This window comes from Prosopis cineraria, unplaced genomic scaffold (assembly GCF_029017545.1).
Source record: "Prosopis cineraria cultivar Desert tree isolate PC_DT_omini unplaced genomic scaffold, ASM2901754v1 PC13, whole genome shotgun sequence".
Classification (NCBI taxonomy): Eukaryota; Viridiplantae; Streptophyta; class Magnoliopsida; order Fabales; family Fabaceae; genus Prosopis; species Prosopis cineraria.
Window position 1 is genome coordinate 4906277 of NW_026555344.1, and position 286926 is coordinate 5193202.

A 286926-nucleotide genomic window follows, 5' to 3' on the forward strand; every position below is an offset into this window, starting at 1 on the left:
TTTCTTTTTTGTCTGTTTTTTCTCCCAGTTTCTATTGTCAGATCCAAGAAAATGAGAATGAGAATCCCAATGAAGTATGGATTTCTTTCTCTGAATTCGCCCAATGTGCATTCTACAGCCGTAAAACAAAATAGTGGATATGGATTGCTAGAAGAGACTTTTTACCAAAAATTTATTTGAAGGGTTGAAACTTTCGCAAAAGGTTAAAAATAATTCTGATCCAACAGCACGACACATATGGGAGGAAGAAGACGAAATTCAGATTTAAAGCAATTTCATTGGACAGCATAAGAGAGACAGAAACAATAGAAAGTCGAAGGTCTCTGCTGAATGCTCATAGGTAAAACAAACAAGACCAAACAAAAGACTTAAAAAAAAGATATGTGAACGTACGTTGAAGATAAGATCGATCATAAGGAATTTTCAGCAATTTCAACTCTAAATCTTCAAATGCATCTCAAACATTGAATAACTTCTTAAAATTCTACTGTCACACAGACAAATTAAACATAACAAACTTGAAGAAAAAAATAAAAATTTAAAGAGAAGAAAATAAACTATGAATATATGTAATACTGGATATCTTTTAGGTCAGTGTATCTAAATTATGGTAGTAATACTTTTTATCATTTGATATTTGACGGATTAAAATTAATTGATGGTACTTAATATTAAATAATTTCATAGGAAAAGGCCAGGAATTTAATTTTGAAGATGTCAAGTGTAGATGGAAGCCAACCAAACTTGACATGAAGGGTTTAAGAGTATCAAAGGAGATCTTTGTGTCCACATATTTGGAGACCATGTCTTACATCTCTACTCTTTTTTCCCATCAAACCCATCATTTGACCTCTTTTTTTCTATCTCTAAAGATAATGCCTTTATTGAAAATTATCCCAACATTTCATTTGTCACTTGTTAATTTTTGCCTACACAAATTAAGTCATATAAGGCATGGATATTTTAATTTAATAAAATTAACAAAGAGGTGCTCTAAGTCCCGTATACAAAATTGTTTCAGCCTGTGTACGTGTATGTAAAATTTTAGCCGGGGTTAGTTATATATATATATATATATATATATTCTTTGTATCAAAATGAATAAGATTATTCATTTATATCTCAGAAAAAAAATAGCCGTTAATTGCTCCCAAATAGCTTAGTATTAATATTGTTTATTTTTTTCAAATCATGTATACGCGAAATTTATTTTTTGTTCTTAAAATTTTTGTTTATTTTTATAACCAAAAGCACTGAGAAACTTTGAATAATTAATTGAAAAGTAAAAATAAAAAATTCTCCAATATATTAACGTGCATACACACACAAAAACATATAAGCCACTTTTTGACTATTGCTCCCTAGCAAATGTGGTGCATGAAGATAGTGTTAATTTCAAGCAAAAAGAGGTCCCCACACAATATATACTTACAAGTGTGTGAGACTGTGTGTGGGGAGAGGGGAGAGGAGGAGAGAGAGAAAAGCAGAAAGCTTTTCTTTCACTCGCCATGGCATGTCATGAATCAGTGTAGAAATTGTTCCTTTGAATTCATTTTCATCTACTTCACCCTCCCACTCCTCATTTTAATTCTATATATTAATTTTCCTCATCTTTCGCTACTTTATCTTTGACTTCTTACCCTTATAATGATAATGATTAAACCAAATCTCTTATTAAAAGATTGTAAATTTGATCATATACACACATAACATCAAATAGAAGAAAGCATTAATTTTGGTCGAGCCATATTAGATGAGATTGTCTTAGTTTGAAATCTACTGAATCTGAATGGAAGATATATATCAAGGAAAATAAAAAGAAGAGCCAACAATACCAAAAGAGAGATCTTATTATGATCAGAACTGTAAAGCCCCGCACGATTAACATTCTAATTAGAGAGTTAATATATATTCTTGTTTTCAAAATTACATAATGAAGCCGTTGGCAATGGCTCGATTGGTATCGAAATGAGTGGTTTCGTACACTGGCAATTCCTCTCTATACCTTCGAATCCCAATAGAGGACAGATTATCCAATTCAAAAAGATCAGAACTTGAACAACTAACTCCATCATCGTCCTTCTTCTTCGTCGTCGTCTCCAGCCCCATACTTCATGTCAAATTCCTGTTCTTCTTCTTCTTCATGATCTTCGTCTTCAATAATAACTCTCTCGCAAACTCAACTCTTCCACTCTTCGACTCTCCTTCATCACATGGAACCTTAGCTCCTCATTATTGTGATTTCTCTTCTTCTCTTGATCATCTTCTCGCAGAATGTTCTTTTGCCCGCATGGCCTGCAATCTTCATCCACTATCACACTAACAGGGCAAAACCTCACTGATCTCTTAGTCCCAGATCTCTGGATGATGGGGTTTTTGCTCAAGCATGACCTCGAGAACGAAGAAGCCGAAGAACAAGTCGAAGGTTGTGGCCTTGGGTTCGTGAGAATTCGACACGGTCGATGATTTTGTCTTTTTTTATTCCCACTCGAATTGAAGAGAGAATGGAGAAGCTGGCGAGTCTCGCACCTGGAGAGATGGGTTGCTTCGCTTTCTTCAAGTCGCCATACAAGATCTCAAAAGCTTTGGACTTTGCTTTCCCGGAACTGTTTTTCTCGCTATTCGGCTTCTGGGTTTGATCAGAATGGGTCCTGAAGTTGTTAGGAACTTCAGAGCTTGAACTTTGAGGCCGAACCGATGAAGAAATACTGGTTCGAATCGGCTTCGGTTTCTGCATTTTGTACCAGACTCTGACTCTGAAGAAGAAAAACCATAACCAGAACTGGAGTCAGAGGAGCTGGAGCTCGAGAACATGGAGAAGGAATTTGAATTATAGTTGCTTCGTACTCTTCTTCGATCGAACTCCGTCAAAGAATTCCGACGAAAAGTTGGGTGGTTTCTTAGTTTCTTCTCCGACATCGGCGTCATCGAAGAAGTTCTTGAGGCTGTTGGTGGTGACGTTGCTGCTCTGTTTCTGCTTCCTCATCACGCTCTTGTCTCTGTAAAACACGAGGTGGTCTTGTTGCTTCTCCTCTGCTTCAATGGATCTGTAAATTGAGTCGAGAAGAGTGGAAGAGAAAGATGGGTTTTCTCTGTTGTGCCGTTTATGACGATCCCATTTCTCCATTGGTGATCTTGTTTCTTTTATAGAAGAAGAAGCCAAAGGGATGAAAGTGAAGGAGTGAGGAAAGAGAAGCAGCAGAGAAACAGGGGACTGTGAAATGGAGGCTCTCAATTACTTGGCCTTTCTTGTCTGCTTCAAATAGTACTGATGCAAAAGGGATTTAATGGGGTTGGAGTACTCTGTGAGAATCATGAAACAAAGAAGAGGAGAGAGAGAAAGAGAAACTAAAGGGAGAGATAGGTACGAATGATTATGCAAAAGAAGAATGGCATGGCCATTTTTGCCCGAGCAAGGTCAAGGAGTGTGTTAAAGCGCTTTGATGTGAAGGAAATAAGAAGAAAGGATGGAGACATGGGGGTAGTGTTGCTGAGTGCTTGATGGTTTTAGAGAGAGAAAGTAATCAAAGCCAAATTCCACGCCTAAGGAAGGAGAAGAACGAGAGAGAGAGAGGGGGGGGGGAGAGAGAGAGAGTTTTTTGAGTGTCTCTGCTTTCGGACGCTCTTATAAGGAAAGGGTTGAGTTTGAGGCTTGAGAATTTAGACAGAGCAATTCAACGTCTCTTGCCCTTGCTTTTTTTTTTTTTTTAATTACCCTTAAATTCTTTATCTTTCATAGTTTTATTACAGATTAAATTAGAAGGATTTATATTCAATTTTGTAGTTTTGACTATTTTAGTATTATTTGCTGACTTTATGATTAAAAGTTGTTTCTACTTTGGGTTTTATTTATTTATTTTAAAATAAAAAGTATTAATTTTGAAGTATTTAAGTTTAATAGAAATAGCCTGACAAACTTAAAAAAATTCAAGGAAAGAGGAAGGAAGCTTGTTGAGAGAGAGGGAGAGAAAGAGGGAGCCAGGTTGTCAATGGCATGAAGTGAGATAAATGTTAGTTGAATAGAATTATCGGTACTTTAATTATGATTCAAAATTTCACCTTCTTGAGGATTGATCTTCTTTTCTTTCTTCTAAATTTTACCTTCATTCAGATGAAGTGACATTAGATCCTTGCTTTCTCTTTACAAGCAAGAATGGAAATTTATTGGTGTGCGTAGGACCATGCAAAGCAGAGAGATATTGATCTTCACACCACACACATCCTATTTATTTTCTGGGTCCAATATGTTCTCCTTTCCTTTTCTTTCTCACTTGCTTATGTTTTCCTGTAAAATTTACATGCATAATTCACACTCACTTAATAACAATTTATATATAATAACAACAAAAAATTCTATCCATATCTGAATGTAAGGACTTAATTAAATGTCAATTTATAAGAGTTTAATTAGCTGTAACATATGTGATGAATTCCTTAGGTATTGTATGACATATAAAAATTATAATTTTTATTTCAAGCACAAGAGAGATGAAATCAAATTAATTAAATTACCTTCATGATGAAATGGTATTTATCTTCACAGAATGTTTAGAGCACGTAGGATTGAGGACCAAGAAGAATGAAAAGAAATAAAATATATTTCTCCTGTTTAAAAATATAAAATATTTTTTAAAGGTTGAATGTTCGAAAATAAAAGATATTTTTAATATTTTAAAGTGTAATTAATTTGATTTTTTCTAAAAGTACCCCTAATAAGTACTTTATATTTATTTAAAAATAAAATATCTCATTACATAAAGGTAAATATAGAAAGATGGTGTTAGTTGGAAGATAATTAATTATTTTATTAAAATAAAATTTAATTAAAAATACTTTATATTTATTAACTGAAGGAATATTTGTCTTAAGTTTATATAAAAAAAGATTATACTGGTTTCAATTTTTATATGAGCATACTTTTAATTAATCCCAACGTGAATGACTAGTTTTTAACGTAACGGGGAAAAAGTAAATTTGGATATGCAAACGCTCTCAAACCCCACATTTGATAGCACCAAAAAAGCAAAGTTGGTCATGATATAAAGGATGTTGGCGCCATAGTTGAATAGTAAAAATGAATTCTAAAATGGTTTGTTGGTTTTGCAAGTGACTAGTAAAAATGGATCGGATTCTAAATTTTATAACCATAACAAATAAACGATTGTATATGATATCATAATAATAAAAAATATAAACAATGAACAATTTCTTTTTGCAAACATCTTTAATTTTATAATGGAAATCCGAGTTTTTAATATTATTTTACGAAGCAATTGTTTAATATACACTCCCTTCAGACATCTGTATAAAAAATAAATAAATCATTTCACATGAATTAAGGAATAGAGTTAAAATTAATAAATATAGTTGAAATTTAGTTTTTTAAAATTCCCTTACTAACTAAACAATGATAACTTAATGAGTAAAAATGGAAATTTAAAAAATAATGCAAGAGACAATATGTAGTTATTCCTTTTATTCAAACCAAAAAAAAAAAAACTGGCATTTATTTTTTAAAGAAACTCCAAGGATCTATACTCCCTTTGCTTCTCAATATAAGATAAAGTTTGAAAGTTTTTTTTTTTGCCTGTAAATATAAGATGAAATTAGAGTAATTAATTAATATTTTTAATTTTATTCATTATTTATTTATTGTTATTTAAATTTCTAAACAATAATTTATTACAATAATTAACTACAAAGAACGGGTAAAATTGAAAATTTACAAATTTTTTTACAATTTCAATTTTCAATTTCAATGTTACAATTAACGTTTATTATAAAAAAGTTGAAGTTTGTTAGCTTTGTTTTGTATTAAAACCGGTGTAGCATGCATGCTCTATATCATGTTGCGCCTTCCATGCATTAACTGAATTGGGTGAATGACGTTGGTTTAAAGTTATCAATCAAAGTGATCTTGTGTAATTATTGTAACTAGCAACATTAACTCGACACACCAAACCCCACGATAAAGATTGTAACAAACTTAAACCAAAATCTTGCACAAAATTCAAATTTTTACAAAGAAGGTTGGGCTCTGATTTATTACTCTAATCCTATTTACAAATTCCTTCTAACATATTTTACCAGTATTGAAAAAAATTTTAAAATTCATTAACTCTATCTTAAAATTTAATAAGTTATTAACTTTATCTCTATTAAATATACACACTTTAATAACATATTTTCTCTCTCCAACATAATACAAAATTAAAATGTGTTTTTTGCCAACACAAAAATGTGTTTATCTATGTTATTGAATATTGGTCTTGTTGATAACCATGAAGAGATTTAGGGTTTTTTTTAAAATTATTTTTGTTTTATTGTTCTAAAAATTAGAGTTTTTTAGAACATATTTTGAAAGCAAAAAAAAATAAAAATAGGTGATTTTTTGTATTCTTATTTATTATCCAGAACAATAATTCTAAACATTTAAAAGATGTTTTTATTTTTCTATTCTCTCAAATAATATTTGATTTTTTTTTTCCAAAACATTTTATAAAAATACATTATCAAACAATTTTTTTTTAAAAAAATAGAAAACTGTTTACAAAATAGGGTGCCAAGCAAGCCTTATATCTCACCACGTCAAGTTCAAAGTTCAATTGAAGTGAAAACATGTTATTCGTATAATGTTACCAAGCACAAGTTTAAAGAGAGCTTATATCAAAATACTATCATGTTGGATAAAAGAACTTCTTTAACTTATAAAACACTCTGATCTTATGAGGTTTCCCAATATAAGAGTCATAATAATGCACCCCCATTTTAATAGTTAACATGCATTTTTAATAGCTTCACTTCACAGCATTTCACTCAGCCTCCTACTAGTCAAAACCTTTAATGGATAGTCTTTTTCGTGACAATAATTAGCCTCTCAAAAAAAACACCAATATTACATGTGCAAGAGTTTAAAGGAGAAGCCCATAAAAAAAACTAAATTATTAGATGAAAGTTCTTTAAACTTATAAACTTCATTATTCTTTTTTTGCAAGACGTCTTGATGTGGAACTTATATATTAAGGTCTCATTGTGAGTAATCTCTAAGGCCTTATTTGGTATAATAAAAGAGTTTTTGATGAAGTTGAGATTGAAATTTGAATAAAATTAGGTTTCAAAATTGTGTTCAATGTGATAATGGAATCATAATATAATTTTGATAAATATTTGTACTTAAAATAAGAAAAGACTATAGTACCCTTTTTCTCAAAATTAAAGCCCTTATATGTCCCCTTCCTTTTTCCCTCTTCTTTCCACGAACAGCATGAGCCAACAATGATGACAACACACAGACCCATCAGCGGACACCATATCATACTTGAGCAACAATCAAAGCCAGAAACTACAATAACAAAATAGTTCAAATATATAGAGGAGCAACAACCAAATTTGTGGAACCAAGGGAAAAAAGCTCAATGGAGATAGAGAAGCCTTTGCTAACAAGGGTAGAGAAACTCAATGGAGGAGCTTGGTCCTCCCAAACCTCAATTGAGAATTTTGTGAAACAAGGGTAGAAATTGAAACCCAATTGGACAAGGTGAAATTTGGGGAGCTGAAGGAACCACTTCAAGCTTAGCTCACTCTACTAGATCTCTCTTTGCCCTACCTCATGGTCATCGTCCTTGCATTCAATTGATGCTCAATAGCAAGTCAACGTTATCGAGGAGTTTGGAGGAGTCTTGGGGCAAATCTTTCATCTCTCGGAGTTGAGGGAGAAGTTAGGATCTTCCTTGTTGATCTTGTGGCCGTAGATAAATGCCAGAGTGAGAGGGCTATTGTCGTGGGGTGGTTTGAGGGTTTGGTCCTGGTTGATGCTTAATGGTGTGGTGGAGATTGAAGAGCCAAGTGTTGATGAGGATAATAGTGAGAAAAAATAGATTTCATGAACAATAACTCGATTCCATAGGAGTGATGATGGAATTAAATTCTAGAACTTTTGATGAAATCAAGATTTAAATCATGATTATTTCACAACAACACACTTTCAAATGAATTCCTCGTCTAATTCCATTTCCAACCTCAGGATTCCTAGATATCAAACATGGCCTAACTATATTCTACTAAGTCTATCAATAAGCTTTTGAGATCTAACTCTTCTTCTTTGAATACAACCGTTGTGATATGAAGCCATGCATAGGAATAAACTAACTACCATGTATAATGGCCAACCTCAGTATTCACGAGCAAATCAATGCAGGCAAAGGGAGCATCATACAACGTTTGGAATTTCACATTCATAAATAACGTCGTAGTTAATTAATTGCAATTACGAGTGTCCGTTGTATAACAGATGCAAAACTTAATAATCTATACTACACTTATTTTTTTTCAAGATGCAAATTTAATATACTTGAATCTATGTTCATACATAATAACCATCCAATCTCTCATGATAGCTTCTCTAATTTCAATCAAAATGTTAATCAAAGGGTGACTACTGCAGAATCATGGCTTATAGCTTTCATGGAGACATGAGATTTAAGTCTTGTAAACTTTTACTTTCTTACTATGATTTATTAATGAAGGGGAGAACTATATGGCTATGACGATTATTAAGATATACGAAGGAGCAACACATAATGCAGAGTCAGCAAATGCGGCTCACAGCAGCACTAAATTAACGAATAAGCATATGCATGCATCCTCACTTGTTCTTCGTTTTTCAATATATAATCCTCAAACTTAAATTAAAGCTCATCTTCTTTTGTTTTTTTTTAATTAACTAATGAACTCCTCAGAGTGGTTATATAGACTATATAGGTTTAGAGGACATGGTTTGAACATGTCATTTTCTCTGTCGTATGTTGTTAAAGATACACGATCCGGAGAACTATAACTACATTCATGCCGTAATTTTTGACTTCCTTATCATGTCTTGCTGTGAATGTAGATGCATATAGACATGTGCGAACCAGTATATAAATATCTGTCACGTTAATTACGCTTCAATTCCCCGTACTTTTGTTAGGACTAATTAAATATTCTGTTTGTTTTAGTCTTTTGTTTTATATATTTTGATTTCTTACACAGGGCATATACACCCAACACACATACATCGAGCAACAAAACTATAAGTCCTAGGACCGAGTGTTTTTAATTAGTTGCGTGCATATATAATTAAAAGTTACCACAATAATAGTTCCAACAACAGGTTGGTCCAGTTATTAGTAAGGAATTTGAATAATAACTCATAAAATTGTGAAATCAAATCCTAATACTAATGTGAGAACGTTATTGATGAACAATCTGTAAATATTTTTATAAGTGTTCATTGAGTCTGAAGGCATACTCTGACCTGGTGAGTTCGAGACCTAACTCACTTAAAATTTTTGACATAAAAAAAGTTAGACAATTAGTAAAATTTCCAAGCTAGTGTCATTACCTACATTTCTGTATGTTAATTAGGATTAGGATCCCTATTGCTTGACAAAATATAACGAAGATATTTGTAATTACCTTTCTTAAACAATATAGAACTGAATTATTGTAGACTTTATTTTTTTGATATATTTTTATTTTAAAAGCATGACGAGATAAAAACAACTTTTTGGCTCAAAATCCATTAAAAAATTATTAAGTATTGGAAAAAAAAATATAAACAACAACTTGAATAGTGTTATTTGCTGCAAGAAATCCATAATAATTATTGCCAGACTTAAAAAAAAAGGGAAGAAACTTGATTCGCTTCAAGCAATATCAAGAGTGAACTCTGTAGAGAATATGAAAAAAATAAAGTTTAATTGAACTTAATAATATTAGTTGAATATTCTGACTTTACAATATTAGAATCCTGATAATTAAATGTACAAAAAAGCAAAACAAAAAAAAAAAAGAAAGAGAGAAAGAGAGAGGAAGGATGGTGTTAGCTAGTGGGTGCATGGTGCATAATATTTTTACAATCATTGCTCTCGTGGCTCCTAAACTTTCTGAAGTGAAAAAGCAAACGCATTAAAGTTGGACCCAGAAAAGCAAAAACCAAAACCATGTTGAAACTACGATGGAATGTTTAAGATTCGATTAACACTAACAAAAGGATAATCAGAACTAGATAGCTAGCTAGGAGTAGCATGAGAGAGAACAGAAAGAAAGTGAACATACAATTAAAAAAAAAGTGAGATTAATTAATATAATAAACCTCAGCTCATGTATAAGCTCCGAAAAAGGTCTCCCATATATATAATACAATTAAAAGTAATGTGCGTGCGCTATTTTTCCAGTATGGTCGACCCTCTCTCTTTCCTTCAAGCTCAAGAAAAATACTTTAATAATAGCAATAATAATAAAAAATATATATATATCATACCAGGCTAGGCTATCGATGTAATGGCCCATATTTACAAGTGTCTTCCAAAAGCAAAGAACCAATACACACATACACACACAACAATCATGGGAAGGTATGATGATACACGAGTCTCAACTTTCACGTTTCATGCGTAACAAAATTATTATTTCTTTAGTACGTATGCAAGTACTTCCTATGGTTAGCCAAATGATGGTTTTGATTTTTATTTTTAATTGCTATTATTATTGTTGTTTGAAAAATAAGGTAGAAAGTCACCAAAAAGAAAGAAAGAGACTGGAAATATTTGTGAATTTGTGATTTATTCATTCATCCAGTGAAAGTTTATATAGAACAAAATGACATCTTGGAAAATACCAAATAAATTTACAATAATTATAATAAATGGGTTAAATATGATTTAACCCATAACCCACAAGATTGTGTATTTAAATCTCACTATTGACATAAAGACTTTATCAGTGGGTAATTGTAAGTATTACTATAAGTATTTTTTGAATTTAGAAGCATGTATTACTGTAAACTTTTGACTAAAAAAAAAGGAGATTACAATCAATTGAAAATTTTAAATCAATTTTAGGCTATACATGTATTTATTTCTCCTGTTTATGAGAAATTGATTGGTAAAATTAATATCCAGATAACGTACGTAGAGGTCAAGGCATGATTTTTTTGGCCAAAAAGACAGATTACTTAGCTTGTTGAATTAAATATTATATTTTTTGTATAAAAAAATTGTCAAAATTGAGATCAAATCCTTCAAGTATAGCCTAAAATTTTAAGTATATGTTTTAGCTCTTCATCAGGCCTATCAGACACAAGGTATATTTGTATGATGTGTTTTTTAGATGATCGGATTTAAATATTTTTTAGGGTTGAAATTAGTTAAAGAAGTGAAAAGTTGTTTTTTTCGCCCTGTTAGGTGTAATTAAAAAGTTATTATTATATTACTGACATCAAGACTTTGTAAACAGTCCCACTAATTAATTAACTCACTTGATATATATAATTTCAAATTAGTTAGTCACTCTATAACTACCTGCGACAGCTAAAGCTATCCATCTAATTAAACTGAGCCTATATCTTATTTTATATTTGAGTAATACTTATATTATTATTGTTATTACTATCGGGCTCGAACGAGGTCCGTGGAAAAGTCAAGAAATTATATCGAAATGAATAAAGAAGAGAGGGGGAAAAAACAAAGAGAAAAAGAGGCAAACATGGCCACAAAGACTAGAGAATCTAAAAGTATATCTACCTCGTGAAAAAAGGTTGAGGATATATTCCTTTCACGTATTTAGGTTTACTCCGAGAAAGAAATCGAAGGCTAAGATTCCATTCAGATCAAGTATACGAGGCAATAATATATACATATATATGAATGTGTGACCAATCATAATTTTCTCCAAGTGTTGTAGTAGTTATCAAACTGATCCTCAATGTCACTTTCAATTTTTACCACATATTTTTCTCAGGAAGAATACAAGAATCGAAGAAATTTTGTTAGTTGATCATTTCTGTTTGTATTTTGTGCGATGCTGAAAATAAATTGGTGAACCACCTATTTTACAATTATAAATAGTCCAGAGGCTTCTTAGTAATTCTTCAAAATCGATCAGTTGCAATGGATTTTCCTTGCTAGAGCTTGTAATATTGTGTAGACCATATCTATATATACTACTTACTTTATAATTGCTGTAAATATTTTGCTTGTAACATTGTGTAGGCCATATCTTTTCTCCTATATTTATATGTATGTATTTTAGGTTTTTTTTAATGAAATGAAAGTTTTAAAAAAGAATTTAACACTCATATATCAAGTTTTATATAGACGTCAATAAAATCATTCATACATGATTGAGATTGAGAGTAATTGTGCGCTATTTAGCTTTCAAATTAAGTAATATATGGTAAACATTAAATTACTCTAATAAATTTGAGGGCCTAAAAGTACAATTAAACCTTAATAAAATAAATATAAGCAAGCCTATGAAAAAATAAATACAAACAAATGGTTTAATTGGTTAAATATAACCCTCTATAATTCTCTATGCGTTTGAGTGTCCACCAACATCACTTTCCACTAGATTAGAGACCACACTAGATCATGCATTGCTAATTATCATAGCACTCAATTGATTCACAGAATCGAGTTTCTGTTTTTTTTTTTTTGGGGGGGGGCCTTCAAGAATTTTATAATATGTTAATTATGATTGTCTCAATTTTGTAACCTCATTAATTATATATCTTAGCTTCAAGAAGCCAATCAAAGTCAACTCATAAAAAAGCACTTTGAAAGGCATTAATTAATATAGTGACAAGGCACATAAAATCGAGAGCAAAATTTACTCAAGGATCAAGATATTGTAGCACATAATTAATTCATACGAGAATCATTAAAAGCGAGAGTGATATCCTCCCTACCAATTTACGAGGCATTTTTAACAAAATAAAATCATACATACAAATGAAATTCATTGAATATAGTTTGCAATTTAAATTTTTTTATAAACTTTTAAAAATATCTTTTATTAATAAGAGACGTGAGAAAGAAATTTATTTAATGAGTAAAATAAATGAGATTTGATATTGGAATATTCATGGTCAATAAAATCTTATTTTTATCAAAATATTTTATATTTTGGGATTGGAACACTAAATCATGTCCAAAAATATCTTATAAATTAAGATAGAAGGAGTGCTATACGTGAAATTTTATTTGACATTTAATTTATCTTTTCCTTAATTATTTACTCCCTCCGATCTAAATTGTAAAATATTTTTTAATTAAACTTAGTCTGAAATATAAGACACTTAGCATTTTTTAAAATTATTTTCTAAATTTACAGTTCTCACTTTTCATACCAAAGGAGTCATGAAGGCCAAAAAAAAAAATACATGTTATTTTTTATGAAAATAAGAAAATAATTACTACTCTCATCCCAAATTATAACTCATAAGATACTTTTAAATAAAATTATACATATTAAATTACCAATAAGACTTATTAAATATACTTTATAACTTTATTTTTTTAAAATAAAAATATAACTTCTAAAAATGTCCTTCATTTAATAATTAGTACTCCATTTATAAAATAATATTAAAGAAAAAAAATATAATATAAAGGATAATATTAAAAAATATTATTAAAAAATTTATTTTTGTTAAAGTTTTTTATATTTTAAAATGTTAATTCCACCCAAAAGTGTACTATAAATTAAAACGGAGGGGGCACTTTTATTGGTATGCGAAATGTGGTTGGAAGTATTTCATAATTTGGACCAATTAAAGTATTATACTCCCTTTGTTTTTATTTATAAAAAAAGTTTGACTTTTAGTTTGTTTTTTAATAAATAAAATCATATTTTTAATTGACATTTATTACAAATTTGCCAAATCACCCCTCATAATTTTATGATTTATATTTATAAGAAATAATTAATGAGATTAAATAAAAGATCTTTTAATCCAATTCTTTTATTTTGAGACACAATTAATATAATTAATTAATTATTTAAATTATGTGATATATTTTTTTTCTTCTACAAATAGAAATAAAAGGAGTATGTGTATATATATATATATATATTCATATTAGTAAGATTCAACTTACAATTAATTTGGTCCATGTGCGAGTCAAACAAGTGTAGCGCATGCACCAAGAAAAATGTATGTGAAAGTGGCATATCAATTTTCCTTTAAAGATGAATTCAACTTACAATTAATTTGGTGCATGTGCGAGTCAAACAAGTGCAGTGCATGCACCAAGAAAAATGTATGTGAAAGTGGCATATCAATTTTCCTTTAAAGACGAACCATCCTCTTGTTCGCGCAAGAAATGATCAACAATTTAGAGAACCACACATTAATTCATGCTCACACACACACACACAAGTTTCCAAACTTGATTTTAAAACGTGGGGTTACTCCACTACCTTTGGATTTACTTTGGCCCATTTTGATCTCTCTCTATCAATTAAATTAAATTAAACCCTTTTTTATTAATCAACCACACATAACTATCTCCCACGATTTTCGTTTCATATATATAAAAAATGATTCAAAAGTTTCATGCTTCTTAAAGGCTAATTAAAACTCGAGTTTCTTTATGATGTAATTAATATCCATGGAGGGAACTTTAATAAAGTCTAATCAAATCTTGATCTGACATGGGACAAGCATTAGTGTGACAAAAAATGGGTGTGAACGGTACGAAAAGCAAAGCCAAAGCGAAGCAATCCCGAGGAGGAACAAACAACAACGTCAAAATTTAAACCCAACACACACAAAGGTTTGCCTTATCCGCTCTTACTTTCTCCAAAAGATTAACACACGAGACAGAATAAAGCTCTTGTTCTTCTTCACTTTAATTTATTTTTTTATTGTATAAAGGTGTTCTCATATTAAAAGTAATTATGTTGAAAATACGATTAGACATCAATTACATGGAAAAGTATTTTCTAAAAAGAAAATGAGATATATGCATTTCTTATTTCTTTCATAAAAAACAATTTTCTACTTACCAAACATTGTACAAATATAAGCACCTCTCATCAAAGATTCAAACATTGGTTTGTGAAGAATTATCTATTTCTACAAGATTTTGCCTTCGCTGCTTTCTTGTCTTTTGGTTTCACCTTTGACCTAACAATGTAAATTCTTAAAACCTATCTCTGCAAACCTATCTCTCAAATCTCAACCATTTGTAGAATACACATTGTAAGTTTGATAATTAAAGTAAGAAATCCCAAGCTTACGATAATTTGTATTGAGTTTAAAGTTTCAAGATATCTTCTCTTGTTGTCATAATAAATCTTCTATTATTCAGCAATATCGACAAATTAAAACTTGAGCTAGATTGGACCTCAATTGTCAAAAGTTCTCATGATATGGTTCTCTCCATTCTTATAAAAGTTCTTTTACGAGACTTGAATTCAAAACACCATATAAGCACCAACGCATGTTGGTTCAGATGGCAAGGGGTTTGAGTTCCCTTAACTATTAGCTCTTGGGTTCAATGCTTGGGATGATAAGAATGGAGAAAATATGCTTGGAAGAGCCACCCCCTTTTGGAGCCCCACAATGCTTGAATTCAGATTAGTTAGGACTATCAGCTTTAGATACCGAATGATTATACAAAAAAAAAACACTACATAAGCAAGTATTCTCAAGCTTCTTTATTATTAAAAGCTCGAATCTAAATTCAAGCCCATGTGATATGATGCAATAAACGAATGGGTTAGATTCATCTTACAAACTCAAGATTTGCATATATAACACATGTCAACTTTCAGTTGAGTTTAACTGAAAAACTGTGACTTCTCTATCAGTTGAGTTTTACAGAGCTAGTCATGAATAAACATATTTACTTTTTAGTTCTAATACCTTTTAGATAAGCTGCATGGGTATTTAGACCCTGCAATTATCCACAAAATAAAAGGTATCAAGAAAGGTAGTGTTAAAAGTAAGGAAGATCAACAGGAACAAAATATAATGCAAGTTGGAATTGCACACGAAAGTAAATGTGAAAGGGGAAAAAATACCTAAGCTATTGACCATGAAGACATGAGAAGTATATTGATATTCACAAGCGTGTTGTTCAGATTGAATTTTAAAAAACTATTTTAAGAACAATTAATATCCTTTAGTTTTAAACAAGTCAAACAGCATATTTTTAAAACCTATCAAAAGTTCTAAGACTATAGAAAAAAAAATATTGGTGTGGTTTGACTAAAGGCGAATTCTATAAAACATGGGTAGAAAATAAAAAATAACTACTACTCTGATCCTATTTATAAAACACTTACAACATATTTTACTATAATTAAGAAAAACCTTAAAACTTATTAACTATGTCTAGAAATTTAATAATTCTTTAATTTTACCCCTATTAAATATATATACATTAACAATGTATTTTCTCTCAAATAGTCAAATGAGAAAATTTGCAATGAAAATTTAATGAGGTAACTTATAAATAGGATAAAAAATCTTCTCTCTCTAACCTATAAATAGGACCAGAGGGAGTACTCTTATTTGATTTGAACCTTTAGCATCTTCAACTTAAAAGGAATAAAAATTGACAAAAAGAATACAACCAACCATATGTATTCTTAATAGTTAGTTTTCACCTAAAATTGTTATAGAAATAATGGGTTAGGAAAAAAAGTCATCACAAACAAATACATCTAAAAATTTTAGGTTAAAAAATCTAAAAAAAATAATAAATTCAATGACCTAAAACACTAAAAGACTTAATACTATAAGTATACCTCTTGAGAAGCTGGCTAACTCTGATTTCAAATAGTTTCATCCATTGTGGGTTTGAAATAAGCAATATCATAACCAGTTGGGGGATTATATGCCTGTTCGTAAATTTAAATGTGAGATGGGACAAAGTAGCACAAAACAATTATTTGACTACATAACAATTAGCAGTCACTCACCTAAAAGCTTGGAATATCATGAGAGTCTTTCTGCTATTGTGACATAGAACTGTTGTCTTGCACCAAGCCAATATCATCATGATTGTCCAAATTTTGAGGGCTCAAAGACTCTTCATGATTAGGCAATTGTTGCTCAAAAGCAGTGCCAGATGTTGGAGACTCCAACCTAGAAGTTCTAATATGGTCCTCCCATAAATCCACTTGTTTCTTGCCAGAAACATCATAACTAGATTCTAGAGCAGGTACTAACAAGTTGACATGTTAAATCACTATTACTAGCTCAGTAAATGAATAATAAAATAGTCTAATCACAATGTTAACTGCAGTATAGTATCATACACTTTCTTTAGCCCATGAGGTTCTTTCTTCCTTTCTTTTTTAATAGGGTAATTTTATAAGTAATGCAGTTAAAGCCAGCCACCTCATGTGTGAAGAAAATGTTTCCTTAATATGTCATCATATCAAAGAAACTCATTGTACCTCAAACTTTACATTTTCTAATTATACGGCAATCTCCCTTAAAGCTCTATATATTAGTTAAAGAAAAGGCTAGTATAAGGCATGAATAACAACAAAAACAAGAACACTAACCTCGCTAGAGATTCCTTGTTTGACTTTTCAGTGGTTCCTGTCGATTGAAATATAAGTTGATACCTACAAGTGTAACAGTCCTCACCCCCCACCGAGGGTCTTTTAGACTGTTACATAAAAGGCACTTTTTATATAATAGTCCTCATCCCACCCCATCGAGGGTCTTTTGGATTGGGCTCTAACACTTCTCATAGAGCCCAAGCCAATTTTCCCACTGATGGTACAGTGGTTATTCCTCAACCCACCCTCACAAGGGTCTTTTAGAATTTTCTCAGACTCGAACTTTCAACCTCTATCACCTTAAGGAAGTTGAGGCTAAGTTTAGTATCGTTGAGTCAAGTGATCCAATGCTACCAGAGTTAGCCTCAACTTCCTTAAGGTGGTAGAGGTTGGAAGTTCGAGTCTGAGAAGATTCTAAAAGACCCTTGTGAGGGTGGGGTGAGGAATAACCCAAGTACCACCTTGGGAAAAGCTGGGCCTACTGGTTTGTTACACCGAGCTTATCTTGACCCTAGTTAAAGGAATCAAAGTAGTTTATGCACTGGTCAAAGCCACCTAATCAATGGCGGAGCCATATTGAGTTGATTTGCACCCCCTCGCTTCAGGGAAAATTACAAGTTGGCATATAAAATTCATAACTTTGTACCCCCTATTCTTGATATTTTGCACCCTTTGAATTAAATGAAAAATATTTAGGCTCAAAAATTTATTAGATATTAGATATATAATATTTAATGATCCATATAAGATATGAAGAGGATATTTATAATAAAAAGACCATATCAATCTATTCAATATTATTTTTAAAAAATAAAAAATGATGAAAAAACTATTTATGTTATTATAATTTTAGTCCTAGCATAGTTGTTATTTTTTTTAAAAAAATTAACTTTTTATTAAATTATTTTGCACCCCTTGACTTAGAGTTCTAGCTCTGCCACTACACCTAGTGTGCACCCCATGGGGGTGAGTGCATGATCACGGTTCACTCTTATGTCTTCATTTTAAACCTATAACTTGTAGCCACCTTATAACAACATATTTTCAATATTTTTCATGCCAAATCACAATTTTCATTAACACTTCTCAACTTTTCCAACATTTATCATTATATAGTCGCTATCAAATTTTATATATAACTTCTATTCAAATGACTCAACCTAGATCTAGTCAATCAAATTATAATCAACATGAGTTTATTCAACCCAAGAAATTCCAAACAAGCAATTATAAGAATTCTTAAGACTTTTCTACTAACCATAGTTTTACATAAAAGTTCCCAAAAAATTAATTTGTTAATCATTAGGCTGAGTTTTCGGAAAGCATTGTTATAGGCATGCTATTTAGATTCAATTTGATATCAATACATGAAAAGGTTCAGTTATTTACCTACATTAGCATATAAAGTAACCTAATAAGAAGTTACGTGGGCTTAAGTTCACTTAAAAAAACCTGAGGTTTATTTGTAAGAGACTATCCAATTAACTCAAACATCAAAGCGAAAATTAAGGAGTTTCTAAGGAACTCTTAACACCTCTATAAATAGCAAATTAGGAAATTAAGATCAAATAACATTTTTAAAAATAAATTTGGGAATTGGTTTTAAACTTTTATATCATGGTAATTATTTTTATTGGTTTAAATCTTTTTATTGTCATGGTGTTTGGATAAGTTTTTAGTTAATAAAGATTGGGTGTTACATCCATCATTCTATAAATGGAGGCTAACTAAGTATCTTCTTTGTGAAATTCAAATCAAAGGAATTTCGCAATAGTATAGCTATGGATAGTGCAACTTCCAATAAGCTTTTTGCAATTTATGCAAAAATGCATTGAATACAAATGCATTCACATTTTCATAGTGTTCATCTTAACTCAAAATCTCAAGATTATGGGTCTTTCTAGGATAAAAACTTGACCCTGATACTACTTGTTAAAAATGGAGGGTGATTGCCCAAATATGAAGGGATAGAATAAATGCTCTAAGAGCAATATAATGATACCATGTCTTAATTTAAAATTTTAAGGCTTAAATTTATGAGTTATTTTTTTTATTTTATTTTGGTTATTTATCATAACTTTATGTGGTGTGAGACTTTTTATATTGATTCAATTCCACTCACACTTAAGCATTCTAACATTCATTATTTTAGGTGTAAGTTCTCAATAACTAGTTTATAGAAATTTTAAAAAAAAACTGGTTAATTTAATCATTCGTACAAAAGATGTATTGATTTTCATAAAATGCATGTTTGAAACTCCCTCAACATGCTTGACCAATATGATACGGACAAGTGTAATTTGAAAAATAAAGTATATCAAAATCTTATAATTAGGACTAAATTAAACCCTTCAATCAAGTCTTACTTTTAAGAACCGATGAAATATAAAACAATAAGAAAATAAAAAATTAATCATTTAATCCTAACAGTTTTAACTTGATTATAACTCAATTATTAGAATTTAACCAATCTAACTTAATCCTCCAATATCCAATCATTGAACCCAATGATCTTTAGAAAATCATTGGTCCTTCCTGAAAACTAAAATATAATCAGAGAGATGAAATATAAGAATAAATTTAAGCCATGATTGTATAAAAGGATTAAAGAAAAGACAATGATATATATATATATATATTGATAACGAGAGGGGCCGAAGCTCATTTCATTAACAACTAATCATAAAGTGGCGGGATAAAGATTCCATTACATCCTTATGCACTAGAGTTATGACATATTTAGATACAACATCAACAAAAAGGAAAACGGTTTCTATTACCAAGATAACGTTTAGCAGTAGGATTAGCCATCATGTTTGACTCTCTAGGAGCAAATTGAATCTGTATATCCCAATCACATTTAGCCATCTGCTTATTATCCTCCCAAATAGAGGACAAAATATTGTTTTTCCCCAAAAAATTGTCGCAGAGATCAACAATTGTTTACAATCTAATGCAAAGACCATGATATAATTTGACTGGCCTTTATGGACATAAAAATCTCAACTATATAATTTAAGTTGAAATGAATAATGAATTTGAATTTTAAGCTTTTATTATCACTTGAAATTTAATTGTGTGAGGGAGAATTTTGAATAAAAAATGAATTTAAATTTTAAGTTGATCAATAATTCCCATCCAAATCCCATAAATAAATGATTCAAATAAAAAGAATTCAAATTAAATATTTTTGTACTTACTTATTTAATGCTTGTGCCTCAGACATAATTGTTGTTTTTAGAAGGACATATATGCGTAATAAAAAAGTTATTTAAATTTTATTTGATGACACTATGCTTAAGTTTAATAATTTTTAATTTTAACATTACCTATGAAAATATAATGATTTCCGTAACCATTACTATACAGATTAGAAATAGCATGAGGATTCACCAAACGTGTCTGGCTCAAAATAAATGCAATTTCATCAACGTGTTTGTTTTGATTTTGGCATAGTAATTATTTCGAAAGAAAAAGAAGTTGGCATGCAATTACTAATTATAATTATTATCATGTTATCTTCTGTCACAAATTTGTACCAGTAGATTACGTGCGTGTGTGTGCTGGATAGCCTTGAAAATCAATGTTAAATGTCAAAAATATATTGTTTTTTTTTTGAAAATAGATTTAAGATTATTGTATTTGATATATTTTCATAAACCGTAGTCTAATGTTGGCAAAAAATAAAAACCATAGTTTTAAACAATTTTTTATTTTATTTTGTAAATGTAATGATATTTAAAATTAATTTTATCAATCAATTTTACGAATAAAATATTTTATTTATATTATTTTATGTTTGATTATAAAAATGAAAAGTAAAATAACAAAATAATAATTACTATTGCATTATCTATTACATTATTTTTTTTTCAGAAACCATTTAAAATAGTCTATCAAAATAATAAGAAATGTATTTTTTTGTTAAGTTATAAATCATTTTTATAAGTTTAAATAAATATAATCAAATCTCATAAAATAAATTTTTTAGAGAATGACAATTAGGTACTCCCTTCGTTAAAAAATATAAGGTATTTTTAATCAAATCTTATATCTAAAAAAGTAGTTATTTGCTTTCTAACTAACCATATATTTCTATATTTGCCCCTATTAAACACCCTATAATAAATATAAAGTTATTATCAATAGGGGTACTGTTAAAAAAAGGTAATAATTATACCTCAAAAGATTAAAAATATTTTATATTTTTTAGCATTTAATTTTTTAAAAAATGTCTTACATTTTTTAACGGAGGGATTATAGCATATTATATTAATGATAGTTAAGTTCTTGACAATTTTTTTTAGAAATAAGTTGTAAATAACAATCTATATGATTATAAATTTAGAAATTTCAATTATAAATTATTTAAATATTAAATGTAATTTTTAAATTATAACTTAAATTTCTATTTATAACTTTCTAAATCAATATTTAAAACTTACTTTTTAAAATTTTTTACCACCGACTAAAATATCATTAATTCTCTCTCTCTTTTTTTCCAGCCTGTAAATATCATTAATTTACCCTTTAAGAATTTAACTGTCATTTTCTCTAAACTTTGTTTTTAAGAAAATGATAATTTTTTCAAAAGCTTTAAATAAATGAACCTATACTATTATTAAACATAATCATCAATTATATTTAAAATTAATAATATAAATTAGTTTTAAAGCTCATTTATTTTAACTTATTTTATAAAAAAATCACTTATTTTTAAAAATTTATTTTATGAGTTTTTATTATATTTATAATTATTTTTGAAAATAATTAGAATATAAAAAAAGTAAATTTTTGACCATTTTAAAAGATTACTTTAAATTATTTTTAAAAATAATTCAATACAATAAATGAAAAGGAGTGCTTTAAAAGATGTGAGATATATAAAAATATTATAAAATTTTAAAATAATATAATAATAAATTATTTTTATAAAATAAAAATTAAAAAATATATAATAAAATTTAAAAATAATTAAAAATTATTTTTTTATTATTGTAATCAAACATAAAATGATATATTTTTATAAAATTTTTATAAAATAGTTTATTTTTATAAAACCTCTAAACTACATAAAAATAATTTATTTTTTAATTTTAAACGAATCAATCTTTAGTTTCATCCGATCTATCCAAAACGCAGGCTACTTCTTCTCCGTCATCGCACGAAAGCTCAGAAAAAGAAAAACAGAAACAGAAACAGAAACAAATAGCCAATAAGGTGTGAAAATAATCTGAATTAGAGCGTGCCCATGGCAAAGAGTGAACCCGTCTGCACCTAATCATTCCCTTTCTTTCATTTCGGGGGGTTTCTGCTTCACGGCGTTCGCGCTCGTTGGTTCGCTGCCCCTTCGAAATCTCAAGACAAAAATCACTCTTTCCACCTCTCTGAATCTCGATCACGCCGAGAGGACGACTCCCCTCCCTCCTCCGTTCTCCATCGCTGTGTGATTCGTGCTTTCTTCGTCTTCTTCGTCCACTCTCCTTTCAGAGCAGGCCTTCCCTTGTATCATTCCAATCCCTAGCCGCCAAGTGTTCCATTCCGCTTCTCGGTTCAGCTTGTGCGGGAATCAATTATTCGGTTATTGATCAAGCTTCTAGAGGTACGCAATCGGTTTCCCATTTATTAATACATGGGTTTGCTCTCTTAATTTTTTTTTTTTTGGGTGTTAGATATAAGTAATAGCGCTATCCTGTTTGTTTTTTGAGTGGACGGGGAACTAGGAGAGTTCAAAGCCAAAAAAAAAAAAGTGTTTTTAAATTTTGAATATTCGGTTAAGCGATTTTTGGTTATATGAGATGCTGAATGGAGGCGGTTCTATAATTTTGATTGATAAATGCTAAGTGACATGGAGGTTTAAGATATAAAAATTGTTTATTTTTCATTTTTAATCTTTATGAGTTTCTCCTCAACGGCTAACTGATTTCTGAATCAGTGGTATACTTCTAGGGGACGGGCATGCGTCCCTGAAAATATCATCTTGCTTGGATAGATGATCAGATTTTATTAGTAATGGGGGAAAGAAAATTATTCAGGTAGAGAAAACAAAGCTAGGAGAAAAGGAGTAGAGAAATCAGCATTAACTGATCAGAGCTCTCTATATTAGCAGTAGACGCCCTTAAGAAAGACTGTTAGCTTCACACGTAAGATGTTGGGAACATGGCTTTGTCTGAAAGAAATGGCGGCTACATAAATTTATCCTTGAACTATAAACCACAAATAACTGCAAGCAGCATCATAGAACCTTGCCTTACTTCTAAAGCCCCAGTTATTGGTTGGCCCAAAAACTGCAGAGCTAGCTTACCTAAAGTTATGTAATGGGGATTACATGATTTGTTGTAATATGATGTAGTCAGGATTACATTGGATTACTTTACTTTGTCAACCAAACACTGTGAATCAGCAAAATGCATCAGGATTAGGCAATCCTTTTACATGGAATTGAACCAAGTGTTCCATTAATTACACATCTTTACATCCTAGAATTGATAGTACTGAGAATGGACTCCAATTCTGAACTTTCTCTATCATTAAGATTTTGATCGCTATGAAAAGTTCTAACCATGGTTATAATGCAAGAATAAAGTCTAGAAGTAGGGTGTGATTTTCAAACGATATTAAAATGCAAAACCCCCCCCCCCCCCCAAAAAAAAAAAAAAAGATCCTAAAACTTGCTGGTCTTCCCATCCTCTTGGCAATGAGTTCCACGGACTAGAATCTGTTGCATCAAACACAGCCCTGAACTTTGCAAACAAAAAATTATGCTAGGCTGATAAGACATTTCCCCTGCTTTTATTCAAGAAAATATCAATACTTATTCTGCACCGCTCAAAATACTTTTGTTTTGGAAACTGAAACTTGCAAATAAAATAACACTTCATCTGTGTTTTTTTTCCCCCGTTTTTCTTTCTTTTTTTGTTATTTTTGATTTGAAGTCAAACAATCCTTTAATTAATGAGGAATTTAATGATAATATCATATTTCTTGTTGTGGACTCTACACATTGTTAAATTTAAAAATGGCAGCTTGTGAATTTGCTAGGCGCCAAAAGAAGCTGAGACATTTGCAGGTCAGATAAAGAAAGTGACTGTTACAAAAATTATCTGCTGCATTTGTGGTTAATTAGTTTGATATTTTCTGTTTTGGGAGCTTGAGTGAAATATTTGGAGGCAAACTATTTTTTTCTTGATGAGTAAACTAGACGCTCCATTTTTTCGAACGTTATTTGGGGGCTACATTATTATTTTTTTTTTAAACTTCTTTTTTTGGGTCTGAGAGGTCCTGGTCAGAAATGACTTTTTGGAAATAGTCCGAATTGAACTTTTTAGTATTCCAGGTTAGAGGGCCTACTGGTTGATGATGAATTTGCAACAAGTTGGGCAGTCTAGATCCTCTAATGGATATGGCCGTCGAAAATCTGAAAGAGAAGGGGCAGCCAAGTCAGAGAATAAGATCTCATCTGGGAAGTCAAATTCCAACAGACTGGCAATTACAGGTGAACTTCTGACCTGGATTACTTTCTATTTCCCTTTAGTTAACTTTGCTAATATTTCTTCTTATTGGTTTGGTGACTGGTGATATAGGTGATGGTCCTTCACATGATCGACTAGTATATGTTACATCATGTCTTATTGGACAGCAGGTGGAAGTGCATGTTAAAAATGGATCTATATACTCTGGAATATTCCATGCAACAAATACTGAGAGGGATTTTGGTATGCTCTGTTAATTTTCTTTTTATATTTATTTTGCGCTAATGAAGAAATTTTTTGTGGGCTTGTGGCTTTGTTGAATAGAGTTTTGCTTCCTTTGTTCATTTCTTTTGTAAGAGAACTGATGAACATTGTGTACTGTTTAAATCGTCTCTACTTTTCTTTAGGAATCATTTTAAAGATGGCTCGCTTGACAAAGGATGGTTCTTTGCGAGGGCAGAAGTCTGGTATAGAATTGGTCAGCAAGGCTTCTTTAAAGACTTTAATTATACCTGGCAAAGAATTTGTACAAGTCATCGCAAAGGTTCGCAGCTTTTCATATCTGCAGTGTACTGGAAATCTATATTATTTCAGTTAAATTAAATATCCTTGTGTATTTTGATTTCAATTCTGTCTAGTTTACAATAATTTATTTTAGTGTAGAATCAGGCAAAATGGCCGTGACAGCTTTGTCAACTTCTTTATTGATCATATATATATGTATATCAATCATGGCAGGGCGTTGCTGTTACTAGGGACGGCCTACCTAGTGAAGCTCATCATGAAATGTATCAGGACATCATTGTTGACTCAATAATATCACAATCACGTCATGTTGACATGGAAAGAGAACTACAACCATGGGTGCCTGACGAAGATGATCCACAATGCCCTGAACTAGAAAATGTCTTTGACGAAACTTGGAATAGGTGTTTATTATTATTATTTTCAAGTTTTATCCATAAATAAGAAAATTTTCTTCTACAAATAAATGAATTATTACTTTTCTTGAAACTGCGATCTTGACTTGATGCCCATGTATGCATGTCAGCTTCTTTTCTTTTTCTTAGACCATAAAGGTTGCATGATAAATGAAAATGGATCCTTTCATTTTCTCTCCAATATTGACGTAGTTAATTTGGGAAAGAGATAAACGCAAAATGTACGGAGCCCATTACTCCTGTGGGTCCCCACCATTTAAGTTGACGGAACACATTGGTTGTAGGCATATTCTTGAGATAGCAAAGAGGGGAATTAGGAAATAAGGGGTTTTTTGTCTGTTCCTTAAATTTTAACGTGAATCTAAATGAAGCCTACCACATTTTGACTATCTCTATCCATATCAAGGTTGTCTTCATTTGTTTCTTTTCTAATCATAATTTATTTAAAGATTCTTAATTTGTTTTACATGACAATGGTTGTCTGTATTTCTAAAAGGGGCTGGGATCAGTTTGAAGCAAACAAAACGTTGTTTGGTGTAAAAAGCACGTTCAATGAGGAACTTTATACCACAAAGCTCCAGAAAGGCCCTCAGACAAGAGAGTTGGAAAAACAAGCTTTAAGAATAGCAAGAGAGATTGAGGGCGAGGATACGCAAGATCTTCACCTAGCAGAGGTTAGTGATGCTTTGGTGCTTTTCTGGTTTCCATATTTTTCCCCTTTGATATTGTGGCTTTCTGTACTTTTTTGTTGCTTAATTGTATGCTGAATTCCTCATACAATGTTTATGATTTATTCCCGACAGGAAAGAGGCCTCTTTCTACATAAGAATTTTGATATTGATGAAGAGGCTAGGTTCTCTTCAGTCCATAGGGATAGAGGGGTTGATGACAGTAGCTATGATGAAAATGAGGATATTTTGTTGGATTCACACAATTCTGAAACCTTTGGTGGTACCGTTCCTTCAGTTGTTATGAGGTCTATTGAATCAAGTGATGGGAAAGATGATGATGGAGTCAGAACATTGTCAAATTCCTCCTCTACGGTATCTTATCAATCATTTATTTTATTGTTAAACTCTAATATTATAATCATTATCAATTGTTGTTCCTCTTTTGGAAGACACTATTTTGTCCACGCCTCTAAGTGAAGACTGCCATAGTGTGGTTCTAAGTGAAGACTACCATAATGTGGTTGGTTATGTTTTCCCCTCGTTTTAGTAAATAAATTATTCTGTAATCCTATTCATTTGGGTCAACTTTTGTTTATGCAAGTACAGTTAAATTTGCTTTGTTGTCCCTAAGCAAAGCTACTAGATTGCAGTTTCGCATTCAAGGGGTTAATGTTTGGCTCAATAACTAATGCTTTATACCTCTGTCATGCTGTGAAGTACGATATCATGCTAGTGATAGTTATAAGAACACTTGTGGGTCTTCACCTAATGGCATGTGCTTTTTGGATGAAATTGTTTTTGACACATTATTGAAGTTTCCGATGACCTAGCAGTATAAGGTTTGATTCTTTCTGATCCCATTGTCTATATTGAGATGGTGATATGAATGAAATTTTATGCCCTCATCAATGAGTGTAAATTTTATGCCTTGAAGAAGGCAGCACATTGCTGGGGTTCTTCTTGTGAGTTTATTTATGATGTTTAAATGAATTAGTTCTGCTTGCAAGGTGTGCTAAAAGTTCTGAGTCTTCTTGCGCATATGAATATAACTTTAAAATATAATTGTATTGCTAAGAGATATGGGTTCGTTGTTTTCCCCTCCTCCCTCTCTTTCAGCTAGTAACTTCTCTGTTGTCTTTTCTTATTTTATTATATTATGTTTTGTGGGTTTGCAGGATTTACCACATTCATCTCAGTCAAGTAATGATGTGGATTTAGGTCGTGCTGGCTCTCACAATCTTGATAGTCAGTTAGCATCTGAACTCCCTACAACAACTGACCCTACTTTGGATGCTGAATGCAGGTTTCTATTGATTCCCTGCAAAAATTAATGTTTTACTCAAGCATGGCTGTCTAGAAAATAAAAGTTCCCCCCCTTTTTTAACAAATTATTTAGTATCTGATGCTACCAACTAATTTTGAATTCAAGCCAAATTAGGCCCCAAATGGGAGGTAACTCTCCCAACTTGGCTCTTCTTATTTTCAAAGTTCAAATTGGGACGTTGCTTAAGTGGTGTGGAGTCATTTACCACTTAGCGTAACTGCTGTTGATTCAAAAAATAATAGCATTTAGGACTACTGTATAGTGAATTCAAATCCAATAAACTTTCAGGATGCAGAAGGACTCGCTTAGTGATCTGCATGGAGCCATTGACAATAGCAAGGAAGAAAATCAGATAGTGAGTTGAAGTTACCATGTCTATGTAAATACCCCCTACAAGATAATTTATTCAGACGCTCTAAATCTGATTACTCTTTTATTTGACTAATGCAGCAATCTGGGGATGTTCAGCTGTCAAAATCTGAAGGTTTGTGAACTTGCTATCTCAGCTCTCTGCAGTTTAAGTTGTTTGAAAAGCGCCTGAAATAATATGAAGGAAATTAAAATCACTCCTCACTTTTTTTGAGGGGTTATGTTAACCGTCTCTTTTCTCCCTAAAGGAAGTGCTGGAGCTTTCTTCTGTATTCATATTATTACTTTGGCATGGCAGAATTCACCTGCACTTGAAACTTCATTAAGGTGGTTCATTAAATGTTGTTACTCTGATTTGAGTAAAATTTTATGCAGACTTACAGTCATATCACAACTTGAAGAAGGATGACCCTGATACTGGGGGATTGTCTTCAAATGCCACCTCTTATGGCCCTTCATCTCATATTTCATCAAAGAATCCTGAAAAGACAGGTTTGCCTGGTGATTTGATTGGGGATTCAACATCTGATAAAGGTAAAGGGGAGAGAAATTCTCTAAAATCCCTTGGAATAACTGCTGGTTCTACATCAACTCGTACAGATTGTGTGAGAGGTGTTGCAGCATCTTCTGGTCCTGGTCTATCACCTAGTTCTTCAGTTGGTTCATTATCTTCAGAAAAATCGATGCTGAATCCGAATGCAAAGGTCTGAAAGTTCAAAATCGTATTTTCATGGAGAAAAATTTCAATAATTGATTTTGTTTTTAACTAATTCTAAAGATACATCACCGAACTCCCCATTTTTCTTGATGATGCCCTTAGGAATTCAAGCTCAATCCAAATGCAAAGAGTTTCATTCCATCCCAATCACCTGTTAGGCCTCCCTCACAGTTGTCAGATGTCTCCTTCTATTATCCAACTAATGTAACTACTGTACCTCACATGCCTGCCATGCCTATGGAACTTGGAGTAAGTATTCCATGATGAGGTATTTTATATCAAATTTTATAATGGATTTTCACCATACAGGGTGTTTGCCTTCCCGTACATCCATCTAAAAGAGGCTCCTATAGTTTTTATTGTTGTGCTAGAATATTTTATAAATTCTAAGCTATTTTTTGGACTTTTAATTGATTGACGTTCAAGAGTGGGATAAGGTTGAGGGATGTTTGGTGAGGAGAGTGAAATAGATAAATTTGAACCTCATAAAGAGGGGTGGAGGAAGATTAAAGAAAATATTCTTAGAAGTTGTTGAATGAGACGTTCTGATTGACAATATTTTCAAAGGCTTAGCTGTTAATAGAGCACAATAGCATCGTGTAATCGATGTAACTGACTCCACCTGGTAGGATAAGGCTTATTGATTTGTTGTAATGTTCAAGAGTTTGTAGACTTCTTTCTTGTTTCCCCTTTTCTTTTAATGAAAGGCTATGAAAAAGCCATACGAGAGATAGAAGAACAGAGTAGAGTACTTTAAGTACCCTGTATAACTGAATCTTTCCTCTGCAAAACTCAAGGGACTAGGGACTGCTGGCTGGTCCGTTTTTCGGAACTAAGGCCTAGGAGTTCTTTAAGAATTATTGAATCTCTTTTCCGCTTTGATCTTTTTTACAACCTTGACTAAAGTTGTATTTTATTCAGATGGGGCATGCATTTGCTGGGCAGCAACCTTTACTGTATAATCCACAAGTAGCACAAGTGTCATCACAAGCATATTTCCATCCAAACGGACCACAGGTAGGATAACACTTGCTGTTTCTTACCCGTGGCTTTGTTAAATGAATAATGCTGCTTTAGGGTCAATACTTACTATTTGTTGATTTGCAGTATGGACAGCTTCTTGGTCATCCTAGGCAAGTTTTGTACGTGCCAGGTTATCTGCCTGTAAGAACAGAACTCTTTTTTTTTTTTAATAATTTTAAAACTTAATCTTTCTAACAATTAGAGGACATCAGTATGCATGCTTTAATTTTATTATATGCGTTGAACTGTGCTGTCTGTCAGCATTTGAAGATGAATTGTGAGATAAACCTTCTTAATAATCACTTTTAATGGAAAATTTTCTCAAGTAAAGGTGGTGGGATCTGAATTTGAATTATATCTTCCATCATTATCGACCTTCTACTAATTATTATGTTTTATATTCATTACTTTCTAATTGTCTCAATTAATTATAATACAGGAAACACCATACAAGGGACGGGATTACTAACAATCTTGGCTGACAGCATTCTTGGCAAGTCTGGCCCTTGCCTGAAATTAATAAACTCCCAGTGGATGGGTTCAACTACGGGGAGTCTTCAGATTATAGGAAGAGATTCCCATGAATAGGTCTTAAAAAAAAATTGTTTTTTTACAGGCGAATTGACTCATTCTGGAGTATCATTTTATTGCACCTGTATTAACACACATCTTTCTCTCTTAATTTTATGCTGACATTTTACTTTCTGCTTGCATAATTTTGTCACGAGTTGTGTCTTCTTGTGATGACAATTGTTTCGCTTTGCCATTCAGTCTACTGGTAGCTACCATCCCACGAGGTTCTGTTGTATTCAATTACTAAAATGAAAAATTTTGAGAAATTGTAATTCTGGATGAAGATATCAGGCAATTGTTATTATAGGGAGTTCAAATTTTGTAATTATTGAGTTGATTTATGTTAAAGCTAGTCATATAAAAGCTATTGTGGGCGTATTGATATTGTATTCCTAAACCTTGAAGTGTGGATTTTTACGAAAGATTATGAGTGCATTATTTATGTGATAGTGCATTTATTGTGTGAAATATAAAATTGTGACATCTAAATAGTAAATTATAATGAGGATAAGATCATGTACTGGGATTCAGTTTGTCACTAATCTCTTTTCTAGAAAGCTTCTTCATATTATTATATATTATATTTTCGTTAATTAAAAATTACTACAATCGCTTTCATGGATGGCGTTAAAAAAATAAAGGAGGAAAGTATTTAGTATTGTGATGTGTGTTAACGTCAACAGGCTCATTGCAGTGACCTGAGTGTGACATGGTAGGTGTATGATTAAGACTCTGTTTTTTGGTACATATGATTAAGATGAAGAGTTTTAAAGTGAGAAATGAAAAGGACTACCACATTCCCACAACCAATTGAATAAAGTCGTTGCAGTTTCTAAAGCAGTTGGCATCCTAATCCTTCATTATTAATTATTATTTGATCACTAATCACTAATCTCTATCAAAAAAATATACAACATATTTTAAATTCGAGATATTTAAAACAAAATTTTATATTTTAGTTTTTAACAAAAAAGAAATTTAGATTTTGGAATCTTTTTAAAGATTTCAAGGGAAAAATGACCTTACTCCCATAAATTTAATAATGATGTTTATACTCGAAAATGTTATAATTTTAAAGATTTTTTAAGTTGAATTTGTTGACATCTAGATCTTTGGATTTTTTTTTTCCTCTTTGGTTATTCTGTTGACCTTTCATTTTACTTGAACCTTTTTTTTTTCCTTTCAAATTTGGCCAGCGAACTTTAGTTTACGATTAAATTATGCATCACATTGAATACCCAAAAATAAAATAAAATTACGCATCATATTTATTTCTTTGACGGTCAACAAAAAGAACAGAATGATTATGCATGCTGTATAATTTATTATGAGCATAAGTGAAGTTTCACGACGAAAGACATCATAATTACTATGCATTTTTCTTTTTCGAAGGAGTATATCCTATTTATTTCTAAAATTTGATATAATTAGTTGTATCTAAAAGAAAATAATATTAAATATTTTCATAATAAATTATTTTAAATTTTATTATTCAACGAAGTTTTAGATAAAATATGCTATATTTCCAGTAAGCTTTTGTTTGTTTTCTCCCTTTTTATATGATTTGTGTGTGTGTGTGTGTTTTTTTTTTTTTTTTTGGTAAAAATGTATGATTTGTGTCTTGGTGGAGCGTTTTGATTCCTTATTTCCTTTACTGCTCAAATTTAAGTGCCATTAATTTTATTATTAGGTGCTTGGATCAAATGGTAAGGGAATTGGTCTCTCTTAATTAGAAATCTCAACTATCCAAATTCAAATATTAAATATACTTCACAAAATTTCTTATCTTAATTTATCTAAATTTATAGTAATTATTAGTCAATAAAATTACAAATTATTAAATTTTGAAAACATTTTTAGTCAAAAGTTTGATAACATTTTTCGCTACAATAGAGCAAAAAAGAATTCAATAAATTATCATTCACTACAATAAAACCATAATAGTGAATAACAATTTCAAACCGAATCTTTTTGTCATATGTCAATATATTAACAAATAAAAAATAATATAAAAATATAATCATCATGTGTAAAATTCAATCTAATTTTTTATTCTACATTTTCTCCATGTCTTTATTATTTTTTGATATATTTCTTCACGTCTTTATAATCATATTACATGTAGATATTTCTTTTTGTAAATATAAAAAGTAAGATGACATAAATTTGAACTCATCACAAAACGACAACAATGGAATACAGCCAAACTATAAAGAAATAGGATTTTTTTAAAAAAAAAATTTTAAAGCTTTTCACTATTTGAAATGATAATGTAATTTAATTTAATTGTTAAAAACCTAGATTCTTGGCCCGTTAACGTTTACTCTCTCCGTTTTTACATAAAATGTGTTTTTTAAAAATTTATTTTATTTTTAAATACAAAAGATGACAATAATATTTTTAAATAATTAAATAATTTTATGTTTATTTTAAAAAATAAAATAAATTATTAATTATATTTTTTATTATAATTATGATATTAATTATAATATTATTAAGAATAAAATTGTCATTATATTTTTTATATCAGATTAGTTAAATAATAAATTTTTATTAATGCATAAAATTTGATTAAAAAATCTCATGTTTAAAAGCGGAGGGAGTACTCTACAATGATGATAATGAAGAAAAAGAACGGAGACGGTAGGAAGATGGAGGAAGGGGTGGTTACTGGTGAAAGGTTGCTCTTGGCGGTGTTAATGCTCTGCCAGATTCACTCGTTGTAGGGGACGCCCCTTCGATTTCTTGTCACTCAAGCCGCTACGTTCAATAAAGCAAACACAAGGGGGGAAAAAAGAATATCTTTGTGAGCTTCGGAGGAAGGAGACATGCACTGGTTCTGGATTTCAGCATAACCCATTTCTTCTTCGTCGTTAATTTACTTCGTTTTCGAGGTATCTAGAACTCTGTTTTGGAGCTTCTTTTATTATTTCTTTTCTCCCCCATTTGTTAAGATTGTGTTCTTACTGGATATGGTAGTGAATATACACCCAGGTGGGATTTAGAGCTTTTATTAGATAGTGGGATTTCTTGTTATGGTTTCGTCTTTTGTTTGCTGATGGTTGGTGCGTTATTGTTGTTCTGAGCAAAAGTTTTTTTGTTTCTTATTTTCATGAATATTCTGGGTATTGCCTATTTGTGAAACGTTTTCCGATTTGGGCAAGGTGCTTTATCAAGAAGGTAAGTGCTTAATGATGGAATTCATCTTCAATTAATAACTGGATCCGAATTTTCGTACTCCAGGCTTTCGTTCCTTTTTCTTATATTTCCTTTGTTCCCATGCATTCTACACTTTGTTCTTATTCAATTATTTACCTTTTCTTCTTTCGCTTGATTGCTTTTTTTTATGGTAGTAGGGTTTATTCACCAAGAAAATTCTTAACCTTTTAATTCTCAGTACTGTTGTTATCTTTAATTGAATAGAGTGGTCAAAGGGAAAGAGGAAAAAATATAACCTTCAAACTCTTTAATGAGTCTGTTGATCCGTTTGTGCTTCAACTTGAAAGTGTTGACTGCTGACTAGCGTGAGGGTCACCACCGGTATTCACTTTTTGCATGCCAACTAGTTCTTCTTCGAGTAAATCTAAAACCAATGCTACTTTGAAATCGTTCAAAATGTCGCGCGTGTAATTGTTGATTTTTTCTTTTTTTTGCACCATTTCCTTACGTCCTAATTTCTTTTAGAGTCATTTTTCTTGGGCATACACTCATTGCTCATGCTCAAGCAACATTTACCTAGCTACAATTACTAGAAATTGCTATTAGACTAGTTACCTTGAAATTGCTTGACTGTTTTTAGATGCATTAGTTTGACATGTTTTTAGTTGAATATGGTTTGATCAGTCAAACTGATGTAAAACAGGAAAGGGAGAGGGGAATAGAGACAAGAGAAGGAGGAGGGAGAGAGAAAGAGTGAGAGGGAAGGCTGGAAGTCTCAGAAACTCTTATTCAATTCAATAATATTCAAAAGTTGAATACAAATGAAAAATCTAACTTTATTTATAGAGCTCTACAAATAATAAAATAATAAAAGCTTAAATTCAAATTCCAAATCTTAAATCTAAATCTAATATTAAAAATACTAATATCTAAGATAACAATAAAATAAATAATAATTCCTGATTCTAATGAATAAAATCCTTTTTCAAATTTCCTTAATGGATAATCCTAATATTTTAAATAAATCTTAATTATGTTAATTAACCATTATCCCATGTTCTATCATTTCTCCCCCGCTTAAAGAACTCATCCCTCGATGAGTTAAAATTGATGCACAAATTAGTCGGGGAGGGATGGGCGGGATAAAACCTCATCCATGTGCATAGATCTAGAAATCCTTTCCAACAAATGAGGTAGCGAAAGAACAAACTTTGGCAAAAGTGAGTAGTTTGACCATGCAGAATCTCTAGAAAACCTTTTCAATAGACAGAGTATTGTTGGATTTGACTATTAAGCAATGAAGTGAACTTGGGAGATGTAACCTGCAAATAAGGAATAGCTGTAGCATGATGAGATTGATCCTTGCTAACAACAATTTGAGAAGGATCCACTTGTATTGGTGTATAGTGGACAACTTGATAATCTACTGGCAAGGAAGGAGCTTCTACTATTGTTGGTTCACTTAATGCTTGTTCTTCCATTTGTTTCCTCAATTCATCGATCATCCTCTTAATCTCATATATTGCCTTCTTAACTTCACCACAATCCCTCCTAAGCTTGTCAAAATAACAATTTTATTCTTATTGAAAGCAATCCAGTTTAACTATAATTTGGTCTATGTCCTCCTGAAAGTCAGCATATTCATAATAGCAACGGGTACCATCCTCGTATTGATAAACATAATCATGTTGATGGTTATTAAGATGCTCATATTGTCGTTGCTTAATGTACTCATGCTGATATTGGTCTTCATACTCATTTCGTTTATGATTAGCATACTTCGACTGGAGATAGCGATGCTCATAATTGTCACAATAAGTATGCTCTTATTGTTGATGGCTTGTGTACTCATATGGTTGCTCTTCATAATCATACCAATAGCAATCTTGCCAATAAGTATCTTGTGATGGATAGACATACCGTTGTTGATATTCATTATGGGTGTACCGTTGAGCAAAATCCTTTCGCTGTTGCGCATATTGTGGTAGATCAGCATATTCATACTGATAATCTAGTGTGTATGTGCTGTAGCTCATATTGGTAACTAAGCATTATAACAATTTTAATTTTCTTTTCTTTTCCTTTTCTTTTATCCTTTTTTCCCTTCTTTTTTTTTTCCTTTTTTTCTCTCTTTTTTTTTGAATACAAAAGTTCAGATCAATAAAAAAATGAAAAGTTACTCAAAATGATGTAGAAGTATGAAAAAATTGCAAACCTCTAATATCTAATAGCGAGTAAACTTGTAAAAGGTGATGAAGGCATTTTAGTCAGTAGTGTTGAAATGTGAATTCGTTATACCTTGTGTGGACCTCCCAATTTTAATGAAAAAGTTGTACTTTTTAAGTGAAATTGGCAACGAAAGTGTGATGGGAACCTAGCTCTAATACCAAATTGATGTAAAACAAGAAAGGGAGAGGGGAATAGAGACAAGAGAAGGAGGAGGGAGAGGGAAAGAAGGAGGGGAAGGCTGAAAATCTCAAAAACTCTTATTCAATAATACTCAAAAGTTGAATATAAATGAAAAACCTAACTCTATTTATAGAGCTCTAAAAATAATAAAATAATAAAAACTTAAATTCAAATTTCAAATCCTGAATCTAAATCTAATATTAAAAATACTAATATCTAAGATGACAATAAAATAAATAATAACTCCTGATTCTAATGAATAAAATCCTTTTTCAAATATCCCTAATGGATTATCCTAATATCTTAATAAATTCTAATTATCTTAAGTAACCATTATCCCATATTCCATCACAAACTCTCCTGCAATTAGCTGATGTTCGGCATGATTTTGGTTGGTAGTGATAATTGCAACAACTATCGGGTAGTGGTAGGTATACTAGATTGAGTCATGGCAGCTGATGATAGAAAAAGCTGCAACCGAATCCAGATTTCCAGTCTCATGTTATTTTGAAGGTACAGGGAATTACTATTGAGTTTTTAACAGGTAAAGTTATGTGGGAAAGATTCTGGTGTATGTTCTGCCCATTCATCATCTCCTCATGTTTTGGTTTCTCGTCATGAGTTATTCTGCATTTCATGTTCAGAAATCTTCTGCCTTCAAGAGTTTGAGCTTGAAAATGGGAGTTCTACCTCAACAACGTCATAATACAAAGCCATTGAGTTTCCAGTTTCAAGATCAGGATTCATCTTCTACTCAATCAACTGGTGAATCTTATCCTGAAGTTGGTTCTGGTCAATCAGGTATTTGGTTGTAACTCGTCTTTATGAATTCTGAATTTTTGTGCTTATGAACTGGTTTTCTGTATTTCTTCTTTCTATTGGCAAACATCTGATAATGAAGTTGCAGGAGTACTTGCTACATTTTCTTAAAGGAAGTGAAGTAAATTAAATACATAGTCATGATCCTATTTTCGGAATAATATCTCTTCCCTCAGCATTAGCAATCATATAATGATATTCAGATGATATCATGCTTGCTTTGAAGTTTAGTTTGGTTTGAGATGACTTGACAGAAAACTCATCTCAAATACTTAGGCTATTTACTTTGCTTGTGTTCGTTTCGCTTGGGTTAGCAGGTTATATTTCTATCCAGTGTAGCCATTCTTCTGCACATTCAAAATGTAGCGCAAGTGTAGGAGGTCTCATCAAATCATCGTTGGGGAGTCAGAGTTTTTGTTTTCCTCCTTTCCCAGTGGTCCATAACCAATCAATTGTATGCAGATACATTTTTTATGTTTTGGTTGCCATGAAAGTTAGGTGCTACTGAATACTGATAATTTTTCTTTCATCATCTGCATTTCAGGCTCATATTGCACTTCGCTATGCTGAACCGTGCTTTGATGGTGTACTTGCTGCATTTGTGCCACAGTCCAAGGCAAGATGTTATGAATTTTTTTTGTTCACTATTATTTCTGTCTCCTCAGTTTTCAGTGTATCGAGGCTAGCCATGCAAATAAATGGTAGAATGTTATTTTATTCCAGAAATTTGTTGGCATCTGATTGATGGTTAAGTTTTGAAAGCATTTTCATATTTTGTTTCAAGCTGATTAAAAATATTATCCCTTCATTGTGACAGCTTCTCCTTCCAAATTGTGATTTGGCAGGATAGTATTATTATCATTATTATCCTTATTTTGTCATGATTTTGTTGATAATGGTTTTGGCTTTGTCTAGTTTCCTTCTGGAATTGTAATGAAGTCTGATAAAAGCCTTTCTCCCGTGCTAAGATGGAAGAGGACAATATGAGGACGCGTACAAGTTCTGATTAACTAAAATACCCTTTTCTTGTATCTCTCAAGCCTTTCAAATTTCCAATTTCTCTTCTGAGGAGTTTCAATTGCTTTGTTTTGTCTACCTTACTATTCTTTGTTTTTCCCCCTTGAAACGTTAGCAACAGCAAATGCAAGTATTTCATTCTTCGATAGCATGCTCGTGATTATATATGTAGTTTCCTTCTGAAATGGAATATAGTTTCAGAGGAATTTATTTCTGGGCAAAGCCCTTATCTTGGCGCGCTTAGAGTCAATTAGTCCCAGATTCTCACCTTCTGTGGTTAGTAGTTAATTTCATAAGTTTGTGGTGCAAGAGATAATTTGCCGGCCTTACAGATTCTTGTTGTCCATAAAGTAGGTCAATGAAGTATCTTTCCATTTAATTACGTTTAAGTTCCCGTTCCTGCATCGCCTTTGTTCTGATTCTTTGCTTGCTTTTCTTTATCATTAACACGATTCTCTATAGTGGGGAAGTTGATTTACTGTAACTTTTGATATTAAGTGATACGACTATATATATATATATAGGTAAATGGTTATTCCTGTTGACCTTTATCCTAGTGACAAAAGGAAGTGGACTATTCACCCACAATAGAGTTGTTTATTCTTGTGTTCAACTCTTTGGATTCTTGCATGACGTGTTTGTTCTCTAGATTAATTATTGCTGTAAAAGAACTCTGTCGCCAAATTCTGAAATATATATGCCTTCAAAATGTTATCAGCTTCATCAGGCCCAACTCATGGGATTAACTTCTGTTCGAGTTCCTCTTCCTTTTGATCTGACAGAAGAACCTATATATGTGAATGCAAAGCAGTACCATGCTATTCTGAGGCGTAGACAGTATCGTGCCAAACTCGAGGCACAAAACAAGCTCATCAAAGCTCGGAAAGTAAGTCCATTTTTCTTTAATTTCCAAAGCATCTCAAAAACCTATCTATAACATGTTTGGATAGAACACCGGCAATTGATTTGTTTATCTTTAAAGGATGCTATGATTATATGCTTCTGCAGCCATATCTTCACGAGTCCCGGCATCTGCATGCATTAAGGAGGGCTAGAGGTTCGGGTGGTCGCTTTCTCAACAGCAGACAACTCCAGGAAGCAAACTTCAAAACAGAGAGTCGCGGCCTGAAAGTCTCAGATGCTACTATGTTGAACCTAGGTGGCAATATGTCAGAATCCAAAGTTCATCCTGATGCAGAAAACTACAGAGATGGTCCATGCCCCACCGGTTCTGACATCACAAGTGCATCTAATAGTGATGGCATCTTCCAGCGACGTGAGTCCAGTTTCAGGCTCTCTAGTTACCCTGCTCACATTGGATGGAACATGCAAGGCTACTCGGCTGGTCCTGGCACTGCTGGCAGCGGCGGTAATCAGCAGCATGTGTCTGTTCTCATGTGACAGGCACATGTCCTGCACATCATAGCAGTTATTCTTCAGCTCTAAGGCATCATTCAGTCGGAGAAGATGAAGATGGAAGCTGCTTGTGTTCCCAATGGGAAGTCATCCTTGGCTCATTTACGTATGATATATATATATATAGTGTGTTCATGTCAACTGTCCAGGAACAGTGATATGAACATCTTATTTGCTGTATTATGTTTGATTGGGCCATTTAAAGTGTATGGCCGAAATAGGACATCTGGGGAATTATACTGACTTGTGAAATACGCCTTGTGTGTTTGAGGATTGATGATGTTGTGCTGATTTTTGGTTTGAATGAGTGGCCTTTATTTGCTGTTGTTTCTCTGATCTCTCATTTATGTTTAGATTGAAAAATCTAGTTTTTTTTTTTTTTTTTAATGGAACGTATGTTCTTATACAGGAAATTTTTTCTGTGTGGATAGTATTGATTTGTAGTTAACGCAGCCCTCTATAGCTTTTTTTTTTTTAATAAATATGTTAATATTGATTGATTGAACGTCAGTTCATTTATTTAGATTGATTTAGTCTTAAATAATGGAATAACAGTAATAAGGACGCAACTTTATATTTACTAGTATTAGTATTAGTATAATATTAGTATATTATTGATATTCATTAGAAGGTTAAAGTTTATTTTAAATCTCTTAACTTTATACAAAATTTCATTTTAATATTTTAATTTTATAAATTGTTTTTTAACTTTTTTAAATGCTTTAAAATGTAAGTTTTTTTTTTTTAGTATTTCATTTCAACTAGTAATTATTACATTTTTTTTTTCAAAAGTGTATCTAATAAATAAATTATTTTATATTTATTTTAAAGTAAAACTCTCTATTGAATAGAATAAATATAAAAAATAGTATTAGTTTGAAGATAAAGAACTATTTTATTTAGAATAGAATTTGATTAAAAATGTCTTATATGTTTTAATTGAGGAAGTATTATTTTTAATTATTTTATTAATATGAGTTGCTACGTTATATTAAGAAAAAGCACATAATAACTTATGTGACATTCAATGTAAGCTAACGGTAGCTTTATAAAAATTTTATTCATATTTTTCTCTTATTATTAACTTATATAGGATATCTCATAAATTATTATGTGTCTTTTTTAATATACATGGTAACTTTTATTAATAAGATCATTAATAAATAAAAATAAGAGAGTTTGTGGTTAAAAAAAAAGTTAAGGGGATTAATTTTAAATTTTTAACAGTGAAGAGTTTTGTGTAACTATATTAAAATTCAGGGAGTTTGTGTATATTTTAACCTATATAAATTTGCATAACTAATTGTGTTTACTCATTGGCCAAAAAAAAAAATTTGTGTTTACTCTTAATGAAAGAATTTTTTTATTAGAATTCTTACAAAGTATTTATCTTTGCACCAATGTCTTTATTAACAAAATACTTGCAATAATTCCCGTATATTTTGTTCTGGTTTAAAATTTAACTGAAAACCTAATAATTTGCCAAATTTTTAAAGATTAACATCAGTCTTTTTTATTAGGGTAAAGATAGAAAATTTTCCTCCAAAACACTCAATTCAACGTATTCCTGAAAAACGACTTCGTTTTTTTTTTTTGGGGGGGGGGGGGGGGGGGGGGGGGGGGGCATTGGTTTCTGCGGAGACATTCATTGCTTCGTCATTCTAATTTTGCTTTGGAAGTGCACTCTCAGGGAGATAGGGAGACTGAAACGGAGAGAGAGGGACGAAGACGAAGCCATGGACGGTGGAGCACAGTACAATCCTCGCACGGTGGAAGAGGTTTTTAGGGATTTCAAGGGAAGAAGAGCTGGACTTATAAAAGCCCTTACCACCGGTGCGTCTTTCTCCCGCTTCACCCTTTTTTTTCCTGGGCATTGATGTCGGTTTCGCGTTTGGTTTTCGGTAATGCGCTGACATGAAATGGGTGGAAAAGTTTTGAATTCGGTGTTTAATGCTTTTTTCGGTTTCAAGTAATGTGCTTCGGATGCAAAGTTGTTTTGTTCAGTTTTTAAATCCTCTGCAGTGGTATGTCGGAGCGTTGTCCAGATTTTTCTGTACAATAATTGGGAATGGGTCTCTTCTCTTGATTCTTCTATCCTGTTCTATTGTCGATGTTCAGGATGGCAAGGGAGAAGGACATGATTTCTTTTGTGCTTTGATTTCTGTATTGAGCATGTAGCATGTTCCAGAGTGAACTCGGAATTTATGGCATAAGGTTGAAATAGGAGAATTCTTCTATTGAGTATTGACCAAACTTGATGTCCATGGTGTCGTGTTTTTCAGTAGTCAATTTTCCTTCTCAATGTATATGTGAAGTCCATTCATATCGTTCTTGTTATGAGATAGATAGAAGAGGCATTGCGGCATTGAGTATAGCCTGTAAGCATTTATAATTTGGAGCTGAAACTGTCAGCGTGTAGTGGCCCGATAGTATTGGCTGGTAAGAAGATTTGATTTCTATACAATGAAGTTGCAGAATAAGCATGTCTTTCTTTTTGTTATGTTCTCCCCTTAAGATTCCTGAGTGTGTTTGGCAACTAGAACATCATGCAGCGGCAGTGGATGCTAACCCACAGTAGTTATGTGGTTCCCTTAAGTGCTTGATGCATTGAAATGGGGGGAAGACACAATTTGGAAATTGTGATTTCTTTTTCCTTTCTGATATTGTTTTTTAATTTGTATGCAATACTTGTGAGATTCAACCTCCAATGGTTGTAGAGAAACCGGAGAGGAAAAAAGGATAAGAGCATTAAATTAAATGAATCTTTGTTGTCTGCTTCTAAATCCCCAAACGATGCCAAAGATGAGTCAGATGATACATGACAGTACTGTTTTTGTCTGAACTGATTACATGCTAGCCAAACAGAATTTTTCCTCTTTATATTTAATTTTTTAAACCCCTTAACTTAGGTTATGAAATGGATTGTATTCTGATTTATTTATTCTACTTATTCATGCTACGTACTGTTGCAGACGTTGAAGATTTCTACAACCAATGTGATCCTGGTTAGCTACACTCCTACTCTTCTTAGCCTTCTTATATTATTTTCTGCATTTTTTAAAGTTGTTGCTGATTTTTTGAGCATATCATGTACAGTCTTCTGTGTGCAGCATCATTTGCATTTTTAACCAATGGGTTTTAGCTTGTTGGTACTCAATGGTTAAAGACCGCCTCAGCCTCACAAAAACTCTAATATCATTCTATTGATTCTTTATGATTTGAAGGTGTTTTGCATTTATTTCAGGTCAAATGTTTTGCTTTTATGGGGTTTACACTCAGTACTTTTGTTGCCCTTATGCCTTACTGACAATATATGAACTGATGCACTAGTTCTCTGCAAGTCTAGATAAGATATATGTGCCAGAACTACAATTCTCAACTTTCAAGTTATTTGTTTTGCGATTAATAATTAATTTGGGTTGATCTAGGCTCTTGAGTGGAAGAAGCATGCTAACTGAGGTCTTCTGAAATGGTATAGCAGTTATGCTTTCATTGTTAGTTAGACTAATAATCTTGAACACTCATGCAGCATTTTGAACTGCATTCTGCATAATCATCTGTCCAGCCTGTCATGACCAGTATTGTGGTAAAGTTAAAGAATATTGGAAACTTTGGATATACCATAGACATTCTTTTGTCTATGTTAGCCTAGCTCTAGAGCCACTTATTTGTGTTCTTGACATGTGTTAGTCAGTATTTCTTGACTAAATTAAATTTTGATGATTGTGAAGAACCTCTTCGCGGGAAATGTTATTTACATTTTTGGAAATAGAGATTTTATGTAGTTATGCTAGCTTCTGGGGCAAATTACTGTAAATGAAGAATTTGATGTTTCCATATCTAGACTGGATTGCTATTATATGTAGCTATTTGATTCCTTATTGTTGCCTCCATGGATGTATAATTTTTCAGAGAAGGAGAATTTGTGCTTGTATGGTTATCCTAGTGAGCAGTGGGAAGTAAATTTACCTGCTGAAGAAGTTCCTCCCGAACTTCCAGAGCCTGTGCTGGGCATAAACTTTGCTAGGGATGGCATGCAGGAAAAAGACTGGTTATCTTTAGTTGCTGTCCACAGTGATGCGTGGTTACTTGCAATTGCTTTCTATTTTGGAGCTAGATTTGGGTTTGATAGAGCTGACAGGTATAGCATGCTCTTCGACGCTGGTCTTTTTCTTTTTAGCGATTCTTTTAGAGGTTAATTTTTTAAAGTCAACTGTAGATTCTTGAAGGCAACAGGCAGTTTGGGGTTGATTCTGCTTCCTAGTCTTATTTATCAATTATCACATTTTGTGAGTTGTGGTAGTGGAGGGCTCTCCGCCCCCAAAACCTTGTTGAGGAATTTCTTGTTTGTTCATGTAATGGTTAATTGAAAGGCGTTTCATTTTATCTGAAATGACTTATATGCCTATAAACCATTGGTCATTGACGATTGTTCCTCCCCCTCCCTCACTTGGGCCTTTTCTTCTCCAAAGCAGTTGCCTGCCTTGCAGAGAGGCAAAGATGATGATCTCAATTTACTTGGGTGAATGTTTGTGCTTTGATGTTCATTATAATGTGAACAGTGGTGTATTTCAAGTGATCTTTTTTTTTTTTTTTTCACCAGCTTGGTCTGCTTATTCCTTGGGACAGTTTACGGATATGCATAAGATTGGATCGTTGAAATATAGTTCTTATTCTTCTTGCAAAACACTTCAATAAGTGGTTCTTTTATATAATATTCTATTTAATCCAACTGAACAAGGTTTGATGTCCTAATGCAGAAAACGACTTTTCAATATGATTAATGAACTACCAACAATATTTGAAGTTGTTACGGGTACAGCAAAGAAACAAATTAAGGAGAAGTCTTCAGGTTCAAATCACAGTGGCAGTAAATCAAAGTCCAACTCTAAAGCGGTAAACAATATTTTATTCTGCTCCCACCCATGATAAATAAATATATTTCCATTTGTTGCATACTTGTGTTTTGTGTTGCAAACTCAGGTATTGACCGCGCTTATTCATTCAGAATAAAAAATATCGATTAAGATGAAACTCAGGTTGCATAACTTGGGTTAGATTATTATGACCGGCTGCTGTCCTTGTGAGATACTGAGATGAAATAAGTTCTTAAAGGTCACGACTAGCAAATGAGGAATTCACTGCAAATGAATCTCCAGACCTCCCACTTTCCTAATGTATTTCTTAGATCTGCTATAAAGAAGAAATACTCTGCTCGGACTGTCTAGCCATCCTGTCCCCGTTAAGGGATGGGAACCTAAGAGAATTTAGGTTCTAGAATCTTGGGTTTATCATCATATAGCTTTTGTAATAATTATTTTGAATTTGACATCTAGAAATTGGAAATCTATGGATGTTTGTGCTGAGCCGCTGGTGAATATTGATATCACATTTGCTGAGGGAATGATTGTAGTTAGGTTGCTTCATTGTAGGATTCTGAAGGCATATAACAAATTTATTTGGGGTGACGTAGGTCCTTTGCTTGAGTAGGTGGTATTATCATATTTGTGCTCTTTGCTCTTTTGAGCTGGTTTGTCTTCTTATTTAATTATTGAATCAATGAGCAGCGAGGTTCAGAATCTGTGGGAAAGCATTCAAAGGCAATACAATCAAGAGACGAGGAAGAAGGACTGGATGAAGTAGATGAAGATGAACATGGAGAGACTTTGTGTGGGGCATGTGGTGAGAATTATGGTACTGATGAATTCTGGATTTGTTGTGACATCTGCGAAAACTGGTTCCATGGGAAATGTGTGAAGATCACCCCAGCTAGGGCAGAGCATATCAAGCAATACAAATGCCCATCATGCAGTAACAAGAGAGCCCGTCCCTGACTAAAGCAAGGTTCCTTCGCTGACTAGCGTTGGAGTCTTCAATTGCTCAAGCTTATCTACCTTCCTTAGATGCAGTCAGTAGTTTCTGGGTTTCACTTGTTGAGATTTTCTTGTGTAGTCTGTAGGATTGCCTGTGGAGGTCTAGATTTTGATTCCTTTGTGGCTGTTAATCTGTAATTGTCACGGAAGTGTTGTTAACTAGGGAAAGTGAAATCTTTTCCAAGTTTGACAGGAAATCAGTTTAATGATACTGAAATTTATTTGTAACTTATATTGATATACTCCCTGCAGGATGTAGTCATCTTTATTAAGCCATGCTTTGGGGAAAAAATCCTAGTATCTATATTTCCCACAAAAGTGCATTACTCTGGAGCTTTGACATAATAGGTTATACATTTGCTATATAACAATCATATGCCCAGTTTACAACCCCTCTGTAGGCAAGGGTCCTCTGGAAGATGATTGTATATTTACAGGTAAGTCTCACTCGTGGTTTGATCACCAGTTTCACTTTAATCTCTCATTCTCTCTTCATTTGACCCCTCAATCGATTGCTGAAGGGGATCCAAACCAGCTCCTTTGTTTTGTGTGTGTATTGTGCCTTTTGATGAAAGAGGACATGATTGTTGAAAGAGTATCGTAATATCTTGTAATCTATGTAGCGAATCTTATTTAGTAGAATAAGGTTTGTTATTTAGTAGAATAAGGTTTGTTATTGATAAAAGACGGCATGATTAGGCCATATCCAGAGGCATAGTACCATGTGATATGTGCTTATTTTAATGAACCTAGTATTTGGAAACCAGGATAAAATGGACAGAAGCTTCTATTTGGTGTTGATTGGGAGACGCGTGTAGCGGCTAAACCATGTCGTAAAGTCTAATTTCTAGTTAGTTTAGTTTTCCCCAATTTTATGAAATGAAATTTTACTGTAATCTCATGGTCATGCGTGCCTGTGGTTTCCGTTTGTTTAGATCCCATTCTTCTCGATAGCATTTATGATTTTATCGCTTGAAATCCTCGAAAAATTGATTAAATTATATTATATTTGAAAGTTAAGTTAAAACATTTCTATAGGGCAATGGCTTTTCGATCTGCTTCCTAAACGCCTGTGTGTGTGTGAGAGAGAGAGAGGAGGGGTGGTGGAGGGAGAGAGAAGCTCTGAATCTCTGAACAACAGACTAAAAGAAAGATCACTTGGAACTGCCTGGAATCTTTTCATAAGGAATCATCATTGATTAGTATAATGAGAGTTCTTTAGAACTAGACGAGATTAAGAGTTGGATTCAGATTTTCTTTCATATATAAAAAATCCGAATCTCAAGATGTGATAAAATCAATCTGAAGCACAGCATGTGGGTGGAAAAGAATAGTGATTTCTCATGTGCTTCTGATGAAACTCGAATGGGGCCTCCACTTTAATATATTCGAAATTCGAGATTCCAGGAGAGAAATAGTGACATTTGCAATGGATCCCACAGGACCACGATGCAACTCCCGACAAATATATTATATTTATAAAATACAAGTCTAGTATTTACGATTTTTTTTATCAGAGGAACACTTTTTAAATTTATCTATATTCATCTGCTATTGTGTGTGCGTGTGTTTTTTTATAATATAATCATAAACCTTATTATTATTATTATTATTTCAAATTTTCACTACCTTTTTCTTTATCTTCATTTATACTCCCTTTTTTTAATTTGTCACTTCCAATTTTAAATATTTTGCAGAGTCAGAACTATAATTTAACAAATTCCTCAATATACACACGATATTTAAAAATTTAGAATTAGAATATTTAACCATATAATAAGGAACTAAAAAAATATTGTTTATCATTTTCTTGCCATCAGCTTATCATATTTTATTGATTTATTCAAAGATTTCAATACTTGGTTTAGAAATTATTTTTAAGTTTTATTCATTAATAATCAGAGGATATTTATTTTTCAATATTTTTATCAAAGTTATTTAATTTTTATTTTAGTGTTTAGGGCTTATTTTACCTAATGGGACAAGACTTGTTGTTATAGTAGTATTATTATTTAATTTCTATTTTAAAAACATATAGGGACATCTCACAAAGCAAAATATTAATATATATTTTTATTAAAAAATTATATACCTATTACCAAGTTCACCAAACAGACAATTTGGTCCCCCGCCATTTAACTAAAGTTATCCACTACAGCTAACCCAGACAGAGTAGATAACTACAAGTACTTCTCCACTACCTAGCATTAATATATACACTGAATTTTCTTAGACAAAATTATACACACACAATGAAACTCGGGGAAAGAGAAAGATACCAGATCCAGAGGCTGATTTGCGTCTGCTATGCCAATAATTTTTGTTTTAATTATACAAGATTACCAAATCATTTACTCCCAATTGCAAGATAACACAGATTTGATAACCCCAATTACCAAATCATTTACTCACAATTACAAGATGACACAGATTTGATAACCCCAAGGACCTATGGAGTCCCAATTGCTAAATCAGCCCTAAAACCGTAGTAGTTAGTACATCAAACTTCCAAATCCACAAGAAGCATAAAACATGACCAGAATATTATGTTAGAAGACGACTTTTATTTTCAAGATATACATATAACATGACAGCAATTAGTTACATTGATATCGAGCGGCCATGCTTGCAAGGAAAATATGAAAAAAAAAAAAACCCAAAAGGAGGGAAAACATAGGCAAGAGAAAATAATAACATAATTTAGGGTAAGGAAAAAAGATATTCACTTTCTCCTTGTTGTCTGGTCCTTCATCATGTCAAAATCTCCTGGTTTTTGGTGGAAAGCCGTTTCAGAAACTCGTAGGTAGTGATCATTGTCGTTGCAGACATTGACATGGAAACCCACCGAGGTCCCAACCCTCTGTAACAAGCTGTCCAGCCACCTTCCTTAACCAAGTTCCTCACTGTCTGCATAGCTGTCGGTCCTCGCCGGCCTTTTTCATCACCGTCCAAGACCTGTAGTCTTGTTTTGATTGTATCCAAAGGCATGGTAATCAAAGCAGACATACCACCAGCAATTGCAGCACTAACTCCCTGAACTGCCATTACTGTTTTAGAATCCGGCCTCAATGTGTTAGCTGTGGTATTTTTGCTTTCATCGTCTTTCTTGCAAAGGTAGTACCCAACTCCACCCCAAATTAGCCTTTGTGCAACAGAGTATGAAGCCCACCAAACTGCATTTGAAGGAGCATATGTCAAAATGGATATCCCAAACCCTCTATACAAGCCTCTGGGACCATCAGTGCTGAGGATTTTCCTGAAGGCATCAATCCCGTTGATGTAATTGCGTGCAGAATTAGCCATGTGATTGTTAGGGTTATTATATCCACCTTGAACCATCAATCTCTGGCTCACAACGTCAATTGGTGTCCACACAAGTTGAGCTGCCATGGCTGCACTCAAACCTCCTGCTGCATTGGCAATTGCAGCTGCAGTTGGTTCTGCAAGTCCTAGCCTAACTGTAGCAGTTCCTACGTTACTCTTGGTGACCTCCAAGGCAGCCATGTACAGTGCTCGAGCTGGGATTGTACCCATCAAGGAAGTCCCAAATCCTCTGTACAACGCTCTAAAGCCCTCAACCCTAACCAGTGAAATTGCGGTTTTGATGCAAGAAACTTGGGATTGAGCTACCTGCTGCCGGGTTTTCAACACTACAACAGGGTAAAGAGTCGTTGAAACCCCTGAGAAAAGGGCAGCGCCAAGAAAGAAAAACTTCGATTTATCAAGCATTTGCCAATCAATATCGGCCGGGATATGAATCTCTTGACCCGATTGTTCTTCGGCCGCTCTCAAACTCATCTTCGCCACTTTCGAAATCCAACCCCTCAAAAGTTTTTCAGCTGAATAATACACGAAACCTAGTTCCTTCAAATCCCTCTAACCCCAACATTACTGCCAACCCATCCTCATCATATACAACCCTAACTGTACAATTGCAACCTTAACGTCCCCAGCCCCCACAACGGCAATTACAGAAAGAAGGGAAACGAAAAAGAAAAGAACCCAAGCATCTAACTGTACAATCAGCAATACAATCCCATAGGTCATAAATTAAAGGGAAGCATCACAAGGAATCAACAAAACAAACACGATTTTCTCCTCTTGTGGAACCAGGTTTTGGATCGAACATGAGCTCATCTAGCATTTCCAGATTAAAAAACGGAGTACTACGGTAGAATCCGAATCATACAGGAAGCTCACACCTGGCCGAAAAACCTAAGTCATCACTCTTCGATGGTAAAGCATTCGAGCAGAGTGAAGAGCAAGCGCCTCGGAGCGAGACTGTTATGCAGAGAGAAAGCAATGGGCAACCGGAAGGACCTTACGAGTGTACGGAGCAGAGAAAACGGAAGCAGAAGAAAAAGATAAAGGAGAGACTGACACGTGTCAGTTGAGGATTGTTTGTTCTGAGGAGTCTGTTTTCATTTCCTGAATTGTGTCAGAAGTTCGTGCTGTGATTATTGACGTGGTAATGCCTTATCCATGACAGGGCAGGATTAGGATCTAGTGAGCCATGCATCGTAAAACCCGTCGGCTCACCGAATCAAATTCTGCCACGTTACCCATTCTTATATGTTGACATTTACATACAAAATATAAAACATTTTTAATTAAATATTAATATAATAAAATAATTATTGACTTTTAAATTAATTTTTTTATATTTATTTTATCAAATATCTTGCAATAAATATAACATTATTATTAATATGAGTATTTTTTAAAAAATAATAATTATACTATAAAAGATTAAAAATGTGTTACATTTTTTAACATCTAACTCTTCAAAAAATATTTAACATTTTTAAATAAAAAAATATGTAATAAATAATTATTCACCTCAAAAAAATTCTAATAAAGCATGTAGTGTTTGGTTCAGTAGGGTAAACGATTTGGAAGGTAAATAAAAAAATTAATTTTTAAATTATAAGTTTAAAAGTATGCTCTTTTATTAAAAAAACATAAGGTATATTTTAAAAATTTGAATATTTAAAAATATAAAAAAATAGTCTTTTAAGGCTTAATCATTGTCTTTTTTCTCAAAATATTTTTATTAAATAAATAATTTTATATTTATTTTAGAATAAAATATCATATTAAATAGAAATAAATATAAGAAAATAAAGTTAGTTTAAAAATAAATAATTAATTTATTAGAGATAAATTTTAATTAAAATATCTTATATTTTTTAATAGAGAGAGTATGAAATTTTAAATTTATATTTTGTGTAAATTTTTTTTAATTTTTAAAAATAGTTCAATTTGACGTTTGTTATTAACAAAAGTTAACTTTAACTGTTAGTTAATAAAAAATGACAAAAAAAAACATCAAAAATAGTAAAAAATGGCAAAAAAATTATTTTGATTATTTTCTATTCTTTGAGTCATATTTGTAATTTTTGAATTCTTTGATGAAATTTTTAAATTTGTTAATATAATTTTTGAATTTTTTTCAGTCATTTTTTCATTAACTAAATATTAAAGTCAACTTTTGTTAATGATAGAATTGAATTTTATCATTTTCAAAAATTAAAAAAAATATTATACAAACAATGAGTTTAAGTATCCTGATATTTTTATATTTATAATTTAAAGCCTAATTTATTCATTTTCTTGAAACTCAGACAAAAAAAAATTAGGATATGAAATCAATAATAAAATTGCTAAAATAAATCTCACAAATGAAAGGAGTTAGTCTATTGATATTGACTGTAAAGTCATAAGTTTAAAAAGTAATTCTACACATAATAGAAAGTTGGGAATTTGGATGGCCTAAATTTTTTCAAACCAACCAACTTAAATAAATTTAATTAAATTAAGTAATCCTAACACGTAAAGCTCAACCTTAAACAATCACTAATGGGTTAGCTTGTTGACCTGTATTTTTAAAACATAAAAGTATGAATCTTAGTGTTGATTAACTCAGATTGTGCCATTCAACTTCAACTCATAAATTCCAGGCAAAAAAAAACTCATGAATTAAAAACTCTAGCAATCAAAATAAAAATAACCTAATAATAAACAAACAACCATTAACTTGGAACAAGTTATTTTTTTAAAGTACCAAATCATATTTAATTATACACTAACTTGAATCCCGTACATTGCACGGTCTGAGATAAGAAAATTATAAAAAATCACATAAATAATATTATTTACAGAATTTCAATTTAAGTAATAATAAAAAATGAAGATTTGTTAACATTCCTATGAAGAACATCATGGCAACGGACCTAGTGAAAGGAAATTCAAGCCAAGGGCTGTCGTTCAAGCATGATGAAGTCAAGTTCTCAAATTCTTCAAGAAGTATGTGGATGAATTCAACATCCTCTCCTTGACATTAGTCAGAAAGAGGTGTAAAAATCTTCCATCCCAGCCGCTTAACCCTCTACTGTCAACAATAAACTCATTTAGGAGAATGGCTGATCAATTATAGATTAGGGCATATGAGATTGAGAGACGTAAAGATATTCTTACATTGGAAACAACAACTTTCTAACAAGACTTGAGAGCATTGAAAACAACATAGTTAATGGTCTTGTGATAAATGACTCAAGAAAAATTTGAAATAAAATTTAATACTCTTATCTCGTGAAAAGATAAAAATTAATTAAAATAAATAAAAAATTAAATTAAATTAAATTAGATTCTATCAACTAATAAAAAATATTCAATTGCATCAACTAATGAAATAGTAATATTAATATTAGACTAAAATTAAATTGATTATAGAAAATTAATAGACCAATAGGAGAGGATAATTAACATTATACTAAAGTATGCTGACCAATAGGAGAGAAGAGATTTTGACCAATCACCTTCATTCTACAAGATTTATAAATATATATTGATGATTGATTGATGATGATTGATGATATTGATATTCTTCATTATCTTCTTCTTCTTTTTTTGGTAATATATATTCTTCATTATCTTCATTAAAACTTCTTTTATATAAGACCAATTTCATGATAAGCACCAACTGTACCATTCAAATTTGTATATTTTATTTTATATTTATAAAAATAAAAATTATAAATTTTAATAAATTTAATCTATTATCAATCTACACAATAGAGATTTAATCAGAATGATTCAATTTAACATTAATTTTTTTATAATTTTTATAAATTGACTATTCAAATATATTTTGGACAGTTTGAATTTAATATTAAAATTTTTTAAAAAATTAGAAAATTTTATTTTAGTAACTATAATATTAAAAAATAAAAATTAAAAAAATCTTCAAACTGGAGCTTTAAAAAAATTGAAAAAGGTTATAATTTAAAATTTAGACTATTCAGAGTATAATTGGATAGTCAATTTATAAAAATTATAAAAATATTTAATATTAAATTTATCATCTAAATTAAATATGTATTGTCTAGATTGATGATAAAGTATATTTATTAAAATTTATAATTTATTTAATAAATATAAAATAAAATATGTAAATAAAATATAAAAATTTGGACTATCTAAATTTTTGCTCATTACATTATGAGTACTAAAACCAGTCTCCTTTTATATTCAAACCCATATACCTAGTATATTTGAGTTGGCTTAATAAGTTGATTCCAAATAGAAAGCGTTAAAAACTCAATATAAGATATTTAACATAATAAAGGCATTTGTTTATGCTCTAAGCAACAATAACTCATGAATTAAGACATTTTAAAGCTTCTGTAAAACTTTAACGTTTAGAAATGTAATTCTAACATTTTGTCTTTTCCTCTGCCTTTTCTAGTTTTGTGTGTGTATGTGTTTTTTTTTTTAAGTAAAGGAAAGAGGCTCAAAAACCAAAAAGTTAAACAAACAAAGAAACAAACAATACAAAATGCACATCAAGCCAACTCTCAACCCCTCTTAAAAGGGAAATCATATTTGTCCGCTAAGTTGATTAACTAAACTACCTTCAGCATATCACTCCACACATATAAGCTAAAACCTAGAGTCAAACTATATCCAACTAAGGCACTAGCAAACCGGTCACCCTCCCAAGGTATGTGGGTAAACCTAATCTCCCACCTCTTATTTTTAGCCATTTGTCCCTTATCTCTGACATCATCTCCAACCCTTCAACTTATTGCAATACAACTAAAGAATTAACCTCAACCACCACTTTCCTATACCTAGCTTCCTGATGCATCCTCAAAAGTCAACCTTCCAATACACCTTGAAGCTTAGCTCAAAATGCGTCACAACTACTTATATTTCTAGCAAATCCCAACAATCACATCCCCTTCCAATCACATATAACACCACAATATCTTGCTAAACAATCAAAACCTCTACAAGCTCCATTCATATTAAGCTTAACCCACCCTTGCTCAAGAGGTGACTAGTTCACCAAGCCCACAATCCTCTTCCGTTGATTTGAAAGAGTAAAATTAGATATAGATTTATACATATTGCTACTAAACTTGATAATAACTTCACACACTTCCTCCACACATTTTTCCCTTCCCTCCTTTCTAAAAATTCTTCCATTCCATTCTTTCTATAAGATCCAAGTAACCACTCTAAAAATGACTCGCCATTCACAACCTTTAACCTTTATACTCTTATTTACTATATTAGATCTAATCCACCCCTCCCTTTCTATATTAAAGAACCCATTCACAAGCTCAAGAGGAATCAAATGCCTTCAAACATCAATAACATTGTAACGATCTCATAAAACATGAATAATTGACTCCACTTCCCCATACATTACACAATCTTGACCCACACCAAGACTTTGAGCTCTCAAAGCCATAAAATAATCAAACACTCTTAATCCTCAGCCATCTCCATGCCAAACCCCAAATATCACTAGCTTGCCCTAATTTGTCTTTGAATAACAACTTATACCCACTTTGAGCAATATATTTACCCTTACCACTCCTAATCAAAAATAGCAAGCACCTTATCACTATCAAGAAGAGGCAAAGCATTAATTTTCTCTTTGCAAACTCAGATAGCACACTATCAAGTATATGCTAAGTCCACTCACCTCTATCATTAATAGTATTAGCAACTGACTACTACCTTACCTCATCTGGTATTGGACAAACTACTTTATCTTTGAGAACAAGGGTATAACCTAATCACTCTTCATTCCAAAAAGAGGTACCGCCATAACTTTGAACTTCTATTCTAAAATTCCCTTTCAATTCATCCTATATAAACATAATATCTTTCCACAACCTAGTATTACTACTTCTTACTTTGACTTTATCAGCAAATCTACTCCCATCATTTTACCTATTTTTAAGAATGTCAACCTAAAAGCCCTCTCTACCAGCTCTTAACCTCCACACAATCTTCATCAAGCATGCCTCATTCATAAGCTTCATGTTCAATAAACCCAAACCACTAAAATTTTTTGACTCTTGAACTTGTTCTAAAGACACTAAATAGATTCTTCTATCCTTTACCTTATGTCCCCACACAAAAGCCCTTTAAAGTCTCTCCCATAAAATCCTTTTGAAGTCTCTCCAACTCCTCACACAACCTAATAGGAAGCCTTATAGTCATCATATAATAGATGGGAATAGAACATAAAACAAATTTAGCCAAAGTCACTCTATCTACCACATTAAGGCAATTTGCTTTCCAAACCATGGAGCCTTCTTTTAACTTTCTCTACTACATAATCAAAACACTTCCTCCGCAAACCTACCATAAGACAGAGGAACACCCAAATACTTCATCATATCATTAACCTCAATAAAACCAGACATACTTTTCAATTCAGCATGCCTCCCCTCATCCACATTCCTAAAAAAACAAGATACTTGATTTTTTGTTAGTTGCCTTTTGTCCAATGGCCATACAAAATGAATTCAAGCACCTCAACATACATTCCATCTAATCCACTAGCGCTTCCCCATAGAAGAGTAAATCATCCACAAACATCAAGTAGGAAACATTGGAATCATCTTTACTAAACCTAAAAGGTCTCCATATTCCATCAACAACAACACTATTTATCACATGAGATAATTTTTTCATTAGTAGGACAAAAAGATAAGGGGACAAAGGGCCCCCTATCTAATTCTTCTAAAAAGCCAAAATACTTCTCCAACACCTTCATTCCACAGAACTCTTATTGCTTTTTCTAGTTATTTTAATAGGATTGTTTTAATGATAATTAATAAAATATGATAAATATGTGGTATACTAATATGTGCTAGTATGTTCTACTAAGTATAACTCGATTGGATTTGTTGAAAAATATTTTACATATATATTGTATTTATTAAAGAAGTTGATATAAAATATATGACTAATTGAATCTGTTTCTAATTCATAATGGAAATCAAAATTTCAAATATATATCCATGTTGAAATTAAGTATAGGTTTGTAAAAATAAGTATTGAGTTGATTAAGTTAATTTTTAGTTTTTTTTTATCTTAATACCTTCCGAATCAATCAATTCCTTATTAAAAATAAAGTCTTTCAATTTAATCAAAAAAGTATGTCATCTTAATTAAATAATATAGACTTGCCTGCACAATTTTAACTACTGAAAAGACTCCATGATCAATTTCATTGGTGAGTTACAAGTAGGGACCACTTTAGTCAGGTGACAAATTTATGAATAATTAAATTAAGATTTTTCATGAATCAAATTAAAAAGAGAATAAGAAGATAATATTTTATATATCAATAAAAAGTTGTTTTGTCGTATATCAAGCCATGCCTCATGCCACATTATAATGTTTTTATTATCTAACCCAAGAAAATACAGTTGACATTTTTAAATTTAGAGCATCAATGCATCAAGAAAATAATAGTTATATGTTATAACTAGCAAGCGGTAACTATCAATCAAGTCATAATTTAAATCATGTCAAATAAATACATTTTCACAAAGTTATATATTGATAAATTGGAACTTGTTTGTTTTTAGGTGTATGTTGTAGTTAAAACAAACTAAAAGACAAAATCTAACACAATGATAATTGCTTTTAGCTTTATTTTTCTTAGATTATTGTGTTTGTTTTGGAAGAATGGCAATTAATTGATAATCTGTTTCCAATACTAAACCAAAAAAAAAATCAATCCTCATTTAGATGAGGATTAAATTTTTAAAAAAATGTGAGAAAATGAAGGGACGAAAAAAGTGAAAAAAAATTGTTTCATCTCATTATGTGTAAATAAGCTAAAAAATGAATCTTCTTGCTCAGGGAAAATAAGACATTTTTTCAAATAACCTTTTGAAAGTTTTTATGTATTCAACACACACATTATTACCAAGGTTATTATACAATTTGTACCTTGAACTATAGTTCAGGAGAAATTTGAATCTTAAACTCATCATTGGTACATTTTGAGTTTTGGATAATTAAACTTGGAACAATTTTCCCACTATTAAATTGAAACTACCGTTTGTTAATTGAAACATGCAATGTCACCCTTAATATCAATTAACTTTGAAATCTAAGGTAATCATAGGTTTAGCCAATTAGATCACCAAATTTGTAATTTGAATAAATGGGGTCCCAAATTTTTATAATCAAAATTACTTAAACATTCTTTAATAAACATCAAACCAGAGTAAAATATTATTTTAAAAGCATTTTCGATACTTCATGGGAGTGAAAAAATTCAAAATCAATTGAAAAACATTAAGAGTGGAAAAACAGGGTGATGCGTCATGGCATGTATACATGCACTATGGCGTATTGCACATTATCAAATAGCATTTAGGGGTGACTTTCAATACGTCCTATTATTCTGTCCAACATCCAATCGAGGTAATGTAGGTGTCTACAAAAAGCTTTTTTTTATAAATTAGCTCATAGCATGGGTTTTAATTCTAAATGAAAGTTGGATATTCAAGCACATTTTTACAACTTTTACACCTTTTTACAACTCAAGGTTGTCTGAAACTCCACACATGTGTAAAAAGCTAACACTAACACCTAGAATATACTCAATGGACTTAAAACTACTTGTACAACACATTACATGCATATATACTCAACAATATTAAATTTTCACTCACTAATCCCTTGATACCAAATATAGATATGGAGATTTTAGCATTACATAAGTTCTTTAATCTCAATTGTGACAATATAATCATGATCCTTACACTTGCACTAATATTTTGACTCTATTAAAATCATTCCAATACTATTACAACAACATTAGGACTCAAAATACAACTATATGGTCACAAATTAATGCCTAGTGTAAGTGTAACCACAATGCATTTCTTAAGTAGCAATATATTATCTATTACACAAAATAAATAAAGTTAGGAAGCTTTACAGTATGAATACTCATATTCCTAAGCCTCTAGAGCCTATCCCTTATATGCACCTGAGCTAGAGTATATAAAATATTAAAAAAGAGTGGTGAGTATAACCACTCAGTAACCAAGATATATCTATTTTATGCAGTTGCATATCAATCAACAAACTCATATAAGTGTGAGTTGAAATGTTCAATTACACCAAATCATATACATATATATTACAAATATACCATTTCCTTATTTTCAATTGCATTTTCCACAATTCATAACACAAGACATATTGCCATAATATAAACAACCAGTGACAATGGTCCAATTATCAACAATGATGCACATTGCCACAATATAGACAACCATGTGACAATGGCATCATTATCACAACTTGTCACAAGCTTATCAACCACGTGACATATCAAATAAACATATACATGATTAATTTCTCCTTATTTCCTCTGACTGAAACCATAGGCTGTCATATCAATCAAGGCTCCATCTATATGATTGAACTATCCAAGTTCACCAATTATGAAAAGTGACTTAGCCAATGATCTCTATACTTACTCTTAGACCACAACTTTTCCTATTCCAAAATCTCCAAGGTATCATATAACTTAAGCTAGTCTCCTCGACAAATAGGTGAAGATAGCTAGGTTCACATTTCTCGACAAACAATAAGATAAGGCTAGCATTCATGTATCGAAAGGCAACTATAAATTATCATATAAATTTTATCTACTCCTCTCCCTATAGGAACTCCTACCAAACTATCATGTAATGTATGATACTTACTCATTTCACAAATAGATGACTTATTGGGTACAAGGATGATCTAACCCATTTGAGGATATGTAATATTTTCATAATTGCTCTTTTGTAAAAATTCATATGCATAATCTCCACATCACACATCTATTAGGTCAACATATAAATTCACATTTTCCACACCACAATATAATCATATTAACTCACTAATTTTTCATTATAATACAGAATCACAACTTGAAACTTTTTACATTCAAATTCATCATTATAGTCAAATTAGGTTTAGTAAAGCCTCATAAGATTTTTGGCATAACAAAAATCACAATATTCAACCATTCAAATCAATTTATCCATTTTTGAAAATCGATTAACAAACAACTACACACAATAGATTTCCCTCAATTATCTCAAATTTTTAAAAAGTCAAAGGTTTACCCCTTAATAAATTGCTTCTAAACTTGCTTTCCAAGCTAAATATAATACCCGAACGATTAATCTACAATTATTTAAGCTCAAACTTATTAACATTACCAAATACATGCTTCAAACTCTAATTTTTCACTTCTAAAATACCTAAAGCCTTTATTTTTCACATTTAAGCTGATCCATTGGGTGTATTAATCATTATCAATTGCTAAATAACAATTACTGATCTCATATAGAGTTATTAATGGCACAACAACCTCATAACTCAAATTTAATGCGTTATTTTTGAACATTAATGAAGCTCACCCACAAAAAGCATGTAAAACCCTCAATCACTTGTTTAAATACCTCAAACAACTCCTATTAACTCTATTTGAGTTAATAAATTTGAACCCATAACTTATATAAATCAAAAATTATCTTCCACTTATGAAGCTTAACCATAAACTTAAGAAAATGATTGGGAAAGGAGAAAAAGATGTTAGGAGACTTACTCTTAAGATTTGATAGCTTCAAAATGCCTCCAATAATTTCATAATTGATGCCTTAGTAAAGCCCAAGCTCTCCTTTTTGTTTCTATTCTTTCCTTCTTCTATCTGCGAATTGATATGAGCCTTATTTCAGTAAAATCCAAGCCATGTGTCATGGCGCACACCCATATAGAGAGGGACTCTTTTTTCTCATTGTGTAATGCGTCATGGCTCACGCAGCACATGCTGCAACGCATGGTACAATAAGAGGACCCCTTAAATTTTTGCTTCCTTTAAAGTTTAGTCACCATAATTTTACTTCGGACTTGGTCCTCAAGCTGTAACCACACACTAACAACACTCCTTAGCCATCATCTAACTCCATTTAATAAAATTAAACTTGACTATCTCGCCAACTAACTAAAGATTAAAATTCAAAATGTTATAAAGCACAGAGCCACATGGGTCTATCAATTGCTCATCCACATCACGTCCTCATATTTGCATCATTTTTTGTGTGCCAAGCTCTTCAATGATGTCAACCTCATTATCACCCACATGCTCCCAAGTGACGACACTAGTGTGTTGTGGTTAATAGGGTGATGACCAACTGGGTTCTGTCCACAAAGTTGGGTTGTTAGTTCTCAACTTGCTCCCTAAAGGGAATGTTCCACTATCAAGACTAAGCAAAGAAACCAACAACATGAACAAAGCCTGGTTGAAGAAAAATTATGGCAGCCGGAGTTTCAAATGTGGTTAGAATGTTGAAAGCTTTAAATTCTAGGGATGAAAGAAGGTAGAATTTAATGGCCATGGTAGGAAATTAAGCAAACGCAAAACAACACAGATTGAAACAACAAACCACGAGATCTAGTAATGTTTTTATTTATCCACAAGCATACTTTGAAAATCATAAACTTTAACAATTTGAGAGGGGTGGGGAGCGACAAAGAGAGAGTCACATGGGAGAGAATTGACTTATAGAGAACTTTGATTAGACTCCATCAAGCATGTTCTCTTCCAACTCTCCTCTTCCTTCTTCATCTTCTACTCCCACTTCTTCAAATTGCAATTCCATCAATTATATTCATGGTGATGTTGGTGGTATGGTTCATGTAAAGGTGAGTGCACACATACTAGAGAGTGTGGAGGGAGATAAAGAGAGAGAAGGTGAAGTGAAGAGAGAGAGGGAAGGTAAAGAGAGCGCACGCATGCTGATTCAAGTAAAGGTGAATGCAAGCACGCACACCAATTCTATTTGTAATCACTAACATACCCCTTTGAAAATATCAAAATATTGACCTGCATGGCTAGCATGACACTTAAACAAAATCTAGTCAAAAAAGTTTCTCTTTTCTTAGTTGATGGTCAATGTCAAACCAAGTTAATGATGGGGGCGAGGATGCATCAAATTCAATTGTTCGAGGTTCAAAATATACTAATTATAATTTTAAGATTTATATCACCCCTGGACCTATAGTTCAGGATCTGAATTATATATTAACCCTTATTAATATGATTAAACCCATTGACAGCAATAGTAGGGTAGGATGTAGTTCGAGTCATGCCTAAGAACAATGTCTTTAAAAGCTATTATAACATACTTGTCAAACACAATAGCTCTCCAAAATTAGCTAGACCTTGCCTATACAAAATAGGGGCACACAACAATAGAAATACATAACAAAACACAAGCAACGCAGCAAAACAACGGAGGAAGAAAGAAGATGCTTGAAAACTTAAAGAGTTGGGCACTAACCACGTTACATAAACCAATATATATGGGCACAGACCTAGGTGAACATTGTGCAGCCATTAATTCTGATTAACTCGCCGATTTTGAGAAATAAAAATACATTAATCTGCTGGTTTATGCACGTTGGGAATTCGACCCAAAAAAAAAAAAAGAATGATCGTTGGCAAGTAAGAAAGAATTGAAAAATCCGTTTAAGATTTAATGAAAAATAATGCATGTTTGATGGTAATAAAATCCTTTTCTTTCCAAAATTTAAAGAACTCAAATTCCAAACGGGCAAAAATGAGGCTTTTCAGATAAGTATATTTGTGCAAATTAATTTTCATATTTTGGGAAAAATAATTTCATCAAAAAGCACTGAATACCGTGTTACCCCATGCACTGAATATGATAAGCACTGAATCGACTATTTTCAAATATGATTGTCTTATGTTGGCTTTGTTGCCTGCACGAGTTCATCTATTAGTCCAATATCACTCCTTATTATTTATACACTTAGAGACCCTTACTTGAATAATGTGAGACTCTTTTTTGACACGCCCACAAACTATAACAAAACCAATATATGACCAAAAAATATAGTTAAACCTACATTTTTTATATGAATTATGCATAATATTGGTTAAAACTAGCTCCAGTACCGTATTAAGTATATTTTTTTTATAATTTATACTTTATATGTATATATGTATCGTGTATATATTGATTTATTTTTGGTAAGATTTAGTGTTTATCATATTCTAAAAAAAACACTTATATAACATGATGTTATATAAAAATATATGCTGAAAATATTAAGTTTTTAATTGAACTCTCCATAAAATTTAATACCTTAGATATATGTATCTGTATATCAGTAATTTTATCCCCCAAAAAAAAAAATCTCAACTCTCAATGAAAAGGTAATTTAATTTGTTGATATTTTGATGAGCATGTTAGCATGGTCTAGATTGCTGATTGCCTTTACCAAACTTTTATTCAATTATTATATTATTATTATTATGCAAGTGTATATTGGTGCGTTGTGCCCGTGCAATGGCAGACATGGATCTATAACAAGTACGTATGAAAACATTTTCACTTGGACATATTTGTCTTTATGAACCATGTGACGGGCCTCATAGACCCAATAAATTGGCTCAGCCCAAATGGGTGATTAAAGAAAGATAGGGCTGGGCCATATTAGAAATTAAGCGAGGGATTTGTCATTGGTTTTTTATCCACATGCTTTTCTGAATAAGATCGCAACCATGATGTAAAAAGTAAATATTTATAACATGCTTATTGTACAAGAATTTTTTTTATTTGCATTTTACCTACTCGCCACCCATTTCAAATAAATTTTCCTTTTTTTCTAAAAAAATAAATTTTACTTCAAAATATCTAAATTCTTATAATTATATTTGAAGATTTTTTATTTTTTTTTATTTTTATTTCTCTCCAATTTTGGCAATAATCTACAATTTTCCAAGTTGGAATATTCTTTTGCTAGACATCCTTCACCGAACGGAAGGCCAGAAGGAGTACCCAGAATTGATTGGTGCCATTGCATGGCAAGGCGATCGTCTCATTTAAAACTTAAAATATTCAAATCCATATGTAATGTATAGGAAAAATATTTGGTATTTAAATATTTTCAAGATAATATGATAATAAAATTCTTCTGAATTATTAATGATAATTTAGTCTCTTAAAATGCCATAATTTAACTAAAGTCTATAAGAATTTTTTTATCATTAATGAATTTATATAAATAATCAAATTATTCTTATAGCAATATCAAGAATTTTACATGTACAATTGTGATTTGCTATTATATTGTTGTGAATGTATAAAGTAAATTTATAATTATTTAAATAAATCTTGTGATTATTATTTGCTATTTCTAACACTTCTAGCAATATCAGGAATTTGATATGTGAAATTATAATTTATTGTTGCATTGTTATAAATATAAAAAGAAAATCTATAATTATTTAAACAAAACTTATGATCATTACTAAGGGTGTTCAACTTGTACTCATCTCGATCGGCCTGGTTTCGTCCCAATTATATCGGGATGAATCTCATCCCGACCTAAAAATAATTGAGAAGGGACTTTGTAGGACAAAAAAGAAAAGGGATTTAGGACAGGACGAGACACGAGATTTCCCTTCAGACGTCCAATTCCATTCTGAATATTATATATATATATATATATATAAAATATATTAATTATATTGACATAATTTATACTTATATTAATTATAATGTCAATACATGTAATTCTTATTTAAAATTAAAATCTTTATATATTGATACAAAGTAAGAAGTATATGATAATATCTTTCTTTATAATATATTAATTATATTAATATAATTTATTCTTATACCCTCTCCATTAAAAAGTGTAAAATATTTTTTGAGGAGATAGATGTTCAAATATGTAAGGCATTTTTAATCTTTCGAGATGTAATTATTATCTTTTTTTTAAAGTACCCCTATTGATAATAACTTTATATTTATTGTAGGATATTTAATAAAAAAAATATAAAAAGATAGGGTTAATTAAAAAATAGTTAACTATTTTATTAAAAAGTGAGATTCAGTTAAAAATGCCTTATATTTTTTAATAGAGGGAGTATCTATTTATTTAATAACTTTTATTTATGTCATATTTCTTGCTTTATTTTTAAAAAAGTCACTAGCTTAACATATCTCAATTAAAGAAGAAGAACAATAGTTTAATGTTGTACTTGGCTTGTTTGTTGTTATTGCTCTTACAACTTAGAAATTACTTATAACTGTTATCATAGTGTATCATGTTTCTTCTGTACTTAACTTTAAATTGTACACTTGTAGTTGCAATTGATCTTATTCAATAATTAACTTTAAATTGTTATTATTTATATACTCATGTTATTTTCTTTTAAAGTTAATAAGTTATGTGATTTAAAATTTTAATTAATATATGTTATTATCCAAACCTTTCTCTTACATTGTTTATTTTAGCAGGACAGCGAAACATCCCAATCTCATCTCGATTCCTAACGAGTTGAGATAAGACGCAAGATAAAAATTTAGTTTCAATTACTTTTTGAGGTAGGACACAAGACAAGAGTGTCCCAATCCCATGAACATCCCTAATCATTACTTATTATTTTTAATACTTGTAGCAATATAAGAAATTTAACATGCGAAGTTGTAATTTATTATTACATTATTCTGAATATAGGAAAAAAAGTTATGACTATTTAAAAAAACTTGTGATCATTTTATTTTCAACAAGGGCAACTTAGTTATTTATATAAATTAACATTAATGATAAAAAAATTTTAAAGACTTTATTAAAATTATGACATTTCGAGAGATCAAATTATCATTTATATAATTCAAAAAAAATTATTATCATTTTTCCTATTTACGATCATCAAATTCAATACAAAACTTTAATTTAAAATAACTTAGTTCATATAATTTCTTACATTGAAACAATTCAATTTTTATAGATAATTTTTTAAATTGAAACAATTCAATTTTTATAGCTTTTTATTCACACAAATCAACTCTCATAATTTTTTAACTTAATAAATTATAAAAATTAAGTTGCAATGAGTTAAATTTTAGTAATTAAAATTGATAATTGAAAAAATTTATGAATTAAAAGTTATATTATTGTTATTATACTCCCTTTATGTTAATTTATAAGAGACTTTTAAAAATATTTGACATTTTAATATATAAGATAATTTAATAAAAATAAAATTTTATTAATTATTATTTTTTTCATATTATTTTCTTATAATATTCTCTGTTTACTATTTTTGTTATTAATAGAGTATTAAAAAAATTTATTTTTAAAATTTTATACTTATAGTTTAAAAAATAAAATATATTTAATAATTTTTATTGAGGTGAATGATTTTTTCTAAAAATGTATAATAAATTGAAATGAAATGGGTATTATTTTTTAACCAAAAACTTTTATATATTAATTATGGTGTATTCCCTCCGTTTTAAATTATAAGATACTTTTAAATAAAATTTTATATATTAATAAACCTTATTAAATATACTTAACAATCTTATCTTTTAAAAATAAAAATATAAATTTTTAAAATATTCATCATTTAATATATTAAAAAATGAACAAAAATTAATTATAAAAAAAGAAAGGATAATATTACAATTGATGTATTAAATAAAACTTTAATTTTTTTAAAATATCTTACATTTTGAGATGAAATTTTTTTTAAATGTTCTATAATTTGATATGGAAAAAGTAATAAATTGTTGTAATTAATATTATTAATGGATTAAAATTTAAAATGGGACTACTTTGGGAGGACTGAGATTTAATAAGACTTTCATGATAAAGTTAGGTTGGGTTTTGATTAAAAGAAGAGATGCACTTTGGGTCAAGATTTTGAGAGAAAAGTATAAGTGTGGAAAAGACTTGATCCCTAAAGTTGATCTACGAAGACATGCGTCTAGTGCTTGGAAAGGAATATGCAATGCTTAGGCTGACACTAATAATAGCATTGCATGGTAGTTGGGACGTGGAAACCGCATCAGATTTTGGAAAGATTGGTGGTTGCCTCACTATGAACCTTTATTAATTATACTACTAATTCAATATCTGACGAAGTATGTGGAGAAATGGTGGATTAGTATCTTACAGCATCGGGTAGTTGGAATAGGAACAAATTTAAAGAGCTCCTGCCATCAAGCGTGGTGAGGGAAATCCTTTGCACGAGTAGAACAACAGATGAAGATGGGATAAGGTGGAGATAGACTAATAGTGGTGAGTTTACAACAAAATTTGCTTACCAAGGATTGTGTCCTCTTAGTAACATATCTCGAAGAAGCCTATGGAGGAAGATATGGAAAGCTCCTATGTAACACACTAAATTTTTTTTTAAAATAATTTAACTTAACCATAGTTGGGTTACAGCCACCTAACACATTTTATATCAATAATTTCAATATAAAAATATTTTATAATTGGTTTCAACTCGCACAATACAACATTTCAATTAAATTTTTACCTCTCACATGCCATTAGGCTAAATCACATTTGTCCATCCCTATACTCCCAACAAGTTAACTAAATCATATTTGTCCATCCTTATACTCCCAACAAATAAAATAACTAATTTAGTCAATTTTCAAAACAAGCCAGTGATTTGGCCTCATAATCATGCCATTTTAACCAATCCAAAGTAAACCAAATATTAAAATTACAGTTATCCAAAGTGTACCAAAAATGGAAATAGTTTGAAAGGCATGATTACATTTATATATTCATATAATTGTCAATAAACAAAAGCCCTGATATTGGCAATATAAAACATTATAAATCATAAATCAAATACCCAAAAGAGTCAGTGAATTTATGCCACTAAGTCTCTGGGACTCCTTCACGTGTCACTCGTGGCTCTTTTTCTCTAATGAGACTCAAAAGTTTCAGTAACCAATGCTAATTTATGATAGTATATACAAACAGTTAAGTGTGTGCTTATTAAGTGAGAATTAAAATAATATAATTCTAATAAATATAAGAAATATTACAATACATATAAACAACCATCTTTATATCCCTCCATTAACCTCGAGTCGTAGCTTCACTCGGTGCTAAATTACCCGACCAAAGGTAGATTAGTCCGAGCCCTTACAAGTCACCTATTGAGCTCCAATAGGGGCGTACCACGTAGCATATAAATACAACAACAATAGCAAGTCTCCCAACTCCTCCCATAATAATCAAACAAATTTATAATAATATTGCACAATTATACAATATTATAAAATTCATAATTTTCTCAATAATCATCCAATTAACATAAAGTAACACTAATCACAAATTAAAAGCATGGTTACCTCATGGCTTTTTCAATAAATTATTCCTTACAATTTCTCTCCCACCACAATCTTCACCAATAATACAATCTACAAATAACATATTATTTATAAATATTAGTTTTAATTTTTTAAAACTAATAAAATAATTCTAATAATAGAATTAAAAATATAACATAATTTCTAATCTCAATCTTAATACAAATCTAGAGTCAATACTATTAAGTAAAATTTTTAAATCCTCTTTTAGTCATCAATAAATATTAATAATTTAAAAATCAACTTCTAAACTAATTTCTATCATCAAAATTTTCTTTTTATTTTATAAATTAGCACCTAAAATATTCAAAAATTAAAAATTGAGTCTCTAGCTTAGAATCATAATCCTATAGCCATAATAATTCATTTCTCACCCTAAATAATCATCTAAACCTCAATAAATCAACATATATTTTCAGATAGTTTAGAATTTGATCCATAAGTCACAAATTCAAAGATCATCAATAAATTTATACTCTAAACATTTATTATACTATTAACAACCTTATAAATTATATTTATTCAACATAAATTTATCCCTCTTTCAAATCCTAAATTTTCTACCACCACAAAATCAGAAATCAAAGAGGAAGGATGATTAAGAAAAATTTTTAAAACACTTATTTAGTCTTAAAAAGCTTGAAATCACACCCTAAATATCCTATTAAAAATCTTACCTTAAAAATTTAGATCTTCTACGCCGGTGACTCACACTCATTTTGCCTCAGCTCACGCACGAAGGAAAGAATGAAGAAATGAAGGAAACAGGTGAGTTTTTATAAAAATTAGTAGGTCCCATATTTTTTTTATTATTTCTTCTTTCCTCTCTCTTCTTTCCTTTTTTTTTATTATTTTACATGTCATCATTACGCGGCCGCCGAAAGCAATCTTGTTCTTCTTCTTCTTCTTCCTTTTTTTTAATACCTTTTCTTTTTTTTATAATAACAATAATTTAATAATATTTTTATTATTATTATTTTTTTAATTAATCATTTTTTTATTTTAATTTAAATTATATCTTAAGTTAGATTTAATAATCATTTTTTACTAATTTGCTTACCTCTAAATATTTTTTAAAATTTTTATTAACCTAAATTAACTATTAAAATTTAAATTAGGATGTTACATCTTATACCCCAGAGAAATAAAACTTTCATGTGGTTATGTTACCGAGGTAGGATTATGACTAATGCGTTTCGTGCCATAAGAGGGCTACAAACGAACACTAATTGTTCCCGGTGTATAGATCAACCAGAAGACATTATGCATGTGCTACATAAATGCCGACTAGCGACAAGCTGTTGGGAGATATTAGTTTCAACAGAAAGGAGCAACACATTCTATTCTGTTGAGAATTATGTCAAATGGATTGACTAGAATATGGCTCAGAGGTTTTAGTTAAGGGCTATAGATGGGACGTGTGGCTTGCTATTTTGTGTAGACAAATCTGAATTAATAGAAATATAAAGGTTTTTCAAGAAAAAGCCGTTGGTGCTCAAGCAACACTTGCTCAGGTATTGGCAATGATTAGATGGGTAAATCTAAGATTATTGAAAAATAGTATGGATAAGGATCAAAGTTTATGGCGTGCCCCTAATATAGGAACTATAAAGTTTAATATTGATAGTACTTGCATGACTAACAATGGTATCGCTAGCTGTGGCGGTATAGCTAGAGACCATGCGGGGAAGACTTTAGGAGGATTTATGTATCATATTGAATTGGGTTCTAGTTTGAGTGCCGAACTTTAGGGGGTAGTTTGGGCTCTCAAGAGAGCTTAGGACATGTCATGGTTCAATGTGGAAATTGAGACTGATTGTAGAGTGACCCTGTTCGTTTTGCAACAGGATGAGGCAAACAGTCACCCGAATAGAACTTTGATCAATGAAATTCAAAACATGAGGAGTAGAAATTAGTTCGTGAAATTTACATGGTGCAGTAGAGAGGCAAATATGGTTGCAAATAGACTAGCCAAGGAAGCTCTATGTTAGATGTCTGAAATGGTCTTGTTCTCGAGTCTCCCATATTGTATTTCTGATGCTCTGAAATTTGACATTAGGGTCTAATACCCTTGTACTACTCTTTGATCCCGGGGGGGGGGGGGGGGGGGGGACTACTTTTATTGCTCCTGCTGGCGGCGGCTTGCCTCCGCAAAACCTTTCCATTGCTTTCTTCCATATGTAACAAACCTTTCCTGCGGGCGACGACATCAGTATCAATACTCTCTCTCCCCGCCTATCTTTCTCTGTGATGGCATCGTCGTCCCTGTTACAGTTTTCTCCTTCCTCCTTCCAATGCAAACCCTCTCTTCCTCACCCACCATCCAAATTCAACTTCATAGTCAACGCTCACTTCCAACCTGGATCCTCCACCCCCCTCTCTCACAACAAAAACAGCAACGGCAACGGCAATAACGCCTCGCCGCCACCCCCGCAGGTGGTTTCGAAGAACCGCCGCCCTGCCGACGAGAACATCCGCGATGAGGCTCGCCGGAAACCTGTCACTTACACCCATCGATTCTCCGCCAAGTACGTCCCCTTTAATGCCGATCCTTCATCCACTGAATCCTACTCTCTCGATGAGATCGTGTATCGTTCCCAATCTGGTGGGCTTCTCGATGTTCAGCACGACATGGAAGCTCTGAAGAAATACGACGGTGAGTACTGGCGATCTCTGTTTGACTCTCGTGTGGGCAAGACCACCTGGCCCTATGGCTCTGGTGTCTGGAGCAAGAAGGAATGGGTGCTGCCCGAGATCGACGGTGACGACATCGTGAGTGCATTCGAAGGGAACTCGAATCTCTTCTGGGCTGAGCGTTTTGGCAAGCAGTTTCTGGGAATGAACGATTTGTGGGTCAAACACTGTGGGATCAGCCACACTGGTAGTTTCAAAGATCTGGGTATGACTGTTCTGGTGAGCCAAGTTAACAGGTTAAGAAAAATGAATCGTCCTGTCGTGGGCGTTGGCTGTGCTTCCACGGGGGACACCTCTGCTGCTTTATCTGCTTATTGCGCTTCTGCAGGAATCCCATCAATTGTGTTTTTGCCTGCAAATAGGATCTCCATTGCTCAACTGGTCCAGCCAATTGCAAATGGTGCATTTGTGTTGAGCCTTGATACCGATTTTGATGGGTGTATGCAATTGATTAGGGAAGTCACTTCTGAGTTACCTATATACTTGGCTAATTCTCTGAACAGCTTGAGACTAGAAGGGCAGAAGACTGCAGCTATTGAGATTTTGCAGCAGTTTGATTGGCAAGTCCCTGATTGGGTTATAGTGCCAGGAGGGAATCTTGGAAACATCTATGCATTCTACAAAGGGTTTTACATGTGCAAAGAGTTGGGACTAGTTGATAGGGTTCCCAGGCTTGTTTGTGCTCAAGCTGCAAATGCTAATCCTCTCTATCTGTACTTCAGGTCAGGGTGGAAAGAATTTAAGCCTGTAAAGGCCAACACTACGTTTGCATCTGCCATACAAATAGGTGATCCTGTTTCAATAGATAGAGCTGTTTATGCATTGAAAAACTCAGATGGCATTGTTGAGGAAGCAACAGAAGAAGAACTAATGGATGCTATGGCTCAAGCAGATTCTACTGGCATGTTCATATGTCCTCACACTGGGGTTGCTTTGACTTCATTGATTAAATTAAGGAAAAGGGGCATCATAGGGCCTACAGACAGGACTGTGGTAGTCAGTACTGCTCATGGATTGAAGTTTACACAATCGAAAATTGATTACCATTCAAAAGATATCAAGGACATGGCTTGCAAATTTGCTAACCCGCCAATGCAAGTGAAGGCAGATTTTGGGTCAGTTATGGATGTTTTGAAGAAGTATTTGCTGAGTAAGGCGCCAAAATACTAGGTTAGCTTAGCGAGTTTTTCTCTTGTACTCCTCCTTTGCTGATTTTTTTATACTTCATTAGGTTCTATTGTCTTTCTATTATTAGCTTCAAGTTTACTGTCTAGTGTTCACAAGCTGCCCTATATTTGAGCTTATGCTTTGTGATTCATCTCTGTCAAGCATTCAATACCTCTGGAGATCATGAACTTGATAGAATGTGGTGCTGGTTTTATTGCAAGAGGTTCAAGGCAAAAAACCTATCAACAGAATGCCCTGCTTTGACTTGGCTTCAAGTTTTTGCTTTTCTTAGTTTTTACTGCTTGGCGTTGTGGAATAATCTTCATCTCGCCAAGCATATGCTCATCATGGACACAGAATTACAACGTATACAGGAGGGACATGCAAGATTCACGTCAAACCAGACCTCCTATCCCCCACACTAACTTCTTTCTTCTATTATCATAGAATAATTTGAACTGTAGTTATAAGGTAATCAGTCCAGCAATTGTAAAAATTAGAGCCTGCAAGAACCATAAGTTTACTTGTTATGAGAGAGAATACAGAGAGCGATCTTCCTTATAATAACAAGGGGGAAAAAAGATAAACAGAGATACAAAATACAATCTTCACGCAGAAATGTGAAATGGCATCTTAAGTATGAAAACACTCTCGGCTATAGAAGCAGCAGCTAGACCCGCTCTCTCTCTTGGATCATTGATGGAGTAATTGCTGAAGTAGAGAACTGTGGCGTAATACAATATCAGCGGGCATACAAGTCCAAGAAGAAAGCTGGTGAGAAAAGGAAGAACCTTCAGTTATCAAACTATGCAAGAGGTAAAGAGAAGAATGAAAGAAAGAGTAAAACATGTGGAAATAACTACTCACGAAATCGATCCCATTCCACACCCAAAACAGGGAAGCGGCTCGTTAAATTTCCCCAAAAGTGGGTCGTCTGAATTCTAAACACAAACATTCTTGCCATTTCCTTCGTCCTTTGTGTCCATTCAGAGTCTTGTGTAAATCAATTCAAACTTCAATGGCTAGTTCCTTTGAGTTGGATCCTGACTTCACAGAAAAGACTACGTTTGATGCATTCTAAAAGAGAGGCATAGAAAGAGAAAAAATGTGTAATTTTAAGACATAGACTCCATACACAATCAAATCCTCTTGTGTGACGCTCTAAAATCATGATTGCGTGATTGCAGATGAACTATTTTCTTTCCATTTTTTTCGGCCAACAGCAGATGATCTGTTTTCAGTTTTTTTTTTTCTTTTTTTTTTTGGCCGACATATTTTCAGTTTGCTTACATCTTGACAGTATCAAACGCTTATATCTTAACACACCATTACATATTTTATAATAAGAAATTTAAATGTGGGGCTCACTTAAAAGAAAAATAACACCAAAGAGGATGACTGAATTTTTAAAATTGAAGAAGAAAATTGATCATAATTAAGTTTAGGGTTTTCAATAACCTTTCATGCACTGTTAAGAGACAAAAATGACATTAAACTTCATACAACCAAATTTTCTAATGTCATTCTCTTTATTTGAAGTCATGTATGTTTGTAGGGAATCTATTTTTCATTCACTTGTATCTCTATAATATAAAATGCCTGTACGCAGATCATAATTTTTAAAAGGAGGTAAAAATAAATAAATAAAAGAACAGAAGAATCACAAAAGCAAAGGGCCTGTTTGGTTTTTATTCTTATTTTTTTAAAAAAAATTCTTATAATACAGTTTTTAAAATTATTTTTAAAACAAAATAAAATGAAAATGTGTTTGGTAATGATAATTAAAAATATTTTTAGAATTAAAAAGCAAACTAATAATAATTGTTATAGACAATTAATGGTAATAATTATGTGTAACTATAATTTCTAATAAACCATTGTAATGTATTTTAAAAACAAAAAATATAAAACGAAAACAATCTAAAGTTATTTATACTTTTGGTTTTTAAAAATAAAAAATGAAGTAATTTTAAAAATAACTAAATGAAAAATACTTAAATAAATAAATTTTTAAATTTTTAAAAATAAAAAATAATTTTTAAAAACAGAAAACAAATAAGCCCTAAGTTTCTGATGAAGTTAGTTTACAAAGATAAAACATAACAAAAAGTGTCTCTGTCTTGTCCCAAGTCTTGCACTAATCAGTTTATATATGTATATATATTTTGGCCAAACACTAATCAGTTTATTTAAACATTCAAAATCTCAAACTGCAATGAGAGCTTCCCATTCATATCACGGACATGAATATCTTAACACCAATTGTTTGATCAGGGAAATTTTTTTTTTTTTTTCTAAATCTTTTGCATTTGATGGCCGTGAAGCAAAGCAAACTAATCCAAAGGCTCAGAGAGAATGAGAATGGTGTATGAATGAAAACGGAACCTTTCAATTAAATGAAACTATTATATTTGTGCATGTAAAGCTGTTAACAGGCAAAATCCCCACCAGAATAAGCGTAGTATTTAAAGGTTCTTATACGATGAAGCTTGAGAACATGCTTCTTACTTACGAACAGAAAAAGAAACCTGAAGACTGACATTAAGATGACCCGAGCAAGTACTTTTCGCGGAAGTAGAGGGTATACCAACCTTTGTTGTGCCAAAGGTTCAAAGAAACGTTCGCTCTGCGAAGCGGGAAATTCGCATGGCTCTGAAGCCCGCTATCGATGCAATCTTCGAGGAAGACATGGCAGCGATCAGATCACCATCTCATCTGTTGCCGAGTTCGAGTCTCATGTCCCGCCGGTGAGTATGTAGCCGGCGGGTCTGCTTGCCGGTGGCAAGGATAAAAGCGTGGAACGAGATCTATACCTACCAGCTGGTGAGGGACATAATTTTGGGGCTATTTTGAAAGCAAAGCTATCTTGGCATTTCATAGGCCACGCGGACTTGTCAAATTCAAACATCCATTAGATTTATTAAAAAGAGTTAAATTTCATTAAATTCCAATAACGAATGTGTAGATTAAGATTCTAGGTATGTTCTCTGTCGGTTGATGATGACGATCGAGGAAGTGACTATCCGAAGCAGAAATTTCATGGCCAAACGAGCCATGGTCCAGAAAGCAAATCATTTTATGGTTCCCCGGGGGGGGGGGGGGGGGACCGAATCGCCATGTGCCCATTTTCACAGTATCTCAGTTAATATTACCTCCCATGAAAGAACAAAATTAGATAATTAAGAAAAAGTTCAAGGATTAGAAATTATATTTTCCTTTGATTATTAATTATTAAATGCGATATGAGTCCTCCTATTTCATCTACAAAGTTCAAAGTTAGTTAATAACGATGTTTTGTTCTGTCCATTCCCGCCAACTATAGTAAATAGGGGTGACTGGCATAGGATATTCGGGAAAAAACGTATACTTACAGATTTTCTTCCGGGGTTCCCAATTCGGCACCCACCATCGGCCGGCTCGGTGGGCTGTTGGTGCCGCCGATGGATCTCTCGCAAATGGCTTCGAAGTCAGGAGGAGGCCCTGCTGCTGCAGCAGAGGACGTCGGGGCAACGGTGATCGCCATTGATAAGGATAAGAACAGCCAACATGCAGTCAAATGGGCCGTGGATCACCTCGTAAAGAACTCCTGCACCCTTATCCATGTTCGCACCAAGGGATTTCATCCCCGTAGGTATTCGTCTCTGTCATCCCCATCGTCATGATCATTGTCATCATTATAAATTAGTAAATTACCCATTCCATTAGCTTTAGTTTGGTGTCCTTATCATGTGTTGCTGTATTAAATATACAAATGGTATTTGTAATAATGTCGGTCTAAAATATAGAATCTTTTAGATTTGGTTTATGTCGTTATTGGTAAGCGTAACTGATGCACGAAGGTCGTTTCTGGTCACGCCTGACCAAAACTTGGAATAACTTATAGGTTGTGCTTCGAAATGTTTCTTCGTCAGTTCATTATGCTCATGGGGTGTTTGCGGAAATGTCTGCTTAAAATACAATGACACCATTTTTTTAATTTCTTTTTTTTTTGTGCAGATAAGATTGATATTGCCCATAAAGAAGGTGTCCCTCCATCGGGAGAAGAAATGCATCAATTTTTTCTTCCCTTTCGAGGATTCTGTGCTCGAAAAGGGGTGTGTTAATCAATTCAATTAATTTTAAGAATAGAACTTTCAACTCTTCATTCCTCTTCTTTGGTATTCACCACGTTGGATTGAAGTGTATGTGCATGCACGTGATATATGACTGGCTTATATTTGTAACTATTGAGCATTTCAGATTGAAGCAAAGGAATTGGTTCTGCATGACCTTGATGTTTCAAGCGCCCTTACTTATTATCTCAACAACAACTCTATCAGAAACATCGTTGTTGGTGCTTCTCACCGTAATGTTCTTACGAGGTCCTTCTCTCTGTCTCTGACTCACTCGTACACGCACAAGCAAACATGTGATGGTAACTGCCGGGTAGACATGGTTATCAATAAAATGGATACTGTGTTGGCCTCTCCAATGAATTGCTATAAGATATTGCCCAAAAAAAAAGAGGAACTTTTATGTATGACGCAAAAAAGCCTAGCAATTAGAGATTTGACTCTTCTTTGGTCGAGTCCAAAGTACATTTACTACTAAGCCATAAAGTTGATGAGATAAGTGTGTACATGAGAATTAGATCAGTTGATCAATTTTGTGCTTTGTTCTTAACTGCAGGAAATTCAAAGATGCAGATGTCCCCACTTGCTTAATCAAGTCTTTGCCTGAGTCCTGCGTAATATACGTTATATCAAAAGGAAAAGTACAAAATATCAAACCAACAGGTCAAAATCAAAATTGTTGCAGCATAACAGCTAAATCTATAAAAGACAGTCACCGAGGAAATTCTCAAGCTGATGATTCACAGAGGCTTCCTAACATCCCTGATTCTGAAGAAGAAAACAGGTGTAGATACCAGATATTAGTAATATTGTTGTTGAAAAATATTAATACTTTGATCCCAAATTGGGGTGATGAATTGCCTAAATTCTAATTCTTACTCTAAAATTCATCGATTGTGATGGTATGCAATGTGCAATAACTTTCTTCATCGTGATTTAAATTCTTTTACCAGCTAAAGGAAAGAGAGAGCATGGCAGATGGCATTCGAGCTAATTGTTTCTAAGAACTTCTTGCTTGTTTGATCATGTTTCGCGATGTGTTCCCTAAATAATATTTGCTTGGCACTTTGATGCTCTCTTGTTTCTACAGAGATTCAGTCGGCCATGGACGTGGACAAGGCTCAGGCCTTGATGGGGCATCAAATAGTCAAAATCATACCTCTACAGATAATTCACAACATGAACCAAATGGAGAAGCTGGTTCACCAGTGTCAAATGAAAGTCCATATTCCTTCATTAGTGACATGTCAGGGCCGAATAGTTTTCAATCAAATGATAAGTTCCACGAAAACCAAGAAGCATTCGAGAACTTGGACAGTTGCTGGAGCCTATCTTCAAAAAGCCCAGTAAGTACTACTTTTTAAGATGACAGGATCACTTTAGTTCAGAATCGTTAGGCACTTAAAATAATTTGGTATATGTGTGGCATAATCATATCAAAGATTAGGGTGCTTCACCAATGGTCAATCTAACCCACGATAAATGGATTAGGCTTGAATATGTAATAAATATATTGCCCCTCCATTTTTCTAACACAGTGATACAATTTTTTTTTCCTTTTGAGTTCAAAGACTAGCACAAGATATTTGGGTTTGTTATTCATTTCTATTGAGCATGTGACGAAGATGCTAGACTGCATCTGTGAAAACTGAAAACAACTAGAAGCAACCAAACTACTATACTTAAGGAACCTTGAGCAATTACTAGCAAAATCTAAAATGGCCTTAAGAGTTTTTATATGAAACTTTATGTTGTGCTTGTATTTTTTGAAGTATGATGTTGAGGTTTTGAGTTTTGATTCTATATTCAATCTTTAGAAACCTTAGATTTGAAACTAACAAAAATAACTCGCAAGCCTATAGCCTGCAGATTTTTTAATTACTCTGCATCACAAGGGAATTGTTAACACATTGCTTTCCCCTTTTGCATGGATTATCGGACAGAAAGCCTTGGAGAGCGAAATAAGGAAATTAAAATTGGAACTGAGAAAAACAATGGAGAAATATACTTTAGCTTGCAAAGAAGCTATTGAAGCAAAAAAGAAGGTAATTTCATATTATGTTTTCTAATGCTATGATGGATTTTAAAATAACGTACTAAAACAGAAAACTTAAAAAGGCTGGTATTTTATCATTTAGGCAATGGAGCTTGAACAGATTAGGGAAGAAGAAGGACGCAACCTAGAAAAAGCTAGGCTCGCTGAAGAGGCTGCATTGGCTTTGACAGAGGTAGAGAGAGAGAAAACCAGGGCTGCATTGGAGTCAGCACAAATGGCAAAACTCCTAGCAGAAATGGAGACCGAGAAGAGAAAGCAGGCAGAAACAAGAGCCATGCATGAAGAAGAGGAGAAGAAAAAAGCAGTAAATGCACTTGCACAAAATCTTATCCGATGTAGAAGATATGATATTTCAGAAATTGAGGTAGCGACAAACTACTTTGACAATTCATTGAAAATTGGTGAAGGTGGATATGGGCCTGTTTTTAGAGGGATGCTCGATCACACTGTTGTTGCCATCAAGGTCTTGAGACCAGACATAGCATCTGGGGAGAAGCAATTTTTTCAAGAGGTAATCATAATTTTCTTTCAGAACATCACATTGTGACAAATTTAAGCTTGAGATTTCATTTTTGATGGCAGAATGATTTTTTTTTTCCTTCAAATTAGAACCTGTTATTTACAAAATTGATATACAAGGGTAACTCAAATATCCATGATGAAACAAAGTTTTGAATCTCGTGAAAATTTGATATCGCTGAGTTAAATAGCAAGCACAGCACAATGCGTGACTCTTAGAAAGGCCCAGTCTAGATTGAGTAACAATCTATTCCCTCTTGCTATAAGTTGTGTCCTTCAGTAGTTAGAACAGTATGAGTGCTCCTCATCTCATAGAAGAACATGATGCTGCCAATGGAGTTTAGGTTGACTGGTAAATAACTCAACACCTCTTTCACAAGATTAAGTGTTCAAACCTTGCGAATAGAAAAAAATTACATTGAGAGTGATATCTTTTATTGGGGACTAATAATGCTCAAACTGGATTAGTCAGTAGTATCGGATGTCAAATACTCGTATTTAAAAAAAAAAAAAAAAAACACTTGCTTGTTTTCCGTGACTAAATTGCAACTGTATAAGGTGTGACCCATGCACAAGTAGGTGACGTAGTTTAGTGTATTCACTCATACTATCTTATTGTCAAAGTATATAATTTGGCTAGACTCAGGAATTGTTCAGGAATTGTTCTGAGTTTAAAGTTCTATTTGTTGAGTTCAAAACCTCATGTATCTAGCGTTTATCAGGATTATGAATCATAGTCTGAGTTATTTTCTGTTTTAATTATTTCAATGCAGGTTGAAGTTTTGAGCACCATAAGACATCCTAACATGGTTCTCCTCCTAGGTGCCTGCCCAGAGTATGGATGCCTTGTGTACGAATATTTGGAAAATGGCAGCTTAGAAGACCGTCTCTTCCAGAAAGATAACACCCCACCAATTCCGTGGAAACTTCGATTCCAGATTGCAGCTGAAATTGCCACTGGCCTTAACTTCCTTCACCAAACGAAGCCTGAACCACTGGTGCATCGTGACCTCAAGCCTGCAAATATACTCCTAGACAAGAACTACAAGACCAAGATTAGTGATGTGGGTTTGGCCAGGCTTGTTCCTCCATCTGTAGCTGATAAAACCACTCAGTATCGTATGACAGCTGCAGCGGGTACATTCTGCTATATTGACCCTGAGTATCAACAAACAGGATTGTTGGGTGTAAAATCAGACATATATTCCTTAGGTGTACTGCTGCTTCAGATCCTTACAGCAAAGCCTCCAATGGGTTTGTCCCACCTGGTTGAAAAGGCTATCCAAACAGGCAAATTTCCGGAGGTGCTTGATCCAAATGTGACAGATTGGCCTGTTGAAGAGGCTTTATCATTCGCTATGTTGGCTTTGAAGTGTTGTGAGTTGAGGAAACGAGACAGACCAAGTCTTGGTTCAGTCATTTTGCCGGAGCTAGGTCGACTCAAAGATTTGGAAGAGGACAGAGACATGAAAGAAGACACTGATAGCCCTGACGGATTTGATAGCCAGGTTAGTCACTCAACCTGCACTTGTCGTTTTTAGTATTTTATGTTTGAACAATTGCAACAGAATGTCCTACTATTTAAAATGTTTGAGTTCCATAATTACTGTAAGATTATCACCGTACGTTTTTAGCCATTATATTGGGAATCTCAATGTGTTATTTAATCAGAAAAGAGAAGCTTGTCAACTCAAATATGATAAACAGTCATCAAAACCAAAAGTTAATAAGAATACAGGAAAACAGGAAAGCGTGAAATGGCAATTAATCAATATTACTATATTTAAGGAACCAAGCTCGAACATCAGGTATCTGAGTTCCATTCACCAACCATTCCTCTAACATCAAATTTCCCCCTTTTAGGCTTTCCAATCTAAGGTTTCTTTTCCTGAAAAATTACAGATAAGAGTCATACCTTATATTGATCACAGTTAACTATTTTGAAAATAAAAAATTTATAAAAAATTATTGAAAATAAGTTATGATTGCTCTTTAATAAAACTATTACTCATATTCTCTAAAGCTACAACTCAGTAGTATTGATACTTTAGATTTATCACTACCTCTGGATGAGAGCACTAAATGTTCAAAAAAATCATATTGATAATTTAAGAGTATGAGTGATAACTCAAAGGAAAAAAAAAAAAACTAATGAAAATTTGTTCCCGTGGTCCTTGAAGCAGTAATGATGAGTCTTTTAACTTTCACATTTCCGAATTTCCTTCCTGGTGAGACCATAAGAATAGCATAACTAAAGCTTGTAGGTTCTAAAATACATAGAAAGAAAAATGGTAGCATGTAAGTTGGTTTTAAGGTATGATTCTGTATCATGTAGAACCGAGAGGTAATGAGTAGCAACGTTAAAGTGGAAATGGAGAAAAGGCAGAGGAAACCCATGAAATCCCTGAGCAGCAAATGCAGTAGCAGCAGAAGTAAAATAAGAGAAGGAAGCCTCATTGCAGCATCAGGAAAACAAGTTGAGGTTGCAAATAGGCAAGATACTGATGAGACAGGAAGCTGCTGGTCTTTTGGAAGTTGCTCCATTATTCACCCCAGTTCTTTTTAAGTTCAATCATGTCTTGTCTTGTGTTGTCTTTCTGAATTGTAATAAACCATTCTTTCTTCGGCAACATAAATAGAAGGACCCCCATTTTGATCATCATCATTCAAATTCGCCAAAACAAATGGTTCGTTTCGCTAAGTCGAAAAAAAAGTGTATATAACTGTTGACAGAGAATTTAATTATTTTGTCGCTTTAACTTGATTCTTTAATTAATTTTTCAAACAATAAAATGGCATGTTAATTTGCTGTTTTATTTCTTGAACCTTCATGCAAGAGTTTCTTTTATGTTGATCATAGTTAGGGGCCGTTTCGTCAATAAAATGGAAGGTAATGAAATGAATTAAAGAAAAAAAATATAAAAATTGAGTGATCAAGATGCGAAGAAGAGATAATAACTCATATCGATAAGGGAAAAAGGATAATTTAATTTATAAATTTAAAAGTTAAAATTCATGAGATTTGTGAAGGATATTATGATTTTTACATTTATAATGTACTATATTAAATTTTATTATGCTTGTCATGAGGCATGGGAGTAATTTAGTTTTCATTTTTATTTATTTTTCTTTAATTCATTACATTCTCATCATTTCTAATAGGCAAATGGCTCTTTAAAATATTTGTATTTCCAAAATTTGTTGTCATAATTTAAAGGGAGAATCACATTGGATAATCACTCAATAAACTTGATCACAGGATTAATAATAAGTCTCATTGAAAAAAAAAAGTTAATATTCTCATTTTAATATCAATCTATTTCATATTGGTTTTAAAATAGTGATTGGATGCAATTGTCCTTAATTTATTAAATGATAAGGTATAGGTGTAAATTTAGCTATATACTTTTTTTTTTTGAGCATGTGTTAGCATGAACTATCAGATGATGTGAAATAAATTATAAACTTTAAAAAATGAAACATCTAGTAATCCGCTGTTAACTTTAATTGACGGATATTATATGGGGCTCAAAATGGCAAGTGGCACTCCACGGGTACTTTATGTCAACATGTATAAAAGTGTAAATTTAGTCACAAATTATTTTTTAAAAAGTACTAGATAGCCTCTACTATAAAAAAAAAAGACCATCCAACACCTTCCTTTTAATTTTAACTAGACATTATTTCTTTTCATGTTTACAAGGCCCACAATTAATTTATCTCTCCAATCTTCTTGCCTTCATTTTTAGTATCAACTAAAAAAAAAGGAGGTTTAAAGAGTTCTTATCTGAAGACACTCATGAGGATGAAGCTAGTCAAGTAAAAAGTTTAATTTTACTACACATGAGAGAAGTTTGATTCTAACTTAATTTAGTCATGAGTTATTTCTTTTATTTTGTTAACGTCGTTTTTGTAAATATCTTTATATGAAAACTTTTTGAATATCTTCTTTTCAAGCTAATGCTGAAAATAAAGGCAAAAAAATTTAAGAGATTAAAGCATTATGAGCCTCATAAGTATGAAAATAAATTATGTTTAATCAAAATTAAGGAAAAAGGATTGGATGATTCATTTTTTATAGTAGAAGCAACTTAATACTCTTTGAAAAATAATTTATGACTAAATTTACACCTTTACACATGCTGACATGAATTGCCTATGGAATTTTACATGTCATTGTGAGCCCTTATATAACGATTGTCAATTGAAATTAACGGTAAACTATTAAATGTTTTATTTTTTTAAAATTTATAATTTATTTTGCATCATCTAACAGACTTTAAGCCTTTAATTTACCAGATGTTCCTACGAAAATAACACATAGCTAAATTTGCACCTTAATCTCAAATGATATGTAAAAAAATTAAAATTAATCAACTTCATTTAAGCACGGACCCAGCAAAACTGTCACAATTTCAAATCTACAAATTCTATGGAATAAACTCCGTGCATCACTGAACCCGGTTCGTCACAGATTACTTAATGCTATTTATTCAACTTGGACCGAATCTCCTCTCGAACCTACCCCCGAGTCCCTCGCTTCCTTTTCCCTGACCCAGGGAAGCTTCAGAGCTTCCTCTCTCTGTGAGTGCCCGTGCTTTTTCTTTCACTGTGATCCCTGAAACCCTAACCCGAGCGTCTGGAAGCTTCTCCTATGGCGTACCAGACCCCCGATCGCGACTCAGAATCCGGATTGCAAAATCAAACACGTCTATACAATCCCTACAAGGACCTCGAGGTACCTATTCGAAATCTTTACCAGCTTCCAACATCCCCGGAGTACCTTTTCGTTGAAGAGGCCCGCCGCAAGCGACGATCCTGGGGTGAGAATCTCACCTTCTACACTGGCTGCGGATACCTAGCCGGCGCCGTTGGTGGCGCTGGAGGGGGACTCGTCGACGGCGTTAAATCCTTTGAATCTGGCGACACCACGAAGCTTCGGATTAATCGGGTTCTCAACGCTTCTGGCCATGCGGGTCGGGCTTGGGGCAACCGACTTGGTGTGATCGGGTTGATGTATGCCGGTATCGAGAGCGGGATTCAGGCCGTGAGGGATACTGATGATGTCTGGAATAGTATGGCGGCGGGGCTTGGCACGGGTGCATTGTATCGAGCCGCAAGAGGAGTGAGATCGGCTGCGGTCGCGGGAGCCGTTGGTGGAGTTGTGGCGGGAGTGGCTGTGACGGCGAAGCAGGCATTGAAACGCTACGTGCCAATATGAAGAGCTTATTTTGTGTGAGCTCTTATTTTTTATTCCTTTCATATCAATTTTGAGTGAGTATTGAAGTACAAGCTGTAGACAGTAGGTTACCAATGTGTGGCAGTTGATACTAAATCTGCTGTTGCAAAATATTGTTTGAATGCATAATTTCATCTTGATGATGGCTAACCCTTCCATTGAAATTCGTCGAATTACGCTGTAATGAATAAATTTGAGATACAATTTTGTTTATAGCATCAGCTATAGATTGTGAATGCATAAAAGATTTTGAAAATACTGTGACGTAGAAGTCAAGTGGCTTGTCTACTTTGTGATTAAGCTCGAACACTGAGCACATTCTCTCCAGATTCACAGGTTTAGGGGATATGTTGGTGGATATGATTATTTATTTACTGATAGTAGATTGATGCAATACTTTATTAGACGAGATAATTGGAAATTTACGAGGCTTTGGTGGCGAACTATAGGAGTGTGCACACATTAAACACTAGGTACATTCTCTTTTGCAAATTGTGCTAAATTTGGTACATTCTCTCTTGCAAATTGTGTTAAATTTGTTCCATGCGTGAATTCTGCGTCATATGTTTTTTGTTTTTCGGCTAGAAATTGTTTCAGGGATGTTGTTATGTGGAATTGGCTACTGGTAACAGATGCCCTCCTGAGCCTGATTTACCTTGTTCGATTTTTTCAATGCTTCCAATACATTCATTCTGTACTCATTTGTGAAAATGCCCTCATTCCTTTATTTTATTTTATTTTATTTTGTGGGGGGGGGGGTGTTTGCTGGAGCCTGGAGTAAGTGCCATTGATTAAAGTTTCCAGGACTTGAGTGTTTTGTGGGTTGTAGTGAAGAGGGACTTTTTTAACACAAACTGAAATCAGCACCATTGACTAGAATTTGCCGGACTCCATTTTTGTGGTTTTGATAATGGATTTGAACAGTTAGCAATCATCATTTACAATCATTCACTTCTAATAATACTCCAAAACCATGAACATGCTGCTACTTCTGTTTGAGCCGGTTTCTCCCTCGTCTAACATACTAGTTGTAGAAATCTTCAGCTGATGCTAAAGGCAGACAAGGTATTCATGTTACAAGTGCCCTCTGGTTTTTATTGAAATTTTCTATGTCTAGTGTTTTTAACGAGTAACAACGCCTGTTGAAGGAATGCGGCAAAAAAAAAAAAAAAGAGCCTTCTAGTTTGCTTGAAAGACCAGGAAGGATATCTCCATGTTATGTACTATCTGGGAGAATGCCTGAAAGGAATTTGTCTAGATGCATTGCCCTTTGTAAAATATGAATCAATCTGCCTCACTCCGATGCTAGGATTTGGCGGCGGAAGATCAAGTTCCAAGTCTTGTAACTAAAAGCCCACAACTAAAGCGTTCTTTTTGGTGTCAGATATTCATGTTAGTGATTTGCTCTGCATGGAAATATAGAAATGTCAAAGCTAAGAGTTGGTAGTTAGATGATTGTTTTGCCATTGCGTTCGATGTGGTTTATGTGAAATGGCGGTGGAAAGAAAATTAGCACGTTACGCATGCAAGGGTAGGAGGAGTGTTAAACAATAATAATTCCAATCGAATAAAAGGATATCCTTCTACAAAAAGAAAGGCATGATTGGAAGATCAAAAAAGATGATACAGCATATTAACAAATTATTCCTGGGAAAGAGCCTCCTCATCACCACTCATTGTAACCAACTACAACGAGATGAGAGCATATCTCAAGAAAATTGCCAATTATTCAGAGTCTAACAGAAAAATCTCGGGCAGGAATCTGCCTCCTTTGGGGATTGCCCTCTTTGTCGAAGGTAAATTTCAAATGTATCAAATGCCCCTTCCGACCCTTATTCAAAATACAAAATTGCAAATTTCATCTTCTGAGAAAAGACTTAAACTTCGGCCAAAGAAGGTTAAGAGACTTCAATCGAAGATTGGTCAGGAATACAATCCCCCAAACCTAAATGGGTATGTGGATAGAGCCCAGATGAACTACTCTCATTCCCGCCTTAATAATCAGTTGAAAGGATTTGTCAAGGAAGCCTTCAGTTTAATCTTACAGCATCATTGACTCTGGATTTTCAACATAGCCTTTGAATGCTTTTAACCATTCAGCACCAATCGCACCTGAACAAACATCAGATGTACCATTAAAGACCTATCGTCACTAATTCATATAAAACAAGTTTGATGACTGAAGCTCTAATCAAGAAGTATTACCATCTATTACACGATGATCACAGCTGAGCGTTACGGACATGAAAGAAGCAAAATTAAACTCTCCAGGGCCCGAACCCGGTATGACCCGCTTCTCAGCTGTTAAGGTAGATGACAGAGTACCAAGTGTGAAGATAAGAACAATAACTGTTTGAAAAATTAATAGATTGTAAGACCCTATAGGATTCTCACCAGATCCAACAGCAAGAATGCCTGACTGAGGTGGATTGATGATGGCACAGAACTGTTTGATGCCAAATGGCCCTCCCAAGTTAGAAACTGTAAATGTACCTCCCTGCATAGTGAATTGCCAGAAAATCCACAAGTCAAAATGAGATCATCTTTCACAGGCCAATAATTATTCGCACAACTTGTATTACCTCATAGTCTTGGGGTTTCAAGCTGTTTTCTTTGGCTTTTGATGCCAATTGTTTGACCTCTTCTGCTATCTTTGAGAGGCCTTTCTTGTCTGCGTCCTGTGAATATAACCAATAAGAAAGCGAGAGTGATTTAGAGTGTCATTGTTGAGCTGTATTGCTCTGTCGTTTTTTGTAAGCTGATTTTGTCATTTATCTCAAGCGTTATGCTTGCCTCTTGTATTCAAAAAAAAAAAAAAAAAGAAAGAGTGCAGTGAGACGCCATAATTGAAACTAAAGACATCAAGGTCATTCAATTCAGTTAAACAGAGTGCATGACCCACCCTGATGACAGGAACAAAAAGTCCATGATCTGTCTGCACGGCAACATTAACGTTCACATTATGATACCTGCGTAAGACAAATTACACGATACATCGGATGGGATATACAAACTTGATGGCAGCTCTCGCATGCAAAACTTTTGACTTACTGGCGAATATAATCATCTGACCACGAACTGTTACATTGAGGAACTTTACGAAGAGCCAAAGCAGCAGCCTGAAATAAATAAAGATAAACCAAACAAAGATAATATGAACACATCGGCTCAACACCACATATCACGGAAGATGTATGCTGAATCCAAAAGGTTTAGAGGCGTGATCATGTGACTGTTGGGCCAAATTCACTAGCATCTTACACATACTTTGTATTCTATGTTAACACAAGAAAGGTAGTTCATATCAAGTTCACCCGCTGTCTATCCACTCACCAACCCTTTTGTCTGTTTTTCATTGACAGAACCAGCTTATCCTCTACATTGATAGAATATTTACTCCCATATAACTTCCACAACAACAGCTGCTCCTCTTTAGATCGATCGAATAAAAAATCCACAAGTCTTCTTAATTTTTTAAGATGCCACAAACAGAATATAAACAAATCCATAATGAATCCAAAAACAGATAAGTCAGAGGCGCATGGGATACAACCCAAGTATTTATGTCTGACATTAAGCTCAAAACTAATAGGAATCACTCAGAATGATTTTAGAGGTCACAACATTCAACTCGCATTTGCTTGTCAAACACCTAATCTCACATTGTACTCCTAATCGGAACTTAACATCTCAAAAAGACAACCTACATATCTCAAGCACAATTACATGGGTCAGAGACAGATGTATTACCTTGATTACAAGGTCATTAACTGAAATCCGTGCCCCACCTGATGCTTCTTGCAATAAATTGAGTTGGGCACGCAAACTGCAGGCAAACAGAGTACATTAAACAATAATAACAAAAAGCCTTATCCCACTAACTAGGTTGGCTACATGAATTGTACAATGCCATGGTGTTCTATCAACAATCAACTTTTTAGATATATCATCTACCATAGACAGCCCACTCACCTCATGAGTTTGTCAACACAAGAATCTACAGTTAAGTAGTAATGAGGAATAGTTTGTTTCGATAACAGCAGGCGTGAAGCTGTAATCTGTCAAAATATAAAGAGTTAGTTTCAAGTAAACAAACATCACGTGTGCAGTGAAAGATGCAATGATGAAAGAGCATAGCATATAAGTGAATGGATGGCAAACGGAAAGGTGCTGGAATAAAAGGAATAAAATAACCATATAAAAACAAAGACTCGGTGCATACAAATTTAATGATCCAAAAGGACTTATATAATAATTTAAAAAAAAAAAAGAGCAACGACTCTATATGGAGGAAGCACAAAAACTGGACATAACTTTTGTCAGCTGGTTGACAAATAGTTATGTCCCTAATTTAAATATTCAATCTCACCAACTGATTAATACTCAAGGCTCCATTTTTCAGTGAAAGGTAACTTCGTATTCACAACAGAAGGACAGTCTAAACAAAATGGTCTAAAATTAATGCACTCAACTTCTCCAGTGTCAACCAATAAATCTCAGAACACTATTTATAAGAGGAATTCTTTATGCTACCTTCCTTATCTGAGAGACAGGAATGTCAGTGTAATCCAAAGCTGCATCCGCAACCTTGGTCTTTGAGGCTGCTGAAACCTCCTTGACGCCGGAAGCTGCATCAGATGGTAAAGCATATCATCCACATCAAATCAATCGGCTAAGGTCAATAAAATACCCTAGAGCTAGCAAGACACAGGACTCCTCTAGCACAACAAAAAGACCAACTATGATATCTAGGAACACAGAAAAAGAGACAGAAGGATACCCAAGTAATCATCAATATCACCCTTAACAATGAGCCCTTCAGGTCCTGTTCCTTTAATGCTTGAGAGAAGGACCTACATTGTTGACAAAAATTTGTAATATATCTTTAAAACAGGTTATTGCTATTATTTATCAAACAACTTTCAACCCAGCATTTGATTAACATACATTTTTCTCTTCAGCATACTGCCTAGCAAGAGGACTGGCAAATATGCGATCTCCAGATGGAGGAGATGCACTAGGTTTGGAAACCTTTGGCTCAGGTTCTCGGGCAGGCTCTTCCACAACCTCTTTCTTTGGTGGGGGAGGGGCAGATGGTTCTTTAGCAGGGGTAGCACTAGCACCTGATGCAGAAGCTTGATAATCTTTAAACTTTGCAATATCATCCTCGTCTTCAACAGTTATAGCGATGACCTATTAAAAAAAAATGTCTATGTTACCAAAACCATTACCTCAGCATTTAAAGTTTTGGGTGTAAAGCCATAAAATTTGTCTATGTACAGATGCACTTAATGGAACACTAAATAGAAATTCCCTTAAAACTTGTGACCATAGTTCAATACCTCACCAACTTTGATTTCTTTTGATCCATCACCACGTATTATCTTGGCAAGATAACCTTCCTCCATGCATTCCATTTCTACTGTTGCTTTATCCTTCAGCAGTAATATATTGAGACGTCAAGGCCCACATATGGTCATGCTATACAAAATAAGCCTACAATGTCAACAGTACAAGAATCATACAGTTTCAACTTCACACAGAACTTCACCAGGAGAAACTTTTTCCCCTTCTTTCTTCAACCATCTTGCAATGTTTCCCTACATTTAATTGTGAATCACTAGGCGGTAGGCAGAAACAATAAGCCACTGTATAACAATCTCATGAACTTCAGAAAGATACATACCTCAGTCATTGTAGGCGAGAGCGAAGGCATTCCAATCTCTTGGTGTGGAGGAAGGTCTGAAAGATATACGCCAGTATTGGTAACGAGAGAAGTACACTACTATTATACAAGTTATACAAGCATCCTTAAAAATACTTACAAATTAAAAATGAGGTGGAAAAACTGTAAAAACAGCAAACTCTTGTAAAATACATCATTGATGAAAGAATGAAATAAATCCAATTATAACATCTAACAAGTTCTTATATGGTTTCTAGTTCACTCGAAAACATTAAGCTCAAACAATATATCAGGAGACATCCACGGATGTATTAAGGGAATGCACGTAAAACAATAAAAAGAAGGCTGATTAAATTCTTTCACCAGGGGCTACTGAAAAGAAAGAACTTTCTTTATTTGTTGTTTTTTCTGTTTAATCATTCAACTTATCCTTTCAGGTAGGAATCAATCAATACATAGAAGCCCATATAAGAGTAGATACAACAAAGTTACATGCAACATGAATGGTAAGCAGCAGAAGCCACAGCATGCTCTGTTACAAATTGATTGGTAAGAGCAAGACATATATATCCTAAATTCAAGCTACGCCAAATGACAGCTTCTTCTTAAACTATGAACGCTATGGTAAAATATTCAGTAAAAACTCGAGTGAAAAGTACGACTTGGATCACAAAGAAAGAGACCCAAATAGCCATGGAAAGTACCTGAAGCCGATGCATAAGATCTCCTTGATTGTACCTGTGAGCTTTTTCAGGGTGAGGGAGAGAACAGAAAATAAAATAAGTATGCATTACCCTGCTGAAGCAAGAAAAGTACTCAATAAACATTTTAAAAGATACCGTGAATTCTCATTGTTCAAGGAACCCTGGGTGAAACAAGTTGAGATGTTTCTCGCCTGTGCACCAAATGATTTCTACAAAATACAGAATTCGGCAATTGCCTCCAGGTCAGCTAGAAAAATCAGCTCATTATAATAAAGCACGGGCAAGGAGAGGGATGGGCGGCAGCGCAGACAGCAAAACTTCTTTTTAACATATTGCTTAATTGGCATAAACTGGGTTTGACTTACAGCATGGAAGGAGGCAAGCTCAGAAGCACTCTTTCTTGTTGGGGACTGATAACCATAAAATTGGGTTTTGCAAATATCTGAAAAATAGTTCACTCCTCCATTCATAATTCATAAATATAATATATGAAAATTTAGGAACATCAAGAAAGTACAGATGAATCATAACTTCCTACACTGCATGATCATAAATTCATAAAGGTGATTCCCTCCCATATCATCATGAAAATAAAAACTAGACTTCCAAACACATTCATCCAGAATGTCTAGAATTCCACCCTAAAGGTAAAGGGAACGCCTTGAATGGGTAACCTACAAAAGCCTGTATGTCTATAGCAAATTACATATTGGAAATTCATCCCTGTTACCAGTTGCTCAAGAGAGATTCAACTTGGCTCTCTACCAAGAGGGATAAATATCACTTGACTCGACTACTGTACTAAGACTGCACCATCATAGAACTATATTTTTTTTGGAATAGAACCAACATCTAACTATGATAGTACTGTCACCAAAATTGGAAGTTCGATTATAAAGACAGGCAGTAAATATAAAAATTAAAACAGAAACCCCATATACCATGCAGCAGCTATATAAAACTTGACACGGCCCAAACAGTTTATGCTGATCATGCCCCAGCCTATGGTCAACTAAACATATTGCAGAAACCAAACCCGTTGTATGCATTTGTAGTACATAAGGCATCATTTGCTTATGTCAAACAATCAATGAATCAATAGGGGGAAACAACAGCCAGGTACCTTGATTTCTGTTCATAGAAGGATGAGCCTCACTAGAGAAACATCTAGCCAAAAGAGCTCGTTCATGGTGTAACAAGTCGGGAGCATTCCTCAACTGCAGGAACACATATATGTCTCACTTTAATATTTCATAAGCAACATGGAGTAGAGAGACACCCAAGCAGAAAACCCATGCACAACGGTACCATATCAGACACAGCATTTAACTAAAACTAAATATGACATGACAGATTTTTTTTTTTTTTAAATAAATGAAAAGCTATTCAGATACACATAGTATATTGGTTTAACATAATAATTATGTGCGTGACAAGTTCTTAAAACAGCACACATAAAATATGCCAGATGACTGATGAGGTCAAAATTCACACAACCCTTTCAAAACTTCCCCAACCAAAAAGAACCACAGAAGCGCAGACAGCCAAAGTTATAAAGAAAAACCCATACACACATATAGCATCTGGTTAACAACTAGTTTAATGGACATCGGGAAGGGAAAAAAAAAGTCAGAAGATGTCGCTGAATATATAAAGAAAATTAAGAAATGGGGGAAGCTTTAAAGTTGTTTATAAGGAAAAATTAATAACAAAAGTATGTACAACAGTAACAGTAGATAAATGCAACCAATAGAATTCTGAAATTACAGCGTACAAAATCATCCTTGCGTTGCGCCCAAGCGTGTTGAACGAAGAAGTGAAGCGTAACGTAATACTTTTCAGTATAACAACTGCAAAGATTTCTCTTATAGATTGCAATCTTAGGTAATAAGCTAACCTGTAGTGCTAATGTAAATAGAACTCGTCGGAGAGATCCATGGTGACAAACACAGGGCTTTGGTTCAATAAGATGGGGCAAAACTTTGTTCCAAGGACCCCTTTGAGAATATCAAAATGCTTAATTTCCCCAAAAAAAACGAATAATCAATGCTTGATGGAAAATTTTCATCATCTATAAAAAGTCTCAAGATGAAGCAGTATAAAGAAATACCGCCCAGATACAAGAAACGCACATAGTCTACTTGTACAAGCTGCGAAACTAAGTGGGATTGATGCGTCATCAAAGATAAAACAAAATGAAAAAGAAAAGAAACGACAAATCAGAAGTATGACATGGTTACCTTTCTGGAGTGATTGATTATACGAGATGCGCAAGCCATTTTGCCTTCGACCCAAAAGAAATGAAACTAGCGAGATCGAACGCGAGCAGGGAGGCAATGAATGCCCAAAAGGGGTTGAAGGATCGGTGTGAATTGGTTAGGTGTGCTAAGTCCGTAGGGTTTGGTCACAGATCGGCGGTTGATGGAGGCAACAATGCGTCGCAGACAGTCTAATGGGTATTTTACCATTTTCTCTGTCTGTGCTTTTACTTTTATTTCTTTAATTCTTAATACTTTATAGTATAAATAGAATAAATATATTTTGACGTGTATTTATAATTTTGAGATACTAAATGTAATATAAATTATGGGCAAAATAGTGATGTAAGTATAAATTAATATCTTTTTTTCCTGAAAAGCAAACATAACACAATCATTATAGTATACTTTTTTATAGAAAGTCAATAGCTTATAAATGACTATATAATCTAGTCAGCATGGTTTATTGGTCTTGTGCAGCGCAGTTTGTTTATTTATATTAGTTTTGAAATACTTTTTTTATTAATAATTATAAGATTAAAATATATTTTTAATTTTTTAATTTTATATAAGATTTTAATTTAGATAATTTTTTAACTCTAACATTGTTAGTTTTAAATGTTAATCATTATTTTTTAAAGAAAATTAAATTTAATATGTCAACATTTTAAAATATTTTATTAATATTTAAAAGTTTAATATAGATTTTTTAAAAAATAAAATTAATAGTACTCAGGTTAAAGAACTAAAAAAATATTTTATAAAATTAAAATATTAAAATAAAATATTGTGTAAAATTAAAAAATTAATATATATTTTAACCTAATTATAATATAATTATTCAATGTAATATGTATGAAAAGTCTTGAAAAGTGTTAGGTATAATTATAGAATTGAAAATATGAACCGGCCAAAATTATATAGATTGTCCTATATGAGTTAGAAAAAATATCAGTTGAATGGAGATGGATTCAATTTATATTTATATAAGTTAAAAAAACTTAATTTAACTCAATTCTTAAGAGTTAATGAATTAAATAGATTAACCTGCTATCCTATTTTATTTTATTTTCAATTTATATTTTATAATTTTTTTAAAATATACCTAAATGAAAATAATGATAAGTTTTAATATTATGTTATGATTCATTTTAGATATATCAAAATTTTAACTCATAATATTTATATAAGATATTTAAATTGAGCCAATCAACTCATGTCCATTTATTTATTAAAAGTCATGAATCACCAATGTTCCTCCCTTTTTTCGTTATTATATATATATATATTTAAAAAAATACATGAATTAAATGAGTTAATCTTAACTAATTCATATAGTTTACTAATTATATGGTTGAGGGCAAAAAGAAAAACTCATTTTTATTTAGACTAATTTTTTTCAATTCAACTCGACCTATATTTAGGACTAATGTGTACAATTCCACGCATATTTCTGGCTCTAGGTATAGAAGTACCAAAATGCTTTAAATTATAATAGTCCGTAAAACCCCATTGCCTAGAATCAGCGGGCTGTGAAGTTTTCGTGCTTTCATTTAATAAAGAAATAACAGAAAGAGTTTCACGGGGAGACAGATCAACGTCGACCTCGGTGGGGGCCACTAGTCTTTGCTTTCAGGAGAATGTGTACGTTTTTTTTTTTTTTTGGGCCAAGAATATGCGCATATATAATGATGGGTGCTAGATGCCTTATTAAAAATATATTAATTGATAATGCTTGTCGCCTAGTTTTTTATCACATATTATTTAAGTATTTAATTTAATTTAACATGTACGTCATATATCATCATGCACTGTCTTAAAAATGGCAACATCACTGCTGTTTGGCGTTCTATTTTACTTACATAACTTTCGCATCACTGCTGTCATATTCGTAATTTGTATTATTATAGCTATTACTGTTAATTGTTGATTATTAACCTTAATTGTGGTTTTATATTATTGTGTAATGTGTAACATGAAATATCTTTGAGAAAGGTACATGGCCGGCTGACATGGAAGAATGAAAAAGAAGAAGCTGTAGACTTTAGAGAGTGGGGCATTTGCAAATGATAATTATGCACTGTGCCTCTCTCCATTCCCATTTCGCCCTTGACAATTAAGGCAAAGGCCACTGCCTTTGTATAAGTTGATTAAAAAATTAAAAATTATTATCTTCATTTAAAAATATAAAATATTTTTAATTAAATTTTATTTTTAAATTAATTTTATTTTTTATATTTATTTTTATTTAATAAAATATTTCACCTAAAAAAATAAAGTTATATATTCAATAGGGATATTTAAAAAAATAATAATAATTATATTTTAAAAAATTAAAAATATCTTACATTTTATAATAATTAATTCATTAAAAAATCTCTTACATTTTCAAACGGAGGAATTACGTATTATGCCTGACTCTTTCAATTTTGATTTGAAGTTAGTGATGGAGTGAATTATATTTTGATTTGATATTGTATTTTGTAATCAATAATTTCTATCTGATTTTGTCTGTTCCATCGCCCAATATTTTTAAAAATCTCAATGAATCATCACCATTTACCTAAAATAATTTGTATCTTGTTACCGTTGAAGACAATTTTTATAGTATTTCGAGAATGTACTTAACATTTTAATTTAATATGATTGTATATCTCAGAACTTAAATCAGAGATTTCAAGTTAATTCAACTCCTCAATCAATCAAACCAAGTGTTGCCCTGTAGTTTCTATTTGTTCTTAAATGTGCATCCATGTTAAATTAATTATGATTACAATGATTTTGATTTGAAAAGCTGATCATTTGGTTTGAGACCAATAGTTTTGTCATTCAGGTGATGGAAATGAAATTGGAAAATATTAAGAAAAAGATCCTTATTGATTAAGAGAGATAAATTTTCTATAAATGCAGTTTGGAGATATCTTGGGCAGGTTCAATCCAAAGTAGCATTGATTGAGAAACGAGGCAAAAATTATGCATATATCTTTTGAACTAAACTTGAAATGTTGTTTTGCCTCCCATATCATCAACCTATTCGAATGGAGTGAAACACCAGGAAAGGGTTTTATTGTGATTGTTGGGCCATCCTATAGTTTGGGCTTTCTTTTAATAGTGCTGGGCTTTAGATGACACTTAAGATTGGGCCTGAGCCCTATTGGGGCTCTCATTTTGCGATTCAGCTATTCCGAAGGGACCATTCTGATATCCATCTTTATCATCCTCTGTTGGGCCAATATATCCATCTTAATAGATGACTGATGAGGTGTCAATTTTAACTAATTTTCTTTTCAATTTCTTTTAGATCCACTTTGTTGCGTCTTCCAATAATCTTCTCAATCTCAAGTCATATTACTTGCTTGCTTTGAGTTTTTTTTATCAATTTTCTATAAATAATATTTTAGGACTTGTTTGGTTTAGTTTTTAAATTTCCTTTTCAAACGAAAATAAAATAAAAATTTGTTTAATTATGTTAATTCAAAAATATTTTTAAAATTAAAAAATAGGTTAATAGTGATGGTTGCAGCTGGTTAATAGAATAAAAATTAGTTAAGCTAATTATGCTTTTCAATAAAGTAGTATGTTAAAGTTGCGTGTTTCGAGAACAAGAAAACTGAAATGAAAACAGCTTAAAATGTTTCTATCTTTTGTTCAAAAATAAGAAAATTAAAACAGTTTTAAAAATAATTAAATTTAAAACAGTCATCCAAACAACTTTTTTATTTTTAAAAAAACAAAAGCCAAAGAGGTCTTTAGGAAAGGGATTTTTCAATTTCAAATATATCTCGTAAAAATAAATAATAAAATATTTTTTCCTTTTCTTTCTCTACCTTTGCTTTTCAGCCTGGAGAATTTCATATGGTATTATCATATTCACCCCACTCCGTTATATATATATATATATATATATATATATAATCAAAAGGAAAACCACTGCTAGCTACTTGTGGTAGCGACAGGCCGAGGCACGACCATCAGCAACATCATTACAAATTTTAATGAATGTTTTGATGAATTTCAAGTGCCCCTCATAATTATTTGCTCAATCGCCCCCCTTTTTTTCATGAATGAGTTGGATTCCAAAAACCCTTCAAGGTCTCCATGCTTAAAAAGCAGTGATACATAGAGCTAATCTACCAACAAGTTCTTCAAATCTGCAGTGGAATATTCAATCCTGCCCTGTATTTATTGCCCGACTACTCTATACTACACCTACATATTTTAAATATAAAATATATTTTTCAAACAGGAAAAATATTTTTCTCAAATACAAAACCTTTTCTCAATATTTCTTAAAGTGTAGCCAACCTATTATTTCTGTTAGACGAGGAGAGGAAGTATAACATTACAGATAAATTCTGAAATTGATCTAGTACATTATTTGTAGTTTCAAGCTACCAAAATAAAATATTATGTAATATTATTTTAATTAATTTTATTTATTATAGAATGTATAATCTCTTTATTTTGATCTAAATGTCATGTTTTCATTTGATAGACTATAAATGATATAACAGTCTACCTAATAATTTCTCTAACATTAGATGATACAAGAGACACACGTAGTTATAACGCCGTAACAATCACACACAAAAGAAGCAACTTTATTATTATGCAACAATCATGGTACTTAACGTGAATTAGGTTCCATGAAATTCTTAAATTTACTTCATTACGTGACAAAACTCGCTGAGTCAAACACACATAACCTTCACCAGAAGGAGGTGGCCTTGGTCAAGGAGGTGATGGTTACTGTGGGACCAAGCAAAGGCTTCCCCAGCTTAGCCGTAAACGTGTCGTAACGCAGGAAGAGCTCCACCAAAGTTACCCTAAGCATCAGCACCACCAGATCCCTCCCCGCGCACTGCTTGTTGTCCTCCGTCGGCTCCTCCGTCTCCCTCCCATTCGACCAATACACGTACTTCAACAACTTCTCTCCTTCCCCAACAAACCTATGGCCCAAAAACTCCTCCGGGTTCTTGAACACCCTCGGATCCTTCGTAACCAACGGCTGATATCCAAACACCATCTCGCCTTTCTTTATCTGAAACGCGGCGTCGTGGCTCCGGACCACCACATCCTCCTTCGCCTTCCCGTACTGGAACTGAACCGGCGGGTCTATCCTCAGCACTTCCCACACCACTGACTTCATCAGAGCCATCTTATCCAACGCTGCTAATGTCATCCCGCCTTCCTCCTTTACCACGCTCCTTATCTCGTCCGCGAGCTCTCTGTGTAAACCCTCCCCAGCTAATCCCACCCACTTCATCAGACTTGGAATTACGATTTTAACCCCGCCGTAAGTGTTAAATCCAAGAACGAAGAGCAAGTTATTGCATGCTTCGTCTTTACTTAGCCCCATACGCTCCGCTTCGTCTAGCGCCTCTCCGGCGGACGTGTAAATGGCGTCGTACAGCTTCCGGTGAAGCCATCTGAGCAAGAACGCCGGAAACGGCACCGTATGGAGGAAGAAATCTTCGATCACGTTAATGGGGAAGAAGTACCAGGGTAGTCCGAGGGATCCGAGCGGTGCAACCTGAGGATATACCCAGAACTCGAAGTATTTAGGGGCCCAGGATCCGAGTTTGGTTTGGTTCGGATCCTTTCCACAGTAGAATCGGAACACGAAGTTGAAGAGCTCGTTGTCGCTTATGGAGTTGAAATAGGCTTGGCTCTTGCCGTGGACCTGGTCTTCGAGCTTCTGAAACATCTCGGACAGGTGGCTTCGGAGAAGCGGGATGGCCTGGTCTTTCTTAGATGAGAGGAGGTAGAAGAAGAAGCGCTTGATGAGGGCGTGTTTGGGCTCGGAGGGGTCGAGGTAGGAGCAGATGCGGTGGCCACCGGTAAAGGTGGTAGAGGGCATGTAGGTGCCGGTGAAGACGTCGCGCTTTTCGACCTTGGAGACGTCAAAGAGGATGGGGAAGCTGAGGGCGTCGAGGACGGCAACGACCCTAGGGTTGGAGGCGACGAAGGGACCAGGAGGCATGTTGGTGCGGAAGACGGTGGAGTTGTGCTTGCGGATTCTGGAAATGAAGAACTTTTCGCGGCCTTGGTTGTAGTAATAGTCGTAACGGTCAAAAAGGGGGCCGATGAAAGGGAGGCCATAGCCGCCGGGGATTGGTCTGAGGGGGAGTCCGTCAGATTTGGAAGCACCGTCGTCGACGACTGAGGGAGGAGACGACATTGTTATCGGTTCTTCTTCTCGTTATCTTTTTGTAATGATTAATCAGTGCGTAGTCCGAGATCCTGATTAAGTGGTGAGTTATATATACAGTGAGACGTTGCAGAGCTGAAATGGATAGATTCTGGGTTTTCTGTATCTAAGAGATGACGTGTGTGTAGTGTTGAAATTATAAGTGTTGTGGGCGTAAGTCTCGAGGTTTTGGACGTGTCGTTAGGAAGAAGATGCTGCATGTCTAGCAAGTGACGTGGCTTTTTTGCACATATATATATATATATATATATATGAGTTCTGATATAAACATCTAAATGACATGCTCTTGAAAATAAACACGCCAGCTGGGAATTGCAAATATTAAAATGTGGGGAATGGATCATGTCAAGTTGAGAAACCATGAATTTCATGAAATTGTCCTTTCTAGAGAATATAGAGAATATTTTATACTTTATTATAAATGAGGAAAAATTTATTCAAAGATAAAACTTCATATAAATTCATCAATCTCACCTTCATAGAATTTGAATCCCAAAACTTGAGACAACTGAAATATAATACAGATGAGGATCGACGATCATCGGAAGTTGGAATGTTTGAAGTTCATGAGTTGATCAAAATTCTTTGAAAACAAAAAAAAAAAAGGTTCATGAAAGTATACCTATTCTATAGCTATGTATTCTATATGATATTGCGTACAACCAAATTTATAAATAACCTAAACTAGGTCTACTCTACATCAAATTTTGTGGAACTTACATTTTGAATTTTAAGGGATCGTCGAAGTACTTTCTTGAAACACAACATATAGAGACAGTTTGATAGACCCTGTAACGATGACATAGTGTTAATGACAACGAAACTTGAGAATGGTAATTATGAGCATGGTGGCATGAAAGGAGTCTAAGGCAAGGAGTAAGGAGTCTAATACTTTCAATCCAACGTGCCTAATAACATATTGGAGGTCCAATAATGTAACATCTCAATTTAAATTTTAATAGTTAATTTGGGTTAATAGAAATTTTGAAAAAAAAAATTAGAGATAAGCAAATTAGTAGGAGATAATTATTAAATCTAACTTAGGATATAATTCTAAATTAAAAATAATAATAATAAATAATATATTAAATTATTGTTATTATAAAAAAAGAAAAGGTATTAAAAAAAAGAAAGAAGAAGAAGAAGAACGAGATTGCTTTCGGCGGCCGCGTAATGATTACATGTAAAATAATAAAAAAAAAGAAAAGGAAAGAAGAGAGAGGAAAGAAGAAATAATTAAAAAAATGTGAAACCCACTGAATTTTTATAAAAACTCTATTTCCTTCACTTCTTCATTTTTTCCTTTGTGCGCAAGCTGAGGCAGAGTTAGCGTGAGTCGTCGGTGCGGGAGATCTAAGTTTTTAAGGTAAGAGTTTTTCATAGGATATTTAGGGTGTGATTTCAAGTTTTTTAAGACTAAATAAATGTTCTAAAAATTTTTCTTAATCATCCTTCCTCTTTAATTTTTGATTTTGTGGTGGTAGAAAATTTAAGATATAGAAGAGGGATAAATTTATGTTAAATAAATATGGTTTTTGAGGTTGTTAGTAGTATAATAAATGTTCTAAAGTATATTTGTTGATGATCTTTGAATTTGTGGCTTATGGATCAAATTCTAAACTAGATCTGAAAATATATGTTGATTTATTGAGGTTTAGATAATTATTTAGGATGGAAAATGAATTTTTATGGCTATAGGATTATGATTCAAAGCTAGAGACTCAATTTTTAATTTTTGGGCATTTTAGGTGCGAATTTATAAAATAAAAAGAAAATTTTGATAATAAAAATTAGTTTAGAAGTTGATTTTTAGATTATTATGTTTATTGATAATTAAAAGAGGAGTTAAAAATTTTACTTAATAGTATTAGCTCTAGATTTGTATTAAGATTGAGATCAGAAATTATGTTACATTTTTAATTCTATTATTAGAATTATTTTATTAGTTTTAAAAATTGAAACTAATATTTATAATAATATGTTATTTGTAGATTGCATTATTGGTGAAAATTGTGGTGGGAGAGAATTTTAAGGAATAATTTATTGAAAAAGCCATAAGGTAACGATGCTTTTAATTTGTGATTAGTGTTACTTCATGTTAATTGAATGATTATTGAGAAAATTATGAACTTTGTAATATTATAATTGTGCAATATTGTTATGAATTTTGTTTGATTATTGTGAAAGGTGTTGGGAGATTTGCTATTGTTGTATTTATGCACCACGTGGTACGCCCCTATTGGAGCTCAATAAGTGGCTTGTAAGGGCTCGAGCTAATCTACCTTTGGCCGGGTAATTTAGCACCCAGTGAGGGCTACGGCTCGAGGTTAATGGAGGGATATAAGGATGGTTATTTGTGTGTATTGTAATATTTCTTATATTTGTTAGAATTATATATTTTTAATTCTCACTCAATAAGCACACACTTAACTGTTTGTATATACTATCATAAATTGGCTATGGTTACTGGGACTTTTAAGTTTCATTATGTGGTTAATAATTTTCAGGAGAAGAGCCACGAGTGACACATAGAGGAGTCCCAGAGGCTTAGTGGCATAGATCCACTATCTCTTTTGGGTATTTAATTTATGATTTATAATATTTTATATTGTCAATATTAGAGCTTTTTGTTTATTGACAATTATTTGAATATATAAATGTAATTATACCTTTCAAACTATTTATAGTTTTGGTACACTTTGGATGACTGTAATTTTAATATTTAGTTTACTTTGAATTTGTTAAACTGGTATGATTATGAGGTCAAATAACTGGCTTGTTTTGAAAATTGACTAAATTATTTATTTTACTTGTTGGGAGTATAAGGATGGACAAATGTGATTTAGTTTACTTGTTAGGAGTATAAGGATGTATAAATGTGATTTAGCCTAATGGCATGTGGGAGGTAAAAATTTATCTGAAATGTTGTATTATGCAAGTTTAAGCCAATTATAAAATATTTTTATATTGAATTTATTGATATAAAATGTGTTGGGTGGCTGTAACCCAACTATGGTTGAATTAAATTATAAAAAAAAAATTGGTGTGTTACAAATAATAAGAGCTCGAATTAAAGCTATGAAGTAAGCCTTGCCTAGTCTTGTATAAGAAGTCTAAGAGCTTGGAGAGTATTAGGGCACTCCTCTTAAATCTAAAGGAGAGCATCTATATGTGTATAATGTGGTTAAGATTTAAATCCATGAGGAGTCAAGCCCAAGAGATGTAAACCTTAGCTCAATGTAAGGAAGACTACAAGTGGAGCCTCTTGCAAGCAAGAAAGCATGAAACCCTAGTGAAGAAATCAATGGTGGCGTGATTTTAAATCTTTTATTATCCTTCAATTGTATTCTTAATTATTTCCTATTTTAGTGGCCCGTTGACTTGACTCATTTTCTTAAGTACAACTCTTGTGATGTCTTCAAAGATTGAAGTTCCTAGAGGCAGGGGCTCTAGAGAATTTTATTCTTGATCATTATCCCGTTGTTTATTTTTCTTTCTTTCTTTATTTTCGTCACAAATTTTATCTTTTTTTTGTTCTTGTGTTTTGTTGTGTTTCAGAATTCTGTTTCTAAACTAGTACGATTCTATTTCCGCATCCCATATCACAGTTCTTTTTTATGTTGTATGCAAGTGCAAATTAATTTAATATATAAAATATTTTAATAACTTCGCATGTATATTTAGTTAAATATAAATAAATTAGTCATCAAATCAATTTACTTTTAATTAATCTAGTTTCTTATATCGTATTTTGTTCTTTCATTTTTTAAAATTTAAGTATGTTTTTTCTCTACTTAAATAATTTCACTTTTTCCATTAATCCACATAGTTGCTACTGATATTCTATTATCTATGTCAATCAATTTTAACAATGTCACCCTCCAATTCAAACAATTAGGCCCAGATTGATAAATGATAATTGGGGTAAGTTTAAGGAATTAAATTAATAAAAATAAAACTTAAAAAACTAAATTAATAATTGAGATAAATTTAAGGGACTGAAATTTTTATGATCTCAATTTTTTTTATCTTGAAAGTGACCTAACTATAACAATTTTCAGACCCACAAGGATCTTGGTTCTTAATGGATAATGGATATTTTAAATAAATAAAGTAGTAAATTACAATGACAGTGGCTTTCAAAAGTGGTCCTTAGAGCGACTCTCAATTAAATCCACCAAACTTTAAATATAACCCAATTAGATAGTTATATGAAAAAAAAAAATTACACAATTCTTTTTAATTCTTATGTGATTTTAAAAAAATTTAATAAGTATTTGTGAAATTTATTTTTATTTTGAACATGAACTTTATAAATCAAATAATTATCAATTTTTATGTCAATTTTGAGCCTTGCATTTCCTTTTTCCTTATTCTTTTTTCACCTGTAAATATTCTGGCTTCCATTAGATCCATCGATTGACCATGCTTAATTGGGGTAAGTTTAAGGAATTAAATTAATAAAAATAAAACTTAAAAGACTAAATTAATAATTGAGATAAATTTAAGGGACTGAAATTTTTATGATCTCAATTTTTTTTATCTTGAAAGTGACCTAACTATAACAATTTTCAGACCCACAAGGATCTTGGTTCTTAATGGATAATGGATATTTTAAATAAATAAAGTAGTAAATTACAATGACAGTGGCTTTCAAAAAGTGGTCCTTAGAGCGACTCTCAATTAAATCCACCAAACTTTAAATATAACCCAATTAGATAGTTATATGAAAAAAAAATTACACAATTCTTTTTAATTCTTATGTGATTTTAAAAAATTTAATAAGTATTTGTGAAATTTATTTTTATTTTGACCATGAACTTTATAAATCAAATAATTATCAATTTTTATGTCAATTTTGAGCCTTGCATTTCCTTTTCCTTATTCTTTTTTTCACCTGTAAATATTCTGGCTTCCATTAGATCCATCGATTGACCATGCTTAATTGGGGTAAGTTTAAGGAATTAAATTAATAAAAATAAAACTTAAAAGACTAAATTAATAATTGAGACAAATTTAAGGGACTGAAATTTTTATGATCTCATTTTTTTTATCTTGAAAGTGACCTAACTATAACAATTTTCAGACCCACAAGGATCTTGGTTCTTAATGGATAATGGATATTTTAAATAAATAAAGTAGTAAATTACAATGACAGTGGCTTTCAAAAAGTGGTCCTTAGAGCGACTCTCAATTAAATCCACCAAACTTTAAATATAACCCAATTAGATAGTTATATGAAAAAAAAATTTACACAATTCTTTTTAATTCTTATGTGATTTTAAAAAACTTCAATAAGTATTTGCGAAATTTATTTTTATTTTGAACATGAACTTTATAAATCAAATAATTATCAATTTTTATGTCAATTTTGAGCCTTGCATTTCCTTTTTCCTTATTCTTTTTTTCACCTGTAAATATTCTGGCTTCCATTAGATCCATCGATTGACCATGCTTATTCTGCATAACCCAAAAGAAAAAAAAAACACAGAGAATGTTTATTATTTTAAAAAGCTGTGCTGAATGTATTTTAGTTCTAAGGATAGTGAATGCTGGATTGATCATTAAACTTGTTAAAATATTAGTTCAAAGGTTAATAATTAAAAATATAATTAAATTAGAATTAAACTGTTATATGAGTGAATTATTTTATTAAACTGGTCAAATTATTAATCCCATAATTTATTGATTCAATCATTTGTATTGATTTAAATTTCAATAATATGAATATGACATGTGTGTGTGAGAGAGAGATTGTAAATCATTTTTGCGTTAGTTGAATGCAAATGTGAAAACGTCTCTTTTGTTTTGACCGCAAGTGTGTGAAAGCTTCGTTGCTTTTCATAACGGATTAATTAATAACCATGTCGCGTTGCGATATATTATCGTCGATCGGGTCCACCACGCGCACAATCATTATCAATTCCACAGATCAATAATCGAAGGAATATATTAGGTCCTGGGGACCAACACGGTCGTGCTTCGCGTGGGTGGGAAATTTACAAAAACACGTGGAAAGTAAGAATCTGTATATATATGGAGCATCTTTTTAAATTAGGGGACACGCACATTAATTTAATTAATTAAATTTATTTTCATGAAAGGATTTTATTAAATTTTGTAAATAATCTTAATAAGAATCAACAGATAAAATCGTATCAATAGGATGATCCTGAATAAGAAATGAAGAGGTTTAAATAATGACTTATAAATAACAACAAAATGTTTTATAACTTACTCTTAGGAACAACATAACACACACACACACATTCTTCCTCCAATCCAAATCACAACACCCTTCTAACCATATTCTTCGTCCAAAAAATTTCTATAAGGCGCCTCATAACAGAAACTGGAAAATTATTTCACATGTCTGTGTTAATTAATGAGTGAATAAATTTTAAAAATATTAAGTGTTTTATATTTCAGATAATGTATTGAAAATCAAATAAATCATTGAACTGATTGAGATAATGTTTTAAGAGTTATTGGTTCAATTAGGGGTTAAACAAGAGTCAGATCAATCATAATTAAAGTAATATATTTAAATTTAACTATACAGAAATATTCATATTTGACTATAAAAAACATTAATATTCAAACAAAGAAGTCTTTAATTTTCAAAGTAAATGAAGAATCCATCCATAAAATCTTATACATGTCTCATGCAAATATTAAGTATAGGTTTATAATAATAATAAAATACAACAGCATTTAAAATATTAATTAAAGGATTTAAATTTTATTTGGGCTTGAATATTTAAAAGATGAAAGAGAGAGAAAAAAAAAGAAAACAATAATAAGAGTAACTCGAGTCGACTCATTAACTATCACCCGGGTTGAAGCCGATTGGCTGATTCACAACTTTCTCGATTCTACTTGTCAACTAGCTAGACTGGCTCGATTATCGGTTCACCAGATTGCCGGTCCAACTAGCTGGTCCAAATATTTTACAATTACCATGATTTTAAATCAGGATGGACTACTCAAAAGAAATATCTCACAATTTTCACATAGGGAGTGCATTTTCAATAGTGGAAAAGGCCACTGAGGGTATCAGTCATGCATGGAATGGAAACCATTAAACCAACCTTTATCACTTTGTCGTCTCCATCGTCTCTTTTTCTTTATTTTCCCACCCGACCTCAAACCCTAATACAGACACAGTACTGCTAATGGACATCCCCACGTGAAACACGTCCCACCCCCTATTTTCTGCCACGTAACCAATGCCTCCCTAACGAAATTATATACTCATGCATGCTTCATCCGTTTCACTGCAATAATATCCCTTTATTATTAATCATCAGTTCAAATAAAAATATGTCTGGTTAAATAGCTATAAATATAAATTAAATTTTGATATTAATAATGCAAGAGAAAAAAATTAAATAAATTTTTAATGTAAAATTATTAAAAATAATGATATATTAAATTTTATTTGGTTAAATCAGTTTATCATATATTGTTTTTATTAAAAACAACAATTATAACCTTCAATGCAATAATTTCTCCGATATTTTCACCTTTACCCATCACTTTTCTTGGATTTTTGACTTAACTGAGTTCACTCGCTCTGTAACTCCGAGGGACCTTTTTTATCTTGTCTTTTTACTACGTGTTGTCTTCTTTTAATTAATATGTTTGCATCTTTCTTGAAAAAACAGTCACTTTAAAAGTTATCTTTCTTAAATTCATAAGATTTATTTTTACTTTTGAACTGTAAATAAAAAAATATAATTTTTTTAAATTTAATAATGAATCAATTTTATTTTTAATTTTAAAGATTTTTTATTATTTTATCATTTTTTTACTATTAATTGGCTGTTGGTAGGCCCTATATTATATTTTTATTTTTTTAATTATAAAATATATGAATTAGAGGATAAAAATGACTTTTTGAATAAAGTGAAGGACAAAAAAGAGTCTTAACTTAATAAAAAATATTAAAAAATAGTGAGCCTCACTAATGACTAACAAAACTTAAGTGTTTTTAATGTTAGATTGATAAAAAAAACTTTAAAATTAAAGGATGAAATTAATTTATAAGTAAATTTGAGGATATTTATTACTTTTTATGTATAATTTAAAGAAAAAAAATGATGCATAACCCAAAAAACAAATGTAATAATGAGCAATCGACAGATCATCTTTGGCGCTGGCCGGTCCATAACATAGCATCACTGAGAAAACTAGAAAAGCAAGAATTCGTCGCTTTGATTTTGAAAAGTTGTGTACACTGCTCGAACCAAGAGTCCGCCATTAGGTCAATGCGCAATAATTATCCAAAAGAATCGATATTAAAATAAATTCTTTTTTTTTTGCCAGTATATTAAAACAAACTCGAATAAATGATGTTATAACTTCTCCTTCAGTTTTACATATAAGTTATTTTTAATTATCTACTCAAGATCAAAATTATTGATATGCTTGAAAAAGATAGAATTTTTTTAATTTGTTATTTTTAAGTATATTTATTGTGTCATTTGATAACAAAAATGTTTATTATATCATATACAATAACATTTTTCTCCACTAGTAAAAAATTGTGAAAGAATAAAATTAAAACTCAGTTACTAATTATTTTTCATTCAAGGAGCTCATACAATATCAAATTCTTTTATATTGTGAATTGTTAATTTATTATATATATAGTATCAAAGAGATTAGTTGATGAACTAATTTTTTTCCCCTTCTTTTCGGTTCTACCCTTAATTAAGTCTCTGTGTTTTTCATTTTTAGGTTAAAGGACTACTCATTATTTTTATCACCTTCCAACTCTACCATCAATACAATTATTCCTATAATTTCGAGCATGCTCTCATAAAAAAGGAACAACATACTTCTCAAAAGATTCTCGTAAAAAAGGATGGAGGGAGTAATAATTGGGGGAGCCATACAATTTAAGAGAAATTCATATATGCATTTTATGTCATTTATGTTCTATTCAAAAAAAATATGTCACATTATATAACTATAATTTATAAATATAAAATTATTTTGCTGTTAATAATAATAGAGTATGAGTGGCGTGGTATATTAAATTCATGCAAGAATTTCTCTCCATTTACTCCCTCGTTGCTTATTATAAGAATCTATTAATTATTCTTTCTAGCTATACAAGGATCAAGAATTTAGTAAAACTAAGTAAATTTTTTAAAATTATAAAATCGGTTCTCAATAATATTTATTAATTAGACGATATTTTTGTTAGGAGTTTGTTCAACTAGTTAATCTGCAAATCAAGGGTAGAACATTTAGAAAAAAATAATTATTTAAACGTTCTATATTAAAGAGTGTGGAAAATGGTATTGCACCAAGTTTCCAATGAAAGTGGATTATAAACTGTGTATGTTACTGCACAAGACTCAAACTCATCATAAATAAATATGTATAATTAATTAATTATTGTTATTAGCACATCAAATTTTTCACGTTGGTGAGTTATTTTAATATTAGTTTCCCAAAGGAATATACTAATTTGATTTGACCAGCCGCTTCAGTAATTTAATTAAGATTGCAGATCTTTCTAACTACCAGTAATAGGCACGATTATATAGACTGAGAGATTATGAAGGCACCTTGAGGTTTTTTTTTTTTTTTTGGGGGGGGGGGCCCAAACAAGAAACCTTGAGGTACCAGCAGATAATCATGTGAAAGAGATCGAGAGCCTATTTGGCAATCTATTTTATAAATTTTTTTATTTTTTTAAATAAAAGAATAAAAAAATTTTTAATAACATATTTTTAAAAAATATTTTAAATAAAAAATAAAATATTATTTTAAAGAATAAAAAAATAAAAATAACTTTTAGGTATTTTAAAATTATTATTTTAGAGAATATAAGAGAATGATAAAAACACTCGTTATTTTTTTATTTTAAAACATATTTTATAAAATATTAATTTTTAAAATAATAAAAATAAAAATAATTTTAAACATGACCTAAATATTCTCCACACTCATGTTGCCAACAGATTAAACAGCATGTTAATAGAATTTACTAAATATATTTTATAATCTTACTTTATTAAAATAAAAATATCTAAAATATATTTAATTTAATACTTCATTTACAAAAAATATTAAACGAGAGAATATAATAAAAAATGTAATATTAAAAAAATTATCAATACAATTTATTTATTTTTATTAAATTATTTTATATTCTGAATGATAAATCTTTCTAAAAAAGGTCTAATAAATTAAGACAGAAACGGTAAAAAGTATGGAAGCGTTATGGAGCATCAGAGCACAATACCTCCAAAGATGAAAATGTATTATAATATGCTCTTAATTTATATTTCTATGTCTTTTTTTTATGCTAATGTTACATGAATAAAAAAATTAGTTAAAACAAATTAATTGTCTTAAAATTACCTTATATTTTCACAAATATCTTTAATAAAATAAAATTATTTGTCATCTCTATTCACTCTATAATTTTCATGCCCAGAGCATTATATATTAAAAATATTAATTAATTTTAAAAACTACAAAAAGACGTATAAACAGGAATATAAAAAACTTATAAGAAGTGGCTCATAAATAAGAATTGAAGAATGACCATTTAACTTGATACATTGTATGAAGTCTGATGACAAGTTACATTATATCTAAATAATGCAGTTCATTAATTTTTTAAAATATATGCTCAATGTTTAACTTTATAATATAGATTATTTTGTTTTAAAAAGTACACATATAATAATATAATAGACTACTATGATATGTTATCTTTCGGACTTTCTGATCAATTAATGACTTTCAATCACAAGCCAAAATAATATCCCTTCCATTTCAAAATATAATACACTGTTAACTACTGTATTTCATAAGAACTAATTAGTTAAACATGGTTTGTATCAATAAAATTGTATGAAAATATTATTATTTTATTAAATTACCTTCTAATTAAAATCAACATACCTTGATTATCTTTAATTTGTACCAGTATCTTGTTTAATTTCTCTCTTCACTACAATTAATAAAAGTGTTTGTAGAAAAGAAATTTTTAACACTATCGACTTTTTACAGTTATAAAATATTCTATATTTTAGATCAACATTGATTGGTAAAAAAATGTTTTTATATATTTTCATGCAAAAGATATTACGTTATCACCTTTTTTTTTTTTTTAATTTCCAATGCATCCAAACTCACTCGTTCTAAAAAGTAAACTTTAGCATCTCTTATCCTATCCTGTTCGGATCAGAGAAAGAAAAAGGCCATCTCCTCATAGTTTCAATCACATGCAAAATAATGATAACGTTATCGCATTTTATTTATTGATTTACTTTTTTTTTATGAACGTTATTTGTTTATTTACTACTCTATTTATTTATTCAGTTCCCAACCTCCAATCAGTCATGAAAGGACACTTTTATCCTCATTCCTTTTCTTCCTTTTTTTTTTTTAAAAAAAATTCAATCATCAACAAACATGATGCACGTGCCTTGAAAAGAACTTCTGAGTTTTGAGTTTTGATGACGGACGGTAACACTTTGTCCGTGTGAAAGGGTAAAAGACTGTTTCTTTCTTTCTTTCTTTCTCTTGGGGCCAAACGACCTTTCAAACCAACCTGTCCTTTTCTTTTGGTGCTTTCACTTTGGGAGAATTGCACTGCCCTAGAATAAATATATTTGCTAAAAGCTTAAGGGCTTGTTTTGCAATTTTTTTTTGGTAAAAAATAGAATTGTCTTTTGAAATACATAACGAAATATTCATAAGTAATATTTAAAATTCATTTATTTATAACATAACACCCATTTATTTGACATAGTTCACATGTTTTATAAATTAAAATTTATTTATTTTCAACAAAAGGTTCATTTATTCCACAAAGACACAATTTTATTTTTTTTTTTCACTAGAAAACCTTAACTTCAAGTGAGGCTTTTGAGCTTGTAAAATCATTTCAGATTCTATTGAGGCCTACAGTGCAATTCTCCCTTTTACTTTTGCCTTGTGAATAGAAATGTTTTATCTTTAATTTAACCATTAGAAATAACGATTCAACACATAATTAATTTGGATTTTTAAACCAAAAAATTATAAAACGTGTAAAATATCAAAAATTAGTAAAAAGCCAAATCATTTCACAAGTCATGAATAATGAGGTTTATTTGAAACTTTGAGCAAATCAGTAAAACGCAATCTCACAATCTTGATTTTAAAACGACAATTAAATAACAAAGATTAGGAACAACAAATACAGTTCATGCATATTTTTTACTTATTATGCTACCCTCTATTTTAGATATTATTACAAATCTAAATCTAAATATAGAGTAAATCATGTTCAGAAAACCTAATCTTCAATCTCCATAGATTTTGTACAAAAAGTTAGATTCATGCTAGCTTGAGGGTCAGATCTACTGATCCAAATAAGAATTGCAACATATGCGCTATCCATGCAGTATATTTTGGTAATAATATAGTCTCCCAATTAAGCATTTTTTGAAGAGTTGATTGATAAAAAATGTAAGGCATTTTTAATCTTTCAAGGCGTAATCATTGTTTTTTTTCAAAAGTGTTCTTATTGATAATGACTTTATATTTATTATAAGATATTTAATAGAAATAAATATGAAAAGATGAGGTTAATTTAAAAATAGGTCACTACTTTATTAGATGTGAGATTCGATTAAAAATGCCTTGCATTTTTAAACGGAGGGAGTAATTTTTAATTTTTAAATTTTTTCTCAATTATCAATTTTATTCTTGAATTTTCAGTTTGATAATTCAATACAACTCAATCCTTATATTTTATTAAATTAAGAAATTATAGAGATTGGGTTGTTTCAAGTCAAGAAATTATAAAAACTGAACTATTCTAAGTCAAAATTCAAAAACTAAAAGTTATATTTTATTATAAAATTTTAATCAAGCATTTAGCTTCTGTTTTCATATACATTAAATATTACATCATTACTGTGCCACCAAAAAAAAATATTATAACATTATCAAATTAAAGTTGGTTTCTGTTGATAAGGTTAAATTTTAAAGAAAACTAAAATAAAAGGAACTGTAGAACCGAGCATTATAATTATAATTATTTCTCAAATCTTCTCATCCTATCTATGAACATCTCTATAAATAGCCATGAAAGCTTCATCGCATCCTCACAAGCTTGTACAAGCAAAAGAAAAAGCATCACTTTCTTACTTACTTGTATAACATCCTCTTTGAGTGTGTGAGAAAGAGAGGGAAAGATGTTTCCGATTCTCAAGCCCTCCAATATTCCTGTGATTGGAAACATATTTGACAAGGGGAAGAAGATAAAAGGCACAGTGGTGCTGATGAGGAACAATGCGTTGAACATTGACCTCAACAGCACTGTTTCCACTGTCTTTGATGGATTCAGTGAGTTCCTCGGCCAAGGTGTCACTCTCCAATTGGTCAGTGCTGTTCATGCTGATCCCGGTATGCTCCTTTAACTTCCTCCTCATTCTGCTACATCAGTAGTATATCAGAAACAAGAAGGAAGTTTATCTGTGTGTCTGTGTATATGTATATTAAACTCTTACCTCAAACAAGGTTGTGTTCTGCTCTGCTGAAAATAAGCTTCTTTTATGGCTGTCCGTGGGGTTCAGATCACTTTCAGAGGAGAAAAACATTAAAACCAGAATTTAAGTTGGACCTTTTCTCGTTAAGTACATGAAAGAGTTGAGATTTGAATATAGTAACATTTGTCGTTAACTACTTATTCTTTAAATCTTTAAATAATCACTAGGATACATATCTGATGATATCTGTCCAGATCTGAGATTGTTTAATTTAGTTTGAGTCTCAGAGATAATAAAAGTAGACAAGACAAAATAAATAATACTTTCTCTTTTGCATATTAATTTATGCAGCAAATGGATCGAAAGGGAAAGTTGGGAAGCCTGCGACTCTAGAGAGTTGGCTTACCACATTGCCAACTTTGACATCAGGCCAAACTGCATTTACAGTTCATTTTGATTGGGAAGATGATATTGGGATTCCAGGAGCATTTATCATAAGGAATAATCATGCGACTGAGTTTTTCTTAGTGAGTTTGACTATTGAAGACTTCCCAAATCATGGTGACATTCACTTTCTCTGCAACTCCTGGGTTTACCCAGCAAGAAAATACAATAAAGATCGCATTTTCTTCTCAAACAAGGTAAAATAATGAATCAAACTTCTTATATTCAATGATGCTGCTTGGCTTTGGTTTATCTAGCTCAAATCTTGATAGTGATGGAAGTGGTTAAATGTTGCAGACTTATCTTCCTAGTGAAACACCAGCACCATTGGTGAAGTACAGAGAAGAAGAATTGGTGAGTCTGAGAGGAGATGGAACAGGAGAGCGCAAAGAATGGGAAAGGATATATGATTATGCTACCTACAATGATCTTGGAGATCCAAGTTCTGAAGAGACTCGTCGTCCTGTTCTTGGAGGTTCATCCACATACCCCTACCCTCGCCGGGGAAGAACCGGGAGATCACCGACGGAAAAAGGTTCAACTCTTTTTGCCTGTGTCATGATCAGTAGATTTTAGATTTAATGCTAGTTTTTTTGTCAACTTTAACGTACTTTATAATATCGTTTTGACAGATCCAAACACCGAGAGCAGACTGGATAAAGTAATGTCATTTACTATTTATGTTCCCAGAGATGAACAATTTGGACACTTGAAGATGTCAGACTTTCTCACTTATGGATTGAAGTCTGTATCTCAAAGTATTCAACCATCACTGAACTTTTTTGACAAGGAGTTTGATAGCTTTGAAGAAGTTCGTGATCTCTATGACAGAGGGATCAAGTTACCAGAAGGCATACTAAACAGTATCAGTGACAAGTTGTCTGGACAAATGCTAAAAGAAATTTTCAGAACAGATGGTGAACGACTCCTCAAATTTCCAACTCCTCAAGTAATTCGAGGTATATGTATATCTTGCATATCTCAATCAACTATTAGTGACCGTGGTTATCTCTGATAATGCTAATTCTTGATTTATTACTTGGAGCAGAAAACAAATCTGGATGGATGACTGATGAAGAATTTGCAAGAGAAATGCTTGCTGGCGTGAATCCTGGCCTAATTTGTCGCCTGGAGGTGAGTTTTAAGTCTATTTGCCTTGAAATATAAATCTTTCCATATTTTGATATATTGTTGATTATCTAATGAATTGCTTATCAGATTTTGACTTGCACACTTCATTGCAGGAGTTTCCGCCAAGAAGCAAACTTGACAGTCAAGTTTACGGTGATCAAACTAGTAAAATAACCAAACAACAACTAGAGATTAACATGGGTGGGCTCACGGTAGATAAGGTAATTATATCAGTTCCACAATTTATTTAATGAACTATGCCAAGAGCTACATGTTTGTTTATGATATAGACTATAAAAGTGACTATTTTTTAAAATGTATTTATAGGCCATCAAGAACAAGAAACTTTTCATATTGGATCACCATGATCCAATCATACCATATTTGAGGAGGATCAACTTAACTTCTACAAAGGCATATGCTAGCAGGACAATCCTTGTCTTGAAAGATGATGGAACTCTAAAACCATTGGCCATCGAATTGAGTAAACCTCATCCTAATGGAGACCAATTTGGTGTGGTCAGCGAAGTTTTCTTGCCTGCAGAACATGGTGTTGAGAGTACCATCTGGTTATTAGCCAAAGCTTATGTTGTTGTGAATGATTCTTGCTTTCACCAGCTTATCAGCCATTGGTATGATTTCTGATACAACTAAATTTAACAAATATGTATGTTCTTCATCAAACTTAGTTTGATGAATTTGTTCGTGTTTCACAGGTTGAACACTCATGCAGTAATTGAGCCATTCATCATTGCAACAAATAGGCAACTCAGTGTGCTTCATCCGGTTTATAAACTTCTCCTTCCTCACTACCGTGATACCATGAACATAAATGCACTTGCTCGTCAAGTCTTAATCAATGCAGGCGGCATCATAGAAGACACATTCTTGTGGGGAAGGTATTCTCTAGAGATGTCTTCCAAGATTTACAAAGATTGGAAGTTCTATGAGCAAGCACTTCCTGCTGATCTTCTCAAGAGGTAAATTTCACCACCTAAAACCAGACCAACAGTGAATAAAATAAACCATGTTACAACACAGAATTTAAACATGGGATTGTTTCTTTTTTGTTTGATCCAGGGGAATGGCAGAATCAGATCCAGCTTCTCCAAATGGAATTCGCCTGGTGATTGAAGATTACCCTTATGCTGTAGATGGACTGGAAATATATTTCGCAATCAGGACATGGGTCCAAGACTACATCTCCTTCTACTATAAGACTGATGATGCTGTTAAACGAGACTCTGAACTCCAGTCATGGTGGAAAGAAGCTGTGGAGGTAGGTCATGGGGACAAGAAAGATGACCCAACGTGGTTCAAGATGCAGAATCGTGAAGAGCTAATTGAAAGCTGCACAATAATCATCTGGGTATCTTCAGCACTCCATGCAGCAGTCAATTTCGGACAGTACCCATATGGAGGCTACATTCTGAATCGCCCAACTCTGAGCAGAAGATTCATGCCCGAGAAAGGAACTCCAGAGTATGATGAGCTAGCCAAGGATCCACACAAGGCTTTCCTGAAAACAATAACTCCAAAGGACAAAACCATCACTGATCTTTCAACAATAGAAATATTGTCAAGGCACACTTCTGATGAGTTCTATCTGGGGCAGAGGGACAGCCCTAATTGGACATCTGATACGACGCCATTGGAGGCGTTCAAGAAATTTGGGAAGAAATTGGAACAAATTGAGGGAAAGATCACTAGCAGGAACAAAGACTCAAAATTGAGAAACCGATATGGGCCAGTGAATATGCCTTACACTTTGCTTTATCCTACCAGTGAAGTTGGGCTCACTGGGAAGGGAATTCCAAATAGCATATCTATCTGAAGGATCTGTGTTTGTGTACTTTAGATTGTGCTTGTTGTTGGCTTCCTGTAAAAATAAGTGAGAAGGATTCTAAGTCCTTTCACTTGGCGATTATGTGTTTGCGTTACACTATCATAAGTGGATGTATTTGGATGTTTAGAAATAATATTCTTAATAACAATAATTATTATGTTTTTACAATTCTATCACTCTTCCTAAATGGAACTTGCCTGATAATTTATATAGTAATAATCTAGGTGGATTTCCTTCATTATGCTATGAAATTTAAATAATGAGGATTATTTATGGCTTGTAAATATTGTCATGTTACGCCACAAAAAATATTGTCACGTGCTATAAATTTTATAGTTTATAGTGATTATATGTGTTTAATAGTGCAATATTCAATGAAAAACAAAAGAGAAATTATATCTGCACATTCTTATTATTTCATTTAATTTTAAATTATGTTTCTAGTTTAGTTTATTTTAATTGAATTGTTATAGTATAATTGATTAAATTTTTTAATCCTGAAAGTTAAAAATTTTAAATTTTTTTTTAAAAAAATAAAAACTTTATAATTTTGTTAAATAATTATATAATTTTAAAATTAAATACATAATTTTATAACTCAAAATTTACATAATTAAGTTTTTTTATAAATTTTTATGAATATAAATTTTTTATAAAAATAATAAAAATATAAATAGTGTATGGAAAAATACCTTTGTGGGTCCTTATAATTTACCTTTTTTGAATCAGGTCCCTAACTTTCAATTGTTGTAATTGAACCCTTATATTTTTAATTGTTAAGCCCATTAGTCCTTTTCCATTTAACACTGTTAAAAGTTAACATATTTTGTAACTTTGTTAGTGTAAAATAATCAGAAGCCAAAGAGAAAAAAAATTGACACGCTAGATAGACACTGTGGACTAGGAGAAGTGAAACATGAAATAGGTTATTCACGTTGGTTCTCTGTGAACACCACTGTGGAGAACAAGAGACGTCGCGAGGGTGGCCATTGCCAAAGCTTTTTCGATTCTGCTTGATTGTCATTCTAATTCGTCTTTGGCTCGCTTGTGCTGGTGAAAGAGGTAAGCTTTTTCATTGTCGTGTTTTTCCATTCATCTTCGGTCACACTGGTGCTCTGTGAACATCACGATAGAGAACAAGAGAAAGAACACGTCGCTTTTGTGGCCAAAGCTTTTTCAGTTCTGCTTCATTATCATTCTGATTCGTCTTCGGTTTGCCTGTACTGGTGAAAGAGGTAAGCTTTTTCATTGTTGTGTTTTTCCATTCATCTTTGGTAGTGTGTTTTTGATTCTGCCTTGTTCCTTGCTATTAACGTCTTCTTTCTTCAAACATGAATATTCTATGCTTTGTATTACGTGTGTCAGACAGAGTGAGAATGAGAGTTTCGTTTATGTTACATTTCATCTTCGATTGTGAATTTTCAATTCTGCCCAGTTCCTTGCTATCAGCGTGCGTTAGACAGAGTAACCAAGTCTCATTTTTATTTGCTCTCTATTGTCGTGTTTATGTCATTTCCTTTAATGGTCATGTTTGGTTTATGTTTATATTTCAGCTTGCTTTCATTTTAATGAAACCCCAAGATGAAAAAGAAACAGGCCGTGGTGATGAAATAGAAAAGGAGAGTGAGAATAAGAGTTTGATGGATTAGGATGATAGTGTTTCAAGCATACAAGTTGAGGATAGTAATGAGGCAGAGTTAAATGATGATTACTTCCATCATTTTATTGATGTTGATATAGTTCAAAATATGGGATGAGAGAGTGGGAGTGTTTCTAATATAGCAAAATTTCATCCAATACAATCAAAGATTATTCCATTTGAGTTACCTAATGAAAACTTGTTGAATATGCTTTCTGACCCAGAGGATGCTGAGTTTTATGAAGAGTATGTAGTGGATGATGAGGGAGACCAACCAATAATAAGATATGAGAAATACAATCTTGCTGAGATGTGTAAGGTTTTTGAATTTAAGTTGGGAATGGAGTTTACTTCAATTAATTAATTTCGAGAGGTACTCAGGAAGTATTGTTTGATGCATAGGTATGATATTACATTCATAAAAAATGATAAGAATAGATGCCAAGCTACGTGCAAGAAGGAGTATGGTTGGTTGATATTTGTAAGCAAAGTTGGTGGCACAATGACCTTTCGAGTGAAAACAATTGGACCAAAGCATACTTGTGGGGTAACATTTAATTCACAATTGGCTTCATCAAAGTGGGTTTCAGACAAGATAGAAGATCATGTGAAGATGAACAAGAATTGAAAGTTAGGGGATGTGATTTCAATTGTCAAACAAGATTACATGGTTCAACCTTCAATCAACGAGGCATTTTAGGCTAGAAAGATTACAAAGAAGAAGATTGAGGGAGATCATAAAGAAGAATACAATAAGTTAATAGACTTTTGTAATGAATTAAAAAAGAGAAACCTAGAATCTATATTTTCTCTTGTCACTGATAATCCTTATGTAGATTGCCTATGTGTGTTTAAAAGATTGTATGTATGGTCGGAACCGATGAGAAGGGGTTTCAATAATGTATGTAGGTTAATTATTGGATTAGATGGTTGCATCCTCAAAGGCACGTCTAATGGTATTTTGTTGGTGGCCGTTGCCCGTGACCCCAATGATCAATATTTTCCTTTAGTCGTGGTAGTGATTGAAACTGAGAATAAAGATTCTTGGACATGGTCCTTAAAAAATTTATTTGATGATATTGGAAGTATGGCTGAAAAGAAATGGGTTTTTATCTTATATCAGCAAAAGAAATGTGTTTAATTTTTCTTTAATAGTTTCGAGTGTGTGAAATTAGTTTGAAATTAACAATTACTTTGATTGGTTATATAGGATTTAGTTCAAGCATTTGAAGAATTGCTTGAAAGAGTTGAGCACAGATTTTGTGTTAGACACTTGTATGCCAACATAAAGTCAAGGTTTGGTAGAGGAACGGTGGTTAGAGATTTAGTGATACGTGCAGCAAAAGCCACTTACCCCTAACTTGGAGAGAACTTATGAAACAATTACATAACGTGTCAAAGGAAACGCACAATCACTTAATGACATTTCCTCCATCATGTTGTACTAAGTCTTACTTTTCTAAGTATTCAACAAGTGATAGGATTATGAATCATATATTAGAGTCTTTCAATAGCCGGTTGTTAGAAGTAAGAGAACTTCCTATTGTTGGTCTCTTTGATTGGGTTTGAATGTATTGATGAATATATTTGTAGAGAATTGAATTAAAGTTGCAAAATATTGTGGCAAGGGTGCTGTATGCTTAAGACCCAGTAAGAGGCTTGACAAGGAGGTTGAAGAGTCTAGAAAATGGATATCGAGATGAGCTGGAGATGACAAGTTTGAAGTTTCAATATAACAGTCAAAGGTTTATTGTTGATTTAAGAAAAAGACTTGTGAGTGCCGGTGGTGGCAATTATTTGGAATCCCTTACAGGTAAATTAATGATATAACTTACTCCCCACTTTATGAAATTGAATTTATAATTTATTTTAGTGTTAATTGCAAGCATGCTGTTATTTGCATTTATGAGAAGTGTGAGGATCCTCAACAATATGTGAATGAATATCTTACCATGAAAAAAATATGAAGAGTGTTATGATCCAATTAGACAACCAATCAATATAAAAGAAATGTGGGATAGAATTGAAACAGAGCCTATTGATCCACCAATATTTCACAAACGTCCAGGTAGATTGAAAAAGCGACAGAATAAGGAGAAGGATGAACTACCACATCCACACAAAATGAGAAGAAAAAATGCAAGCGTTAAGTGTAAAGCTTATAGGAAGTATGGTCACAATTGAAGAACTTGCGGTCATAGGAGAAGAATCAAGCAGTCAAACTTAGTTAATTGTATTTCATTTTAGATAGTTAATATGTTTTGTTTGTAATTTTTTAGATATGGCTGTAAATGCCAAGACTATACATTGTTGTATTAGTTCTTATTATGCATTAGTGCAAGTTATGGCTATACATTAGTTTAAGACTTAGTTAATTATAATCTTTATTGTGCATTAGTTCAAGTTATGGCTATACATTGCTTCAAAGCTAATATAATTTATTGAAATTTCAGTCTGCAATCATGCCTCCACCCTTTTCACCCCTTGCTCTTTTGTTCATATCCCTTTTCCTTTGTTTCTATTTACTTAGTGGGATTTCATGACCTCCTGCTGTTTGCTTTTCTTTATTGATAGATAATTCTTTTATCATTTGAGAACAAAAATTGGAAAGAATTTATTGGTGTTTCTTTCTTTTGTGTTATAATGTATGTCTAGATAACTTTGTATTCTCAATGTATTTAGAGTTTGATAGTCTTATTCTTATTCATATAGCAAGAAGGTGTCCATGGCTGTAAAGTCAATCACTCAAGATTCAAGGAAACGAACATTGGAGGCATTGGAGAGAAGATTTGCTGTTGCTGATATAATTTGCGGATATAATTTGTAAAGCCTTAAGTTGTAAAGCTAATATAATTTGCTGCTAAGTCTTATTCTGCATTATAAGTTATAGAACTTATATAATTTGCTGCTAAGTCTTGCTATTGTTTTGTAGTAAAACTGACATATTTACTACAAAGCATCAGCATAAAAAATATGCTTGTGGCCCCTAAAGTTGTTGCATAAAAGATCAGAAATTAACAACAAAAATCACTTTTCATTCAATAATAATTGTTTGCACAAGTACAACATTTATAAGTAGAATATCCACCTACTAAATTTAAATCAATTACAACAAAAGAAAGAAAATAAATTTGTCAATCTGCCCACTTTGGTACATTCTAACAGTCTTAACTCCTACAATACTAAAAACCTAATAGCATTAAAGTTTATACAGCAAGTTATAGCCTTCAAGCTCATTCTCTTCCTTTTCTTGATCTCTATCTTCCATTTCCTCCATCATGTTGTAGCTAGTAGTGATGAAAGGAACTCTAACTATATGTCTAAAATTTGTTCCTCTATCATACTGCAGTAATATGCAATATACATATGATGTTTAATGAAAAGAATGCTTTGACAATATATAATAGGATGAAAATAGAGAGAATGTATTGCATATAACCATGAATTGGACAAGTATACTTACCGAACTGAATTGGCTAAGAAAGAAAGGACCATCAATTTGGAGAGAGCAGATTCAAAATAATCAAATGCAGTGCCTATAGCATTATGAGGTTTCATAATTATCAACCAGAGGAACACCAAAAAGAAAGAAATTGCCACATTACCTGCTTTTATCACATTTACATCTTTTTAAATGAAGAGACAATAGTCTTGCAAAAAGTGCAGTGTAAGATAGCAAATCTTTGGCAAACTCCCTCTTTGTAGAATCTTGTTTACCATAGAGAAACCTTTAATTTAAATTTGAATCTTGGATATGGAAATGTTATATTACTCTCTTACATATTTAAAATGCTGATATGGAAAATAATTGGCTGTATCAAAAATACATAACAGCATATTCGTGAAGATCAATTGATAGAGGTCGGAGACTAATTTAAACTAGAACTTTTAAACTCTAAGAACCAAATTAAAAATTAATTGAAATTCAAGAGACCAACAAAGTTATTTAGCCACCTAAAAATATATATCATAAGAATCAACAGAAAATAAGGACTTGATATTAAACAACTTTCAGCCTTCCAGGAGACACTAGAATTAGCAAGATGAAAAGTAAGGATTCTTACCATTGGATCTGGTGCATCATCTTCATTACACATCACCGAAGGGACTCCAATTCCCATTTCAACAACCATTTTTGCAACCCAAATCACATAATTATAGCCAACAGCTCCAAGTAACTTACTTTATGCTCCATACTCATTCTCAATTTGAAAAAATACATTTTGTATGTCTCATTATTTTAGCTAGATCTAGTTGAAGGAATTTGAAAAAGTAAGACTTGGTCACTCTATCTGACACACACTGATAGCAAGGAACAGGGCAGAATTGAAAACGCACGACTGTAGATGAAATATAGACATAAACCAAACTCTCATTCTCTCATTCTTACTCTGTCTGACGCATACAATACAAAGCATATAATATTCATGTTTGAAGAAAGAAGATGTTAATAGCAAGGAACAGGGCAGAACTAGAAATGCACGACCGCAGATGAATGGAAAAATACAACAATGAAAAAGCTTACCTCTTTCACCAGCACAGGCGAACTGAAGACGAATCAAATGATAATGAAGCATAACCAAAAAAGCTTTGGCCACAAAAGCGACGTGTTCTTTCTCTTGTTATCCACCATGACGTTCATAGAGCACCAGTGTGACCAAAGATGTATGAAAAAACACGACAATGAAAAAGCTTACCTCTTTCACCAGCACAGGTGAGCTGAAGACGAATCAGAATGACCATCAAGCAGAACCAAAAAAGCTTTGGCAATGGCCACCCTCGCGATATCTCTTGTTTTCCACAGTGGCATTCACAGAGAACCAGCGTGAATAACCTATTTCATGTTTCACTTCTCCTAGTCCATAGTGTCCGTCCAGCGTGTCAATTTTTTTTCTCTTTCTGGCTTCTAATTATTTTACACTAACAAAGTTAATAAATCTGTTAACTTTTAACAGTGTTAAATGGAAAAGGACCAATGGGCTTAACAGTTAAAAATATAAGGGTTTGATTACAACAATTGAAAGTATAGGGACCTATTTCAAAACTAAGGTAAACTATAAGAACCCACAAAGGTATTTTCCCATAATGTATTAAGAGATTAAAATTAAATCCTGTACAAAATTAAAGCACTAAAAATATATTTTAATTATTTATAAACTTTAAAAATTAACATGTGAATTATATAAAAATATTTATAAATGATAATAATATTAAATTATTAAACATTAAAATATTAATAAGATATTATTAAATAAATTAATATTTTTAATTACGTGCTAGTTATAATAATCAGATGTTAGTCAATCAATTTTTTGATTTGATTTTTTACCATAAATAGTAGACTATATTAGTCTATGATTATTTATTTGTAATTTTTAAAAATTAACCAATATTAGATTTTTAAAAGATATTTATTAAAAAATTATATAAAAATATATTTCTACGAAAATCCTTTTTGGCCAAATATTTCTACACGTACCCAAGAAACAAAAATAGGTGAGAGAGACTGAAACACAGCGGGAGGGAGACAGCAGACAAGCTTTTCTGTCTCTCATTGAACCGCAGAATCTTAAACGCAACGAAGTGTTTCAGTTCCAAAGGCTGAGGTGACACAGAGGAGTGTTATCAAGGGCGCAAGAAGAGTGAAGAGGGGAGAACCAATGGGAAATCAGAAGCAGAAATGGACGGCGGAGGAAGAAGAAGCATTACTCGCCGGAATTGCGAAGCACGGTCCCGGCAAGTGGAAGAACATTCTCAAGGATCCCGAGTTTGCGCCTTTTCTCACTCATCGTTCCAACATTGACCTCAAGGTTACTTACTCTTTCACTCCCTTTTCCTTGCCTTGCCTTGACTATTCTATTAAATTTATTACTTGGCACGATTTCTTAGGGTTCCTTATTCCCTATAGCTGCTGCTGGTAAATTATTTTCCCGATAATTTTGCTTACCTGAATATATAACATGTGGGTACGGTGATTACTGAGGTGACCATGTTGGCCTGACTTGGATTGGTTAGTAGCTATATTTTTGAATCTTTTATAACTAGGTACCAAAACAATATGGCGTTGTGTTATTTCAAGTGTTATGATCCTCTTTCAAGGCGTGTTTCTATTTTTGGCGAGAACTAAGCTCTTGACCGTCAAATCAACTATTTTTTACGGTTTAATGTGAGTGCATCTAGAAATAGAAGAAAGAGTATTCTTTGGAAGATTCTAATGAGATATTCAAACTTTGAGGATCAAATTGAGTCAAAGGTTATCTTTTGAGGTTTTCATTTTGTTGATTTTCATGGTAATTTCTTTTTGTCCTTTGTACTTTTAATATGCTTACGTTTAAGTATTTTTTACTGTTGAAGAAATAATTATTGTAAAATTCATCGGCAGATTTTGTAATTTCTATTTTATGAACCACAGGGTGATGATCACTTAACAAAGACAACTTCCTTTTATGATCAGTCTTTTATGAAGAACTGCGGAAACTTACATGGATGAATTCATAGAGTGCGTATATGCAATGCGTTTTGACACTCAAACCTACGGAAGTAAGGAACAAGAAAAACAAAATAAAAGAGAACTTTAACTATCATCAAACGGAATAGGAAAGGACTTTTCCCTGTTCCTCTGTTTTTGGCTTCATTAGAGCAAGAAATGTCTATCGAAAGTCCAAGATGTGCTTACTGTGTCTCTAACTATCTTTTTCTTTTCTTTTCTTTTTCTTTTTACGCACATCCATGTGAGTCTGATATATGTGACAATTTGTTAGAGCAGTTGCAATGTCAGACGACACACTTGACATCTATGCTTTATATTATCCTATACCATCTTCTTTTTCTGTATTTGGCAAATTTAAAATTATCCTCATGGGTGTATTTTTATTTTTAATGGTTCTGAATCCTGCGCAAAGTTAAATCTGCACATATATTTCATCATTCCTTTGTTTTTATCCTTTTGACCTGCTAGGATAAATGGAGGAACTTAAGTGTTAATACTGCTGCTCAAGGTTCTAAAGACAAAGCTAGGAATCCAAAGATTAAAGCTGTTATGCCTGCTCCAGCTGCTAGTTTTCAAAATGCCACTTCTGTTACTTCAGTTCGTCAAAGTGCATCTTCTGATGCTGTCATTGATGATGCTTCTCAAAAGGCACAGGATGTGAAAAATGCTCCACGGTATACTTTTGTGTCTCTTCCTAATTTTTACTCTTGTAAGCATTTAACAAATCTTAATTATATGAATGTTGACCCGTACAATATATTGCAATACTATTTACACTTTTCATTTTCCATACAGAATAGATTTGTTGTTGGAAAATAATGGCAGCTTAAAAATCTAGTGACTCTTCTTTTTTGTTATTTTATATGTAACTAGATATTTTTTTCACCGTGTGATGCATAGCAGAAATAATAACTTAAAAGGTTTTTTGATTGAACTCATCTTTTTAACATATCAACCCTAATAAAATATGTAGAGAAATGTTGACAGAATAAAAACAAAGTCACAGAGTCCCATAAAACATGTGGAGAAAATTAAAAGAATAAAAAGATTGCCTGAGCTCAAGAGGAGCTGCAATGCTATTGGCTAGATTTTATGCTTTATGTTAATTTTTATTGGAATGAATATGGTATAAAATGACGTTATAAGCAGTGTTTATTTTCCATTTGGAGGATGTCTTATTCTGCCATAGTGATTGTTCCATTCATTAACTCTGTTCATGCTTAAAAATATTTTTCTTCTATCAAAGGTTTGTTTTAAAATAATTAAATGAATTATTCTAAAATACAAATGAACAATTTCGACGCTAAACATTTGGCAAAGACCTTATCTGGTTTCAGTTTTGGCAATCAGTTCCTTCAACTTATGATAGTGGTGTTAATTCCTTGCTGTTCTACTTAACTTGCCCTTGTGATTATTATTTTACCACTTATTTAAAATCATATCCTAAGGGATTTGTGTCTCCTCCTCCTCCTTCTTCTTTGGTTTCTGCCAGGTATAATGGAATGGTTTTTGAAGCTCTGTCAACGATAAAAGATACTAATGGTTCTGACATAAATACCATTGTTAGTTTCATTGAGGTATGGTTAAGGTCTAATAGTTGCAATAACCTTCAACATTGTACAATACTATTCCAGTCAAAGTGCTGTTTTTTTTTTTTTTTGGGTAATATCTTTATTTGGTTGTTTTATTATGTCTCATCTGACTCTGGTTAATTACTCTTGTTATGACCATTTTGATTTACATTTAGTCAAACAGTTAGGTCTGTGTTACAGCTACTTTTTTGTTTATGCGGCTGCGTGAAGTAATAGGAAGTGTTTGTTGTCCTTAATTGTTTAGTCAAAATGAGTATTATCTAGTGTGCTTTCTATGCTTGAGTTCACTAAGGGCGATGACTGAGTATAATACTGCAGAAAAGGCATGAGGTTCCTCCAAATTTCAGAAGGGCATTAAGTACGAGGTTGAGGAGGCTTGTTGCTCAAGGGAAACTTGAGAAGGTATATTATTTTGCTTTGATATTCATAAAATAAAGATATAAAATTTTCTTCTTGCAGCTTTTGAGTGTTTTTCTTTAGATTCATGACAGTAAATCTTGATGATACTTTCTTTCTTTTCTGTGATGGTTGCTTGGAATAAATCATTTTTATTTTTGGGTGAATGGAATAAATAATTTTACTTCTACACAATATAAGAAACTTCTTTGTCCTGTTCAGCTTTTATCTTTCATGAAGCTTGTTGCTTGGGGACTTGACTTTGGTGCTTGCCATACAAATAATCATTGATTCCTTTTCTTTCTTTATGGAATATGTTTTCATACTTATCCCTCTTTAATGTTATTTCGTAGATTATCCCCAAATTTTATTGGAAGTTTCTCTCGATGAATGTGCTCTAAGACATTTTTGTTTTTGGATTTCACAATTCAGAAATAATATTGACGTTGTAGTGCAATCGTTAACTAAGATGACATTACCTGATAATTCTAACATGGTAGGGGCATGTGAGGCTGACTAATTTTGCCATGTCAGTAGCTCATCGTTACAATAACATCCTGCAATGGTGCTTGGGTTTTTTATGGGATTTGCTATTTTTGTGGTGATGACCTCATGGATTCATGCAAGGTTGGGATTCTGTTTCAGGGTAGCTTCACAGTGATACATTTCCTAGAACCTCTTGCAAATAGTTGTAAAATTCAATGACAGTCAATATCAATATATCTATTTGGCAATACATATAAAATCTAGAGGAAGCTGTGCTATTCCTTAGTCATGAATGGTGTGGCTTATTTTTTAGACCCCATGCATTAATAGTGGGCCTGCATCTAGTTTTGACTAATTTTAAGAAATAAAATTTTGGTAGTTTTACAGAGAGAGAAAAGCGGTATCCTCTAACATATCTGCGTTGAAACTTAAAAGCCTCAATCTTATAAGTTCATCACTATAGTTCTTAATGATCTTTCTGTTGAGTTGAAGGATTTAGACCTATCTTGGTCACAAGTGTTTGTCCAATCTCTTAGTATATTATCTGTCTGCGAAATTTCAAAGGGTACTATTTCCTCTGCTCAGAGTGCTTATTATTGGAGGAAGGAATGTCTCAGATGCAGTTTTGTGGCAATGACTCGACAGAGGACATTAGGTGCAGGAAGGGAAAAGAAGCTACTCTTAAATTCGCCTGTTGCTAGGCTGGGAGATTCTCTATCCCCTTTCTTGTTTTCAGCAATGTTGAAATCAACAAGACTTCTGGTTATTGCTAAAGGAAACGCTTTGTTGGACCTACGGCTTACCTACACACTTCACGTGATTTACCCTTGGCCCGTTAAACAAGAGCCCACTAGCCATAGGTACAACGTGTATCTGCCACACCGCTATTCAAAATGCCTTTTGCAATAAAGTATCTATGTATTTGGCAATGCCTCTCAAGCTAGCTGCTCCACGGCTTCCATCGGGCTACTACCTAACCTCTACTATGATATAGTCTGTGCACATAAGCAAACCTATAAATAAATTCAAGTTGCTATAATCTTGAAGCTTGATTTCCTGTTTATGCGGTGCTGATTTCTCAACTCTGCCCAACTCTGCAGATACAAAATTGTTACAAGATAAAGAAGGACGCCCCATCTGGTGCAAAAACACTTCCAATGAAAGAAAAGGACATCTGGCAACATCAACCACCAGCCTCTAGTTTGGTGCCGTCTTATGAGACCTTCAAGGATGCTGCTGATACTGCAGCCTACAGACTCGCAGAAGCTGAGAACAAATCATTTCTGGCTGCTGAGGCAGTCAAGGAGGCGGAAAGACTTGCAAAATTTGCTGAAGAAGCTGATGCAGTATTACAACTAGTGAAAGAGATTTATGAACAATGTACTAATAAACAGTTCTGTCTCCATTTTAATACCCTTTTTTTTTTTTTTTTTAATTACCAATAGCTTAACACAAATAACCTCGGTTCTTGTGGATTTGTTCATGCAGGTTCGCGTGGTGAAACTTTTCTCTTGGCTTAAAGTAGGTGAAATACAAGGTCGATCATAGATTATCATTGATTTTAATTTCTGCATCGGTTTTTTACCTTGTTTTCTGATAGATTTTTCTTTTTTCCCCTTCCTGCACATTTGTTTGTTATGGTTACACCATAAGTCATGTTTATATTAGGCCAATGTATTCTGTACCATATCCGTCTAGAGTTCCACGGTGGAAGCAGTAGATAAGATCTGATTAGGGATATTTTATCGCTTGGCAAGAGGGTGTCTCAGTCGTAGTTAAGCATTTGCTATATCTTAATCGTTCAAGTTTTGTCATCCTTAACCACGCTATACTTAAGAGTACAAAGAATAGAAGTGAATCTTATGTTATTGTTTGACACATGGCAAATTATGACAGAGATCTTACAGTATCATATTCCCTCCAGATCAAAATATAAGTAGTAAAAGAGAAAAAAAATTGCATACCAATAAAGTCATCATTTTTAAAAAATATATATATTGTTTTTCTTTTTTATTCTTGGTCTTAGCTACTAATGCACTCTATGATAAGTACGAGATACGTTTTATGCTAGTATCCAGATTAACAAATACAAAGAGTAAAATGAGATTTTTTTTTAAAGTATGTATTAGGTTGTTTATATTTTGAATTAAGAGTAGTTGAGAGGAAATTATATTTTTGATCAGAGGGAGTACGTCTCATGCTCTCTTGAGACTTGTGTCTTTAGTGTGTTCAATTACTTTAACCTATAAATTCATATACGTATAATCTAATGTACTCTTGCACGAGGTTGGTTATCTCTACAATCAAACAGCTGCTAGTTAGTTCGTCTCCGGTTGTGAACTTCTAGCTTTCATGAAAGCCTTTTTCGATTTTTTGAGAGAACAAAATTAGGGATTGTTCTTTTTTAAGACTGGGGAGGCCATTTTAAGATCTGAACAAATTCTTTTGACCGTGAATTCTCCATTTTGTGGTCAATTGGGATTGATCATGTTTAAGATTGTAGTAGAAACATATTTAACCATTTGAATAAATTCTGGAGAATTTTGGAATTTGCAAGTTCATTTTATTTTATCTTGTTCTGAATTTATGAAATAGGGGAAATGTATGATTAGTTGATTCTATGAAATAATATAACAATAATAACAGCAAGAAGAATTATCTCACCGGGTGACATTAGCTGTATGGATTGTATAATATTATTGTGTTTTATCATCAACCAAACAATATTCTAAAAAAGAACAAGTTAAAAAAAAAAAATTGGAATGAGCTGGTTTTCACATTGTCCTAAAAATTGGATTGAATTGGTTGGTTCGTCCAGTTGAATCAGGAACCAGTTTAGTGTTTGGTTCTGTTTTTTTGCCCCACCAGCGGTGTCCGGTTCAAATATGAAGAAAAATCAGGGACTAAAGAATCGGTTAAAGCATGTCACATCGACCTTAAAGTGATAAAACCTGGAAAATTGGTGGTTATATCAGTTGAATTGATATCATATTTTTTTTGAAAAAGAAATTAATTCATGTTTCAAATCAATGATTTATGCATATCTACACCTAATAAGCTGTACGAAAGGAAAAAATAATCCAAGAACAATGTATTTATATATTCTAAATATATTTTTTTATAAATTATAAAATTAATATATATCTTTTCTATAAATATGATGGAGTATTAATAGACATTTTCTTATTTTTACAATAGATTATTTCTCTTTGAATTTAAATATTTATTTTTATTATTATGAATAATTAATTTTTTTTTTTGGATACAACGGAAAAAACAAGAGAAAAAACTAAACTAAATAACAGCATTATTTTTATTTTAAGCATATATTATTTATAATATATTAATTTATCCATGATCTGTGAGCCAATATCTATCTAATTCAGTGAATGATTCAATTTTCTTAACATTAATTTTTAGTCCCTAAATAGCAACACATTTGTAGTGAAGGCAAAATTTGGCTTATTATTTTTACAATTTCGAACACCAATTATATGCATTAAAGAACCCATTTTGGATCGATAAGCTCTAGGCAAGCATATTTGAAAAACAAAAGGAAAAAGAGAAGGGATCGTTGCAAAATCAAACCTCGTTCTACCCCGAAGATTGCGGACATCTGCTTCATCTTTGGGTCATAGTACTCCTGACTGTTAACTTCATTCCAATTCTGGCTTGTGCATTTCCATCGTTCTTTTTTTTTAAAAAAAAAAACCTCATTCTACATTGGGCTGAGTAACATATTTAGAGAAAGTAACCCCATTCATTCATTACATGTAAATTTTTAGCACAGAATCATGACATAAACCTTGCTCAAAAGAGTTAGACGAGAAGCATTATAACATAAAAATGACATAGCAATCAGCATGACCAAAAGAATTGATACAAGAATTGTAGTTCCTTTAGTTCTGCCAAATGAAACATCAATGACACCTCAGAATTGCCATCAAGGAATCTGCTAAATTCATTTGTTTTCAAGGAAAAGTAAAATTTAAGGTCTAAAACCATACAAGGTTCATCACCAAAGCCAAAATCCACTTTCTAATCCATTGCATACTCAAATTCCTAAGTTTAAACTATAAGAGCACAAGACCAAGCTCAGAGGGCTTCAGTGAACGCCTTACACGGTAGTTGTAAAGATAATAGTGAAGTTTCCCATCCCCTGGTCCAAACTTCAGTTCCTTCAAGAATGATTCATTTTGCATGACATCCAATGCATTGAAAACATCATAGTCCTGTCTTTTGGCCACAATGAGAGCGTCATTCATCAGCTGAAGCAACGGGGTCTTTGTCGAAACATTGTAATAGGAATAAGCTGCTTTCAGGGTTGAATAATTTTGGTTTCCAAGGATTGTAGAAGGAAGTGTGTAAAAACTGCAAAAGTCAGTGATCTCATGAGTCTCAGGACTTTCAACCAGAAAACTATCAACAACATTCTCCTTTGGAAGAAGCCAATGCTCAACATCGTTTTCATCAAAATCAGGGGCAACAACAAAATCACTTAAATATTTCCTAAGAAGCCTTGTAACTGCAGGAACATCATGGATCTCCATCTTTCTGAATCCTGGGGTGACCGTTGATTCTGGTAACTTGTAAAGCTTAATTGTTCGACTCATTGTCATCCGTGCACCAAGCCGAGAGAAGCCAACATCAATTAGCTTCTTAGGATTCAGAGATCTGTGCCAGTATTGGCAAGTTGCTATTGGTGTAGGAAGAATCACTCCAGCAGTATAGGCTGCCTGCCAGATATTCTCCAAATGCACCCTCCTGGTCACCTCCTTGATCATGACAGGAGCAAGCCTCTTTGATCTAAGCTTTTTATGAACGCACAGGAAATTTATCTCTGCCATGTTAACAACTTCATCACGAACCCGGATTCTAGCTGGCACACCCGTAATAAATGCAACCAACTTCTTGGAACTTTTGACACGGACTCCAATGTGCCAACTCCTGAAAAAACCAGGAGGTTGCAAAGCCCAGCGTAGAAATTCCTTTGAGTAGTTAAATCTGAACATGTTCTCATCATCCTCAACATAATTGTTAGAAAGAAGGTTATAAACCTCTTGGCAAGTCTCCTCAGAGTTGATGTCACAAGTAACCCATTCATAGAGATTAGGAAGGTTGTATGGCTCTTGCTTGACCTCAGATAAGGGGGTTGGAGGTTCAATTGGACCTTCTGGCAAACTAGTGTCACCTATATCCTTGAACTGCCCAACAGGTTGGGTTTCCCAAAATTTATGTCTTTTTTCAAGAGAGAGAGACTCCTGAACTTTTTGTGTTATAGTTTCCAGCGCAAGATCACTTTCAGATGGTGCATTCCCATCTGGGTTGGGGTTTTGAGTCTCTTCAGGTAATTCAGAAGATATATTGCTATCAGCCATTTCCAGAAAGCTATCTGAAAGACAATACTACTATTTTTAAAATAAAGAAAAATGATGAAATGAAGCAAAGGTTTTTACACGAGATCAAATGGTTCTGAAGGGCATAGAAAAGAAAGTCTTCCATGCTAAAAGCCAAGCCAAAATGTGTCTACTGAATCTATAATTCACCAATCAGTTGTTCCCAGTCCCACATGACTCTCTTCATTTTTAGCATCCAGTGAAGTAAGAACATCTTTCATGACAATGCAACATGTTCTAAATTACTTGAGCACACAAATTTGATTGAAGAAAGCATTTTGAGGCAATATACTCAAACAACCGAGTTTCAATCTTTAAAGAAAATAATCACCGAAGTTGAGGAATCTTGTTGATTGCACAATATCAGGAGGAATAACACAATGCAAGGAAGGTGTATCATAATGATAAATTATAATAGAAACAAAAATAATTAGGTTTTAAGACAAGTTACAAAAAATAATATCTGACAACCTGGAAATATAAAAAAATTTACAGCTTCAACCCTTAAAAATTTGCATTATTTCATAGTTAAGCCACCAAACAGATAATATCACAAGAGAATTTCAATCCCACAATAAACTAATGATGAATTTTGCTTTTGCCAATCTGGCATTGAATCATTTATACCTTTAGGATGGTCAACATCATAATATTTAAAGGATACTTCTAGGCTGTAGATTAAATTGGGAAGAACTGAAGAAGTGAAATTGTGGCTCATGGAAAAGTTGATAAAATTAGTGAACTTGGGTGTTTAGTAGCAAGATGATTCCTGTTTGCAAAGACCAATAAGGGACTTCCTCTACATGCACCTAACAAGGCTATAGAAGTTTGACGGGAGAAACTCAGGCTGTTAGAACTGTCTAACAATAACTATCATCAACTTTCATTTATACTTACAAAATGTGTCAATTGCACTCATATTAAATTCTTAAAGCTTTACTCAACCTATGTGAAACAAAGATGTTTCCATGATAACCAATTTTGGCAGCTCTTCTAGTTATTTCAGGGGGAGAGATATTGGATATATAAGCTTTTTCTTATGTGAAGACTGAGGAGTTAGGAGTTTCTATTTGGTTCCTGTGCAACTTCCATGACACATTGACCGCTAGGAAATGATAGCATGTAACAGAAGATTTAGCATTCTCTATGAAGTTGATACCTCAAGGAAGGGGGAAGGATATAGACTTTTGATAGCAAATCACACAATAAAAGAAAATTTTCACCAACTCAGAATTGTTAGCTCCTAAAAGTTAAACTAAGTGGTGAGCCAATGCGTCATCTGTTCATTTGCTGCTCTTTCTCCAATACACTATGAATGGAGATAATATTTGTCTGTGTTTACACTGTGATGAGTAATTTTCCATAGTTTGAGTCATTGGGTTGGCTAGAAGAATAGAAATACGGGGAACATTAGCACAGAATTAAGTGGAAAGGAGCTCTTTAGTGCTTGATGCAGTATTTTGGAGTTGAGAATGAAAAGCACTAAAGCTAATTCAGATGTGAAGAAATCTTGAGTTATTTCTTCCTTGGACCAAATCACCAAACAAACATCCAAACAAAGTTCGAATGAATGAATATCTTCCATCTTGTTCTGTTATTATTGTTTATACTACTAGTGTGAAAGTGTTGTGCTGCCCCTTGAAACTTACTAAAGACATTTTCGTCAACCAGATAAGGTGTTAAGGGGTCCAAATAATGTGAGAAGAACAAACAACCATGTAATTTAAGAGGATTGACCGTATTAAAGCCCCGTAATAGTCAGTCATTAGAGACAGCAACAGGCGGAAGAAGAAATGATAACCCTTCTCATTCACATAAGCTAGAACCGTGAAAGGGGACAACTTTAGACAACTCACAAATACAGCAATAACAAGTATCCAAGATCTAAGCAACAAGAGCTCGTAGAGACAACACATAGACCCCTTTCTAAAAACATGATTTGTGTAGCCCTCGGACTGTGCCAAATCCAGCACATTAAAAAACCACGAAGCTTCAGAAGCTGCAATTGTTTATACGTTATATGACCCGTATCGATTTCCTTCGTCTTGAAAGCAACCAAATGGAAGGCTGATGCAAAAAATTGAACAAGGAAATGAAGAGTTAGCTTTTACCTCGAATTGCAGTTGGTACGAAGATTAATACATTCAGAGCAAACTGAAAGAGCTTCTTCTGGCTCGAATCGGTAAGATCTAATGATCCGTAATAGCAAAGCGAGGAAAAGAGGTAGAGAGAGAAAGAGGTGGGGAATAACTTAAGCGAGGACGAAAACCTTGGAATAACCGAATCGTCAAGGACGCTGAGAAGTGCGAGCCTGCAGCTGCAAGCTGCCGGAGGGTTTCATTTTTGGTAAAATATCATCTAAGAACCCTGTAATTTTTTATTATTAAAGAAAGAACTAAAGAACCAGAAATATCATTTCACCCCACGCATGTTGAAAATAAGATTTTGGGAGAAAAGACTTCACCCTGTAGCATTTTACAAATCTTGTTTTTGATATAAATAATAAAAGCATTCGGATATTAATAAATTATCATACATATACATAATTAATAAGTAATAATAGTTTTTAGTTAAATAATAGTTTGGTTTTACCATCGTTTTTTATTAAAAAAAGTGAATATTCATTCATAAATGAATTATAGAAATTAATATATCTTCCAGTATAAATAACAAAAGAAGAAGAACAACAACAACAACAATAAAACGAAGCAAGTACAATATGTTAGAGCTATTTATATACTGATTTCGAGTGGTTTGTGTCTTTTAAGGAGAGGGGTTTCTCCATGTTTTTGTCATCGTTTGTCCTCCATTTTCCAAATATAATTATTAATATTATTGCATTAAATGAATTTATTTCAATAATAGATTTGATAAATGGTCATAGTTAGAAATGGAGAGACAGTGAAGATAAAAAAATGAAGAGACCCCTATCAATAATTATTATTAACATTAATCGTTATTATTATTATTATTATAAATATGGATGCATGAATATTTTAAATATAATCTTTAATTTATATTACATATTGGCAACAAAAGATTATAATGTATAGATTATGCTACTATAAACATAAATGTCTCAAATGCTTGTGATGTGTTATTTGATCCTCAAAATTATTATTTATAAAATATAAATAATTGTGTTTGATATAATATAAAATGTCTAAAATAAAAATAATCACAGAACCTATAATTCAACATAATTTAAATTAAAAAATAATTAAATAAAAATTGAGTATAAAAACAAAAAAAAACTTTTATATTCTTATAAAATATGTAATGGAGGATTATTCAATTAACATCGTTCGCTCTTTTTTCCTTTCACGTATCCTATATGTTTTAAGTTTTTGCTAATCCAATCAGCAACTTATAAATACTTGTCTAAGAAGCATGCCTTCTGCTGAGATATTGTTGCTTCTATATCTCTTCATACAAAGCAAAATCATTATATTGGTTGATTTTTTTTTTTCTCCTGTCACCCATAAGTAAACATTTTATTGATGATAGATCATGATATGAATGAAATAATGACCAAAATCCAAACAAACCCTAATCTAAGAACCCAACACCCAACCCAAAATTCTTGATGTAACAATTAATAAAGGAGTAGAGGGGTATTTAATCTCGCGTGTTTAATTAATCTACTCGTTTATAATCAAATTAGTACAAGTAAATTTTATTTTTTAAATTTAAAATATTAACAAGTAGAAGGTAAATAATATATAAAAGTACATATGTTTTAATTTTATTACAAACAAGTTTATTAAATATATAAAATGATACGTACAAGTTTTTCTAATAATAAGAAAAACATAATTTTTAGTCCCTATAGTTCTATTGAATTTTTCTTTTAATTTTTATAATTTTTTTAATATTTGTAGTTTTTTTTAGAGATTAAAATCACCAAAAAATATTAAGTTATAGGAACTTAAAAACAAAGGCCACTTTATTTTTTTTGTAACTATAGAGATTAAAAATATTAAAAAAAATATTATAATTAAAAATAAAATTTGATGAAATTATAGGAATTAATGATTGTGTTTTGTCAATAAAAATGTTTGGTGTCATGCCTCTCTTATCATTAACCACGTGGTACGGGTATTTTGTTCATCAATAATTGACAAAGGATTCTACTAAAAAAAATTGAGTTATACTAAAATTCTTAATATTTTAATTTTAATTATATTACATTAATGCTTATTTTGTTTCAAAAATATAATCAAGACACCCACATATGTCTACATTTTATACATATTCAACTTTCAATAGACTGTTTTGTCAGAGTAAAGCGCGAGTACATGGGATTTTTTTTTTTAACCATGGTAAAACTTTTTTTTTCGTACGGACATGATAAACTTTTAATTATTATTTTTGCCTTTTTTTCATGATGATTGTTATATATTATTTTTCTTTTGTTTTTCAAGGTATACGATTTCCCACAATCCACAACCATAAGATTAATTTCTCGAAAAAATTAAGTGCAATTTAAATGGTTGTTTTCTCCTAAAAGAATATTCTTTATATACACCTCGAGGGATTGAACAATGCATCTTAATCAAACAATTGACTCGATTTATATCAAATCTACATAATTAATATTTTCTTTTTATAGAATTAATAATAAATTAATTTATCTCACAAATTCAATGATAATTGCTATCATAATTAAAAATTAATTAGTGCATAGAATAAAATGAAATAAAAACACGATGCAATTACCAAAAAACATGATACAATTAACATTAGGTATACAGGGGAAGACAGTACAATCTTGATCGTCAAGAAAAATAAAGCATCCCTCAGTGATGGAAGCTAATTTTGTCTGTGTAAGAAGTAAAACAAAAAACATAATGCATGTTTCTTTCAGTTACACACATATACCCCCACATGAAGCATATATTTCCATAGTCATAAGATTTATTTCTTGCCCATATTTATCACGAACATATTATAACAAAACTCATTACAAAACTTCTATTTACAAGCTTCTCTGTAAGCTTGATTCGAAAAACCTTATAATAAGGTAAAATCATGTCACTAGAGAAAGAACATGCCAACAACTTGGGTTTATTTGTTGTCAAAATATTTAATATCTTATCAATAAGGGTTGGGTCTTGTAGAAAAATACTAATTTCTTATAACATGACAACATAAGATTTAAATTTTTGTTGAAAGAAATACTTATATTTATTGTTAAACCGTATCTAGAATAGGATTGTGTAAGTAGTAAAAAAAAATTATATCTTCTTTCATTTGAATAAAAATAAATATTTTTTTATTTGAGCAAAATATTAAGGCCATCATTTATAGAAAAAAAATACAAATACATAGCTAATTAATATGGAAAAATTAATATTAATTGGTAACATAATTATTTGTTAACGTTATAGAATTTTTATTAACTAAATATCAGATATTGGAAGATTGGATTTGAACAAGTCATTAACTCATGATTTGAGATGAAGCTAATTTTGAACCATACTATATTTGGCTATTTGCAGTTGTGCAAATTCATGTGTTGTGACCTAAGGAGGGTAAAGGTGGAAGCCCAGGTTAATTTAATGTGTTTTTTTGGTTTTATCTTTTCCCTCTCCAGTCTCCCTCTTAGCTACAAAAACTAAACCTAACTTCATTCGCCTCCCTCCAACTCCACGGTTCGGATCCGAGGAGTTTGGGAAACCCTAGTTTCCCCATCGAATCTGCTCTCAAGTTTCAATTCTCCCTTCTCTGCTCTTTTGTCGTCTCTCTCTATCGCTGCTGTGCCAGCGAGAATTCAACATTTTTCCAGGTAGCATTTCTTCTGAACATTTTAGTGTTATGGGCATTGTCATTTTGCCGTTTGCTTGTTATCTTACCCCCCAAAGTTTGAATATTTGTTTGAGAACTCACTTGTCTGATTAGAAATGGGTGTTTCGTCTCTGCAATATTTGGTTGGTATATTTTTTAGTTTTTTTTTTTGTGCTTTGATATTCCTCATTTGATAGTTGTGATATGTTTCTTGCTTGAAAAAAATATATTTCAAAAGATGTGATTTTTCCAAAAAAAAAAAAAGTCTTAATGGCATGCATGCTACATCTCGATAGAGTGGCATGGAAGGTTGAATTGTTATGTTGAAATTTACGCGTTGCCCCTCGATTTTAGCTTCTTGGTGACCCATTTCATAGAGGAGTTATGTTATGCTGGATCCTGGAGGTGTGGGCAAAGCTGTTTCAGACACTGAAAATTGCTGATATACGCAGACCCTTTAATATTTCACCTCCAGATATTAAAATTGCAGAAGTTTAATACTTGTACTCCTGTGCAAGTGGATTGCAAGTTTGGCTCTTTTGCTATATACTTCTCATGAAAATTTCGATAAATGAATATATTGACCTAGAGATGTGTATGGACATCTTATTTTGGGGTGACCCTTTATTTCTGGCTGTCTGTGGACCCCCTTCATGAATTAGATCTGCTAAACCTTGGAGGAATGGGCAAAACAGTGTCTAACACTGACAGTTAATGTTCGTGATTGCTGATATCTGTTGGCCCTTTAAAATTTTACCTCCAGATACTATCTATGCAGAAGTTTAATGCTTGTACTCCTTACTAGGTGGATTGCAAGTTTGGCTCTTTTGTTACATATTTTATCATCATCAACTTATAATTTTGTCATGAGAACTTGTATTATCTTTACAAAGATGACTTACCATTTCAAAGCCTACTTTTTTAGTATGTTCTAGTCTGTTATAACTTTTAACCATTTTATCCTTCTCTTCCCCAAGTATCTATCTAATTCTAGCTATGAGGAGACACTTCTAGTTTTTAATAGGTGCCAACTTGTTACATTTGCAATCACAGAAAGTTTCTGGAAACATTCCTTTACATTTTCCTCATTACAGTTATGGCAGGTTTGGCTCCGGAAGGAACTCAATTTGATGCTCGTCAATATGATGCTAAAATGAATGAATTGTGAGTTAGTGTACTTCATATTCTAATTTTGGTATGCTTTAATTCATTGTTCTTTTGCCTTTTCTGGGATTTTGATTTATGGCTACACAATTGCTTAGGCTTTCTGCTGATGGACAAGACTTTTTCACCAACTATGATGAGGTTTATGATACTTTTGATGCAATGGGATTACAAGAAAATCTTTTGAGAGGCATCTATGCTTATGGTAATTTTTTTTTTTTTGCCTCTGCAGTTATCTTGAAATTATTTACACTTGCATGTTCTCATCTATACTGTTGAAATGTTCCCTCACTGCAGCCTTAGTGATGTTAAGCAGAGGCCATGGAATATTATTTTCCCAACTACATATGCTTGGATTGTGCGTTTATTTGTTCAGCTTGTTTCGCTCTATGTTTCTATGTTTTCCTGTTTTTTTTTTGGATGCTGCATATGGCGTTTGGATGAGTGTCAGTGATGTATTTTTCTAGAAAAAGATATTTTTTGTTCTTCTAGAATGTTGCTTAACTCTTTTACCAGATCATGTGTGTAATTTCTGATTCTTGTCCTGAAGGTTTTGAGAGGCCTTCTGCAATCCAACAGAGGGGAATTGTTCCTTTTTGCAAGGGTCTTGATGTCATTCAACAGGCTCAGTCTGGAACTGGCAAGACAGCAACATTCTGCTCAGGAATTTTGCAGCAACTTGATTATGGTTTAGTTCAGTGCCAGGCTTTGGTTTTAGCGCCAACAAGGGAGCTAGCACAGCAGATTGAGAAGGTTATGCGAGCTCTTGGTGATTACCTTGGTGTTAAGGTTCACGCTTGTGTAGGTGGCACAAGTGTTCGTGAAGATCAGCGCATTCTCCAAGCTGGTGTTCATGTCGTTGTTGGAACTCCTGGTCGTGTGTTTGACATGCTGCGGAGGCAGTCACTTCATCCAGATTACATAAAGATGTTTGTTTTGGATGAGGCTGATGAAATGCTTTCTCGAGGTTTCAAGGACCAGGTTTGTCAATTTTTCTTCATTCTCACTTGTTTGTCTTAACTCACCTGGCATCTTTTTCTTGATTTTCATATACATACTGGATATCATCATCTCAATTTGCATCCATAATCACCAGCACTCTTTGAATTTTGTAAGGTTAGAGATTTAATTTCATTCTTGACTAACATTTTAATTAGTATTGCAGATCTATGACATCTTCCAGCTACTGCCAGGCAAGATTCAGGTCGGAGTATTCTCTGCTACAATGCCTCCAGAAGCTCTTGATATTACCAGGAAGTTCATGAACAAGCCTGTGAGAATCTTGGTAAAGCGCGATGAGCTGACCCTTGAAGGTATCAAGCAATTTTATGTCAATGTTGATAAGGAGGAGTGGAAGCTAGAGACGCTATGTGATCTTTATGAAACACTGGCCATCACCCAGAGTGTCATTTTTGTCAACACAAGGCGCAAGGTGGACTGGCTCACTGATAAGATGCGAAGCAACGACCACACTGTATCGGCGACCCACGGTGACATGGACCAAAACACTCGGGATATTATCATGCGTGAATTTCGATCTGGTTCTTCTAGAGTTCTGATCACTACTGATCTCCTGGCTCGTGGTATTGACGTGCAGCAAGTATCTCTTGTCATCAACTATGATCTGCCAACCCAGCCTGAAAATTATCTTCATCGAATTGGTCGGAGTGGACGATTTGGAAGGAAAGGTGTAGCTATAAATTTTGTGACATTGGATGATTCAAGAATGCTGTCTGACATTCAGAAGTTCTATAACGTAACCATAGAGGAGTTGCCATCAAATGTTGCAGATCTGCTCTGATGAGTTAGCATTTTTGTTTTTTGGTTTTTAAAAGCTCTTCAGGGTTTTACTTTTTTGACTAGTATTATTATCTTAAGATTCTTTTTACACTGTTAGAGTTGAAATTCAAGGACATCTGACCGCATTCTTTTAATGATCTCAGAAATTTCTTAAAGCAGAGTTTGTTTTCTTCTCCGTTCTTCCTTCCCTTGGTATAATGAAACATTAGAAGCTCTACTAAGTAGTTCTAGGGGCATGCCTGCCATTCTAATTGTAAATGCAGAAATCTTAAGGTTTTCTCGTTTTTTTTTTTAAATTTTTATTGCAATATTTGGAGGAACACTAACATGCCAATCAGATCTAAAATTTTCCAGTGAGTGATGCAAAAGTGAAGTGTTTGAAAATGAAGAAAAATTTGAAATCATTTGAGAACTCTGACTTGGAAGGAGCTTTGTTAAAGGACTTGGATAATCTATTATTGAAGGAACTCTGAGTTGGAGTGAGATGGTTGAATAACTTAGGTCATCTAAGAATTATTTCTCCTGCTGTCTAGTTAGTGTTACTTACGCACTCACTCACACTGTTATGCTTAGTTCATGAGTCGTCCTATTCTTTCACCCTAAATATCTACTATTATCTTCTAAAAAAATATTATCATCATCACAAGTTTGCCACTAGAAGTGCAATAGAAACACAGAATATGCATTTATCAAGCCAAGGCTGATTAATGTTAAAAAAAGTAGTACCTGTGATGCATCTAGTCATCATCAATATATTTATCTATAACAAAATCATTCAAGCCAATACTTTTAACGACCACAATGCTCATTTTACAAATCACTGTTACATGAACAGTGCTGGCTTACCAACTTATTTATAGGCTCCGTGCAAAGATCTTCATATAGTGAGCTCATACAAAAAAAAAAAGGGGAGATATTTTTAAATTCTGAACCATTTTAAATTGTTATTTTTACATGCCTTTTTTTTTCCCTTGTAATTTCCCTTTTTAAACATCTACATAAGCTTTTTAAATTCAGTTCCTTTAATAATATGATTTAGATGCTTGTTGGTGGTTATGTAATTCTTATAATATTTATTTATAAAATTTTAAAATTGAGTACAACAGAAGTGTGGAGTAAATGTTAGTTAATTTAATATAAAAATATGCTGAATTAGTACTGTCAAATTATTGATCACCAATAAATGTGCCCTCTCGCGTGTATTCTTCGTTCTTCAGCGATTCGATAAATCATGGTATAGGTAGTTGCAGTGGTGCATTAATATACTCAAGAACGTCGAAGTTTAAAGTCGTAATCATGAAATAATTCACAGATAAAAATTCCCGAAATTACAAGATGCCATGTGGTAAACTTAAATATGATTTGTTTGCGTTTGTCAGCATTATAGAATTCACTTTAATTTCCATCAAATTTCAATTCAATGCATTTTAAGTGTCACATATATGCTACAGATAATTATCAGGAGTCCTTGCTAACAACAAAAGATTTCCACTAGGCAGTACTAAAAACCAAGGTATTAACTGTAGCATTAAAATCAAAGAAATGAATTAACTATAACTTTAAAACCAAGTTATAGTTTCCCAAAATCTTACCATGTCTATTTTTCAGCGTGGTTTATCACCAGGGAACAGTCTTAAAGCATGAGAAGTGACTAGACAATAAAGGGTATGAACACAAGCCTTTTTACTAGGCCAAAATATGAGTATAATCTTGGATTCAGGAAGCCACAAAAGTGTTTCTTTATTTTGTTCTTCATATAGTGACCACTCACACTTGTTGCAGCTTTCCTCCACAACAAAGCATAGACAACACCTCATTTGAAAGTATGAAACTCATCAGAATTTACAGAGACCAGAGATCACAAGGAGGCAGCCGCTAGTATTGTACCCTTTCGTCATTGAAATGAAGGCTCTCAATGCCTTTCAGAGTGGACTCAAAATTCTTGATGTTTGCCGGGCTCCTGCCAGATGACGTTCTGCTCTGCTCCACTGATACAAGAGGCGAACTTCTTTGAGCACCAGAGATTTTACGTAGTGCTCCTGGACTTGCATCAACAGCAAGAGCCCGAGGAGGCTCTTGCTCACTGCCAACAGTAGCTCCATCCCGGCCGCTAGAAACAGCAGCTCGCCTTGAAGATCCACTTGGACGGAAAAAATTAGAACCAGACAGCTGCAAAATAAAAAAACACACAGAAAATTGCAGTATGAGAAATTATAATATATAGTATGGGAAGTTCTAATATTAACCAGCAGGACTCCAAGTCTCCGACCAGCCAACAAATATCATAGGATAGATTAGTCATACTAAACATTAAACAAACTGCATTCATTTTCTGTGTCCAGTAAACAAGGACTACATTCACATTTTATCATATTCTCAAAAACCTACTGCAGCAGGTCCAAATATGCCAATTCCGCAGCATCAAACATATCTTGTCAAACAAAATGTTGAATTGTAAAGAGAACTATATCACTTGCACGTTTTGAGCTTCATCTGTGCACATCCACGCAATGATAAAACAGATATAATCTGTGTCATCACCAAAAACATAAAAGTTGCAACTTACACCTTCATATGTTTTTTTTTTAGGAAGATATCCACATTCCTAACAAATGCTCATTTTCTTCAATTTGATCCGTGCGTCAGTTGGAAAGCAATATCAATGAAAAGGAAGGAATTAAATAAATACAGAAAGAAACTACCATCATCCAAATTTCCAAAAAGACATGGAAAAAAGCTCTGAAGTCCACAATAAAATATACGCACCATTCCATCTTTTGATACATTCGAGTCACTTGGAACTGCAGCCTTTTGCCTAGATAAGATGACATCATTCGCAATAGGTCCTGAATGTCTCCTACGAGTAGGATCTGCTGAAGACCAACCAGTGTGTCTGCCGTCTTCCCCACCTGTAATTGAGTTTACCATATAAAATTCAAAAACACAATAAGTAATGACAAGAGGGCATGCAAAAGCTAAGCCATGTCAAAATAATCATTATGTAATTTGAGTCTACACTCACTCTGCTAATATTTTTAGTATTTTTTATTCACTTTCACAAAGTGCTTCATCTGAAAACATCTTTATCAAGATAGACGGATAGATAATACACAGGGGATGTAGAAAGAAAGGGTAGAAAATATATACCTGAATGTTTATCAGCATTTGCAACAGCTGGTGGCATGCCAGTACTTGGTCCAGCACCAGGAACCTGCAAATGTTATTTCTAATAAGACAGACTAACCTCAACATGAAAGAGACAACCAAACCAGATAGAAAAACATCACTTACAATAGCACGTCCAGGAGGAGTAGAAATATGGGATTGCTGATATTTCAAGATGGTCCAATCAAAGACATAGTCAAACTGAAATCCTGGAGTGAGGAAACAACCCAAAAAATAAAAAAGTATTACTAAAACGCAACCGTCTATTTCATAAAATGAAATGCAGTCATAAAAGGACTATTCGGCAATCAAATAAGATAGAAGATAGATGATAGAAAACAGTTGAGAATTACACCTTCACGAATAAACAGGTCACGGAAAAGTCTCTTCAGATAAGCATAATCTGGCTTATCATCAAAACGCAGAGACCGACAGTAATGGAAGTATGATGCAAATTCTGAGGGATATCCACGACAGAGAGACTAGCAAAAAATTAATTCAAATTCAGTATAATTTTCTTTTAAAAAAGTACATAATATGCATCAAATACTATCTTAACTAACAATTTTACCTCAATAGAAGTAGAAACTTTCTTCTCACTGATCTTCTCATACTTCTGCTTCTTATTACCTGCTTTCAGTCCCTGCCAAGGAAGACTACAAAAATAAAATGTCAAAACTAATTGCATGGTGGCAGGTGGCAGAAATTTAAGATTAACATGGGCACAAGAATCTCTACCTTCCCCTTAAAAAGTACATAAGAACATATCCAAGTGACTCTAAGTCATCCCTGCGACTTTGTTCTATTAAAGCATTAAGCAGATTCTAAAGATCAGAATAAATTACCACAATTTGGTGGGAAAAAAAGAAAAGAAAAGTGAAGAAATACATGCAGAAGGCTTACCAATTCCAAGATGAGTATTCATACTAGCATATCTAGCAGTTCCTGTCAAATTCTTATTCTCTCTGCATAGAATGACAAGCATGTTAAAATGCAACAACAACACAACTAAATTGCAAGCCAATGCTTGTTTTTTACCATAAGAAAACTATGGCGTGCAAAATCAAACAAGAAAACAATTAACTGAAAAACTAACCTGTAAGGAATATGCTGGTGGGTAGAAGTGTCCCTGTATTTCTTTGCAAGACCAAAGTCAATGATGTATACCTATCAATGAGGTAAATTTCAATATACATAACATATAATAGATGACAGAGTCTGAAAGGAGAAATAATTACAATAAAGCAAGCCTTAAACCAATACTTGGTTCGCACGCCTTCCTAAACCCATGAGGAAGTTGTCTGGCTTTATGTCCCGATGTAAAAATGATTTTGAATGAACAAATTCAACTCGATTTATCTGAAACAGTTTATGTCATTGCAAAGAAATGAGTGACTACAAGTTGTTAGAAAGATGTCCAAACAACACTGGAAATCCTACCATCTGATCAGCAAGCATAAGAACAGTTTTAAGTGACAATTTTCGGCCACAAAAATTGAATAAATCCTCAAGACTGGGCCCTAGCAAATCCATGACAAGCACATTGTAGTCTCCTTCAACACCAAACCATCTCACATTTGGGATTCCAGCTGTTACATAGAAGCCAAGCAGAAATAATTTGGGTTTAAAATTGGTAAGCAAATTCTACAAGAACAAAATATATAAAAGGCAGAAGGAAGTGATGGTGGTAATTACTTCCTCCTTGCAGTATTTTATACAGCTTCGATTCATACAACAGCTGAGGGTGTTTGGTCTTGACATTTTCCTGTTTTAAAAGGCAAAATAAAGAAAAAAATACTTAAGCCAACACATGTCCTCAAAACAGTTCTTTAAGAAGTCAATTATTATCAATGCCATTTCTACACACAAGAAGCAAAGCATAATTCCATGCCTGAGGAGCAAATTACAGCAATGGATGATCAATTCAAGAATTACAGGTACTGGATATGCAGGTTGTGAATATATTCAACTATCAACGAAAAAATACAAATAATTGAAACTTCAAACTTCCTGAACTACGTAAGACTGTACTAGACTTAAGGATGTTATGAGATATGTTTGATGCTCAAGCCATCTGAGTACAGAATCATTGAACCACAATGACATTAAATTTAATAAAATTAGAACATTTGGCATTCGAGGTTTTCTGGCTTCATCAGACTAAGTCATGCATAACCCAGGTGATCAGACCCTCCTATAAAAGTCTAATCATGTTTCATCAGGTTGCTGGAGTAGCTCAGTTAAGAAATTACAGCAGAGGAGCATCAGGCACAAGCAGATTCTAAAGAGATGCACAAAGAAGCGAGCACAAATATCTCTCATCAACATAATTAAATTTTTCCAACAAATAAAGCACACTAATCGCTTCAATTTTGCACATGCATCTATTTTTACGGTACGATACGATGCCATTTTTCACATTTCCCAGACACAAATGTAAGGAACAACAAAACTACATCCTAATTATTCCAAGGCACAACTACACTAACTACTGCCTATCAGCCAATTTGTGAAAAGCAAATTGCAACAAAATTACACTAACTATGGCAGAATACACTGCGGCAACGCGAATTGAAGGTTAAAGTACTCACGAGCTTAATTGCAACCTCTTCATTAGTCTGAATATTAGTACCTGGCAAAAGTATCGTAACAGGTCAGCAAAACTACACCAATTCACAACAAAAATGGGAAAACCAAAAAGCGGGAGGAAACACAGAGCACCGAGATAGATCTCTCCAAACGATCCGCTACCAATCTTCCGGCCAAGACGAAACTTGTTCCCTACTCGAGGCTCCATTCAACAAAATTTGATCGACGGCCAGGCCGAACCCTAGAACTAAATTACAACTTTACAACTAAGAAAGAAAAAGGTTTGAGGATCAAACACTAGAAAGAAAATTAAAATTGAAAAATGGAAAATCAAGGATTAGCAACAAGACTCAAGAGACGACTTCAAAGTGGCAGCTGCAGAAGGGAAATCAAAGGTATGGGGATAAGGAAAAGGATAGGAGTGGGAAAAGGGAAAGAGTGAAGGACAAAATTGGAAAAAATGAAAAGAACCTTTCTTTTCTATGTGAAGGATCGATGGGAAGAAATGGGGTCCTTCGTATTATTAAAAAAAAGAAAAAGAAAAAGGAAGGGAAAGAAGAAGGAAAAAGAGGGGAGAGATAGAAAGAGAACACAAAGAAGCAATCCTCAGTTCCTCGCGACGCGCAAACCCTCCTCGCGCTTCAATGCGGGGGCAAAATTTCTCGCTACTTTGAAGATGCAGTCAAGCAGATTTTTTCCTCTCTCCTATTCGTATTTTTGGGGTACCCACCGTTATCCCGTAAATGAAATTTAATGCAAGATTTTTTAAATTGTTATTATTGATAACAATTTTCAATATGCGTCCGCAGCATTATTCGATGTTTAGCTTTCAGGAGGACAGAATTTTCTTCCTTCGACTTTATTATTAATGGACTTTCCAAGTTTTTTCTTCATTCTACTGTAGTAATGGAATTTTCAAGTTGATTTATTTTGCCCTCTTCTTCGACGTGAGAGTGATATATCATAAGGCGTTTAATTTGTTTCTATGAGCTACTTTTAAAAGCGAATGTGCGCCGCTACATAACAAAATCAACTGTGTAAGATCACTTGAATTGAATCATAACCATCTGACTAGAGAATCAAATAAATCTGATGCATCAAGAATTTAACATAATGTCAACCTCTAACTAACATATACAACAACCCCCGTTGCTTCTCCATAATAACGAATGGAACTATCAGTCTGTAAACAAACTAGTATAAGCAGGATGATACATACAACAGCTCCCTATCAGATAACCTTTTTTATAAGCAAACCAAAACAAGCAGGGGAAAAATAAACAACAAGGAAGGCTACTAAGAGAGAGAGGGAAAAAATTGAGCAAGCCTAAAAATTTCCTACCCTATTAAAAATAATATTTATAAGTTTCTTGATGGTGACAAGGCACCTATGGCCGATTGCTTCTTCTGCAGCCTTCCCTTCAATTGCCTGATCTTGGCTTCCACTCTTGCTGTGAAACCAATCTTTGTCTCCTGTCTGGCCTTAGACCTTTCCCTAGTCCACATGTTTTGATCTTCAACGTCCTTCTTGTAGTACTTAATTTCTTGGATGATGTGATGGTCCATCGGATTAAAACATCTTTGGAAGGATATGTGGGTAAGATAAGGAAGATTGCAGGTGACTGTTACTAAAATGGTTGCTATCCAGTAAAGAGGTGCAGGACCAAGAGCTTCAACAAGTATTTGGTAGGCATTCTTGGAATAGTACGGAGAAATCATGCCATACAGCAAGAGAAATAGGTACCATGTGGTTACACTGCCCCAGACCAGTAGGTGTTGGATCCAGGTAAAGTGATTCATTGTCAGAGCAATCTGAAGATTTACAGCCCAAATGATGCAAGTGAACATTGTGGTGCCTACAGCAGCCATGTCAGCAGTCTGGCCATTGGCACGGAACGCTTGGTCATAGAAGATGATGACGTTAAGGAAGAAGATGATGAGAGAGGAATAAAGACCATTGCCCATCCATCCCAATATTCTATACCAGTCAAAAAACAGGTTTTTGGGTCCTTGCTGGTAAAGTGCGGGAAACTGCAAAAAGCAAGAAGTGAGTACTCTTAGAACGTAGGGTTACCAAAACCTTAGACGACATACAATGAGGGCATTTTAAGGGGGCAAACCTGCAAGCAAACTTCTGATGAAACATCTTGCTCAAAAACCCCGAGGGAGATGACAGGTAAAGACGTAAGAACAACGTTGAACGATAACATGTACCAGTCATCATAAACTGACTGCCCAGAGAAACCGGTAAAGGCCTCAAAATAGAATATGGTCAGGCCAAATGCTATATTTTTGTAGAAAAAGTAGCATATCTGCACGAACAACAGATCAATCAGGGGAAAAATGGGGATCAACTCATAACATGAACACACCAACTTTGGGGGGGGGGGACGATGAATAAACAATTAATACCATTTGTGCAATTCTCTTGTAACACCAGTGTCCATGGACTACCAGAAGACGCTCCAAAAACCTAAATTGGGCAATGGCAAAGTCGCTGGCCATCACCGCCTGAAAATAAGTTACAAATTTTAGTTTCACAGATTCCAAATGTGCGCATGCTTCCAAAAGAAAAACTTTTTATGTGCATTTTCCTACCAGGCAGGAAAAGATGAAAGTAAGAATTAAAGAGTACCCACGAGTGGGTCCTAAATTTGAACTACACTACTCTTACTCTAAATGAGACTATTAAGGTAACATTGAAAAATGCTTCCAGAAAAGCAAGCCAGTTCTCTTATGAAGGAAAACATACAACTTAATTTAAAAATTTGATCAGATGACACTTCATTTCAAAGCAAGAACAACAATTTTGAGTAAAAAGCATAAAGAGAAATTGCTTTTTCCATATATTTCTCATTATCAAATTTTAAACATTAGCTCACGGCCAGTCTGAATGTTTATTTACCAAATAAAGATAAAAATAGATCTTTCAATATTCCATGAGGGAGAAAAAATACATACGACCAAAAGTCGCTAATCAAGTCTTGACTGTTCATCACCGCACGAAAATAAGAAAAATACAAGAAAGCTAAATAATGTTCCTTCAAAACGTCCCGTTGTATAGCTAGGGGGCTTCACCTTTTCTTTGTTTTGCACAGCAAATTGATCTAAAAATAATTTGCAATGCAAAGAGATGTTACACTTCCCTACGGCATTGTTCATATTTGACCAGAAGATAACCAATTTGGCTTGATAATTTTAATAGTTTAACAAGATAACCAACAACAAGCCTTATCCCACTAGATAGAGTCAGCTATATGTATTATATGACGCCATTGTGCTCTATCATATATCAAGCTTTTAGAAATATTGTTAATTAAGATGTCTCAATCAACAACTTCCAAAAGTGTTCTTTTTGGCCTTCCTCTACCTCTCTTGACAGGGCTTAAAATTATTTGTTTCACTCTCTCATAGGTGCCTCTCGTGATCTTCTTTGTATATGTTCAAACCACCTCAAATGAAATTCTAATAGTTTTCTTTCAATAGGTGCAACACCCACTTTTTCCCATACACGCTTATTTCGAATTTTTCATCTTTGCTACTTCAACTTTATACTATTATTGTCCCGTTAAAGTCCAACATTTACTGTCATATAACATTGCTGGGTTTATAGCAGTTCAACAAAATTTTTCTTTAAGTTCATTAGGTGCCTTACAATCGCAAAAAACTCCTTTAACCTTTCTCCAATTTAACCACCCAACTTGTATCCTACAGCAATATCTCCATTAATTTCCCCATTATGTTAAATAATAACCCCTAAATATCTAAACTTTTTTATTTAATAATTTGCAATGTAAAGGAACATGACAAGTACCCTCTTTCCAATCCCATCTCTTATTAATGCCTAAAACCTATCTCTGGTTTGTTCAACTTACATATCCCAAACATGTAAACAAACATCATACATCGGTATTCTCTCTAACTAATTCGCATTTTAGAAAATACCAAGGGTAAAGCACAATATGTTGCAACAGTACCAGTAAGGTTTTACTCTTTTCGATCCAAAATACAAGCAGCTTTTAAAAAAAAATTCAAATATTAATAAAGTCCTCGTTCTCATAAAAATATATACTGTTTTTTTTTCTTTTTACCCCTAGACTTAATTATCAATGCACTTCATGCTGAGGGAAAGATAACTTTATACAAAAATTTAGGATAATAAATACAAGTTGTAAAATGAGGAAAAAAATTTACATTTACAAGATTGCTTATATTTTGAACCGGAGGGAGTATAATATCTAACATAAGATATAATACTAATAAATGTAATGAAAACTGCATGTGACATAATCATGTCAAAAGAGCCAGTCGAGTATGTCACTAACCTGCATACCTTCAACTCCACTAATACCAACACCAATATCTGCTTCTTGAATCATGCCAACATCATTTGCACCATCACCTATTGCTAGGGTGGTCTTCCCAGTTCCTTCCTTCACCAACCTTGTTACCTGAGCCAAAGGATTAATTAATTAGACATTGCAGTTGCAGCTCTGCACAACTGAACTCCTGAATCCACTTGATTTTTATTGGCCCTACTTTTTCCAGTTCATGATCTCAAATGGATCATTGGTGCAGCAGCAGTAGCAGTATTCATGTTAAGTATCAGCTATTCAAATGCTGAATATCCATGTGTCAGTGTATGTTATATGCTCGAGTGTAAAAGGAAAAATGATCCTACCAGTGCCTTTTGCTTGGGAGACACACGACAGCAGATGACAGATGCACATTCTACTGCCAATCCCAAAAAGTGGTGCTTCATATCATCTTCTAATGTGTATGTCAGAGTTTTACCATCTATAATTAATGCAAATGCAGCATGGGGATCTTTCTCCAGTTTGATCATTTGTGAGGCATTGGTGATTTGGTTCAAAATGTTCTCCTTGATGATCTAAGCAATAACAAGGAATAAGTTCAACTTCAGATGAATCTCAAGTCCATTAATTTAATCCTCTATTCTTTTTCAATGACAAATACCTCTTTTCCACCGTTGGTTAATGAATCTGAGTTCACAGTAGTTATACATATCTGCTTCATGCCCTGTCGAAGCAAACTACAAGCGAATCTGCACCATAGAGACAAAAAGTTAATTGTGCTTGTTTATAGAGGCAATTTTCATCAAGTTCAGAACAGAGATGTAGACGTATGATGTAATTAAATAATTTGTGATGGACTGACCCAATGTTGATTGCAGTTTCCATCTTATCTCCAGTTAACACCCAGATCTTAAGACCAGCTTGTGCAAGTTTGTCAATGCATTGGGGCACCTGACAAGGACAATAAAGAGAAAATTGGTTGAAGTAGACCAACAGTAATATATGCATATTGACTACAAAGAATGATAAAACCTACTCCTTTCTGCAGTTTGTCTTCAACAGCAGTAGCTCCGACAAGAATCAACTCTCTCTCAATTATATCTGATAATCGTTCAAGAGTTTCCTCTCTGTCAGACCCAACAGCAGCTTTGGCTTTCTGGAATTCAGTATTCCAAGCAGAGTGCTCTTGCTCATCAAGCTTTCTATAAGCCAAGGCTAGTGTTCGCAAACCAGATTCTCCGTATTCATTTATATGTCTGGTAGTAGCGTCCAGAAATGTTTTTCCATTCTTTGACAAACGATCAAATATGATACTACATAGCCAAGAAAGGGACAGACTATGAATGGCAAAGTTTGAAGTGACATGTTGAAAATCCGTGCAAGTGTGTGCGCGCATGTTTGTGAACTTCTCGTCAGGAAGTCAGGAGTTATTGTGATCAATCATGTAAACTGGTAGAAAGGAAAGCTTTTCCAAGCCTCAAGAGGATTCAAGCTTCCTCGATCATAATGTAAATGCTGATCGTATGCACTACTTGATTGGAAACATCATACATTCAGCTGTCAGAATCTAGAGCAGGAAACAGAGATTCCATAATCTAACCTGTCTGCACCCTTGCACATAAGAAGAATGTTGCCATCCTCATCACGTACAACCACAGACATTCGTTTTCTTTTACTAGTGAAGTCCAATAAATTCAGGATTTTGTACTCCCTGCATAATCCATCAAAAAAACCCCAAAAAAAGTTTAGAAAAATAGCGATACAACAATTAAAAAGTTGAAAAGGCCAAGAGCGTATATTGAACCCCTTTCCTGCAAACTCCCCCCCCCCCCGTTTTTTTTCTTTTTCTGGAGAAGAGCAGAGATAGAGAAGAAAGGATAGGCATAAAAGAGTTCACATATGACCAAGTAACCTTTCAACTGGTTGTCCAGAGGGAGACAGTCTTTCACGGATGAAAATACTAGACTGATTCCTTTTACAAAATTCAAAACCAAATTCTCTGGCTGCTGCAAGAAAAGCCCCCTCATCTGGTGACTCAGCTTCATATGTAAAACTGCCAGTCTCCTCATTCATCTCAGGAATGGCAGTATGGCAAACTGCTAATATTCGGAAAAACAACAAGTGAACATCAGAATTGGCCTCTTTCAACCAGTTGCAGTTCATGATCCTGCTGTCTTCAAAATTAAATCCCTTTATGGAAGGCCTTTTACTCTCATCACTCTTAGAAGTAACAACGGGCTCCATTTCAATTTCTTCACCACCTATTCTATTAGTTTCAGACAAACCTCGTGCTTTATTCTTAGGCAGGGGGAAATTAGAGAGATCTGGCTCCTGTTCCTCAAAATCAGAAGCCATCTGCTTTGCTGCAGCAAGTTCAACTTCACTGGAGTGCACTCCATACGCCATACCAGCAATGGAGCATTTCAAAAAATCCATCTGGTTGCAGGTTAAAGTGCCAGTTTTGTCAGAAAGGATAGTGTCTACCTGACCCAGCTCTTCGTTCAAATTTGACGTTCGTGCATCAGCTGGTGTCCCAGTTTCTTCATCAAACATCTGTAAGTCTTTGTTGATGAAGCTTGCTTGTAGAACCTTCACAAGTTCAATTGACACATAGAGTGATATGGGTATCAAATATCCATAAAGAATGAGTGCAGTTATAAGATGGCTCATCCCAGCCAAGGTAGCATTGTTGGGATTATACTGGTACTCGGCTTCCATGGGCTGTAAGTACCACCAGTCTGGGGTTTGAAACTTGGTTTTTATAGCAAATCCTATAGAACTTATCATAGATATTAAAATAAGGACGGTGAAAAGAAGATATATGATATAATCCATCTTCTTTTCTATTCTGCTCCTTTTTGAAGGGGAACTGGTAGAATTCTGCATCACTTTGCTGTCATGACCGGTGAAAATGACAACCCCATAGACATGATCAGTGTTTCTCAGCTTTGAATCTCGGAGGAGAATTTGGACAGGATCGATAGGATAAACCTGACGTTCATGATCAATGTTACCAACAAATGTGTAAAGATTGGGATTTGGGTCTTCACATTGTATTGTTCCTCTAAAATCCTTAAAAGCATCATCATTATCAAGAGGCAAGGTAACCTCCAAAGATCTCTTCACTTTCAAGTTCGTTTCACCGTCTAAATTCATAGTTTCCACATAGCATATACCATCATCATAACTTGATGACAACAGAAGCAAGTCGGCAGGGAAAAATTGATCCTTTTCTACTTTTACCACATCTCCAACCCTTATCTTCTGCCATGCCGTCAAATCAAAAACACCATTGCCTTTATGGACACTGACCTTCCGACGATTAACCTTGACATCCTGAAGAAACCTCCGCCAATCTTCCAGTGCCTCCTTTGCCATACTAAGCCCCACAACAAATGCCAAAGGAGCAATCATGCTCACTGGTGTGAAAGGTGAAATTGGAGAGGCTGAGAGGCATGCAGCCAAAAGAAAATATATATTGGCAACTCGTCGAAATTGCTCAAAGAGAGCCTTGGGCAAAAACGAGATAACGTTATATTTTGTAGTTGATATATTATTCTTGCAGTAATGTAGAGGTTTCTTTTCATGGAGATGAGGCTGGTTGCAATGAACAGTTCGCGAGAACCCAGGGCCTTCAAGGGAATGGGCACCGTCCTCGGTGGTTCTGGGTCGAAGGCAAGCAAATGTGTAAAGGTTGCTCCGCCTTATCCTTGCCCTTATTCTCCCACGAGCCATTTAGCTGGATTTCAGCTCAAGCAGTCGCTTAAAATCTTGCTTGCAACAAACAATTAATCGTGCCCCTTGTACCAATTTCTTCATCTATAACCTAAAAAACCACAAACATATCGATGTCATTAGCTTCGCACATAAATATTTCAAATTGCTGGAAACCACAATATGCCAAATTCAAGATACACATATGAAGAAATATAATTTCTAGTGACGGAACTGAAATAGGTCAGCTCAGATCAAAAGGCACCTATGGAAATTAGCATTCAATTCCACCTATAAAAACGAGAAATTACGAAGGATGATCTAGAAAGTTAAAAGAAAAATGATCAAAAAGAATCACGAAAATCTGACGAGCAAGAGCTAGCAATTACAGCTACTGCCACTGCCAAGATCGTAACGAAGATCAAAGGCCCCCAATTCCAAATCCTTTGATACCCATTTCCAGTTCTACAATTCGGGAGAAATCAAATTGGTGAGCTAATTCCTTTTGAAAAAAACAAAAGACAAAGACATGTCATTGTAACGCAACCAACTTTTAAAAAAAAAACAAACAAACAAAAGAAATAAAGAAAAGAAATCCAAATAAAGCAATTAATTGATCCTTAATGCAATATTAGATTCCCCGAACTCAAACGCTTCAAATTGGAAAAATAATAACATTGGACCAGAAAAAGGCTGCTCAAAGAACTTTGAATTTTGAAGATACAAAAATCATCCTCAAAATCATGAAAGTAAAGCGCACCGAAGTTCGGGGCCACCGTCCATCTCCAGGACGGACAAAGACGGAGCAATGTGGGAAGGGGGCAGGCAGCTGCGTAGAGTTACAGATCGAGGAAGAGGAAGGAGACAGACTAGAGAGAGAAAGTCTCGATGAACAGAAAGAGAGAGAGAGAGAGAGAGAGAGAGAATTACAGGGTTTTTTTTTTTTTTAAAAACAAAACAGGGTTTTAGCCTTTGGGCAGCTGAGGTCTTTTTCTGTATCTCACATCATTCTCTCTCTCCCTCTAGACCCTCCTTCCCTCGTTCAATTCCAAATTTCCACTCTTGGAAATTTCCGGGGCCTCCTTTTTACTATTTATTTATTTATTCAGAAAAATCCGTTTCATGTTCCACCATTTTACCTGATTTCTTTTGATTTTGTTTACTAAATTTAGGCACCAATGTTAGATATTTATTAGTATTTGAATTTTCATTTTTAGTAATAGTGAAAATTAAAAATATGAATATAATTTAAAGGAGTAGTAAATGGTGGAGAATGTGGTTTATTTTCAAATATTTTGTTGATAATAAATAAATTTATCAGAATTTTTGGACATCTTATTCGCCGCACTTAAGAATGACATATTCAGTATTTTATTATTTGATTCTCAGTAAGAATATATCAGATTTTTGAAACTACTTGTACTAAGAAAAAATATGCGTGGTGGATCCTAAAGTTATTATATTATCAACAAAACATTTGAAATGTTATTTGGAATCATTTTTTATTTTTATGATTGGGTGAAGAGTCTGGCAAAAGTGAAAAGAGAAGATGTCATGTCACACGTTTAGAGAGAAGGGCGGGTCCAACGATGTCCTACGTGGCGGATCCTAAAGTTAAGAGCTAGATCGCCAGCTCAGCTTCGCCACTAAGACAAAAAACAGTGGCTGCTGGCGGCAGCCTGCCGAAACTTACCCGGATAGGAATAGGAGTGTCTCCCTCTCTCTCCTGTTTATAAGGAAACTTTGGAAGTGCAGTTTTTGTTTCTTCATACAAAAAATAATAATAATTAATTTTCTCTGAAATTCTTATTTATAGCTCCTTTCCATCCTATCATTAAAAGATGCATTTGGTCATTTTTATTAATCATCCATACACTGATTAATCGGAGGATTAAATTAAATATTTTCTATATAAGTCGTATATGAGATACTGTGATGGAAGAGTAGGATTGTTTTAAAAAATTTACCAGACAATCAAAGTCGTTGAATTATTAATTGAATTTGTTAATGGTTCAATTTGAACTAAAAAATTATTTTTATAATTCAATTATATTTGACCAGAGTTGAGCCACCATTAAAAAATATTTAGAGATGGTACCATTAACTGTCCTTCCAATTCATAATATAGGATATTGGGTAACTATTTTTAAAAAAATAATTGAAAACTTAATTTATAGAAAATTATAATTTTTTTCACTTATACACCCATTAAAATGTCACATATATGTGTGTGCCACATCCCCTCAATAATGACAGTTAAAATTCTAATAAACCAATTTTTGAGTGGAATAATAAATGAAAACTTATAAGAACTAGTTAATGTTCTTTATTTTGAATACAAGACTTTCAAAAAATACTTTATAATATAAACAGGGGGTGTATATAATAGAGGTTTAGTGTAATTAATAAGGTGATGTCAAAAAATAGGGAAAATCACAGCTAAAGACTATTCAAATAAATTATTTACAGATAATAACTAATAACAAGTTTCATTAAAAAAAAGTTATATTTTTATTTTAATAACAATTCATTCTGTATTGATTATTATTATATGTGAATAATTTTTTCAAGTGATTCTTGAATTTGATTCTTTCTAAAAATTAATTTAATTTTATGACGGCTTTAATTCTTAGTAATATTCTAAAGCATGCATGAGTCTTATATTATTAGTATTGTTTCAAAAAGAGAAAAATTCTCAATTGTATCAAGACAATTCAAATCTTGCTATTTTAAATGAAGCACTCATATAGAATGTAGAATCCTCTTGGATTTGTAATAAAAAATGAAAAAATTCTTGATTTATCTTTGTTAAATGCGTCATTTTTTAAAACACATTTTCTATGTAACCCTTTATTTTAATAATAAAAAATTGCAGGTAAAATGGGAAGAAAATAATTAATAATTTTTATGTAAAGTGATTTATAAACAATGACTATCAATTTTATTTAGAATATGGCTTATATATAGGGATGAGAAATTACTTAACTATTTTTCCCACATGTGAATTAATTGGAGGCGACTAATAGTTAGAGGAAAAAAGTATAAATTTTTTTAACCATGTCATCACTAAAAAAACACCATCGCATTTTCATTAATTAAAAACAGTATAGTTTTTCAATTACTTCCATGTTAAAAACTATCTATTATACATTTAAGGATTAAAGGATAAAAATGTCTTAAAATTTTTTTTCCAGGAGTATTTAGTATCCTAAATTTTTTTTAAATTATTTTTTCCCAGAAGGTTAAAAAAAACCATTTTTACCCCACCGTTAAATATAAGGAATGTTGACCTTAACTAAAATTTGATCAAGACAATTTATAATTTTGCCCTCTTTCATTTCTGTATTTCTGTAGTCTTCTTTTTCATTTGTTAAAAAAAAGAAAAATTAGAGAATTCAATCGGAGAACAAAATAAAAGATTAAGCACAGAAAGAAGGAGGAAATATATAAAATTAACTTTTAGTCAAACTTCAATTTAATAGTCAACATTTTTTATTTTAAATGGTAGGGTAAAAATACTATATTTTTAAAACTTTCGAAGCAAAATAATTTAAAAAAGGTTTAGGATGACAAACATCCTTAAAAAAAAATTTCAGAATATTTTTATCATTTAATCCTATGTTTAAAACTCATAACTAAATTTACTTACTTTTTCTTACTGTTGAGGAAGTAGGTATTTATTTCTTATAAAAAAAATAGAGTCTTGGAGGTGGCAGTTTTGCGAATCACATTTTGTGTTTGTGTGATACTAAATTCACAGTCTTGTCAAATTGTACCGCGCTTCCAATTTTCAAATCACGACTAACTAACTAACAATTAATTAATACTCAATAATCTCTATTAATATTAAAGAATTAATGAACAAAAAATATTGAATGCATCATGTTATTTATAATCTATTTAATTAAAATATTTTAAATATTTTAAATAAAATTTTATATGATATTTTTTAATTGATTTCATTTTTATAACAGAATGCAATTTAATTTTTTTTACTTTTTATCTCTCTTGTATTACTAATGTCAGAATCAATATATATTTAATATCATTCAAATATCATGTTTTAATTAGATAGACCATAAATGATATGATATGTTCAATCTATCTAAGAATTTATAGCAATGAACATGATAAAATCTTACAAAGTATAGTGGAGACTTTAATTAATTAACTAATTCTACAAAGCAAGTGACTTTAATTTTAATTATTTTAGACCTAAGTGATAAGATAATTTTAGATAAAATCACACGTGTTGATAAAATTTATTAAATACACTTTATAATTTTATTTTTTTCAAAACAATATATATATATATATAAAAAGTATCCTTCATTTAATACTCTATTTATAAAAGAACATTAAAAAGAGAGAATTAAATGGGAATAATAATATTAAAAAATTATTATTAATGAAACTTTATGTTTATTAAAGTATCTTATATTCTACAACACAAAATCTTTTAAAAAATGTCCTATAATTTAGAATGGATGGAATATAATGTATCGATAATGATTATTCATCATTCATTGCATGAATTAACAAATGAAGACCTATTTTTCAAAATTTAGAAATTTCAAATTACACAATCAAGCAAATATTATCATAGGCATCAACTTAAAACACTACATAAACTATTTGAAGTTGGCTCAAACGACGAGAATATGGCAGGACATTCATGTTATTCAAGAGTCTAGATTCTCCTCATTCATGGGTATATATAATTTTTTTTGGGGTAACACATAAGTATGTGTGAACACCGTATTTTATCCAGGCATTTTTTTAAATTTAATAATAAATAATTAAAAAATATAAAAAATATAAAAATAAAATTTAATCCTTTTTTTAGCATTATATTTTCAAAAAAAAATCTTGCTTAAATTTTTTAAAAAATCTCTCTCAAATTATCCCAACCATTCAAAGATATTGGGAATCAATTTTTTGAGACTCAACTATTTTTAAATTTCTCTCCTTAAATCTTTTATTTTTCATTTAAAAATATGTATTTTAAAATTAGACTTTTCTTTCTCTCCCTCAATCTAATTAACAAAAAAAAGGGGTATTAAAGAATGGCTAAAAAAAAAAGAAATAGATTCATGCAACACCAGAACACACGTACACACACACTTTCGGCCATGCAGCAGAAAAAGAGGCACAAAACAGCAGTAAAGAAACATGCATGACACACGCAGAAACACAAAAAGCATAAGGCATACACACACACAAAAAAAGCAAAGACGACGTACGCAGAAAATGCACAGAAAGAAAGTAGGAACAGCACGCATGAAGCACAGACCATAGAGAAAAGCACAGAAACGCAGAAGAAAAATCAGACGCATGCACAAGGCAGAGCAGAGCGAGAAAGCACATAAACTCTCACCTTACACGCAAGCTCTTCCCGGTTTCTGCTTTAAAAGGGATGAAAGACTGAAAGAAGGGAAGATAGAGCATGAGAGACGGAGACGAGAAGGAGAGAGAGCTGAGACGAAAATGAAGAGAGAGTGAGTCCGAGAGGAGACAGAAAAGGAAGCAAAAACAGAGCATCGGGACGGAAAAAACACAGCAAAACAGAGACAGAGATTAGAAGCTGAAAGAGAGGCTGAGAGAGGAAGAGATTGAGACGAAGAGAGAGGAAAATGGAGGAAGGAGAGAAAAGGAAGAGAAGAAAAAACAAAGAAGAGAGAGACCAGATTTTTGTTGGGAGGAGGAGAAAAAAACAGAAAAAAAAACAGAGCACAAAAACGAGAGGAAGAAGAGAAAAAAAACTGGAGCATAGAGAGACGAGAAACACAGCAGAAAAAAAGAGCACCGGGACAGACGAGAAAAGAAGAAACATCGACGGAGAGAGCATCGAGGAGGGAAGCTTGAACGGATTCGAGAGGGAGAGAAAAATAGAGCACCAAAAAAGAGCCCGAGATGAAGAGAAGAGGAGAAACTGAGAGAGGGAAGCCTGAACAGAGGAAGAAACACGAGAAGTAAAGACGGAGAAGGAGAAAGGAGGAGCAGCTAAAAAAGGAACAGACGCAAGAACGAACAAGAGAGAGAGAATTGAGAAGAGTTTGGAGCAAGATTCAGGGATAACGATGCAGTCATGGAACTGATATTCTCTGGAGCGTTTACTGTAGGAAAGCTTAAAGGTGTGGTTTTTCTCCCAGTGCAATGCTTGAACATAATTCTTAATAATGCCCGGTAAGCCAACTTGTATTGATCTCCCTTCCTTTTGTTTGCTGAAAATTCAAGACTGAATGCCTATTCATGTATCACCTTACAATCTCATGTGAATGTGGGAAGTTTGGAAATGTGTTGATGTGCGTTAATATCAAGTACTGTCTTGAGAGTTTTACTGTAGTTTGTTGATTTTTTTTTATCTACATTTGCATGGTACTTGATATTTTGCTCAGATATTCCTTTTCCTATTTAGTTTAATCCCTAGAATTGTCATGATTTTGGAGCCTATTTACACAATCAAATATACTGGCTTTTAGTTTTTCTCTATCAGTTCGCTACAGCTTATAGCTTAATTGGTGATTTTTTTTTCTTTCCTATATAGAGGCATTCTTGAGCTAAAATTTTATATCCATATTTCTCTACATGTGCAATTTGATATATAAAACTTTAAATTATCATTCTTAAAATTCATTTATAAAGTGAAATACAATAATTTTTAAATGATAGATAGCAAAAGAGAGATATTTTTAAATAATCAATATCACAAGAGAAATTTAAAATCTCTATAGACACTTAAAATGATCATACCGTATAAATCAATAAGATTTCATATGTAGGAAGATCCAATTTGTATATATTAAAATGATCATCATTAAAATTCTCTTTTATAATCAATAAAATATTTAAGTTTCGTGAGAGATTTCAAGAATCTTCGTAGAGACTTAAATTAATCACATCATCGTGTGGAATAATAAGCCCTCGCAGATATAGTGATTCTCAATTTTTATAATAAATAAATAATTTTTACAAATATTCATATAACACAATTTAGAAAATTAATTAATCAAATTAATGAATTTAAATTGTAATCATATTCACCAATTATATCTTTTAGTCATGTGAGTTTTTTGAATCTTCGTAGACCTCTAAGATAATCGTATTATCGTATAAGTTAATAAGACTCTGCAGATATAACGATTAAGTTTTTAAAATATATATATATATATTATATATTATATTAATTAAATTAAAGACGTGTTTAAATTTAATTCCTTTATCGTGTAAGATTTTAGAATCTCCATAGATATTTAGGATAATCATATTACCATATAAGTCAATAAGGCTTTTGCAGGTATGATGATTAAAATTTTTTAAAAACATGTATCTACATGCTAAAAAATTATTATTAACACTTAAAAATATACATAATAATATAAATAAATAAATTAAATAGCCAAACTCTTTTATCGTGTGAGATTTCAGAATCTCCGTAGATATTTAAAGCAATTGCATTGCCGTATGAACCAATAAGATTTTACAGGTACTGCAATTAAATCCTCAATCATAAAATAAAAAATAATAATAATTTTAAACCCTTTCCTTTCTTTATTAAAAATTCAAAAATGAAGAAAATAATTAAAATTAAATTATCTTTTGCAATTTAAAACACACATATCAAAATTTTAGAAATTATTTTATTTGTAAAATGGTGAATTATTTCTAATTAATTTCTCTTCAAAAAATATTTTCACCAACAAACTTTTAAGTCCGAACTACGTGGACTTTGATCCCCATCACAGGGTACGTAGGCCTCAGAGTTAGATTCTAAGTCAAGTCCATCCTTCCTCATAAATAAATAAACATTTCTCACATAATTCTTATCATTTTTATCAAACACATGAATACAAAAGGGATAATTAAAATAATTATAAAATCATATTAAAAGAGCACAATAAATTTCAGGTAATCGTTCTAACGAACGGGTGTTGTGGAGTGCCTAACACTTTCCCCACACTCAACCGACTCCCGAACCTATTCTCTGATTACGCAGATCATCCTTATCCTCCATTTAATTGGTTTCTCGAGATTTACCTCAAAATCTTGGTGGCGACTCCTCGTTCGATCCGATTCTGCCACGAAGGCCGGGGACCTCCGCTCGCGTGCCGTCCGCGTCGCATTTTTCCGGGTGCGACAGTATGTATTTCTTTCAGATCACAACATGAGTCATAATTAATTAATTTATAGTTTATAAATAATATTAGTTAAAATTTTAAATTATTAAAAATATTTGCATTTTTTCATTTCTATATTTATTGAGTATCTTGTATAAAAGTCTCGATAACATTAATTAAAATTTTAATGCATGATTTTTTTTCAAAAAGAGTAATGAATAAAGTAGAGATATAGTTGGAAAAATAAATATAAAAATTATTTAATGTTCTATATATTGGATAAAGTAAATTTTCTAAAATATATCTTATATTGTGATGGAGAGTAAATATAATTTAATCAAATAGTAATATTTTATGTGTGATTGGGGTTAAGATATAATTTTGTTCCTAAACTATTTTAAGAAAAGTAATATTACCCTTAAACTACTCATCATAGCAATGTTACCCCTAAAATTAATTAAATCAAAGCAATGTTGTAATATCTTAAACTTCAATCTAAATAACTAGTTACTAATTAGAGGCAAATTAGTAATTAGTAAATTGATTATGGTTTTGGATAGTGGAATAATGTGTGGTATTTATTGATTAATGTGATCACAAGATTGAAAGGTAAAATTGTGATTCAAGACGTAACACACGAGTAGCAATGAAAGTTGTCTCACTGTGCCATGCACTGTGGCATGTGCTGCATACATAGTGATGCATGATAATGGATTTGGATAAGTACATGATTTGGCTTGTGAAATTAGAGGAGAAAAGGGAAATTGAGGCACACGAGAGCGGAAAAGAAGGCTTCTCTACTAGAGCATTAATTTGTAAGAGTATGTGAGCTTGCTCCAACTAGCGACTTGCTGGGTAAGCTTCATACCACCTTGTACTATATTTCTATCGTAATTTTTTTAAGTTTGGACGATAGAGAAATTGAATCAAAGAGTTTTAAGAGATTAAAGTCAAAGAAAAAAGTTAAAAGGGTTGTTGGGTGCGAAATTAAGGTTTTGTGACTAGTCTAGTGTTTAGTGGTTGAACTTTAAGGTCATATGCTCAAATTGGCTTAAAGAATTAGGTTAAAAAGGGGTGTAAATGTTGATTAAATGAGAAAAAAATGGTGTTTTGGTCGTTTAAATAATCTAAGGGCAAATGACTATAGAGAATGAGTTGAGTGAACCTAAAAGATATTGATGGAATTGTTTCATGTGCAAAGAAATTTGGCTTAACCAAGTTAATGCCTTGTGCTAAGTATTGGGAATTAATCACGGGGTGTTTCATTGTGTAGATTAAATATATTTTTAACAAAGTCGCGATCCCGCATTTTTAAAATAAATTAAGGGCTTATATCTTTAATTATTGTGTGTAGTTGTAAATTTATATGTGGATGTAAAAGTAAAGCTTGAGATGAAAAATAGGACTTTACAAATGTTGTCTCCTCAATTTCAACATTCATTAATTGTAGTTAATGGGACTCACTTTTCATAAGTTAAAGTCCAATTTTGCCCATAAATGATTTTCAAATGAGTAGTATCCCCCCTAAACTATTTTAATTCGAGCTATGTTGCCCTCATTGTTTAAAAATTATAAACGTCTGTTAACAAGAGAGAGATAATGAAAAGTACTTTTTATATTAATGTAATTCCATTCATATCATTTTTGACATCCAATATTCATGTGAAAGCATTTATGTATGTCATGATATTCTCCACTAATATTCTAACGAGTCATGAACTATATATAGAGAAGAAGCTCAGTTTTTGTACTAATTTTTTCCAATAACAAATATGATAATAGCTCAAGTATAAATTTACATCAACAATATTCCACTAGGAGCTCTTAATCCAACAAAAAGCATATAAACAATATTTTTGAATTAAAAAATGTTGCTTCTTAGATCAGTTTACAAAATTGACTATCTTAAATATATACTTTCCAACATGCATTATAAACTAAAAAGCTTATACATAAACCATCATAAAGTGGTTATCCGAAAACTAGTTTAGTAGCTAAAATGTCACAGTGTAATTAAAATCCTAACTTGATTCAATATTAACTAAAAAAAGCAAATGGAAAATGAGTCCTAATAATTACAGTTAATGAAAATTTATAATTTTGAAGTAGCGAGTGCAATATTACTCCTTTAAGAATAGTTTCAAGATAAAATTATACCTTAATTTATAAAAGGTGAGTATAACAATGGATGTTTGAGCAGCAGGGATAATTATATTTTAATACTGCTACTTCAAAAATAATTTAAGAATAAAATTATATTTTAATCCAATAATTCAATGTTTTGTCTTTGCGGGCAGGCTAGAGGCTGCGGGATATGCATGTGGGCCAATAATTTGCCACGTCGTACAAGAGCAAACACGTTACACCGTATGGATTTTGTGAAGCAACCGACGGAATATCCATAGACCATAATTTCATAAAACAAAATTATGGAGGTTTATTTAATTAATTGATGATTGATGCATGATAAACATGAGACAAGTCATAAAATTGATGTTTTATACGACCCGTGACATGGTAGTACGAGTGATCCCTTCTCCGTTTCTATACACCTCACTCTCAATTTAACTTCAGGATAAAATTTTTAAATCTTATTTAATTTTAAAATACTGGTTTTTTGGCCATAACCTTCAATACATGTTAAAGATGCGGTGATGATTAAAATTGTCTTTTTTCTAATATTGCACCGCCTTAATTGCATTAAATGGTAATTTTTAGGCATGGTTTACGATAGATTGTAGTTATTAATTTTAATGAATGACAAAATTATTGATATAATTAGAATAGGAGGGAGTAAGTTGCTTTTAATTACCGCACCATAACAAAAAAAAGTAGTTAAATTATTAACATTGTATGAAAAGAAAGATATTTTTATTCCTCCTTGTTATATGCATTATTTTTAAAGCATGTTCTCTCATACGTCACATCTTGTTTTACTTGCAAAAAATTATAAAATGGTAAAATTTAAAAAAAATAATTACTAATCCATTTATTCACGCAAAGTGACGGATAAAAAGTACCAGTAATTATCAATAGAAGTTGGTCCAATGAATAAGAATTTAATTTATAATTTATAAGATTTTAAATTCAAATCTCATTATTAATATAAAAATTTTATTAGAAAAGCAATATACAAGTACCCCGATAAATTATCTTTGAGCACAGAAATATTTTTTAGTCTTGGAGAATTATCGAAATCCAATTCGCCCAAACGTTTTTTTAAATAAAAAAAATGTCACTTTGAAAATCGACTTATACAGGAAACTCAAAGAATAGTATCTGTTTGAAATCAAAAAAAATGAAAAGAAAAACAAAGGAAAGAAATAAATACTTAGGAAATTACAAATCGCGTGAATGAACTAAAGAAAATAGAAAGGATGAATAATGGCGCGTGCATTTTCCATATGGAGATTATGTTGTGCCAGTAAAATGACAGAGCAGGGCCTGCAATGTTTTTAAGACTTCAGATTATTCTGATTGGACAGCGGAGATCTATGGGGCCCATCCCAGACAGACGTATCCCACTCGTTGACACGTGGCCACGTGGCCTGTCCTCCTCTAGGCTCCAGCTATATTTGACCTTCTTAGATAGGCCTGCAAGCAGAGATCTGACTCGGAGTTACGCGGGAAACTAAAAGTAGTCTCTTTTTAAAATTGTATTTTTTTAAGTATTAATTACTATTTAAATTTTGTAAATTGTTTTATGAATGGAAATACTCAACTCTTGTCAATTTTAGAGTAGGAGTGGGAGTGGCTTTTAGCTTTTGAATTTTAGTTTCCGGAATTTGGTCTAAAGAAATTAAATGACTTGAAAAAAAAAAATCTCAAGGAACTTTAAGTCAGTCTCGTGAAAACTCTGGCATTAAGAAAGGATGGAACGGGAAAAAAGAAAAAAGAAAAAAAAAACTTTGATATCTAAAAGCACTAAATAACCGAACCCTTTTGTCGGCCAATATCAAGCTTCTTCCAAATAATCCAATTACCACGTAGCCCACCAAGCAAAATCGCCTTCCGTCGTGCTCAGACTGTCATTTCTACTTTAATGTCATGAGCTCATTTGGTCACTTGCATTTAGTATTTATTTTTATGCCGTGATGATATTTAAATCCTGAAAAATAAATTAACCATGCTTATGTTCTTTGAAAAAATTAAATAAATTATTTTAAATATTAATTTAAATAATTATAAATTAAAATCTTGACCGCAAATTGAGAGTTATTCCCTCAGGACTACGATAGAGAGTATTAGTAATCATTTTACAGTTCTAAAAAAATTAGGTAAGATTTTAACTTCCTGAAAAAATAATACATCTTTTAATTATATCTTCATTAAGTACTTTATATAAGTGTTTCAATGATAATAACTGAAATTTCAAAATATCATATTTCAAAAATAATAATGAATGAAATATAGAAGTATAGTTGGAATAACAATTATATAAACTAACCAATGTCTCATTTTTGAACCCAACAAAATTTATAGAAGATTCTATTTATTGTGGTCAAAAAAAAGTGTTTAAAATTTAAATATTTTATTTTTAATAAAAATTTTTGAATTACCCATGTTTAGATTGATGTTTACAACTCATTTTCGAAAAAAAAAAATTTGTTGTGCCTAACTGTTATTAATTATCACTTTTGTGATCTACCTTTCATTAATCCTCCTTGTTTTTATATTTATCTTTTCTTGATTACAACGATTTAGTCTTTTTAGGTGAGATTTAATTGAATTTGGTACTTTATACATTCATATATTTTAAAGAAGAGTGTTATAAATGGGTTTATATATTAATATGTCTTATTATTATTTTCACCATTCCTTTTATCTATATTTCTTATCAAGTAATAAAATAATTAGTCAAAATTTTGTTGCTGTGCTGGGAATAGAATAAAAATGGATCAAAAAGCAATTTATTTTTCAAATATTAATTTTTGGACTCAATATAACTTTCTTTTCAATTAACTCACAATAAATGTTAGACCTTGGATATTATCTGAAGGGAATTGAGTTTAAGTAGCAATTGATTTTGTTTTGGCCACGACAGGCATGTTCGTGAGGGGCAGAGCGGCATAAAAGGATCGAGGAAGATCCTTAAAAACCTTGTTAACGTGTTAAGTGGATAATGGGTTCCACGTCATTATTAAAAAAAGACATCCAAACACGTCTTACGTGATAATCCTTATCTCTAGGTTTGGATTAGAGAGAGAGAGAGAGAGAGAGAGAGAGAGAGAGAGAGAGAGAGAGAGGAGGATTCAATTTTCAGGGAAAAAAATTAATTATTTCAAAAGAGAGGGGTCTATGTTCCTTTCACACTTGGTCTTATTGAAGGTAGCTTTTAAAGGATTGCATGTGCTTAGTTTGAAATTACTTAGCTTGTACAGGAATAAAGAATAATCAACTTTTTTTCCCCCTTAAATTATAAAAAAGTGTTATCCTCTTCGGTAATAAAGGAAGAAGAAACTCTTCCCCTCTAAAGTGAGACCATTGGAAATGAGGATAAATTATAAAAGAGGACTTGATAAGGGTGATGATTACAAGTCAAGACCAAAAGAGTGAAATTTATTTTTAATAATATAATTTAGGAGTACTTAAAAACTGGGTTAGCTACCAATCTAGTACCTAATCCTTATTTACCGTGACCGGGCTAACCTAGCATAAAAAGATCAGATTTTCATATTGTAGTAAAAGCAAATAAAATTAAAAATAAAATGACATATAAATTTTATATATTAAATATATGTCCATCTAAAATATTCCCTTGAAAAAATAATATCATAATAAAAAGTAATATTTTCAAAATTTTAAAAACTCAACAATATACATTGTTCTTACATAAAGTTAGGAAATCAAATTAAAATTTTAAATAAAATAATATGTTGACTTCAAGGTTTTCATAATAACCATAAAGTAATTTATCAGGTATGATCTACAAAGAAAATCTCGTAAAATCAATTAACATTGATAAAAATTTACAATAACACACACATAGCGGACCGGGCCATCCCTAGTTGAAAAATTTTAACTTGCAGAGCTGTGATTTAGTAAACATGTGCCAATTTTTTTTTTTTTTTGTAATCTTCATGTCACTAATACATTAATTAGACGGGTATTTTATTTTAGTCAAAAGCTAATTTATAATTGCACAGAAGGACCGTGGTCCTTAAATTTAATACCATCATTTTGTAACCCTAAAGTGTAATTGTCAGCCTTGCATCGTCTTTATTTGTGATCTTCTATTGAAATAAAGCATTTCATTGGCCTCAGGGATCTCGAGCAATGTTTACTGTTAAGAATCTTTTTATTATCAGAAGGCATAAAGTGATAAGATTGGATTAATATATATATAACTTTGGTATACTTTTAGGCTTATAATGCTCCTTAAGAACTAAGATACCGAATACAACTTTTTATGTTGCGATTTGCAAAGGAAAACGTGTGTAGGGATAAGAATATTAATGCTCCCTCCATCTCTAAGTGTTTTTCTTAAATTTATTTTGTCTTTGAATATAACGAGGGCCTTAATATTTTTAAGTAATTAGTTTGCTCGTCTTGAAAAATAAAAGAGACATTAATTTGTTTTTTGTATATACCACCATCATGATATTAATTATGCCATTATGAGTAAAATTAAAAATTTATTATAATTTTATATGACTTCAATTAAATAATAAATTTTTATTGATATATAAATATTTAATTAAAAATATTTTATAATATAAGGATGGAAGGAGCAGATTATTGAGAAAATGGGCAATGACATGCCATCAACCATATATGCAGTCTCTGCTATGGAATAATAATTTTAAAAATGTGTTGTTTTACATTAGGTAATCAATAATTAATTGAAAGAGATTTGAAAGCAAAAGTGCAGGCCCCGTGGTCCGCCGGCTAATTTCAAATTCCAAATATTGAACGTTGGCATTGTTTGGCATCAGTGCCACGTATCAAGTGTCAACTATCCATTGTGCCAATTTAAATGATTTCTTTTTTAAACATTTACTATCAATTTAAGAGTTTCTGGTCTTTTTAAGCAAATGATTAAAGTCTTAGAATTTTAGTACACACTTTATCCACAGCTTTTTACAAGAAATAAATAAATATTTCACCCTATCCTATTTATCTAAGGACAAAGTTAATAAAGTTTAAATTTTTTTTTAATTATAATAAAACATTTTGGGACTAATTTATAAATAGGATAAAGGCAGCATTTCAAATTTCAAAATCATGACTGAATAAAAACACTACTCATCCTTAAGAGGAAAACAAGACGTTGAAAGCGCGTAAGAATGAGAATGGAAGGATAGAATGATGCAATCAAGTGGGGAAAGAAGAGGAAATTAGAAGAAATTTAAGAAATGAGGCGAATCTTGAACGTCATGTAAAGAAAAAAGAGAAGAAGACGATGTAGAAAATGATGGCATTTTTCAGTTTTCAATTTCAGACACAAATTTTTCTAAGTTGTTAATTGTCTTTTATTTGCGATTAAGGCACATGGACCTCCCAAATTCAAACCTAAATCAACACGAACACCAACTAATCCTCTCTGGCTCCACTTCTTTACCAATAAAGTTCTCTTCTGAGCTGGTCAACCACTGGCCGTTGCATCATTTTCCTCACAACTGTTCCATTGTTATTAAAAAAAAAACCTAAAATTAATATGTCAACCTTATGACCTACACAACAAAATTATATTTTAAGAAACCAGACATGGATGGCCTGGGGAAAAAAAAAAAAAACAAGGATCCTCGCATTCCAAGACATAAATCAAAAGTATTATTCATGACTTATAAATAGAATGAATTTTAAAAAAAGAGCTAATCCATCAAAATGATAAATCACAAGATTTAAATATCTATTGAAAGATGTGCTTGTATTTAATATTAACTATATTTAAATAGAATTTTTCTTCAACAAGAAAAAACCTCATGCACAATTAAAAAAACAGTGACGAGTGAACAACTTTTAATATATAGAAAAAAGTGAAAAATAGATTAATAATGGACCATGATCAAGGCACGTCGCTCACACAAGCCTTTCTGCATGTTGGTCATCTCTGGGAACGAGTTGGGCCAAACTAAATGTTGAATTTATCTGTACGGCCCATTCATAAACCATATATCTGTTCCTGGTTTGCTGGTTGGTCGGATCCAGCAATTTTTTGGGGGGCTGTAGCTGAATCGTGTAGCTTGTTCACTTTGTTGTAATTTAAAACCCTAATTATTTTATAGGAGTTTCTTCCAATTAAATCTGACAGTGTTCAAATCTAACTTACTTAATTAGTCATATAAAAAAATAAAATCCTAATATAATATCTTTCCTTGTTGTCTATCTTTTCAGACCCTAAAGCATTGCATAATTTTACCCACAACAAATAATAATAATGAATGTTGCATAATGGATTATGTGTGTTTGATTTTCAATTTAGTAAAAATTCATTTGTCAAAAGTTTATTTATATCAGGATATATTTTTTAAAAATTAGTTTGCTAAATTAAAAGTTATTTAGATAATATATAAATCAGATGAAATTAGCTTCAATCCATATTTCAAATTCAAATGTGAAATTTTTTAAATCATCATCCAAACCAATGATTTTAAATACATAAATTTTAAATGTAAGATTTCAAATCTAAAATCCAAATCCATTAATATAAACTGTACCTCAGTATAAGCTGCATTTTCTATTTGGAAAAGTTATTTTAAGAAAACGAAAATGTAAGAAAAGTTTTTGTTTGTTTGTTGTGTTTGATGAACGACAAAATGGTTTTCTGGAAGCTTGTCATATAATTTGTAGAGGAGAGATTTCTCATTTTCATTTTATATTAATTAGTAAAATTGGATTGACTAGCAAATGTTTGTTTGGTCTACAGAATAGAATAGAATTAAAAAAATAATAATTTTGTATATGGAATTTCTTTATAATCTTTAGATTTAAAAAAAGATGGTAATGAAAACACGCCGGCTACAATTGACTAATAATAATAAGAATATCATAGGTGTCGCCGAATTAAATAGGACATGAGTTAGATATTGCAACAGTTTGTGAGAAATTTTTTTTACATCAGTTTGTGGCGTAAAAGATAACAGATTAACCTAATTACCAGGAAACATAGAAACATGCTAATACTAAACTTAAGTTCCAATAGGGAGTTACACCTTAATTGGTTATTTTGCATGCAAAGTTTCTTGCAAATGCTTGGCCCAAAAAAAAAAAAAAGAAAAGAAAGAAAGGAAGGAAGAGGTATGAAGCTCACACAGTCATAGTCGGGTAACGAAAGCTGTCACTAAAAGGCGAGGAAGTAAAATTGATGGTCCAAAGGTACGAAACTTTCTCATGGGAGCAAGTAAAAACATCATTTCAGAAGGGTTCTGGTCAAATGCTCTCTAGCTGTGGCCCAAGCTTGAGTTAACGTCTGCAATGCCAAAAATTCACAGTTACGTCTCAGATCCAAGAAACTTGTCTTCCGTCATCCTAACATTTTTATATTACCATAATGAAGTAATCTAGCGACTTCTGGTTTACGAGGCAAATTTGCATCATTGTCATGTAAAATCAGCGGACAACACTAACATGAAGTTATTCTATTTTTTTTTAATTAAGTTCTCCAATAATAAAACATTGGACATGAACTTCATTTTTATATGTCAGTATCATACAATTGACTCTTTTGAAACATTCTTTATGGATCATTATTTTATTGATTAACGAGAGAGTATTTGATGAAGCTTAAACTGATAGGATTTTGGGGTACCTGATCAGACAGAGGTGCATCAGCATCCAAGCTATGGGAAGTTACTTTTTCAGCAATAAGTGATCCGCTTGTTTCAAGTATCATCCTTAAATTAGAGGGGAAAAAATATCAGACTTTCTTCAGAATTAAGATGAAACAAAAAAGAATTGTGAAGAAGAAATATTGAAGCAAAGAAACAAATGCATACCCCCCATCAACAATCTCATCAAGACATAAAAGAACAAGATCCAAGTTCTCTAGGGCCTCTCTTTTGTCAACGTTGTTCCTGCGGAAGTGACAGAGGGGAATACAAAAAGAAGAAGCATGAGACAATGGAAAATGGCAGCACCATCAAGACTAGATAGCAAAATATGGCAAGGAAAAAAAAAAAAAACCTTAATAGCAGGGCGATTGCGTCAGAGAAACCCTGAAGAACTGAAGCTAAAATGAGCTCATTTTCATCATCACCTCCAGTGACAAAGAAATGCAGATCTTGTACAAATTTGTAGATAATTATGTTGTTCTCAAGTAAAGTTCTCAGCTGCAGACATTAATTGTAAACTATACACCAGCATGAAAAACCATAATAAACAAGACCAACCTATATCCAGATCCATAAATTCTTTCAACAGGTAAATGTCAAAATGTTGCCGGAATCATCTTTAATGAAAAGAACTTGATTCTTTCGACCCTGACAATTGTAACAGATAACAGCACTACTTTGGTACGTTGCCCACGTGGGAATCAGGATTGGTGAATAATCATAAACCTTAGGTTGACGCTAAGTAAATGCGAATTACAAAGGAAGGTTTTGTTAAAGATCATTTCGTCCAATAATTTAAGCTGAAAAGCCAAGTTCTATCAATTTCTCTAACAGCATTGAAGACCTTCAGGCGTTATGTGTACAGAAATCATGACTAGTTATAATGTGTGCCTGCTAAAATGTGAAAGACTCTTGTGTGGCATACCTTCTGCTCGAGCATTTGTCTTTATAGTCTTATTAAACACATACTTCTCAAATGCTATCTTGGAGCTGTTGGTTGGCCAGTCATCTGTATAGTACTTGACTGCTACACGCTTTCCTTCTGCGTCTAGAAGAAGAATGTTCTTGATGATTGGACCCGTTCCCTATAGATGAAAATATACACCAGTTCATGTAAAATAATAAAAAATGGTAAGCATGAAGGGAACATCCGATGAAGTCACAATGTCTGCTCATCAGCAGAAGCGACAAATGGATTGTTCATTAGATCCAAGATGATACACAGAAGAACCTGACATTATTTCATATTAATGTCAGAAACCTAGCTCTAACTAGAAGACTTTAGTTTGCATTAAAGAGAAGAATGGATCTCTCTCTCTTTGTCTAATTCTCTTATTACCTAGTCCCATGCTTCCAGTTTGCGCATTTTGATGAAAACCAGATACAATTTGTTAATCGGTCAGTTGAAGAGCCTATTCTTTATAATCGAACACTGAATAAAAATACTTGTCATGTGATAATGTCTTTATAGGGTCTGAATTCTGAAATGCCAAGACTCAAACATTTCAAATTAAACCCCATTCACAGATATCTTAATTCAACTTCTTAATCAAGTCAAGATCCAACCTGGTGTTAGGTGATTAAGACTGGAAAAAACCATAACACAATCAAAATTACGAGGAATTCCTAACTCATGGGGACAAACTGAACGCGCCATTGTATTAAAGGATAGATTCTAATATAAAAAACTTGAAATTTTCATTACTTTGTTTAATGGAACTTGGCATGAAATAGCAGACGCATCTCACAATCTGCTCGTATTGATTAATGTGCAGATCATGATATGAAATATGGCTTGAAACATATGAAAATGATCAGAACTTGAATAGGATTTTGTGGAGAGATAAATGTACACTTACATGGGACGCCATTTCTGGGAGCAGAAGAGTTACGGTTCCGTGTCACAGGAGATCCGTTATGGTGATCGAATTGGGGAATTGTTACGTGTAAGAGAAGGAGGGCAATTCGGCAAATGCAAAATTGCTGCTCTAGAATAGTATATTGGTCTAATTTTCACCTTGAAAATAGCCCACAGGGATCAATGGTAACTCAACCCAAACCAGTTTACACAAAATAAGAAAAAAATAAATAATACATTTTGCTACAAAATGTCTAATATAATAAGCACACAAATTGTTTAGTTTTACTTTTCAAGTATGTTTTTATGATTTTTTTTTAAATGATACTTGTCACCTCAACATTTTTATAAAATAATTATAATTAATTTTGTTATAACTTTAGTTGGCCTACCGGAAAAAAGATACTTGAGTAACTTAAGAAGTATGGACCATGGTTATTAGAATTAGACTGGACTGACTAGTTCATTTGGTTTGATTGAAAATCGGTCCGAAAATGATACAAAACTTGGGAGGAGGAACCGCCCTCGTACTACTTGAATTAGAGGTGAACTGGACAGAATCGGGTGAATCACTGGTTCGAGTAGTTTCCTTATATTTTTTCTGCTCCTCAAAATTGCAAAACAATGTCGTTTTGCCTATTTTTGTTGTTGTTGTTGTTGTTGTTGTGCTGACAGACTCAAACACAAATGGTCACACAGATCCTAAATAGGAAATGCCCGATTGCCTAAGGGCTGTTTGGTTTGCTCACGTTTTACATTTAAAAAATAAAATTTTACTTTTAAGATGCTGTTTGGATAAAATATTTTATAAAAAAACATATTCTAAAAGCACATTTAAACAGTGGCTGAAAGTGAATTTCTAAAATGTAACTATTTAAAATTTTTAAAAAGTGAATTTAAAATTAGAATATTATTTGACCATATTATTACAAGTTTAATTTCTTATTCTTTTATTTAAAAAATAGTTAATTCATTAAAAATATAATTATTATTTTAATAATAATAATTAAGTTTCAAATTTTTAGCATTATAAATTGAATAATTAATAATGTTAACTTTTAGCATTAATGCATAATAAAAATTACAAATAATTATCACATTTTCTAAAATTATAAATTAAAAAAGTTACAAATAACTAGATATTAAATTTTTAGCATTATAAATTAAATTTTATAATATTTAAAATCTTTATCATATTTTTTAAATATTTTAAATATATTATATTTGTATAATAAAAATTATAAATTATTATAAATTAATATATTTTTTTGATAATTATATATTCAAAAGTACATCTTACTATTATAAATTAAATAACTTTCAATATATTAAATTAATTTTTAAAAAAATATATTTAAATATAAATTTTATTATAACAATTAATTTTTATTAAATTAATTTTTATCAAATAAATAAAGTTTTAGCAAATTTAAAATCAAACACACCGAACCTAAACTCTAACGTTGAGGCAGAACCAAAACGGCAGAGCCCTAGGGCATGTCAGCATCTTCCTGTCCTCTGTTTCTCAATCTCGCACTCGATCTCTTCGGCCGTGATTGATGAAGTGGCAGAGTGAAGAAAACGGATCCTAAAGTCCTCCAATTGTTCGTGAATCTTTTGGCCTCTTCATGCTCAACAGTTGACTACTCATGAATCTCTTCAGCCTCTTCGTGCTCGACAGCTCTTAACTTCACGTTTGACGGCTGCTCGAGTTTCTTGGCCTCTTCATGCTCGACTGCTCATGATTTCATCCCCTCCTCTGTAAGTGACTGCTACACTTCCAGCCTGCATCTAGTCTTAGTCATCTGCCATCGTCAATCTTCATTAACAGGTCGGAGCTTGTACAAAATGCTTATTTTGATTCTTCATAATTCATAAATAAAATCTATTATTTAATGGTTTTGTGAGTTTGGGTGCTGACTTTGCTTAAGCTTAGTAGTTTTTATGGATATGGAAGCTCCTGCTCTTGCTTTCGATGCCAATCTGCAAGCTAGTAATATTGGTTTATTTGATTTATAATTTATCCATTTATTATTTATATATTAATATTATTTTTTTTTTTGAATATGTATATAGATGTTGTCAAGGTGTGAATATTTTGTAATCTTTTTTTTAAATTTATCAAATGTTATAAAAGTTGAAGGAGATGTTTATTATTTTTAATATAATTTTAAAGAATTTAATTTAAAAAATGTGAATGGTAATTGAATGTTAAATATTGTAGGATTATTATTTTATTAGTTATACATTTTTTTTACTTTATCACTTTTTTTATAATTTTTAAATATATATTTAAAATATATTAATTTAATTACAGATGATTTGACCTTGATCCTAATCCAACTTCACCATCAATTATTAATAATCTGTTCAATATTCAATTCAATTTTAATAATATTGGCATGATCAGTGTCTCCAATAAAATTACTTTTAATAAAAAGTTATATATGAATAATAAAAAAATTATTGAGCAAATATTTATCCCAGCCCCAGGAATTTTATAAATAAAAAATTTGGGGTTAATTAATCTTGTTATTTGAGAAATTATCTTCGACTCCTTCCTAATTCTGTAATTCTCCCAGATATAACCCGACAACGCACACAATCTCGTACTACTAGTGGCTAGTGAGAAGCGCACCGTTTCTCTTCGTCGACGAACAAGCATTTCACACTACGCCGTCCACCGTTGTCATCGCTGCGCGTTCTCGAGCAAGTAGTGAAGAAGGTTCGAACTTAGGGCTTTCCCAAAATCCGGTGAAATTGATTTGTTCAATCTGGCTTTGAATCTAGATTTGAATTTGTTGCCCGCATCATCTGTTCCCTGCGCACGCTTGTTCTTGCTTTGTTTTAAATTTTTCACTTTGCTTTGGCCTTGAATCTGTTTGTGTAACCATTTCAATATTGACGCTTTTGAAATTGGGAATATTTACAGGTTGACTTTAATTTCTTTTTTATTATTGTTATTTTTTCTTGAATGGTGTGTAATTGGCTATTATACTTCTGACCTCTTCATTTTGATTACTAGCGACTTGTATGCTTTGGATTGTGTTGTTTTGCAATGTTGGATTTGCTGTGTATCGATATCCTGTCTATTAATCTCTTTATATTATCATCAATTTAGAAAATTCTCAAGGTATTTGTGACATTGTTAATGACCTGGCTCGAGTTGCGTACACCCGCCCCTGAAATATAGGTCCGCCTCTGATGATGAATGCATATAGTGTTTTTCTTGTTAGTGAATATCAGATGTTGTTTAACAGACTTCGCTAAAGAATTAATTGTTGGATTCAGAGAACGTTAGCATATGACATTATTTTTAATACAGGTGGGATATTCTGCCTGCTACAGTAATGTGAGGACAGAGTGGGATGGGCCTTGGATCAGTTTATTTTCATTAGGAAATAGCTATTATGAAGTCATGATATTGCACGGTTTCATTGTAACTTGCATGTTCAATTGTTCATTCCCTGATATGGACTGTGGCGCATAGCTGACAGTTTTAATTTAGCACAAAACTACCTGAGTTTTGCCCCTATCCATCATTCCATCTTGTAAGAAAGTAGGACTTTAGATTCTGAGCAAGTGTAGTCATAGAAAAGTTACTTTTGGCAGATGAGATGAATTCAAAGTTTGGTTCATTTGTTCTGAGTTGTATTAGTGTTTAACCAATTTTATCCGTGCATCATTCTTCCTTTGGAATTTTTAATTAGATAAATAATGTTGCAGAGATGGATAGAGTCATGGCAATGAACCATGCCAGGTTTGTAAGTGGCATCCTTGTTAGCAAGGAGGCTGTTGGAGTTGCTTGCCACCGAACATTTGCTACAGGTAAGGCAAAGAAAGGATCTAAAGGGGGCGCCGCATCTGATGCACCGAAAGCGTCCACTCTTAGCAAAGAAGTCAAGTCAACTACTGTAGTTGGTGCCAACATCCTCAAGGACGGAGCGGATCCAAAGATACTGCCTGATTCTGAATACCCTGATTGGTTGTGGCACCAGCTTGATAAACGCCCCGCGCTAAGTGAATTGAGAAGGAAGAATATTGAAACGCTCCATTATGCAGATCTAAAACGCTTCGTTAAGCTGGACAATCGAGCAAGAATTAAGGAGAACAACTCTGTCAAGGCCAAGAACTGATTTTACGATAGAAAAAACAGAAGAGGGTAAGGGATGTTATTTCTTCAAGTACTGTGAATTTGTCTTCTAAGAATTTTCATTAATGAACTTTCATTTATGGAGATTGTAATGTGAAAAACATACGATGAAGACATGCTTTAACAATTTCTGTAGCTTTCTTTTCTATTCTCAATCTCATTTTTTCTGGGATGTTTTACAAGATTACAAGACAAGCTTTGCTGATCGAAAAGATATGTTTAAAACAGCATAATGCAGAAATTAAATATCTTTCGCTTCATGCTTGTGAGGTTTGTATCTGACCGTTAATATCCTGTCTCTTGGTCCGCAATTGACTATCGATTGATTTTGCAGTTGTCATTTGTTAGTGATGGCCGCCACCAATTCAGTGGCAGGGTTTGATTTATAAATGATAATTTTATGTGAACTCTGATAGCAGGCTTATAATTATTGACCAGATTTATATACTTTTGTAAGGCTTTTACTTAATGCATGTTTTTTTTTTTTTTTGGTTGCATTTGAAGTCAAGAGCTAAAAGGCTTACAAGAAAGAAACTCAAGAAGAAATCTCTTTGTCATCATCCATCACCTTCAAATAAAAAAGTGAGGGTTGATCAAAAGATTGAAACATACCTATTTTATCTAAAGCAAATTTGGCAAAAAAATGAACATAATAATTGGCTTCTCTAAATATACAGAAACATCACATTCTCTATTAAAAAGGATTGTGCTTGATTAATAATATTCACAAACGGGTGATATTTTTGGTTGAAATTAAGGAGGAGGTTTATTGCATTTGCACGATTAGTAAATACTTTGACCTTCCGCAATCCCATATCCCAACATAGTTGAAGACCATATATAATTATCAACAACTTAGTTATAACAACACGTAATTACCAACACAGACATTGAGTGTTTAAAATTGAGACTTGTGTTATATGAATGTGATAGGACAAAAATGGGTAGAGAGAAATAAAAAAAAAAATTTATTAAAATATGAAATCGAAATTTAATTTCATAAATTAATAAAGGTAAAGGAAAATTTTTAATAAAAGATGAGCAAGAATTTTAAATTCATACAACTAATAAAATTAAAGGAGAATCTTCATTAATATAACAAAATAATAATCAAATTTCTAGATGATTTTTACATGTTGAGTTTTAGTATTTATAGATAGAAAAATGACTAATTATTCCTGAAACAGTCCCATTAATTCATAGCTCTGATATTGGAAGATTACTACCTAAAATATAAATAAAAAAATTATAATTATTGACTTAATCTGCAAGGGGAGAGGATTTTCTTCTCTTCTTTCCCTTCTCTTCTTAATTTATAACTATTAAATCAAGATTTTAAATAATTTACATTAGATCTCCTTATTTTCACTGCATTTTTAAATTGTTGTTATTAAATTTTAGTTGTTTGAATTTTATTATTTATATTTTTATAATTTAATATTTTAATAATAATTTTGTAGAAAATCAAATTTAAACCGTTTAAATGTTAATCTAACGGCTAAAAAGGAAAACTAATGAAAGATCTATAGCCACCTACAAATATTCACTATTCTTAAATTTAAATACCATTCAACGAACCTTACAAAACAGAAAATAATTTAAATATTAAATTAAAAATAACTTCAAATAATATTTATTCTTAATATATCACTAACCTTTCAAATTATTCATTTCTCCACCATAATTAGTAGTTTAGTACTCTGTCAATGCTCCCCTTGAAAATTTGCTATGGTCCTCAATGCAAGGGTATCTGGGGGTTGAGATAGGAGTAATAAGTAAATAATAGGGTCGAACAAGAAGCTGCAGCCTGCATGGAAACTTGAGGGATGAAGTTGCAGGGAGACTACTATCCATCAACGGCAGGACCTGGCATTCAAAGAAGCTCCCTTAAAGCTTCATTGCAGATATGTTGTTACTACACACAGAAATTTCAGCACTTTCAGGTTCAAGATCTTCAATTTCAGCATCTTCAAGAGGCGGAGCAATTTCTTCACCTTCTCTGTGATTTCCACCAACGAAAAAGAACTTTTGCAGTGATGCCCAGGCCAGAACGTGTCCCCACAGCAAAAACACAAGCCCTTCTCTGTCCTCCTCATGATGGAGTTTCTGGACAGCCTTGAAGTCGCCGGCCTGAGCACGGAGGAAGACGACGCAGATGGTTTGTACTTTGCGCGCCATCGATGAAAACGCTGTCGCAGTGTTTTTTGTTTTTTTTTTTCCTGGTCACGTGCGAGAGGGGCAGACGCAAAATTGGACCTGTTTTCGGTCTGGAAATAATTGGGCTCGGGCCCATTCACACTTAACTTGCTTTCATGTTCTGGGGCAAGATTTGCAGCCTTACAGTGTTAGGCTTCTGTATGCGGGCAAAAGTTCTTAACTTCTCCTTCAAGCAGCCGAGAAGACAGTGCCCTGGTCAGTGGGATACTTGAGTGACGCATTTTGCAAATTCTTGCCTGTACTCATGGACTGAATCAGTTTGCCTATACTGCACAAGAACTTATCATAGAGAATTGTATGTTTCATGTTAATGGAAGTAAAGAAATCACGTGCATCTTACCTCAATTCTATCAACTTTGTAGTCTTTAAAGGTGTGATAATATTAAAAACAATTTTCAACCTCTAAGATCCATGGGGATCTCCACCATCATACTTGAGAAAATGCCTTCTAGAAGATGGATGATAATAGGATGGGATGGATGGTGAAAATGTAGGTTTGTGAAGGAGTGTGAGATGGGTGGGAACCATCTTTGGATGGAATGACTTTGATGCCAGACAATAGGATTTTGAAAAGCCTAAGTCATGTCCAGCCATTTATAGAAACTAATGAGCAGTTATGAGTGCAGGTCATTCTAATCCAAAGAAGCATAGAATTGCAACTAAACCAAGTGAATGACTATAAACAAGTTAAATTCAAAAGGTAATTCAAAGAGTTTGAGGGGTTAAGATATTTACAATTTTCACATTTAATGCTAGCAATAAAAGGAAAAATGTGTAAAAGTATTCAAAGTAACTTTTCAAGGTTAGATTCTACAACTACTATCCTTGCCTTTACTTATATTCACATTACAATTCACACATATTCTCTCTCTCACTTATCTAAAATTTTTAACACCACTTTTGTTTGAATTTTCTCTCATTTTTCTCCCATTTTCCAAATTTGTAGAGAAAAATAAGAAAGATAAATCTTTATTTTTTTATCATCAAAAGATAAATCTTTATTAAAATATAAAATCAAAATCTAACTTCATAAATCAATAAAGATAAAGGAAGTTTTCTATGGATAAATTGGCCCACTGGCTAAAAAAAAATTTTTATGTCTAAAAATTTGGGAGTATGACTGATTCACATTAACATACAAAGAGTTTATCATTGATATACAAGAGGTTTATTATTAAAAATTTAAAAATTTATAAGGAATTTATCATTGACAAAATAATAAATCGGTCATAATACAAAATATAATAAATATTAGTTTGTTTGTTTGGTTCGATTTTATAACATGGGTTATATCTATAAAAGCCCCAAGATGAGTAAGAATTTTAAGCTCATAGACAACTAATAAAACTAAAGGAGGATCTCCATTAATATAAAAAATAATGATTATATTTTCACATGATTTCTACATGTTGTACCTTAATCCATTAATCCATAACTTAGATAACGAAACATAATTGCCTAAAATATAAATAACTAAATATAATTATTGACTTCATTTACAAGTACCCACTACTCCTAAATTTTAGGGCCACTTAACAAACCTTACAAAATAGAAAATAGATAAATATTAAATTGAAAATACTTCAAATAATATTTATTTCTAATATATCTCTAACTTCCCAAATTATTCATTATCCCACTATAATAGATAAAGTACTAAAAACTGGACCGATTATTGAATCGATTAAGCTATTGGGTTACAGGTTAATGGTTCAACTGGCATTGAACCAGGGGTCTACCCAAAGGGCAAATCAATCATGATCAAAATAATACAATCTAAATAAAAAAACATTAATCATGAAAATATTTAACCAAATTCAAAATTATTCTTTAATACAAGATACAAATATAATAATAATTATAGAATTACAACAACTCAAAAGTCTAATAATAATAAAATATAACTTTTTAAATATTTATTCTTACAATTATAATTTACAACCCTTCAATCATTAAAAAGTCTAAAATTAATAATCACTAATACTAAAATCATCAATAATGACAATCATAAATCATAAATGCTAAGCAGCAATTAAACAAATGAATAGGAGCAAATAATGAAAGATTAAAATAATGAAGAATATTAAATATTTTAAATTCAAACTTACAATTAAGGCTCTCTATTTAAAATTTAAATCACAAATAGTGAAATTTAATTTAATTGCCTTACCTTTTGTTGCCTCGCTTTTTGAATTTTCAAGTTGATTTTTCTACTTTTTATTTAGTTTTTACAACTTAAGAAAAAAATAAAAATTAAAAAAGTGACTCAGTTGATCCAACAACTTGGCCGGGTTATCCTGGGCTGATCCCAGGTTAGTCGGGTCACATTAAATCAGTGATTGACTGGTTAAGGTAGAAACTCAAATCAGATCATTGATTCATAAGCTGAATTAGCCAGTTCGGTCCGAGTTTCCATACAATGATAATGGATACTCTATCAGAATTATAGCTAAACTCACCCAGCATAAATGTAACCCCCTCTTCCCATAAAACCCCCGGGGGTGGGGGATTACATCGTGCAGAGATTACTAGTATTTTCTTCTTACTTGAAAGAGCCGCTAATTTTGTTTTTTAAATTTCACTTACGGTTATGGACTTACGGGGTGCCTTGGTTTTGACAGAAGCTAGCTTCTGGCTAACATTGGACGCTTTTGTTTAGTTTAAGAATGTTTTGGTTGACACTTGCGGTAAAAGAATGTTTTTGGTGCATCGACTGGTTTCTCTCTCTTATCAATGAAGTTAAGCTCATTCGAGCTATAACGAATTGGTGTTCAAGTGGGCAAAGATTCGAAACCTTCAGCTCATCCCCCAAGAAACTTTCTTCTTAATCAAAGATGTACTAACTGAAGCCTATTTAAAAATATAGGTCAGATCTTATCAATGTAGTGACTTCGATTTTGCAATATAGATGGTGATGCAATATACATACATATATATATATATATATATATATGTTTGCTGTTCACCTTTAAAGCTTATATAAATATTTAAGGACAACTATTTTCACTTGTATATAAAATTCGAAACCCAATATAATAAAATGATCGAGAATAACCAGTTCAAAATATTAATCAGTATAAGTTTTTAACTTTTAGTTGTTTATTGCTACAATATAATCTCCAACAATATGAATAATGATCGTTACCCATAACTCTTAAGGGTAACGTAAAAAGATTTCCTTTCTGTTTTTTGTCTTTTGTCTTGTCAGTTCTGTTAGAAGTTCTGATTTGGTTAATGAAACTTGAAAGTACAATGACAGATATCAGCAGTCTTTTCCTTTCACATTCAGACCCATCCAGAGAAAGAATGTATGAAACGCAGAAATGCAAATTGAATAAACCTTGTCAAGTATCGCAGATCAAGATTTCTTCCTTATTTTTCTTTTAAATCATTTTCAGACCTGTCATATCCATCGATATCAATGCATGTCTTGTTAATCAGTTAGTATTTGTTAATGCATATCATCTGCATTTAGCTCTATCTCAAGAATTTGAGTGTTTGAACGACAAGCGCATTATTAAATGGCAACTGGCAAGTCTAAAGCCTAAAACCAGTTAGTGAATAGGCACTGATAATGTACTGACAGTTCAAATGATGAGTTTCTCAACTTGGTTTGGATTACTTTAAACTCTAGGTTTGTACAAAGGCCATAGGGACAATAAGTATGAAGCCCAAAGAAGAGGGTGTGTGTGTGTATGAACAAAATGTTCAAGGGCTGTAGAAGGAAGGGCCACACTTGCATTTCCAGCTCTCTGGTTCATAATTTGCATATTGGATTCCCATATGGTTGTGTTGCCTGCTGGTGCTGGGCACTTGAATGGCTTCACATGGTGTGCATCCATTACACTTGTGCTCGCAAATTGGTGGGGTTGACCCAATTTTGCTAACCCCCGTGTTATATTTTTCTCTCATGGCTTCTGACATTATTTCCTGCAACATAGTGAAAACAGATATTCAGTATAGGTTTATTAAAAGGACAAGCCTGATATTTCTGCTCCAAGAAATTCAATACTCCACCTAAGTGGTTGAAGATTTCTTGCTCTTGACAGAGCCATACCTGTTTTGGTTCTAGAGTATATGGAGAAGATTGTGGAGCCTGTTCTGGACCTGCTAAAGGATATATTTGATCATGAACAAATCCACAAGTGTAACAAGAGAGAAGAAGTGAATCTTGAAAACGTTGTTCAAGTGATGACTAACCTGGAACAGAAGGTATTGTTCTAGCTGTAGAAACCCAACTCAGAAGTTGCAGAGCTAGCATGAAACAACAAAATCTTGATCTTCCCTTCATGTTTCTTGGTTGTTTCTTTTCAAATGGGCTAATGATAAAAGTGATGAAGAAGAAGAAGAAGAAGAAGAAGCTATACGTGATAATGATAGCGATGGTGAAGGTAACTCACAATGAGAGGCTAGGGGATGACACCTAGAGTGACATTATTGGGGTCAATTTATAAGAAGAGGAAAGAAAGGAATGAAGGCTAGCAGCAGAAGAGCTTACGATTCCCAAAGACTGAAGGACTTGATTGCGTTACTCTTATTACAATCTTTGGATTGGAGAAGGGAGATTTTTGATGTACAAGCAAGTGAATCTTTCTGGTTTCTTGTGGCACTGTTAAAAAGCTCACCAGCAAGTTTCACCATCATTTGACAGCTCGCCAAAGTAAGAGAAAACAGTGACTCCTCATTGGAGCCCCTCTCCCTCTCCCCCTGCTTCCACTGACATTCGCTTGCTTAGCTTTCAATACAAGCCACACACAAGTCAGTCTCTCTCTTTCGTTCTGTTTTTTTTTTTAAAAATACACACACACTCTCTCTCTCAATTAGTCAATTTCATTCTCTTATTAAATCAAAATCTAAAAAGCAAGAGGGAAAAAAGTACGACAATTTGGTGGTCTGCAGAGTCCAGAATAACAGCAATCTTTTTGGGTCTGAAACACCTGCCACACTTTATTGGTGAGTTTTTATATGGCACCAAATAAGTAATTTGAAAGTTAGAATTAATTATTCATTTTCATTTAGTGTGTGCGTGTTTCTCTTTGTGCAGCAACGTTAGTTAAGTCTTGAGAGTGGGCCTTTCGAGTGGGTTTATTATTATGATGATGATGATTGAAGAAAAGCTATTTGTTGTTTACACAGTTGAAATACGAGCAACTATATGCTGTTGGCAATAAGTGGTTAATTATTGATATTCTGCTTTATCTCACTATTACTCATTTTGTAAGAAGGCATTGATAATATCAATGGCAGCTGATTTTTTTCGTTTTTTAACTACCTCATATTCTAAAATTATATTGAGTATGGTTAATGCTAAAAAAAACCTAAGACCTTAAGATATCAAAGTTCCCAAGATAAATTTTTGATGTTATTGTATATCCAAAATTTGAACCTAACACTACTAGTTAAACTAGCATATTAATCTACTCATTAAGCTATCTATTGGTAACGGTAGGTTGAATCTAATAGAAGGGATATGATTTGATTTGCCATGGTAAAATTGAGATTTTAAACTTCATGAATGAAAAAAAATTATATTAGACATACTACACTTAATTAGTACTTCATTTGTTAAAAAATATATAATATTTTTAATTAAATTACATTCTCAATTAATTAATTAATTATTTTTAACCTTATATTATCTTTTTATATTTATCCTTATTTAATAGTATTATATATTAAATTTGACCAAATAGTATTAGATATCAAATAATTGTATAAAAGAAGGTCTTGGTCAAGGTTTTTTTTTTAAGTTTTTTTTTCATAATTTATAATTATAAAGTATTTCTAATAATTGTATAAAAGAAGGTCTTGGTCAAGATTTTTTTTTAAGTTTTTTTTTCATAATTTATAATTATAAAGTATTTCTTGAAAGACATGAATACATACAGAAAATTGAAGTGTAAAGAAGAGGCAGTGCAAGTACAAATTTGAAATCTGGAAAGAGATCTGTGGAAAGCATAGAGGAGGGGGGGACGATGTGGGACCCCTAGAGCACAGAGCCTTGATTGGTTATTGGCTTTGTTGAGGGAGAGAGCAGAGAAGGAATCATGAATGAGGAAGACAGCCATGAAAGGAAATGGTGAGAGGGAATCAGTGTTTGGGTAAAAGCGAATAAATTTGAAAGGACAAACGAGTTAGTTAGTTACCACTCCATAAATGAGCCTTCCCTCCTGTTTGGTAACAACTAAAGCTCTCATCTCTCTTTCCCAATCTCCTCCCTCCATTTATTGCTCTCTTTCATTTTGATTCCCTACTGTTATAAGATACTACTCCCTTTGTTTTTTTTTAATATTGACAAATTTTAACCGGCTCATATAATTTTAAAAAAATTAATTGATCATGATAATTATTAAAATGTTTGGATTGAAATGTTCTTGTAATTAATATTTACTTTTTTTTTTGTCTTCTAATTTCATGATGCTATCAATTTATGAGAGACAATTTTAAAAAAATGTAATTAATGTTTCTTGAAATTTGTAGTTTTACTTATAATAGAAAACAAAGAAACATAGAGTAATTTTTCTTATATTTGAAAATGGAGCAGTATTTCTTGTCACCCAATAATAAAATCACATTATTAAATAGTAGTAATGCAATTGTAGTAGTAATCATAAGTAATAACATTACAACACACTAAGTTCATAAATGCATTCATAACGCATAAATTCATGAGTTTAAACTTCATTATTGATGTGAGGATATCATTGATAAGCTTTTGTTGAATTTGGAAACATGTCTTGACTTTAGAAACTATAAGGGATATTCAAGAGAGTTGGGAAATTCAAATTATAGGTTACGATTTCTGGATAATGGAAAAAGATGAACAGCAGATTACATGGAGGAAAGCTGCATTTGGAGAGGAGAAGGCTTTAGTCTGACGCTTCTCTTGTTACATCCTAAATGCAGCCTATCATTCGCCCCTTTCCCAAATAACATTTTCTTCATTCTTTAAATTCCACTTCTCAATATAATTTGAATGACTTAATCCCTTTCCTATAATCCCAGTTAAAAATTAAAACCTATCAGTAGTTTTAATTTTTTTTATCCTAATATTTCTACTAAAAGATTCAAACTCTCTTACAGGGGGTTATACTTATTCTAGTTAATTTGTATATTTTAACTCGTAGTGATAATTTTTTTTGTATCATGACATTTGAACTTTTGATCTTACTCTGTTGTAACTTCTAACCTTATCATTTGAGTTGACTCTAAATAATTATAATTTTTTACTTACAAATAAAAAAACTTCACATTTAATCAAAATTAATTACAAAAGGTTACATGCTCCTCAAATGAGATTTTATTTCCGTATAATCCAACTAGTTTATCAAAATTTATTAAAGCAATAGAAAGGAAAAAGACACCCAGTTTTGATTTTCCCCCCGCAATTAAACTCTTATATCTACTTTTTATGTAGGTACTCAAGTCAAAAAACTGTATAGTTGGATTAAATAATACTATGTTCAAAATAAAATATTACCTATAGAAATACAATAAAATTTATAAGAAATTTGTAAGATTTATTTTAAAATTTAAAATAAAAAAATAATCTGTTATATTTCAAAATATACAGAACAATTTTGCAATCAAATCATAATTTGCTGGAGAAGAGATGGCAGCAGGGCATAACAGAAGGAAAGCTAGTTGACTTGACAATGTACAGACGCCAGCTACATTACTCTGAGAGTGACTGCTAAACTTTCTGGGGGCCTTAAAAAGCTAGGATTCTCGTAATCTATTAGCAGATTAACACTACAAATTATGAGCTGGTCACTCCGACATTTTATATCTTGCCAACATGACATGAATTGTTGGTTCCTGAGAATGCTCCTAAAAACTAAGCATTATACAGCCTGGAAATCGAACTAAACAGAGGAGTTGAGCTATATCTGTGATTCACTGTAAGCCAAATGATTAATTGTTTGTGACATGATGAATAGAAAATGATCGATAGAGTTTCTTCTAATGTGAGCAGAGTGCTCCTCCAAAGCCAAAAGCCCAAAAACCTGTTGAAATTTTGAAAGTGGCTAATTAATCATGAGAAATAAACAACTATTTCCATATGCATTACTATAACTGCCAAGCAAGGCAGTGTGTTAACAAAGGAATTCCAATAGGCATTTAGCACATGTTCAGATCAAAACTAAAAAAGAAACTTGACAAAATGAGTGCAGTCTTGAATCCTGGACTCTTTGTTAGGGAGGAGATCTGATTCTGATTCTGCCATTTTCCAAATGTCTATGATTGACTTGTACTGATAGTCTTAAATAATGTCATGAACACTGAAATGTCTGTTACCAATTTTCTTTTTCCTGTGATATATCAGTGTTTGATTAGAAAAACACAGGAATCAGTAGAAACTAGAAAGCAGCTATCTACAAGAGACACAAGATCCCAGTTATATTTTGCATTTAAGCATGCGTAACAAAGGCGTATGAAACATTTTATATCTTAACTTCTATGCAATAAAAGAAGTTTTTCCCCCCTCTCATGAAGGATAACAAAAGAGACCTTGTTAGATCAAAGAATCTTTTAGGTTATTTATGTGAAGCTCTAGATTAGCCTTTTCACCTGTACATGCATTTTGGGATTCCAACCTCTTGAGAGATAGAGCTACAAGTAGAATTACCCGAAAGAAACCCTACCAGTTTATGATCATTTACAATTTTCCAACGATCAATTTGCAGCATTCAAATAGTGTAAAAAATACATAATCATCTCCTTTCCATTTTTAAATTAGAACAACAAAAGTATTGAAATGAAAAAAAAAAAAAAAAGTCCTGATGTCTAATAACATCAAGACAAATCCGCACAAGCTTGGTTATATATAACTTACAACGCCGAGGCAAATCCACCCCTCACTTTGATGAGTCATGGCTGTCAGATTCTTTCTTAGGATGAATTGTCTCAACTACTGCCTCGATCTCTTCCTTGACCCGTTCAAACACTCCAGGAGCTTTCACTTCATCAACATCAGTTTTCTCATCAATGTCATCACTCCTCCCGTGAGTTTCCTTGTCATGGCGAGGTGTTTTATCATGGTGAAACACAGCCTCAACCTCCTCCTTCACTCGCTCAAGAATGTTTGGGGATTTCACTTCTTTTTCTTGCACGATGCAGAATTAAAACTCAGAAATCCATTCAAACAAAATTCTATTGTCACACACACACACACACACACACACACAAATGAAACTTGAGTGAATAATCACCTCATGTTCTAGCAATGCAAAAGATCCATCAGAAAGTGGGTAACCTAAACAGGACAATCTCAGAACAAATCCCAATAGTAATTAATACAATGATGGGCGGTAGCGATGAAGATCAATGGATGGTTTTTCCTCTAGAGGACAAAGGCAATATTGGCTTTTTATCGGTGTAATCGAAATTGCTATTCGTCCGAGAAAATGATGACAATGGTACAGAAAATCGAAGACAAATGCAAATGAACTGTGTAGTAGATCAAAGGGTAATAGATGAATACAGAGATACTTAACATAACATAGACACAACCACAAATAAGGTATATACTACGCACACAAGATATCTGAAAAACTATAAAGATGACACTTCCATGACGATACCTGAGAGCGAGTCTTCTTTAGGCTTCTTCGGATCCATAGCTGCCTTTGAAAATCTGTGACGCACTCGAGAGCGGAAAAGCAATGCGCTGAGTTTTTCTTTGTTTTTGGGCAACGAGTTTTTCATTATGAGCAAGAGTTTTATCGGGCCTCTAAGGCCCACTAAATAGTTATATTGTGGCCTAAAAATTTAAATGGCCTTTTTATAATCTCTCTTGGGCTACCAAATATATGTTGGGTTGAGCCCACTACAAAACCAACATATATAACATTTAAAAAAAAGCCCAAAAACGAAGGGATGGAGTTTTCAGCCATTGAAGACATGTTTTGAGCAAGATTACTCGGAAGGAAAAATTCTAATGAATGACAACAGGTAATGAATCTAGAAGGAGGGACCAGTTCTTTACAATTTGATGAATTAAAAATTGAATTTTTGCTAAAAAATATGTCCATATTTAGTGTTAGACTACATCTTGAATAAGATTATCTTTAATAAAAAGATATTTATGACTAATAAAAAAATTCAAACAAATGACGATTTTGTTGCTCACATAATTTTTACCAAAGAAGTTGTGCTGAAGTTTCACACAAGTAACTTATTACTAAGTACTAATAGTTCCTTTGAATTGAGTTAGCACTCATAGTCTTCAAGAGCATTGGGACTTCGGAGTAACTACGAGTGAAAAAAATGTGAAATTACTTAAACAACCTTTAATCACATTGACCCTCCCCCTCGATCGATTTGATTGCGGATTGTTCCAACAAATTGTCGAACCACCATTGCTAGCAGCGGTCCGATGAGCTCCAATGTCCAAAGAATTACACAAATTTTTGAAGTTCCTCCCAACTCTCTTGAAACTTGTTAGCAATAACTCAATTTCAAAAGACTATTTTTTCCTTTATTTTAAAAAATGACCGGGATTTTCTTTTATTTGCCTTTCATTATAACTTCTTTGGGCTATTATAAGAAAAATAAAACGTCCACACTGGATATAATTCGAACATTTCAAAATAAGGTGCATCCACACATGGGGTTTCTTTTGTCTCATGGCGAGAGCACACAAATCTCTCCATTTGTGTGAATGAATGAAACCGAGAGCGAAAAATAAACCGAAGTGTGAATAAGAGAAATAAACAAAGAAGAATAATGAGGAGGAATGAAGGAAAGAGTAACTAGTGCTGTGCAAAAGTTTTTCAATCTTATTTAACCTCATTTGACTCGAGATGGTTCAGTCTGTATAAATATTGATTCTTTAGGAACAAAAAAACTGAATAGATCAGATTATTTTTTTAGGGTGGATTGGATAGGAGACTAGGCATTTAAACCATTTAATCCTATTAATTTATTTAATATAATTATAATTAATTTATTTTTGACAAATGCTTTAACTATAATTTTAACTAAAATATTTATTTCTTCTTTTTAAAAATTATTATGAATTTATTATGATTATAAGTATTTTTATCATCTTAATTGAATTTATTAGATTGGAATGTATTATTGTCTCTCATACAGAAAAAAAAATTAAGTGAATATTGAACTAATAGGATCAGTCTTTCAATCTTATAAATTACATTCAGCCCTGTTAAATTTTAAATTATTATTGGATAAGACAGAATTATAAATTGCCTAACCTAATTTTTTTTATAAAAGAAATCGAACTCGAAGTCCAATGTCCTTCTATTTCATGCAGCCTTAGGAGTAAGCATACATACGTGCTAGTACAGCACTTGGATCACATGGAAACGAGCAAGGGACTCAGGAGCTGCGTCAAGGCGCCAACAAGACTACAGAGTCATAGATCGATGATTCACGAATCACGATGGCGGAACGGACCAGTCGGTGGTCTTGTCCCTTTCATGTTTCGTCTCTCGCCTCCGTTCATTATCTTTTTCTTTTTACAATAAATCATCCTTGGAAAGCCAATAACTCCGAGTACTTGTTATTGTTATTATGCCCCACGGCCGAAATGTGTTCCTTTCTTCCAAACACTCTTCAACTTGGATTACTTAACGAGGAATGTAGGTGTATCAATGGGAAATTCATGTGGCTTTGACTTTTGAAGCTCCAGGTCTGAAGTTGATCAAGTACTCATTCAACGTTGCTCAAACGCGTTGGAGAATTGAAGATTTTTAACACTTAAATTCCCTTCAACCAGGGGCAACATCATAGTCATCATTCTCTGATACATACTCTCTTCGTTTTTATATATAAAAGAAAAAAAATTGTATTACACAATTTAAAAAAATTAATTAACTATAATAATTATATATAAAAATAAAAAAATTGAATTAAAATATCTTATGTTAATCAATATAAATATATTAATTGTTTTTCGTTAATGTAAATTATGAAGAGTGGTTTAAAAAATACATAATAAATATTTATTAAAATATGTAATTTTATTATATAAAAAAATAAATAAAAAGTGATAATATTTTTTTTTTAAATAAAAACGGAGCAGCACCTCTCTGCGTGAGCTAGCGTGTTTACGTGTGTTTCAATTTCAATTTCTCAATCCCATGTGTTCATCGCACGGTTCTATCTGCTCGCTTGCTTCTGTCCCGGGACACACTCTTGGGCTTGGTCATCGTTTCACCCTTTCTTCACTCTCCTCTGTTTCCTTCCTTCTCAAGTTTTTTCTTTTTCTTTTTTATCAATTTCATTTACACCATTTTCCTTCTAATTTAATGCAATTGTCGAATATCCCCTATTATATATGAGTTGGATTCGAGTGTTATATTGTCATTGTCATTATCATCAAACACAATGATGGCAGTTCTCTTGATTAATATTCTCTCCATTTTATATATAAATCAAGGTATTAAAAATTGGATTGATGGTTGAACTGACTAAAGCACTAATTTAAAAGTTAACAACTTAAATCGTTCTCAAATTGTAATCAAGCATTTTGTAAATAAAGTATTTTATTAAATCGGTCGAGATATTTGTTTAAAAGTTTTCTGGTTTCAACTGATGGGTGAGCTGATTGAGTTTTCATGCTATATATGATATAAATCACTTCTAAAAATCTCACTAAAAATAAAGAGATGTAGTTCTATGTATGTGTTGTTTGGAAAAGAAAAAAAACTCTAAATTTACTTAATTTAAATGTGTCATCTTTCAAAACATTTTCTCTTTGATATGCAATATTTTTACTCTAGATGGGTGCATGATAGATAATTGTAAAAGTATAAAATTAAAAAAATTAATTAATAATCTATTTTTTATATACAAAATAACCTATAAAAAAAACCATCGATTCTTTTAATTTAAATATTCTAAAGTTAAGATTATGTACAATTTCATGAATTTCACCTTTTCATGGAAAATAGAAAAGATTTTAAGGAAAATAACAATCATGGACCTTGCAAATTAAATACATTAATGATAATTAAAGATTTAAAATATTGAAATGCCAGAAAAAAATCATGGTTTTTTTTGTAACTAAAAAATATTTTTTTAAAATAATCAATGGAAACAAAAGACTATGGTTATTTCATAGTATTTTAATAATAGGAGGTCTTCAATTGTTATTAATGCCGTAACAAGGTTTGTTAATGTCATTTTTCAAATATTTCGTATGCATATTGAGTTATATTATTGTTTAATGATAATGACAGCGAGTTCCTCGACTTCTTTTTTTTTTTAAGTTAGCATTGTAATTGTAAGTAGATATTTTCGTTTAATGATAATGACACTGATTTAATGAAACTTGAAAATGAGCTATATGCATATTGTACCCTATAACGTGATCAAGCATCCGTGCACGTGTTTCTTGGACGTGTCTTGAACGATTTGCTTTGACAGTGATCTCTTCCATTACCAACAATAATTCAATTATAAATGTTTTCTAATTTAGATTTTGACTATTTATGGACTGTTTTAACTTTAAACATTATTCCCCTCCTCTAACTAATAAAATAACGTGTGTATGAGAGTGTGAGAGAGAGAAAGAGAGAGTTCATTTAATTTCTCATTTTATGATAACTAGCTAAATAACGGCTGAAACATGCTATATTTTCACTGTCCCTAATAATAGATCAGCGCGTATGCAAATACAAATCTCTTATTTATGTTACAAAGGAGACTTGGTTTATTAAAAATTTGAAGAATGAGGAGGAATGGGGAAGAATTTTTGCTGTCACGTGTTGGTGGTTGCACCATTGGAGGAATAAAGTGATGTTTGAGGAGGATTATGTATGTTTTAGCTCTTAATCCTGAAAGGGTGATTATGCATTAAGTATGGGAAATTATGAATCTTGCAGGCACATCTAATGGCAAGCATGTTATCAAGAGAAGGGTTGAAGTGGAGGCCCCCTCTAGACGGATGGGTGAAGCTAAATTTTGATTATGCATTTCGTTCATGATTTTGATTTTGTTTATTTTACTAATCCTCTTGAAGGTATATATTTTGTCAGTTGATGTATAGTGATATGGTGGGTGCTGCATCCACTGGAGTTGTTTCTGATTTAGTTGAATAAAGGTGATCCGTTTTTTACCCAAAAAAAAAAATTTAATAGTTTTGAACAAGGGTCTATTTAATTTCTGTTCCTATTTCTCGTTTTGAAAAATTATTTTATAATACAGTTTTTAGAGTTATTTTTTAAAACAAAACAAAATAAAAATCTCTTTCATTGTGTTAATTTAAAAATAATTTTAAAATTAAAAAATAGGATAATAGTGATGATTTACGATAGAAATTATTCAAGCTAACTATATTTTTTAATAATCAAATGTAGTTTTTTTAAAAAGAAGAAAAATAAAATAAAAATAAATTTAATAAATTTTTGCTATTTTTATTTGTAAAAAAAATTAATAATTATCTAAATAATTTTTTTAAATTTTTTTATTTTTAAAAGTAGAAAAAATTTTTGAAAATAAAAACAAAATAGGCCTTTAATTTTCATTTATTTTATTTTCATTATAATCAATTCTCCAAATCAAATCTCAATAGTCATTTTTTATCATAAATATCCATTATATTTTAACAAGCTATATAATTGGGTAAATGCACAAATTTAGTCATAAATTATTTTTGAGCAACATATGATATCTTTTACTATAGAATGGTGTAAAATAAATTATCAACTAAGAAAAACAGAGCGTCCAACACCTTCCATTAACTTTGAACCAACATTCTTTACCCTATTCTGAGTTGTGGGTCTCACATTTCTTTACATCTTCTTTGACCCTCTCCTCCGTGTTCACTTTGCCTACTCTTTCCTTAGTTTCTTCTTCACTCATTGGTCACCACCAACTCACTAAAGCCATGGCTAGAAATTAAGACAAGCATATCAAACTTGAATCTCAAAAATAAGAACCATAAGGAACACAACATATCATTGCACATCCAGCTAGACCTATCCATAGAGAGGAAGTATGATGCTGGTGAACAACCCATACCCATTGATTGAAACTTGCACAACCCATACTTGTCGCTTTAGATCTGTCGATCTCTTTATCAGTAATGGTGATGGAGGTCAATATGGCATTAGAGATAGGGAATTGGTGACTGTGTTGTCGTCGCCACCTTTCTTGAGTCTCTCACTAAAACTATTAAAGGGAAAAAGGGTCCCATGCTCATAGAGATTGAACTCATTCAATCAAATTCAATGGAACTTTACTTGCAAGGGGGTGTGAATCGTCCATATTCTATACAAACTAATGCCAAATTTTTAGGTTTAGAGGAATAGGAAAGTTTACCATATGAGACCTTGTGTGACTTCCTAAAGCTCTATCGTTAGAGAAGTTTCTCAAGTAAAGCTTGCACTTGTGCTTCTCCATAATAAGATCTTGCTTTAGATTAATCGCCATGTCTTTAGACTACTTCAAATTAGGGAAAGAATGGGTAGAACGGATGTGGAAGAGAGGGTTAAAGAAGATGTAAAGAAATGTGAAACCCACAACTTAAAACAAAGTAACGAATGTTTGTTTAAATTTAATAGGAGGTGCTCATTGCTCCATTTTTCTTAGTTGATAATTTATTGTGCACTACCCCATAGTATATGATATTAAATGCTTATTAGTATATGATATTAAATGCTTATTGAAAAGTAGCCTATGACTAAATTTACACCTTTGCCCTATATAATTTAATAAATGTTGTTATTTAAGCCTCTCTTCCATGTTTTGTCTATTTTATTAGGATGTCTCAATCCCATCTCAATACCAAATGAGAAGGGATAGGATGGGACATAGGATAGAAATTTAGTCTCATTTAATATTTAGGATGGGACATGGGGTATGCCAGGATTGTCTCGGTCTTGTCTTACGAACACCCTTGTCATAAGTGCTTATGGAAAATAAAAATGAATGTTCAGAGAAACTCACACTTGGATTTACAATGTTCAAATATTATGCAATAGTATTGAATATCATACACTATATGTTCATATTTAGTATATGCTCGTGCTTTAAATAAAATTGTTTGTAATAGTTGTGCATTAACAAAATCATTTCTAAGCTTTGGATGGTTAAACTTAAGGCAAAGAATATAACTTTAACTATATATGCTCTTATAATTATTGGTCATTTGAGTAATTGTCAATTATAGGGGATTGTTCTAAAAAGTGATTTTATGAAAGTCACTGAAGGGCCTAGAGCTTCTTGGTATTGGTCAAGCATCCTTGAAGGGAGAGACCTTTTGGAGAGAGGACAATATTGAAGAATTGGGAGAGGATGTAAGGTGAAAGTATGGACTAATAGGTGGATTGTTAGTACGAAAGAGGGTAAATTACTGTCACCTTATGATTTTGAGTTTGATTTTGCTTTAATAGTGGCTAGTTTAATTAAGGGGGGGTTAAAATTTGAGTCTTATTATAAATATCATTCCTAAGGAGAGTTGATTTTGCAAATTTGACTGTGATAATTCTTTGGTTTGGAATTTTACTAATGATGGTTCCTATATGGTAAAATCTGGATATAGGCTTGCTAAAAGTCTGAATACGTTGTGTATAAAGAATGATCCTAGCCTTTTACTTCAAGTTTCACGGCAATTATGGAGAAGTGTATGGGATTTGAAGATTATGCCTGAGGTAAAACATTTTGTTTGGAGGATTTTACATGGTGTACTAGCTACAACTAAAGCTCCTTTTAAGAGAAAATGTTCTAATTCACCATTATGTTTGGTGTCTAATGAGGACGTGAAATCTTTAGATAATTTTCTCTTTTATTGTCCTTAGACTTCTACTTGCTAGTTTAGTTGTCCTTTGAATCTGTATTTTGATTGAAGTAGGAGTGGGAATATTTTATTGTGGTTTGAAATGATGATGGCATGGGATGGTGGTTTATCTGGTGAAGACAAGTTACTCATTGCAGCTTTGTGTTAGGAAATCTAGAAAAGTATATGTGATTTTATCTATAATGGGATTAAAGTAGATCTTGGGAAGACTATTAAGTATGTTGTTAGGTTGTTAAATGAGTTTTTTAATGCTCAAAATATGCTTGAAAAGAATGGTCACAGGATGTGTTAGGAAGATGTGGTCAGAAATCTAGTTTGGAAAGCACATAAGTTTGGTTCAGTAAAAATAAATTGTGATGGTACTTTTAAAAGTAAAAGCAACTTCAATTGAGTAGGTATGGTTTGTAAGGACTATAAAGGATGCTTCCTTGGTGGCTTTTACAAATCAGTAAATGTTGCTTCGGGTTGCATGGCTGAATGTATTGCTATTAAGGAAGCATTATTGGCAAGCAGAAGATTTAGGGAGTATCAGGTATGCATTGAGGTAGACTATAAACCTTTATTTATTTTTTTGATTTCAGGTTCCATAAATGGTTGTGATTGGCATTGTTGTAATGTGCTAACTCTCAAGAAGTCAGTAGGTTGTGCGGTTTTTACTTAGGTTGCTTGTAAAGGTAATAGTACCGTGAATCATCTTATAGCTTGTGAAGCCAAGAGGATGGATCTATAAGGATGGCTTTCAGTGGCACCATCCTTGTTACCGGTGTTTCTTCATGTGTGTTTGATTTTTAATTTGTCAAAATTTTATTTGATAAAAGTTAGTTTAGTAAAATTATAACATTATAAAAATTTAAATCTGATTAACCAAGTTTAATGAGGATAACTAAGTGAATTAATATGGTGTGTGTTAGAAAGGTCTAATTTCTATAATTGATTATGATTTCAGCCTTAAATATAGATCCAAAGTAAAATTAAGCCATTCAGGCATTTAAAGGTGGGAAAGAATTGAAGAAGGGTCATCTGTGCCACATGCTACAGCGTGAGGAACATCCTCTGTGGTACATAGAGGCAACCAATGAAGGGTAGGCCTTTCTATGTCATGCGCCGTGGCGTGGGCTGCACAACGCATGGCCAAAATCCTACTTAAACTACTTCGTGTCTATTCAAAAAATTAGAAGAGAAGAGAGGGAGGAACAAAAAGAACACCCATTGCTCTGCTGGGCATGGATTTGAGGACTATTGGAGACATTTTGGAGCTTCATAACTCACAACGTAAATACATTATATCTTCCTCTTCCCCTTTCTTTCCATTTTCATGAAGGTTAAAGTTAGAGTTTGTCTTAGGAGAGTATTTTTGATCCTTATAAGCTATGAGTCCAAACTCATTGGCTAAAATAAATATAAGAGGAATTTTTTTTGGTATTTAAACCCTATATTTATGGTTTTATAAGTTATTAGTTGTTGAAGGTTAGTAATATTTGAAAATGGCAATAAATATGTTGCTAGGAATATTGGTGGCCATTAATGGTAGTTTAATGGCTTAGTAATGACAATGTGAGTTATTGAAACCTAGTAAATTCATTGATTATTATTAGGAGTGAGTTTATAGCTTTGATAAAAGGCAGAATGTAAAGTTATGATATTAGAAATTACCTAAAAAGGAGATGATAATGTTATCCTTGTGATATGATTGTAGATTAACCCACTTAACACCATTCAAACTTGAGAAGAAACTTTGAAAGTTGGTATTATGAAGGGTAAACCTTTACCTCTTAAAGGTTTGAGGTAACCGAGAGAAAATATTATTTATATAGTTATATGTTAATTATTTTTTAGTTAAAATAAATCATTTAAAAAATTTTATTTGGGTCATTGAGAATCCATGGATGCAAATGTTGCAATGTGATGTATCGTGATGTGAATTCTGTATAGAAATGTGAAGAAATAATAGGCACATTTATACATTTGTGACTAATGTTGATGTTTAAGAATAAATCTTTACAAAAACAATAAATATGTAATGATTGGCATGTGGAGTATAATGGAGAAAGGAATTTGTGAATATGATGCGATGTGATTAATTGTGTTAAATGATATTATGTGTAATTTGTGTATAGTATGATTATTAGCGGGAGTTCACTTAAAAAGAGGAGTAAATTGGTAAATTTAAGTGGTAATGGCGGCTTATCGTTGGAATTGAAAGCTTGCTTTGGTATTGACTATTGGAATCAAGATGTAGCCATTATCCCATAATTGATTCGGGATTATTCTACTTATTCTTTGAGGAACTCGAACCTAACTAGTCTCTATCGGTTTTATGAAGAGATTAGATTAGAGATACGACACCCTAAAATTGTTAATATTGGAAAAAATCGTGATATACAAATAAGTGAGTTAACCCTTGCCCGGTAGCTCCTCACAAGTGGAAGGCAGGGTTAGTTCGAGTTGTGGACGTAGCCACTTAATAGCTATCAGTTTTATATTGGAGGTATTAGGAGGGTATAAAGTTGGCATTGATAATGCATTAATAGTTTCGACCATAAGGTTACTATTATTATGGGTTAGAGTGTTTTAGGGATATATAGTTGTTATTTTTGCGACCTCAAGATGTATTTATCTGTGATAAAACACATGACATGTGTTGCATGCCCAGTCACATGGTTATTATTATTGTGGCCGAGATTATATTTGTTATATATGTATGATATTTGAATTTATTACTATTTGCATTCATTTTTAATTGATATGCAACTATATAGGCAAGGTTGACCTTAGTTATTGAGTGGTTGTACTCACTCCTCATTCTTCAATATTTTTAGGGCTTAGTTTATCATATCAGGATTGGAAAAAATGACTGAAGGCATAGGATTTTGAGTAAATTCTACTCATAGGCCTCGTAGTTTTAATTATGTGTATTAAAAATTGTTAATTTGCAAACTAGGATTTCATTCTATTACTTTGTCTACTTACATTATAATTGAGAATGTTTTTTGTGTATTTCATGCCCTAAACTGGTGATATGTGGTTGTAAACCTTAGATAGAGTTAAAATACTAGTGCAAGTAGGGTAAAATGTAATTGGGTTACTTTTGGATGGATATTAATATTTTTATATAAATTATCTCCCCTTTCTTGTTTATTAAATCAAGGGGTCGAGTAGTGAGTTTATGGAATATGTGTATTTGATTGGCTATAGTGTGTTACAGGAGTCCAAAATAGTCTATTGAATGTGATTTAAAAGTTGATGTGCCCTTTTAATACATTGGCTGGAGTTGGGACACCCTAATGCAAGTTAATGTGAAAAAAGAGTGAGATTTATATTTGGGTGTTTAACTTTTTATAGAAAAATAATTTAATTATGAAATTTATGTCATTACCTAAAGTTAGGAGAAAGTTTTCTATAGACACTTAGACTACCTCAATCGGACGTCAGATGAAGAAATGGAATGTGTTGGAAGTTTATCTCGAGTGCTGTCATTTGACAACAAAATTTGTTGCGGCGCACTTGCAGAGAGCTGCAGCATATATAATGTTTTTTTGTACAGTTCATTGTTTTGAAGTTTTTATACAAAAGTTTGATTCTTTCTTCAATTCTCATGCTTCCGTGCATGTGTTTAAACTTTGATTTGGATACATTGAAAGTGTATGGGAGTATTTTAAATATTAAAAACTTAAAATTTCATTTGTATTATTTTTCATACTAGGTAACTACAGTGGTTTTGGGAGATTAGGGTGGATTAGTAAGGATAACCTTACTTGTCCGCTGCATATTTTACAGAAATTCAATTGTTGTAACAAAATTTATATTTGGATACATTTTTTAAAAAGTTAGTTTGATACACTAAAAATTATTTGAATTATGATAGTGAATTGTGCTTTTGAATGTACAATTATCAAAAAAAAATTGAATTATGATAATTTGTAATTTTGGCTATACAAATGTAATATATTAGAAATGTTATAAAATTGTGATGGAATAAAATGTATTTAACAAGTTTTGAACTTTATCCCTGTTAAATATTCAAACTTAAAAATAAAATATTATAACATTTGATAATGTTCCCAACATTTAATAAGATAAAAAGGTAAAGATGGATATAATAATTATTGAAATGACCTATAAATAAAATTAAAATAAATACTTTTTATCTTATAAATAAGATCAAAACTCTATAAATAAGTTGGAAATGACTCTTGAAAAGTTATCAAATTGCATGTTCTGAAATTCACTTCTTAGTCAGTTACCAAAATCCTTTTGCAATGTCAATTTACACCTATTATAATTATCCAAACAACATTTGACATTTGAAAAGTTAAAAAGAGCTTTTGAAAAATGAGAAATAACAAATCCAAAGGCATCCTTAAAGTTGACTCTTTTAATGCTAACATTGTTTCTTCTGATATGTTTGATAGAACTAGTGTTGGTTGATTTTTTGTCGAATATTGTTCTTAGACTGTTGCTGTTTTGTTTTTCTATCTTTATTTATGTTTTTTTTTTGGTTGATTTAGTTGTGTGTTAGTTTGTACTGTTAGGTTTTTTTAGGGTATTTTGGGCTTCAACTATTAGTGTTTGTACTCTTTTTTTTTATTAATAAAACTGACTTTGTTTTTGGCCAGAAAAAAAATTATAGCGGATTGGTAGAAAATTTGTCTCCACATTAAAAATACACAAACAATTGGAAAAGGAATTGTGCAAATTCATTATCTTTTTTAATTTCATTTCTCTTTGAATTTATCCTGTTGTTAAATTTTACTGTTAAAAAAAATGCATGTTTTGTTATATGATTTTGGGGAAAAATCAAATTGATTAGAGGAACTTTCATAATTTTTATTTGATTTATTTAGTTTAACATTAGTAGGTGATGATATGTATAAGATCAAAGGTGTTTTACTTAGAAAGTTACAAAAAATGTTATAAAAAAACTTTATTATCAATTTGACATATTGTTTAAAACTGGATGATTGAATTGGTTTTTTTTATTATATATTTTTATTTACCGAGGAGATGTCGTACACAAAAAAAGTTAAAAAATGATTTTTTTAAGTATTCCTTTTAAAATAAAAATTCTCAATATTTCTTGGGCATAATTAATTAAAAACAACCCAAGGTGTGAGTAATCTGGACGCACTAAGAGGTCCACCTAAACGCATCCGAAGGTCAAGTCTAACTATAGCTTTCCACAAACAAATATTATTTTTTTTAAAAAAAAGATATTTGACCATCAATCTTTGTCTCAAACATATACTGTTCTATTTTATAATAAATGCATTAAGAATATCAGCAATTAATTGGAGTACATTTCACGGCCGGACTTGAATGTGAAGAATTTCTCAACGCGCAATTAAATTGGAAATTAAAGTGTTTTTTCCTCCCTATTTAGCCCCTTCATTGGTTTGAGTATTTTATACAAGTTTGAAAAATATCGTAAGTACTATTTATATTTTTTAATAAAGTAACTGAAACGAAGCAGCCTTTGTATCTTTACTGTGGTTTTTGGTTAACCAAAGTATGGATCATTGGGTCTCAAACCAGGTCGCGTGTGCAAAGTATCGAGGCATTTGGCAGGATTATTTATTATAGAAGTCTAGTACCATGTAATATAACTCATAAATTTGCATTTTTGTTTCATATCTGTGAGCTGTAAAATTATTTATCAATATTTTATGATAAAATAATTATAACATTTTACCATTAATAAGAAATACACTTAATTCATTCAATTTATAATGCAATATAATTTATTTTTTATAGAATTAATACAATTTAAAAATTTAAAAATTATTTAAATACTAAAGATTATTAATTACATCATCAATGATATTCAATTAAAAAAATCTTTGAACAAATGTGTGATTTATAACTAAAATTTTATTAAAACATTTTTATTTATTTCTCATTTACTTTTCATTAATTGTATAATCTGCATATGTTTTAATAGCTATTTTGTAGAGAAACAAATTCATTTTTCATATAATTTATCTTTAAATTTTATAATATTATATAAAGTAAAATTCAATAATTATAACCTAAATGAAATCTATAATTTATGTGAGGCTTTAGATGATGTCTAACGGATAGCCACAACCCTGTCTCAAAATATTATACTTATGTTAAACAGAGTAATAAATAGTGAAATATGATAGTAATTTATCATACACACACACTGTGGAGGAGATGGGGATTGATAACAAATAAATGATCAAGATTATTTAAATGTTTCAATAAATTAGATTTGTTTTTACTTTACTAAATCAAAATATAGACGTGTAAATATAACATTAAAACTTGATCGAAAGGTGCAACACGATAAATGCATTAGTACATTTTGGGTCCTTATTTTATTAGCTAACAACTATCACTTTACCTGATTTAGAAAAAAGTTAAACACCCTAAGTGTGTCAAATTATTTATGTTATTTTTTTACATCACTTAAATAGAACAAATTTATAAAATTGAATTGCACCTTGACACATTTTATCTTGAGTTGTAAAAAAGAACTAATCAGTCTTTATAAACTTAATTTTTATAAGCCTGACCTTTAAGAATTCAAGCTCACAAGCTTACATGTCTTAAATTGATCATATTTTTAAGTTTAACCTTTATTAATAAGACTCAAGTTGTATCTAAAAATTCACACAATGTTTTTTTTAAGATGGCCTCAAAAAGTACAGGGCCTAAATGATAGTTTGAAGGGTTTGATTCTTATTGACAGCCTTAATTTCATTAACCATCTCACCCTCTATTTGCACATAATAATAATAATAATAACAACAACAACAATCACATGAAGACATAGCTCAATCGTATTTTGAAAATTATTATTTTTAATGAAGAGACATTTGTGCGCAATATCAAAATAAGGCCATGCTAATTTAAGTGTTGGTTTTATATTTCATTTTGACCTAATTTAAATTACTTGATATCTAAAGTGACTACAGGTGGTTTGATTAAAATGAAACCTCACCTACAACTACAATTGATTAATAGAACGTGATAATATTTAGATAGTATTTGTTTTGTTTAAAATTGATTTGCCAAATGGAGAAAAAATTAGCTTATATAAAATGAAATTTCAAGAACCAAATGGAGTTTAAAAAGACTGGATATGCTTGGTTATCTTGTACAAAAATAGAATTTCTGGAACCAAATGAAGTTTGAAAAATATGAGATTGCATTTGGATAGGTGAATTTAAGTTGAAAATTTGAATTTAAAATCTTACATTTGAAATCTTACATTTGAAATTCATAAATTCTAAATTCTTTATTTAGATGATGTAAAAATTTTTAAATTATAATACTAAAATTCTTTATTTGAATTTAAAGTAAAATTCTAATTTTAAATTTCATATTTAAATTTAAAAGAAATTTGAATGACTGGTCAAAGTTGACAGTTCACATGGCCAATTTATTGGGATTAGATAGTCAAAACTAATTGGGATAGTAACACTGGCGACGATCAGGACCGGACGACTGACTTTGATGAGGACTAGATCGACGACAATGATAGGGACCGAATGACCAACTTCCAATGGGACTTGACTGACAGCAATAGGACGATCGACTTCTAGCAGGATCGGACCTACAGTGACGATAGGAATCGAACGACCGACTTCCACCAGGACCAAACCCGATGGTTGACTTCCACTTAGACCAAACCTACAGTGACCATCAGGATAAGATGACTGACTTTCACTAGGATCAAATGACAAACTTCCATCGAGACCAAACCCGGTGGAAGTCAACTATCGGGTCTTGGTGGAAGTCGGCCTTTCGATTCATATTGTCGTTGTTGTTCTTGTCCTGGTGGAAGTCGGTTGTTCAGTCTTTGTCATCATTGTTGGTTTAGTCCTGGTGGAAGTCAACTGTTTGATCCTGTCAATGGTGGCAGCTTGTTTCTGTCAACTCTGGCGGTCCGATCTAATTACTGTTGGCTGCCATCAAGCCTCCGTGAATTTGGATCAAATCCAAATCCATACATTTTTAATTACCCAAACAATAAATTTAGCTCAAATCCAAATATATATATATATATAGATGTATCTAAATATAGCATGAGAGTATTATAACTTTTTCTAAAATGATAGTTTTGGATTTCATATTTTTTTTAATAAAAGGCCATGAAAAAACCATGCAAATAAACAAATTAAGTCATATCAGTGTACGAAAAGTTTCTACAACCAAAAGATGGACTATCAAAAATTTAAATAATTGAGTTGTTGGGAAAGGCTTGGTGGGTCATCCAATCTACACATTTGTTAGCCTCTCTGAAAACATGATCAAAACTGATTGGCCAATCATGCATAAGAAGATCTCTAGTTTTATTAATAGTTGCAAAAAGCAAATGAATATTAGAAAACTCATTGCGTATGAGCATAATTGCTTTAGTAGAATCAGAGTAGACATTGACTCTGTTAAACTTTTCTGCTCAACTAATATTGAGTCCTTCAAGAATGCCCATGACTTTAGTTGCTGTGTTGGGATGGTAACCAAAAAATTTAATAAAGCCTTTGATCCATCTACCTTGATTATTTCGAATGAGTCTATCGCAAGAAACAGTCTTTTAATTGTTGATAGAGCCATCTGGGGAGTATTCAATTATGCGACCTATGTTATATTTGGAATGTTAAAATTCATTTGTTATTCATAAATTATTCTCAAAACTGAAACTTTGGTCAGGGGAGCAGGACGCTCCAGTTGATAGATGAGAAGTGGTACGTGCTCAAATTGTAGATCTCAGATCTCTCACACTTACCGTCGTCATTATTAGTCTCCTTCATACCTTTAAATGCTTGTGAAAAATCGGCGAATAGTACGCAGCGAGCCAAATTTTTCTTTCGACTCTTTCTCTTTCTTCGGCAGTTCCGCTTTACCGCGTTACCTATTTCTCATTCCTCAAGAAAGGAACATAACATAACCATCAATGCGCGCCCGCGCACGTATGTATACATGTGTGTGTGTATACATGTTCATGCCCCAATTTGAACTCTTCAACTGAATTCAATTCAAAACCCTCGTGGCTTCTGCGAGTCTCCCAGTTCCTAATTTTCTATTCAACATAACCCAATTCACAATTATTTCAAACCAAAACGGGTTTCCAAGAGGAGGACTCGATTTTCTGCACTTTTTGTCTTCTACGTGTTCCAAGAATTACATTCAGTAAACTTCCATATATATACGTTTCATGATTTTCCAGTCCTTTTCCTCTATAAAAGGTGCACGCTAGCTTCCCATTTGGGAGCGTACTCAGGTTCTTTCTTCTACCACACAAGGTGAGTGACCTCACATCTCTTTCTCAATCCCCTGTTTCTTCAGCTTTTCCTTAGCTAAGCTTTAGTTCATGTCTCCTTAGTCCCTACCTCTAGAGCCTTGTAGTTGCAGTGTAGTGTAGGTGTCTACTTATACGCCTCTGTTCTGTCTGCACTTAAGTTTATCAGACATCAGATAGAAAAAAGAAGGCTCAACTTGTCTTGCAACCTTCATGTGTGTCCCTGATGAAGTAGTTTATTACCTTTCGTTCTGTTTGTAATTTTGAGACGTTGCGGTATTTTATCAGAATCAGAATTCAGATACAAAGACCCAAATTTTAAAATGATGTCTCTGTTCTCAGAATTGCTTGCACGTGATTTGAATGTTCTGCAACCTGCATTTGTATATAAGAATGTTAAGTCCGCCATTAAATGGTCAAAGCTAATAATCAACGGGGAATGGTCTTTGTCTTGAATTTTCACCACTGAAGAGAATTCTAAACTGATGTGTTTCTTTCTTTTTTGCAGAGGAATGGAAACAGTGGCTATCAGACCAATGGACTTCGAGTCCAAGGAAGGAGAGATCACACTGAGAACAAGCAGTTGCAAGAAGCGAAGTTGCAGCGATTTCTATAAACCTGATAAGCTTGATGAAGTTATTGCCAAAGAATCTACATGTCCAAATAAAAGGAAGGCAGCGAATCTGAAGCTCCAAACCACGTTCTCATTCAAATATCTAATCCCTCAGAATTCCCATTTGGAGGAAAAACTCGAGGACACGTACTTGTTCAACAAACAAAACTCCACAGTCCTGCTAGCAAAACCAGAAACAACATGGTTCTCTCCGAAGTCCATTGGAGAGCTTGAGGTAGCTGCAATTAAGGTGCAGAAAGTTTACAGGAGTTATAGGACACGAAGGAATCTAGCAGATTGTGCAGTTGTTTGTGAGGAACTCTGGTATGTTAGCTCTATACCAAACTTATGCATCTTTCTCTGATTTTCTTTGAAAAATGTTATGATTGTTAAATACGTGATGTGTTGTTGGGGCCAATCCACGTCGACCAACTTGACAAAAAATGATATCCAGGGACATGAGTTGCTGGTCAACTCTGTCAGCATTAATGTGGAGCGTTCATTGGATAATAAATTTGATTCGAAGAATTTGAAAATTTATCAGTAATGAACAAATCTTAGAGACAAGCGCGTATCGTTTTATATGCTCATTATAATTTCATGCTGTAGCATTAACTACTTCAAGTTCATGATTGAAATACTAAGTGGGTATAATTTTTATTAAACTCTTGCAGGTGGAAAGCTATAGACTTTGTAACACTGAACCGATGCTCTGTATCATATTTTGACTCTGATAAATCAGAACCAGCTCTTTCAAAATGGGCGAGAGCAAGGACCATGGCTGCTAAGGTATCTCTTTTCATGTTGGAACTAAAGTTACAATTTTTTTTTTTTCGACTTTGACTAAGTTGCCGAGACTGGAATGTCTTTTTGACGTCATTCAAAATAATGCATATGTTCTTTAAGCCATATTTTTTCGTTGCCTCAAACATAATTAAACTTAAACTACATATCATCTAGCTTTCTGGTTAGATCTTTGACTAAGACTATTGGGAGAGACAAATTCCAAGTTTTCATTTTCTTCTTAAGAGTCCAGAATTTCTTTTTGAATCCGGTCGAACGCCTATGAATTTTTTTTTTTTTTTTTTTCTGTTTGGTAGGTGGGAAAAGGTTTGTCCAAAGATGAGATGGCCCAGAAATTAGCGCTAAGGCACTGGCTTGAAGCTGTAAGTTAATTCAAATGAGGGGATATGTTGACCATTATCTGATTCTTAAGCTCACGTTTGCTAAAATTTCTTCATAGGGATGGATCAAGGGCTAAGACTTTTCTTGGTGTTATTATATGCAGATTGATCCTCGTCATCGATATGGCCACAACCTTCACATCTACTATGATGTCTGGTTTCATAGCCAGAGCTCTCAACCTTTTTTCTACTGGTAAATTTCGGCAACACAAGCTTTCCTACGACAATTCTTTCACATAACCATAATATATAAATGTTTTTTATAAGATAGTAACACACTATTTATAATTCATTTGTTTTAAAAAATTCATCTCTATGACATAATCAAGTATTAAGTCTAATATAACCAAAGTTTAGATGGTAAACTTAAACATACACACATTCACGTGATTGTACATATACACACAACTAGGTGAATTCGTTGAATTTAAGGAATAGATCACATAGATCATGGCTTGTAAATAATAGCACTTGCCTTATATTTACATTGAATTGATGTATTCTAAGATTACATACGTCAGCGAACATTTAATCGCCTACCGATGAAAATTTTAAAATTTATATTTTATTTTAATATACACACGCAGCATATCATATATACAAATTTGGTTTGACCTCGAATTTCTCCTGCACAGATTCTTTTAGATGTAAAATGAATAAAATTACTATTTATCAATTTGAACAATAATTCGAGTCACTAAGATTAAAATTGATAAAACTTGAGTCTTTTTTCTTTGAAAACTCTGATTTTTATTTCCTTTTCTGATCTGTAGTCTGTAATTTGGTTTGTATTTCAGGTTGGATGTTGGAGATGGGAAAGAAGTAAATCTGGAGGAGTGCCCAAGAAGCAAATTAATAAAGCAGTGCATAAAGTACCTGGGACCTGTAAGTCTCTTCTCACCTCACATACACAGTATACAGATCGTTTGGACTTCAAGTTTCATTTTTTCTTTCTCCTTTGTGTTGCTTTGATTTTGCCATATATCAATTATATAATTGGCATTCCTATTAATTTAATGGATGATGATCAGATTTTCGATTTCAAACTTTTGTCAAAAAAGCAGCTAAGTCGGTTGGTTTGAATAATTGTTATTGCAGAAAGAGAGAAAGGCATATGAAGTGAGTTTGAAGTGTGGGAGGCTTGTTTATACACAAAGCCAACAACTTGTACACACTCATGAGGGATCCAAGTGGATTTTTGTCCTAAGTACGTCCAGAACTCTGTACATTGGCGAGAAGAAGAAAGGCCAATTTCAACACTCTAGCTTCCTTGCTGGAGGCGCCACCATTGCTTCTGGAAGACTGGTTGCCCTCCATGGTGTTCTTCATGTGAGACTCAATAATCTTGCTTCACACTTCACATACGCGCATATGTAGATAACCAGTAGATACACTGCTTCCGAACCTTTGTTATAAGGACTTCCTACATGTTTCTTAATGTAACATGCTTTTTCTGAGGCATTAATTTTTTCCACGTTGTATTAATTCTTGATTAAATAAATAAATTCCTCAAACTAATGACTTTTAATGAGGGTAATTTTAAAATTTTACAAGAAATAATTAATCTTGATAATTGAGGAAAAAATCAATATATTGATGTCAGTTCATTTGCCTATGTTGTTGATCAGGCTATATGGCCCTATAGCGGTCATTACTGCCCAACCAAGAAGAACTTCAAGGAATTTCTTGGCTTCTTGCAAGAGCACAATGTGGACTTGACAAATGTAAAGGTAAAAAACCAGAATCTGATCAAGCTGCCTTTTTCCGTACGACGCCTTCATAGTATTTGGATAGTAACATATTCATCTGAACCCTGTCCAAAAAGGTATAGTCATAGAAACTATATTAAGCATTGGATTTAGGCATTTAGCCGACCAATCATAGGGAAGGATAGATAATTTAAAAATATCTTGGAGAAACCATGCATACTTGTTTTTTTAATATTTAAACCTTGTTAAAATGTATATATGATGAATTAAAACAGAACAGCTGCTATTTTTATTTATATAAAAGGCTCATAAACTGACGTGGATCTTTTTCTTTCCAAATTTCCCAAGTAGGGCCATCCTGATCAACCCTCTTCCAAATTTTGACCTGCAACTCCAAGCGATAACTCTTTTTGAAATGGGTTTTTGCAGACATATGCTGTAGATGAAGACGTGCCTCCTCCTGAACCAGTAGATGACAAGCATCTGGGCCAGCAATGCCTGTCTACGGCGGAAGCTAATGTGGGTCCCAGCGAGGCAGCCATTAGCACAGCAGAAGTGGTGGGTCACCACCACCACGGGACCACCACCACAACCAAGGTGGCCGTGGAATCTTCTTCTTCTTCATCTTCTTCTCAACAAAAAATCGCTGACAGGTCTATGTCAAGCAGCAGCAAATGGACCACTGGAGCTGGTCCTCGTATTGGTTGTGTCAGAGATTACCCAACAAACCTCCGAGTTCAAGCCCTTCAACAGCTAAATCTCTCTCCCAGACTCACTCATAGTCATCATCACTCTAACCCTAATTTCATGAAGCTGCCTATTCCCTCTCCAAGACCTTCTTCTCAATTCCTCTTATCGCCCAGACTTGTTCATCTGAGTCTTCCTCAACCTCCTACCCCACTTAGGTAGTGTTTGGATGGACGTGAAGGGGGGGGGATTTTAAAAATCTTTCCCACTCTCTTCTCCAAAACGTCCCTCCCAATTTGAAAGATGTCCCCTCCCCTCTCCCCTAAACCAAACAGGGCTTTAATGATGATGACACTCTTTCAAATCAATAAAAAGAAAAAAAAAATAACATTGACGATACCCTCATTAGGTCTCTCTCTCTCTCTCTCATCAAATAAATTAATAATGATATTAATTAGTACCCTTGGGCCTGTGAATGAGTGAGGTTATTATCATGGTTCAATGTTTTGACGGGGTTAGGTGTATAGGCACTCATTGGTCACCCCAACTTTTTATGTTTGGACCATTTATTTACTTGAGTTTGGAGGAGGACAAAGGGACACAAAGTAGAAGCTAACCCAATATTTGTTGTTGTTGTTGTTGTTATTTTTTTTTTTTTAACTTCACATTTTTTCTTTCTTTGGTTAATTTCTCTTGGCCTAATCTTTTTGTCATTTACTATCATTTGCTGAATAATATTCTCCCTCTCTCCTTCGGATGTTACCCAATAGTTTTTTGGGGTCCGGTCAAGATCCCATTCTTGTAATTCAAATAATGCTAATGATATAGTATTTTTTTTTTTCCTTTTCCTTTTCCTTTTCTTTTCAATTTAACTTTCCACCTGTGACATTTTTTTCTCTTTCTGCAAAATTAAATTTGCCAAGCGATGATTCCGACCCACATCAGCATGCTCAACATACAGATAATTTGGACATAAATAAGCTAGCATGATGTCTTCAACCCACTAATTAAGGAGTTTTCTTTGGCCATGACATAAGAAGTTCAAATTTTCGTCATTTTTATGATATCATTCAAATACATTGGATACCGATTGATTTGAGTAAAAAGTAATCTTTCTTGAGGTATTGAGGATAAATAGTATATCATTTTGATCTAAATTTATTCCACACATAAAGACTATGAACTTGAAACTGTCAAAATCTAATGCAAAGTCTACAAACTTGAACTAGTCAAAATCTAATGCAAATTTTGAAGGTTGACATATTTAGATAAGAATATTGAACATCAAATTATCAAAATAATTTTTCCCTTTTTTTTCTAACCAATATCCAAGATGTCATTCAAAAAGCGACAAATCTACGGTTGATAGTTTTGAAAATAGAATAGAATGCTTTGATTGGTAAGAGTGATGAGGCGGGGCATTTGATATTGGTTGTGGAATTTCTAAGTCAAGATATGGTTTGGTTATAGAGAGAACAAGGTTAAATGCATAGGAGGATGCGATGGTTTAAAACTTAAGATTGACCAAAATTCTTAAAAAAGTGAGGCATTGAATATTTGACTTGGAGTCCAAACTCCTATTCATTTGACTCGGACTCTTGACACAATGTTACAGTAATTTACCTTGTACAGCTCTATATATTCTTCAATCTTCATCATGATCATTAAGTGGTGAGATCTTAGTGACAATAAGCCAGACACATGAATTAAGAACAAAGAAAATCCACCCATCTCTCTCATTCCTTCCTTTTTCTTCATTTTTTTTACTGCATTAGTAAATTCAAAAACTTGGCCGAAGAAAAAAAAATTAATGCAATAAAAATGGGAACTAAACTCTTTAGGCAATTGATTATATATTCTCGGAACGTGTAAATAAGGCAAGAAATGGGGTGGGAGTCGGGAGGCGTCGGAAGTATTTGTAGCCCAAAATTTACTAATATAATAAAAAAGTTATTTTAGATGATTTGGAATTTATCTATTTAATTATTCTTAAAATGAAGTTTTTAAATTGTATTTTACCCCAAAATTGAGATGTGTCGCAATTTCAAATTTAATTACTCCAAGATTATTATTCATACACACTATATATTATTTTCATTGCAAAAGCCTCAACAAAACTAAAAGTTATAGGGTTGAAAATTTAATATATCACAATCTCATTGCCTCATCCCTGATAAGGGATGTGCACGTTGCTTGAAAGACAGTCAGCTCGGGCATTTTCTGAGCCATTGGGCCGTACATTAAGTGAGGGTCAAGTTTCAGCATCTTCCCTTGCTCAACCCGACCCGAACATATTGCATTTTTTCCCCTTCAATATTTTTGTAAAAAATATTTATTTTAAAGTACTATTTTTTGTTGAGAATTGTCATTTTCTATATTTTTTTATGATTTTTTGAACATTCCTTATCATTACAATTTTTTTAATCTTTTTCAAAATTTAAAATTTATTGTTAACTTAATATCATTTAAAAATAATTGACAGTTGATCAAATGTAATTTTAAAAATAATTATTTTTATTCTAATATTAATTTCATAAAAAAATTATAAATGATAATAATAATTTTAAAAATAACATTTATTTTAAAAAAAAAATTTGTCAAGTCAAATTTAGCTTGAACATTTAGGTATCGAGTTGGTCCAAATTGTACATCAAGCTAGGCACAAGATAAAGATGATTCCTAACCTGGCCCAAGCGCCCCCCTAATATTAACCTACAATGGGCTATGGTTTGTCTTTTGAATTAGAGTCAAATTTTGTTTTAAAAAGAAAAAGGAAGAAAGAAACTCTTAATTATTTTGTGGATGTATTTGAAAAACCACAACTTGAGATCTATTAAAGCAAAAAAATGGAGAAAAGGGAAAAAAATTTAAAATTAATGACTTGATTGATGATAAACTTGTATGAAAATTAAAGGATTGATTTTAAATCAACTTCATAGAACAAAATAATAAGAAAAAAATTCAATAAAGACCCCTTGATTATATTTAATAAAAAAGAGAACTCCATAAATTTTAAAATTTCACAACAATCTAAGGGTACTGTAGTAAAATTAAAATGCTAAGAAAATTACCTACCTATCCCAACTGAAAGATAGTTGTTTGTCCGTTACTTTAAGTTGTATATTTTCATGCATGTACTATTATTTATTATCTTATATTAAGTTGTTCATTGCCTTGCTATCTATTGTTTATTCATTAATTTAGTTAATAATCAACTTTTTCCCTTGCTTTTGGACATTTGTAATGGATAAACAATAGCTGGCAGGACAATAAAAAACTTAATTATGATAATGAATAATAGTATATAAAAAAACGAACAATTAATGTTAGCATGATAACAACATTTGAAATAAAATTAATTGAAAGTAATGGATAAATAACAAACAATAAGGGCAATGAATAACTTAATGTAGGGTAATAAATAATTATGTGTAGAAAAATGAATAGCTCATAATAGCATAATAACAACACTTAGAATGAAATCAACTAAAAGTAATGGACGAACAATAAATAGCATGGCAATGAAAACTTAATGTAGGATAATGAATAATAGTATGTAAATAAACGGACAACTAATGTTTTTAAGATGATAACATTTGGAATAATATCAATTGAAAGTAATAGATAAATAACAGATAATAAAGCAATGGACAATTTAATATACAGTAATGAATAATATTATGTGGGGAAACAAATAACTTGAATTAGTTTGACGATAACACTTGAAATTAATTCAATTAAAAATAATGGACAAACAATATACAATAGGATAATAAACAAATAGACAATAAGAAAATGAACAAATTGTGTTTACATTCTTCGGGTATGTTTTGTGGAGATGATTAATTTTATCATTTCTCTCAGCCTTTTAATTTCCTTGTAGTACTTTTAAATTGCAGTGAAATTTCAGAATTTTTAAGGTTTTCTTTTTTTATTAACTATGATCAAAGGGTGTTTATTAAAATTTTTTCAAATAATAAACCAACTTGATCGTCGGAGCGGGATAGCGCTTACTGGGTTAACTAATTTATTTGAATGTCTTTATTTACAACAAGTCAACAACTATAATATTTACAAGTCATAAATAATGTGATTTATTACTGACATTCTCTTTGATTCACCAGAAATGTTAGTGTATCAGTATTAATATACATTATGGGCTTTTATTGAGGAGGTTTTTGTCTTCTTGGCCTATGTTGTTCTGTTGGTTCAACCAAAAACTGGCCTTTTACAAAATAATTCGTAAGGTTAAAAAAAATATCATTAAAAAATTGGGACCAAGAGTCTCTTCACTTCTCTTTGTTTTTCTCATCTTAACCATTTATATTATTTTATTAAATAAATTTTTTAAAATTAAAAATAATATAAATAATTGAAATGAGAGAAATAGAGAAAAATGGGGAGAAAAAAATTGTAAAGTTTCTCTTCCAAAAAACTTGTGCCCTCAATGGAAAGCACGGCCCGCGTTATTTCTTCAGAAACGGCGTCGTTTGGTTGCTGTTTGCGACGGTCGTATTTATGACTTGTCAACACCAGAGCAGGAAAAAGAAAAAGAAAAAGTCAATTTGTATCCGTTATGTTCTGTGTCATTTATTCTCTTTGCGTCACAAGTTTCAAATTTCAAAACTCTGCTCCCCCCCCCCTCTCTCTATAACTTTCATTATTTGCCTAATGCCTTAATTAAGGCAGCAGAAGAAGCAGACCACTGAACCTCGTGATAACAAAAACCTAACCTAGGAAACCCACAATTTTGCATAATACCTTGATCTGCTCTTCTGCTCTGCGAAAAGGAGTTAATTTCCGATTTCTCCAATGGGAGGTTCCGGAAAGTGGTTGAAATCACTCATTTCTTCGAAAAAGTCCTCCCCAAATGATCGAGTAAGTAACTTTGCTTATTAAACGTTGCAATATGGTTTATGATGTTATTTAATATCTTTCTGTTGCTGTTTTTTCCCTCAGGAAAAGACAGGTTCTGAGAAGAGCAAGAAGAAATGGAGGCTATGGAGGAATACTGCTGAAGGGATGGGATCATCCACGAGAGGCATGACGAAGAAGAGAAACGAGGTAGTGTCAGACAAGTCGGACACTGTGTCGAAAGATGCATTTACTGCCGCCGTGGCTGCTGTGGTCCGGGCTCCACCCAAAGGTTTCTTGTTGATCAAGCAGGAATGGGCTGCCATTCGTATTCAGGCCCTGTTTCGAGGATTCTTGGTATGTAGTCTCATATTCAAATGCAAATTGTTTATACTCTGCGTTATTCTAAGCCTGTACTCTAGAATTATGCTTGTATCATTCTTGGGGCCTAAGATTTCACATTCCAGCCCAACCGTGAGAAATGTTAGTCTATGAGATCACACGAAGTTGGAGATTAGTTCTAGTAGCATATTCCGAGTTCAATATATCTCCTAACCTTTTGCTGAAGACACAATACTATGTGGACTAGTACTTCTGTTTCTCTAATCTGAAATGAATTCAATCATAGTGAAACTTCAATATGTGAGAGGTAAGTTTTTCCCGAGCGAGTGAATTTGATATCTACTGAGAAAATTATGGGGAGTACGCTTCTTTCCCTTTTATTTGAGTTTAGCTAGATCAGCTAATTGCAATAGTTATATCATTAAGCTTCCATTCTAGAGGAATGCAATTTAGATTAGAGCTCTTAAAACTGCATCAATCCTCACTGATATTATCCCTTTTTAAATGCTATAGCTCTGTAAATTTACTAGGGAGATAGCCAATGATTTTTTGCCCCCTTGTTTCAGAATTTGATTAACAAACATGTTAACTAATTGATTATGATAAATTGGATCATATTTTGTGGTTTTTACTTCTGCAGTGCCTGGATGTGACCGAGCGTGAAATATTAGTACATTAAACACACGTTTATCATGGTTTCATCTTTTCCATTGTTATTTTTTCCTTCCCATGTGGTGGTTTCATACTTGTATTGGATTTGCAGGCAAGACGAGCATTAAGGGCCTTAAGGGCAGTGGTGAGGATTCAAGCTATATTTCGTGGGAGGCAAGTGAGGAAGCAAGCAGCAGTAACTCTGAGGTGCATGCAGGCTCTCGTCAGAGTTCAGGCCCGCGTGAAAGCAAGGAGTGTGAGCTTGTCTCCAGACAGGAAACACACTCAAGGTAATGCTCTTAAGCAAGCTGAGGTATGTATTACAAACTACATTTCGCAATTTGCTTTCATAATTCATCATGCGACATATATGTACTCTTGATGATGTTTTAACATGGAACTGTCTGTACAATGAAACTGTCAGAGAGGATGGTGTGACATTCCAGGAAGTGTTGATGAAGTCAAAGCAAAGCTACAAATCAGACAAGAAGCAGCCATCAAAAGGGAGAGAGCAATGGCATACTCTCTCTCTACACAGGTAATCAGAACTTTAGATGTTCAGAAGATTTACTGATATGGTTGTTGGATTGATGCCAGAGCATATTCTAGAAGTGTGGTATACAATCTAATGCTTTCTTTTGTGGTTTAGTGCCTGGAGTCGTAGTCGTAGTGCATAATTCATCCCCTATGTCTAGAACATTATTGAATTTATTTTAAGTTCTAACTCAATTTTCCTTTTGCTGCTTCATTGATGATATACATTTGAGTAATGAACATGGATGACCTGCGCACCTGCATTTGATTACCAATGTACATGCATGTACATTGATCAACATTTTCTAGTAGTTCTTAAGTGTTTTGTGATAGGGTTTTTTTGTAGAATCATGACACTTGAAAAACTTGTTCTCAAGGAATTAATTAATGATGTAAAATTAGAGAAAAAAATCTTACTGTTTCTTGTTTTCAGCAATCCAAAATGAGTGCTAGCCCAAACTCAAGATTCTCAAGCCAATGTCTCCACTCAAGCATGACAATCTTGACAGTAGGAGCTTGTTAGAGCGGTGGATGGCAACCAAGCCATGGGAAAACAGGTTGAAGTCAGAGAGATACTTTGATTCTCCGGACAGGACTCCATTGTCAAGGAAAAGTGATAACTTTCTTCTCCCCAGAGCAAGAAAGAATGCTGTTACAACCAGGGTTTCACTAAAACCTCCTGTAACCAGCCTATCAGCTCCATCATCATTGTCGTCGTCTTCTGCTATAAGTTCGGAATGCATGTATGATGAGAGCCCTCTATCAGCTTCATGCACATCACCCGAGGAAAAGAGCGTTCCTAAACCGAGCTTCATGAATTTCACTGAGTCAACTAAGGCAAAACAGAAAACATGCAAGTGTTCCTCTCTGATTGGAGATGCCAGAAGCACTTCTGGTTGTGATCCTTCAGTTAATTTTTGGAGAGACTGTTATGCAACGCCTCAAAGGGCAAGCTATCAGAGAAGATACTCCAGGAGATGAAAGGTTTTCATGGAGAAAAACTTGGGTTAAAAGAAAAAAAAAATTAAAGTATTTGTTATCAAGTTTTTGAATAAAAACATAACAGGTGAAAGTCTTCTACAGTTCAACACAATATGATTGAAACTTTCGAAAAATTCTTTCACATGTTTAGTTTTTATTGGAGAACTTGGTTATAATCATCTAACAACTTTACCTAAGGATTGTCTCCCTGAAAATGGGATATAAGTCTGATGTGTCTATTTCTAATTAGTCCAACATCTTGTTGTCCATTGTCACATTGACACATAGTGAGTTGAATGAGTGTACAAGTTTGCAGATAGAGGCTGATTTTAATTAGCAGTGTAGAGATATATCAAAACTGGGTTTTGCATGACATGGCACATTGCTTCCAGTCTGGCGTTTTCTTTCATTTAATTAATGGATATACACATGTTTGTCCTATTCAGGGACTCAAGCATTGAATATATGGGCTGAGTTGTAGATGAGAAATGTCCTTCATTGAAACTATTGAAGAACTCAAACTATTGAAGATCAAATCCATGTAAGACAACTATTCATTGAAAACTGAACTACAACAGTTTGGGCTGGAGATAATTTATTGTTCATTAACTAGCATCAACTCATACTGTGCAAGTGTAAAAAATCCTTAAATGATTGCACCTAAATCCAAAGAAACAATGAATTTACAGTATCATCTAGTGTTGATTCTATGTAAAAATATTAATGTTGATTAGTGAGTGGCATGGAAATGTTATCATCACTGGTGACATATACATAATCTGCAGAAGTTCTATTGCTGAATGGGCGAAAATTGCTTTGAAGTTTGAACCTTAATGTGTTAAAAACAAGTTTTTTCATTGCCTTGAAAGCATTCTTTCACTGCTTAGGAATGCAATGCAACTGATCAACATCAGAGAAAATGCATGTACTACTTCATAATTTTAGAGTGGTTACGTCAAAGCGATGAAGTTTAAGTGAAAATTACATTGCAACTAAAGCTACCCGCTTGGGTTTTAAAAACATCAAATATTTGCATAGTGGTGTTACTGACTACTGAGTCAGTTCTTATTAAAGGAGGAAATCAAAAATAAATCTGCGGCAAATATCAGCAAAAAGAGAAAGTTGCTGGAAAGTTCAATTCAAGATTAGAAATAAGTAAAGCTTTATTATTAGGCATTTCTTTTTCCCATATAGGAAAGAAAGAATAATTAATAGCAAACCATATGTGGTCCACATGAAGGAAATGATAATATATGTAATCATGCAGGATCTCTACTATGGTCCAGAGATGTCCATGAGAGAGGACCACAGTAATGTTGAGCCTCATCAATATCCTTTAACTATTTGTGCATCACTCATTTGTTGAATATAATATATCAACACAAACAAAGGGTTTAAATATTTTTCAGTTTCTAAATAGACTAAACGATGAAATAGTTCGTGGGTCAGTTTCGGAAGGCTGGCCATTTTCTGATAAGGCTTTGGACAGTTTCTACAATCCGTTAAACTTTGACTTGTTTCTACTGCATGGCCTACGTACGTTCATTATAATGAGGTTGTTGCAAGATATCATTTTTTTTTAATGGATTTAGCATATTTACCCCAACTATTTAACTAAATTTGATCTTCCATACATCATTTATTTCTTGCCAATAACTTACATATGATCCCAGCCCATTTTTAGTGTCTAATTCCAACTTAATATATATACTTCATTTCCCCCTCTATTATTGAATGCTTTTTTTTTAAAAAAAATTCATTTACAATGTTAGATAAATTGTTTTATTTTATTATTTATTTAATTATTATTGGAATTTATTTAGTATACCCTTAAATAATGCATATATTTCATAAGGTTAGCCAGATGAGAAGGACAACCATTAGGTGAAGTGAGACATTTTAGGATATATCCTTTTCATGCTATACAATGGCAGTAACAAAAGCCATATCACATTATTATCATATTTAATAAAAGAAATTAAAGCATACGATTGTGTTGTAATATGATAACCCTGAGAGATTTCCAAGGAAGTTCAATAACAAATAAGATAAACAAACCTAATAAATTAGAAATTTAGCTATTTAAACATATCATGCATGACTTAAAGCCTCTGTTTGGTCAGCATGATGGAAAGGTAATAATTTTTCATGGCATGATAAATGAGATATGAATATCTATATATGGATCATATCCCGATAATTATTCAGTAACAACCATTTCTTTATATTATTAATTTTTGTCAAGGAACATATATTGTATATATGACATGTTGCATATAAAGTCTTTTTTTATTTTTTTTTCATCCCACTGTGTTTCCTATCCCATAAACCAAATTAGTCCTAGAGATTTTAAGCACACTCAACATACAAAAAGCCAGATAAATAAACCATATTAATTAAAAATGGACATGCCAGTCATATGTCTTTAGGAAGTATTTTAAGGCATACTCAACATACAAGTAAAGAAGCCAAATTAATTGAAGACAAGAGACAATGCAAGTAAACATATAAGGACATATGTATATACATTAATTCTGATTTATCCAAACCTGGCTTAGGTCACTAGTTATTGGGATTGGGGCTGGGTCTGTGGACAGAGTTCCCACGTGGGAAAATGCGCTAACAAAGGCAAGAAATCAGGATGCCACCAAAAGTTGAAAATTTTTTGTGAATGTGTGAATAGATGGAAGATTCTCTCCCATCCTCAAGCTACTCTGAGAGATATCAGATATAGAAAGCGAAGAGAAAAAAGTGTATAGAGAGAGAGAGAGAGAGAGGGCTTGGGCTTATAGCTTTAATTAATTTGCTTCAAGTTGGAGTAAGTTTTCAAACTTGCTCTCATGGGGGTGTTGCCCTGAATAGAAGGAAGAATAACCCTGTCCCCATGTTCTCTCTCTCTCTGAGATTTCCCTTTTTCTGTGGACCCTCTCTGGTTTTGTTTCTTTGCTTTTTACACTGCACAACACCCATATATATAACGTGTGTGTGTGTGTGTGTGTGTGTGATGCTTATATATTCCATTATCTGCGTTGGCCATACAGATAAGACCAGTGTGGTCCTCATATGCCATACATTGATGCCAATTATTGATTGACTCTATCGATAATTCGAATTTAAGTCGGTTCATTTTTCACCTTTTTATGTCTAATGCCAATTAATTATGATAGGACTTGCCATTTCTTGTCCTTTTGGGTTCAAAAATAAATCCATATCCTACTTTTCTTACCTGCATCATCCATCCAGCTGGAATAAAATAGACTCAAGTTGGTGATGCTACTGCGAGCAAGTAATTAATTAAATAAAGCAAATTATGTGTACACGAAATAAAGTGCACTGGTTTGGAATTTCTAGGCTACCTAGCTAGCTAATTAATCATCTTCACTAAATCTAGCACTTGGAATATTTTTCATCAGTAAAAGTTATCTAGTTATCACGCGTGAGTAGTTCAATATATGATTTCTCTTCTTCAAGCTTAATATTGTGTGTTGCTAATATGATCTCTATATTATATGAGTGTGTACGAGAGTACTAGATCTGTTGTATCAGCTCTTAGCATTTCTAAGAAATCAATACGACAGTTTACAGGAATAATAGCATAAACAAATGAATTTATAACATTTAATTTGAGAAATGATATATAATATGTGACTTGAACATGAGCTTAGGTAAGGTAGAAGCTAAGGTATTGTTGTTTTGTTGTTTTAGGTTTTGGTCGTAGGAGGATGCGCATTAATTTGTACTCACTGAAAGAAAATAATGGGAATTAAAGTGGAGTGAAGGGAAAGAAAAGAAGAGAGAAGAAGAAACAGTTTGACTGAAAATGACCTATACCAAAAAACCAGTCTCGAAAGAGGAGAGGACAAAAGAATTACACAAGAGTCATATGTTGATATGTGAAAATGTGAATAATGAAAGTACTTGAATAGAACAAAAAAAGGGGAAAGAATCCGATAACAAGAGTGGTTTTGATGGCTCAACTAAAAAAAAAAACAAAAACAAAACAAAGGAAAGCTAAAGATGCCAATCCCTTATTAAATGTTGCATGTGCTTCAATTAATGGCGAGTCCTGTTTGGACGCTACCCTTACCCTATACCCTCTTCCTTCTTCTGTAAGCATTCCTCATCAAGCTCTTCTCCTTCTCCTCCTCCTCTTTTTCTTCCTCAAGCAACAATTTTTACATCACCTTCACGTTTGAATTTTTATTATACAACATACACTGACACTCACACTATGCTTCATCAATTAACTTTCTTTTGACATTTTTAACTGTATCTGACAAATAATACTAACCCCTCCAGTTTTATATGTCGATCATTTTTTTTAAAAAAATTATACATAGTCCAGCTTTTAATAAATCATTTTGCAAAAAAAGATGAACAGTTAATTACTTCCTGACAATTTTTTATGAATAGAGTAAAAAGATTTATACAAGAAAAAAAGTGTGTTTTTAAAAAATGATGCTCTTTCTTTTCAGTATCATAAGACACTTTTTCTAAAATATCATGTCAAGAAACGTAATGCATTTTGGTCTTTAAAGATGTAATTAATATAGATTTTCCAAAAAAAATTTAAGTGGGGTGTAATTAAGGAGGTTTTATCCAATTAAATAAAGGTGAACATGCATGGAAAGAATGCGATATCTTAAATCATGTTAACTAACTTCTTTGGGGTGTAAATTAGTTAAAAGTGTCTAATAATAAATGAAGAGAGTACATTTAATAAGAGTAAATTGAAAATGTTTTTTTTTTTTCAGATAACATCAATAATTTAAAGTAACTTATGCATAGAACCGGAAGGAAGGAGTAACATTCACTTAGTGTTAATTAATACATGATAAAGGAAGTTGATATTATAGATCAACAACATTAGAGAAAACTTTATCTCGCAGTTTTGAATATTTTACAAATTACAATGGATTCCATGCTGGATTGCTTGGTTGCCTTGTTTGAAGAGCTGATGGAATATCTTAAAGGCAAATTTGATTCTGTTAGCGAAAGTTGGATCGAAAATCAATTTGAAGGAATCAATTTGAAGATAAAGTGATATCATGCATAAAGAGTAAACGAATATGCTGGCTAATTGAGCACAATAAATGATAAAAAGTGAAATGAATATTACTGTATACTGATTTAATCACTTCTGATGAGAATGTTATGAGAGCAAGCCTTTGGAAGACAGGCTGATCGCCAATCATCATATGTAGAGAATGTTCAATGCATGGCTTTTAATTACCCAATCATGACCAGTATTACCAAAAGTGATTATTATATATATACATCCTTATTAAGTTTAATGAAAGATTAACAAGTATCATTAGCCACTAATCAAGAACCAATACATATATATAGAGAGAGAGAGTTTAGCTGATCTGATGAGAAGTATAATTTTGATAGGAAGTGAAAGAAGAGACAGAGAAAAAAGATCAAAATGTGTTGCATTTTTTGGAGACTAGCTAGCTAAGAGGGATGATGCAGAAGATGATGATCGGCGATCCCAAGGAACTGATTAGACGTGTCTGGTGTTGATTATTCAGTCTGTGCTTTAGAGGGAATCCCAGAACAGGATATATATAGAGAATGAGACTTTTGGTGGCATATAAATAAATTCATGAAATGAAACGCATAGTGCCGCGAGGGTACACAAAGTGGCCGGCAATTAGATTCTTCTCGATCGTTGTCCCGGCAGCATCTTTAATTTCCCCTGTGCCACCATTTTATGTAACTCTTAGCTAAAAGCTTATATAAGCTTTTTAGATCAAATCAATCCCATAATATTAAAATATTCATTCACATATTTAACTTAATTAACCCTATTTCATGCTACTCTCCTATTGCATGTTACTTTCTACTCTCATAAAAAATATTTTTTTCTTATTTATGAGATATCTTATTGACCTTTTTTTTGGTAAGTATAAGAAATAGACTTCATCAATATTAAAAGTAAATGGCATATTTTTTTCAATTAAGTTGTTATATACATATATAACCACAATTATTTGCTAATTAAGTGATTAGAGTCCCTAACACTCATGCTAATTTTAGTTAGTTTTTCACAAAAGGGTGCAACACATGAGATTGAGAAATATCTAGGATGCCACTCTTCCTAGAACTACTCGTGCTCAATCACCCATAATTGTGGAGTTTTGATTGTATCTAATGCATTATGTTGTGTATGTGATCCGACCTAGCATGTCATTGACTTTTTAAGACAAATTAAATTTTCCTTTTTATTCTCATTAAATGTTGGTGAGAAAAAGTATATTATTAAGTATATATACTTAATAAGGGAAAAGATGTAAACTTATCAATAGAAAAAAGCTAATGAGTTTTTTCTTAATTCTAGTAAAGTATGTTAATATAATACTATTTTGATTTTATTCATAAGGTAAGGAGAGAAGATTAATTTTGGTCCTACTTATAGGGTACTTCCCTATTTTTTTATATTCATCTTTAATTTTTTTACTTTTATTAAATACTAAAAAAATTATTAAAAAATAATTTTTTTGCCCTCATTAAGATTAGAGGTGAAAATATTAAATTTTAAGATAAAGTTAACTATATTTAAAGTTTTTTTATTTTGATAAAATAGCTGATTAATAGAATTACAGAAATCGATAATATATTAATATTTGTATGATTGCATCTTCGATGCACCACCTTCATCTCGACACTTTTTGGGGACATTTGATGTATCAAAATATAAGATATTTTGTAAAAAATAATATTTTTTCTTTAATATTTTTTCATAAATGTAATATTAAATGAATACCAGTTTTAAAATTTTACATTTTTATTGTGATAAAGTAAAATTATAAATTATATTAAATATGTTTTATTAATATGTGTGATTTTAAATTAAAAGTATTTTATAATTTAAAAATTATGGGGTATTATATTTTGTGTACTGCAAGTGATATATGTGTGTGCGTGTGCGTGTGCGTGTGTGTGTGTGTGTGCGCGCGCGCGCGCCCAAGTGGATGCAAGTTCACCGCAGGATAATAAATCTCGCAATGAATGAGAAAAGTTAATATTTGGAGAAGATGAGATTAATTGATTGGCTAGGGAGAGAGATGATGGCATGCATATAGCATAACAATTTTTTTGTTGAGGTTATTAATGACATTGTAAAGAATGATTACATATTCTATTTCGAATCATTGTGAATCGAAAACCCGTTGAATTGTCTGTCTTTTATACATGAAAAGATGTCTCTCTCTCTCTCTCTCATTAAATTTGACTGCCAATGTGTACTACAGAGGTTTTCTCACTCGTATATATGCAAATGCACGCAAAGCCATCAACACACATTTTGACTATGAAACCCAGCTCATGTATTCGAATGATGATTCACGTGATTGACTTTTTGTTTTTAAAACGGTTATTTATTCACCAAAACATTATTATAATATCATTATCTTTTCATATTAATTAATACTCTACAATGCATTTCCTGTCTCTGTCTCTTAAAAAATGACTTACAATTTGCTAAGTTCATTGAATATTGTGTTCGCCCTCTTTGTGATGCTAATAACTCCAGAAAGTTGGGTGACACGTCACACATACAACACGCTTCCAATTTAATTTATTTTTCTTGATGTCAAAGATATCTGTGTACTATTACTAGTTATGTCTATATAAATTGAAGATGCTAATAAAAATATCATGGGTTTGGAACAAGTAGTACATTATCATGTCCCTTGTCTATGATACCTTGTTTGTCTAGAAAGAATAAGAATCATTAATCATCATTACTCAAGAACTCATTCACCCAAGCAGTGAAGCCTGTTTTGTGGGTTTCAATCCGTACACCAAGCTAATTATGTTAAAGTAGAAAAAAAAGGCCTTCAATTTCAATTTAATCAATTCTCATTTTCACTGTACTTCAATCATCACTATATATATTTTCACGCTACATGACCCCAATTAAGACGAACAACTTTGGTTTTATCTCTCATCTTATAATCTCAGATCGCGTTCACGCACACGCGCACTCTCCCTCTAGCTCATCAAAAACAAAAAAAAAAAATGTCATTTTAAGATGTTTCACATTCACAAAAATATCATTAATTAAATAATATAAGTTATCGTTACCCATTAAAAGAAAAAAATACTCATCTATTGGAATGAGATTGGCTTCATAAATAATAGAGTATTGATGAAGGACAAATAATTTTGATCCAATTAAAAGAATTCTATGAACTAGAGTACATTGTCAATGACAGGTTATTTCAACGACATCGCCATTTTCCTCACTTGAAAAAGATCTCAGGTTGCGTGGGTGAGTGTTTTTTTAATTTTTCTTATGGAGAAGGGCTATATCAGGAATAAAATTTTGAAAACTAGAGTATAGCATATAATCTCTATCTCCTATATATAATAATTTTATTATTTCCTACGTTCATGCATTCATAGGCCATTAAAAAAAACATAAAAATATGGTTGCATATAATTAAGTATATCCACCATAAAGTTAGAGCCTTGAAGAATTTTGAGTTAAAATTTGATGTCCTTTTGCTATTCTTATTTATTTCTCTTCTCTCGTTTTTAAGCGGTCTCTCTTTCATTTTAACAAGTGGTATCATAATCTAATTTCACCTAAGATCTAAAAGCTCATTGTTATATATATGTTTGAGATTTAAAATGGAATTGGCTTTGATTGTAGCATAAACTTGTGTGCATCACATCATTTTAAACCTGTAAAATTAGGATAGCTTTAAAATAAAGACTTGGTGTTTGGGGTGTCTTTAATATGAAAAGTTTCTGAACTCATACTTGAGAAAAAAATTATTAAGTTGTCCAAGTATAAGTTAAGTTAATATGATGTAGAAAGTCTCTCATATTAGATAAAGTTACACTTAATTAATAATTAATATAAAATAAATAGGATTGGCACATAAATTTGAGGCTTAAAGTTTTAAATTAAAATATATCTTTCAGCTAATTGTACTCTATTTCTCCAATTTTTTTAATGTTTTTGGATCTATTTCTTGCAAAAGTAACACGTGGAAAGCTAAATAATCCAACAAAAATTGCCCCGAATTTTCTAGCTGAGATATAATGGCGTGTTTGAACACATCTTAATAATTCTCTAAAAATCAGTATTTTGGAAATTCAGTAATGCACCGTGCATATAATGGCTTTTACAACTTTTTTCTTCTTTCTCACCCAAATAATATCATTTTAATTGATTGTGTGAAAACAAGATATATATTGGCCAAAAAAAAAAAGATATATATCAACCTCATTTATAAATTCCCCTCCCCCAAAATAATCTAAGCTAATTAATAAGAAAAAAATTAATTTATTCTATATATATTTTCATTTTGGACAAAAAGCATGTCTTTTGAACTTTATATTTGTGAAAATTAAAGAACAATAAGTACTGTACGATGCCATATCACACGTATAAATTCATGGAAAACTGTAAACTTGACATATATATATATATATATATAGAGAGAGAGAGAGAGAGATGCTAGAACTATCAGCTAGATTCGAATAGAGTAGGTGTTAATTAGTTAGGAAGATAATGAGCTAAAATGATATGCTTAATGATCAGAGACAGTGAACGGAACAACCAAGTGTGGTTCCATGTCATCCTTAAATTAACTTTATTAACAGAAAGCATATTGGAAGAAGACTCTTGGATTTGGATACTAAGCCTAACCTACAAACACACACACAAATATTAGTAGGCAGTCTTTTTTATAAATATTTAGTTAAAAACGAATTCAAAAAACTAGCTGTCTAGCTAGCTACTAATATGCTTTCTTTTTTGCTTCTATTTTTGGAAGCAAAATTTATGTCTTATTGATGAATGGTCAATCTGCTGGAACAGTAGATATACTTTTGCTGTAAGGATGACATTATTGATTAATATTATATATAATATATTATCTACAAGACTTGGCCGCCCACGTTTATATCCTCAACTTCACAACTTAAAATATCTACTCTATATATATATATATATATATATATAATGGGTTTAATGTTCTATTTTTACTATCAGGTTTCGAAACTGATGTGATTTTTAGAAAAGGGTGAACAATACATGGCTATAATAAAGTAGTTCATGATGTTACTAATGGCCAATCTGCGGGAAGAGCAGATATGCATTTGCTGTAAAAAGATGAAATAATTTATTAATATTACATAAACACGTTTTCCCTTAATTAACTTTACACCTTTAATATGTGTGCGGCGCGCATGTGGGTATAAAGGTCTGATGTTCTATGTATTTATGGTGAAAGAAAACAGTCAAAAAATTACTTTTAGGTGCTCGACTCTATTAGGATATTCGAATGGATAGTCATGCTATTCGATCTGAAAAATGCTGGGGCCACCTATCAGCGGGCTATGAATGCCATCTTCTATGATATGATAGGAAAATATTTGAAAGTGTACATAGATGATATAATAATTAAATCTAAGAAGGCACATGATCATATTGAACATTTGAGGATGAGTTTCCTCCAAATGAGGGAAGTAAGCTTTAAATTAAATCCACTTAAGTGTGCTTTTAGTGTAACTGCAAGCAATTTCCTTAGATTCCTAGTCCACAAAAAGGGGATTGAAGTAGATCGGAACAAAGCATGGGCTATTCTGGAAGCAAAGGCCCTAAGGAATAAGATAGAGTTTTAAAGGTTCTTAGGTCAAGTCAATTATCTCAGGCGTTTTATCTCGAATCTAGCAGGGAAGATAAAAGAGTTTTCTGAGCTCCTGAAACTTAAAAATGCTGAAGAATTCACCTGGATCGGACATCATTAGGTGGCCTTTGACAATTTCAGGTTTGTAGTTTTCCAGTCTCTCTTATATGTTGTGCAACCATAGCTTTTGAATGGCTGCAGCTACTATGGCTTTTCTTTTGTCTGACTCAGTCTTTTACCAGTTCTATGAGGGGCTCGTGCCTCTGTGATGCTAAAGGCACTATAGCGTTCGTTATTGTTTTACACGAAAGGACTATGTTTGGATCCTCTTGTGCCCTTTGAAATGTGAAGGGGCCTATATCAGCATCGTAATACCTCGTATCTACAAAGTGACGCTCAGGATTGGCAAGATGATTTTAAAATTTATCTACAAGATCCCAACCAAAGATATCCTTACAGAATGAGGATGCACGCTCAACACTTCATTATAATTGGAGATGAATTATATAAAAAAGGCCCCAATGAGTTATTATTTAGGTGTTTGGCCTTCACTGAATATATAAAAGTCTTAAGACAAGTACACTAGAGAGTATATAGGGCCCATTAGCCCGAAAAAAATGCAGTGGCTGGTGTGAATGCATGGATATTATTGGCCATCAATGACTAAAGATTGCATTGAATATGTTAGAAGATGCAAGAAACACAACTACACGAGCTAGACCCTGCACCTCTAAAGTTTGAAGACATAGCCCCAAGGTTCAGGATCCACTAGAAGAAGTAAACCTCAAATCTCTAGAAGAGCCGAGGATCACTTTCATTGGCTCACTATTAGATAAAGAACAACTCGTGTGAAAACTTGTGTTATCACCTGATTTTAAAGACCGAATGCTTGGTAAGTTTTCACCTACTTGGGAAGGACCATTCAAGGTAAGCGAAGTTCTTAAAGGAAATGCTTATGTCTTATTTAGCATTAATAAGACTCTGCACGGACAAGCTATAAACAAAAAATATTTAAAGAAATATTGGCCATCATTATAATATAGTCCGAAGAACGAAGGAATAAAGGACCCGAGGCCTAGAATGGCTTTAGGACATACAATAATAAAAAAAGAATCTTTGCTTTTTATTTCATAAGAATGATACAAGGGACATATAGTATAAATTAAAGAATAAAGAATAAAAATACATATGTCTACTATTTACAATAGGTCTAGAGGGTCTCTTACTTCGCTAAAGCTTAGTCCAACTCATCAGATAAAGTCTAATGTCGACTGAGGGTCCTCTCAAATTCAAGCATTAAATGAAGCTTTTCATCCTAGACAGCCCGTGCATCGTCTAGGGCTTTATTTGTGACCTCCAGTTTGGACTCAATTGGACCCTCTTCAGCTTCAGCCCGTGCCAGCTCTGCCTTTTAGGAATCTCTCCGACCTTCCTTATTAGGGTTGAGCATGTGTAGCTGCTTGCATTTTTTAGTTTTACCATCGCCACATCAAAGTCACCAAAATAAGTTCTTGCCGTAGCCTGTCAGCGATGATCTTCTTTTTTGAGCAGCTCCTTATATCCCTATACTTTAGCCGTGAGCTCTTAGAAATCTCAAAATTTCATCCCTTGAAATTTATTTCGGAGCTCTATATCCAGTCTTACTTGTGCTTACTTAATGAATTCAATTTCTAAAAGCAACAAATGGCACTTGCTCCTTAGTCGTTTGAACCTTACCAAGCATTAGTCCGTTGTCTCTCCAACCTATTGGGTAAGCTTGTAGAGTTCTGCTATGCTAACCTCTGACTTTGCCTTGTAAAACTGAACATGGAGATTGCATTGAATATGCTAGAAGATGCAAGAAATGCTAGATTCATGAGCCAACACAACAAGTGCTAGCATCAGACACGCATTCGATTGTTAAACCATAGCTTTTTAGAGGATGGGTTATGGATGTAATAGGAAAAATCTATCTAGCTCATTCAAGGCCCACTCATTCATTTTAGTAACCATAGATTATTTCACAAAATGGGTAGAGGCCATCTCTATAAAGAAAGTGAAACAGGACGACGTTATTAATTTCATATGTGAACAAATTGTGTTTCAATTTAGGATCCCTCAAACGATTACAACGGACCAAGGAACGATGTTTACTGAAAGTGACTTCAAAGCCTTTTCCGAGGAAAGTCAGATTAAAATGTTGACATCCTCGCCATATTACCCTCAAGCAAATAGGCAGATTGAAGCTTTTAATAAAATAATTCTTGGGATTCTAAAGAAGACAATCAAGGGGAACCCTAGAGAATGGCACGTATGATTTCTTGAGACATTATGGGCATATCGAACGTCAAAAAGAGAAGCCACAGGCACAAGCCCGTATGTGTTGACATATGGACACGAAGCCATATTGTCTATGGAAATAACAGTCCCTTCTTTATGTGTTGCAAACACTATGCTTATTGGGTTTTAAAATTGCTATGAGCCTACTTTAATTATACTGATTGGCATGGATGCCTCTTTCAGCACATCACTTATATACCCCCTCCGTTTCTATATATAGGAGAAAAAAATTATATCACACAATTTAAAAAAGTTAGTTAACCATAATAATTATGTTTGAAAATAAATAAATTGAACTAAAATGTCTTATGTTAATCAACATAAGCATGAATTTATTATTTCTCATTAATGTAAATTATAAGGGGCGATTTAAAAAATATGTAATAAATGTTTATTAAAATATATGATTTTATTTATATAAAAAAGAATTAAAAAATGATAATTTTTTTATAAATAAAAATAAAATAGTATTAATATTTACATGCATTATCATTTGCTGTCCTTGATCATTAGGCTATATAAAGCCTTCCGATCCATGGCTTTGAAAGAACTATTGGCATATAAAAAGAGGTTAATTAATTGAAAAATCAAATAAATTTAGTTAAAACATGAGGACATGGGAATGTGCAATCATGTGGGACCCTTTGGGTCCCACCAGTGTGCATGCATGACACGTGCACTAATTAACGCTCTGGCCATTTAAAGGGGTACAAGTGGTGCAGGGGGTGACAAAGCAGCTTTTATCCCTTTGCCCGAAACCCTAAGTGGGCCACCTTACGGTACACCCTCCCTCATTTAATTCATTACCCTCTTCTCACTCTGCCTCACGGTCACACACGATTCTTTTCCCCTCACCAGTCTTCTTATTAGACACCACCTTACTCTTAAATTATAAAATATTTTATTTTAAAATATAAAATATTTTAAATAGATTAAAGTTTTATTAAATATATTAATTTTAATGTTATCTTTTTTTTATAATTAATATCTATTTATTTTTTTAATATATTAAATGATAAATATTTTTAAAAGTTTATATTTTTATTTTAAAAAAATAAAATTATTAAATATATTTAATAAAATTTATTAATATATAAAATTTTATTTAAAAATATTTTATAATTTATGATCGAGGAAGTATATAATAAAACTAAGCTCTTCTTCTGTGTCAGCCAGGGCTTATAAAGCTTTAAAGCACCTCAGGCCCCTCTCGTCGTCTTCTTTTTTAAATACTACCAAAAGTACTCCTCATATTTTGTTTTCCAATGCCATGTTTGTACGCTCTGATCAGAGATCTTCATCATTGTGAGAAGTAACAAGAAGAAGAAGAACAAGAGGTAGATCAGGCCAGGCCAATACCATCATATCGATCAACAATAATTATCAGAAGATGGGGCATCACTCTTGCTGCAACAAGCAGAAGGTGAAAAGAGGATTATGGTCACCTGAAGAAGATGAAAAGCTTATCAACTACATCACCACTTATGGCCATGGTTGCTGGAGCTCTGTCCCTAAACTTGCTGGTACATATCTCTCTCTCTCATTTCTTCTTCTTCTTCTTCATTATATGTACGCGGTCTTCAATCTCTCTGTAATTACTGTTTCACACATCCCTTCTCCTCCTGCATTCTTCTCATCTCATCATCTTCATCAGAGTATAGATCCTCTACTGTTGCTGAAATCATGAGGGAACTTATTCTTATAATTAATTAAGTGCAATTATTTGTTCATCTTTTTGGTTCTGACACATTTTCATGGGCGAATATAAAGGCTTGCAGAGGTGTGGAAAAAGTTGCAGACTTAGATGGATCAATTACCTAAGACCTGATTTGAAACGAGGAAGCTTCTCTTCTCAAGAGGCTGCCCTCATTATAGAGCTTCATAGCATTCTAGGCAACAGGTCTGCTTCTTCCTGCTGTTTATTTTTTTTTCCCTTTTTAATTTCTCATATTGTTATGTTCATTCCTTCATCTATCATGTATAATATTATAATAATTATAAAAAGGTTACTTTCTTTCTATATAGCTTTTTTCCTTTTGATGACAAGTTGATGATGGTCATGTTGTTTTTGACAGGTGGGCTCAGATTGCCAAGCACCTACCTGGAAGAACTGACAATGAGGTCAAGAACTTCTGGAACTCAAGCATAAAGAAGAAGCTGCTTTCTCATGATTTACTTCCTCCTTTCTCCACATTTTCTGATCATCTTCTTCTTCATCACCATCATCATCATTATAATGCTCCTCTGGAAACATCCTTCACTTCTTCAAACCCTAATCTCCTACTTAGCTACCCTCATCTTCATCTTCAACCTGATCAGCATCATCACCATCATCAGCTATACCTTCCCAGTACTGCATCATCACCAATTCCACAAGGTCTCAATGGTCTCGACCATAAAGCTGATGAAATTAAAGTAGACATTGCCGATTATAACCCCAACAACAATCTCCTTCATGTCCAGAACCCTATCTCAGAAAGCACACCACCCTATATCATTATTCCATCTTCATGTGAAGATAACGGTACCAATACTGCTAATGATGATGCGTGGTCAATATTGGGTACCCTGAGTAACAATCCAAATCAAGAGAACAATCAAATTGCTAAAACTGATCATCATCATCATCAACAACAACAACTTGTTGCTGAGAAATTCATGAACCCAGGTTCGATGTTAATGCTGCAGCACCATGATCCTGACAACTTGGTGGAATCCATTATTGTGCCCAAAATCTGTGATAGCTTTGAGGATTATTTGTTGATGAGCAGTAGTACAGTCCCAGCATCATCATCATCTTCTTCTTATTCACAAGAATTATTATTACATCAGGACCCTCTTGAGAGAATCCAGTGTTACCCATCATCTGGTTTTTGTCCACAAGATCATGATCAAACTTTCTCAGTTGCCAATCAAATGGAGTACATTGATGCAATCCTATCATCGTTGCCCTCGTCCACCACAAACCCTATTGTTCCAACTAGTTTGGAGCTGCCTTGAGGATTGACATATGCATGAGAATAGTAGCTTTTTATTTTGTCTATTTAAAATACATATAGCTGAATAATATGGGAAATCCGTTGTTTCACTTTAATTTCATTTGTGTGCGTATGTGTGTTTGTTGTTATATATTATTATATATGAACTGCTAATTGCCATGCATTTAGCAATGTCTTGAAGTTTTGCGTATAATTAAGAGGGTGAAGTTAGAAGTGTTTCTCTAATGGAAAACCTAGTTGTTCCTGGTTCAGGAACCTCCATTATCGACGACATGTCTAGGCTGTTTCACATGTCTGTCAGCTCAGTGAATTGATTTGAGTTTTTCTCTTGCTACAGTCCAATGCATTTAGCAATATATGTGCCTTGATGTGTTGGTACTTGAAGTTGAACAATGGCTGGCTCCAAAGTTCTCTCCCTCCCTCCCTCTCTCGCTGTGACATTAATAGTTGATGACGTTGAAGGAATGAAGACAAAAGCCGTATAAACGAAGACACCATGGTCAACTCTTGCTAGCTAGCTAGAGGCCAAAGTGTCCTACAATGCGACGTACAAGGTGCTAGCTAAGGTGTTCTGGCGGCTATATCATGTCGCTTTTAATTTATATACTCGATTGATTTTCATGGAACCATAATTACTCCCCAAATTAATGAATGAATTTGATTTTAGATTTTTTTTTTGCGTACTTTTTTCCTACCATAATTAATTATAAGATAAAGTTTTAAAATTACATTTAATTAGTTTTAAATATATCGTAAAGATGTACTCAATCCACTACTACAAAATATAAACATTTTTAATTAAATTTTATTCTTAACAAAGTATTTATTTATCTTTAAATTAGTGTCATCTTTTTATATTTATCTTTATTTAATAGGATGTCAAATATTTTTTTTATAAGTTTAATGATATTAACTGTCATTCTTTAAAAATGAAGTTAATTAACTTTACCCAATATTTTTATTTCTAATTCTAAGGCTTTGAAGTGGCTTAGGTGTATTTAACTAGTTAAAGTATTAATTCTTATATGGAATATTCTTATTTATTATGTTCCGCTTAATTATTTTTAGTAATATGAATAGTGAAAAGGCACAAAAGTAATTAATATTTCATTAAAATTCTAAATTGATAAGTCGTAAATATTTTGTAAAATCACCAAAAAAAAATTTGATACTTATCATCCTGAAACTTCAGGCCTGGAAAACGGTAGTCCTTTTTTTGATCAAACTGGAAAACATTAGTTCAAGTGAAAGTTTTTGCCAAAGTTAATCCTCTGGCGTTAGAGTTATCAATGGACATATATTAATAAAGTCACAAAATTATGCAATGATGGTACCAAAATGCTTGTTTTTTATGAACTGGACGTAAAAGAGTTTGAATGTAGATTTTTTTAAAAAAAAATTATTAAGTTCACCTGCACGGTAATTTCACTTCGTGAGCTTTTAACTTTTACCTTTAAATAGTTAAATTTACCTTTGCACCGTCTTGCATTTGGTAAGGATAAGTCCTTTTTGGAGAATGTTGCTTCTAAATTGGTTCAACTTTATTATACATTCAATACAATAAAGAGAATCCAGAGTTGGGGGTTAGAAGTTGGAAAATTTTCATTCAAACACTATCTTTTTAACTTTTACAATAAAGCCACTTGTAAAAAGAAAAATCAAATTAAAGAAAAACTAGAAAGACTTGAATGTTGTCATGATGAACATATTCCACTTTTTTTGGGGGTGTTATGACTAATTAAGGTTTAAGTTTTTTTTTATATATATCACATTATTTTTCAATTTTGACGAAATTTACATGTGCAAATTTCAACGGTGGAATTATTATTATAATTATTACATAGACTTATTAGAATCTTATAGTTGTTTAAATTATTATTATTAAAGATATATAATATGTACAGCTGAAATCCAAGCCATTTAAAGTTATATGAAGTATTATCATTATTACTATTAGGTTTTTTTGTTTTTTTCAATCATAAGGACATTTTGTTTCACTCATGATGAACTCCAAACTAAGCTTCTTTTGAGTAGTTTGAATAATTTCATTATTAACTGAGCAAAATTCTGAACTTGCTGGGGTTAGGATAATACTAATCGAATATGAATAAACTCCAATTGCCTATATGGAATAACTCCAGGACAGATATATTATAACATTTTATAATAATAATGACATTTAAATTCAACAGAAATACAGATCATGCATTTGAATTACGATACGATAAAAACTAATTTATGTAATACCTAATCCTATGGAAGAATTATCTCAATTGTTGTATGATTAAAGAGCATAATTATAATATATATGACTATAAAACATATTCTCTCTAGTTCATGCGCGGTACCATCGACCATCGGGTCAAAATATTATGTTGTTCAAAAAGCAGAGATTCTTAGAATTTAAATAACATTCTTTATCGATAGCAATTATTGTCATTGAAACAAAAGGCAGAATAGAAAAGGATGGAAATGATTTCATTTTCTAAAAAATAAAATGATTTTAATCACGTTATTTTCTTAATTAACACATACAGTAACATAACATGCAAAATAATAATGGATAAAAAAAAATTCTGTGACAGCAATGGGGGGACAGCTATCAATTAATTAATTTTTACTAAAGATGAATCATTCCCTGATGTTCTTATTATAAGATATTTTGTTTAAGGTATTAATTTTTTTCACTGAATATCCCTAGCTAATTACTCTTCTAGTTGTATTTATAGAACAAAGAGAGAAAATTAATTTTAATTATATTTATAAAGCACTTCATTATTTTGTATGTTCATCTTTACTTTTCTGTCTTAATTAAATGCTAGGAAAAGTTGTTAAAAACTAGGTAGATGTAAAAACTTATTAAATTTTAAAATAACATTAATGAGATTTAATTTTAACTAGATTCCTTGAGATGCATAAAATTGTTAATAGATGTTTATTTATTTGATAATCCACCAGAAGAAAAAATAATTTCAAGAATAAAAAGTAAATATCAAATTTTGAAAAATAGACATTATCAACCGATGGTTTTCTCATAGTCATCAAAGGAGGCCAAAAGTTTGACCAAATTTTTCTTAAATAAAAGTTGAATAAAAGGGTTTTTTCTTACAAATTAATAGTCTGTGACTACATTTTCTTACATGATGTAGTTATTAAAAATATTATAATGAATAATTAAAAATTACTTCATTCTCAATCAAAATATTTAGGAGAAAAAAATGAACAAAAGGAGTAGACGCGCGGATAATTAACTTTCAATCAGCGGGGAGATGAATAAAGAAGAGATAAAAGTAACAAGTAAATCATAATATGTGAATGAAGTCTTCCAATAAAGGGCATTAGTGTCCCGGTCTTCTCAATAATGACAGGGCCCACACTTACGGAAGTGGGGAGTTCTTGCTTCTTTCCTGTGTCTCCATGGAATCTCATTTTGCAGCTAATCAAATCACTCACTCACCCTCTCTCTCTCTCTCTGCTTTCATCACTCAGAATCTTAAATCAATGTCTTTTGGGGGTCATGTTGGGGAATCCTCACTGTTTACTCCAGTCTTTTCTTCATTTTAAATCAAGCTTACACGCAAAAACATGACAAAAGAATAGAACGTGGAAACTGTATCTTCACACTAACCTACCTTTTTCCCACATTCATCTCATAAATTTCCTTTTTCAATGCCCCCTTTACACCTTTCAGCATAGACATATGACTTCTTACTATTAGACTCATGTTCCACCTTTACTACTATATACTAATTTGTCTGCTACATTACCCCCTTCACATTCCCTTCAAGATGTGGTTATCTTGCTTTCTTTTGTCATCTTCAAACATACATTCTGGCTTCTTGCTATTTTTGAGATCTTTCATGTATTTTTAATTTCATAAGATACAGCAGTTACATGTTATTCTGATGAGTCTTCAGAGTATAAATTCAACACCCTCCAAACCAGACCCTTTGTACCAATAGGCATGAAAGATGAGTTTCAATTTGAACTTAGTCAAAGCCAATCCTAGCTATTAAGAACCAAGTGGAGATATTAGATTGATTCAAGAATCTTTTGGCATGCTCATTGGGCAATCGACAGATTCTCAAGTATACAATACATTACAGTTTACTTATGCCAGAGACTCAAAAAAGTGCACCAGAGCTAATTCAGCTTGCCCTGCCTTGCTGGGTCTTTAACATGGAATGCAAGAAAATTCAAAGTAAATCTATAGATCCACTACATGGGGGAAACATCAGAATGACTATGCTGTAATCCTTGATCTGCCCTTGGCAATTCTTCTAGCAATGACTCTTCGGCCACCCTTGGTTGCCTTGCTGCTCATGAAGAAAAATAAGACGGTGTCACTTAACATTCGCACAGTACTGTATTTGAAGCTCTGCTGATGTTTCTACATCAGCCACACAAATTTAACAGATTCTATTTTCTTCTACAACTTAATTATAGATAGAATGCCACAAAAATTCAAAGAAAATGCCACAAAAATTCAATGAAGTAAGTAGTCCTCCCTAACAGCAGTCAGCATGCACTCATTTTACGGGTCATGGTTAATAGTACAGGCCCATTCGGCCTATCACTCTTTAGTTAACATAAAGCTTCTAGGATATGGTTGATGACACCCTCATTATCTACTTATGAGAGTTATGTCTATGAAAAATTCAAAGCAAGCACTGTCTAGATATCGATATCCAGTTCAGGCATATGTTTTCTTTCTTCATCTATAATGTTCTGCAATTCGCTTGACCTTTCCCAAATCACCTACCCATCCATGTTAGTCTCTGTCTATAGATCTGACAAGTTAAAGGTAAGACAAAATTATAAAAGTTTCAAACTATAGCAACCATACGGTTCCTTCTACTTCCCGTGATCCGTTAGACATAATATTTTGAAGCGACGCTGCAGTGTCTTCCAGATCACTAGAGTTTAATCAGAATGTTAGTTTGTTATTCTCGTTCTCTGATGATATAGGAAGAACGTAGGGAAAAAACTTGAAAGGTTTACCGAGCAAAAAATCCATGATTTCTCTTTCGCCGGATAAGGCTAGGTTGGAATGTCCTTTTTGGAAATAAGAGCATTGGCTCTTCTGATGAACCATCCCCTGCAGAACAATAGAAAAAAAAAGGAAAAATAAGAATTTAAACAAAGTCACCTTCTTGATATTATATCTCCACATTTCATGACGTGTTGGCTAGTAGGGGAAACTTTGTTTGAGTGCGTCATAATTACCGAACATGCAAGCAGTATTTTGCCTCAAAATGCATAATACAAAAACAAAAAGCCCGCCCTCAAACAACAGATGTTGATGCTGCCATTATTTCGACAACTTGAAATATCCTGATTCCTTGCTAAATAGTAATATCTTGCAAGCGTATATGAAGTGAACTAAGAACTTGATAAACAATCAAAGTGAGCCTCTTTTCTTCCTCAACGTTGATGTCATGACTACATAAAGATGTGAATTATCCGACTAAAATAAAAGGAGTGAATCATCCAATTGATTTGGCCCAAAAAAGAATCATCCAATTGATTAATAAAGCAAGAAGGTTACAATGAAATTGTTCGTCTTCTTTTTCCAGAAATGTCAAACAAATTCTTAGACACACATTAGGCACATTAAGACCACAGTCCAATCAAATCTATAACCAAGCCATGAAACCTAAATATGAAGTTTTAAATTTGAAAAGCAGTCGACGTTAAATGCACCATCAGGTAATAAGAACCGAAGCGAAGGCAGGCCGCAAGGATACAGGACACCGCCAGAGGAGAACTCGCTCAGGTATTTGAGGTCGCTTTTGGGCAACTCGAGTGAACAAGGGAGCTTGGAGACGCATGGGAATAGCTTAGGAGTGATATCGACGCCACGAGAAACTATTTTGTCAGTCGAGTACGGCGCTTGGTGAAGAAATGAGTTTGAAACCCGATTCAACATTGAAGTGCCAATTCTGAGAAAGGTTTTCGACGCCATTTTTTTGTGTGAAAATCCTCGAACCTTCCTAAACCCTACTGAGGGACGAAGGAGCGGCAGGAAGAATTTGGATCAGAGCAAAGCAATGCGGCAATGTTCGAGTTGGATGGTCCGACCCGGAAGAACCACCTCCGATTTGCCCCGTGATTTTTCGCTGACTTTCCCAATTGGGAATAATTTTGTCAATTTTTTTTTTGTTGCATTTTACTGTATCTATCATCCTAAAAAATAAAAATAAAAAGTATCAAAATGAAATAAAGAATTTTAGGCATAATCAAATTACTTTTCATCTTTTCAACAGAAAATTATGTCATTTTAAATAAGATTACAAAGCGATTTGAGTTAATTCACTCATCAGGCTATAAAAAATTTCATTAAATTCATAATTAGAGATACATTAAATTGATTTAGTTATATTATCAAACTCAAATTTAAATCTTTCAAAAATTTAATTTCCAATTATTTATCCACTCTTGTCGATCATTATCAGCTCCAATAACATGGGAGGAAGGTTATAAAAAATAGTTGTGCCAAAAAATAAAAAAGAAGTCATCTGACAAATCTGAATGGGCTCGTCAATTTGATTTTCGATTTTCATGGTAAAAATGTGTTTATTTGCCATGTTGAAAACCACAATAACTGGTGTAATTACTTACTTCCACTAAAACAATGAAATTAATAATCTTTAACATAAAACCATACACTGAATAATTTAATAAAAAACGCAAAGAACCAAACTTTGACTACATATTACAACAGCTCCAAAGTTTTACTACAAATTGAAGCTACAAACAGAGTGGCATTCTTCAAACATGCCTATGGCTATGATATTACAAGAAGCATTAGCTTCACGTCAAGTGAGACCAAAAGAAGAACTGAAACAATGGAAGAGAGGAAACAAAAGGAAATAAAACACCAAAATAAATCATATCAAATATCAATACTGGAATCAAACACTATTGAGTTGGCGTGAGTGACCATCCCTTTCCACTCCACTCCATCCTTGCCGTTAAATGTAGAAAAAAGAGAGAGAATATTCAAATGACTCTCAAATGTACACAATCACGCTGTAATTCTAGATCATTGTTCCGTGTGAAACACGGCAGATATCCAATCAGAAGCTGCCATTTGGATGTCAGTCTCGATATGAGGAGAAAGAGGAAGGGGAGTCACAGCGACCTGTTCCTCCAAATCACAGATTTAATAATCAGGAGAGAACATTAAATAAAATTAGTCCATTGAAAAATCTAATCATGAAACTGACACAGGAACATGTATGAACATGTGAAGGCAAATTTTTTTATGGAACCAATTTCTGACATGTTTACTCATGCTTCTTTGTGATCCATTTGAAGGAAATATAACTTTTGGTTTTTGAATTTTTCCTCAATTATTCAGTCCCTTAAAAACAAAATCTCTATAATTTCTTAATTCAACAAACTATAACGAAGGACTTTGTTCTGAATCAAAGTTAAAGAACTGAACCGATAATTGAGAGTAGTTTAGGAACTAAATTATATTTTCCCTTCTATCTTTTATGAATTTATTTCATCAACAATCACTATTGCTGAGTCATGGACATACAATGCATGAGATCCACACAAGTTTTTCTAAAATGAACTAGGTGGGCACTTGAGATAATCTAACCAATGACGACTTGTTATCCAACTTACATATCCACTTTCTAGTGCTCGATAATCAAGGTCCTCTTCTATATCTTCATGCTTCTTATCCAAAAACTGCAGAAAAAAGTAGAGTATGGCTAAGTTTACTTCTACAAAATGCGTCAAAACATTTCATTGCCATACAAGTATACTTTAAGGAAAGATATATTAAGATCTGCAATTAAACAAGCAGTGGTGCGAAGATGGCAACCTGAATCATGTGACTAAGGAAACAAAAACATTTCAAGGTTGGCAACGTTGGCCAAAACATGAAAACAAACACATTTATACAATAAACTCTTATCTACAGCTACAAATTACTATCTTCCATGCTCAGAATATAAAAATATGTCTGATTTCATTATTAATAGGATTCTCACAAGATGACGTTCTTTCCTCTTATTTACCTCCAGTCTGAAGTACTTCTTTACCCTGTTGAAATCAGATTTTCCTGCAGCTCCAATAGATTCAACAATCTCCAAATTCTTTTTCTGTGTAGTCAGTCGACGCGCTGCACCCTGAAACATACCAAGATGAGGAAGGTTAGACATTAGCACAATAGAATCAACATATGTACTAGAATCCCTTCAGATTATACCAGACGGGTACACATAACACAATGTTAAACATTTTGGACACTCACAGCAGCAGAGGCATCTCGGCCAAGCTGTGCAAACTTAAGGCCAAGGCCTTGTTGGTTGTTCAAGAAATGACCAACAGGATATCGACTAGTAGAAACAGCTTGCCAGTTTGCAGTGGATCTTCGAGTACTTTGCTTGGTCAACTTGAAACCCTGCCAATAAGATAACACAATATCCAATTAAAAAAAAAATTGCAAAGACAGGAACATAATAAATGAAATGCTTATTTAATGCCAAATTCATATTAGAATCACATAACATAATAAAGGAAACATGATCTCTTCTTCATTGAAGTTTTATTAATAAGTTCAAACATACCAAGGGATTGAACACTGAGGTAAAATCACATATATCCTAACCAATGAAGCACAAGCATGACTACTATTGCACTGAATAAGCTAACCCCTCTTTCAACATCTAATGCATAAACGTAGAACAAATAATCATGTTGTGACTTGTTTAAATTGACCATATAGTAACAGCCCATCAAAACAAAATTGTGCAAGGGAAGCAAAAGTAAAAGATTTAAGTTAGGACATGCACTAAATGACCTAAGATAAGTTTATTATTAAATACAAAATTTTGTGCACAAGCAATGCATTATGCAGCTAATAACATGCACAAACATCATATACTGTAGACACAGAAAATACAAGATTCTACTTAGACAGTATGGAACTCAAACAAGTGCACTGTTAATTATAGCACAGAAAGGAAGGTGACTCTACAAATATTAAACAAAAACAAGAATCAGTGCCAGGGAATTACACAGCATTAATTGTTTTTCTTGCATCTAGGACTTAAAAAAAATATGGGTACATGTCAACAACTCTTACCAGCATTAAAGTTGAATGAAATTCAGAACCTCAAAAAGTGCAAAAGTGTAAACCTTGAGACATTACCATAACTTTAGCATCTTTAACTCAGATTGGAAACCGTCTTTAATATTCAGAACGTAAACTAACATCACAACACACTCTCCAAAGTGTATCATCAATAACCAATCACTCATTCAACAAAGGGGGTGAAATAGAATTTAATTATTATTTGAAAACTTCTAAGTTCTCTTTAGAGAGAGGAGGTTTCCAACTCATTATCAACATCCAAAATAGAAAGCCAAAAATAAAAGTAATCAAACTTGAGGGTGTAATAAAAAACCTCAGAATCACTTATCAGAAATTAATGAAAACAAAAACCCCTTGAACTAATTTCTCACACTTTTTCAATGTACAGTACATAACAAGCCAACAGGGTAATTACACCCTGGCAGGGGGTACTACAAGCACAAATGAAACTATACAGAAAATGGAAGTTGATTGTAGAACAAATTTTTTGTTCAGACAATATTTTCTAAAAGTATTTCTGTAATGCAGCAAAATATTTGAATAAATACACAATCAACATTCTAAACCTTGTTTCTCAACGGAGACGTGGGAACTTCTATATTCAGAAAGCAACTTTTGAGAAAAGTTCCCTTCTCAATATCCCTGATAGCTGAATTTATCAAAGGTAAACAGATTGCTGCTGCATCCTTGAAATCTGTCTCTTGACTTTGCTCCTCCTTCCTACACGTGACAGCAATTCATAAACCTCCAGTAGAAAATTGCAGGTCAAGCTAGTTACAAACCAAATAATCAAAATACCAGTTCAATGATATTGACAATGATGGCACACCACTTAATGATGCCTCTCTAGCTCCAGAAACAACACCTGAGTAAAACCTGGAATGTTCTTAAGCATGAGATAAATGTTGGTCTTGGACATTAGTGATATAAGTGCTGGAAGATACCACAAAACAGAATGGAAAAAAGGGGGGAGGTTATGCTCTGACTTGTATTTAAAAGTTCCTCTATATTCATAGGTAAATAACTTACATGTGATGACCACAGCTGGCTCCCCGGTTGATTCCACTAATAACCTAAAATGCATACCATATTTTTTATCATATGTAAATCTTTATTATGTTGATTATGGCAAAGCAAAGGCATAATGTTATCGTATAAAAGCTGACCAGTATAGGCTTTGACCATGAAAACAAGGCCCCGGATAATGCTAGTGAAACACAATCCACAGGAGTTCCTGAATAAAGTATAAATTAAAAAAGAATAAGATAGCAGAGAAACTCTGATGTATTAAAAGCCACAACTACAAAATGCCAAACTCGCAAAGAGATTATGAAATTCTAAAAGTACATTCAGCTACGATCACACAAAAATCACTTTCAAAATATGATGATGATGATGATGATGATTTTTTTTCCTCTTAACAACTAGGGTAAGACCAGAAAATCCACATCAATGCACCCATGAACATGATACAAGTTGAATCTCATTAGCACATAGAAAATGGGACAAATAGCACATGATCAAGCTAAGCTAAAATTCGTCAAAAGGCACGGTTTCCCAACAAATTTAATCCCTATCAAATTAGACCTGATCACAACATCCTCAAGTCTTTTTGAGAACTAGATGTGGGGAGGACAAGAAACAGGAGCTAAAGAAAATGTCATACCTGAAACCTCAAAGGCCGTGGCACCATCAATTTCAGCAGACCTTGCTTCCACCGTTTCTCTGAGAGTTACAGAGTGGCCCGAAACTGTTTTGTCCCTAAAGCAACCATTTTGTGAACTAACAAATTACAAAGACACTCCAGATTCAAGAACAACAGAAAGAGAGAGGTGGAGAAGACAGAAAGCATAATGCAAATGCAGAGTCAACAAGAAACCGGGAAGGTAAATGTAGGAGGAAAAGAGGCATACTAGAAAACATAGTACAGTCCAACAAAAATCAGAGCACAATGAATAAATCAAGATTAAAAAAGACCCACGATTGAGGAACGCAGACATGAACATTGTAAAGGCCTTCACGAACAAGAGCTTCAACTAAGTAGGTAAGGCCAGGGGACTCAATCCCATCACTATTGGTGACCAAGACAATGGGCTTCGAAGTATCATTGAGTTCCGTGGAATCAGGAACCGAAGATGAAGGTTCCAGAGTTTCGGCAACGTCCTTGGATTTGTCGCCCTCATCAGCGCCTTTCCTGCTGAGAAGGACTTCTTGAAGATTGGAAACGAGGCCCGGAGGCATCAAGTTGTTCTTGACAGAAGTAGAAGTCATGGGCAAAGATTCCTTGAAAAGGAAACTGAATGACAATCGCAAGAAAGAAGAAAGATTCAAAGTGGAAACCCTAAGCTGGGAGCAAGAAAGGCTGGGAAAAATATGGAGGAAGAAACGATAGAGATAGATAGAGCGGTTGTAACGGCGTAACGTGGGAAAGTGCAGAGACAACCCAAAAGGGAAGGGAAAAGCTTCAGAGTTCAGAGTACTCTCACAGAGAGAGGAGGTGGGGGGGGGGGGGGGGATTACTTGTAAAAATGGGATCTTTATTAGAAGGGAAAAGAAGAAACAGTCATGAAAGAGATTAAGGCACAGTTTCATGATTTTTGAATCTTTTAACAATTCAACCTTTTCTGGACAGAGTTTTTTCTTTTTCTGCTGATCTATCCTTGACCGCCAGCTATTGACAATTGAGACATAATTACTTAGATAATGATGGTATTAGAATATTTATCGTGCATGCATAATTGAATTGATGGCATATTCTACAACATTCATTTCTTCTTGATTACTTGCTCCCTCATAGCACAATATAAATTATAATTAATTAATTTATAATTTATAAATAATATTAATTAAAAATTTAAATTTTTTAAAAATATCAACATTTTTCATTTATATCTTCATAAAATACTCTATAAAAAAATCTTGATAATAATAATTAAAATTTTAATGTATGATTTTTTTTTAAAAGAGTAATAGATGAAGTAAGAGTATAGTTAGAGAGATAAATATAAAAGTTATCTAATACTTTATATTTTAGATCAAGTAAAATTTTTAAAAAAATACTTTATATTATAATTTAAAAAGAGTATGATTTTGCAACTCAATTTAATTGATTTAAATCAATGAAAGCTATGCCAACTATAGCTTTGAATTTGAAATGGAGTGTGTCATAAATTTTATAGTTGTCAGAAAATAAATGAGAGTAAAACTGAATCTAGCATATTACCAGAACATAGTAAATGTTTATTCACTTGGCCGGCCACCGCCATCTTAAAAACTTTGGCTGCTGCTCAATTAAATTTAGCTGTATCAATGTTTTTTTTTTTTTCATTTATAAGATTAAAATATTTAACTTCATAGAATTAAGTTCTTTTTTTAAAAAAGGAAAATTCCATTAAAAATGAAATGTAATTGAGGGTTATTAAGTATCCTGGCTCTAAACTATTACTAGAATAACATTCTGAACCCTAAACTCGAGTAAAATATCCTCTCAACTTGTAAATTTTAAACAAATTATCTGTCGTTATTTTTGACTTTATGAGACTCAATCAAAAGTCAATATAACACTAATCCCTTTTTGACATATGGCATGCCAATTGTACTACATAACGGTCAACATTGTAAGAATAAATAATTAAGGTAATTTGCTCTGACTTTATAAGTTAAAGAGAGTTTTTGCTTACCGTAAGAGTCTAGAGTTTAGAATATTATTTGGATAATAGTTTAGGATTGATAATACTTATTAAACCTATAATTAATATAATCAACTTCGCCAACTTAATTACTATTGGTTTTGCAGCCAACTTTTAGTTTGGCGTTGGGAGAGAAAGTGCATGCCTACTAATATTTCTTTTCAACTTGTTAAATTATGGGCTTATAGGATCTTATCAATATTAAGGTGCATCAGTGATGAACAGCGTTATAAACAATATTATGAATGGTGTTATCAATATCAAAATTTACACTCTTTACTTATTGGGAGAATTATGTTAAATTCTCATATAAAAAAATTAATTATTATAAAGTTCATTAATAATTGAATTAAAATTATTAATAATATATTAATCTTAATTTAATTATTAATGAATCTTATAACAATTAATTTTTATATAAAATTTGTAAGTAATTTTCCCTTGCTTATTTGAGCACGCCTTTACCCCACCAAAATATCAATATCGACATTTATACAATAAGCGGATCTCACATTCTCGGTTTTTTTTTTTTTTTTCACAGTTTATTTTTCAAAATCTTGCATTTAGATTTTCTTCTATCATATAATTTGAATTAAATAATAATAAAATGCACCTCTATAAACCTTGATATTCTATGTCATTCATTTTATCAAGTTTCTGTATAACTCAGTACATTGCATATAATAACCGTATGAATCAATTTATAGTTGTTAATAAATCACAAAATACTTAAAAGTTAGTATGATATTAGATTAAAAAGTTAACGATACCGAAGCTATATCTATAATATATTTTTATATAGCAATACCGACTGTCATAAATTACTTTTTTTTAGTTTTAATGGAAATGGACATACATTTCAGCTCTTTTTTTCAAAAAAAGAAAACAAAAAGTTCAAGTTTTGTTTAATTATTTTTGTTTTTAAAAGGTAAACTGTTGTTGAGAGATCATACATACATATACCAGAATGTCAATTGAAAATACGTTACAAACAAGCTTTTGCATATTTGACGACAAAACTACCCTAAAATTATTTGTCAAAATGTGTTTCGACCAATACCAACAGATTTTCCAAACACATCAAATTAACCAATTTGGCCAAAAAAATTAACGAAAATAAGTGTCTTTAATACGCTGCTATACTGCAGTTCAAAGTGGGGATTGATGCGTTAATTTTATCTAACTAGATGTAAATCCCTCATACAAAATATAAAATTTTAAAAATGAGTTACATTATCCATGACTTACAAGTTAAAAATATTACAACTTGTTAAAATTTTTATATTTCAAAATGGATGATGTTCTTTTAGTATGGAAACTTCCCCACTTTCATCAATTGGCCAATAGATTATTCTGTACTTTGTGATCATCAGTTTGGGATAACATGTGAAATTTCTTCTCTGTTGTCACATGAATTTCCATATTACTTCTAAATAATCAAAGAGATAGAGGGAAGAATGAAGGCAGAATTCAAGTGGATTCTATATGCCCTTTCTCTGCTATATCTCTCCTAATTCACAGACACCTAAACGTAATGACCCAAATTCATATATTTCCACCACTTGATCAATTCTCAATCCAAAAGATAGTAAAGTGATAGAAATCACTGTCCCTGTGAAGCAAGAACTACTGAGTCAAGACTATTACATAGAAGACAAGTATATACTCTAAATATAACAGCTAAATAACAACATGAAGAGTACCCAATGCCTGGCCAAAAGGAGAATGTTGTTTTGGCCACTACCTTATTTAATTACCGCTTCCTCCTTTTCGTTTCCTAGCTCTACTTCGCAAAGCTGTCTGACTTGCCTGGTTATCAGGCTCCTGAGTTAAAAGATCATCATTTCAGTAACTCAAAATATGAGAAAAATACGCCCTACCCAAGCCAAACCAATCGAATAGAGACATATAAGTATGTCAGGCGTTTTTTTTTTTTTTTTTTAATAAAACTCGCTTTTGACATGTATGTCTTGTTAAAATTGGCTTGGCCTACTTCATTCTCTTTAGTGAAAAAGAAATATCTGAACTCACCCTGGTCATAAGCATAAGTTTTAAGGAAGCAATGAGCTCAAACAAATACTCATAAGCAGCCTTATGAGGTTCCTGCAGAAAGAAACTTGGTATTAGGACAGGAGGTACTACACAAATATAAGATGACAGACTCAAACAACCAAACCTGTATGTTTTGAGGAAGAGGAAGTCCTTCCGCCAAAGGAGCCCTTGGAATCTGCACAACTTGGGTGCCACCTGAACCATCAGGAAGCTGAACAGTCCAAGAAGGGGCATTATAAATGCCCAATGCCCCAAAGTCAAACTCTGGTGTCACGCCTGCTGGATATGATCTTTGAGAAGCTGAAATACCAGGGGCTGAGGCCTGTGCATTCTTATCCACAAAAGTAAGTTTAGTCAGCATTTCAAGGCTTTTATATGTTCCAGCAACTTAATATAAGTGAGAAAGAGCAAATAGTAGAAGTACTTATCTAAATCTACATGATAACATACCATTTGCTTATCCTGAGAGTCTAGTTTGCTTATACACATGATTGAGTTGTGCCCATAGTATCAGTCCAGTTAGAATGTCTTATAGTTTTATAATTATACTCATCTATATGTAGTTATGTAATGAAAAGCAAAGCTGAGAAGTACTTATCTAAATCTATTTGATAACATACCATTGGCGGAGAGTCTAGTTTGCTAAAGTCCATTTCATCAGCATCGTAATCAATATAAGGATCCACCTGAGAAGCAAGTAGCATAGAAGTCATAAACGTCCAAACAGATGACCAAAAATAGTAGAAATTATTTGACTAATTTATTAGTTCATAATCTGAAGGTAAATGCATATCTTCTACGCAAATTAAGCTTTGCAAGAGACAATAATATACCATAAAGAAGTAATCCCTCATTCATTTTAATAAAAAACTCATTATGTAACAAATTTACTTTTACGTTGCATTTGATCTCTTGTGGAAATAAAAAAAGCCAACTGTGTTGACAAGACGATTTGTACCTTTGGTCTTTCTGCAGATTTAAATGAGTGAAAGCTAGGACATTCAAAATCAGGCGATTTCAATATTGCATATGCTCCTTCGTTGTTATATCTCCTCTTACCAAACTGCAATATTGATAGATTTTGTAAAAATAAAAATACTCCTACAATGCTCTTATATTCATGATTACTTTTAAAATGCTACATTTCATCATTCAAACATAAAATGTGCATCAAATTTTTTGTCTTTGAATTATAAAATGTTATTATTATGCTTGTATCCTTTCCTACACACAGCAAGTGCAGAGTTGCTCCTCGCTAGCAACAAAAAGAAATATGGGGGGACAAAAGAAAGTCATATTCTTGAATATTGGGCAAAAATTCAACTTGTGGATGCAGATGCAAGTGAGTACATGTCATCACCACAGGAATTTCAAATAGAGCATAATCTATCTTGAAAGTTGAAACGGTCTCACATGCTAGGAAGTGACCATGATAGATACCAGGTTATAGGTGTGTGCGTAAATCAAATTATTTTAATATGTAGATGATAAATGCCATACAAGTTTACTGCTCCACTTAATAAAAGAAAATCTAGAAATGATAATGTCATTTTGGATCAATTTTCCAAAATGTCAAAGGCATTTGAAAACAAGAACTACCACAAACTAGATTTTTTGACAGACATGTTATTGCAGAGAGAGGAGTACCTTAATAGCTAATGATTTAAAATGGCTAATTCATATATGCTAATATTAATAATATAGCTATTACTGAGATTGAGTCTTCGGTAATTACAAATTAGGAGGCAAAATTATTTTAAGTCTTCAACCAAAATATTAAGATATCACCAATAGAATTGCCACAGGCGTAAAAAATACTAAACCTTTGCATAGTGATATAGAAATTTACAACTAAAAATATGAACCTGTGGGTAGTCAGGAGCACTGAAAAGTGTATATAGTTTTCCTGATTGTCCATCATGATCCAAGCTGTATCCACACAACATATCCCCAAAATCATCCCGACCAACCCTTGCATCGGGCCCTTCATGTGATCTGATGATCAGCTATGCACAAAATAATGCACCACAGAATATTAGAAGAAAAAGAGTTTTAAAGTTGACAATCATAAACAAAGTGAATCTTTGATAAAAAAAAAATAAAGGATATGGACATTTTAAAGATTTAAAAAATGCTTTTCTAAACAAGGAGGAATGTCAAGTTAGTTAATACTTACAAGCTTTTTAAGGCATGTAATAAGCTTATGCATCCAACATGCAATCTTCCTTGAATAACGATTGGCATTGCCAAATGCCAACGATAATATGTGATAAACATTTCTATACATCTCATGATAAGTTTACTGATTGGCTTTTAGATCTTTAATAATTTCACCCATGGTAGCTGTAGTGAATCAAACAAGAGTGTGGATTGGAATTTATTCACTAGAAGAGTTCATGGTTAAAGAGTAATTCATGAACAACTTGAGGCTAACTCAATTGGTAAGGGTGAAAGGGGTCTGGGGTAATATTTAAGATTCAAACCCTCCTAATAACGAGAGAAAAAAAAAAAAAGTAAGTCATGAAATAGAAATGCTTAAGTTCGCACTGCCAATTTAGAAGACATATTATACAGGTTTGATAGTTAGAAGTCAGAAATTCAAATCCATATGACAAGTGATAACAAAATGAACAAGTGGTCAGTGTTAGATATTGGTCACACAAAAAATTTAAATATTACCTTCAATTTGTTCTGTTTTAAAAAAGTCTCAGTGCAATCAGGACCCCACCATAGACCCAATTTCCGACCTGTATTATCCCTCAGGCCATCCTTTTTAGATGGTTTTGACCAAAGAATGTCACTCAATAATATGTTAGGACCTTCATAAGGGCAATCTACAGTGGATCTTTTAACTTCAGATAACTCAGTTAAAGATCCAAGATCCACTCTTTGTGTCTTCTTTCGCTTTGGCTTTCGCAGAGGAGCAGCTTTTATACTCCGAAAAAGCCCTCCGTGAGTAGTATAAACACAGCCACCTATAACTGAAGCTAATGGAAGTTCCTTGAAACATTGTAGGCATCTATTATATACATCTTCACCTTGGTCACCAAATTTCGTCCGCAACTCCTTCTTGAAACCATATCTTGCAGTGCAATATCTTGATTCATGATTTCCACGGAGTAGATATACTCTGTGAGGCATCAAGACCTGAAAATAAAAATGATAGGCTTTAATCAACAATTAGGTTTGAATGAGTAAAACACATTTTAGCATGTTATTTAGTAGAAGTTAACAGGTTATATAATAAATGCCACAAGGCATTACTACTCTAGTCCTATTTATAAGTCACTTCCAACATATTTTACCAATATCAAGGAAAACTTTAAAACTCATTAACTCTATCTTAAAATTTAAAAAGTTCTCAACTTTGCCCCTATTAAATATACACACTTCAATAGTATATTTTCTCTCTCCAACATTCAATGGAGGGTAAAAATAAAATTTATGATGAAAATTTAATGACGTGACTTATAAATAAGACAAAAAAAAATTCATCTCTCTACCCTATAAATAGGACCAGAGGGAGTATTCTGTTTTGTTTATTTCTCCTGATGGGAATACAGCCATCACCATCACTTCAATTCCATTAAAATTATCAGGGACATCAAAATGTAAGCAAAATCAATGTCATCATGTTACCTTCCAAGCTAGCAAGACCAAAAAAACCTCCATGCCCCATGCTCCTTTATCTACATAATTTCCATTGAAAACATAGAACTGGCTCTCAGAAGGCATTCCAATATGCTTAAAAAGAAACAGTAGATCATAAAACTGCCCATGGATGTCGCCTACTACAATGACCCTTGAATCTTCTTGACAGTTGATCTCCACACAGTTTGGTTCTTCAGATAGTATACTGTGAGCAGTGTCAGTTAATTTATCTACCAAAATCGATGGTATGACATGGCAGACCTCAGATGGCAACATCTTCCGCGAAGCCTGCTCAAGGCTGAACATCATGTCTTGAACCCACTCTAAGGTGATGCAATCATCTGGAGGCCACAGAAGAAATTGCTGAAGGGAAGATGGCAACAGAGACTCCTGTATTTCGTCTATTCCATTTTCAAGTCCTAAAACATGCTCTACCTCCAACATCTCATTTTCATTTATTAGGTTTTGCTCCCCATCTATCAGGACATCACCATTGCTGGTCTTTGCTGACTCAGCCATGGGACTATATCCTATCCCTTCATAACCAACTCCAACCTGTAAAACTAAACAATTTACCTTGAGTGAATTCTAGCCATAGGAAAGAGATTAAAAAATGTTATATGCCTTAAACACTTACTTGTTCTGCAAGTATGTCATGCCTAGTTACTGCAACTCTTGCTTGTTTATCAGCAACCCCATGTGCAATTTCTTTCATCCTCAATACTAAACGCATTCTTTGGTCATCTAATCCTTCAAACGACATCCTGCTTATTACTTCAATAATATCCCTGGATGCAGACACCTGCAAACTGTCCTAAGTCAGTTGAGATACAATATTTGCATATAATCCATTATGCTTTATTCATGAAGGAAACTTTATGAACCATTTTCTCAATACTGTTGCGCAAAGCACTAATCACGTCATTCTTCGTCACCTGTAGAGATCAAACAATTTATGAGAATGGCCCCCCGGGCACGAAAAATTAATGTCAAAATTTCAGCAGCCACTGATCTCTCTTACCTTTCTCTCTCGATCATCAACAACCCCACGGGCTATTTCTCTCATCATCACCAAGGAATGTACTTGCTGGTCATCTAAATTTACCAAAGACATTGAATCTATTCCTTCCAGGATCTTCTGACATCCACTTTTAATTCTCTCTCTCTCCAGGTCCATGACTAGACCAGAACACAAGGACAACGAACTACACAAATCCACAGATCAGAACCAACTGACAACATAATACCCCTGATAAATATTCTCGCTTTAAATTCAGGGACTCAAATAATACATTGGCTCAATTTTGTTGGACTTGGTGAAGTCTCTATATGCTATGAAGGTTTTGCAAAGGATCAAATGCTATAATAACACTCGGGAATTTGAGGAAAAGAATAATGACACGGGTAACTCAACCAGGGGGGAGTTACAACAAATTTGAAGTTAAGGAATTTTTAAAGAAGAAAAATTTCCACGAAAACTAGCCAAGCAAATCAATCTGCGTGAAATGAAGTTTAACAGTTGAGCCAAACTGAACTTTTCCATTCCACATTTCATGTTATAATGCAAACTACAGAAACCCCAACAAGGCCCCGAGTTTTCTGGAGAAAGTTTGAAACAACATGTTCTCAAGTTCATTGTCTTAAGAAGCCATAGCATCATTTCTAAGGGTGGGTGGGTAAGTGTGAGGGAGTTGTGAGATGATTGTACCTTTTATACCCCTTCAAATAAGGTTTGTGAGATCGACGACAGGAAGCAGCTGGAGGAAGTGAAGCAGACGACTCTTACTTGCCCTAATCGTTTTGATGCTTTGGCTTTTGGCGAAGATGAAGTTACAAGTCGTATCCCCCTCCGGCAAAAACGACATTAAGGTGACCGTATGGCTGTTTAAAACGAAAAGTCGAAAAGCTCGAGCAGAAATGATTTTTTTAGCATAATAAAATTGAAAAAAATAAACAAGGGTCAAATTTTCTTTTTAGTAATTAAATTAAAATTTTAAAATATAAATAGATAATTACTTTCGCAATCCAAAAATTAGAAAAATATATCATTGGAATTTCTATTAATTTTTCTTAATTTCCTGTTATAGAATTTTATTTTATTTATCTTATAGAAAAGAAAGAATTGCAAGAGTAAGAGAAAAAAAAATCAAGATATTGAAAAAAATATATTAAATGGACCACAATATTGATTCAAAGTTAGTATCAATGTACATATTAAAAATATAAATAATAATTTATTTTATTCAAAATTCTTTCGTGTGTGATAATTAAACTAATATATATATATATATATATATATAATAACTTGTTATGATGTATAAATTTTGATTTCACACATATTAAAAAGTTACATAATTGAATCAAGTTTTGAGTGCCCTCTAGGAAAGGTGACCACAATTAGTATTTAATCATAATTCAAACAGAATTGCCTTTAATAAAAGAATAATTGTTAAAAAAAAAAGAGTTACATAATTTATTTTATTTTAAAATTTATTAACAACAAAATGTTATAGTTTACAATTTATTATCTCATGCACATTATGTGATGATTAAAAACATAAATACCAAGTAAAATTAGTGTGAGTGATAACAACTCCCATCATTTAAACAATTAGAATTTACTTTTTATGCTCACAATATATATATATATATAACAGTAACTTATTTTATTTTTAGATTTATTATCCTAATGCATACTAAAAATATAAATGACTCCTTATTTTATTTTAAGATATTTCACCAAGTGCACATTAAAATCCAGCTCACAACTTGTTAATGTGATCTCGTATCTAAAATTTTCATCAAATTAATCACCTTTTCTATCAACCATTCACTTCTATAACCAAGCATTTGCCTCTAAGAAAAAACTAATATGCTTAACTTTATATACTTATTTTCAATTAAATTAAAATATATAAATTTTTTTATATATTATTTATTCTATAATAAATTTTTTTACCATAATAAATTACTTGTTTTAATTTGATTGGATAAAAATATATTAACTGTACCTTTTACTATTTTTTGCGAAGAAACAAAACAGCTTTACCTACAACATTGCTTCTAATTTTATCACACCCAAACAGTCAAACTCAATGTTGTAGTCGAGCCTTGGATGACAGGAGTCAAAACACGCAAAATTAAAAATTTAAAACACGATGTTGCAGTTGGACTTAACGGGGAAAATCATAGGTTGATGAGATCTTTCAAGCCTCGAGTTGCTTTCTTCCATGATCCAGTTGGAAGTGGTGGAAATATATATCCACTGGATTTTTGAGCTATGGAGGAGACTCTCTCTTCCTCATCTTTCTTCTCATCAGAGCTTTCAGGATCACCAATGGCTTCACTGGGTTCCAACAATGGAGGAAATGAGCATGACTCATCACATCTTGGAACTCCGAATTCATCCTGACTGGCTTCCAACACCTTAGTATCCTTCATGAAACTATGTTGTGAGGCATACATCAGATAAACCCCACACCCTTTTATCACTATCTTTTCATATTCCTCTCCTTGCTCCACCTCTGACACAGCCGAGAATTCAAAAGAAACCTTGGGTTCATTACTGTCTCTGCTTTCTTCAAATCTTCCATTTATAAAACCCAAGCATTCTACGTAAAATAAACATACATGATCCGAATTAAGTTCTGTACCAGGTAACACAAGGTCCAAAGACTTAACATGAAGCCTCTCACCCTCGTCATTATTGTTTTCTAGGAAGCAGTCAACTGTAATGGAGTTAAGAAAACTGCTCAATGGGAACTGAGAAAGAACCACGCAGAAAATGAAGGCCTCAGGAATATTGGATTGTAGAGGAATAGTTATTGAAGCCTGTGATGTCCTATACTTGAACCAGTTTGGAACTTTGCTTCCAGGGTATATTCCTCCGGTTCGAATATAACCATCAATCTGCTTCTCGTGGTCTTCTGAGGTTACATGTTCAAATGCATAATGATTTATCAGTTTGAGATGAATATTCCATCCAATATCATTCAGTAAACGTTCATCCAAGTTCATGCAATTTGCCAGACGAATTTCCTTCATGCTTGTGTTGAGTGGATCAGTAGGTACTGGTACTGTCTTCAAGGACGAACAGTCTGAGGCCCATAATATTTCAATGGATGGTGGAAGCTCTGGTAGAGATTGAAGTTTCATACAACCAGTTACCTTAAGATAACGTAGAGATTTCAGGCCATCTAAATTGTTAGGAAGATGCTTGAGACTTTCACAGCGCCATAGAGATAAAGTTTCAAGCTTGCTGAGAGATCCTAAGGTTAAGGGCAATTCCTCAATAGCAGTCTCTGATAAATCTAACTCTTTCATGTTCTCTGATGTCAGTGAAAATTTTTTCAGTCTTGAGCAGGAAGCGAGATAGACAGTGCGGAGGGATTTCAAAGGGATATCACTCCCAAGGCAAGTAAGCTTTTCACAGTATGACAGATCCAACATTTCAAGCTTTTGGAGAGATAAAATAGACGGATGAACATGACGCAAGTTCTTACAACTGAATAGTGAGACAGATTCAAGATTATTAGCCTGAGAAAAATCCGGGAGCGCTAGAAGATGCTCAGAGTGCCTGAGGTCAAATTTCTTTAAATTCACCAAAGGCTGTGACAATTAGAAGAGAGACATTCAGTAAGCTAAAGCAACTAATTTTGAGATTCTCAGGTTTCAGTTGGTACCAAAAAGAAAAAAAAAAAAACACAACTGTGCGCGCGCGCGCGCGTGTGTATTCATACGTACCACAACTCCATCCCAGAGTTTTTCCACATTGCTGTAGTTCATAACAAGTTGAACAAGATTTTCTGCAGCAAATGTTGAAGGCAGGAATTTTAAAGGGTAATTCTGCCAAAGAAGAATTCTTAGTCCATGGGCAAAAATTCAAGGCCTTGAGGTAGATGCACACGTGCTTCCAAGGAAGATCTCTGAGTAAATATTTTAAGAAACTTCAGCTTGTGCATCCTAGAAAAGACTTGAGGACTTAAGGACAAATCTCCAATCGTTGACATGTCCAAACTTATGCTTTGAATGGCTTCAGTCCCCTGGCAAGCAAAAAGTATCCCTTTTAAAGCCATATAATGCGCAAGGAAATATTCAAAAAAATAAATGAAATAACTTTGATTCTTACCTTGTTATTTTGCAATACTTCATAACTATCATCAGGGTCCCATAAACGACTACGCTTTCCAGGATCTTTTATTGATTCTTCACGAACAATCTCCCACCCCACTTCTTGTATCAGATCATGCATGGATACAATTGGCCTTTTAGATACTAAATTAGTGACTTCAGTTATAAGAGCTTTGTCTCGAAGCACTTTTAACTCAATAGTCGTTGTAAAACCACAAGCATCTAGAAGAGCTATTATTTCACGATATTGATATCCTTTTAAAAGACATGCGATGTACAGGAAGATCTCTTTCTGTTGACGATCTAGACTACTATAGCTCAATCTCAACAAATCATGGATTTTCTTGAAAGGCTTTTTCTCCAACTTCTTCAACTGGCTTTTCCATTCTTCTTTGCTTTTTCCATAAAGAAAAGAACCCAAAACTTTAAGAGCAAGTGGAAGACCCTTAGCATACTCAACCATCCTCCTTGATAGTTCAGTCCATTCCATGTCTAGAAAGTTTTGTTTAAAGGCATTCATATTGAAAAGTTGGAGTGCTTTTTCATAATCCAATGGCTTAACCTCATAAATTTTGTCGACCCTTTTACCAAGCAGTTCTTTATCTCTAGTTGTGATAATGATTCTACTACCTGATCCAAAACAATCAAATGCTCCAACTAAATTTTCTAGTTGATCTAAATCATTAACATCATCAAGAACAACAAGAACCTTTTTCCGAAGCAGCCTTCTCTTAACATAAGGGGGTATTCCATAGGGTGTGCCAATATATAAATCATTTTCCTTTAGTAGTGCAGAAAGAATTTTATTCTTCACATAAATAATCCCATGTCTCCTTGATTCTTCTCTCACATTTGCCGAGAAACAACATCCGTCGTATTCAGAACAAAATTGGTTATATACTGCTGCTGCAATAGTTGTCTTGCCAATACCACCCATGCCCCAAATTCCTATGACACGGACATCTTCTAACCCTTTACCTATTAGTGATTCTAAATCCGCAATTTTTTCTTCAATCCCAACAAGGCCTGTGAAGTCACTTTGATACACATTATTTAACTTGTTTGACAAAGATTGGGCAACTTCTTCAATAAGCTTAGCTTCATCCCTATAATAAACAATCACAAGAAAGTAAAATTGGTGGACAAAATTAAGTGATATCATTGTGGAAAAAATGAAGTAGATCATGTCTTTTACCCTAAAGAATTTCTCATTTCTTGAGGCTAGATGAAGAAGATAAACTTGGTAAAGAAAAGAACTTACCCGTACTTTGATGAATGAAATCCAGATAAATTAGCAGCTTTGTTCATAGCAGATTTCCAATTTGGCACCGCTTGCTTGTAATTTGAGTCATGCTCAGCAAAAGCATCTGCATAAGATCCTTTCTGATGCCTCACATCTGATGGATCTATGTTGTAGAAAACTGGAATCACAATCTGTTGATATCTGTCCTTACACTCCATGATTTTCACCAGCTCTTTCAAGCACCGTGTTGAAGAAGCATAGTTCTTTGAAAATATTATAAGCGAAATGAATGATTCTTCAATTGCTATGGAAGGTGCTGGTGATATTATATCCCCACTCTCAAGCTTATTATCATCCACGAAGGCATCAAATTTTCTTGTGCTGCAATTCTTTTCTCAAATGGCTAAGAAAACCAGAAAGTATATTTTGCCACAAAAGCTTATAAAGACATCATATTTTATTCGAGAGAGAATTGAGAGGATGATGCCATCAGACAGAGACAAACACAGAAGTGTCTCTATGTGCAGATCTTGAACGTCTCAGGTGGCCCAGCACAATTAAATCTTTGTTTGGCCCTCCTTTGATCCAAGTTAAGAGGAACGAAAGAAGAAGTGAGAGGAGAAAAGATGAAACAAAAGAAATAATATCTTCAAGAATCAAGAATAAAAAACTAAGTAAAAAGAAAATGAATTTAGATTGCATAAGAAAGGTTTGAAGCTTCGGTAGCCCGCCCGCCCCGCCCCATATGGCTAATCTTCTAATTTATTGCTATTGTTGATTAATAATAATAATAATAATAACAATAATAAATATTTATTATTGTTATTATTTTATTATTATAAAGACAACTTGTAATATTTCAAATCATTTTCAAGAACATTATCGGTTTCACATTTTGAATAGGCAACAGAACTTGGCAATGACAATAGCCAACACCCAGTATCGTAGATGAAGTTATGACGTGCACCCATATTCATGTAAACGTACGTGTATGATACTGAGGGTTCTGTAATTTGTTCAATGTATTATGTAACTCAATTAAGTTTATCCAGCTTAAATCAGTCAGTCACTGGTCGACAATTTTGCTTATTTACACGTGGCCAGCCCTGCCAATTAATATGGGAGTTCCAAGTGGATATCAGATATGTGTATTAAAAAATATTCAACTAAAAAAATTTCATATAAATACTATATTTCTATTTACTTGACACAGATCCGCTTGAGATTTCAGATGGTATCGAACCAGCAACCTCCTATTTATTAGCAGGGAGCTTTCATTCCACCCAGGCCCCAGCCATAAGGCCATCACATAAATACTTGAGCTTGGTGCTAAGATTTCCATCAACTTAAATATCTTTTCTACCAATCATACACTTCTACCCAAATATAAGCTCTATATATCTAGTGCAGTGTTATTTTTGGTAAACAAAACAGCTTATCATATTCGAATAGTCAAACTGAATGTTATAGTGGGGCCTATGTCAGAACCAGGGCCTGGGATGAGAGAGGTCAGAACGCATAAAATTCTAATCAGAAGTACAGAGAGAAAGGGAGAGCAGAGAGAGAGTAGTGTGTGCAGCAATTTTTCTAACAAAGTGGAACCAAAAATACAGAGTTGGTGGGCGATGGCTGTGAGAGTGAGTCTGATCAGAGACTTGAGTTGAATAGAGACAGAATCAGTCTCAGTCTAGTCATGATCTATTAGAATCTCCATCCATGTATCGTAGCACTTGAATCCTCCAAGCAAGATAAGAAATATCTCTGCTTGTTTCGATCATCAAAACTAAGACGAGATTCAAGAGATGGCAGAAGAAGAGCTAGGAAGAAAGAAAGGAAAGCTGTTTAGGCAATTGAGTCATCGATCATTTTTTTTTTTTGGCACGACGAAAGTGATTAATCCTTCAATAAAATCAAATTAAACTTCAAGTGGGTGGGACGAACGGGGGCAAATATTCCTTCTTCGATGACGCTCACAAATCCTGTTTAAGAGTAAATAATGAACTAATAACCCAACGAACAAAAGTCGAATTGATAAAGATTTACTCAGACTTACCATATAAAAAGATCTTATTAATAAATAATTTGTAAGTTCTGTTTTTTTTGGAGCCAATTTTAAGTTCCTGTTTGGATAATCTTTTTAATCAATTTTAAATGTTAAATTAGAATTTTATAAAAATATATTCAAACACCCTTATTATATGTTAAAATTAATTATATATCAAAAAGATTAGTTTTTAAAAAATACCCAGACATTCATTATATATATCAAAATTAATTTGAATCTAAAACCCTGTTTTCTTTAAAATATCTAAACATTCTATTTATCAAAATCAATTATAAATTTAAAGTATTTGAAAATACTAATTATATGATTTTTGAATAAATTTTTAAAACAGTATAATTGAAATTGAATTGAAAAATAAATAATCATAGTTTATAAGATAACTATTATTTTAGATTTATATTGATTTTGATTGGATAGAAAGTTTAAAAATTTTTTTTAAACAAAATATAGTTTAGATTCATATTAATTTTGATATGATAATGGGTGTTGAATGTTTTTTGAAAATTATGTTTTGTTGGATTCATAATTAATTTAACATGTTACAAGAATAGAATATTTAATATACTTTCATAAGACTGTGGCTTACTTGTTTTCAATTCTGCTTTCTATTTTGTTAAAATCAATCTTAATAATCAATTTTATAAATTCAATTATATACTTTATAAAAAATCAATTCTATTAAAATTAGCATGTTAATTAATTTTTTATAAGCAGTTATATTCAACGAAATTTAAACATACCTTAAATTTTTATTATTGCTCCTTCAGCTGCCTTGGAGCCATTCAATACATCCAAATTTTTTATTATTAAAAATAATTAAAATTATTTTATATATTTCATTCGATTAGTCCATCGACCCATCTCCATCCTGACATCTTGAGGGTGCAAGTCTATGACTATGAACGTGAGATATAGTCGCCTCACATTAGCTAACTTTTGAGCTTGTCAAGAGCCAAGGAGAGAGTGGGCTAGTTCCATCCTAAATGAGTATCTTCGTCTTATACTCCTTTATTTAAAAATATAAAAATATTTGTTAAAGAATTTAATGTTAAAAATATAAAATCTTTTTATTTTTTGAGATAAATTATTATCTTTTTTTTAAGTGTCCTCTATTAATAATAACTTTATATTTATAATAGGAAGTTAATAGGGGTAAATATGAAAAAAATATGATTAATTTAAAAGTAGGTAACTGCTTTATTGAGATATAAAATTCAATTAAAAATGTCTTATATTTTTTAACGGAGGAGGAATATTTTTTATTAATAATAAAAATATTAAAGTATATTTCTTTTTTAAAATTCAAATAATTGTCACAGTCAAAATACTTCTACATATACATTGTCCCTTTTAAAAATTTAAAATTTAATATTTTCTAAATATGATATAATCATCTCTTACAGTTGTTTAATTAAATCAAACAATTATTATTATATATATAATATGAGATGCTCATTGATAAGTAAGTTTATATCACTAATCTAGATTTTTTGGAATACAAGGCCATGACACTTCCTGTAAAAAGATTAAGATTAAGTCATGTCTATAAACTAAGAAGTTTCCACGTTCATTTGGTTGATCATTGAAGATTGAAATATCATAATTGTCACATGATGTCAGGTGTGCCAAGAGATCAGCACTTCCATTTGCTTATTTATAAACGTAATCAAAAGTGATCATCCAATTTTTATTGTGAAATCTTTAATTATTTGGAGACTGAGCTTTAGAGGTAGAGTTTGAGTTTTTTTTTGGAGAAATTGAAATATAAAGAGTTGATTATTAAATTTATAGAGGGTGAAAAAGGGGAAAAAATTAAAGAAATTAATCTAAGTTGAAGGATAAAATAGTTTAGAGATTAAATGGAGAATGTTGGGAATTGTTAGAGTTGATTTTTTTAGATAAAATAAATTATTAATATTTGTATTAAATTATATTTATTATTACTTTTTGTAGACTAGTATTTGAGTTAATGATATTGAGAAACATCGAGAGTATGTACTTTTAGCTTGAAAAAGATGTAATAATAGTTTTTTTTTTGTATTGAGAATTGTTATTTTATACTATTATATATTATTTTGAGAATGTTCTATCCACTGAGGGCTAATTTGATTGTTGAAAATTATGTATTTACCTGTCTAGCATGTTTGGTGATATTTGAATTGCTACATAATAACTTTATTTCTTTCTAGCATGCTAATTTTTGTTAAGTAATGATTAAATATAAGAATAATTTCTTTAAAGGTTTAATTCTTTTAAGCATGCATTGTTTTAGAAACTGAAAATAATATGATTTAAACTTTTTAACATGCTTGTGTATTTAAAATTATTTTAAATATGATGCATTTATAGGGACTACAAGAAAAAATATGATTATGGTGGATGCATTGTAAACTATATTAATATTTTTGTCGAGTATAAGCCACCACCGAAGATTCCATAATTAACATTGATAGTTTATTTGAGATCATGCGACATGGACACCACATTTTTAAATAGAGAAATTTAGTATTGTAGGCAATGCATTTGTGATCGGATGTATTTTCAAGTTAGGGTTCAACTAATGAGAGAGGGTGGATGAGAGGCAGAACAGGGAGTTAAGATGATATCACTTATTTATAATTTATATGATTTCTTTGATGTACTTTTTTTTTTTGTGAAAATAGTATTAAGAAGACTCATAAAAGTATGTCAGAAAAATCAGGAAATACTCTACCCAAAAAATAAATAAATAAATAAATAAATAAAAAGCCCGGGAACACTGATGCCTTGTCATGTTTCAGGGACCTATACACTGCAAGATGCAGAGAGGATTGCACTTTTCAACTGATTGCCAGAGACTAAAGATGCATCATTCATGACGATCTGAGAGCTTCCATGAAGCTCGACAACTCGGGGCTATTTTCCTTATTATTTCAGTATTTATGTTCTATGTTCTCTTCCAGTATTTTCCTTATTATTCCAGATGCCAGATACGTTTCACCTACTATTAATATTATGTACAATTGACTTGATTTAAACAAAAAAACGAAGCTCTAATGCCAGAATAATTTGTTGAAAATGAAAGGCATGTGAAGGATCAAATATTTTCAACACTACGCTTAATAGTAAGCAAAAGAAGCATGACAAACTAAGATCTACCATTCTATGATACTAAAAAGATAAATGTACATTTTATTTTTAAAGCATTCTCTAAAAAACACCCAACATTCTAAATTATTTATTGGAGTAATTTTACCTTTAAAGTAATTAAAACAAAATATTTTTTTCTTTTCATCAAATTCTCCAACAGTCAACAATTGGAGTCACAGTTAATATTTCTAATTGTCAACATTGAAAATTTAATGAAAATGATAAAAATGATCCGTTTTAATTACATTAAGAGCAAAATTGTTCTAATAAATAGTTTTAGGTTTGGGTGCTTTTTAAAAAATATTTCTAGAACAAAAATGCATCTTTATAAAATTATGTCCTATGTGATGTATAAGTTTTTTTTTTTTTTTGCCCCAAACAAATGTACAAGGTTTAGTAACGGGGAAAAATCAATTGATTCATTTCAAAGGTTTAATTTGTTTCCAATTTTCAAATTTAAAAAATATTTTTTTATTAAAATGGACCATTATATTAAAAAGAATTAGAAAATTAAGGCACTGCAGTAGTCCAAAAGTAAAACAAATGGAAAGTAGAAGTTAATTTAACATAAAGGCATTAATGTGCAAAGGCATGTTAAGTAATGTGCTATATAAACTCATAAAGAATTAATGTTTTTTTTTAAAAAAGGAAGGATAAGAAACAGATCCATGAAGTAACGCTTTAACTTGGATAAGGAGTCGAGGACCACATCTAGATTTAAGGAGGGGAAGAGAGAAAATCAAATTTAAAACTAAGTTAACTCAAGACGGGTTTGAAAAGTATATTAAGATATTAGTTATGTGTCAGAACAGGTATATAATCAATACTTGTAGAATATAAGTATGCCAGTGAAAGATGAGCTGTTGTATAGGCTAGGTACTCATTAGCTAGGCTATTTGATGTAGAAACACCACAAAACTACTGCAATGTAACTAATAAATTGTGATTTAAGGTGTGTTGTTTAGTTTAAGGGGAGACAGAGATTTTAATAGAAGGGATGGAAGGAATTTTAATGGAGGGGAGGGGAGGAATTTGATATTACATTATTTGATTTAAGAGAAAGGGGATGGAATATAATTATATAAGGATATTTTTACCCTCATTTTATTAGTATTAAAATACTAAAAAAATGTATATGCATTTTTTTCAATTTATCACAAAAGATATATTGGTTACTGTATAAAAAATTTTACGCTTTTCATTTAATTCCGCCAATTTGGAGGAGAGATTTTAAAAAATTTCTCCAACCTTCCCTCTAATTTTTCAAGCCAAATAACAGGAGTTTCCTCCCTTTCAACCAAACAGTCTCTTGGTGTTACATATGGTATCAAATATATCATCATGATTTGTAATTGAGGACTTAGAGTTAGTGGTGCTTGATTCGAGAACTTTATTAGGTTGATTTTAGAGCCAATGATGTGGTGGGTGATTTTTGAAAGGTATTTTGGTTTTCGGTTGCCTATCGGTAAACATGGTCAAGAAGGACCATATCGTATCTGGTCGTGGACAGAAGGAAGAGTCTGTGTTATGTTCGATCGCCCTTCATTGTTCATAAACATGTGGATAGGAAAATAACATGCATGACCAGTCACATATGTCATTGCTGCTTATTTTTATAAATAGACCCATAGGTGACAATTTTAGGAGAGGAAAAAGAGGGCACCGGGTGGTAGAGAGAGAAGCGGCTAGGGCTTGTGGATTTGAAGCCTTGGAGCATGATTTAAGACTCCCAGCCCCCTAATAATTGATTGTTAGCTTTAATCTACTTTCGTTTCTAAGGTTTGGATTAGTTTGAGTTGATAATTTGTGGAGAAGTTAGGGTCCCGAATTCTTTGATGTTTCCTTTGATTAATTTTGGTTTGAATATGATGGTTAAGCTAACTAGAGACCTCTATAGTATTTAAATGGTCTATTTTGTGGATTTGAGAATTTTAAACATATTAGAGCAAATCCTAAGCTCTAATTAATGATTCTTGTTGATTTGGATGATGATTTTAATTGGTAAAAGATTACTTGGACTCAATGATGTTAATGAAATGGCATAAACATGGTTAGAATGAATTTTAGAATTTCTAGGAGATTTAAAGTGATGGATTGAGAAATTAAGGTGAGAAACTGATGTTTATTTATGATAGTTGGGAGAAGTCTCTAATTAAAATTGAAAATACATAACTTTGAATCTTTATATTTTATTTTATTTTATTATCAGTCTCTGTATTTTTTTTTGATGTTTTTAGTTTCTATATTTTTATTTTATAGTGTTTTAAATCCTTTTATGGATAAAGTGTGGAAACATTGGAGGAATTTAAAACAAAAAAAAAGTGTGAAGACTTAAAATATAAAAAAAAAATACAAGAATCAATAGTGAAACGCAAGTAAAGTATAAGAATTTAAAGTTATATTTTTCTGTTAAAATTTGTAGAAGGCCCTCGGGATTTATTTGGAATCTATGGGGAATTATTATGATTTTGTAGATTAACTTCAATAATTGCTATTCTTCGGCTAAGGAGCTTACACGGGTAAATTTTTGCTTGTGCTGAACCAGAAGCAACCACATTTAATTTACTTTGCATGCTTGATTTTGTTTTTTAGTAAATTGCCTGATATGTGAATGACATATATATATATATATATATATATTTACAAATATTACAATTCTATGAGAATAACTCTGTAAAGTGAAATGCTTGTGGATAATCATATGTGTTGGATAATTTTTTTGGAATATGAGAATGTCTGATGATTTGAGAATAATTGCTGGCCATGTATTAAGATTTCATCTACTATTGAGAGTTGAACATACTGAATGTAATGTGAATTGTGTTCAATCGTGATGGTTAATTGAAACTAATTTAGATATTGGAAGAGGGTGTGTGCATGATTACGAGGAATTTCACACGAGAACTTATTTTGATCAGTTTTTCACATGAGAACTTAATGTACGATTTGTACTTGATTCTCATTTGAAAATTTATTATTATAATTGTTGAATGGATTATTGACCCAAAATGCAAATTATGTTTAAGAACTGTTTATTCAAACTTTAAAATTTAACAATTTTACATTATATAAATCATGTTTTAATATAATAGATATTTTGGCTAAAAAATACAGATATTATAATTGAGGAACTCAAAAGTTAATTAAATAAAAAATTAAACATTAAACATTAAACAATACAATATCAAGAATATATTAAAATTTAAAATTTAAAGTATTAATGTCGGAGGGGAACCATTTTTTTTTACAATAATTAAGGTAAATAATTTTAAAATAAACAAACTATATGAAGAAAAATGTGGTGAAAAAGTCATTTCTATTGAGGGAAAAAAAGGCACATAGAACATACCAAATGCAGAGAATATAGATTTTTCTAGTTGACACCTAAAGTGATTTTTATAATTTTTAAAACTATAAATCTTAAATTTACCTAGAAAAATATTCAAAATTTATAGATAAATATATGTTTTTTTTTGTTGAAAAGATAAATATATTTTAAATTTGTTAAATATTGAGTCCACTTAAAAGAACTACCCTAAAATTCTATTTAATAAAAAAAAATAGTATACCATAAAGCTATAAAAGAAAACTTAGGATCAGAACTTACAGAGGCAATTTTGAAAAAAAAAAAAAAACTCCATTGCAAAGGCAAAACAAGAAGCCATACATAAAACATCCGGTGAGCACAATAAGAGAGCAACCTTGCGGATAAATCAATGGTGTGTTCAAGTCGGAGGAGGAAGGAACGAAGAAATCAAAAGCTTTTATGAAATGTCATTTGAAAGTAAATATCAATTGCCTGAGTATTCGTTTATCTTTTCAAAGGCTGGCTTAATGAAGTTCTTAAGAGTTAGCTTTAACTTCTAACTTTTTAAAGTTTGAAATTAAATTTCTAACTCTCTTTTCATTAACAGGACTTCAATATTTACATGTTTTGATTTATTTATATTTATTCTTTTTTTTTTGCCAATTTACATTTTTCCAAGGCTTTGTACTTGCATTTTTATTCAAAAAAAAAAAGAAAATAAAAAAGAAACTGAACTAAAATGTGAATAGATGTTCAAACTAAAAGGTCTCAACCAGAAATCGAATTGAAGCCAGGACATGCAAGGAGAGAATCTGGTGCATTTGAAGTAGTCACAGATTGATGAGATCTTTCAAGCCTTGTGTCGCTTTCTTCCAAGTTCCATTTGGAAGCGGTGGAAACATATATTGACTGGGTCTTTGAGCTAAAGAAATTGCCTCCTCCTCATCTTTCTTCTCGTCAAACCTTCCACTAACTTCCATTTCAATTGCTTCAAGCTCTGACTCCAACTCCAAGTCCATTTGCTCAATGAATGTCTTAAATTCTGAGGCACATATGGGGCAAGCTCCGCACTCTTTTATCACAATATCCTTTTTCTTCTCCCAAACATTTCCAGTTTGAGCAAAGAACTCAAATGATATTTTCTTACTCCTGGTTTCATCTGCTTCCCAGCCTTCCATTCCTTTCAGACAACATCGTTCATCATACCACAGACACACATGGTCAGACATAAATTCACAAGCAGTTATGCTTGTCCACGTACCCATTTTCCTGTCCCTTTCACCATTACTTTCCAAGTAGATGTCACATCCGACGAGGTTCTTGTCATTTGATGGGAACTTACAGACAACCACACAAAAAATGAAACCCACAAACATCGAAGGTGGAGCAGAAGGAAGGTCAATAGTTACTGAAGACTGCCTTGTCCTGTTGTTGAACCACTCTGGAACATTGCTTCCTGGATAAATAACATCAACAGGACCATCTAGGATCTTGCTTTTTCCTAGAGTTGATAAATGTTCATATGCCAATCTCTTGATGTTTACATGACAATTTACTCCCACAGCTCTGAGTGAATGTGCATCCAAGTTCACACAATTCTGGAATCTAGTGCTGATTCGTACTTTTTCCTTCAGATGATAAGAAGCCATGGAAGAGAACATTATCTCTCCAGGGAAGTGCAGTTAGTGACGTATAGTTCTTTAATAGTTAGTGGAAGCTCAGGCAAAGACTGAAGCCTCCTACAATTACTCAAGTCAAGTTTTTCAAGTTGTGGAAGATGCTTGATGCTTGCAGGCAACCTCTCAATATCTGTTTCATTTAGGGATAAATGCTGCAATGAGGATAAGAATCTGATGTTGTCTGGAAGTTCAAATAAATTATGACAATCTTGCAGCAACAATGTTTCCAAGAGCCTTGAGCCATGAAATAGGAAGTGTAAATTTGATGCATCAAGCTGCATGCAGCCAAATATTCGAAGTTCTTGAAGAGAACTCAGGTTAACTAACTTGCTTGGGAGATTCTTAAGATTTTTACAACGATGCATTTCTAACTTTTCAAGGTTGTTGAGGAGCCTCATGGATGAAGGCAATTCATTGATAGCTGTCCCTGCCAAACTCAAGTTCCTCATATTATCTGATGTCACTGAGAATTCCTTCAGCCTTGAGCATTCACCAAGAGAAAGATTACTCAGGGATCTTAAATGGACATCACTTCTAAGTCTGGTAAGTGATTTGCAGTATGATAGGTTCAAACTCACAAGCTTGTGGATGGTTAAAATAGAAGGATGAACCATACGCAAGCTTTTACAGTTGTAAAGTTCTACTTCTTCAAGGTTTTTGGCCATAGAAAAATCTGGGAGTTCCATTAGATACTTGGAGTTACTGAGGTCAATTTTCTTTAAATTCACAAGTCGCTGCAACATTTATAAGAGACAAAACATTGCATGAGCTTTTATTTTAACCAGAGACACAAAATAAGAAAAACTATATCATGATTGTTTATTTATGAAGATGTAGATTGATACGTACCAGAACTCCATCCCAAAGTTTTTCCACACGACTCCAAGTCATGCTAAGTTCAACAAGACTTTCTGGACGGAATGTGGAAGGCAAGGATTTTAAAGGACAGCAATCCCAATGAAGAAATCTCAGTTCATTTGGCAAAGATTCAAGGCCATGAGGAAGGCGAAGGATTTGTTCATCAGTATCATTTTGGGAAAATTTAAGAAATTTTAGCTCTGACGTCTCATCAAAGACTTGAGGAGTTAAGCAAAGCTCTTCAATTTTTGCCACATTCAGAGTTATGCTTTGAATGGCTTTAGGCCCCTGAAAAGCAAAAGTAGCATATCAGGGAAAAACAAGAAGATAATTTGAAAGAATATAGTTATACAGTTAAAATTTTTACCATGTTATGTTCTAGCACTTGATATATATCATTAGCATCCCATAATTGACTACGTTTTCCAGGGTCATGAATTGATTCTTCACGAACAATCTCCCAACCCATTTCCTGTACCAAATCATGCATAAATATTCTTGAAGCTCCTGAGTTTGATCCTTTGATTTCAGTTACAAGAGCTTTGTCTTGAAGGACTTTTAACCCAATGATTGTTGAAAAACCACAAGCATTTAGTAAAACTATTATTTGCTGTGATTTATATCCTTTGAGGAAACACGCAATATACAAGAAAATGTTTTTCTCCTCCCTATCTAGTTTATCATAACTCAATCTCATCACATCCTGAATTTTTGCATGTGGCATTTTGTTGAGCTTCTCAAGTTGGCTCTCCCATTCTTCCTTGCTTTTGCTGTAAAGAAAAGAACCCAAGACTTTAAGAGCTAATGGAATTCCTTTAGCATAACTTATCACCTTCCTTGATAGTTCAATCCACTCCATGTCTAGATTTGTGTTCTCAAAGGCATTTGACATAAAAAGTTGAACAGCATCATCAAACATCATTGGCTTGACCTCATATACTTTATCAACTCCTTTAGCTAGCACTTGCTTATCCCTTGTTGTTATAATGATTCTACTACCAGATCCAAAGCAATCAAGTGCTCCTACTAAATTTTCAAGTTGATCAGAATCACTAATATCATCAAGAACAACAAGTACCCTCTTCCGAAGAAGCCTTCTCCTAACATAAGGGGGTATTCCATTTGGTGTACCAATATGCAAATCATTTTCCTTGAGTAGAATAGAAAGAATTTTATTCTTCAAATACATGATCCCATGATTCTCTGATTCTTCTCTCACATGTGCCAAAAAGCAATATCCTTCATAGTCAAAACAAAATCGATTGAATACAGCAGTAGCGATAGTTGTCTTACCGATACCGCCCATGCCCCAAATTCCAATGACCTGAACATCTTCTGATCCTTGGTTCATCAGCGATTCTATATCTGCAATCCGCTTATCAATCCCAACAAGGCCTGTGAAGTCACTTTGGTACATAATATTCAACCTTGTTGACAAACACTTGGCGATTTCTTCTATAAGCTCAGCCTCATCCCTGTAACCTCAGGAAAAGAGCAAGATTATGAAATTCAGTAACATCACCACTTATTGGGGGAAAAAACTGTTAGGGGGGAAGAACTTACTCATAATTTGATGAATGAAACCCAGATAAATTAGCTGCTTTATTCAAAGCTGATTTCCAGATTGGAACCTTTTCCTCGTAATAGTTGTCATGTTTGACAAAGGCATCTCCATAAGACCCTTTTTGATGCCTCACATCAGAGGGATCTGTATTATAGAAAACAGGAATTACAATCTGTTTTTGCTTCTCCATACACTCAATAATCTGCACCAGCTCTTCTAAACACCACCTTGAAGAAGCATAATCCTTTGAAAATATAATCAATGACATGAGTGATTCTTTGATGGCTCTCAAGAGTGCCGGTGATATTTGATCTCCACTTTCAAGCCTGTCGTCCACATAGGCATCAATTTGTTTCTGCCGCATTTCCTTCCTCAGATGACTAAGAAAACCATGGCGTGTGTCTGTGCCTCTGAAACTGATGAAGACATCATACTTTATGCCAAGAGAACAAGATGCCATTAAAAAAGAACAAGCACTGTAGTTTGGCTAGTTTGGGAAAAATCTTGGTGTAGTTTAAGGAATAGATAGGGATGAGTTTAAGAGAAAGAAAAAAACAAAAAAACGGGAGGGAGCCAAACACTATAGCAACAAGATTTAATCAAAAAGGATGAAAACAGAGTCCGACATAGATGTGCAGAAAGTGTCTTCTTGTTGCAGTTACCAAATACAAGACTTGAAGAAAGAGTAATTAGGAGATAAATGACGCGACAAGCCCGTATTAACTATTAAACTCTTGGATCAGAGTGTGTAGATTGTTAATGGATGGTCTGGACAAAAATTGGAGAAAATCAGAAAATCTGTCAAAGTTCTTTGAAACAGACAGAGTTATCAAAGAACTACGAGGAAGTTTCGGGGTAGTCCCGTGCTTGTCTCCCAACTTTCCAGAATATGCCAATCGTGTTTTGAGAATATTAAAAGGGTAAAGTATATTTTTTATTTTTTAATTTTATATAAAATATTAATTTAATATTTTAATTTTATAAAGTATTTTTTTAATTCTTAATTTTTTAATATTTTTATTTTTAAATAATTATTTTTCATATAAATTGTTATTATTTTTTAAAAAAGTTAAACTCAGGTAAATGTTTTGTCAATATTTAAATATTTAATATAAAATTTGTTAAAATAAAATTAATAATATTAAGATTAAAAATTAAAAAATATTTTAAAAAGTTAAGAAATTAAAATAAAATATTGCATAAATTAAAAAATTAAATGTTTACTTTAACAATATTAAAATTATTCACCCTTAATAAAATCCCTTTTTATACATTTACAAAGATGGATAAAGTTTAAAAAAAAAAAAACTAAAATATACTAATACATAACTATTTTTTTATAGTATTCATTAAATAAAAAATGACTTACATTCAAAGAATTAGTACATCATTATTAATTTGTTGAGCTCACCTTATATTATAAAACAAATTTTTGGGCCGCGTGATTTTATATACAGAACAATGGGCAGAAAATATTAATAAATAACTGAGGAGTCAAATCAAGTTGGTTTATAATTAGGGGTTAAAAAATATTATTTAGTTGGTTCTTAACAAAAAGGTCATGACCATTATTTAAAGAAAAAGAAAAACTTAATTTAGTTCATCTCATTGGGTAGGATGGATCTTAAAGAAAGCTATTATTATTTAAAAAATAAATGAAAGATAATGAGATACAAGTCCCCCCAAAAACAAAATAACACGAGTCTCCAATTTATAAAATGTCACAAAAATCTAAAGATCATTGCTTCTTTCAATTTCCTACTAATATTCCATTATGCATGGCCATGGCCTAATGCTAACGCCTTTTTTACATTTTTCTCAGAGACGAAAATATGATGTCAATAATTTCAATAATAAGGTGAACTCAAGAGTTAAATTTCAGATGCACATGAAATCGTCAAACATCATTTATTTAAATTAAAAAAATATTATGGAACCTTGCTGGGAAGAAAAAGAAAAAAGAACAAAGAAAGAAAGAAAACTGAAACAGGATAAAAGGAATTTTATTTCTATGAAGGCTGTTATGTCCCAAAAATATGTCTGTGGACAAGTGGGGCTTCAAAGCTATTAACCACTTGTGATCATCGCTTCTCTATTAATAACAAGGAATTTTCTGAAAGATGTGACAAAAATAAGATAGGATTCGTGAATGGAACAACTTCAACATTCCTCCTATCACTATCTTCTTGCTCCACTGACAACCCAAAGTTGATCAAAGACGTCGCCCTGAGGCAGATCAAGTTTCAGGAATCAGATAGATGGAAAGCCAAAACAATAAACATATAGCCAAGTTTTTCCATGATGTCCCCATTTCCAGTCAGTCATCGTTAACTATCAAAAGTTTAAAAGCCAAACGCTCAGTCTGCTTTTTAGAGACGAAATCTTTCTGAGCTCTCATATCGTGAGCCATTCGAGAAAGAAAAAAGAATGGCTATAGACAAGTTTAAACTTTGACAAAATTTCTTCAGTGTTAAAATATTACCACCACATCCAGTTAGCTGGAAATACCAACGCAAGCATTTGACTTTGCGACATTTTAAAAGACCAGTGATGCTATTCATTTGAAGTTTATATTTGGCACTTACAATTTATCTTTTTTCTGTCCTCTCTGGCACTACTATATCATTTTGCATGGATCTGCATTATGTATGTACTGTGCGGTCAGAAATCCTAAAACAGGTCATGCATATAGCCCAACTAATACTTTAAGAAAGGACAACATAAATGAACAATTGATGCATCAGTATCAGTATTCCGTAAGGTGAGCAATAGATTGATTATAATTGAAGTAACGTTAGTTTCTAATACTCAAAAGTCAAACTCAAAACTCAAAACACATACGCTGATGACAAGTATTACTTTTCTCATTTAGTTTGGTGTTTTCATCAAACTTCTATCATACCTGGCACTGTAAACAATAAGAGAAGACGAAGTTGGGGAGGGAGGGAATGAGATCCTAATAACTTCACCAGGAAATTCCTGGAATCTCTTTGGAAGAACAAATCTATGCCGCATTGACCATTCTCCCAACTGCTTGGCCTCTACACCCAACGCATACACTCGATTTGAGGAAGCTGTAACTATAAGTAACATTGTTGTTCTGGGGAGGAAATCCACCAACAGTAACAGAGGCACCATCTAATCTAGAAATGAACCAGTGCCGCCTGTAAAAAGAATTGAAGTTTTAAACTACCAAATCATAATATGAATCTCAAGAAAGTCAAATGCAAGCATTTTCATATCTTAGAAGGGCAGGAAAAAAATAAATAATGGACAAACATGCATGAGCCTCCTAAATGTTCCCTTTGCTCTCTTTCTTTAGCAAGATGACCTAGCCAATTGCAATGCTGTAACCACAAGGACAGGCCTATTATGAAAGGTTCAAAAGGAAAAATCATTACTTAAGATATTTAGAGGGCAAAGTAATAAACGTTAGCATTTCAAGACTGAATACATTTACATCTCCAAAGCAATTCACAGTTGCCAGCCACTGCCCATCAGAACTAGTAAACATTCTTGTTATGGGAGGCTCGGTAGGGGGTTACTCCTCATCTTGCATCTCGCGGATTGGGTGAAGACATGCACTGACCCTGAACTGCCCACTTCCACAAGCTACAACGTTCAAGCAAAACATATCAACAAACCACACACTACACAGACAACGAGACATGATGGCTCAAATTGTCCTTTCACTTTTGATAACACCATAGGCCGGCAAGTTTACTTAAAATGAAATTAGAAGTTTATTGTACAAACATACATACTAATTGGCTTCAAATATCGAACCTTGTGAATGCCAAGTTTATAGTGAGGAAGGGAACAGACTGGCAATCAACAAATGATAAATTGGATAACAAAAATAAATATATTCTTCACGTTGGAATATCAACTCATTTGCAGCACAGAACGCAAAAATCTGTAATTGAAAGTATCCAACATTACTAATTACTATCAAGTATTTAGTGCTCAGCCAAAAGGTGTACTCATCACATCATGTAACAACCACACTAGGCACTCAAGAGAAAGACTAGAAAGCAAACATCAATAAGAAATAACCATTCAAAGAAATGTTTTAAGTAACCATATTTTACAGAAAATTACAATTGGAGGTTCACATAGACAAAAGTTATTGTGCCAACTTACACATATCCTTCAATCATGCCCAACTACCATCGACTGGGAGGAATCATGATTAAAAATCATACAATCAGCAAATGGTAGTCCACAGGGAGTTGCCTTTTCCTAACATTCCATGTACTTTTCCCAACTTCAGACCACTTCAATTCAATTAGATTAGGTTTCACATGAACAGAATATGCAAATAGTACACCTGAGTTAGCAACGGTGCTACAAATTATCTTCCGCGATGACTTGCTCTTAACTTGAACAAGCAGATCAGTTTTTGCAAAGCCTCCAGTTTTGAGACATGTAGCATCAGGGAGGAAACTTTTTTCTGGTTGTACAGAAAGAATATCTGAACAATGAAAATACTGGACTAAAAGCATTGCTGCTGGATTGAAGACCGTTTTCAGCACCAGTTGAATGGGTGTTCTCTGTGGTGCAGGGAAGATATCATGTGTTGAGAACTTAGTGAACCCCTCCACAGCAAGTACAAAAAGTATGGTGTCATCACCAGCTGAAATCAGCATGGGAACCCCTGAATGGGCCCACTTATGGTAACTAAAATCAATGGGTCTTTCTTCATGAAGAGCCCTTCTACTCTGCTTATTCTGCAAGGGATCTGTCAAAAATAAGGAAAGAACGAAGGAACAGAATCGTGGATGAAATTGAAACCAACAAAATATAAGATTTCATTCACATGCTTAACAAGGGATACACAAATTGTCTCTGAACAAAAAATATAGAAATAAAATCCAAGGACAAACCTTCTCGACAGATTGGTACTGCGACAGTCAAGGCACTGGAATCATGTGTATGAAGCCTCAAACAATCAGCATAGATCCATTTCTTCATCACTGATGTTAACTCAACACTGTTGGGTAACACGGACTCACCGGACAGTTTGTACAGGTTAATCTTCAAAGAGAATAGGCTAAATAATATTTGCTATAATGTCACATGGTCTGTAAACTCAATATAAGATAGCAAGGCGCCAAAGTGGAAAGAGGGAAAGTAGGTTAAAAAAATGTAAAATCAGGAGCACATATTGACTCATACATAACTGGATGAGGACAACGTCAAATGCCTGAGACTGCATATATATATATATATATATATCATGTCCATAACAATTACGGAGATGTTAAGATTATAAAAGGAGAAAATATCGTAAAAGTTCTTGCGATCAGCAATTTTTTGGTTTATTCACAGAATATAGGAAGAGACCTCTGCGAAAAATAATACATAATGCAGGCATCAGTTTGAAATTTTGTAACGCAGGGAAGGGGGAATGTTAAAATTTAAATGCACATGGTTTAAATATTTAGCAATGACCAAAACGAGGAAGAGAAGCATGGACAAAGAATATGCCCTTCATATTTAACTTAGTTCAAAAGAATGGGCGTGGCAGTGACCAAACTAGTGAGTCGTGACTAATTGGTCACAGAGGCTTTAATAACATTTTATGGATCACTTGATTCCCAAAGCTATTAAGAGGTTCAACAATCATATCATCTCTAGCAGCGAATATTGTCTGGGATTTGAAGTTTGCAGCTTGATATCAGGTGATCTAGGGTTGGCTATCAAAAGTTGGGAATGACCAAAACCAGCATTTAAGTCTCGGATTTAGGAATGTTATCCCATAATATTGAAGTCTTATTAGGCTTCTAGTATTCATAATTGAGAAGCAATTTCCATTGCCTTAGACTTGCAAAGAGTGATTCAAGAAAATCACCCTTAATTACGGTGATAGTTTGACTGTTCTAAGCAAATTATCATTTCACTTTGTTCGTTAATTTCCTGTGGTTTTTATCCCATCTTTCATTAGATACCCACGCCAACCGCTTTGCTCGCTGAATGGTTAATTACTTCAACAGGAATTTGACCTCTGGTAAGACAGTAACTCCGAATGCATAATATCCTTATATGTTTAGTCAATATCTTGAAGCTCGTTCTAAAGCTTTTGAAGAATTTATAAGAGCCTTGAGACGAAGGAAGGAGAGCGAAATATTTATAAAATTTGCCAAGAGTAGGGAAAGAAAATCAAGAGATCTAGAACAGGTAAGGTGTATTAAGGATGAAGAGGGAAGAATTTTAGTTACAGATGATGAAATTAAAAATAGATGGGAGACTTACTTTTCTAAACTTTCAATGATAGAGAGGATTCATCTAGTAACTTGGAGGATTTAGTAACTGGTAAAGGAGAACAAAATTTTTCATTCTATCGAATAATACGTGATAAGGAGGTAAAGGAAGCTCTTAAGAAAATGGCAAATAGTAGAGCCAACGGACCTGATTGTATATCTATCGAAGCGTGGAAATGTTTAGGTGAAGAAAGGGTGAGATGGTTAACTAAGTTATTTAATGTGATTTTACAGTCCAAGAAAAGCCTGATGAGTGGAGGAGAAGTACATTAATTCCTATTTATAAAAATAAAGGAGATATTCAGAATTGTACTAAACTATAGAGGGATTAAACTCATGAGCCACACAATGAAATTGTGGGAGAAAGTAATTGAGCACAGGTTGAGATTGGAGACAAGTATTTCTGAAAATCAATTTGGTTTTATGCCAGGTAGATCAACTACAGAGGCGATTTATCTACTAAGAGGATTAATGGAAAAGTATCGTTGTAAAGATAAGATCTACACATGGTTTTTTATTGATTTGGAAAAGCTTATGACCGTATACCAAGAGAAGTGTTTTGGAAAGCGTTGGAAAAAAAGGGAGTACGGATTGCTTATTAAAGCCATACAAGATATGTATGAGGGGGTAAAAACTAGTATAAGAACGCCTAGTGGTCAAACAAAAGATTTTTCCTATAAAGATTGGACTACATCAGGGATCATCTCTGAGTCCTTATTCGTTCAACTTGATCTTAAATGTTTGACGGAACATATTCAAGAGGAAATTTCGAAATGTATGCTCTTCGCAGATGATATAGTTCTTATAGCAGAGACAAGAGAAGAGGTTAATTGCAAACTTGAGTTATGGAGGAGGACATTGGAGTCGAAAGGTTTTCGTCTGAGTAGAAGTAAGACGGAATATTTATATTGTAAATTTGGTAAAGGACTATTCGACAATAATTTGGAAGTAAAAATTGGGAGATCAAATTATACCTCAAGTGGAAAAGTTTAGATATTTGGGAGCCATTATTCAAAATGATGGCAAAATCAGTGGAGATATTTCAATAAAATTCAAGTTGGATGTTTTAATTGAAAAAAGCTAAAGGAGTTATTTGCGACCATAAGGTGCCTAATAAACTTAAAGGAAAATTTTATCACACTGCTATCAGACCGTCAATGTTATATAGTAGTGAATGCTGAGCTCTAACGGGACAGTAAGAGCATAAAGTTGGAGTAGCAGAGATGAGAATGTTACGATGGATGTGCGGACTACACGTAAAGATAAAATTCGAAATGAGCACGTACGCGAAAATGTGAGGGTGGCACCTATTGAGAAAAAAATGGTAGAAAATCAGTTGCAATGGTTTGGGCATGTACAAAAAGACCAAGGAGGCATCAGTGAGAAGAGTGAAACATATAACTTTAAGTCTGATTAAGAGAGATAGAGGAAGGCCTAAGAGAACACTCTTGGAAGTTGTTGAACGCGATCTCTTAATTATAATATTCCTAAAAGCTTGATAAATGATAGAGCACAATGACGTCTTGCAATCCATATAACCGACCCCACCTAATGGGATAAAGGCTTCTTCTTGTTGTTGTTGTTGTTGTTTAGTCAATATCTTCAGCCTTCACTGCCCCTTGATTTCATTGGAAAGTATAGACGACTAACAGCTAATAATTTCCATAACATTGATTTCATACAAGATATAAAGCAAAAATTAAAAGGTCATAAAGGTTTGGCAGTAATAAATACTAATTGGTACAGTTTCATGACAAGAGTAACTTATACAACTCCATAGCTTGCCATCAGAGCCAGCTGAGAATACTCTGTCATGATTTGGTCCTGTTGCCAGAGCATTCACATCTCCATTGTGCAACGAATGCACTTATAAGAGAGTTTCATGCTGGCAATCCCAAAACTGGACACTACCACTGCTGTCTGTACCAACCAGTGTCCCAGACCTAAAACACAAACAAGCAGCAATGAAGGTTTTCATATAAATAGAGAGCCAGATAGTAATCCAGTTAGAAAATTAACAAAGTAATGACGGTTAAAATACGAAGTGAAGAATCAATATTAGACACCCGATTAAAATGATATATTCAGTCTTAACCTTAAGGGCACTCTAATTAGACACTCGATTATGCTGCTTTGTCTACAACATCGTTTGCAGTGAGGTGCCCATATATTCATATAATAGCAGAAATATACAGGTAAATGCCCTAAGACTTCTACACGATCATTAATACGTACCCATCACTGCTTCCTGAATATATGCGCTTAGCGTCTGCACTCCAAGTCATACTTAATACTCGTCCTGAAATTTTATGTAACTCACTTAATATAAACCTAGCAGAACAGATAGGGATTAGGGAATCTGTACCAAGCATCATAACTCAGGAGAAGAAATCTCACCACTGACCCGTGGCAAGGATTTTGTATGCATGACCTCATCTGAGTCTGAGACAGCATATATTCGCACAGATCTATCATCACAACCCATGGCAACGCGTGGATACTCTAGTGCTTTAAGAGAATAGGCGGCTCGGAATCTTCTTCGCTTTTCACTGGTTTCACGTCGTTCACGATCGTTGTCTCTATAATAAGACAATATCCATTCCCCATATGATCATGCTCCGCTTCAGTATTGGTAAAGTAACTCTTGGATGGTACCAATGCCATCTGCCAGATTGAGACACCAATTGAACCAAGCACAGTCTGCAAAAGCATCATCAGATCGGGCGCAAGTCATACAATGAGATATTAACATGTAATCGAAGGGGGCCAAAAACAAATGGCGACATATTGACATTTGACAATGACCAGTTCAACAATGGGGCTTTTCAAAAACGTTCTTTTATTCGCAAAATGAAACATAATTACAAAAATTTAAAGAGATTTGAGGCCACAAGACAGACGATATTTGACTTCCTTAAAATTTTCTTGTAGTCTGGGAATTCTTCAAACTGTGGACCAAGCCACCGTATTAACATCCCAAGCACTTTTAACTTTATTAATCTCCACAATAAGGCAAGAGGCAAGAGGATTATTCAGCGGTCTTTCAAACTTAATCAAATCTACAGAACTTGAGGTCAAACTCAAAATAGAAAGTTATTAAAAAAAAAAAACAATTATCCCACACATTCCGCGTCAAGTGAAAGAGATCCCACTTAGAAACTGAACCATCTATGTTAGATGAGAACAATCGACCGAATGGCATACCCCCTGAACCCCCAGGCGCGCCAAATAAGTGAGGATACTCTTGTATTAGGGTTTCCATGAATAGTCTGCGTGTGTGAAGCTAAATGCACCAGGAACTTAATTAAACTAACTAACAACAGTAATTAAATTAAGAACTCCTAAACTAAAAATAATAATAATACAGGACTAAGAAGAAGCTGCTCTACCAAGTGGCAGTGCCAGGGGAGGCAAGCCAAATCTCCAAGGAGCGTCTTCATGGGCGGCTGCGACCTGCAAACCATTGACGCTGGTGGCTCAAGACACTACTGGAGAAGGCCTCCAATCTATTCAACTAATTTTACTAAGTTGGCTCATTCTATAAAGAGAAAACAAGTCACAGTCGTACAAAGATTTCATTGTTGATGGGGGCGTTCGGGAGTTCATTCGGAAGATTGAAGCATCTAGAATATAGAAGACGTCACACGGCAAAAGAAGACGATTTCGGAGGGTTTTAGCGCAGCCGTATGCATGCATGGAGGTGGAGGCTGTGGAGTCCGAAATCGAACCAATGAATTGGATGGAAGCCGTGGGCACGGTTTCAGTGCCTGTTGCCTTGGACGATTATTTGGACGTCCGGATTTGATTTAAATTTTAAATATTTTTTTAAAAGTTAACAGTTAAGAAAATATTTTGTTTCACATTTTTATTTTAATTTTTTCCCATATATTAATAAAAAATTCAAAAAATATTTGAAAATAAAATAATATTAAATCTCAAACATGTAATATTAGTCTGTGCTAATTAATTTTTTTTTAAATGAACTGTACTGATTATTGTTGAATGGCATGAAAGCCAAAATGCTCGTGAAAGACCAATCAAGCTGTGATACGGTTTTAATTTGGACACTTGGGTCACAAGATTTTTTTTAATTAATTTATTGTAGTCTAAAAGAATCTCGGTATTTCATTATTCTTCATCACATCCAATTCTTCCCCTATTATGTAAGAAATTTATTCATTTCATTTGCAGCACGTTAAACTTACAGCCTGATATTATGACTTGAATGAACGCAACCTCAGGAACATATGAAATGCAAATCTAGCCAGAGGGACAAGGATTGGAAAAAAAAAAAAATCAGAATCTTGATGTTGAAAAATTGGTTTAGCCAACATAAAGATCATAATATATTATATAATAATTGTTATATAAATTAAAAGCATGAGTGAGAGCTTGCCTCCGCTTAGTGAACCTGTTGCTTCTGGTTCAGCTCATACCCTTCAAATGCTTTGTGGAATTCCCAGACTGCTTCTTCACATGTGAATGGTATATCTGAGAGAAGTTAGAACAGTACAGTGGCATAAAAAACTGAACTTGATCGTTGATGATCAGAGAAGATGCAGCAGTACGGTAGATGGAGACAAAATATAGGAAGAAATTCACATTCATTGACATATATATATTTTTAACAGCAGAAATGCTTTACTTTCCCCATGAGCATAATTAATGTTCTGTAACTTCATATCATCTCGCTATAGTTATCCTAGTTATGACCCATAAAAAAATGACCATTGTTCGAGATTACCTCATAAAGAAGGAAAAAAACAGAGGACAAATAAATAGCATTTTTTATTGATTAAATTGGCCATGTTCTTCAGCTCGATTGGTGATGCGAAGAACATTTAATGATATCAGCCGGCCAAATTAATGGTTGTTTGTTAATTAGGAGATGAACGCCATTGGCCATATAATAAAATAATTCAACTCGGTGATCCAATTACAAGAACAATCAAGCTGGCCTATGCAATGTATTTTATTTATAATTTAGTGCCTCGAATGAAACTATATCCAATAGCATATAGATCCGAATTAAATATAGACAGATCATAAAGAATTCATACTTTAATTCGTTTCTTGAAGGAGACAAGTTTGAAAGAAAATTAGAGGGTGAGAAATTGAGATAGGAAGCTCAATTCACAATTTCAATTAATTTTTTTTTTTTAAAAAAAGCAGCAGGTTCGGTAATCTTAGGAAGGCTAGCGGAACATGAAGATGATGGGGTAATTATGAGGAAGAAAAAGAAAGTTAAGTAAGGATGATCACCTTAATTTTCAGTTGAATCCAAATCTTGAAAATCTTCAAGATCCATGAAGTTGTAATATTTGCGCTTTCTAGAGCAACCAGCCGCCATTCCAAATGTATGGGGCTCATCATGCATGGTAGAATGACTTGTGCTGTAACGGGAGCAACCAGCCTCCATTCCTATACAATCAGGCTGTGGCTGCAATTCCAACCTCATTTGTTGAATATAATTTTGATATTCGGGTGCCGATGTTGGGCACACCCCATATTCCTCCACATACTCCGATGCTTTATCTCCATATTCAAAATTAGGTTCGAATTTTATTTCGAGCGTTCGATGACAAGCGCTGCTTTGAGCATCTATTATCCTTTCTTCAATTCGCCTTTCTACTTGACCTCTCCAAAAAAAAACATGCTTTGAACGCTTGGCGTATAGATACCCACAATCAAATGATGCACGCCCACCTCCAACACATGGACCATCATTATAACAGCAGGCTTCAATTTCACGAAGGTTGTGGAAAAATCCAAAAACAATCGCGCAGAAGATGAAGCTGCCATCCCAAGGTTGTGGAATCGAAGAGAGACCCACAGATATGGAAGACTGATTTGTCCTATACATGAAGCACTCTGGAACTTTGCATAGCTCTGCTTCTGGGTAGCGAATTAGTGCGCCACGAGGAATGGGTGTGGCTATGTTCAGCTCAAGTAGCACTTTTGCTTCAATAGCTTTCACTGATTCTCGATTCAACTTCATGCAACCTAGGAAGTCAAGGTATCTCGATACTTTTTTGTCCTCTTCTACTACTTGGTCTTCAATTGTTGAAGTTAAATGTACGGTCTCAAGGGATTTGCTGTCGCAGGCACACAACCTTCGAACGGAGGGAGGGAGTTCTGGTATAAAAAGAAGCGATGCACAACTACTCACATTAAGAAGTTGCAGCCTCAAAAGATGTTTGATGCCTCCAGGCAAGGTCTCTACAGTAGTCGCACAGAGATGTAACTCACGTAATGATGACAGCAAGCTGATGTTGTCAGGCAGTCCAAATAACTCGCTACAACATGACAAGTTTATAACTTCCAAAGAACGTAACCTATCAAATATGGAATGTAGAATCGGCGCTAACTTGTTGCAACCACCAATATCAAGCTCTCGAAGGTTGCTCAGGTCAAGCAAATTGTAGGGAAGACTAGAAAAACTCAAGTGGAGTTCTAGTTTACGCACTTTGCTGAGATGCCCACTGGATGAGGTCAATTCATCACTGACGGCTGTTCCGTATAGATTCAATTCAAAGTCACAATTGTCTGAGGTTACTGAAAAATTTTCCAGTCCTGAGCAGTCCAGAAGGGAGAGGTATCCGAGAGATTTTAGATGGGTAGAGCTTCTAAGGCTGGTAAGGGATTCGCAATATTCAAGTGATAACCTATGAAGGCTATCGAGAGTTAAAATACTTGGATGCACACTACGCAACTCTGAGCAGCCATCTAGATTTACATCTGCAAGACATTTGCATCTTGAACAGTCTGGTAGCTCGATCAAATTTCTTGAACACTGGAGGTCCATCTCGCGCAAATTTGCAAGATTCTGTAACAGCAGAGACACATAAACTACGTGTAATAAGATTTCTTTATATGTGTGTCGTGCATCACTAATTTTTGTCAATTCATAATTTTGTAACAAAAATATAAATTTACCTGCACTCCATCCCAAAGTTTTGTCAATTTGCTGCATGGCATTTCAATTTTGACAAGATTTTCAGCTGTGAATGTTCTCGGCAAGGAATTTAAAGGGCACTCAAACCAACGCAGTAGTCTGATTTGATTTGGGAACTCAATGTCATAAGGAGTATTCAACTTGATCATTTGACCAAAATAGCCATAAAAATCAAGAAATTTTAGATTAGGCATTCGGGAAAAGGCTTGAGGACTTAAATACATCTCTTCAGTTATCTCTGACACATTGAAAGATAAGGCTTCAATTGCTTCACTTCCCTAATAATGGAAAATAATAAAAAGGGATCAAAATATTGGACAAATTACATAATACATAACAAGTATAGAACTGATCAACGAAATTTTATGCTTACTCTTACCTTAGTTTGACTCAATATTTCAGAAATTTCATCAGAATTCCATAATCGACTGCGATTTTGAGGATCTTTTGATTCCTCACGGACAATTTCTTGACCCATTTCTTGTAGTAAATCATGCATATCTATTTTTCCAAAAGAAATATCTAATAGAGCTTTATCTTTAAGACGGCTCAAAGCGATAGTTGTTGAATAATTGCATGAATCTAACAAATTTCTTACATTCTTAACATCATAATCTTTGAAGAAACATGCCAAATATAAAAAAATATCTTTCTCCTCACGATCAAGTCCTTCGAAACTCAACTTCAAAATATCATGAATTTTTGAAAAAGGTGACTTTTTAAGTTTTTTTAGCTGGCTTTCCCATTCTTCTTTACTTTTGTCGAACAAGAAGGAACCTAAAACTTTTAGGGCCAATGGAATTCCATTTGCATATAGAGTCACTTTCGTTGCTAGCTTTCTTATTATTGGGTCAGCACAGTTCTTTCTAAAGGCATTCATGGACAACAGATTAAAAGCTTCATCAAAATTCAAAGCCTTGAGCTCATATATGTCATCTACTTCCTTACCAAGAGCTTGCTTATCTCTAGTTGTTATCAAGATTTTACTACCTGATCCGAACCAATTATGTCTTCCAGCTAAACTTTCTAATTGTTCATGATCGTCAACATCATCAAGAACAATGAGAACTTTTTTCCAGCTAAGTCTCTGCATGGTAGAAGGAGCTATTTCATCGCCTTTATCCCTTAATAATGTCCTGACAAGCCTTTCCTTCAAACCTTCCTTTCCAAGTTTCTTTGATTCCTCTCTCACATTGGACAGAAAACAAGACCCCTCAAATGCCAAAAAACGCAATTTGGTGAACATTGCTTTTGCAAGAGTGGTCTTGCCAATACCACCCATACCCCAAATCCCAACAAATCGAACATCATCTTGGGAGCCTTTGTTCAACAATGATTCTAGAGCTTCCATTCTCTTGTGAATTCCAATCAGGCCTTTTAAATGATCTTCGCTTTCATACATGCATCCCATCTTTTGTATCACGCATTGCACTATTTCTTTAATTAGATCGGCTTCATTTCTGCACCATTGAAAAAATAAAAAGACACCAAATTTGACATGCGCAACTAATTTGGAAGTTGGCAGATTATTGAAATTTGTTCTTAAATTTTGAAGTGACATTACCAATGACTTAAACAACATATGCAAAATTTCAGCTCAATATTATGACTATAAATGTGTAGTTATAAATGTAGTGGGTTGAGGACTAAGGCGAAAATATAGCAGAATATTCAAGATCAGAGGCAGGTGATCAGACTCGGGGTGTGTGTGATTTTGTGAGGAGGATAACATGGTATTTATAGACTCCTCAGTCCTTAACCGCCTCATGGTACAGTTCAGAGTTTGTCTCAGCTTCTTTTTTTTTTTTTTTTTTTTTGCTTTTTTAGTTGAGGTATATTCTTTTTAAAAGAAACATTCTAACCATTAAGTCGTTAAGGAAAACACTTGTCTCTTTAATTATTTATTTTTATGAAAAAAATCCAAAGGATGCTGCAGAAAGACCAGAATTGGGCAAGCGATTTAGATATCTCCACGATACCATTCTTCTAGAATTGGCTTACCATAATGTTAAAGTAATTAAATATTTCATTAAGTGCACAAATGAACATGGGGATAAGGCAGTGGACAGGTGTATTTGAAAAATATTGCTCACATTTTGTGGGGAAATTTTAGTATTTTACACTGTTTTAGATGAGATGTTATTTTGGAATCAGATTGCAAGAATCTGGTTGATCAGCTAAATGGGGACCATGATAGCTCTAATGTATAGGTGCAAATGTTCATTTAGACTTATTCATGATATAACCGGTCAGTACCCGTTAAGCATTAATATTAATTACATATTTTTATTAAAAATTTATTGCTTGCTTATACATAAATAACCAGTCATTATTTTTCTATTAAGCATTAATGTTACTCATATATTCACAATAAAAAATATTATTTCTACGTACAGCCGGCTGAAAGAAGTTTTTTGAAACTATAAATTACTTAAATCTTATTTAAAATCAACACGTTACAAATTACATTAAATAAATTAGTTAAATTATCTATTGAAAGTGAATAAATGTTAGAATTATTTGATTACAAAATTTTAATACCTATTTTTGCGGCTCAAAAAGTTAGAAAAATATACAAAAATAGGTAAATGATGAGATATTAACTCTATTAAATAATTTTGTTTTAGGCTACAAAATTTCTTCAGACGGCTTACTAATGACTTAAACTACATGTCTAAAATTTCAGCTCAATATTATGACTATAAATCCATCATTATAAATAAAGGAAATCTAAAAGCTAGCCAGTGGGACGAGGATTAAGGTAAAAATAACAGAATATTCAAAAATCAAAATTCGGAACAGTGATGTTCAAAGACTAATTGATTTAGCTGAATCGTTCAGAGAGAGATAATAATTAAGCATATAGTTACCTATCCAAGCTACAATGCCAGCCACCTAAATTGGAAGCGTAAGTGAGAGCCTCCCTCCACTTTTGCAGTTGCTGCTTGCTGATGCCTTTGTGGTCATGTTCTTCAAATGCTTTCTCGTAACTCCCAGACTGCTTCCTCACATTTGCAGGATCTACTCTATAGAACACTGGCATCACCGAATTATGACCTTGATTTTTGGAGCACTCTAATATTTTGGTAAGCTCCTTCAAGCACCACGTGGAAGATGCATATTTTTCTGAGAAGACCACAAGGAATAGAGTCGAATCTTCAATGGCTTTCTCAAGAGAGGGCCATACCTCATCTCCTTTCTCGATTCCGTTGTCGATAAATGTTGTAATTTTGTCTCTGCAAAGAGCACTGTGAAGATGGCTTGTGAAATTGAGGCGGGTGTCCTCACCTCTGAAGCTAATAAAAACACCATATTCCTTTGCAGGTCGAGATGATGGAGCAGAGGAAGAAGACGACGCCATATCAGATTGCTTAGCTTGCTTTGATACGCAAAAGAGAATTGGGACTCCTTCAGATCGGATCTAAGAATTATTTGTGAATGGAAAGAAAAAGGCCGATGGGGGAGATATGTAAGAGAGGAGATTGTGACCGTAGAATTAAAGCAATGCATACGAAACTTCCACGAATTAATGTAACAAGAAGAATAATAAATAATTATTAATAAAAGCAAAGCTGGTTGTACATTCCCCTTTTCCCTTGCGTTTGGACTTTGGGCGGCATATATATTTTGCACGAAATCAGAAAGAAGTTGCATTATATTTATAATTTATAAATGATGCAATTTCTCGTGAACAAATTTGCCGATTTCAAGCAAGAAGCTGTGATGTTATTTTTGAATATGATGATTTTGAGGTTAAAGTATACTTATTAGTTAT

General features: G+C 32.7%; 26 protein-coding genes, 1 long non-coding RNA gene, 1 other non-coding gene and 4 pseudogenes across 48 annotated transcripts; 14 read left to right on the forward strand and 18 right to left on the reverse strand.

Moving 5' to 3' along the window:
• Positions 1 to 1832: 1832 nt before the first annotated feature.
• Positions 1833 to 3569, reverse strand: LOC129289808 (protein BIG GRAIN 1-like A; annotated as a pseudogene).
• An 18972-nt stretch (positions 3570 to 22541) lies between these two features.
• On the forward strand, positions 22542 to 30762 carry LOC129291478 (polyadenylate-binding protein-interacting protein 3-like). 2 transcript variants are annotated; one of them, XM_054928850.1, is made up of 16 exons: positions 22542 to 22948; positions 24683 to 24841; positions 24930 to 25061; positions 25226 to 25362; positions 25557 to 25747; positions 26256 to 26433; positions 26563 to 26802; positions 27606 to 27733; positions 28043 to 28109; positions 28205 to 28238; positions 28499 to 28615; positions 28724 to 28827; positions 28944 to 29090; positions 29763 to 29858; positions 29949 to 30005; positions 30304 to 30762. In XM_054928850.1, the coding sequence occupies exons 2-16, from the start codon at positions 24703 to 24705 to the stop codon at positions 30331 to 30333; spliced, it is 1797 nt and encodes a 598-aa protein (XP_054784825.1). In that variant the 5' UTR covers positions 22542 to 22948; positions 24683 to 24702; the 3' UTR covers positions 30334 to 30762. The 2 variants fall into 2 exon arrangements, with proteins under 2 accessions (XP_054784825.1, XP_054784824.1); XM_054928849.1 differs by having other exon boundaries at positions 28499 to 28827.
• Positions 30763 to 33054: 2292 nt separating this feature from the next.
• Positions 33055 to 39586, forward strand: LOC129291726 (nuclear transcription factor Y subunit A-3-like). 2 transcript variants are annotated; one of them, XM_054929229.1, is made up of 7 exons: positions 33055 to 33331; positions 36405 to 36549; positions 36650 to 36806; positions 37142 to 37278; positions 37369 to 37440; positions 38560 to 38727; positions 38850 to 39586. In XM_054929229.1, exons 3-7 carry the CDS (start codon positions 36683 to 36685, stop codon positions 39240 to 39242), a joined length of 894 nt encoding a protein of 297 aa, XP_054785204.1. In that variant the 5' UTR covers positions 33055 to 33331; positions 36405 to 36549; positions 36650 to 36682; the 3' UTR covers positions 39243 to 39586. The 2 variants fall into 2 exon arrangements, with proteins under 2 accessions (XP_054785204.1, XP_054785203.1); XM_054929228.1 differs by lacking the exon at positions 36405 to 36549.
• Positions 39587 to 40881: 1295 nt separating this feature from the next.
• Positions 40882 to 45362, forward strand: LOC129291727 (PHD finger protein ALFIN-LIKE 4-like). The gene is made up of 5 exons (XM_054929230.1): positions 40882 to 41090; positions 42230 to 42262; positions 43170 to 43398; positions 44018 to 44153; positions 44825 to 45362. The coding sequence occupies exons 1-5, from the start codon at positions 40994 to 40996 to the stop codon at positions 45089 to 45091; spliced, it is 762 nt and encodes a 253-aa protein (XP_054785205.1). The 5' UTR covers positions 40882 to 40993; the 3' UTR covers positions 45092 to 45362.
• A 2294-nt stretch (positions 45363 to 47656) lies between these two features.
• Positions 47657 to 49457, reverse strand: LOC129291176 (uncharacterized). The gene has a single exon (XM_054928409.1). The coding sequence runs from the start codon at positions 48926 to 48928 to the stop codon at positions 47882 to 47884; it is 1047 nt and encodes a 348-aa protein (XP_054784384.1). The 5' UTR covers positions 48929 to 49457; the 3' UTR covers positions 47657 to 47881.
• Positions 49458 to 68764: 19307 nt separating this feature from the next.
• LOC129290407 (threonine synthase, chloroplastic-like) lies at positions 68765 to 70784 on the forward strand. The gene has a single exon (XM_054927168.1). It carries the CDS (start codon positions 68923 to 68925, stop codon positions 70534 to 70536), a length of 1614 nt encoding a protein of 537 aa, XP_054783143.1. The 5' UTR covers positions 68765 to 68922; the 3' UTR covers positions 70537 to 70784.
• A 236-nt stretch (positions 70785 to 71020) lies between these two features.
• Positions 71021 to 74083, reverse strand: LOC129290408 (uncharacterized). 4 transcript variants are annotated; one of them, XR_008588365.1, is made up of 3 exons: positions 73905 to 74083; positions 71401 to 71580; positions 71021 to 71304 (listed from the first exon to the last, which is right to left on the reverse strand). It is a non-coding gene; the product is annotated as an uncharacterized LOC129290408 (long non-coding RNA). The 4 variants fall into 4 exon arrangements; XR_008588366.1 differs by having other exon boundaries at positions 71401 to 71576; positions 73905 to 74079; XR_008588367.1 differs by lacking the exon at positions 73905 to 74083 and adding an exon at positions 73125 to 73265 and having other exon boundaries at positions 71401 to 71576.
• Positions 73214 to 79885, forward strand: LOC129290405 (U-box domain-containing protein 51-like). 3 transcript variants are annotated; one of them, XM_054927165.1, is made up of 10 exons: positions 73214 to 73356; positions 73856 to 74160; positions 74530 to 74627; positions 74773 to 74894; positions 75202 to 75429; positions 75736 to 75991; positions 76589 to 76690; positions 76784 to 77212; positions 77994 to 78728; positions 79556 to 79885. In XM_054927165.1, the coding sequence occupies exons 2-10, from the start codon at positions 73974 to 73976 to the stop codon at positions 79784 to 79786; spliced, it is 2388 nt and encodes a 795-aa protein (XP_054783140.1). In that variant the 5' UTR covers positions 73214 to 73356; positions 73856 to 73973; the 3' UTR covers positions 79787 to 79885. The 3 variants fall into 3 exon arrangements, with proteins under 3 accessions (XP_054783140.1, XP_054783142.1, XP_054783141.1); XM_054927167.1 differs by lacking the exon at positions 73856 to 74160 and having other exon boundaries at positions 73224 to 73356; XM_054927166.1 differs by lacking the exon at positions 73214 to 73356 and having other exon boundaries at positions 73984 to 74164.
• Positions 79886 to 81727: 1842 nt separating this feature from the next.
• On the forward strand, positions 81728 to 82715 carry LOC129290871 (mitochondrial import inner membrane translocase subunit TIM23-2-like). Its single transcript, XM_054927929.1, has one exon. The coding sequence runs from the start codon at positions 81875 to 81877 to the stop codon at positions 82439 to 82441; it is 567 nt and encodes a 188-aa protein (XP_054783904.1). The 5' UTR covers positions 81728 to 81874; the 3' UTR covers positions 82442 to 82715.
• A 1287-nt stretch (positions 82716 to 84002) lies between these two features.
• Positions 84003 to 91307, reverse strand: LOC129290870 (dihydrolipoyllysine-residue acetyltransferase component 3 of pyruvate dehydrogenase complex, mitochondrial-like). Of its 2 annotated transcripts, none has more exons than XM_054927927.1 (19): positions 91090 to 91307; positions 89973 to 90066; positions 89215 to 89291; positions 88985 to 89058; positions 88850 to 88890; positions 88146 to 88201; positions 87985 to 88059; positions 87802 to 87894; positions 87407 to 87652; positions 87240 to 87312; positions 86993 to 87087; positions 86432 to 86517; positions 86210 to 86285; positions 85511 to 85578; positions 85362 to 85428; positions 85042 to 85137; positions 84854 to 84956; positions 84665 to 84760; positions 84003 to 84571 (listed from the first exon to the last, which is right to left on the reverse strand). In XM_054927927.1, the coding sequence occupies exons 1-19, from the start codon at positions 91126 to 91128 to the stop codon at positions 84501 to 84503; spliced, it is 1626 nt and encodes a 541-aa protein (XP_054783902.1). In that variant the 5' UTR covers positions 91129 to 91307; the 3' UTR covers positions 84003 to 84500. The 2 variants fall into 2 exon arrangements, with proteins under 2 accessions (XP_054783902.1, XP_054783903.1); XM_054927928.1 differs by lacking the exon at positions 91090 to 91307 and adding an exon at positions 90747 to 90882.
• A 4407-nt stretch (positions 91308 to 95714) lies between these two features.
• Positions 95715 to 97288, reverse strand: LOC129290945 (allene oxide synthase-like). The gene has a single exon (XM_054928008.1). The coding sequence runs from the start codon at positions 97286 to 97288 to the stop codon at positions 95816 to 95818; it is 1473 nt and encodes a 490-aa protein (XP_054783983.1). The 3' UTR covers positions 95715 to 95815.
• A 13150-nt stretch (positions 97289 to 110438) lies between these two features.
• On the forward strand, positions 110439 to 114420 carry LOC129291504 (seed linoleate 9S-lipoxygenase-3-like). The gene is made up of 9 exons (XM_054928899.1): positions 110439 to 110743; positions 111178 to 111467; positions 111568 to 111805; positions 111903 to 112229; positions 112319 to 112404; positions 112515 to 112622; positions 112729 to 113033; positions 113118 to 113381; positions 113482 to 114420. The coding sequence occupies exons 1-9, from the start codon at positions 110533 to 110535 to the stop codon at positions 114233 to 114235; spliced, it is 2583 nt and encodes an 860-aa protein (XP_054784874.1). The 5' UTR covers positions 110439 to 110532; the 3' UTR covers positions 114236 to 114420.
• A 6959-nt stretch (positions 114421 to 121379) lies between these two features.
• Positions 121380 to 126762, forward strand: LOC129291597 (telomere repeat-binding factor 4-like). Of its 3 annotated transcripts, none has more exons than XM_054929052.1 (6): positions 121380 to 121696; positions 122845 to 123050; positions 123869 to 123953; positions 124287 to 124370; positions 125951 to 126243; positions 126339 to 126762. In XM_054929052.1, the coding sequence occupies exons 1-6, from the start codon at positions 121547 to 121549 to the stop codon at positions 126349 to 126351; spliced, it is 831 nt and encodes a 276-aa protein (XP_054785027.1). In that variant the 5' UTR covers positions 121380 to 121546; the 3' UTR covers positions 126352 to 126762. The 3 variants fall into 3 exon arrangements, with proteins under 3 accessions (XP_054785027.1, XP_054785026.1, XP_054785029.1); XM_054929051.1 differs by having other exon boundaries at positions 125951 to 126230; XM_054929054.1 differs by lacking the exon at positions 126339 to 126762 and adding an exon at positions 125436 to 125710 and having other exon boundaries at positions 125951 to 126121.
• A 1921-nt stretch (positions 126763 to 128683) lies between these two features.
• On the reverse strand, positions 128684 to 132596 carry LOC129291793 (glycylpeptide N-tetradecanoyltransferase 1-like). Its single transcript, XM_054929319.1, has 2 exons — positions 132358 to 132596; positions 128684 to 130242 (listed from the first exon to the last, which is right to left on the reverse strand). The coding sequence occupies exon 2, from the start codon at positions 130226 to 130228 to the stop codon at positions 128924 to 128926; it is 1305 nt and encodes a 434-aa protein (XP_054785294.1). The 5' UTR covers positions 130229 to 130242; positions 132358 to 132596; the 3' UTR covers positions 128684 to 128923.
• A 3244-nt stretch (positions 132597 to 135840) lies between these two features.
• On the forward strand, positions 135841 to 139155 carry LOC129290845 (eukaryotic initiation factor 4A-8). Its single transcript, XM_054927890.1, has 5 exons — positions 135841 to 136034; positions 137128 to 137197; positions 137296 to 137402; positions 137748 to 138178; positions 138363 to 139155. The coding sequence occupies exons 2-5, from the start codon at positions 137130 to 137132 to the stop codon at positions 138996 to 138998; spliced, it is 1242 nt and encodes a 413-aa protein (XP_054783865.1). The 5' UTR covers positions 135841 to 136034; positions 137128 to 137129; the 3' UTR covers positions 138999 to 139155.
• LOC129291938 (small nucleolar RNA snoR98) lies at positions 136760 to 136871 on the forward strand. The gene has a single exon (XR_008588829.1). It is a non-coding gene; the product is annotated as a small nucleolar RNA snoR98 (small nucleolar RNA).
• Positions 139156 to 140661: 1506 nt separating the features above from the next.
• LOC129290844 (casein kinase 1-like protein 2) lies at positions 140662 to 145567 on the reverse strand. The gene is made up of 14 exons (XM_054927889.1): positions 144884 to 145567; positions 144754 to 144794; positions 143858 to 143927; positions 143603 to 143751; positions 143426 to 143521; positions 143259 to 143329; positions 143066 to 143127; positions 142901 to 142964; positions 142734 to 142818; positions 142518 to 142644; positions 142289 to 142371; positions 142145 to 142208; positions 141764 to 141906; positions 140662 to 141166 (listed from the first exon to the last, which is right to left on the reverse strand). The coding sequence occupies exons 1-14, from the start codon at positions 144957 to 144959 to the stop codon at positions 140873 to 140875; spliced, it is 1425 nt and encodes a 474-aa protein (XP_054783864.1). The 5' UTR covers positions 144960 to 145567; the 3' UTR covers positions 140662 to 140872.
• Positions 145568 to 145803: 236 nt separating this feature from the next.
• On the reverse strand, positions 145804 to 153697 carry LOC129290843 (probable phospholipid-transporting ATPase 4). Of its 2 annotated transcripts, none has more exons than XM_054927886.1 (11): positions 153542 to 153697; positions 150980 to 152893; positions 150668 to 150778; positions 150104 to 150380; positions 149930 to 150018; positions 149729 to 149816; positions 149433 to 149642; positions 149077 to 149202; positions 147164 to 147262; positions 146872 to 147063; positions 145804 to 146782 (listed from the first exon to the last, which is right to left on the reverse strand). In XM_054927886.1, exons 2-11 carry the CDS (start codon positions 152800 to 152802, stop codon positions 146111 to 146113), a joined length of 3687 nt encoding a protein of 1228 aa, XP_054783861.1. In that variant the 5' UTR covers positions 152803 to 152893; positions 153542 to 153697; the 3' UTR covers positions 145804 to 146110. The 2 variants fall into 2 exon arrangements, with proteins under 2 accessions (XP_054783861.1, XP_054783862.1); XM_054927887.1 differs by lacking the exon at positions 153542 to 153697 and adding an exon at positions 153171 to 153310.
• Positions 153698 to 169894: 16197 nt separating this feature from the next.
• On the reverse strand, positions 169895 to 174043 carry LOC129290946 (coatomer subunit zeta-3-like). Its single transcript, XM_054928009.1, has 8 exons — positions 173980 to 174043; positions 172531 to 172688; positions 171597 to 171756; positions 171280 to 171344; positions 171024 to 171169; positions 170837 to 170914; positions 170650 to 170734; positions 169895 to 170310 (listed from the first exon to the last, which is right to left on the reverse strand). The coding sequence occupies exons 2-8, from the start codon at positions 172540 to 172542 to the stop codon at positions 170251 to 170253; spliced, it is 606 nt and encodes a 201-aa protein (XP_054783984.1). The 5' UTR covers positions 172543 to 172688; positions 173980 to 174043; the 3' UTR covers positions 169895 to 170250.
• Positions 174017 to 176817, forward strand: LOC129290116 (54S ribosomal protein L37, mitochondrial-like). 2 transcript variants are annotated; one of them, XM_054926824.1, is made up of 3 exons: positions 174017 to 174360; positions 175112 to 175254; positions 176256 to 176817. In XM_054926824.1, exon 3 carries the CDS (start codon positions 176258 to 176260, stop codon positions 176663 to 176665), a length of 408 nt encoding a protein of 135 aa, XP_054782799.1. In that variant the 5' UTR covers positions 174017 to 174360; positions 175112 to 175254; positions 176256 to 176257; the 3' UTR covers positions 176666 to 176817. The 2 variants fall into 2 exon arrangements, with proteins under 2 accessions (XP_054782799.1, XP_054782798.1); XM_054926823.1 differs by having other exon boundaries at positions 174017 to 174290.
• Positions 176818 to 182394: 5577 nt separating this feature from the next.
• On the reverse strand, positions 182395 to 183656 carry LOC129290228 (EPIDERMAL PATTERNING FACTOR-like protein 3). The gene is made up of 3 exons (XM_054926948.1): positions 183100 to 183656; positions 182957 to 183006; positions 182395 to 182829 (listed from the first exon to the last, which is right to left on the reverse strand). Exons 1-3 carry the CDS (start codon positions 183188 to 183190, stop codon positions 182608 to 182610), a joined length of 363 nt encoding a protein of 120 aa, XP_054782923.1. The 5' UTR covers positions 183191 to 183656; the 3' UTR covers positions 182395 to 182607.
• Positions 183657 to 186525: 2869 nt separating this feature from the next.
• LOC129291467 (uncharacterized) lies at positions 186526 to 188591 on the reverse strand. Of its 3 annotated transcripts, none has more exons than XM_054928827.1 (3): positions 188484 to 188591; positions 187736 to 188005; positions 186526 to 186905 (listed from the first exon to the last, which is right to left on the reverse strand). In XM_054928827.1, exons 1-2 carry the CDS (start codon positions 188518 to 188520, stop codon positions 187758 to 187760), a joined length of 285 nt encoding a protein of 94 aa, XP_054784802.1. In that variant the 5' UTR covers positions 188521 to 188591; the 3' UTR covers positions 186526 to 186905; positions 187736 to 187757. The 3 variants fall into 3 exon arrangements, with proteins under 3 accessions (XP_054784802.1, XP_054784804.1, XP_054784803.1); XM_054928829.1 differs by having other exon boundaries at positions 187736 to 187999; positions 188484 to 188582; XM_054928828.1 differs by lacking the exon at positions 186526 to 186905 and adding an exon at positions 186945 to 187211.
• Positions 188592 to 204601: 16010 nt separating this feature from the next.
• LOC129290948 (IQ domain-containing protein IQM1-like) lies at positions 204602 to 209344 on the forward strand. The gene is made up of 9 exons (XM_054928010.1): positions 204602 to 204933; positions 205438 to 205866; positions 206217 to 206331; positions 206643 to 206708; positions 206831 to 206919; positions 207524 to 207611; positions 207825 to 208055; positions 208355 to 208456; positions 208865 to 209344. Exons 2-9 carry the CDS (start codon positions 205442 to 205444, stop codon positions 209342 to 209344), a joined length of 1596 nt encoding a protein of 531 aa, XP_054783985.1. The 5' UTR covers positions 204602 to 204933; positions 205438 to 205441.
• A 4445-nt stretch (positions 209345 to 213789) lies between these two features.
• Positions 213790 to 216966, forward strand: LOC129291653 (protein IQ-DOMAIN 8-like). The gene is given in 6 exon segments (XM_054929133.1): positions 213790 to 214000; positions 214082 to 214333; positions 215082 to 215282; positions 215394 to 215507; positions 215937 to 215972; positions 215975 to 216966. Coding segments are annotated over 6 exon segments (1179 nt in total). The 5' UTR covers positions 213790 to 213934; the 3' UTR covers positions 216485 to 216966.
• Positions 216967 to 230658: 13692 nt separating this feature from the next.
• LOC129290522 (transcription factor MYB26-like) lies at positions 230659 to 232884 on the forward strand. The gene is made up of 3 exons (XM_054927311.1): positions 230659 to 230975; positions 231223 to 231352; positions 231528 to 232884. Exons 1-3 carry the CDS (start codon positions 230843 to 230845, stop codon positions 232450 to 232452), a joined length of 1188 nt encoding a protein of 395 aa, XP_054783286.1. The 5' UTR covers positions 230659 to 230842; the 3' UTR covers positions 232453 to 232884.
• Positions 232885 to 236488: 3604 nt separating this feature from the next.
• LOC129290523 (uncharacterized) lies at positions 236489 to 238480 on the reverse strand. The gene is made up of 3 exons (XM_054927312.1): positions 238155 to 238480; positions 237453 to 237549; positions 236489 to 236767 (listed from the first exon to the last, which is right to left on the reverse strand). Exons 1-3 carry the CDS (start codon positions 238414 to 238416, stop codon positions 236695 to 236697), a joined length of 432 nt encoding a protein of 143 aa, XP_054783287.1. The 5' UTR covers positions 238417 to 238480; the 3' UTR covers positions 236489 to 236694.
• Positions 238481 to 239127: 647 nt separating this feature from the next.
• On the reverse strand, positions 239128 to 244083 carry LOC129290229 (uncharacterized). The gene is made up of 10 exons (XM_054926949.1): positions 243548 to 244083; positions 243233 to 243327; positions 242733 to 242800; positions 242596 to 242639; positions 242365 to 242442; positions 242133 to 242286; positions 240724 to 240873; positions 240488 to 240598; positions 240090 to 240155; positions 239128 to 239595 (listed from the first exon to the last, which is right to left on the reverse strand). Exons 1-10 carry the CDS (start codon positions 243835 to 243837, stop codon positions 239497 to 239499), a joined length of 1155 nt encoding a protein of 384 aa, XP_054782924.1. The 5' UTR covers positions 243838 to 244083; the 3' UTR covers positions 239128 to 239496.
• A 2634-nt stretch (positions 244084 to 246717) lies between these two features.
• Positions 246718 to 252805, reverse strand: LOC129291841 (serine/threonine-protein phosphatase 7-like). 4 transcript variants are annotated; one of them, XM_054929391.1, is made up of 12 exons: positions 252667 to 252805; positions 251980 to 252163; positions 251843 to 251893; positions 251596 to 251760; positions 250947 to 251513; positions 249987 to 250454; positions 249173 to 249313; positions 248266 to 248370; positions 247928 to 247993; positions 247432 to 247629; positions 247287 to 247358; positions 246718 to 247079 (listed from the first exon to the last, which is right to left on the reverse strand). In XM_054929391.1, exons 2-12 carry the CDS (start codon positions 252133 to 252135, stop codon positions 247005 to 247007), a joined length of 2064 nt encoding a protein of 687 aa, XP_054785366.1. In that variant the 5' UTR covers positions 252136 to 252163; positions 252667 to 252805; the 3' UTR covers positions 246718 to 247004. The 4 variants fall into 4 exon arrangements, with proteins under 4 accessions (XP_054785366.1, XP_054785364.1, XP_054785365.1 ...); XM_054929389.1 differs by having other exon boundaries at positions 247432 to 247638; XM_054929390.1 differs by lacking the exon at positions 252667 to 252805 and having other exon boundaries at positions 247432 to 247638; positions 251980 to 252624.
• A 1276-nt stretch (positions 252806 to 254081) lies between these two features.
• Positions 254082 to 259195, reverse strand: LOC129290878 (disease resistance protein RPV1-like; annotated as a pseudogene).
• Positions 259196 to 266507: 7312 nt separating this feature from the next.
• LOC129290876 (disease resistance-like protein DSC1) lies at positions 266508 to 270764 on the reverse strand (annotated as a pseudogene).
• A 1154-nt stretch (positions 270765 to 271918) lies between these two features.
• Positions 271919 to 273492, reverse strand: LOC129290884 (WD repeat-containing protein PCN-like; annotated as a pseudogene).
• Positions 273493 to 278069: 4577 nt separating this feature from the next.
• LOC129290877 (disease resistance protein RPV1-like) lies at positions 278070 to 286571 on the reverse strand. 4 transcript variants are annotated; one of them, XM_054927944.1, is made up of 9 exons: positions 286022 to 286571; positions 283531 to 284611; positions 283133 to 283429; positions 281459 to 283022; positions 280593 to 280666; positions 279586 to 279649; positions 278601 to 278896; positions 278432 to 278495; positions 278070 to 278139 (listed from the first exon to the last, which is right to left on the reverse strand). In XM_054927944.1, the coding sequence occupies exons 1-4, from the start codon at positions 286510 to 286512 to the stop codon at positions 281460 to 281462; spliced, it is 3432 nt and encodes a 1143-aa protein (XP_054783919.1). In that variant the 5' UTR covers positions 286513 to 286571; the 3' UTR covers positions 278070 to 278139; positions 278432 to 278495; positions 278601 to 278896; positions 279586 to 279649; positions 280593 to 280666; position 281459. The 4 variants fall into 4 exon arrangements, with proteins under 4 accessions (XP_054783919.1, XP_054783918.1, XP_054783920.1 ...); XM_054927943.1 differs by having other exon boundaries at positions 280593 to 280687; XM_054927945.1 differs by lacking the exon at positions 279586 to 279649.
• Positions 286572 to 286926: the final 355 nt, after the last annotated feature.

Excerpts from the sequence above, each read along its gene's own strand:
- LOC129291478 (XM_054928849.1), top strand. The coding sequence starts at position 24,703 with ATGATGAATTTGCAACAAGTTGGGCAGTCTAGATCCTCTAATGGATAT. Across the intron at positions 25,748-26,255 it reads TTTGACGAAACTTGGAATAG|GGGCTGGGATCAGTTTGAAG; the intron begins GTGTTTATTATT and ends TATTTCTAAAAG. Across the intron at positions 28,828-28,943 it reads TGCTGAATCCGAATGCAAAG|GAATTCAAGCTCAATCCAAA; the intron begins GTCTGAAAGTTC and ends TGATGCCCTTAG.
- LOC129291726 (XM_054929229.1), top strand. The coding sequence starts at position 36,683 with ATGGGAGTTCTACCTCAACAACGTCATAATACAAAGCCATTGAGTTTC. Across the intron at positions 37,441-38,559 it reads CATTTGTGCCACAGTCCAAG|CTTCATCAGGCCCAACTCAT; the intron begins GCAAGATGTTAT and ends AAATGTTATCAG. Across the intron at positions 38,728-38,849 it reads AGCTCATCAAAGCTCGGAAA|CCATATCTTCACGAGTCCCG; the intron begins GTAAGTCCATTT and ends ATGCTTCTGCAG.
- LOC129291727 (XM_054929230.1), top strand. The coding sequence starts at position 40,994 with ATGGACGGTGGAGCACAGTACAATCCTCGCACGGTGGAAGAGGTTTTT. Across the intron at positions 41,091-42,229 it reads TATAAAAGCCCTTACCACCG|ACGTTGAAGATTTCTACAAC; the intron begins GTGCGTCTTTCT and ends GTACTGTTGCAG. Across the intron at positions 43,399-44,017 it reads GGGTTTGATAGAGCTGACAG|AAAACGACTTTTCAATATGA; the intron begins GTATAGCATGCT and ends GTCCTAATGCAG.
- LOC129291176 (XM_054928409.1), bottom strand. The coding sequence starts at position 48,928 with ATGAGTTTGAGAGCGGCCGAAGAACAATCGGGTCAAGAGATTCATATC.
- LOC129290407 (XM_054927168.1), top strand. The coding sequence starts at position 68,923 with ATGGCATCGTCGTCCCTGTTACAGTTTTCTCCTTCCTCCTTCCAATGC.
- LOC129290405 (XM_054927165.1), top strand. The coding sequence starts at position 73,974 with ATGGATCTCTCGCAAATGGCTTCGAAGTCAGGAGGAGGCCCTGCTGCT. Across the intron at positions 74,628-74,772 it reads GATTCTGTGCTCGAAAAGGG|ATTGAAGCAAAGGAATTGGT; the intron begins GTGTGTTAATCA and ends TGAGCATTTCAG. Across the intron at positions 76,691-76,783 it reads CTATTGAAGCAAAAAAGAAG|GCAATGGAGCTTGAACAGAT; the intron begins GTAATTTCATAT and ends TTTATCATTTAG.
- LOC129290871 (XM_054927929.1), top strand. The coding sequence starts at position 81,875 with ATGGCGTACCAGACCCCCGATCGCGACTCAGAATCCGGATTGCAAAAT.
- LOC129290870 (XM_054927927.1), bottom strand. The coding sequence starts at position 91,128 with ATGGCTTGCGCATCTCGTATAATCAATCACTCCAGAAAG. Across the intron at positions 87,895-87,984 it reads TTCTGTGTGAAGTTGAAACT|GATAAAGCAACAGTAGAAAT; the intron begins GTATGATTCTTG and ends TTACTGCTGAAG. Across the intron at positions 85,579-86,209 it reads TTAATGACCTTGTAATCAAG|GCTGCTGCTTTGGCTCTTCG; the intron begins GTAATACATCTG and ends TATTTATTTCAG.
- LOC129290945 (XM_054928008.1), bottom strand. The coding sequence starts at position 97,288 with ATGTCGTCTCCTCCCTCAGTCGTCGACGACGGTGCTTCCAAATCTGAC.
- LOC129291504 (XM_054928899.1), top strand. The coding sequence starts at position 110,533 with ATGTTTCCGATTCTCAAGCCCTCCAATATTCCTGTGATTGGAAACATA. Across the intron at positions 112,623-112,728 it reads GTGGGCTCACGGTAGATAAG|GCCATCAAGAACAAGAAACT; the intron begins GTAATTATATCA and ends ATGTATTTATAG. Across the intron at positions 113,034-113,117 it reads CACCAGCTTATCAGCCATTG|GTTGAACACTCATGCAGTAA; the intron begins GTATGATTTCTG and ends CGTGTTTCACAG.
- LOC129291597 (XM_054929051.1), top strand. The coding sequence starts at position 121,547 with ATGGGAAATCAGAAGCAGAAATGGACGGCGGAGGAAGAAGAAGCATTA. Across the intron at positions 123,051-123,868 it reads GATGTGAAAAATGCTCCACG|GTATAATGGAATGGTTTTTG; the intron begins GTATACTTTTGT and ends GGTTTCTGCCAG. Across the intron at positions 124,371-125,950 it reads CTCAAGGGAAACTTGAGAAG|ATACAAAATTGTTACAAGAT; the intron begins GTATATTATTTT and ends CCAACTCTGCAG.
- LOC129291793 (XM_054929319.1), bottom strand. The coding sequence starts at position 130,228 with ATGGCTGATAGCAATATATCTTCTGAATTACCTGAAGAGACTCAAAAC.
- LOC129290845 (XM_054927890.1), top strand. The coding sequence starts at position 137,130 with ATGGCAGGTTTGGCTCCGGAAGGAACTCAATTTGATGCTCGTCAATAT. Across the intron at positions 137,403-137,747 it reads GAGAGGCATCTATGCTTATG|GTTTTGAGAGGCCTTCTGCA; the intron begins GTAATTTTTTTT and ends CTTGTCCTGAAG. Across the intron at positions 138,179-138,362 it reads CTCGAGGTTTCAAGGACCAG|ATCTATGACATCTTCCAGCT; the intron begins GTTTGTCAATTT and ends TTAGTATTGCAG.
- LOC129290844 (XM_054927889.1), bottom strand. The coding sequence starts at position 144,959 with ATGGAGCCTCGAGTAGGGAACAAGTTTCGTCTTGGCCGGAAGATTGGT. Across the intron at positions 143,522-143,602 it reads TTATGCTTGCTGATCAGATG|ATAAATCGAGTTGAATTTGT; the intron begins GTAGGATTTCCA and ends AAACTGTTTCAG. Across the intron at positions 143,330-143,425 it reads TAGGAAGGCGTGCGAACCAA|GTATACATCATTGACTTTGG; the intron begins GTATTGGTTTAA and ends CCTCATTGATAG.
- LOC129290843 (XM_054927886.1), bottom strand. The coding sequence starts at position 152,802 with ATGGCTCGTGGGAGAATAAGGGCAAGGATAAGGCGGAGCAACCTTTAC. Across the intron at positions 149,203-149,432 it reads CTCCCAAGCAAAAGGCACTG|GTAACAAGGTTGGTGAAGGA; the intron begins GTAGGATCATTT and ends CCTTTGGCTCAG. Across the intron at positions 147,263-149,076 it reads GTGGAGTTGAAGGTATGCAG|GCGGTGATGGCCAGCGACTT; the intron begins GTTAGTGACATA and ends ACTTATTTTCAG.
- LOC129290946 (XM_054928009.1), bottom strand. Across the intron at positions 171,170-171,279 it reads TTTCATTAAAGATGATTCCG|CTGAGAACTTTACTTGAGAA; the intron begins GCAACATTTTGA and ends TAATGTCTGCAG. Across the intron at positions 170,311-170,649 it reads ATGCACCTCTGTCTGATCAG|ACGTTAACTCAAGCTTGGGC; the intron begins GTACCCCAAAAT and ends TTGGCATTGCAG.
- LOC129290116 (XM_054926824.1), top strand. The coding sequence starts at position 176,258 with ATGGATAGAGTCATGGCAATGAACCATGCCAGGTTTGTAAGTGGCATC.
- LOC129290228 (XM_054926948.1), bottom strand. The coding sequence starts at position 183,190 with ATGAAGGGAAGATCAAGATTTTGTTGTTTCATGCTAGCTCTGCAACTT. Across the intron at positions 183,007-183,099 it reads AACAATACCTTCTGTTCCAG|GTCCAGAACAGGCTCCACAA; the intron begins GTTAGTCATCAC and ends ATCCTTTAGCAG. Across the intron at positions 182,830-182,956 it reads ATACTCTAGAACCAAAACAG|GAAATAATGTCAGAAGCCAT; the intron begins GTATGGCTCTGT and ends ACTATGTTGCAG.
- LOC129291467 (XM_054928827.1), bottom strand. The coding sequence starts at position 188,520 with ATGGATCCGAAGAAGCCTAAAGAAGACTCGCTCTCAG. Across the intron at positions 188,006-188,483 it reads TAAAGAAGACTCGCTCTCAG|AAAAAGAAGTGAAATCCCCA; the intron begins GTATCGTCATGG and ends GCATCGTGCAAG.
- LOC129290948 (XM_054928010.1), top strand. The coding sequence starts at position 205,442 with ATGGAAACAGTGGCTATCAGACCAATGGACTTCGAGTCCAAGGAAGGA. Across the intron at positions 206,920-207,523 it reads TCTCAACCTTTTTTCTACTG|GTTGGATGTTGGAGATGGGA; the intron begins GTAAATTTCGGC and ends TTTGTATTTCAG. Across the intron at positions 207,612-207,824 it reads GCATAAAGTACCTGGGACCT|AAAGAGAGAAAGGCATATGA; the intron begins GTAAGTCTCTTC and ends TTGTTATTGCAG.
- LOC129290522 (XM_054927311.1), top strand. The coding sequence starts at position 230,843 with ATGGGGCATCACTCTTGCTGCAACAAGCAGAAGGTGAAAAGAGGATTA. Across the intron at positions 230,976-231,222 it reads CTCTGTCCCTAAACTTGCTG|GCTTGCAGAGGTGTGGAAAA; the intron begins GTACATATCTCT and ends GCGAATATAAAG. Across the intron at positions 231,353-231,527 it reads CATAGCATTCTAGGCAACAG|GTGGGCTCAGATTGCCAAGC; the intron begins GTCTGCTTCTTC and ends TGTTTTTGACAG.
- LOC129290523 (XM_054927312.1), bottom strand. The coding sequence starts at position 238,416 with ATGGCGTCGAAAACCTTTCTCAGAATTGGCACTTCAATGTTGAATCGG. Across the intron at positions 237,550-238,154 it reads TCGGTTCTTATTACCTGATG|GGGATGGTTCATCAGAAGAG; the intron begins GTGCATTTAACG and ends ATTGTTCTGCAG. Across the intron at positions 236,768-237,452 it reads AATCATGGATTTTTTGCTCG|CAAGGCAACCAAGGGTGGCC; the intron begins GTAAACCTTTCA and ends CTTCATGAGCAG.
- LOC129290229 (XM_054926949.1), bottom strand. The coding sequence starts at position 243,837 with ATGACTTCTACTTCTGTCAAGAACAACTTGATGCCTCCGGGCCTCGTT. Across the intron at positions 242,640-242,732 it reads CATGGTCAAAGCCTATACTG|GTTATTAGTGGAATCAACCG; the intron begins GTCAGCTTTTAT and ends TATGCATTTTAG. Across the intron at positions 240,156-240,487 it reads AGAAGTACTTCAGACTGGAG|TTTTTGGATAAGAAGCATGA; the intron begins GTAAATAAGAGG and ends TTTTTTCTGCAG.
- LOC129291841 (XM_054929389.1), bottom strand. The coding sequence starts at position 252,135 with ATGGACCTGGAGAGAGAGAGAATTAAAAGTGGATGTCAGAAGATCCTG. Across the intron at positions 251,761-251,842 it reads GCAACAGTATTGAGAAAATG|GTGTCTGCATCCAGGGATAT; the intron begins GTTCATAAAGTT and ends GACAGTTTGCAG. Across the intron at positions 251,514-251,595 it reads ATGACATACTTGCAGAACAA|GTTGGAGTTGGTTATGAAGG; the intron begins GTAAGTGTTTAA and ends TTAGTTTTACAG.
- LOC129290877 (XM_054927945.1), bottom strand. The coding sequence starts at position 286,512 with ATGGCGTCGTCTTCTTCCTCTGCTCCATCATCTCGACCTGCAAAGGAA. Across the intron at positions 284,612-286,021 it reads TGGCATTGTAGCTTGGATAG|AAATGAAGCCGATCTAATTA; the intron begins GTAACTATATGC and ends TCAATGGTGCAG. Across the intron at positions 283,430-283,530 it reads AAATATTGAGTCAAACTAAG|GGAAGTGAAGCAATTGAAGC; the intron begins GTAAGAGTAAGC and ends TTCCATTATTAG.